The sequence below is a fragment of the Mustela putorius genome, unplaced genomic scaffold (assembly GCF_011764305.1).
Source record: "Mustela putorius furo isolate JIRA1106 unplaced genomic scaffold, ASM1176430v1.1 tig00000196_pilon_pilon_pilon, whole genome shotgun sequence".
In the NCBI taxonomy this organism is placed as follows: domain Eukaryota; kingdom Metazoa; phylum Chordata; class Mammalia; order Carnivora; family Mustelidae; genus Mustela; species Mustela putorius.
In genome coordinates this window covers 5,058,524-5,330,052 of record NW_025421310.1, presented here as the reverse complement: position 1 = coordinate 5,330,052, position 271,529 = coordinate 5,058,524, and the positions used below count along the sequence as shown (strand labels likewise).

General features: G+C 56.3%; 16 protein-coding genes and 2 long non-coding RNA genes across 48 annotated transcripts; 4 read left to right on the top strand and 14 right to left on the bottom strand.

Moving 5' to 3' along the window:
• Positions 1-1,876: 1,876 nt before the first annotated feature.
• On the top strand, positions 1,877-11,055 carry LOC123391279 (USP6 N-terminal-like protein). Its single transcript, XM_045077463.1, has 15 exons — positions 1,877-1,986; positions 2,395-2,478; positions 2,776-2,845; positions 3,422-3,507; positions 4,668-4,707; positions 5,011-5,091; positions 5,426-5,533; positions 5,918-6,027; positions 6,676-6,724; positions 7,089-7,209; positions 7,882-7,976; positions 8,199-8,264; positions 8,798-8,897; positions 9,185-9,337; positions 9,639-11,055. Exons 3-15 carry the CDS (start codon positions 2,780-2,782, stop codon positions 10,418-10,420), a joined length of 1,857 nt encoding a protein of 618 aa, XP_044933398.1. The 5' UTR covers positions 1,877-1,986; positions 2,395-2,478; positions 2,776-2,779; the 3' UTR covers positions 10,421-11,055.
• A 7,517-nt stretch (positions 11,056-18,572) lies between these two features.
• Positions 18,573-22,398, bottom strand: LOC101679963. 3 transcript variants are annotated; one of them, XR_006605792.1, is made up of 4 exons: positions 21,490-22,398; positions 21,184-21,284; positions 19,836-20,106; positions 18,573-19,190 (listed from the first exon to the last, which is right to left on the bottom strand). It is a non-coding gene; the product is annotated as an uncharacterized LOC101679963 (long non-coding RNA). The 3 variants fall into 3 exon arrangements; XR_001176999.2 differs by having other exon boundaries at positions 18,573-20,106; XR_001177000.2 differs by having other exon boundaries at positions 18,573-20,106; positions 21,555-22,398.
• Positions 22,399-36,229: 13,831 nt separating this feature from the next.
• On the top strand, positions 36,230-45,422 carry LOC101679662 (USP6 N-terminal-like protein). The gene is made up of 15 exons (XM_045077462.1): positions 36,230-36,340; positions 36,749-36,832; positions 37,132-37,201; positions 37,778-37,863; positions 39,023-39,062; positions 39,366-39,446; positions 39,781-39,888; positions 40,273-40,382; positions 41,031-41,079; positions 41,444-41,564; positions 42,238-42,332; positions 42,555-42,620; positions 43,156-43,255; positions 43,543-43,695; positions 43,997-45,422. Exons 3-15 carry the CDS (start codon positions 37,136-37,138, stop codon positions 44,776-44,778), a joined length of 1,857 nt encoding a protein of 618 aa, XP_044933397.1. The 5' UTR covers positions 36,230-36,340; positions 36,749-36,832; positions 37,132-37,135; the 3' UTR covers positions 44,779-45,422.
• Positions 45,423-79,091: 33,669 nt separating this feature from the next.
• On the bottom strand, positions 79,092-90,470 carry RDH13 (retinol dehydrogenase 13). Its single transcript, XM_004777051.3, has 7 exons — positions 90,233-90,470; positions 88,006-88,124; positions 86,335-86,490; positions 83,891-83,995; positions 82,845-83,057; positions 81,943-82,044; positions 79,092-80,589 (listed from the first exon to the last, which is right to left on the bottom strand). Exons 1-7 carry the CDS (start codon positions 90,295-90,297, stop codon positions 80,360-80,362), a joined length of 990 nt encoding a protein of 329 aa, XP_004777108.1. The 5' UTR covers positions 90,298-90,470; the 3' UTR covers positions 79,092-80,359.
• A 10,100-nt stretch (positions 90,471-100,570) lies between these two features.
• Positions 100,571-111,549, top strand: EPS8L1 (EPS8 like 1). 2 transcript variants are annotated; one of them, XM_013048137.2, is made up of 21 exons: positions 100,571-100,674; positions 101,284-101,336; positions 102,940-102,980; positions 103,109-103,167; positions 103,694-103,855; positions 104,188-104,337; positions 104,848-104,930; positions 105,579-105,834; positions 106,097-106,223; positions 106,390-106,478; positions 106,568-106,642; positions 106,746-106,894; positions 107,433-107,574; positions 107,680-107,708; positions 107,831-107,842; positions 109,769-109,889; positions 109,977-110,108; positions 110,261-110,366; positions 110,551-110,725; positions 110,995-111,127; positions 111,213-111,549. In XM_013048137.2, exons 2-21 carry the CDS (start codon positions 101,320-101,322, stop codon positions 111,297-111,299), a joined length of 2,145 nt encoding a protein of 714 aa, XP_012903591.1. In that variant the 5' UTR covers positions 100,571-100,674; positions 101,284-101,319; the 3' UTR covers positions 111,300-111,549. The 2 variants fall into 2 exon arrangements, with proteins under 2 accessions (XP_012903591.1, XP_012903592.1); XM_013048138.2 differs by lacking the exon at positions 107,831-107,842.
• Positions 111,550-113,383: 1,834 nt separating this feature from the next.
• Positions 113,384-132,596, bottom strand: PPP1R12C (protein phosphatase 1 regulatory subunit 12C). Of its 3 annotated transcripts, none has more exons than XM_013048139.2 (22): positions 132,167-132,596; positions 128,154-128,284; positions 127,948-128,066; positions 122,379-122,538; positions 119,289-119,433; positions 119,111-119,185; positions 117,826-117,899; positions 117,622-117,749; positions 117,244-117,317; positions 116,833-116,991; positions 116,688-116,755; positions 116,078-116,161; positions 115,777-115,867; positions 115,561-115,644; positions 115,423-115,483; positions 115,181-115,266; positions 115,049-115,089; positions 114,885-114,966; positions 114,641-114,745; positions 114,369-114,419; positions 114,139-114,189; positions 113,384-114,053 (listed from the first exon to the last, which is right to left on the bottom strand). In XM_013048139.2, exons 1-22 carry the CDS (start codon positions 132,485-132,487, stop codon positions 113,967-113,969), a joined length of 2,277 nt encoding a protein of 758 aa, XP_012903593.2. In that variant the 5' UTR covers positions 132,488-132,596; the 3' UTR covers positions 113,384-113,966. The 3 variants fall into 3 exon arrangements, with proteins under 3 accessions (XP_012903593.2, XP_012903594.2, XP_044932869.1); XM_013048140.2 differs by having other exon boundaries at positions 115,181-115,263; XM_045076934.1 differs by lacking the exon at positions 116,833-116,991.
• Positions 132,597-137,136: 4,540 nt separating this feature from the next.
• On the bottom strand, positions 137,137-148,169 carry TNNT1 (troponin T1, slow skeletal type). Of its 3 annotated transcripts, none has more exons than XM_045076932.1 (14): positions 148,112-148,169; positions 146,415-146,454; positions 146,292-146,305; positions 146,073-146,102; positions 145,807-145,839; positions 145,079-145,100; positions 143,171-143,231; positions 142,766-142,882; positions 142,483-142,560; positions 140,286-140,399; positions 139,536-139,645; positions 137,989-138,079; positions 137,834-137,874; positions 137,137-137,271 (listed from the first exon to the last, which is right to left on the bottom strand). In XM_045076932.1, exons 2-14 carry the CDS (start codon positions 146,444-146,446, stop codon positions 137,226-137,228), a joined length of 789 nt encoding a protein of 262 aa, XP_044932867.1. In that variant the 5' UTR covers positions 146,447-146,454; positions 148,112-148,169; the 3' UTR covers positions 137,137-137,225. The 3 variants fall into 3 exon arrangements, with proteins under 3 accessions (XP_044932867.1, XP_012903612.2, XP_044932868.1); XM_013048158.2 differs by having other exon boundaries at positions 145,079-145,097; XM_045076933.1 differs by lacking the exon at positions 146,073-146,102 and having other exon boundaries at positions 148,112-148,144.
• Positions 148,170-149,474: 1,305 nt separating this feature from the next.
• On the bottom strand, positions 149,475-153,820 carry TNNI3 (troponin I3, cardiac type). Its single transcript, XM_013048160.2, has 9 exons — positions 153,560-153,820; positions 152,632-152,783; positions 152,370-152,382; positions 152,137-152,223; positions 151,672-151,713; positions 151,248-151,379; positions 150,773-150,862; positions 150,111-150,287; positions 149,475-149,622 (listed from the first exon to the last, which is right to left on the bottom strand). The coding sequence occupies exons 2-9, from the start codon at positions 152,640-152,642 to the stop codon at positions 149,539-149,541; spliced, it is 636 nt and encodes a 211-aa protein (XP_012903614.1). The 5' UTR covers positions 152,643-152,783; positions 153,560-153,820; the 3' UTR covers positions 149,475-149,538.
• Positions 153,474-159,226, bottom strand: DNAAF3 (dynein axonemal assembly factor 3). Its single transcript, XM_013048156.2, has 12 exons — positions 159,120-159,226; positions 158,933-159,021; positions 158,524-158,666; positions 158,065-158,158; positions 156,601-156,758; positions 156,141-156,323; positions 155,860-155,985; positions 155,633-155,755; positions 155,348-155,477; positions 154,617-154,731; positions 154,398-154,472; positions 153,474-154,313 (listed from the first exon to the last, which is right to left on the bottom strand). The coding sequence occupies exons 2-12, from the start codon at positions 159,015-159,017 to the stop codon at positions 153,974-153,976; spliced, it is 1,572 nt and encodes a 523-aa protein (XP_012903610.1). The 5' UTR covers positions 159,018-159,021; positions 159,120-159,226; the 3' UTR covers positions 153,474-153,973.
• A 3,392-nt stretch (positions 159,227-162,618) lies between these two features.
• SYT5 (synaptotagmin 5) lies at positions 162,619-169,371 on the bottom strand. Of its 2 annotated transcripts, none has more exons than XM_004777046.3 (9): positions 169,065-169,371; positions 167,852-167,975; positions 167,144-167,316; positions 165,467-165,586; positions 165,186-165,353; positions 164,672-164,839; positions 164,311-164,425; positions 163,921-164,054; positions 162,619-163,225 (listed from the first exon to the last, which is right to left on the bottom strand). In XM_004777046.3, exons 2-9 carry the CDS (start codon positions 167,928-167,930, stop codon positions 163,025-163,027), a joined length of 1,158 nt encoding a protein of 385 aa, XP_004777103.1. In that variant the 5' UTR covers positions 167,931-167,975; positions 169,065-169,371; the 3' UTR covers positions 162,619-163,024. The 2 variants fall into 2 exon arrangements, with proteins under 2 accessions (XP_004777103.1, XP_004777102.1); XM_004777045.3 differs by having other exon boundaries at positions 164,311-164,428; positions 169,065-169,368.
• A 419-nt stretch (positions 169,372-169,790) lies between these two features.
• On the bottom strand, positions 169,791-188,497 carry LOC101690930 (protein tyrosine phosphatase receptor type H). Of its 4 annotated transcripts, XM_045076928.1 has the most exons (18): positions 188,028-188,495; positions 186,109-186,142; positions 185,630-185,893; positions 184,460-184,744; positions 183,471-183,734; positions 182,303-182,587; positions 181,279-181,578; positions 180,679-180,945; positions 178,604-178,682; positions 178,439-178,486; positions 173,882-173,972; positions 173,324-173,414; positions 173,032-173,108; positions 172,812-172,946; positions 172,382-172,504; positions 172,045-172,205; positions 170,494-170,629; positions 169,791-170,407 (listed from the first exon to the last, which is right to left on the bottom strand). In XM_045076928.1, exons 1-18 carry the CDS (start codon positions 188,076-188,078, stop codon positions 170,297-170,299), a joined length of 2,802 nt encoding a protein of 933 aa, XP_044932863.1. In that variant the 5' UTR covers positions 188,079-188,495; the 3' UTR covers positions 169,791-170,296. The 4 variants fall into 4 exon arrangements, with proteins under 4 accessions (XP_044932863.1, XP_044932865.1, XP_044932866.1 ...); XM_045076930.1 differs by lacking the exon at positions 182,303-182,587 and having other exon boundaries at positions 188,028-188,497; XM_045076931.1 differs by lacking the exon at positions 184,460-184,744 and having other exon boundaries at positions 183,471-183,659; positions 185,819-185,893; positions 188,028-188,494.
• Positions 188,498-189,925: 1,428 nt separating this feature from the next.
• Positions 189,926-195,159, bottom strand: LOC106004700 (receptor-type tyrosine-protein phosphatase H-like). The gene is made up of 4 exons (XM_045077262.1): positions 195,082-195,159; positions 194,063-194,116; positions 190,765-190,972; positions 189,926-190,431 (listed from the first exon to the last, which is right to left on the bottom strand). Exons 1-4 carry the CDS (start codon positions 195,157-195,159, stop codon positions 189,926-189,928), a joined length of 846 nt encoding a protein of 281 aa, XP_044933197.1.
• On the bottom strand, positions 194,906-197,708 carry TMEM86B (transmembrane protein 86B). Of its 4 annotated transcripts, none has more exons than XM_013048136.2 (3): positions 196,470-197,708; positions 196,042-196,288; positions 194,906-195,554 (listed from the first exon to the last, which is right to left on the bottom strand). In XM_013048136.2, exons 1-3 carry the CDS (start codon positions 196,602-196,604, stop codon positions 195,172-195,174), a joined length of 765 nt encoding a protein of 254 aa, XP_012903590.1. In that variant the 5' UTR covers positions 196,605-197,708; the 3' UTR covers positions 194,906-195,171. The 4 variants fall into 4 exon arrangements, with proteins under 4 accessions (XP_012903590.1, XP_004777095.1, XP_004777096.1 ...); XM_004777038.3 differs by having other exon boundaries at positions 196,042-196,285; XM_004777039.3 differs by having other exon boundaries at positions 196,484-197,708.
• Positions 197,709-197,834: 126 nt separating this feature from the next.
• PPP6R1 (protein phosphatase 6 regulatory subunit 1) lies at positions 197,835-218,873 on the bottom strand. 6 transcript variants are annotated; one of them, XM_045076924.1, is made up of 25 exons: positions 218,363-218,873; positions 217,652-217,756; positions 209,902-210,134; positions 209,470-209,656; positions 209,239-209,376; positions 209,091-209,156; positions 207,656-207,768; positions 207,419-207,532; positions 206,936-207,098; positions 206,693-206,845; positions 206,094-206,228; positions 205,584-205,648; positions 205,375-205,490; positions 205,190-205,275; positions 204,996-205,085; positions 204,823-204,920; positions 202,448-202,505; positions 202,183-202,364; positions 200,068-200,198; positions 199,796-199,976; positions 199,635-199,705; positions 199,423-199,504; positions 198,959-199,069; positions 198,806-198,877; positions 197,835-198,712 (listed from the first exon to the last, which is right to left on the bottom strand). In XM_045076924.1, exons 2-25 carry the CDS (start codon positions 217,676-217,678, stop codon positions 198,709-198,711), a joined length of 2,676 nt encoding a protein of 891 aa, XP_044932859.1. In that variant the 5' UTR covers positions 217,679-217,756; positions 218,363-218,873; the 3' UTR covers positions 197,835-198,708. The 6 variants fall into 6 exon arrangements, with proteins under 6 accessions (XP_044932859.1, XP_044932861.1, XP_004777094.1 ...); XM_045076926.1 differs by lacking the exon at positions 217,652-217,756 and adding an exon at positions 213,909-214,047; XM_004777037.3 differs by lacking the exon at positions 218,363-218,873 and adding an exon at positions 213,909-214,047.
• Positions 218,874-221,939: 3,066 nt separating this feature from the next.
• On the bottom strand, positions 221,940-233,643 carry HSPBP1 (HSPA (Hsp70) binding protein 1). 5 transcript variants are annotated; one of them, XM_004777030.3, is made up of 8 exons: positions 233,511-233,643; positions 232,903-233,197; positions 230,630-230,834; positions 228,680-228,904; positions 225,436-225,591; positions 225,224-225,320; positions 224,624-224,735; positions 221,940-222,235 (listed from the first exon to the last, which is right to left on the bottom strand). In XM_004777030.3, the coding sequence occupies exons 2-8, from the start codon at positions 233,104-233,106 to the stop codon at positions 222,161-222,163; spliced, it is 1,074 nt and encodes a 357-aa protein (XP_004777087.1). In that variant the 5' UTR covers positions 233,107-233,197; positions 233,511-233,643; the 3' UTR covers positions 221,940-222,160. The 5 variants fall into 5 exon arrangements, with proteins under 5 accessions (XP_004777087.1, XP_004777088.1, XP_004777089.1 ...); XM_004777031.3 differs by having other exon boundaries at positions 232,903-233,200; positions 233,511-233,642; XM_004777032.3 differs by having other exon boundaries at positions 233,458-233,584.
• Positions 233,644-237,142: 3,499 nt separating this feature from the next.
• BRSK1 (BR serine/threonine kinase 1) lies at positions 237,143-255,711 on the top strand. Of its 2 annotated transcripts, XM_045076916.1 has the most exons (19): positions 237,143-237,692; positions 239,238-239,332; positions 239,434-239,519; positions 241,268-241,408; positions 244,717-244,833; positions 244,914-244,947; positions 245,031-245,099; positions 247,764-247,910; positions 248,307-248,338; positions 248,603-248,773; positions 249,289-249,386; positions 250,302-250,461; positions 250,676-250,736; positions 251,157-251,526; positions 251,932-251,980; positions 252,077-252,200; positions 252,843-253,041; positions 254,279-254,368; positions 255,119-255,711. In XM_045076916.1, the coding sequence occupies exons 1-19, from the start codon at positions 237,557-237,559 to the stop codon at positions 255,274-255,276; spliced, it is 2,337 nt and encodes a 778-aa protein (XP_044932851.1). In that variant the 5' UTR covers positions 237,143-237,556; the 3' UTR covers positions 255,277-255,711. The 2 variants fall into 2 exon arrangements, with proteins under 2 accessions (XP_044932851.1, XP_012903603.1); XM_013048149.2 differs by lacking the exon at positions 237,143-237,692 and having other exon boundaries at positions 239,434-239,523.
• Positions 237,655-239,493, bottom strand: LOC123391159. The gene is made up of 3 exons (XR_006605791.1): positions 239,403-239,493; positions 238,472-238,631; positions 237,655-238,182 (listed from the first exon to the last, which is right to left on the bottom strand). It is a non-coding gene; the product is annotated as an uncharacterized LOC123391159 (long non-coding RNA).
• On the bottom strand, positions 253,862-261,432 carry TMEM150B (transmembrane protein 150B). 7 transcript variants are annotated; one of them, XM_013048152.2, is made up of 10 exons: positions 261,057-261,146; positions 260,616-260,658; positions 260,227-260,302; positions 259,859-259,918; positions 259,700-259,767; positions 259,314-259,441; positions 257,564-257,747; positions 255,835-256,093; positions 255,666-255,731; positions 253,862-255,229 (listed from the first exon to the last, which is right to left on the bottom strand). In XM_013048152.2, the coding sequence occupies exons 3-8, from the start codon at positions 260,292-260,294 to the stop codon at positions 255,900-255,902; spliced, it is 702 nt and encodes a 233-aa protein (XP_012903606.1). In that variant the 5' UTR covers positions 260,295-260,302; positions 260,616-260,658; positions 261,057-261,146; the 3' UTR covers positions 253,862-255,229; positions 255,666-255,731; positions 255,835-255,899. The 7 variants fall into 7 exon arrangements, with proteins under 7 accessions (XP_012903606.1, XP_044932853.1, XP_044932856.1 ...); XM_045076918.1 differs by lacking the exons at positions 259,700-259,767; positions 259,859-259,918 and having other exon boundaries at positions 255,880-256,093; positions 261,057-261,432; XM_045076921.1 differs by lacking the exons at positions 259,700-259,767; positions 259,859-259,918 and having other exon boundaries at positions 253,862-255,226; positions 255,880-256,093; positions 261,057-261,432.
• Positions 261,433-271,529: the final 10,097 nt, after the last annotated feature.

Below are 271,529 nucleotides of genomic sequence, written 5' to 3'. Positions count from 1 at the left end.
TCTGTTTTGTGCCGGTCCCATAAAGTCTTGATGTTGACGGCCGTGGACTAGTTCTGAAAGTCCAGAAGGATGCCAGCAGCTTCGGTATTCTTTTTCCACCTCCCTTTAGGTATTTGGGGTTTGTCCTCATTCCCGCGAAACACTCGGTTTGCTTGTTCCGGCTCTGAAAAACAGGCCAAGGTATACTGAGAGGGATTCCATTGAGTGGGGAGAATGCTCTGGGCAGTGTAGACATTTTAATGATACTATGAATTCCTAACCATGAGCACGGAATATTTTTCTCCTTCTCGGTTTCTTCCTCGATGTCTTTCACAAGTGTTCTGTCGTGTTCAGAAGAGCGATCCTTTACCTCCTTGCTTGGGTTGATTCCTCCGTATCTTCTGGGTTTGGGTGTCGTCGTAAGTGGGATGGATTCCTTCATGTCCCTTTCATCTCCTTGTTAGCCCAGAGAAAAGCAACTGACGACTGTGCATCCGACGTCGATCCTACGACTTTCTCAGTTCCCGGATGAGTTCTAGCCATCCTGGGGTGGAGACTTTTAGGTTGTCCATAGAAAGGAATTCAAGAAGAGGAACTCATCTGTGAGGAGGACGAGTTGGATGTCTTCTTTTCCAATTTGGATGTTTTGAATTTGTGTTGTTTGACTGCTGAGGGTAGGACTTGTCATGCTCTGCTGACAGCTGTGGTGAGGGTGGACATCCCTGCCGTACTCCTGACTTGAAGGGAAAAGATCTCAGCTTCTCCCTGTTGAGAGTGTTACTCGAGTGGGGTCTCCTAGATGGCTTTTTGGACATTGAGGTATGTTCCCTCTCTCCCTCCACTGTGGAGAGTTTTTATCAAGAATGGAGGCTGTCCTTGGTCCCAGACTCTCTGTGCATCTATTAAGATGCTAATGGCTTGGGTCCTTTCTCTAGTGAAAGTGGGGCATGGCATTGGTGGATTTGCAGGAGGGAACGTGGGTGGTGGGTGCGGGGTGGGCAGTAGACCTGAAGACTCTTGAGATCTCAAAACTTTCAGTGCGAAGCTAAAGAGGTCCCAGAAACGCAAACAGAGAATGTTGGGAATGCAGTCCCTCGTCCTGGGATGGTCAAAACTTGGTATTCGGACAGAAGGGGAGGACAATTCTCTTGCAGAGCGCAGATGAATGGGCACGACCGTTGAATCACTGAGTGGCACTCCTGAAACGCATGTACCATGACGTGTTGACAACACCGCATTAGACACAGACGACCATGGGCTTCCTGTAGAAATCCTCGTGGGTCCATGAAAGGCCATGATTCTCCCATTCAAAGGAGGCGGCACCTCTGCAGACATGAGAGCTATTCCTCCCATGGTCTGCAATGTGTATTGAAAACCACTGATTTCTTAGTTATTTGAGAGAGAGAGAGAGAGAGCTGAGGCGGAAGGAGGGCAGAGGGAGAGGGAGAGAGACCCTGACGCGGACTCCCAGCAGCATCCAGGACCCAACACAGGGTCCATCTCTCCACCAGGCAGATCATGTCCTGAGCCAATATCTAGAGGGGGACCATCACCCGACCAAGCCCCCCAGGCACCCCTCCAATGTGCTCGAGGACAGAATGCACGCTGGCAACCCATGGGTTGGGAGCACATTCGTAAACCTGTCAACGAAGCAGGGGGTTGCCCCAAGGGCCCCCGCATAGGAGCTCAGGATGGTGTGAGGGTGCCAAACCTTCCCTTCCCACCATGCGTGGTACCAAGACCCTCTCGGAGAGTGAGAGCTGCAGGGGGAAGGGCTCAGTGCAGACAGAACCCCGCTGACCCGCACGGATGACATGGGATCCACCGTGGACGGAATGGTGGCGCCTCAGGGTTCCGCCGTTGCCTGGCGCACACTGTGCTCTGTGTCTGCCGGCAGCTGGAGACGCTCGCGCTCTCTGTTCCCGGCTCTACCACGCATTCACTGACGCGCTCCCCCCTGAACCCCGTGTAGACCACAGGCGCAGCTCCCACAGCAACAGGTCACAGGTGAGTGTGAGCTGCTCCCTTCAGGCCCCTGTGGGGCCTACAGGCTCAGGCGGAGCAGCACGGGCCTCCAGGGCTGTGGCCGAGACTCCCGGACCCCAAGCGCAGACCTTGAGCCGGCGAGGGCAGCCTTTCCACATCCCCCTGGAGGGTGGGCTGCCCTCGCTGCCGCCCAGGTCCCAGCCTCCTGGGCAGGGAGCCCGCATGCCCCTCCACTCCAGGGAGAACAGAGTCCCTCCTGCTCTCCCCTCAACCCCTCTTCAGGCAATTCCCAAAACCCAGGCTGCCAGCTGGGGAGCCCGTTCAGACTCATGCTGGCATGTGTTCATGTGGGGACAGCCTGCTCACGGGTTTTTCCATGTTGTCCCATGAGCTTGTCACATCTCAGAGTCACATTCGATCCCCCCTAAGCCCACAGGGACACTCACTGGCCGGCCATTCCATCCAGCCTCCAGCTGTCGGACCCGGGCTCGGGGACGCCACCCCAAGCATCAGGTCAGAAATCCCCGGAGAAACCCGGACCCCCGTTTGCTCCTGGGTATGGGGTGAAGGGACCGTGCTCTCACTGTGACCACGTGCTGGGGACGGTGGCTGGGAAGGGAGTCTGGAGGTGGGAGTGCACAGGGGAGGCAGTGCTCGCGTGGGATCCGTTGACCCACCACGGCCCATGGAGCCCCAGGGTTCTCTCCACTCTGGGCTCAGACAGACTGAGGATCTGCCTGCTGGAAGCACATGCCTTGGTTCCCTGGCGGTTCTCATGCAGGGTCCCCTTGGGATGTGTTTGGTTGGCAGCACCATGAACCAGGACCTGGAGACGCTGATGGCCTTGGAACGGGCCCACATCCTAGCCAATTACACCCAGGTGAGGCCCAGAGGGGACCCATCGACTTGCCGGACCCTCATTGCAGGGATGGGGCCTGAGCCAAGGATGGGCCCCTTCAGCCCAGACAAGGACCAGAGTCTTCGGGAACAAGTGCGACGTGGGGGAGGGTCCCGGGCATTGGGAAGCAGCTGAGGGTCCCTTGGGGATCCTAGGTGTCCATCCTTGATGAGTTCGAGGCAGGGATCATAGGTGGCAGGAGCTTAGGAGGCCCAAGCTGGGATCCCAGACAGCGGGTGCTCAGGAGATCCATGTGGCGTCCTAGACGTGTAGGAGCAGGTCTGGTCCAAAGGGAGACTTCAGCAGCGAGAGCATGTATGGCCCAGGCAGGGACCAGAGCCGCCGTCCCGTAGAGGAGACCAAAGCGGGGCATCACTGAAGGACGCAGGCACGCTGTCAGCCTGCTCCTGAGCCGACAGGGCCTGCCTCTCATGCTGCCCCTTTTCAGAGGGTCCTGGACTCCCTGAGGATCAGGGGCGAGGGGAGCCATTCTGCTCCCTCCTTTCCCCCTGCCCCGAGCTCGCACGGGACCCCCACCAAGGACCCTCTCTGTTTCAGGCACGCCCAGCAGGGTCTCCAGGGGACGCCCGGGAAAGTGCTGACCTCTCGCTGTGCAGGCTCACGGACCATCATGGCTTCCTGCAGTGAGTCCCGGGGCCCTCCTCCGTCCAGCTCAGGGGCAGAATGCATTGACAGGAACTTCTCTCTGTGGAGGCAGGACCCATGTCCCTAGCTCAGGGTCTCGTTGCCTGCATCCCTCTGAGGGCCCAAATCTGCTCTGGCTGGAGCTCGGTGACCCGGGAGGCAGACCATTATTGTGGCAGGAATGGAGCTGGGACATGGGCTGGGCCCCTGGGCACCCCAATGAGAGGCATCCATGCCTGTTCCAGGGAGGCCCAGGGCCTGCCCTCTGCATTCTGTCTGTGCATCCAGTCAGTTCAGCTGGGACTATCGAGGGTGAGGGGCTCTGGGACAGTGGCGTCCTTTCCGTGGGAGGGTGGTGTGGTCTGGGGTGGGGGCTGAGGGGTACCCTCGGTCACACCCCCAGGCCAGGCCCGCCACAGCTCCTGAAGGCTTCTGGGGGATGGCACGATGATGCCAGGGACAAGGCCAGGTGAGGGAGGGGTGATGGGGCAGTGGAGGGAGGGGCCGACCCACAAGGGCGAGGGGCACAGAGAGGGACAGGAGGCTGTCCTAGAGGGAGGAACCAGGGCAGGGGTCGGCACAGTGGCCTTACCCTGAGGGATGGAAGCTGTTAGGCCGAGGGGCCCCACGAGACCTCACCGTGCCCGGAGACTCCACGTTTGGTCGCCATGCTACTCACAGGTCCCAGACCCTGCTCGCCGCCAAGTGCACAGTGGCCGTGGAGATCGGTGGGAGGGTGGGCTCATGCCCATGGCTCTGACAAGACAAGGGGCCAGAGCGGCAGAAGTGACCAGCAAGAGGGGTGGAGTCGGGACAGCAGGGTGATGGACACTGGGGGAGTGGCAGGATAGACACTGGACCCGTGAGCACGTGGTGTCCTCAGACTGATGGTCACAGGGGACACCCAGGCAGGAGTGACTAGGAGTGGCCCATCCCACTTTAGGAGTAGGTCCCTCTGGGGGACAACTGAGGGACACCTGCCCAGCCCACCTGGCAGCAACCACCTTCTCATGCCCCAGGCGGGATGCTGCAGCCCCCACCTGAGCCACAGGCAGCTGGCAGCCCGAGCCCTCCCTAGAGTCAGGCCTCCCCTCCCGGGTCTTTGGGGCTCTGGGGTGGGGGGCATGGTGCTCAGGACTCTGCTTCTCTTGCCTTCCAGGGAGAAGGAGCTGCCCGCCCTCAGCCCCCGAGAGGCCAAGGTATGAGGCTCTCCTGGGTCATGTGCAGGAAACGGTGGGTGGACGTGGGGCCGGCGACAGCAGACCCAGTCCCCAAAGCTGTTCCTAGGGCTAGGACACCAAAACCCCTGTCCCAGGAATCCACACGTGGCCAGGAACCCGCCTGAGCCCCGGAGACGGGGTCCGCGGGACGGCCCTTTGCCTCTCAATCCCCTCTGAGTCTGTTCCCAGCACAGTCCCGGCCCCCAGGTCTTCTGGACGCTGCATATGGGCCGGTATCCAGCTCTGCGTGGCTTATCCGCTGCCCCCCTTCTCCTGTTCCAGCAACATCGCCAGGAGACCCGCAGGGCCGACAAGTGGGTGAAAATGCTAGGCAACTGGGACCACTACGGGCCCAGCGAGAAGGTGGGTGCTGTGGGCCCGCAGGTGGCATCTGTCCCAAGGGGGTGGGGGTAAAGTCCCCTGCCTCCCGGGGACCCCGACCCCACCGGAGTGCCCCTGTCTGGCGGGAGTCTACTGGCAGAGCCCCAGCCTCTCTAGTTCTAAGCCGGCAGCAGAGGAAGCGCCGGGTCAGGGTCCAGTGCCCTCCTCCTCATGGGAGACGGGGCCCAGCTCCAAGTAGACCCAGCCTCTCGGGGACGCCACGGAGCCAAAGTCAAAAGCTTTCGGATGCCTCTTGCTCCCAGGCCTGGCGGGGCGGGCCTGGTTCTGGGTCCAGGCACTACCTTCTCGCCTGCAGATGCGTCGGCGCCTTTATAAAGGGGTCCCTCCCCAGGTGAGGGGTCAGGTGTGGGCCCTGCTGCTCGATATTCCAAAGGTCAAGTCCACCCACCAGGGGCTGTATGAGGTAAGCCCTTGTACCCTCAGCAGAGCGGTGGCCCTGGGAGGAGGCCTGGGCAGGAGCCACGGACACCCTGTGGGGAGAGGCTAGTCAGGGCCCTGGCTGGAGCTCCATCCTGGAGGACAGGGTTCGGTGCGGGGAGGGTAAGACCCACACACTGACCCTTGGTAGTGCCCTCGGCCCCCAGGCCTACCCACAAGATCCCTGATACAGGCATCCTGGGCACGGTGAGCTCCTGGGTTGGGGGCGCCTCAGAGAACACGGAAGGAAGGAGGTGTCCTCAGGACACGGCCCAAGGCGGCAGGGGACGCTCTCTGCTTCGGGGGCTGTTGGTGGCAGTTGGGGATCTGTGTGCTGATACTGGCTCCTCCTCCCCGGTTCTGCCCTCAGAAAATGAAGGAGCGGGCCCAACTATCCTGCAAAGACATCAAACAAATCGACCTGGACGTGAACCGGACCTTCCGGAACCACATCATGTTCCAGGACCGCTATGGCGTCAGGTGAGGCTGGGGGACAAGCAGGCCTCTGGGGTACGGGAGCTCCTCGGGGGGTCCGGCGCGACCCAGGGGGCTTTTGGGTGCAGGACACAGGGTCGCTGAGGAGAGGGAGAGGAATGGCAGCAAATGTGGTCTCGGGCACATGGTGAACTTGGGAGGGAGGACCTAGGGGTCCCTACCTGCACCCCGGGGCTGCTGCGATGGGGAGGGCATGGAGCCAGGGCCTGGCGGGGATCCATGAGAGCGGAACCCCAAGGTTGGCGTGGAGCACGTAGGAGGGGTGCCGAGCCAGAGTGTGGGGTCGTGGCAGGGGGCACTACGGGGAGCTGGGGGACTGGCAGCACAGACTCGGCCGGGCGAGGACACACATGGGGCACACGCTCAAGGGGACAGGCCGCTGGGTGTGTTTCTGCGTGGACTGGCATTGCACTTTCAACAGTGGACAGTGTAAAGATACCCATGACCGTGAACCCACAAATGCCACCCGGCCCCGCCTGGGTCCCGGATCACAACCCTCATCCCCCTCCGCAAGTGTCCCCCCCAAGCCTGGCTGAAGACCGGGGGTCCTCTGGGGCTGCACTCTGCTCCGGGCAGGGGTTAGGGTTGGGGTTGGTCAGACAAAGCCACCCACCCTGTTCTCCCCGTCCCCAGGCAGCAAGCCCTGTTCCACGTCCTCCTGGCCTATTCGGTCTACAACCCCGTGAGTGTCCCTGCCGCCAGCCCTCTTGTCCCGCAGGTGCCCTTTGTCTCCAGGATGCCTGAGCAGGCGGGACTCCTAGTTGGGACTCCACATCCCATGGCCCAAGAGACGCAAGCGAGGGGCCCTACACCCTAGGACTGGGGCCGGGCTGGGGTGCAGACCTCAGTGCGGGGGAGGGAAGGCCCCTGAGTCCCTGAGCGCTGGGTGCCTGGGGGCTCTGGCCTGCACCGCTGTGGTACTAACGATCGGGGCTGGGTCCTGAAGAGCCCGTGGGAGGATCGGGACCTGGGTGGGGAGGGCGGTTCCCTTGTCATGACCTTCCCCCAGCGAGGTGGCCCCATTCCATGGGGTCTGGCTCTTGCAGGAGGTGGGCTACTGTCAGGGGATGAGCGACATTGTGGGACTCCTCCTGATGTTCCTGGGTGAGGAAGACGCCTTCTGGGCCCTTGCCCAGCTGATGAGCTTGGAGACCCATGCCATGCACGGTAGGGGGCCTGCAGAGCACCTGGGCGGGACCTGCAACTCAGGACTTCCTCCCTGCAGGGCGGCAGAGCAGTGGGGTGGCTGGGACCCCCCGCCAGCCCGCCTCCCCACTGGCAAAGGGCACGGCCTCCTCAGGCGATTGTAGCCATGATCACTGGCCCCAGCGTTTGCAGACCGTTCTCGCCTTCCCTCGGGGCCTTCAGCACCCTGCCTGGGAGCCGCCTTGCCCGCCGGGTCCCCCGGCAGCCTAGGCCAGACGAAGACCTGACGGTGGCATGTTCCGCTCCCTGGACCCTCAGTCCAACACCCAAGACCAGGATTTGGGCCTGCACAACACCATCACCCTCCCTGTGGGAGTCTCATTCTGCCCCTCAGGGCTGCTAACCCCCTTGCCCCTGCTGTGACCACCGCAGGAAGTGTGCTGGGTCCGACGGCCCTGGTGCAAAGCCGGGCTACACACTCAGCTCGGTCTCTGGGAGGAGGAGGGTCCTCTGGCCCAGCCACCAGGCCTGGACGGCTCTGCGGCGGTTGTGGAACAGCGGGCGCAGCCAGGGCTGGGAGGGCTATGGCCACACACTCCAGTCAGGGCTTAGGAGCGGAGCCCCCTGGCAGAGTCACCCCCCACCTGGTGGGGGACAAGACTCTGATGGTGGGGGTGCCTGGGGCCTTCTCAGGGTTCTTCGCTCCGGGATTCCCAAAGCTGGCCCGTTTCCAGCGGCATCATGACATCATCATGGAGAAGGAGCTCAAAGGCCTGAAGAAACACCTGGTGAGTAGACGCTCCCCGGAGGCCCAGCATCACCGCCCGGGGCAGGGGTATGGGACCTGCAGAACCCTGCCCATGCTGCCCAGGGCCCAGTGTCCTGCTCTGTCTCCTGCTGGGACCAGGGCGCCCTCGGGGCTGAGCGGGGACGCGGGGTGTGTCCACCTGGCTGCGGGTGTGGCGTGCGGCCGCCGGCTGGGCCCCGAGCGCCTTGTGTCATTCTGCCAGGACGAGCAAGGGCTGAGCGCGGGGCTGTACACCACCAAGTGGTTTCTACAATGTTTCATCGGCCGGGTAAGACCCTCAGGCAGACCTGGTCCCTGACCTGCTCCTGGCCCTGGGCCCAGGGGAAGCCCGAGCTCAGCCTCACTCTCCAGACAAGCCAGGCCCAACACCGAACACCCTGAGCCTGAGGCTCACGGTCCAGACCCATCCTGCAGACTCGAACGGGGCCCCTGGAGGAGGTTCCGGGGACCGGCGCTGTCCGTCTCCGCCTCCCCAGGAAGGCCAGGTCAGCCTGGGAGCAGACGGGCCCTCGGCCCATTCTGCGGCCAACCTGCAGTCCTGTCGGGGTGTGTGGGCACCGAGAGTGGGACAGAGTCTGTGGCCCGCATTTCTGGGTGTCGTACTGGCTAGTCCCTTCCCGCCCAAGGTCATCTGGAGCCCATCTCCCCAGGAGGAGGACACCCACGGGACGGGTTGCAGATCCCCGTCCGTCGCAGCCAGGGAGATGGGATGGCAGGGGCAGGGCAGACAGGGGCCTTCACACAGGCAGAGAACCCCTGGGCCTAACTGAGGCTACTCCCCCCACACCCGCTCACCCGCAGACCCCAATCGGGCTCACCCTGAAGCTCTGGGACGCCTACATCCTGGACGGAGAGCGCGTCCTCACAGCTATGGCCTACACTGTCCTCAGGCTACACCGCAGTAAGGGACCCCGCGGGAGCCCAGGGGTGTCTGATGCAGGTTTCGGGGGCCGGGGAGATGGCCCACTCCTCCCAGGAGCGAAGAGCAGGCTGGCCTTGGTGGAGGGACATTGGCTGGCCAGTGGCTTGGGGGCTGCCCTGCAGAGGAGCAGGGGCCACGGGGCCTCTCCTGCGAGGCTCTGCCCGTGGTGCTCCTGGGAACAGCGGGACGCCCAACCGCCGTCCCCGGGCAGGATCCTGGGATGGTGGGGAGGCACCCCTCTGCTCTGACTCACACCCATTGCCCAGAACACCTCCTGAAGCTGCCCCTGGAAGGGCTGCAGGGCTTCCTTCAAGACACCCTGGCCCAGCCCTGGGCCCTGGAGGATGAGGCCGTCCTCAGACACCTTCGGGCCTCCATGGCCCATCTCCGCCGGAGGAAGTGCGACCTGCCCCCGCCAGGTGGGCTCCGGTCCCCGGACCCTCCCGCCTCACCCTCCTGGGGCAGCTCACAGTGGACCCAGTCCCCGGGGGGCCTCCTCTGTGTCTCTGTCCCTCTGTTCTTCTGCTCCAACCTCGGGGAACCCAGGCCCGGCCTGTGCATCGGGGTGCTCCCTGTGGGGGCAGGGCATGCGCGGCCTGGATTAGCTGTGATGGGCAGGCCGGGGTGGACACCCAGGGAGCCGGGAGCACAGCCTGGGGGCACAACCTGCTGGGCACGAGCAGCCTACTGGAGACGCTGACCCAGTCTGCCTCTTTGCAGCCGGCCCTGAGGAGCTCCCCAAGATGCCCCTGGGCCAGGAGCACGGGTCCCCAGCCCTGACGGCCCTCTTCCTCTCTCCTACCCTGGAGTCGCTTTCCAGAGCAGACGGGCTGGCCTCCCTAGTCCCAGCCACACACACTGAGCAGCCGGGACCCCTTCCACGCCAGGCTGTGATCAAGGCCGAGCAGCCGCTGCGGGAGGGAAGGTCGACGCAGCCCTTGGCTGCACCCCTGCGGCCGGGACCCCCTGGCACCCCGGTTCTGGCGCAGCTGCCCCAGCAGCGATGCAGTTCCCTTCCCAACCTCCCAGGACACCAGGGGGGGGTGTGTAGGGGGCCTGTGGACATGGCCTTGAGGCCACAACCATGGGCCCCTTTTCCTTCAGCCACTGCCAGGGCCACACCTGTGGCCACACCCCAGACCAGTCCCCAAAATGTGTCTGGGTCTCCTGGGATGAGGACACCCCAGCCCAGGAAGGAGGACGCTGTAGGGCACGAGACACCCTTCCTGCCCTGGGGCCTCCGCAGCTCCTGCCCCTGTGTGCGCTTGGACCGGCCCAGCCGAGACACCTGCGGGCCAGTGCAGAGCCCGCAGCCCCAGGGCCCTGCACATGCCTGGGCCCCTCTGACCGCCTCCTGGATGCGCAACGTCCATTCCCCAAGGCCTCTGGAGAAGAGCTTGGGGCCTGAGAGGCTCTGGGCAGCCAGCACGGTGCCCTGCCTCCTCACTCTGGACTTTTTAGAAGATCGCACCCCCGCCAGGAGGTACAAGTCACTGACCTAGAGGGACCTCCGTTGGCCTGACCCCATGCCCGGGGGAACAAAAACGACACAAGCTCCCCACCCCCACAATGACCAGAAGGAGAACTGAGCGGTCCAAGGCCTCATGGCCTTGGGCAGTCCTGAGTTCTGACAAAAGCTAGTGAAGTCCACGAGAACACACTGTGTCCGCGTGGGGACTGGCCGTGCCCCACGGGTGCACGACTCCCACCACAGGTCACCCCAGCCTGAGCGCAGTAGGGAAGAGTGGTGGGCTCCGCCCTCCCCTCCCCCACAGGAGGAGGCAAGGGCCACCAGAGCCCAGGACTCCAGCGATCACCTGCCAGCCTCGGGGCAGTGGCCGAGGCCAGGCAGACGTGTCGGGACCCTGTCCGGGAAGCCCGACGCTGCATCCCAGCTCAGGTCAGCATCCTAGGACCTGCCTCTCAAGACCCCAATCTCGGGAAACGTCCTGACACCTGCAGTCAGCACCAGTGGAAGCGACAAGTGGGAGACCCTAGTGCCCAGGCCTCCGTGCGATTTCCTCCTGCCCCTGAAGGAGAAGCAGGTCTCCATCCCCAGGAGAAGACTGGCACCCTTGCTTCCTAGCCTCTCTTGACTGCTGACATTCAATAAAGTGTTGACGTGGTCAAACACAAAGCCGGCCTGAATTGTGGAGCCCAGACTCTCTGTGAGACGCGCCGGACAGACACCCAGACAGAAGAGGGTGGCTAGGCCCAGGCCGCCTCCCCAGTACCCGCAGGGCTCCCCGCAGAGGGGCCTCCAGGCAGACAATGCTGAGGGACCCGGGGCCCTTCCCACCTCGGCCTGACGCCAGCGTCCAGACCCTGAAATAATGGACTGCGACCCAGCCTATGCCCAAAGGGCCAGGGACAGGGCTGGCAGCAGAGTGACTGCAAGGTGCCGCCGGCCTCAGGTCACCACAGTCTGTGCAAAGCTCGTCCTTCTTCCCTCTGCCCACCCGGGCCCCCACACAAGGGACGCCTCCATAGGAGGGGCAGCCGGAGCCAACCCTTCACAGAAGTGGCCAAAGGGACACTTGTCTGCGTGGCTGAGGACTGTCCTCGGGGCTCAGGGCCCACTCCCCAAGGCCATAATGAATATTCGTCATCTGTCGTCCACCACTCTGTGTGTCTCTGTGTAGTGGCTGCTTCCCCAGGAGGGTGACCCAAACCTTCATCGTTGGGGAGTCTGAGCCCGTCCTGACCCGTGACGGCGGGGTCTCCAACCATGCTATGTGCCACTGCCGAGTCCACGTTCCTCCTTATCGCAGACCACATCATCTTCCACACAATGCGGACCCCATGCCCGTAGCTCTGTCCACCTCACGAACATACCCTCCCCGCTGTCCTTTGCAGACACCCCCCTCGTAGGGCTATGCTGGGACGGCCGTTCATGCTATGCTCCGACCAACATGGCAGCCCACCCATAAGGTACCCACGTCCTCCCCCTCCACGCTGTGGCCCAGGGAACTGCCTTCAAGTCTTTAAGAGTGAATTACCCTAAAGCCTTCTTTGATGTGGAGGTCTGAGCCGCCTGATCCTAATGCTTGGACCCCGTGGGCCTGCTCTTGCCCAACCCCTAAGCAACTCATTGGCTGAGGACAGACTTCTGCCTGCCTGGCTGACATTAGGACTCAGGGAGTCTAGCAAACCCCAGGTCCGGGTAGGCCCCTCAGAAGACACACATGGGCACAGATAGGGTCCATTGTGGTCTCGTGAGACAGGCACCGTCGCCCAGACTCGTCCAGTGCAAGTGCTCCATATCCTTCCTGCACCCTCGGGATCATGGGGTCGGCTCACCCTGCTTATCCAGTCCCGAGACCGCCACCTCATTCAGGGAGAACCGCTGGGTTATGACCGTGTGGACACTCACGTGACCTCTCCATCTAGGTTGTCCAGCTTGAGAGCAGAGGCCAGCAGAACCTGGACAGGGTGGACTGATGCCACTCCTGCACAGAGGGTCCCTCCCGTGAGGCTGCCGTGTGCTACACGGGCCTCACTGGGGACCGTGGGTGGGGGCCCGGCCACCTGGGCTAGAAGACCACGCCAGCCTCTTGTTTCCTATCTCACGGGAGAGGGATCTCTCATTTCGAGTGCCTTCAAGAAAGGCTCCATTAAAGAGAATGTGGTTTCTGGGAGCAGACTCTACATATGTGGTGGGACAAAGAGCCTCCCTTGTCCATCCCCTCCAAGTCCCTCTCAGTTCCACGAATCCTCTCTCTGGGCCCTAGGCCCCAGGGGACCACAGCTTCCCTGCTGCAGAGTGAAGCTGAAATGGGGTGGGCCTCACACACAGTGCCCCGAGTGCTGGGGAGGGGCCAATGAGGGGTCTCTGCTGCTCTCCCTGCCCAAAAGCCTTCCCTAAGAAAAGAAACTTGTACACAAGCAGAGGAATTTATTGGTTAACATGGAGGATAGTACAGGGCTTTGATTGGCTTCAGGTCTGGCTGGATCCAGAGGATGCCCCTGTCCTTAGAACTTGGGCCTCTCCTCCCTAGTCCTGCTCAGCTCCTCTGCCTCTGCTGGCTCCCTTCATGACCACATCAGGGCCCTATGGTCTCTGCCTTGCCAAGTCCCCGTTTTGAATCCAGCAGGAAATCAGTGCCTGTGTCTTCTTGCTGGGTCATAACGCCCATCCCTGAACCAGTTAGCTGCAGCCCAGGGGCCCCCCACAGAGGACCAGGAGGTGTTTGAGAGGCAGGAAGAGGGATGGTGAGTCCCCAAGCAACACACAGACCTCCCGCACACCATGGTCCAGGCACTGGCTCTGGGCGAGCTCCACCATCCTGTCCCAGGAGGACTCTCCTCAGGGGTGAGTCACAGGCTCTGAGCCGGCAAAGCCTGCACTCCACCTTCCCCTCAAATTCCCACAGTCACAGCAAGGCCCCCACAACATGAATCGGGTTGTGGCCAAGATGTGGGCCCAACCAGAGGGAGGGACATGCTTCTCTCCTTATCCAAAGACTGCCCGCATAAGAAGGAGTTTTTCCAGCACCAATATCAGCCACAGCAACTTCTTTCAAGATATGTCTCCAAAGGCAAAGGAAACAAAAGGAAGCAAAATAAACTTTTGGGACTTCATCAAAATGAAAAGCATCTGCACAGCAAAGGAAACCGTCAACAAAACAAAGAGGCAACCCACGGAATGGGAGAAGATATTTGCAAATGACAGTACAGACAAAAGGTTGATATCCAGGATCTATAATGAACTCCTCAAACTCAACACACACGAAACAGGCAAACACATCAAAATAATGGGCAGAAGATATGAACAGACACTTCTCCAATCAAGACATACAAATGGCTATCAGACACATGAAAAAATGTTCATCATCACTAGCCCTCAGGGAGATTCAAATTAAAACCACATTGAGATATCACCTGACACCAGTTAGAATGGCCAAAATTAGCAAGACAGGAAACAACATGTGTTGGAGAGGATGCGGAGAAAGGGGAACCCTCTTCCACTGTTGGTGGGAATGCAAGTTGGTGCAGCCTCTTTGGAGAACAGTGTGGAGATTCCTCAAGAGATTAAAATAGAACTTCCCTATGACCCTGCAATTGCACTCCTGGGTATTGACCCCAAAGATACAGATGTCGTGAAAAGAAAGGCCATCTGTACCGCAATGTTTATAGCAGCAATGGCCACGATCACCAATCTATGGAAAGAACCAAGATGCCCTTCAATGGATGAATGGATAAGGAAGATGTGGTCTATATACACGATGGAGTATTATGCCTCCATCAGAAAGGATGAATACCCAACTTTTGTAGCAAGACGGACGGGACTGGAAGAGATTATGCTGAGTGAAATAAGTCAAGCAGAGAGAGTCAATTATCATATGGTTTCACTTATTTGTGGAGTATAACAAATAGCATGGAGGACAAGGGGTGTTAGAGAGCAGAAGGGAGTTGGGGGAAATTGGAAGGGGAGGTGAATCATGAGAGACGATGAACTCTGTAAAACAATCTGAGGAGTTTGAAGTGGCCGTGGGTGGGAGGTTGGGGTACCAGGTGGTGGGTATTATTGAGGGCACGGATTGCATGGAGCACTGGGTGTGGTGAAAAAAAATGAATACAGTTTTTCTGAAAATAAATAAATTAATTTAAAGAAAAATAAAAAATTAAAAAAAAAAAGGAGTTTTTCCTGATGGACAAACGGACAAGCCAGATGACGATTCAGTTTCCCACAACCCACAAGGGGCCATGACCGCCATGATGGACGGGAAGAGCAGGTGGATAACAGTGTCCACGTGCAGAGCCATCCCTGTGATGTCATTGCTGGAATCGTTTCGGCACAGGTGGTGCTGGGAGGACTGAGCTCAGCAGGGTACTGCTGTGCTCCCCTCATGGTGGGTTCTGGGCATTCCAGGTCAGGCAAAGACAGAAATGCAGAGTCTCTGGCTGAAAACCAGGTGCCTCGCTCCTCCTGGCTCCCTCTGTCTGCCTCCGCCTTCCCCTCCCTCTAGTGGACCCCCTCCCACAGCCCCACCCACCAATGTCCTCAGTGAGACGTCTGCTGTTCTTCTTGGTTCTTGGCGGTAGCAGAAGAGGAGACTTTATCTCATTCTCTCCTCCCCACCCACCTGGGCCTGGCCCCGTGAGCATCTGCGTGGCTCACTCCTTTCTGTCTCCCACAAACTGATTTGCTGCTTGTCCCCTCTGGGTCAGGCTCTGAGCTGAATGCAAAGGTGGTGGGAGTTGGGGAGACCCAGTCTCTGCCCTCTAGCAACCTCCGGTTTCCACAGCTTATGGGATCATAGGGTCGAGCTCTGGGACTCAGCAGAAAGAAAGGGCCACCACTTGAGTAAAAGACATAGAAGGTATGGGGGCACCTGGGTGCTTCAGTGGGTGAAGCTTCTGCTTCAGCTCAGGTGATGGTCTCGGGGTCCTGGGATCGAACCCCACGTTGAGCTCTCTGCTCAGCAGTGCGCCTGCTTCCCCCCACCCTGCCTTCCTCTCTGCCTACTTGTGATTTCTCTCCGTCAAATGAGTAAATAAAATCTTTAAAAAAGGATGAGGTAAAAACAGGAGTTGTTAGGAGAAGGGAGGCATGAAACACAGAAAGCACCCGAGGAAGGGTCTGGGGTGTGGGGAGCAAGTCGCCCCCAAGGGCTGAGCTCGGAGTGTGGCCGGACCGGGAAGAGCAGTGCGGGATACCAGGGAAGGACAGCGGGCAGTGTCAGTGTGGGCAGGGTCATCTGGTCTACCTCCTTCCTTGGGTCCTGTACTGAGCCACCTGAGCTGAGTGGCAGCCTGCGTGCACTGGTGCCACTGCGGGAGCCGTGCCCCAGCCCCTGGGGGGTTTCCTGCACGGCCTCTGCTTCAGCACCACCCACGTGACCATGACCCCAAACACAGCCGGCCCCCCTGAGGTACTCTGGGGGCCCTTGGGGCTGTGAATTTGAGCGTCCCAGGAGCTGCAGTACACAGAAGACCGGCTATTGCCAAGATGCTCGAGTCCTAATCCCCGGAATCTGTGACTATATTAGGTTGGCAAGAGGGAATGAAGGTTGCGTATCAGCTGGGCATGAAAGAGGGAGGTGGTCCTGGATTACCCAAGTGGGCCCTCCATGGAACCATGGGGTCCTTGTAAGGACGAGGCTTCGAAGGACCGGATCATGGCAACTGAGGTTCGAGTCATGTATTGTTGCCTCTGATGACGTTGGACTCCAGGAGACCGGGGATGCTGGGGGCCTCCAGAAGCTATTATAATGCAAGGGAACACTTTCGCCCCTAGAGCCTCCAGAAAGAACACAGGCCTCCCGGGGAACGTAGTCTAGTGAGACCTCGCACAGATCGGGGGCCTCCAGGACCACAAGGTGACAACAAAGTGACAAATGGGAATTGTTTGAGGCAGCTAAATCTGCTGGGAATTCTCGACGGGGCGTGGGGTCCTCGCCATGACTGTCCTGCTACTGGAAGGCTTGGGCTTCTGCCTTTGGACGCCATAATTCTTAGCTTTCCCTCTCTCGATTCCCAGCATTTCTTAGTTTGTCCCTTGGACTTCTTCAGCCCCTCTTCTTTCTTCTTCCCTGGAGGAAGACACCTCCATGGCCAGTGTCTTCCAGGACACTCTCCTTGGCATTCTGTTCTTTTCTCTTTAATCCATGTCCCTGTGTTCTGACCTCATCTGGTCCCAGAGCTTCTGGTTCATTCCTCCGTCCCCAAAGGAGACGCCGTTTGCCCCCAACCTACTTATCAGAATGCCTAATGGTATCACCAAGAAGAAGACGCCCATCCCCGCCCAAACATGTGCTCCTCACGGCTCGGCTGTTGCAGCCAAAAGCGGCCACAGATGACACATTATGAGTGAATACCTCACTCACTAAAGCTGATATTTGAATTTCATGTAATTTTCACTGTCACACGTTATTATTTTTTTTTAAATGTCTAGCCATTTAACAATTTCTGTTCTACAGAAATCAGGCAGGATTTGGTGGACTGCCAAAAGAAGTCCACGTGACAGCTGCTGCCCATGGAGTACATCAGGCATTTTCCCAAGCACACAGAGATCAGAACGTCCAGGGACAAGCTTTGCTGAAGGGAGATGGATCACAGGACGCGGCGAGTCCAGACCTGGGGCCAGAGGCAGGCAACAGGGTGTCAGGGCTCCTGAAGGCATCTGTCCCCGGCTCCTGCTCCCGTGACTATATCATTAGATGTCAGCTATCCCTGGGCCATCGGCCGACATTTTTAAACTCTATTTTTATTTGAGAGAGAGAGCATGAGTAAGAGGGGCAGAGGGAGATGGAGAGAGGATGTCAGCAGACGCCAGGGTGAGCGTGAATCTCAAAGCAGCGCTGGACTCCACAACCCTGCGATCATGAGCTGAGCTTAAACCATGAGTCAGAGCACCCCCAGGCTGAGCCCCCCAGGCACCCCCAATGTGTTGGGAAGACAGCGGTCACGGAGGCCGCATGCATGTGACCTGAGTCTCCTGCAGCTCAAGAGAGGCATGCCACTCTACATCCCAAGTCTGGTCCTGCCCTCCGTGGAGACAACCTTGAACACTGGGACCCTGGCTGAGCCTCGCCCGCCCCACTCACACTGCCCTGTGGGGCTCAACGAGGACGCCTCAGACATTCGTCTGCAGGACACCATGAAATTGTCCAGAGCAAAGCCTGGTTCGGAGATTTCAAGCCCAAACCCTGAGGGCTCCAGTATTGCCCAGGAACCAAATGATCAGTCTGGACAGGCTAATGCTTCCACCCACAGCACAACGGGCCTTGCAACGGGGAGGGTTAAGATGGACGACCGGGTCAGGCATCCCCTTAGCAGAGGGGATGCTCTGCTCCACTCAAATATGTAGAGAATTTTCTGTCCCCATAAAGAGGGCACCAAGCAGCAGAGGCTGATCTGGCCCAAGACCAAGGTGGGAGGAGGTCCGAAGCCCAAGGTCAGGACTAGGGAGACCGGTGCTCGAGTCCACACACCTTGTGTCCCCCATGAGACCCACCCCAGTGAGCCCACGGTCTCAGGGAAGCTTCATCGTGGGTCGTGCCTCTGTTGGCCTCACAGTAAAGATCGGGAGACCTGAAGCCCAGCCTGGGAGAGTCCGTGGGCCACTGCTCGTGCCCCAAACCTCAGTCCTGACTGGGAAATGAAAGAATCACTAAAAAATTCTTGGAAACAAATGGATGTTCAAGCCGGGAGCCAGACCCCAGGTACGCCCTGTGGTGGACTTGGGTAAGGACCTCCTGAGGAGTGAGCTGCCTGGTGCAGGCAGGCCTGGGGCTGTGGAGTGAGTAGGACAAGCTGCCCCTTTTGTGAGAACCTGGGCAGACAGCGGGAAGAAGGAAGAGCTTTGTACAGACTGGTGACCTGAGGCCACCGGCACCCGGCTGACACTCTGTTCCTACTCCTCTCCTGGCCCTTTGGGCACAGGCTCGGTCTCAGTCCATCATTTCAGGGACTGGACGCTGGCGTCTGGCCGAGATGGGAAGGGCCCCGGGTCCCTCAGCGTTGTCTACCTGGAGGCCCCTCTGGGGGGAGCCCTGCGTGGACGGGGGAGGCGGCCTGGGCCGAGCCCCCCTGTTCTGTCTGGGTGTCTGTCTGGCGTGTCTTGCAGACAGTCTCCGCACCACAGGACAGGCCGGCTTTGTGTTGAACCACGACAACACTTTATTGAATATCAGCAGTCAACGGGGGCTCAGAACCAAGAGTGCGAGTCTTCCCCTGGGGACGGACACCAGCTTCTCCTTCAGAGGAAGGCGGAAGTCCCACGGAGGTCTGAGCACTAGCGTCCCCCACTTGGCACCTGTGCTGACTGGGGGTGTGGGCATGTTTTGGGAGTTTGGGGCCCTGAGAAGCAGGTGCTGAGGCCGGTGGACCTGAGCCAGGGTCCAGCGTCCGGGTTCCCGGACAGGGTCCTGACACGTCTGCCTGGCCACGGCCATAGCCCCAGGGCTGCAAGGGGACCGCTGGAGACAATGCTCTGAAGGCTCCTGCCTCCTGGGGTGTGGAAGGGGAGGGCGGGGCCCACCGGCCTGTCCCTGCTGTCCCCAGGCTGGGGTGACCTGTTATCCCTAGCGCTGCCCTCGGTGGGAGTTGTGGATCCATGGGGCACACCCAGGATGCAGGCAGACACACAGAGTTCTTCGAGCACTTGACCAGCTTTGGGTCAGAACTCAGGACTGTCCAAGGCCAGGGGGCCTGGGATCCCTCAATGTTCCTTTTGGGCGTGGTGGGGCTTGTGTCGGTCTGCTCCCTGGGGCGATCTGGCAATGCTGTGAGTCAGAGCAGAGGGGCGCCTCCCCACAGTCCGGGATCCTGCCAAGAGACAGCAGTTAGACGTCCCGCTATTCCCAGGAGCACCATAGGAAGAGCCGGGCAGGGGAGGCCCCACGCCCGCTGCTCCTCTGCAGTGGGGCCTAAAGCCACCAGCAGGCCTGTGACCCTCCACCAAGGTCTGCCTGCTCCTCGCTCCTGGGAGCGGGGGCCGTCTCCCCAACCCCCACACCTGCATGGGGCACCCCTGGGCTCCCACGCGGTCCCTAACTGCGGTGCAGCCTAAGGACGGTGTAGGCCATAGCTGTGAGGACGCGCACTCTGTCCAGCATGTAGGCATCCCACAGCTTCAGGGTGAGCGCAAAGGGGGTCTGCGGGGAGAGCGGGTATGGGAGCAGCCGCCTCAGGGTGGCCCAAGGGGGCTTCACAGGTGAAGGCCTCCCCTCTGCCCAGCCACTGACGCCCCCCTGACTGTGTTGGGTGTTTCCCTGTAGCCAGCTGAGTGGGTGACCGGGCTGTGCAGCAGGCCTGGCGGACCCAGCACACTTCTTGCAAGAAGTGGGAGATGCCACCACACGGGCTTCGTCAGGCCATAGGCTGCCAGAAGGACCCGGCGGGAAAGGTGGCAGCCAAACAGGAGGTTCAATGTCCCTTGGGAATAGGACAACAATCTGCAAACGATGCTACCAAAGGCCATGGTTACAGATGCCCTGAAGAGGCCGTGCCCTTTGCCGGTAGGGAGGCGGGCTGGCTGGGGGTCCCAGCCTGCCCCTCTGCTGCGGCCGCCCTGCTGGGAGGGAGTGCTGAGTTCCAGGTCCCGCCTAGGTGCCCTGCAGGTCCCCTACGATGCATGGGGTGGGTCTCCAAGTTCATCAGCTGTGCCAAGGCCCAGAAGGTGTCTTCCTCACGCAGGTACACCAGCAGTATTTCCACAATGTCACTGATAGACGTCCACCACCTGCAAGAGGCAGAACCCATGGAATGGGCACTGGTTGCTGGGGAGAGGTCAGGTCAATGGGAACCGCCCTCCCCACGCCGGTCCCGATCCACCCACGGGCTCTTCAGGACCCAGCCCCAAGTGTTAGCACCACAGTGGTGCAGGCCAGAGCCCCCCAGCACCCAGCCCTCGGGGACTTAAGGCCCGTCCCGCCTCGCACTGAAGTCTGCATCCCAGTCCGGGCTCAATCCTAGGGTCCTGGGCCCCTCCTCTGTGTGTCTGGGAATATGGGAAACAGAGTCCCAACTAGGAGTCCTGCCTGCTCAGGTATCCTGGAGACAAAGGGCACCCTCAGGGCAGGAGGGCAAGGGCAGGGACTCTCACGGGGTTGTAGACCGAATAGGCCAGGAGGACGTGGAACAGGGCTTGCTGCCTGGGACGGGGAGAGCAGGGTGGCTGGCTCTTGTCTGACCAAGCCACATGGGAGCCCCCCGAGGAGCAGAGTGCAGCCCCAGGGAACTCGCGGGCTTCAGCAAGGCTCAGGGCGTGATAACTTGCGGCGGGGGATGCAGGTGGTGAGCACGGGACCCTGGGCGGGGCCGGGTGGCATTTGGGGGCTCATGGTCCTGGCTATCTTTACAAACAGTGTCCACTGTTGAAAATACAATGCCAGTCCATGCAGAAACACACCCAGCGGGCTGTCCCCTTGAGCGTGTATCCCTCGTTCATCCATGTGTGTCCTGGCCCGACCGAGTCTGTGGTGCCAGGCCCCCAGCTCCCCGTAGTGCCCCCTGCCACGACCCCACACTCTGGCTCGGCTCCCCTTGTACCAGCTCCACGCCTTCTTTACGGCTTCTGCTCACATGGCTTCCCTGAGAAGCCCTGGCCCAGCGCTCTCCCCATCACGGCAGCCCTGGAGGGGAAGGTAGTGACCCCTGGGTCCTCTCGACCATGTTCACCATGCGGCTGGACCATGTTTGCTGCCATTCCTCCTCTCTTCTCAGTGACCCCGCATCCCCCACCCAGGAGTCCCCTGGGTCACGCCTTACCCCCTGGAGCTCCTGTGTCCCCAGAGCCCTGCTTGTCCCCAAGCCTCACCTGATGCCATAGCGGTCCCCAAACATGACTTGGTTCCGGTAGGTCCGGTTCACGTCCAGGTCAATTTCCCTGATGTCCTTGGAGGAGAGCTGGGCCTGCTCCTTCATTTTCAGGGGGCAGAATCGGGAAGGAGAAACCAGCCTCAGGGCACGGAACCCCAACTGCCGCCAATTGCCCCCAAAGCAGGGACTGTCCCGAGCCGCCCCGTGACTTGTCCTGAGGACACGTCCTTCCGTCCCTGGTTTCTGAGGTGAGGCCCCCCACAGGAGCCCATCCAGCCTGGGACACCTGCGTCAGGGATCATACTCGGCAACCCTGGAAGCCCAGGACAGTCCCGAGGGTCAGCCCGCGTGTCTTCAACTCCTCCGCACCAAGCCAGTCCTCCAGGGCCTGAGGATCGCCTCTCCCCACGGGGTGCGCTCAGCTCCTGCCCAGACGTGGCGAGGGCCACGTCTCCATGAGGGCACAAGGACTTAGCTCGTAGAGCCCCTGTTGGGTGGAATTCACCTTCTCAATATGGAGCAGGAAGGAGGGCCCACCCCTGACCCCTCACCTGGCGAGGGACCCAGCTGCCTGTGGCTCGGGGGGGACAGCCGAAACCCGTCTGTGGGTAGGTGAGAAGGTGCTTGCTACCAGGTGGGCTAGCCTGGGGTCCCTCAGCGGTCCTCCAGGAGGGACCTGCTCCTAATGTGAGATGTGCCGCTCCTAGACCTATCAGTGCCACCTGGTTGTCCCCTGTGACCATCAGTCTGAGGACACCATGGGCTAACGGGACCTGCGTACCCAGTGTCTAGCCTGCCTCTCCCTCACTGTGTGCATCACCCTGCTGTCCCCTGACTCCACCCCTCTTGCTGGTCACTTTGGCCGCTTGGCCGATTGTCTTGTCAGACCCACGAACACGACCCCACCCTCCCACTGATCTCCACGGCCACAGGTCAGTGGGCAGCAAGCAGTGCCTGGAGACACAGAAGCAACACTGTAACCACTAACGGAGTCTCCAGCTACGGTAGGTCTCGCGGGGCCCCTCGGCCTAACAACCTCCTTCCCTGTAGCAAGGCCACTGTTCGGTCCCATACTCTAATGCCCCCCTTCCATGACAGCCTCCTGTCCCTCTTCCTGCTCCCGCACAGGTCTGTCAGCCCCTGCCTCTGCTGCCCATCACCCCTCCCTGACTTTGCATGGCTCCTGCATTTTCTGGGGGCAGAACCGGGGAGGAGGAGCCAGCATCAGGGCACGGAACCCCAACTGCCACCAACTGCCCCCAAAGCAGGGACTGTCCCTAGCCGCCCCGTGACTTGTCCTGAGGACACGTCCTTCCGTCCCTGGTTTCTGAGGTGAGGCCCCCCACAGGAGCCCATCCTGCCTGGGACACCTGCGTCAGGGATCATACTCGGCAGCCCTGGAAGCCCAGGACAGTCCCGAGGGTCAGACCGCGTGTCTTCAACTCCTCCACACCAAACCCAGTCCTCCGGGGCCTGAGGCTCGCCTCTCCCCACGGGGTGCCCTCAGCTCCTGCCCAGGCCTTCTCCGAGGGCCACGTCTCCATGAGGGCGCAAGGACTTAGCTCGTAGAGCCCCTGTTGGGTGGACTTCACCTTCTCAATATGGAGCAGGAAGGCCCACCCCTGACCCCTCACCTGGCGAGGGACCCCTTGATACACGCGCAGACGCATCTTCAGGAATCAAGGCATGCTGCGACCCAGAATCAGGGCCGCCCCACCAAGACCAGGGATCACAAGGCATCCGGAAGCTTCTGGTCTTGGCTCTCACGGCATCCCCTGAGATGCTGGGACTCCCTTTAGCTGGGCCCCATATGCCACGAAGAGGAGGGGACTGGGGCCCTGACCCGTTGCTCCCTCCACTGCCTGCTTGGGCTTGAGAGGCTGGGGCTCTGCCAGCAGTCTGGCCCTAGACAGAGACAATCCCTTGGAGTCGGGGTCCGGGGGAGGCAACACCAATGGGACAGATGCCTTCTGTGGGCGTGTGGTACCCACCTTCTCGCTGGGCCCGTCGTGGTCCCAGTTGTGTAGCATCTTCGCCCACTTGTCGGCCCGGCGGGTCTCCTGGCGATGTTGCTGGAAGAAGAGAAAGGGGGCAGCGGATAAGACACACGGAGAAGGAGACCGCCCATGGGCAGCGTCCAGGAGCTCTGCAGGTGGGGCCGTCATGGGAACAGACTGAGAGGAGCCTTGGAGGCACAAGGCCATTCCCGCTGACCACGTCTCCGGGCTTCAGGTGCGTTCCAGCCTCGTGAGGATTCGGGGGACATTACGTTAGGTGACATAACCTTGGGGACAGCTTTGGGGACTGGGTCTGCTCTTCTGTGGCCCCATGCTCACCGTCCGTGTCCTGCCCGTGACCCAGAACAGGCTCGTACCTTGGCCTCGTGGTTGCTGAGGCCGGGCAGCTCCTTCTCCCTGGAAGGCAAGAGAAGCAGAGCCCTGAGAACCAGGCCCCAGCCCCAGAGCCCCCAAGACCAGGGAGGGGAGGCCTGACCCCGGGGAGGTCTGGGGCTGCCAGCTGCCTGTGGCTCAGGGGGGACAGCCGCAACCCGTCTGTGGGTGAGAAGGTGCTTGCTGCCAGGTGGGCTAGGCTGGGGTCACTCAGCGGTCCTCCAGGAGGGACCTGCTCCTAATGTGGGATGGGCCACTCCTAGACCTATCAGTGCCACCAACTGCCCCTGAAGCAGGGAGCGTCCCGAGCCAATGTGTGACTTGTCCTGAAGACACCTCCTTCCTTCCCTGGTCTCTGAGACGAGGCCCCCAACAGGAACCCATTCTGCCTGGGACACCTGCATCAGGGATCACACTCAGCAGCCCTGGAAAACCAGGACACTCCTGAGGGACAGCTTGCGGGTCTTCACCTCCTCCGCAGCGAGCCCTGTCTTCCTGGGCCCCAAGCTCGCCTCTCTCCAAGAGATGCCCTCAGCTCCTGCCCAGGCCTCCTCCAAGGACCACGTATCTGCTGAGGGCACAAGGACTTAGCTCGGAGAGCCCCTGTTGTGTGGGCTTCACCTTCTCAATATGGAGCAGGAGGGCCCACACCTGACCCCTCACCTGGCAAGGGACCAGTTGATACACGCGAGGAAGAATCTGCAGGAATCAAAGCAGTGCTGCGACCCAGAACTAGGGCCACGCACCGAGCCCAGGGATCACAAGGCATCTGGAAGCTTCTGGTCTTAGCTCTTGGGGTGTCCCCTGAGTGGCTGGGTCTCCCTCTAGCTCGGCCCCTTATGCCACGAAGAGGAGGGGACTGAGGCCCTGACCCATCGCCCGCTTGGGCCTGGAGAGGCTGGGGCTCTGCCAGCAGACTCACCCCAGACAGGGGCACTCCCGTGGGGTCGGAGTCCAGGGGAGGCAGGGGCTTGACCCTCAACGCCAATGGGCCAGATGCCATCTGCGGGCACAAGACACCCACCTATTGGCTGGGCTGCAGTGGTCACAGTGGCACTTGTCAGCCATTCCTCCCCTCTCTTCAGTGACCCCGCGTCTCCCGCTCAGAAGCCCCCTGGGTCGTACCTGATCCCCCGAGTAGCCCCGGGTCCCCAGAGTCCTGCTTATCCCCCAGCCTCACCTGACGCAATAGCAGTCCCCCAACATGACCTGGTTCCGGAAGATCCAGTTCACATCCCGTCGGATTTGCCTGATGCCCTTGGAGAAGAGCTGAACCCGTCCCTTAATTTTCTGGGGGCAGAACTGGGGAGGAGGAGCCAGCATCAGCACACAGAACCCCAACTGCCACCAACTGCCCCCGAAACAGAAAGCGTCCTGAGCCCCCCCTGTGACGTGTCCCTCGGCTCCAGCCCAGGCCTCCTCCAAGAACCACGCCTCAGCTGAGCGTGCAAGGGCTTACCTCCTAGAGCCCCTGTTGGGTGGACTTCACCTTCTCAATATGGAGCAGGAGGGCCCACACCTGACCCCTCACCTGGTGAGGGACCCCTTGATAGACACGCAGATGCATCTGCAAGAGACAAGGCAGTGCTGTGACCCAGAACCAGGGCCGCCCCAACAAGCCCGGGGATTGCGAGGCAACCGTAAGCTTCTGGTCTTGGCTCTCAGGGCATCCCCTGAGAGGCTGGGACTCCCTTTAGCTGGGTCCCATATGCCACGAATAGGAGGGGACTGGGGCCCAGACCAGTTGCTCCCTCCACAGCCTGCTTGGGCCTGGAGAGGCTAGGGCTCTGCCAGCAGACTCGCCCCAGTGAGGGGGACTCCCATTGGGTCAGGGTCCAGGGGAGGCAGGGGGCTTTACCCCCAACGCCAATGGGACGGATGCCTTCTGTGGGCATATGGCACCCACCTACTCGCTGGGCCCATAGTGGTCCCAGTTGCATAGATCTTCACCCACTTGTCGGCCCTGCAGGTGTCCTGGCGATGTTGCTGGAACAGGAGAAGGAGGGCGGGAGACTGCCCATGGGCAGCATCCAGGTGCTCTGCAGGCGGGGCCCTCATGGGAACAGACTGAGAGGAGCCTAGGAGGCACAGGGCCACTCCCACAGACCACGTCTCCAGGGGTCGGGTGCGTACCAGCCACGTGAGGATTCCGGGGACAGTAGCTTAGGTGACATAGCCTTGGGAACAGATTTGGGGACTGGGTCTGCTCTTCCCTGGCCCCATGCTCACCATCTGTGTGCTGCCTGTGACCAAGGACAGGCTCGTACCTTGGCCTCACGGCTGCGGAGGCCGGGCAGCTCCTTCTCCCTGGAAGGCAAGAGAAGCAGAGCCTTGAGGACCAGGCCCCGGCCCCAGAGCCCCCAAGACCTGGGAGGGGTTCCTGACCCGGGGAGGGCCAGGGCTGCCAGCTGCCTATATACGGGGGGGACAGCAGCATCCCGCCTGTGGGTGAGAAGGTGCTTGCTGCCAGGTGGACTGGGCTAGGGTCCCTCAGCGGTCCTCCAGGAGGGACCTGCTCCTAAAGTGGGATGGGCCACTCCTAGACCTATCAGTGCCACCTCGGTGTCCCCTGTGACCATCAGTCTGAGGACACCATGGGCTCACGGGGCCTGCTTGCCCAGTGCCTAGCCTGCCTCTCCTTCACTGTGTCCATCACCCTGCTGTCCCATGACGCCCCCCATCTTGCTGGTCACTTCGTCCGCTCTGGCCGCTTGTCCTGTCAGAGCCACGAACACGACCCCACCCTCCCACTGATCTCCACGGCCACAGGTCATTGGGTGGCGAGCAGTGCCTGGAGACACAGAAGCAGCGCTGTGACCACTCACGGAGTCTCCAGCCACGGTAGGTCTCGCGGGGCCCCTCGGCCTAACAACCTCCTTCCCTCGTAGCAAGGCCACTGTGCGGTCCCATACTCTAATGCCCCCCTTCCATGACAGCCTCCTGTCCCTCTTCCTGCTCCCGCACAGGTCCGTCGGCCCCTGCCTCTGCTGCCCATCACTGACCTTGCCATGGCTATGGCCTCATCCTACCAACCCCAAAATCATTCGGAATCTATGGTGGGCTTGACTGGGGGTGTCACCTAAGGTACCCCTTGGCCATTGCCCCTGACCTCACCACCCTCCCACAGAAAGGACACCACTGTCCCAGAGCCCCTCATCCTCTGCAGACCCAGCTGAACTGACTGGACGCACAGACAGAATGCAGGAGGCAGGCCCCGGGTCTCCCCGAAGCAGGTGTGGAGGCCCCTCGTTGGGGTGCCAGAGGCCTGGCCCAAGGCCCAACTCAATTCTTGCCGTGTGCTCGATCTGCCTTCTGGGTCGCTCAGCTCCAGCCAGAGCAATATGCCCCTCAGAGAGCTCCAGGGGACAAGGCCCTGGGCCAGGGACATGGGTCCTGCCACCAGAGAGAGAAGTTCCTGTCAATGCATTCTGCCCCTGAGCTGGAAGGAGGAGGTATTCAAGTATTTCTCATGTCGTGTGCCTTGGCCTTCCAAACCTTCATGGTACTTTTTGATCAACACATATGCTTGATATCGCCACAGTCAACTCTGGTCATCTCTTCCTTGAAGTTTATTGATTTTCCATCTTATTTAAGGAAGATGTTTTCTATAGGAAGGAGGGGAAGACCATTTCTCACATCATCTTCCAATGTCCTGAGCCTTGCACCTTACTGTGTACACACTACCTTCCTGGTTTCTGAGTATAATGGAAAATATGCATCTACGTTCCTCCTTTTCTGCTTAGAGAATTAGTGCTCACAGCAGCATTTAACTGAAAGACACATTTATTTCCATATTTCTGCAGCACTGATGCTCAGAAATTGGCAAACTCTTCTGACCATTTTAAAGGTGCTCTTGATAGATTTTGGGTAAAAAAAAAAATTTTTTTTTTTTTTTGCTCCTTTGCACTACAATCTATTCTTGGGGCACCCCACTGGCTCAGTCAGTGGAGTGTGGCTCTTGATCTCAGGACTATGAGTTCAAGCCCTATGTTGGGTGTGAAATGACTCAAATAAAATTTAAAAACTTTAAAAATTATTGTGGAACTTCATTGATTGGTTTTTCAGTTTATTTGTTGGGCATTTGGTTGGACGAAGAACACAATATTTTCATCGGACCGTGTTCCAATCCCTCCATACATTCTTCTCTTCTCAGGGTTTTCTACATCTCGCTTCCGGGCCCACTCTCTCCCCAGTGTCATCATTGTATAGTCCCATACTGCCTTCTCAAAGCTGTATAACTTTGCAAGTCACATGGAGACATACAATCTTCTTCAAACTGAATTTTATGTGTGGGGGAGACAATAGCTGCATTCATTTTTTAAAGATTTATTGTTGATTACTTGAGAGAAAGAGAGCACAATAGGGAGGGGCCAAATGAGGGAGGAACAGAGGACCCCAAGCACACTCCCTCCTGAACACAGAGCCCTACTCAGGGCTCAATCCTAGGACCGTGGGATCATGACCTGAGTGGAACAAAAGCCCACCACAACATGATTATCCCTTAAGTACAACAAGACCTACAGCTTCTCAGGACCAGCCCCCTCCCCAAATTGAGCCAACCGGAACCCCACTGTGTTGGCTGTAGAAGCACATGGGGTAGGGAAGGGAGACTCCGTGGGCCTCTGTAGAGGATCCTGACTTCCCATCCATGACGAGGTGGTGTGATCTTCCATAAGCCGAGCTTTCTGTGGACCCACGGCAATGTTTTGTACGTTGGGCATCCAGGTCCTTCCTGTCTTCCAGTAGGTTTGTTCTGAAGTACTGGATGGTTTTAGAATTCACCCTTTCATATTATCAATAACATTCCTTCTAAACATCACATTGTGGCTATCGGTGGAGAATACCAGGGACCTGGCTCCATCCACACATTAACATTAGTAGATCCTTTACAGATGTTCAGGGCTTTTGTATGGATGGTTGGGATTACTGCACATCACGAGTTTGGACTCGTTCCACCTCCCTTGCTCTTGCATGTACTTGTCAGCCTCTCTCATCAATGCAGAATGCAGCATCCTTGTGTTCACAACAAACTGAAGGAGAAACGGTGTGGATGAAGCATGTTGGCTATGGGTTTTTGGATCAGATGAAGAAAGGTCCATTCGATTTTGAGTTTGCTGAGGGTTTTGATCATCAACTGATATTGAATTTTATCGAATTTTATCATCTGTTGAGATGATCCTATGACTTTTGTCTTTTATTCTATTCATGTCTTGAATTATTTGATCAATATTGTGGGGACATCTTTATTGAGAGAGCATTTACCATACTGTATAATTCACCCAGTGCGAGTGTACAGTTCAGGGGCTCTTGGTACAGTGCCAGAGTTATGTGACAGAGACCACCATCAGTGGAGCACCCCAAAGCTGTCACCCCAGAAGTTTGGTCTCTCCCTGCCCTCAACCTCAAGCATCCACAAATCTATTTTCTGTCCCGATAGATCTGCCTGTTTTGGACATTTCCCAGAAATGCAATCACACAACACATGGCCTTCTGAGCCCAGCTTCTTTCATGGACAGGAACATTTTCAAGGTGTGTCCATGCTGTAGCAGGGTTCAGAATTCCTCTCTCTCTTTGGCCTCGTGATACTTCACCGTGTGATTAATCATGTTCTGTTTATCCATCACCCACTGATGGACATTTGGGTTGTTTCCATCTTGTGGCAGTTGTGAATGGTGCTCCTAGGAACCTTCCCCTCTGTGATTCTGTGTGGAGAGTTGTTTTCAATCACCTCAGGTGGATCTCCAGGCCAGAAATTGCTGGGGCTCAGGGCAACTCCACGCCTCAGCTGTTCAGGATCTGCTGGACTTCCAAAGGAGGACGTCAACATAGTTCTCACTGTGCTCTCATCGTCAGATCCCACAGACCTTATGCCGAAGGTCCCAACCACACGGGTTGCATCCAAGGGTGTGGTTCAGACTTGGCATGCATTTCAGTGATTATGTTCCTTTCATCTTCTTGGCTCTGGAATAGCTTCTCAGTCTTTCTTCAGCTTCCATGACCTTGATGTTTTGGTGGTGATAGGGAAGTTATCCTGTGAAATGTCTTCTGGGTTGGCTTGTGTTGTATGGAGTTTGCTCACGGCCACATTCGGGTTTTGCATCTTTGGCAGACACTGTGCAGAAGTGAGGCTTGGCTCTTCTCCTGCCTCCTGTTGGGGGTGTCCACTTGGTTTGCCTGTGACGAATGGTGCTCGCCCCAGTGGTTGGATCAAAGTGGTGTCTGCGAGGCCCTCAGCATCAAGATACTCTTTTACCCTTCGTAAGGAATACGTACTTTGCTGGATACCATTTGAGACCCATTGTCTTCTCATTCACGTTCATTGAGTCAGTCATTTATTTATGTTACCATGTCAGAAAATACTCACATTTTCTCATTTTGCTCAGAAGGATATCAGTTCTGTTACTAGGGTTCCTTATTTTCACTCTTGGCTTGTTCCTGATTTAGCCAGTAGGAACCCCTTTGAGCTGACTTCTGAGTCCGTTTGACACATATTCAAATTCCTTAATTCCTATCTTACTTTCTAGCACAGCCTGGTTGTCCAGATCCCTTATGGGCTCTCATCCTGGCATGAGGCATTTCTCTGAGGATGACCTGGCTTTCTTTTCATGCACAATGGTATTCAGAAGCCAAGACCTGGGTTCTGGGTGTGCTTATAAACTTCTGGAATTTCCCTACTCTCTTCCAGTAAAACGTCCAGACCTTCTCGATGAACATAGTACATATACATATGTCTGTGTGTATGTGTGTGTGTGTGTATGGTGCGTGTGTACATAAAGGGTGTGTATATATATGGTGTACACACACAAAGAAACACACATTTACACTGATTTCTGTATCTTTTTATATATTTTATATTTCTACTGTTCTTTCTTTATATAGAAATTAAAAATTATAATTTATGCTGATACTAAGGATTCTAACAATTTGGAGCTCATTCCAGTAACCCGTCTTCCATATTCAAAACTCCCTTCTCCAACGAGAGAAGCCTGTAACCCATTATCCTTGAGATATCGGCATACTCGATGGATTCCTTTGCTTATACTCTGTCTCCAGTGCCAACGCACCACAGCCTAGCTCAATTCCCCAAGCCAGCCTCTCCCTTCATGAGAGACCCTGGGCTCAGTTTCTCCTGCTCCACTGCCACCTAGGATGGTCCCTTCTTCCACCAGATCTGGATTTGATGGCCTTGCCTTGCCTAACCCCAGGCCTGTTTCAAGATGCCCCCAGGATTTGTTTGAGTCAGGTAGACTAAGGTGACAGACACAGAGACACCATGTCTGAGAGGAGAGTTCACTACTCATGACTCTGGAGAGAAGGAGCCATGCCACTCTGGGCCCCACAGGGCACCACAGGGAAGCATGCAGTGAGTGTGGAGGTTCAGAGACTGAGAGGAGAGCATGGGCCAGGTATCTATTGTGGGTTTTGTGGGAAGGAACAGCTGAGTCAGGGTATGCGAGCCAAACAGGCTTAGGATTGGATAGTTTGAAAAATTTCAGTGAGCTCTGGGTTATATCTCTGGTCCCTAGTTGTCTGGTACCTAGCCCTGGCATGATGAGGCCAGGGGGAGAGTGTCCCAAACTACACGAGTTTCGTGAAAAGAGCAGATGAGAGACACAGGTGGTTTGCATCTCCACAGGGAGTTTCAGGCTACCTATTTTCTGCTTCTAGGAACTGGATGACCTTGGCAGGGACAGACTGTCTGCAGGTGCAGAATTTATGTATTTTCTTGACAGAGAGAGAGAACAAGCAGGAGGAGTGGCAGAGGGAGAGGGAGAAGCAGGCTCTGCACTGAGCAGGAAACACTGGGATCATGACCTGAGATGAAGGCAGACGCTCAACCCATTCCCCCCTTGGTGCCCTTCTAAAATCCCTCTGAAAAGCAAACAGAGATATCGTTGTAAAAATACATTCTATGTCACATGGAACAGGTCATGGGGCATCAGGTCTCGACCCCGAGGGCACCTGACTGTCCCCTCCACCATGAACCAGCACCGGCATAAACTGAGCTTGTGGATGGGAAGGCAAACTCGGGACCTTCCTATGTTGATGCCCTGACCCCCAGGGTGACTGTATTTGGGGATGGAGTCCATAAGGAGCTGACTAGAGGGAGACGAGATGCCCAGGTGGGCTCTATTGAATGGGGTGGTCCCTGCCTGCTACAGCCTCACACCCCCATGGAGAAGAAATAAAATACACAGATGCTAACACACAATACGTCATTAACAAAATGTATTTACAATGACAATTGCTGTGACAGGCAGAGCCTGAAAGGAGTGGGCACGTGGGTAGGGTGCCGGGGCGGTGCCTCGAAGGAGGGAAGGGTGAATCCAGTGGAGTTTGCAGCAGTCACTATGGTTCAGGGGAGGGGGGCTGCAGGGTCGAGCAGGGCAGGGGTTTGCTGGGGCCCTGCTCAGGGCGATGATGCCATCCCAAAGCTTGCAGGTGTCCTTGGAACCTGGGCAGGTGGACCGTGGCAGGGGTGAGGCCGGGGTGTCGGGCTGTGCCGGATTCAGAGCATTGGTTGGGAGCAGCAGGGACGGAGCCCAAGGAGGGTCACGGGGCTCCACTAACTTTCGGGCCACAGGGCTAAGGGGCTGATGACTTGTTCCTAGTGCTCAGGATGGAGGGAGAGGGTCATGCCTGGCACAGACCTGGTGCGGTGGGTGAGGTGAACTGAGAGCCAAGGAGCTGAGGTGGAGGGAGACAGAGCTGCCTGAGACTGGATCCCGGACAAGCTGGAGGAGGCTGAAGAACCCCAGCTTTGGCCTGGATTTCAGGTCACCAAGCCCCACATGGCTCCCTTCCGATGCTGACCTAGATCTTTCCTGGCTTTCCAGGGAAGGGGAGTGGGGAAGGGGAGGCTAAGGGGAAGGGAGACATAGATACAGGTCATCTGGGACATGGGAGGGATACACAGGAGCGATGGAGGCACCATCTCAGACAGAGGGGTTCAGGACCCCTTTAGCTGTTCTGTTTCCCTCTGGTCTCCAGGGATTTCTCCGAGAGGCAGGGGAAAGGGGTCGTCAGGAGAGGAGGCAATTGGGACTCAGCAGCCCATAGAGCACACACTGCTTTCGTTGGTCAGATGAGCACCCGTGCCCCGGACACAGAACCCGAGAGCCCCTTCCCCTCCCCTCTCCATCCCACTCAGCAGGTCTAGCTGGAGGAGGATCCCCAGGGACCCCAGACCCTCCCTCCTGCAGAGATGCAAAGCCAGGACATAGAGGACTGGGGCAGCCGTCCCGGCCTCATGGACAGGAACAAGGGGACATGGAAGGTCAGGCTCCAGGATCCTTGTTGTGGCAGGTGATTAGCGACCGTGAAGGGCAGGCACCAGAAGAAGACAGGGACAGCCGCCGTGTGGAAGACCAGGTAGGTCCCGGCAGGGGAACACCACTGGGAGCGCCGGAAGGCCAGGCTCAGGCTGGACACTCACATCGAGGCCCAGGAGGAGGTGGAAGGCCTCCCATCCTTCCTGAAGCCAGTCACACGGGGGGTCTGTCTCCAGGTCAGCACAGACCTCAGTCCCGAGGTGCACACAGAGGGCCGGGGCACAACTCAGGGTGCTCGGGGTCACCGAGGTGCCCTGTTGGTAGCAGCGGCCCCAGGAGGGGACGTGGGCCACCGAGAAGCTCTGGGTGGTCGTGGCCGCCGGGAGACAGAGGCCCACCATGTGACAGAAACCAGTTACCACCTCCTGGACCACGAATGCGTGTCATGTCCCAGGGGGCCACCCCTGCAGGGTTTTCTACAGCTGGATGAACACCGAGCAGCCAAGGCTCAGGCCGTGGGCAGCCGCCAGCTGCAGGAAATAGACGGGTGGGCACAGCTCGGACGTGGAGGCAGAGAGTCCAGGCCACCACACCGTTGCCCAACACCCCACACGGACCGCCAGCACCGGGAGGGGGAGGAACACCTCTGCCTACACCGGCTCCATGTCTCGTCTGCAGCCCCGAGGATGCTGGTCTGGGCCTCATGGTGGGGAACAGGGTCCCAGGAGGCGGCGGTGCCTCCCTGGTCCATGCCGGGCCAGGCGCTCCCAGAGAAACAGAGGTCTGCTCCCTTCACGGGTCTGGGTCCTGCTGAGGCCTCCACTGGTCAGTCACCTGCAGGGACCTCGGGGGCCTCTGCACCCCTGAAGGGGCCACCCCGGGTCGCAAGCACCACGCACGCACCTGGGCCCTGCACCAGAGCCACCTCGACAGCCACCCCGACAGCCTCCAACAAGCCTGCCGACAGTGTTTGTTGGAGAACTGCAGGGGTGCATCAATGTATTGGGGGTGGTTGAGGTTGATAAGCTCATTATAGATTTTGGACACTAGTCCTTTATCTGATAAAACATCTAGAAATATCCTCTCTCATTCAGGAGGCTGTCCTTGTCTTGATCAACTCTTTCCCTTGCTAGGCAAAAGCTTTTAGTCTTGACGAATTCCCAATAGTTCCTGTTTGCTTTTGTATCCGTTGCATTTGGAGGCGTGTCTGAGACAAGCTGCTGAGACTGAGGTCTGAGCGGTCGCCGGCTGCGTGCTTCTCTGGGCTGTGGTTGGATTCCTGCGTCACGGGGAGGTCTTTCAGCCCTGCTGAGTCCATTTCTGGGTGTGGTGCCAGAAAGCTGTCCAGGTTCCCTCTCTGTATGTGGCTCTCCAATATTCTCAACACCAGTTACTGAAGAGACTGTGTTTCTCCATTGACTAACTAGCCTGCTGGTTGACGACGACCAGACCATAGAGTTGAGGGTCTACTTTGGGGTTCTCTATTCCGTTCCAGTGAACTCTGTCTGTTTTGTGCCGGTCCCATAAAGTCTTGATGCTGACGGCCGTGGACTAGTTCTGAAAGTCCAGAAGGATGCCAGCAGCTTCGGTATTCTTTTTCCACCTCCCTTTAGGTATTTGGGGTTTGTCCTCATTCCCACGAAACACTCGGTTTGCTTGTTCCGGCTCTGAAAAACAGGCCAAGGTATACTGAGAGGGATTCCATTGAGTGGGGAGAATGCTCTGGGCAGTGTAGACATTTTAATGATACTATGAATTCCTAACCATGAGCACGGAATATTTTTCTCCTTCTCGGTGTCTTCCTCGATGTCTTTCACAAGTGTTCTGTCGTGTTCAGAAGAGCGATCCTTTACCTCCTTGCTTGGGTTGATTCCTCTGTATCTTCTGGGTTTGGGTGTCGTCGTAAGTGGGATGGATTCCTTCATGTCCCTTTCATCTCCTTGTTAGCCCAGAGAAAAGCAACTGACGACTGTGCATCCGACGTCGATCCTACGACTTTCTCAGTTCCCGGATGAGTTCTAGCCATCCTGGGGTGGAGACTTTTAGGTTGTCCATAGAAAGGAATTCAAGAAGAGGAACTCATCTGTGAGGAGGACGAGTTGGATGTCTTCTTTTCCAATTTGGATGTTTTGAATTTGTGTTGTTTGACTGCTGAGGGTACGACTTGTCATGCTCTGCTGACAGCTGTGGTGAGGGTGGACATCCCTGCCGTGCTCCTGACCTGAAGGGAAAAGATCTCGGCTTCTCCCTGTTGAGAGTGTTACTCGAGTGGGGTCTCCTAGATGGCTTTTCGGACATTGAGGTATGTTCCCTCTCTCCCTCCACTGTGGAGAGTTTTTATCAAGAATGGAGGCTGTCCTTGGTCCCAGACTCTCTGTGCATCTATTAAGATGCTAATGGCTTGGGTCCTTTCTCTAGTGAAAGTGGGGCATGGCATTGGTGGATTTGCAGGAGGGAACGTGGGTGGTGGGTGCGGGGTGGGCAGTAGACCTGAAGACTCTTGAGATCTCAAAACTTTCAGTGCGAAGCTAAAGAGGTCCCAGAAACGCAAACAGAGAATGTTGGGAATGCAGTCCCTCGTCCTGGGATGGTCAAAACTTGGTATTCGGACAGAAGGGGAGGACAATTCTCTTGCAGAGCGCAGATGAATGGGCACGACCGTTGAATCACTGAGTGGCACTCCTGAAACGCATGTACCATGACGTGTTGACAACACCGCATTAGACACAGACGACCATGGGCTTCCTGTAGAAATCCTCATGGGTCCATGAAAGGCCATGATTCTCCCATTCAAAGGAGGCGGCACCTCTGCAGACATGAGAGCTATTGCTCCCATGGTCTGCAATGTGTATTGAAAACCACTGATTTCTTAGTTATTTGAGAGAGAGAGAGAGAGAGAGCTGAGGCGGAAGGAGGGCAGAGGGAGAGGGAGAGAGACCCTGACGCGGACTCCCAGCAGCATCCAGGACCCAACACAGGGTCCATCTCTCCACCAGGCAGATCATGTCCTGAGCCAATATCTAGAGGGGGACCATCACCGGACCAAGCCCCCCAGGCACCCCTCCAATGTGCTCGAGGACAGAATGCACGCTGGCAACCCATGGGTTGGGAGCACATTCGTAAACCTGTCAACGAAGCAGGGGGTTGCCCCAAGGGCCCCCGCATAGGAGCTCAGGATGGTGTGAGGGCGCCAAACCTTCCCTTCCCACCATGCGTGGTACCAAGACCCTCTCGGAGAGTGAGAGCTGCAGGGGGAAGGGCTCAGTGCAGACAGAACCCCGCTGACCCGCACGGATGACATGGGATCCACCGTGGACGGAATGGTGGCGCCTCAGGGTTCCGCCGTTGCCTGGCGCACACTGTGCTCTGTGTCTGCCGGCAGCTGGAGACGCTCGCGCTCTCTGTTCCCGGCTCTGCCACAGGTTCACTGACGCGCTCCCCCCAAGAACCCTGTGTAGACCACAGGCGCAGCTCCCACAGCGACAGGTCACAGGTGAGTGTGAGCTGCTCCCTTCAGACCACTGTGGGGCCTACAGGGTCAGGGGGAGCAGCACGGGCCTCCAGGGCTGTGGCCGAGACTCCCGGACCCCAAGCGCAGACCTTGAGCCGGCGAGGGCAGCCTTTCCACATCCCCCTGGAGGGTGGGCTGCCCTCGCTGCCGCCCAGGTCCCAGCCTCCTGGGCAGGGAGCCCGCATGCCCCTCCACTCCAGGGAGAACAGAGTCCCTCCTGCTCTCCCCTCAACCCCTCTTCAGGCAATTCCCAAAACCCAGGCTGCCAGCTGGGGAGCCCGTTCAGACTCATGCTGGCATGTGTTCATGTGGGGACAGCCTGCTCACGGGTTTTTCCATGTTGTCCCATGAGCTTGTCACATCTCAGAGTCACATTCGATCCCCCCTAAGCCCACAGGGACACTCACTGGCCGGCCATTCCATCCAGCCTCCAGCTGTCGGACCCGGGCTCGGGGACGCCACCCCAAGCATCAGGTCAGAAATCCCCGGAGAAAAACCCGGACCCCCGTTTGCTCCTGGGTATGGGGTGAAGGGACCGTGCTCTCACTGTGACCACGTGCTGGGGACGGTGGCTGGGAAGGGAGTCTGGAGGTGGGAGTGCACAGGGGAGGCAGTGCTCGCGTGGGATCCGTTGACCCACCACGGCCCATGGAGCCCCAGGGTTCTCTCCACTCTGGGCTCAGACAGACTGAGGATCTGCCTGCTGGAAGCACATGCCTTGGTTCCCTGGCGGTTCTCATGCAGGGTCCCCTTGGGATGTGTTTGGTTGGCAGCACCATGAACCAGGACCTGGAGACGCTGATGGCCTTGGAACGGGCCCACATCCTAGCCAATTACACCCAGGTGAGGCCCAGAGGGGACCCATCGACTTGCCGGACCCTCATTGCAGGGATGGGGCCTGAGCCAAGGATGGGCCCCTTCAGCCCAGACAAGGACCAGAGTCTTCGGGAACAAGTGCGACGTGGGGGAGGGTCCCGGGCATTGGGAAGCAGCTGAGGGTCCCTTGGGGATCCTAGGTGTCCATCCTTGATGAGTTCGAGGCAGGGATCATAGGTGGCAGGAGCTTAGGAGGCCCAAGCTGGGATCCCAGACAGCGGGTGCTCAGGAGATCCATGTGGCGTCCTAGACGTGTAGGAGCAGGTCTGGTCCAAAGGGAGACTTCAGCAGCGAGAGCATGTATGGCCCAGGCAGGGACCAGAGCCGCCGTCCCGTAGAGGAGACCAAAGCGGGGCATCACTGAAGGACGCAGGCACGCTGTCAGCCTGCTCCTGAGCCGACAGGGCCTGCCTCTCATGCTGCCCCTTTTCAGAGGGTCCTGGACTCCCTGAGGATCAGGGGCGAGGGGAGCCATTCTGCTCCCTCCTTTCCCCCTGCCCCGAGCTCGCAAGGGACCCCCACCAAGGACCCTCTCTGTTTCAGGCACGCCCAGCAGGGTCTCCAGGGGACGCCCGGGAAAGTGCTGACCTCTCGCTGTGCAGGCTCACGGACCATCATGGCTTCCTGCAGTGAGTCCCGGGGCCCTCCTCCGTCCAGCTCAGGGGCAGAATGCATTGACAGGAACTTCTCTCTGTGGAGGCAGGACCCATGTCCCTAGCTCAGGGTCTCGTTGCCTGCATCCCTCTGAGGGCCCAAATCTGCTCTGGCTGGAGCTCGGTGACCCGGGAGGCAGACCATTATTGTGGCAGGAATGGAGCTGGGACATGGGCTGGGCCCCTGGGCACCCCAATGAGAGGCATCCATGCCTGTTCCAGGGAGGCCCAGGGCCTGCCCTCTGCATTCTGTCTGTGCATCCAGTCAGTTCAGCTGGGACTATCGAGGGTGAGGGGCTCTGGGACAGTGGCGTCCTTTCCGTGGGAGGGTGGTGTGGTCTGGGGTGGGGGCTGAGGGGTACCCTCGGTCACACCCCCAGGCCAGGCCCGCCACAGCTCCTGAAGGCTTCTGGGGGATGGCACGATGATGCCAGGGACAAGGCCAGGTGAGGGAGGGGTGATGGGCAGTGGAGGGAGGGGCCGACCCACAAGGGCGAGGGGCACAGAGAGGGACAGGAGGCTGTCCTAGAGGGAGGAACCAGGGCAGGGGTCGGCACAGTGGCCTTACCCTGAGGGATGGAAGCTGTTAGGCCGAGGGGCCCCACGAGACCTCACCGTGCCCGGAGACTCCACCTTTGGTCGCCATGCTACTCACAGGTCCCAGACCCTGCTCGCCGCCAAGTGCACAGTGGCCGTGGAGATCGGTGGGAGGGTGGGCTCATGCCCATGGCTCTGACAAGACAAGGGGCCAGAGCGGCAGAAGTGACCAGCAAGAGGGGTGGAGTCGGGACAGCAGGGTGATGGACACTGGGGGAGTGGCAGGATAGACACTGGACCCATGAGCACGTGGTGTCCTCAGACTGATGGTCACAGGGGACACCCAGGCAGGAGTGACTAGGAGTGGCCCATCCCACTTTAGGAGTAGGTCCCTCTGGGGGACAACTGAGGGACACCTGCCCAGCCCACCTGGCAGCAACCACCTTCTCATGCCCCAGGCGGGATGCTGCTGCCCCCACCTGAGCCACAGGCAGCTGGCAGCCCGAGCCCTCCCTAGAGTCAGGCCTCCCCTCCCGGGTCTTTGGGGCCCTGGGGTGGGGGGCATGGTGCTCAGGACTCTGCTTCTCTTGCCTTCCAGGGAGAAGGAGCTGCCCGCCCTCAGCCCCCGAGAGGCCAAGGTATGAGGCTCTCCTGGGTCATGTGCAGGAAACGGTGGGTGGACGTGGGGCCGGCGACAGCAGACCCAGTCCCCAAAGCTGTTCCTAGGGCTAGGACACCAAAACCCCTGTCCCAGGAATCCACACGTGGCCAGGAACCCGCCTGAGCCCCGGAGACGGGGTCCGCGGGACGGCCCTTTGCCTCTCAATCCCCTCTGAGTCTGTTCCCAGCACAGTCCCGGCCCCCAGGTCTTCTGGACGCTGCATATGGGCCGGTATCCAGCTCTGCGTGGCTTATCCGCTGCCCCCCTTCTCCTGTTCCAGCAACATCGCCAGGAGACCCGCAGGGCCGACAAGTGGGTGAAAATGCTAGGCAACTGGGACCACTACGGGCCCAGCGAGAAGGTGGGTGCTGTGGGCCCGCAGATGGCATCTGTCCCAAGGGGGTGGGGGTAAAGTCCCCTGCCTCCCGGGGACCCCGACCCCACCGGAGTGCCCCTGTCTGGCGGGAGTCTGCTGGCAGAGCCCCAGCCTCTCTAGTTCTAAGCCGGCAGCAGAGGAAGCGCCGGGTCAGGGTCCAGTGCCCTCCTCCTCATGGGAGACGGGGCCCAGCTCCAAGTAGACCCAGCCTCTCGGGGATGCCACGGAGCCAAAGTCAAAAGCTTTCGGATGCCTCTTGCTCCCAGGCCTGGCGGGGCGGGCCTGGTTCTGGGTCCAGGTACTACCTTCTCGCCTGCAGATGCGTCGGCGCCTTTATAAAGGGGTCCCTCCCCAGGTGAGGGGTCAGGTGTGGGCCCTGCTGCTCGATATTCCAAAGGTCAAGTCCACCCACCAGGGGCTGTATGAGGTAAGCCCTTGTGCCCTCAGCAGAGCGGTGGCCCTGGGAGGAGGCCTGGGCAGGAGCCACGGACACCCTGTGGGGAGAGGCTAGTCAGGGCCCTGGCTGGAGCTCCATCCTGGAGGACAGGGTTCAGTGCGGGGAGGGTAAGACCCACACACTGACCCTTGGTAGTGCCCTCGGCCCCCAGGCCTACCCACAAGATCCCTGATACAGGCATCCTGGGCACGGTGAGCTCCTGGGTTGGGGGCGCCTCAGAGAACACGGAAGGAAGGAGGTGTCCTCAGGACACGGCCCAAGGCGGCAGGGGACGCTCTCTGCTTCGGGGGCTGTTGGTGGCAGTTGGGGATCTGTGTGCTGATACTGGCTCCTCCTCCCCGGTTCTGCCCTCAGAAAATGAAGGAGCGGGCCCAACTATCCTGCAAAGACATCAAACAAATCGACCTGGACGTAAACCGGACCTTCCGGAACCACATCATGTTCCAGGACCGCTATGGCGTCAGGTGAGGCTGGGGGACAAGCAGGCCTCTGGGGTACGGGAGCTCCTCGGGGGGTCCGGCGCGACCCAGGGGGCTTCTGGGTGGAGGACACAGGGTCGCTGAGGAGAGGGAGAGGAATGGCAGCAAATGTGGTCTCGGGCACATGGTGAACTTGGGAGGGAGGACCTAGGGGTCCCTATCTGCACCCCGGGGCTGCTGCGATGGGGAGGGCATGGAGCCAGGGCCTGGCGGGGATCCATGAGAGCGGAACCCCAAGGTTGGCGTGGAGCACGTAGGAGGGGTGCCGAGCCAGAGTGTGGGGTCGTGGCAGGGGGCACTACGGGGAGCTGGGGGACTGGCAGCACAGACTCGGCCGGGCGAGGACACACATGGGGCACACGCTCAAGGGGACAGCCCGCTGGGTGTGTTTCTGGGTGGACTGGCATTGCACTTTCAACAGTGGACAGTGTAAAGATACCCATGACCGTGAACCCACAAATGCCACCCGGCCCCGCCTGGGTCCCGGATCACAACCCTCATCCCCCTCCGAAAGTGTCCCCCCCAAGCCTGGCTGAAGACCGGGGGTCCTCTGGGGCTGCACTCTGCTCCGGGCAGGGGTTAGGGTTGGGGTTGGTCAGACAAAGCCACCCACCCTGTTCTCCCCGTCCCCAGGCAGCAAGCCCTGTTCCACGTCCTCCTGGCCTATTCGGTCTACAACCCCGTGAGTGTCCCTGCCGCCAGCCCTCCTGCCCCGCAGGTGCCCTTTGTCTCCAGGAGGCCTGAGCAGGCGGGACTCCTAGTTGGGTCTCCAGTTCCCATGGCCCAAGAGACGCAAGCGAGGGGCCCTACACCCTAGGACTGGGGCCGGGCTGGGGTGCAGACCTCAGTGCGGGGGAGGGAAGGCCCCTGAGTCCCTGAGCGCTGGGTGCCTGGGGGCTCTGGCCTGCACCGCTGTGGTACTAATGATCGGGGCTGGATCCTGAAGAGCCCGTGGGAAGTTCGGGACCTGGGTGGGGAGGGCGGTTCCCTTGTCATGACCTTCCCCCAGCGAGGTGGCCCCATTCCATGGGGTCTGGCTCTTGCAGGAGGTGGGCTACTGTCAGGGGATGAGCGACATTGTGGGACTCCTCCTGATGTTCCTGGGTGAGGAAGATGCCTTCTGGGCCCTGGCCCAGCTGATGAGCTTGGAGACTCACGCCATGCATGGTAGGGGGCCTGCAGAGCACCTGGGCGGGACCTGCAACTCAGGACTTCCTCCCTGCAGGGCGGCAGAACAGTGGGGTGGCTGGGACCCCCCGCCAGCCCGCCTCCCCACTGGCAAAGGGCACAGCCTCCTCAGGCGATTGTAGCCATGGTCACTGGCCCCAGCGTTTGCAGACCGTTCTCGCCTTCCCTCGGGGCCTTCAGCACCCTGTCTGGCAGCCACCTTGCCTGCCGGGTCCCCCGGCAGCCCACGGCCAGACGAAGACCTGACGGTGGCATGTCCCGCTCCCTGGACCCTCAGTCCAGCACCCAAGCCCAGGATTTGGGCCTGCACAGCACCATCACCCTCCCCGTGGGAGCCTCATTCTGCCCCTCAGGGCTAGAGACACCCTTGCCCCTGCTGTGACCACCGCAGGAAGTGTTCTGGGTCCGACAGCCCTGGTGCAAAGCCGGGCTACACACTCAGCTCGGTCTCTGGGAGGAGGAGGGTCCTCTGGCCCAGCCACCAGGCCTGGACGGCTCTGCGGCGGTTGTGGAACAGCGGGCGCAGCCAGGGCTGGGAGGGCTATGGCCACACACTCCAGTCAGGGCTTGGGAGCGGAGCCCCCTGGCAGAGTCACCCCCCACCTGGTGGGGGGCAAGACTCTGATGGTGGGGGTGCCTGGGGCCTTCTCAGGGTTCTTCGCTCCGGGATTCCCAAAGCTGGCCCGTTTCCAGCGGCATCATGACATCATCATGGAGAAGGAGCTCAAAGGCCTGAAGAAACACCTGGTGAGTAGACGCTCCCCGGAGGCCCAGCATCACCGCCCGGGGCAGGGGTATGGGACCTGCAGAACCCTGCCCATGCTGCCTAGGGCCCAGTGTCCTGCTCTGTCTCCTGCTGGGACCAGGGCGCCCTCGGGGCTGAGCGGGGACGCGGGGTGTGTCCACCTGGCTGCGGGTGTGGCGTGCGGCCGCCGGCTGGGCCCCGAGCGCCTTGTGTCATTCTGCCAGGACGAGCAAGGGATGAGCGCGGGGCTGTACACCACCAAGTGGTTTCTACAATGTTTCATCGGCCGGGTAAGACCCTCAGGCAGACCTGGTCCCTGACCTGCTCCTGGCCCTGGGCCCAGGGGAAGCCCGAGCTCAGCCTCACTCTCCAGACAAGCCAGGCCCAACACCGAACACCCTGAGCCTGAGGCTCACGGTCCAGACCCATCCTGCAGACTCGAACGGGGCCCCTGGAGGAGGTTCCGGGGACCGGCGCTGTCCGTCTCCGCCTCCCCAGGAAGGCCAGGTCAGCCTGGGAGCAGACGGGCCCTCGGCCCATTCTGCGGCCAACCTGCAGTCCTGTCGGGGTGTGTGGGCACCGAGAGTGGGACAGAGTCTGTGGCCCGCATTTCTGGGTGTCGTACTGGCTAGTCCCTTCCCGCCCAAGGTCATCTGGAGCCCATCTTCCGCAGGAGGAGGACACCCACGGGACGGGTTGCAGATCCCCGTCCGTCGCAGCCAGGGAGATGGGATGGCAGGGGCAGGGCAGACGGGAGGCCTTCACACAGGCGGAGAACCCCTGGGCCTAACTGAGGCTGCTCCCCCCACACCCGCTCACCCGCAGACCCCAATCGGGCTCACCCTGAAGCTCTGGGACGCCTACATCCTGGACGGAGAGCGCGTCCTCACAGCTATGGCCTACACCGTCCTCAGGCTACACCGCAGTAAGGGACCCCGCGGGAGCCCAGGGGTGTCTGATGCAGGTTTCGGGGGCCGGGGAGATGGCCCACTCCTCCCAGGAGCGAGGAGCAGGCTGGCCTTGGTGGAGGGACATTGGCTGGCCAGTGGCTTGGGGGCTGCCCTGCAGAGGAGCAGGGACCACAGGGCCTCTCCTGCGAGGCTCTGCCCCTGGTGCTCCTGGGAACAGCGGGACGCCCAACCGCCGTCCCCGGGCAGGATCCTAGGATGGTACGGAGGCGCCCCTCTGCTCTGACTCACACCCATTGCCCAGAACACCTCCTGAAGCTGCCCCTGGAAGGGCTGCAGGGCTTCCTTCAAGACACCCTGGCCCAGCCCTGGGCCCTGGAGGATGAGGCCGTCCTCAGACACCTTCGGGCCTCCATGGCCCATCTCCGCCGGAGGAAGTGCGACCTGCCCCCGCCAGGTGGGCTCCGGTCCCCGGACCCTCCCGCCTCACCCTCCTGGGGCAGCTCACAGTGGACCCAGTCCCCGGGGGGCCTCCTCTGTGTCTCTGTCCCTCTGTTCTTCTGCTCCAACCTCGGGGAACCCAGGCCCGGCCTGTGCATCGGGGTGCTCCCTGTGGGGGCAGGGCATGCGCGGCCTGGATTAGCTGTGAGGGGCAGGCCGGGGTGGACACCCAGGGAGCCGGGAGCACAGCCTGGGGGCACAACATGCTGGGCATGAGCAGCCTACTGGAGACACTGACCCAGTCTGCCTCTTTGCAGCCGGCCCTGAGGAGCTCCCCAAGATGCCCCTGGGCCAGGAGCACGGGTCCCCAGCCCTGACGGCCCTCTTCCGCTCTCCTACCCTGGAGACACTCTCTGGAGCAGTCAGGCTGGCCTCCTCAGTCCCAGCCACACACGCTGAGCAGCCGGGACCCCTTCCACGCCAGGCTGTGATCAAGGCCGAGCAGCCGCTGCGGGAGGGAAGGTCGACGCAGCCCTTGGCTGCACCCCTGCGGCCGGGACCCCCTGGCACCCCGGTTCTGGCGCGGCTGCCCCAGCAGCGATGCAGTTCCCTCCCCAACCTCCCAGGACACCAGGGGGGGGTGTGTAGGGGGCCTGTGGACAAGGCCTTGAGGCCACAACCATGGGCCCCTTTTCCTTCAGCCACTGCCAGGGCCACACCTGTGGCCACACCCCAGACCATGCCCCAAAATGTGTCTGTGTCTCCTGGGATGAGGACAACCCAGCCCAGGAAGGAGGACGCTGTAGGACACGAGACACCCTTCCTGCCCTGGGGCCTCCGCAGCTCCTGCCCCTGTGTGTGCTTGGACCGGCCCAGCCGAGACACCTGCGGGCCAGTGCAGAGCCCGCAGCCCCAGGGCCCTGCTCATGCCTGGGCCCCTCTGACCGCCTCCTGGATGCGCAACGTCGATTCCCCAAGGCCTCTGGAGAAGAGCTTGGGGGCTGAGAGGCTCTGGGCAGCCAGCACGGTGCCCTGCCTCCTCACTCTGGACTTTTTAGAAGATCGCACCCCCGCCAGGAGGTACAAGTCACTGACCTAGAGGGACCTCCGTTGGCCTGACCCCAGGCCCGGGGGAACAAAAACGACACAAGCTCCCCACCCCCACAATGACCAGAAGGAGAACTGAGCGGTCCAAGGCCTCATGGCCTTGGGCAGTCCTGAGTTCTGACCGAAAGCTAGTGAAGTCCACGATAGCACACTGTGTCCGCCTGGGGACTGGCCGTGCCCCACGGGTGCACGACTCCCACCACAGGTCACCCCAGCCTGAGCGCAGTAGGGAAGAGTGGTGGGCTCCACCCTCCCCTCCCCCACAGGAGGAGGCAAGGGCCACCAGAGCCCAGGACTCCAGCGATCACCTGCCAGCTGCCACACTGCCAGGGCAGTGGCTGAGGCCAGGCAGACGTGTCGGGACCCTGTCCGGGAACCCTGACGCTGCATCCCAGCTCAGGTCAGCATCCTAGGACCTGCCTCTCAAGACCCCAATCTCGGGAAACGTCCCGCCACCCGCACTCAGCACAAGTGGAAGCGACAAGTGGGAGACCCTAGTGCCCAGGCCTCCGTGCGATTTTTCCTGCCCCTGGGGGAGAAGCAGGTCTCCATCCCCAGGAGAAGGCTGGCACCCTTGCTTCCTAGCCTCTCTTGACTGATGACATTCAATAAAGTGTCGACGTGGTCAAACACAAAGCCGGCCTGAATTGTGGAGCCCAGACTCTCTGTGAGACGCGCCGGACAGACACCCAGACAGAAGAGGGTGGCTAGGCCCAGGCCGCCTCCCCAGTACCCGCAGGGCTCCCCGCAGAGGGGCCTCCAGGCAGACAATGCTGAGGGACCCGGGGCCCTTCCCACCTCGGACTGACACCAGCGTCCAGACCCTGAAAAAATGGACTGCGACCCAGCCTGTGCCCAAAGGGCCAGGACGGGGCTGGCAGCAGAGTGACTGCAAGGTGCCGCCGGCCTCAGGTCACCACAGTCTGTGCAAAGCTCGTCCTTCTTCCCTCTGCCCACCCGGGCCCCCACACAAGGGACGCCTCCATAGGAGGGGCAGCCGGAGCCAACCCTTCAGAGAAGCGGCCAAAGGGACACTTGTCTGCGTGGCTGAAGACTGTCCCCGGGGCTCAGGGCCCACTCCCCAAGGCCATAATGAATATTCGTCATCTGTTGTCCACTACTCTGTGTGTGTCTGTGTAGTGGCTGCTTCCCAAGGAGGGTGACCCAAACCTTCATCGTTGGGGAGTCTGAGCCCATCCTGACCCGTGACGGCGGGGTCTCCAACCATGCTATGTGCCACTGCCGAGTCCACGTTCCTCCTCATCGCAGACCACATCATCTTCCACACAATGCGGACCCCATGCCCGTAGCTCTGTCCACCTCACGAACGTCCCCTTCCTGCTGTCCTTTGCAGACACCCCCCTCGTAGGGCTATGCTGGGACGGCCGTTCATGCTATGCTCCGACCAACATGGCAGCCCACCCATAAGGTACCCACGTCGTCCCCCTCCACTCTGTGGCCCGAGGAAAGCACCTTGAAGTCTTTAAGAGTGAGCTACCATAAAGCCTTCTTTGATGTGAAGGTCTGAGCCGCCTGATCCTAATGCCTGGACCCACTGGGCCTGCTCTTGCCCAACCCTTAAGCAACCCATCCGCTGAGGACAGATTTCTGCCTGCCTGGCTGACATTAGGACTCAGGGAGTCTAGCAAACCCCAGGTCCGGGTGGGCCCCTAAGAAGACACACGTGGGCAGAGATACAGTCCATTGTGGTCTCGTGTGACAGGCACCGTCGCCAAGACTCGTCCAGTGCAAGTGCTCCGTATCCTTCCCGCACCCTCGGGATCATGGGGTCGGCTCACCCTGCTTATCCAGTCCCGAGACCGCCACCTCATTCAGGGAGAACCGCTGGGTTCTGACCGTGTGGACACTCACGTGACCTCTCTATCTAGGTTGTCCAGCTTGAGAGCAGAGGCCAACAGAACCTGGACAGGGTGGACTGATGCCACTCCTGCACAGAGGGTCCCTCCCACGAGGCTGCTGTGTGCTACACGGGCCTCACTGGGGACCGTGGGTGGGGGCCTAGACACCCAGGCTGGAAGACCACACCAGCCTCATGTTTCCTATCTCACTGGAGAGGGATCTCTCCATTTGAGTGCCTTCAAGAAAGGCTCCATTAAAGAGAATGTGGTTTCTGGGAGCAGACTCTACATATGTGGTGGGACAAAGAGCCTCCCTTGTCCATCCCCTCCAAGTCCCTCTTGGTTCCACGAATCCTCTCTCTGGGCCATAAGCACCAGGGGATCACACCTCCCTGCTGCAGAGTGAAGCTGAGATGGGGTAGGCCTCACACACTCACAGTCCCCCCCCCCAGTGCTGGGGAGGGGGCAGTCAGGGGTCTCTGCTGCTCTCCCTACCCAAAAGCCTTCCCTAAGAAAAGAAACTTGTACACAAGGAGAGGAATTTATTGGTTAACATGGAGCATAGTACAGGGCTCTGACTGGCTTCAGGCCTGGCTGGATCCATGGGATGCTCATGTCCTGAGAACTTGGGCCTCACCTCCCCCTGCCCTGCTCAGCTCCTCTGACTCTGCTGGCTCCCTTCATGACCACATCAGGGCCCTATGACCTTCTGCCTTGCCAAGTCCCCGTTTTGAATCCAGCAGGAAATCAGTGCCTGTGTCTTCTTGCTGGGTCATAACGCCCATCCCTGAACCAGTTAGCTGCAGCCCGGGGGCCCCCCCACAGAGGACCAGGAGATGTTTGAGAGGCAGGAAGAGGGATGGTGAGTCCCCAAGCAACACACAGACCTCCCGCACACCCTGGTCCAGGCTCGGGCTCTTGGCGGGCTCCACCCTCCTGTCCCAGGAGGACTTTCCTCAGGGGTCAGCCACAGGCTCTGAGCCGGCAAAGTCTGCACTCCACCTTCCCCTCAGCTTCCCACAGTGACAGCAAGGCCCCCACACAACATGAATCGGGTTGTGCCCGAGATGTGGGCCCAAGCAGAGGGAGGGACACAATTCTCTCCTTCTCCAAAGACTTCCCGCATAAGAAGGAGTTTTTCCAGCACCGATATCAGCCACAGCAACTTCTTTCAAGATATGTCTCCAAAGGCAAAGGAAACAAAAGCGAAAATAAACTTTTGGGCCTTGCCTTTGGAGCTCTCCTCCACCCACTTGATGGGAGGCCGCCCAGTCAGGAACAGTGTCCTAAGCCCCTTAGATCTTCAGATTGCCTCGTCCGTCGCTTGGGAACACAGCAAGACCCTCCCAAGAGAAGTGCCTCCGCACCCCGCGTCGGTCCCTTTCCCAGGCCAAGAGAGCCCATCCTCTGGTTCTGAGCTCCGTGCAGTTCAGGTGGGGCAGGACCTTGCTTGCAGAGATGGCCTCCCCTTCATAGAGGCCTGGGCCAAGCCGGGCCAGATGAGTAGGCTCCCGACCCCACAGCGAGCCAGGGACCCATCCTGCCCTGCCCTGCCATGGCCCTGCCAGCCAGCAGTGCTCGCCGTCCCCTCTCCTCCCACACAGGCCAGCCACACTGGCTCTCACTCCAGCTCCAGGACCCTCTATAACACTTCGGGAGCCCTGCGACCCCGCGGCCCCTAGCGCCTTAAGTGTCCCTGGATCTCAGGGTGGTAGAGAATGCCGGCGCTCAGGGTCTAGTCTGAACCAGATCCAGGGACAGGGGGAGCTCCAGGGACAGGGGCAGCTCCCTGGATAGTGCTGCCCTGAGGCGGGCCCTAAGGGCGACCTTGGGGCCCTGGTCCCTAGGTCCCCAGAGCTTCCTGTGGGCCTTGTTGTCCCTGCCCCTTTCATGGGCTGGTGGGGACAAGGTCGTTGCTCAGACGGGAGTGGGACACTGGATTTTCAAGCCGGGAGCCAGACCCCAGGTACGCCCTGTGGGGGAGTGGGGTAAGGACCTCCTGAGGAGCGAGCTGCCTGGTGCGGGCAGGCCTGGGGCTGTGGAGTGAGTAGGACACGGCGCCCCTTGTGTGGGAACCTGGGCAGACAGCGGGAAAAAGGAGGAGCTTTGCACAGACTGTGGTGACCTGAGGCCACCGGCACCCGCCTGTCACACTGCTCCCAAACTCTCCTAGCCCCAGGAGAGGGCACAGGCTCAGTCTCAGTCCATTATTTCAGGGACTGGACGCTGGCGTCTGGCTGAGATGAGAAGGGCCCCAGGTCACTCAGCGTTGTCTGCCTGGAGGCCACTCTGCGGGGAGCCCTGCGTGGACTGGGGAGCGGCCTGGGTCGAGCCCCCCTGTTCTGTCTGGGTGTCTGTCTGGCGTGTCTTGCAGACGGTCTGGGCGCCACAGGACAGGCCGGCTTTGTGTTGGACCACGACAACACTTTATTGAATATCAGCAGTCAACAGGGGCTCAGAACCAAGAGTGGGAGTCTTCCCCTCGGGACGGACACCAACTTCTCCTTCAGAGGAAGGCGGAAGTCCCACAGAGGCCTAGGCGCTAGCGTCACCCACTTGGCAACTGTGCTGATGCAGGTGTGGGCACCTTTCGCGAGTTTGGGGCCCTGAGAGGCAGGTGGTGAGGCCGGTGGACCTGAGCCAGGGTTCAGCATCCGGATTCCCGGACAGGGTCCCGACACATCTGCCTGGCCAGAGCCATAGCCCCAGGATTGCAAGGGGACCGCTGGAGACATCCACTCTGGTGGCTCCTGTCTCCTGCATTGAGGAACGGGAGGGCGGGGCCCACTGGCCCGGCCCTGCTGTCCCCACACTGGGGTGACCTTTGATCCCCAGCGCTGACCTCGTGGGGAGTCGTGGATCCATGGGGCACACCCAGGACACAGGCAGACACACAGAGTTCCTTGAGCACTTGACCAGCTTTGGGTCAGAACTCAGGACTGCCCAAGGCCACAGGGGCTCGGATTCCTCAGTCTTCCTTTTGGTCGTGGTGGGGCTCGTGTCGTCTCTGCTCCTGCGGGCGATCTGGCAATGCTGTGAGTCAGAGCAGAGGGATGCCTCCCGACCGTCCCAGGATCCTGCCCAGAGACAGCAGTTAGGCGTCCCGCTGTTCCCAGGAGCACCAGAGGAAGAGCCGGACAGGGGAGGCCCCATGCCCGCTACTACTCTGCAGTGGGGCCTGAAGCCACCTGCCGGCCTGTGTCTCTCCACCAAGGTCTGCCAGCTCCTCGTTCCTGGGAGCGGGGGCCATCTCCCCAACCCCCACACCTGCATGGGGCACCCCTGGTATCTCGTGCCGTCCCTTACTAGGGTGCAGCCTGAGGAAGGTATAGGCCATAGTTGTGAGGACGCACTCTTCGTCCAGCATGTAGACATCCCACAGCTTCATGGTGAGCGAAAAGGGGATCTGTGTGGAGGGTGGGTGTGGGAGGAGCTGCTTCAGGGTGGTCCAAGGGGGGCTCCACAGGGTGAAGGCCTCCCCACTGCCCAGTCCCTGACAACCCCCTGAATGGGTCGGATGTTCCCCTGCAGCCAGCTGAGTGGGTGGCTGGGCTGTGCAGCAGGCCTGTCGGACCCAGCACACTTCTTGCAAGAAGTGAGAGATGCCACCACCCGGGCTTCGTCAGGGGTCCCAGCCTGCCCCTCTACTGCGGCTGCCCTGCAGGAGGGGGTCCTGAGTTCCAGGTCCCGCCCAGGTGCCCTGCAGGCCCTCTACCGTGCATGGCGTGGGTCTCCAAGCTCATCATCTGGGCCAGGGCTCAGAAGGCATCTTCCTCACCCAGGAGCATCAGGAGGAGCCTCACAGTGTCGCTCATCCACCGACAGTAGCCCACCTCCTGCAAGACGCAGATCCCATGGAATGGGCCACCTTGCTGGTGGGAGGTCAGGACATGGATAACTGCGCTCCCCACCCAGGTCCCAATCCACCCACCGGCTCTTCAGGACCCAGCCCCGAGCAATAGCACCACAGCTGTGTAGGCCAGAGCCACCGGGTACCCAGCGTTCAGGGACTCAGGGGTCATCCATCGCCCTCACTGAGGTTGGCATCCCAGCCCGGTGTCAGTCCTAGGGTGCTGGGCCCCTCTCTTGCATCTCTGGGACCATGGAACTGGAATCCCAACTGGGGGTCCCCCCTGCTCAGGCATCCTGGAGACAGAGGGCACCCACAGGGCAGGAGGGCTGGCGGCAGGGACACTCACGGGTAGTACACCGAATACGCTCGGAGGACATGGAACATGGCTCGCTGCTTGGGGACAGGGAGAGCACGGTGAGTGGCTCTTCTCTGACCAAGCTGCATGAGAGCCCCCGAGGAGTAGAGTGCATCCCCAGGGGACCCGCAGTCTTCAGCGAGGCGCAGTGGGGGACACTTGAGGTGGGGGATGTGGGTGGTGAGCATGGGACCCGGGTGGGGCCCTGGCATTGGGAGGTTCATGGTCCTGGCTATAGTTATAAACAGTGTCCACTGTAGAAAATACAATGCCAGTCCACGCAGAAAATCATGCAGCGGACTGTCCCCTTGACCGTGTGCCCTTTGTTCGTCCATGTGTGTCCTCGCCCGGCTGAGTCTGGGCTGCCAAGCCCCCAGCTCCCCGTAGTGCCCCCGGCCATGACCCCACCCCCAGCCTGGCTCCCCTTATACCAGCTCCACGCCTCCTTTATGGGTCTGCTCACGTGGCTTCCCAGAGAGGCCCTGGCCTGGAGCCCTCCCCATCACGGCAACCCCAGGGGGAAAGGAAGTGATCCCTGGGTCCTCTCACTCATGTTCACCATATGGCTGGATCATGTTTCCTGCCATTCCTCCCCTCTCCTCAGTGACCCCGTGTCCCCCACCCAGGAGTCCCCTGGATCGCGCCTGACCCTCCAAAGAGCTCCTGTGCCCCCAGAGCCCTGCTTGTCCCCGAGCCTCACCTTACGCCATAGCGGTCCCCCAACGTGACGTGGTTCCGGAAGGTCCGGTTCACGTCCAGGTCGATTTGCCTGATGTCCTTGGAGGAGAGCTGGGCCCGCTCCTTCGTTTGCTGGGGGCAGAACCAGGGAGGAGGAACCAGCATCAGGGCACAGAACCCCAACTGCCACTAACTGCCCCCAAAGCAGGGAGAGTCCCGAGTCGCCCCGTGACTTGTCCTGAGGACATGTCCTTCCTTCCCTGGTCTCTGAGGTAGGACCCCACAGGAGCCCATCCTGCCTGGGACACCTGCATCATGGATCATACTCGGCAGCCCTGGAAGCCCAGGACACTCGCGAGGGTCAGCCCGCAGGTCTTCACCTCCTCCGCACCGAGCCCTGTCCTCCTGGGCCCCGAGTTCGTCTCTCCCCACGGGGTACCCTTGGCTCCCGCCCAGACCTCCTCCAAGGGCCACGTCTCTGCTGAGGGCGCAAGGACTTAATTCGTAGAGCCCCTGTTGGGTGGACTTCACCTTCTCAATATGGAGCCGAAGGGCCCACACCTGACCCCTGACCTGGCGAGGGACCCTTGTTACACTCAAGGACGCATCTGAAGGAATCAAGGCAGTGCTGTGACCCAGAACTAGGGCTGCCCCACTGAGCCCGGGGATTATGAGGCATCTGGAAGCTTCTGGTTTTGGGTCTCTGGGCGTCCCTCAAGAAGCTGGGTCTCCCTCTAGCTAGGCCGCTTTGCCACAAAGAGGAGGGGACTGGGGCCCGGACCCATTGCTCCCTCCTCCGCCCGCTTGGGCCTGTAGAGGCTTGGCTCTGCCAGCAGACTCACCCCAGACAGGGGCACTCCCGTGAGGTCGGGGTCCGGGGGAGACACAGGCTTTACCCTCAACGCCAATGAGCCACAAGCCTTCTGTGGGCACAAGGCACCCACCTTCTTGCTGGGCCACAGTGGTCACAGTGGCATAGCATCTTTGCCCACATGTCGGTCATTCCTCCCCTCTCCTCAGTGTCCCCGCATCTCCCACTCAGAATCCCCCTGGGTCATGCCTGACCCCCCGAGTAGCTCCAGGTCCCCAGAGCCCTGCTTATCCCCCAGCCTCACATGACGCCATAGCAGTCCCCCAACATGACGTGGTTCCAGAAGGTCTGGTTCACGTCCTGTTCCATTTGCCTGGTGCCCTTGGAGAAGAGCTGGACCCGCCCCTAAATCTTCTGTGGCCAAAACCTGGGAGGAGGAGCCAGCATCAGCACACAGAATCCCAACTGCCACCAACTGCCCCCGAAGCAGAGCGCGTCCCGAGCTGCCCTGGGCCATGTCCTGCGGACACCTCCATTCTTCCCTGGTCTCTGAGGCAGAGATCAGCTCGGTGTCCACAGTGCCTGGGACACTGCGTCAGGGATCACACTCAGGAGCCCTGGAGGCCCAGGACACTCCCAAGGGTCAGCCCCCGGGTCTTCACTGGAAGCTTCTGGTCTTGGCTCTCGGGGCGTCCTCTGAGAGGCTGGGACTCTCTCAAGCTGGGCCCCAAATGCCACGAAGATGAGGGGACTGGGGCCCTGACCCGTTGCTCCCTCCAGGGCCTTCTTGGGGCTGCAGAGGCTGGGGCTCTGCCAGAAGACTCGCCCAAGACAGGGGCATTACCATGGGGTCAGGGTCTGGGGGAGGCAGGGGGCTTTACCCCCAATGCCAATGGGACATATGCCATCTGCAGGTGTGCAGCACCCACCTTCTCGCTGGGCCAGTAGTGGTCCCAGTTGCGAAGCATCTTCGCCCACTTGTCGGCCCTGTGGGTCTCCTGGTGATGTTGCTGGAACAGGAGAAGGGAGCAGCGGATAAGCCACCCGGAGCAGGAGACCGGCCCACGGGTAACATCCAGGTGCTCTGCAGAGTGGGGCCAGCATGGGAACAGACTGAGAGGAGCCTAGGAGGCACAGGGCCATTCCCGCTGACCACGTCTCCAGGGGTCAGGTGTGTTCCCAGTATCGTGAGGTTTCCTGGGACAGTGGCTTAGGTGACATAGCCTTGGGGACAGCTTTGGGGACTGGGACTGCTCTTCCCTGGCCCCACGCCCACCCTCTGTGTCCTGCCCATGCCCCAGGACAGGCTCATACCTTGGCCTCATGGCTGCTGAGGCCCGGCAGCTCCTTTTCCCTGGAAGGCAAGAGAAGCAGAGTCCTGAGGAACAGGCCCAGCCCCAGAGCCCCCAACACCTGGGAGGGGAGGTCTGACCCTGGGGAGGGCTGGGGCTGCTAGCTGCCTGTGGCTCAGGGGGGAACAGCAGCATCCCACCTGTGGGTGAGAAGGCAGTTGCTGCCAGGTGGGCTGGACTGGGGTCCCTCAGCAGTCCCCCTGGAGAGACTTGCTCCTAAAGTGGGTTGGGCCACTCCTAGTCCTGTCACTGCTGCCTCGGTGGCCCCTGTGACCATCAGTCTGAGGACACCACGGGCTCACGGATCCTGCATGCCCAGTGTCTAGCCTGCCACTCCCACACTGTGTCCTGCCTCCAGAGAGAGAAGTTCCTGTCAATGCATTCTGCCCCTGAGCTGGCCAGAGGAGGGCCCCAGGACTCACTGCAGGAAGCCGTGATGGTCCGTGAGCCTGCACAGTGAGACTGCACAGCGAGAGGTCAGCACCTTCCCGGGCGTCCCCTGAAGACATGACTGGGCGTGCCTGAAACAGAGAGGGTCCGTGGTGGGGGTCCCATCCAAGCCAGAGGAAAGCAGGGGGAAAGGAGGAAGCAGAATGGCTCCTCTCGCCCCTGCATCCTCAGGGAGCCAGCACCCTCGGAAAAGGGCCTAGCATGAGAGGCAGGCCTTGTTGGCTCTGGGAGCAGCCTGACAGCGGTGCCTCGGTCTACCAGAGATGGCCCTCACCTGGCTTCCCCCACTCCTAGGGCCAACCACAGCCCCTTGGTCTCCTCTGCGGAACTGAGGCTCTGGACCCTGCCTGGGGCATTCGTCCTCTTGCTGCTGAAGTCTCCCTTGGGGCCAGACCTGCTCCTACATGCCTAGGACCCCACCTGGATCCCCCAAGTTCCTGCTGTCTGGGATCTTAGCTTGGGCTTCCCGAGATCCTGCAGCCTATGATCCCTGCCTTGACCCCATCAACAACTGACCCCTAGGATTCCTGATGGACCTTCACCTGCTTCCCATGTCTGGGACCGTCCCCCGCTTCACACTTGTTCCCGTGCACTCTGGTCCTCCTCTGGGCTGAACGGCCCATCCTTGGATCTGGACCCCACCGGGGCCTCCCCTGGGCCTACTGGCTCCAGTCCCCACCCCTGAAGTGGGGACCCATCGAGTTGATGGGCAGGGGGCAGTACAATGTTCTTAACTATGTAAAACGGCTGTATTGAGCCTCATATGTGGGTACAACACGGACGCACATATTCCCATTTCTCACTCGCTTTAGACATGAACAACTGCCATTCTAACCTGTGCTTCCATGTCTGGCTCCTTTCACGTAGCTTAGGTCCTCCAGGTGGATCCGTGTTGCTATTGTTTTGTTATATATACACATATTTTTCAATTCACATATATTGGTTCATATATGTCAATGGACATATAAGATTAATTTCCGCATTTTCTCTGTTATGAGGCACACTGCAATATTTTCAATATTTTTCAATTCACATATATTGGTTCATATATGTCAATGGACATATAAGATTAATTTCCGTATTTTCTCTGTTATGAGGCACACTGCAATATTGATTGCATGTGTGTACTTTTTAAAATTTTTCATTGGAGTGGCTTGACTTCCAGTATGAAGTTGAATGAGACGCGTGATCGTAGATTTTGCTCTTATTTTTGGTTTCAGAGAGAATATCTAGTGCTTCCCCATTACACCTGATGGAAGCTTCTGGATGGTTTTGGAGATGGCCCTTATGGGTTGAGGAGGTTCCCCTCTATTCCGATTTTGCTGGAGGTTTTCATCACGAATGAGTGTTGGGTTTCATCAAATGTTCTTTCTGGATCAAGTGATACGACCTGTGATCTTTTTCTATAGACCATTAACATGGCACGTAGCAATGATCCATGTGCACCTGTGAACCTATCTTGCATTTTCAAGAGAATTGGCACTTGGTTTTAGTGCCTTATTCTTTTATATATTTTAGCATTTGAATTCATTATATATTGAATGAGGGTTCTCATGGGGTTCGAAGGGATATTGGTCTGTAGTTGGCCCTTATTTTCCTTCTCTCCTCTTTCTTCCTTCTTCTCTCTCTCTCTTTCTTTCTTCCTCTCTCCCTCTTCCTTCCTTCCTTCCTCCCTCCCTCCTGCCCTTTCTCTCCCCTTTTCTTGCTTCTTCTTTCTTTCCTTCCCCCTTTCCTTTTATCCCTTCTTCCCTCTATGCCTTCATCTTACCCTCTCTCCCACCCTCTCCACCTTCCTCCCTTCTCTTTCTCTCTAACTCTCTCTCCCACCCTCTTTTCTTCCTTGTTTCTCTCCATTGTACTATTAGTTGTGGGTATCTAGATAATGCTGTCCTCATAGGTTGGGACATAGTCCCTCCTATCCTGTTTTTTCTGGAAGAGACTGCATACCATAGGTCCTCTTACTTCTTTAAGTCTCTGGTAGAATTTACCATCGAAACCATCTGGGCCTGGGAATTTCTCAGTAGGGTAACTACAGATTCAATTTTAATCATTGTTCTATGGCTCTGATACCATGCTTTAAAGATGTCATCTGGTCTTCATCTAGGTTTCTGGTTCACACCTCCCAAAACCCTTGCATTTTCTAGAGCAAAATGTGTATCTTTTGTTTAAGCATTGGTCTCTTGACCTCCATTCCTGAAATTCTTTCAGAGCCATGGAGGTGATGTGAATGTCTTGTTATACATAACCAGCCACCCTCCACCACAGCTGGGTTTACGATCTTGAGGGGAATTTTGGGAAGGCCACGTGTGATGAGGGGGTTGGAGGCTCCATAAAAACTCAAAAGGCGGGTGGTCAGAGTGCTTCCACATCAGTGAACCCTATTCCAGGCTCTTTATCCTTCTTTCCATTCTGAATGTCAGCCTTGCTGGGCAAAGGATTCTCGCCTGCCTCTTTTTCTCATTTATCCTCTATATATGCCATGCCAGTCTTTTCAGCCTGCCAGGTTTCTCTGAACAAGTCCAGTGCCAGCCTTATGTTTCTCCCCTTGTAGGTTAAGGACCTCTTATCCTGGGTTGCCTTCAGAATTTTCTCTTTGCTCCGAAATTTACAACCTTTATGATGCTATGTTGAGGTGTTCATCTCTTTTTATTGATTTTGAGGTGGACTCTCCATGCCTCTTGGACTCGAATGCCTATTTTTTCCCCAAATCAGGAAAGTTTTCAGCTGCAGTTGCTTAAATATCCCTTCTGCTGCCCTCCCACTTTCTTCTTCCTCTAGGATCCTACTTCTTCTAATATTGTTTGGCTTTGTGGTATCCCTTAGGTCTCAAACTCTCCCCTCCTGACCCAGGAACTGTTTCTCTCTCTTTTTCTTAGTGGTTTGTTCTTCTTTGTTTTCTAGAGCACAGACTCCCTCTTCTTCCTCATTTATCCTGCCAGTTAGAGCCAACATTTTTGTTCCATCTCAGAAATAATCTTTGAGATTTTGACTGGATCCGATTTTAGTTAATTTATTTCTCCAGAAAGGGATTCTCTAGTGTCTTCTGTTTTTTTTATTTTTTTTCCAAGTCCAGTTAGTATCTTTATAATCATTATTCTGAATTCTAGTTCTGGCATCTAACTTATATCCATATTGATTAAGTCTCTGGCAGTAAGTACCACACTATCATATAAGAACTAACAACAGTAATTCGCAGGCTTGGCTGCCTCATAGGAAAATAAGTCAGAAAACAGATCTTGAGGACCCTGCTCTTGCTGCCAACACCTTCCCCATGTATGCGCAGCACACAGGGACCCAATTGGCATGCTCTCCCATGGCACGGGGCTCTCACGACAGCCTCGAGGATGTGTCAGTGAGCTCACTGTGCCTGTGCCCTAGGAGGAGGTCCAGTCCAGCTGGATGTTAAGCTGCTCATTTCTCACCCTCTGTGTCTGCAGCAAGTATTTCTCATGCCATGTGCCTTGGCCTTCCAACCCTTCATGGTATTTTTGATCAACACATGTGCTTGATATTGCCACAGTCAAGTCTGGTCATCTCTTCCTTGAAATTTATTGATTTTCCATCTTATATAGGGAAGATGTTTTCCTATAGGAAGGAGGTAAAGATCATTTCTCACATCATCTTCCAATGTCCTGAGCCTTGCACCTGACTGTGTAGACACTGTCCTGGTTTCCGAGTATGATAGAAAATATCTACGTTCCTTCTTTTCTGCTTAGAGAATTAGTGCTCACCAACAGCATTTAACTGAAAGACACATTTATTTCCATTTTTCTGCAGCACTGATGCTCTTAAATGGCAAACTCTTCTGACTATTTCAAAGGTGCTCTTGATAGACTTTGGGTAAAAAAAAAAATTGTTTTTCTCCTTTGCACTATAATCTATTCTTGGGGCACCCCACTGGCTCATTCAGTGGAGTATGTGGCTCTTGATCTCAGGATTATGAGTTCAAGCCCTATGTTGGGTGTGGAGATGACTCAAATAAAATTTTAAAACTCTAAAAATTATTGTCAAACTTCACTGTTTGGTTTTTCAGCTTATTTTTTGGGCCTTTGGTTGGACGACGGACACAATATTGTCATTGGACAGTGTACCAATCCCTCCATACTTTCTTCTCTTCTCAGGGCTTTCTACATCTTGCTTCAGGGCCCACTCTCTCCCCAGTGTCATCATTGTATAGTCCCATACTGCCTTCTCAAAGCTGTATGGCTTTGCAAGTCACATGGAGACATACAATCTTCTTCAAACTGAATTTTATGTGTGGGGGAGACAATAGCTGCATTCATTTTTTAAAAATTTATTGTTTATTACTTGAGAGAAAGAGAGCACAGCAGGGAGGGGCCGAATGAGGGAGGGACAGAGGACCCCAAGCACACTCCCTCCTGAACACAGAGCCCTACTCAGGGTTCAATCCTAGGACCGTGGGATCATGACCTGAGTGGAACAAAGTCCACCACAACATGATTATCCCTTAAGCACACCAAGACCTACAGCTTCTCAGGACCAGCCCCCTCCCCAAACTGAGCCAACCGGAACCCCACTGTGTTGGCTGTAGAAGCACATGGGCTAGGGAAGGGAGAATCCGTGGGCCTCTGAAGAGGATCCTGACTTCCCATCCCTGACGAAGTGGTGTGCTCTTCCATGAGCCGAGCTTTCTGTGGGACCCGGGGCAGTGTTTTGTACATTGGGTGTCCAGGTCCTTCATGTCTTCCAGTAGGTTTGTTCTGAAGTACTGGATGGTTTTAGAATTCACTCTTTCATATGATCAATAACATTCCTTCTAAACTTCACATTGTGGCTATCGGTGGAGAATACCAGGGACCTGGCTCCATCCACACATTAACATTAGTAGATCCTTTACAGATGTTCAGGGCTTTTCTATGTATGGTTGGGATTACTGCACGACACGAGTTTGGAATCATTCCACCTCTCTTGTTCTTGCCTGTACTTGTCAGCCTCTCTCATCAATGCAGAATGCAACATCGTTGTGTTGATTATAAACTGAAGGAGAAAGGGTTTGGATTAAGCATGTTGGCTATGGGTTTTTGCATCAGATGAAGAAAGGTCCATTCGATTTTGAGTTTTCTGAGGGTTTTCGTCATCAACTGATACTGAATTTTATTGAATTTTATCATCTGTTGAAATGACCTATGACTTTTATCTTTCATTCTACTCATGTCTTGATTTATTTGATCAATATTGTGGGGATCTTTATTGAGATAGTACTTACCATACTGTATAATTCACCCAGTGGGAGGGTACAATTCAGGGGTTCTTGGTACAGTGCCAGAGTTATGGGACCAAGACCACCATCAGTGGAGCACCCCAAAGCTGTCACCCCAGAAGTTTGGTCTCTCCCTGCCCTCAGCCTCAAGCATCCACAAATCTATTTTCTGTCCCTGTAGATCTGCCTGTTTTGGACATTTCCCAGAAATGCAATCACACAAAACTTGGCCTTCTGAGCCCAACTTCTTTCATGGACAAGAACATTTCCAAGGTGTGTCCATGCTGTAGCAGGGTTCAGAATTCCCCTCTCTTTGTGGCCCAGTGATTAATCATGTTCTGATTATCCATCACCCGCTGATGGACATTTGGGTTGTTTCCATTTTGTGGCAGTTGTGAATGGTGCTCCTAGGATCCTTCCACTCTGTGATTCTGTGTGGAGAGTTGTTTGCAATCACCTCAGGTGGGTCTCCAGGCTGGAAATTGCTGGGGCGCAGGGGGACTCCACGCCTCTCCTGTTCAGGATCTGCTGGACTTCAAAAGCAGGACGTTAACATAGTTCTCACCATGCTCTCATCGTCAGATCCCACAGACCTTATGCCGAAGGTCCCAACCACACGGGTTCCATCCAAGGGTGTGGTTCAGACTTTGCATGGATTTCAGTGATTATGTTCCTTTCATATTCTTGGCTCTCAGTCTTTCTTCAGCTTCCATGACCTTGATGGTTTGGTGGTGATAGAGAAGTTATCCTGTGAAATGTCCTCTGGGTTGGCTTGTGTTGTGTGGAGTTTGCTCACGGCCACATTTGGGTTTTGCATCTCTGGCAGGAACTGTGCAGAAGTGAGGCTTGGTTCTTCTCCTGCCTCCTGTTCAGGGTGTCCACTTGGTTTGCCTGTGAAGAATGGTGCTTGCCCCAGGGGTTGGATCAACGTGCTGTCTGCAAGGTCCTCAGCATCAAGATACTCTTTTACCCTTCATAAGGAATAAGTACTTTGCTGTAGATTTTGAGACCCATTATCTTCTCATTCACGTTCATTGAGTCAGTCATTTATTTGTATTAGTATTTCAGCATGGACTCACATTTTCCCATTTTGCTCCAAGGGTTATCAATTCTGTTCCTAGGGTTCCTTATTTTCACTCTTGGATTGTTCCTGATTTGGCCAGTAGGAGCCCCTTTGAGCTGGCTCCTGGGTCCGTTTGACATGTCTTCAGATTCCTTAAGTCCTATCTTACTTTCTAGCACAGCCTGGTTGTCCAGATCCCTTATGGGCTCTCGCCCTGGCATGAGGCATTTCTCTGAGGATGACCTGGTTTTCTTTTCATGCACAATGGTATTTAGAAGCCAAGACCTGGGTTCTGGGTGAGTTATAAACTTCTGGAATTTTCCCCACTCCCTTCCAGTACACCGTCCAGACGTTCTCGGTGAACATAGTACATATACACGTGAGTGTGTGTGTGAGTGTGTATGGTGCGTGTGTACATAAAGGGTGTGTATGTATATAGTATACACACACAAAGAGACACACATGTACACTGACTTCTGTATCTTTTTATATCTTTTATATTTCTACTGTTCTTTCTTTATATAGAAATTAAAAATTATAATTTATGCTGATACTAAGGATTCTAACAATTTGGAGCTCATTCCAGTAACCCGTCTTCCATATTCAAAACTCCCTTCTCCAACGAGAGAAGCCTGTAACCCATCATCCTCGAGATATCGGCTTATTCAATGGATTCCTTGGCTCCTACTCTGTCTCCTGTGCCAATGCACCATGACCTAGCTCAATTCCCCAAGCTGGCCACCCCCTCATGGGAGACCCTGGGCTCAGTTTCTCCCGCTCCACTGCCACCTGGGAGGGTCCCCTCCTCCACCAGATCTGGATTTGATGTGCTTGCCTTGCCTACCCCCAGCCCTGTTTCAAGATGCTCCCAGGATTTGTTTGAGTCAGGTAGACTAAGGTGACAGACACAGAGACACACCATGTCTGAGAGGAGAGTTCACTACTTATGACTCTGGAGAGAAGGAGCCATGCCACTCTGGGCCCCACGGGGCCCCACAGGGAAGCATGGGGTGAGTGTGGAGGGTCAGGGACTGAGAGGAGAGCATGGGCCAGGTATCTATTGTGGGTTTTGTGGGAAGGAATGGCTGAGTCAGGGTATGCAAGACAAACAGGCTTAGGATTGGATAGTTTGAAAAATTTCAGTGAGCTCTGGGTTATATCTCTGGTCCCTAGTTGTCTGGTACCCAGCCCTGGCATGATGAGGCCAGGGGGAGAGTGTCCCAAACTACACGAGTTTCATGAAAAGAGCAGATGAGAGACACACGTGGTTTGCATCTCCACAGGGAGTTTCAGCCTACTTGTTTTCTGCTTCTAGGAACTGGATGACCCTGGCAGGGACAGACTGTCTGCACATGCAGATTTTATGTATTTCTTTGACAGAACAAGCAGGAGGAGTGGCAGAGGGAGAGGGAGAAGCAGGCTCCGCACTGAGCAGGAAACACTGGGATCATGATCTGAGATGAAGGCAGACGCTCAACCCATTCCCACCTAGGTGCCCTTCTAAATTCCCTCTGAAAAGCAAACAGAGATATCTTTGTAAAAATACCTTCTATGTCACATGAAACAGGTCGTGGGGCATCACATCTCCACCCCGAGGGCACCTGACTGTCCCCTCCACCAAGAACCAGCACCAGCATAAACTGAGCTTGTGGATGGGAAGGCAAACTCGGGACCTTCCTACGTTGATGCCCTGACCCCCAGGGTGACTGTATTTGGGGATGGAGTCCATAAGGAGCTGACTAGAGGGAGACGAGATGCCCAGGTGGGCTCTATTGAATGGGGAGGTCCCTGCCTGCTATGGCCTCACACCACCATGGAGAAGAACTAAAATAAAGAGATGCTAACACACAATACGTCATCCACAAAATGTAATTACGATGACAATTGTATTAATGGGAACAGGTGACAAGCAGAGCCTGAAAGGAGTGGGCATGTGGGTAGGGCGTTTGGGGAGGTGCCTCGAAGGAAGGAAGGGTGATCCCAGTGGAGTTTGCAGCAGTCACTATGGTGCATTGGAGGGGGCTGCAGGGTCGAGCAGGGCATGGGTTTGCTGGGGCCCTGCTCAGGGCAATGAGCAGTTCCTGATTAAAACGCTTCACAGTATAAGGATAGAGAGAACATTCCTGAACTTCATCAAATCTATCTATGAAAGACCCACAGCAAATATCATCCTCAATGGGAAAAAGCTTGCAGCCTTCCCGTTGAGATCAGGAACAAGACAAGGATGCCCACTCTCACCACTCTTGTTCAACATAGTATTAGAAGTCCTAGCAACAGCAATCAGACAACAAAGAGAAAAGGTATCCAAATTGGCAATGAAGAAGTCAAACTCTCTCTCTTCACAGATGACCTGATTCTTCATATGGAAAACCCAAAAGACTCCACCCCCAAACTACTAGAACTCATACAACAATTCAGCAACGTGGCAGGATACAAAGTCAATGTACAGAAATCAGTGGATTTCTTATACACTAACAATGAAAATACAGAAAGGGAAATTAGAGAATCGATTCCATTTACTATAGAACCAAGAACCATAAGATACCTGGGAATAAACCTAACCAAAGAGGTAAAGGATCTGTACTCGAGGAACTACAGAACACTCATGAAAGAAATTGAAGAAGACACAAAAAGATGGAAGACCATTCCATGCTCTTGGATTGGAAGAATAAACATTATTAAAATGTCTATACTGCCTAGAGAAATCTATACTTTTAATGCTATTCCGATCAAAATCCCACCGGTATTCTTCAAAGAGCTGGGCAAATAATCCAAAAATTTGTATGGAATCAGAAGAGACACCAAATCACTAAGAAAATGTTGAAAAACAAAAATAAAACTGGGGGCATCATGTTACCTGATTTCAAGCTTTATTACAAAGCTGTGATCACCAAGACAGCATGGTACTGGCATAAAAACAGACACATAGACCAGTGGAACAGAGTAGAGAGCCCAGATATGGACCCTCAACTCTATGGTCAGTTAATCTTTGACAAAACAGGAAAAAATATACAGTGGAAAAAAGTCTCTTCAATAAATGGTGCTGGGAAAACTGGACAGCTATATGTAGAAGAATGAAACTCGACCATTCTCTTACACCATACACAAAGATAAACTCAAAATGGATAAAAGACCTCAGTGTGAGACAGGAATCCATCAGAGAACATAGGAAGTAATCTCTTCAATATCAGCCCCAGCAAATTCTTTCAAGATATGTCTCCAAAGGCAAAGGAAACAAAAGCGAAAATAAACTTTTGGGACTTCATCAAAATCAAAAGCTTCTGCACAGCAAAGGAAACTGTCAACAAAACAAAGAGGCAACGCACGGAATGGGAGAAGATATTTGCAAATGACAGTACAGACAAAAGGTTGATATCCAGAATCTATAATGAACTCCTCAAACTCAACACACACGAAACAGGCAAACGCATCAAAAAAATGGGCAAAAGATATGAACAGACACTTCTCCAATCAAGACATACAAATGGCTATCAGACACATGAAAAAATGTTCATCATCACTAGCCATCAGGGAGATTCAAATTAAAACCACATTGAGATATCACCTTACACCAGTTAGAATGGCCAAAATTAACAAAACAGGAAACAACATGTGTTGGAGAGGATGTGGAGAAAGGGGAACCCTCTTCCACTGTTGGTGGGAATGCAAGTTGGTGCAGCCTCTTTGGAGAACAGTGTGGAGATTCCTCAAGAAATTAAAAATAGAACTTCCCTATGACCCTGCAATTGTACTCCTGGGTATTGACCCCAAAGATACAGATGTCGTGAAACGAAGGGCCATCTGTACCCCAATGTTTATAGTAGCAATGGCCACGGTCGCCAAAATGTGGAAAGAACCAAGATGCCCTTCAACGGATGAATGGATCAGGAAGATGTGGTCCATATACACTATGGAGTATTATGCCTCCATCAGAAAGGATGAATACCCAACTTTTGGAGCAACATGGACGGGACTGGAAGAGATTATGCTGAGTGAAATAAGTCAAGCAGAGAGAGTCAATTATCATATGGTTTCACTTATTTGTGGAACATAACAAATAGCATGGAGGACATGGGGAGTTAGAGAGGAGAAGGGAGTCGGGGGAAATTGGAAGGGGAGGTGAACCATGAGAGACTATGGACTCTGAAAAACTATCTAAGGGGTTTGAAGTGGCAGGGGAGTGGGAGGTTGGTGTACCAGGTGGTGGGTATTATAGAGGGCACAGATTGCATGGAACACTGGGTGTGGTGAAAAAATAATGAATACTGTTATGCTGAAAATTTTTTTAAAAATTATTATTATTATTTTTAAAAAAAAGAAATGCTCTAAGCGGGTTCCCTTTCTCCACACCCTCTCCAACACTGTTAGTGAGAATGCAAGTGTGGAGATTCCTTAATAAATTAAAAATAGAGGGGCACCTGGGTGGCTCAGTGGGTTGAAGCCTCTGCCTTCAGCTCAGGTCATGATCTCAGGGTCCTGGGTTCGAGCCCCGCATCAGGCTTTCTGCTCAGCAGGGAGCCTGCTTCCCTTCCTCTCTCTCTGCCTGCCTCTGCCTCCTTGTGATTCTGTCTGCCAAATAAATAAATAAATCTTTTTAAAAAAAGAAATTAGAAATAGGGCTACCCTATGACCCTGCAATTGCACTGCTGGGTATTTATCCCAAAGATGCAGATGTAGTGAAAAGAAGGGCCATCTGTACCCCAATGTTCATAGCAGCAATGGCCACAGTCACCAAACTATGGAAAGAACCAAGGTAGCCTTCAATGGATGAATGGATAAAGAAGATGTGGTCCATACACTATGGAGTATTATGCCTCCATCAGAAAGGATGAATACCCACCATTGCATCGGCATGGACAGGACTGGAGGAGATTATGCTGAGTAAAATAAGTCAAGCAGAGAGAGTCAATTATTACATGGTTTCACTTACTTGTGGAGCATAAGAAATAACACAGAGGACATTGGGAGATGGAGAGGAGAAGGGAGTAGCGGGAAATTGGAGGGGAAGGTGAACCATAACAGCCTGTGGACTCTGAAAAACAAACTGAGGGTTTTAGGGGGGAGGGGGATGGGGGGGTTGGGAGAGTCTGGTGGTGGGCATTAAGGAGGGCACAGATTGCGTGGAGCACTGGGTGTGCTGCATAAACAGTGAATCTTGGAACGCTGAAAAAAAATTTTTTAAGGGTAAATGCTCTAAGCTACAGGAACAATGTTCCTTCCCATGTTTTCAACAGGTAGAATCAAGCTCTTGATTGTAGTTAATTGTAACTGCTTTCACGTGTTCCGATTTCCCCAGGCATTTCGAGGTTATGCTGCCCGTTTGGTGGGTAGACCACAGTCTCTGTGCCTTCCCCAGAAGCTCCCTGCCGTTCCCAAGTTCTGGCCGGAGAGATTAATGCCTACTGCTCCAGTCCCAGCACTCGATCTCCCCAACCATCACCCCACAGCCCCTGTTAAGTACCATGCTATTTTCTCTCTCTGTAAATCTGGCTTCTTTAGAAACATCATGTCTATGAAACCACACAGTATGTGTCTTTGCGACTGGCTTATTTCACTCAGCACAGTGTTTTCAAGGCTTATCGTTGCAGTAGCAGATGTGAGGGCTGAATAACATTCCACATTTCCTTTACCCAGTCATCTCTGATGGACACCTGGGTGACTCCCAGGTTTGGACTATTTTAAGTATGCTTGTGACCGTGAGAGGAACACAGGGAGTTGTTCAAAATGTTGTGCGTAGGGTTACCATGCAATCTCCCAGTTCTGCTCTTGGGTGTGTATCCGTTGGGTTTGGGGATTCTCATGTTCTGGTTTACTTGGATGTCAGTGTTTGACGAATAATGCTGGCACCTCTGTATTTCTGTAAACAGGGCAGGTGATTGGGATGGTTTGCCTGGCTCGTGGGGACAGGTGTTCTAAGATAATGCCCGTGGTTTCCGTAGTAGAGATTGTTAGTACAAGTGTGCCCTCTGCTGTTACTGTGGTGAAGTACAGCTTTTTACGTGTCGGCTCTTGCCAGGAGGCGGAGAGTAGGGAGAAAGGTTATGTCCCTGATTTTTTTTTTTTTTTTTTTTTGGTCCTTTCTTCTTGAAAAATCCTAATTTCCCCCTTTTCCCTTCACCGTGCCATGTTCAAAAGGTGCCTCCCCCTGTTTTTCAGTCTCTCACAGACCGCGGTCTGTGCTCTGCCATCGCTGCCCTGATCTGTCCGAATGCTCTTTTTGCTATTTGCACAACTTTCTCTTACTGCTGCCGGCTTTCATCCACGGTAGGGATGCCAACAGCACCCACCTCTGTTTTTTGCATGGCTTCCCTCAAACCATCCCCGTGGCATCTTTGTGAAACATCCACGTGATAAAATAATCCACAAGTACTTTTTTTTTTTTAATATTTTATTTATTTGAGACAGAGCAACCAAGAGAGCAGGAGCAGGAGGAGCAGCAGAGGGAAAGAGAAGCAGGGAGCCCAATGCTGGGCTCGATCCCAGGACCCTGAGATCATGACCTGAGCCAAGGGCAGATGTTTGACCCACTGAGCCACCCGGGTGCTCCTGTACAGGTATTTTTTTTTTTAATGTGATAGATATTTGCGTAGCGATGTAGAAGATCTTCACGCTGTCTTTCTAAATGGAAAACGAGATGCAGAAGTAGATGATAGCATCTTACCATGTCCCTTTGCTTTTATTTATTGAATTTGATTTTATTCTAGTAACACATGCACATGGTTCAAATATAAAAAAAACATTTAAAAAGTGTGAGAGTGGTGCTCCTGGGTGGCTCAGTCATTAAATGTCTGCCTTGGGCTCAGGTCATGATCCCAGGGTCCTGGCATCCAGCCCCGCATTGGGCTCCCTGCTTAGCAGGAAGCTTGCTTCCATCTCTGCCTCTGCTAGTGCTCCCTCTCTCACTGTCTCTCTCTATCTGTCAAATAAAATAAAATGTTAAGAGAGAGAGAGCATGAGAGCTTGCTCACTGGAAATTGGTGAGGTTTTCCCTTTGTTTTGCTTGGCATTGTCTGGAAGGGCAGCCAGTCTCTGTCTCCTCCCGCGGAGAAGTGGTTTTGTGCTGTTTTGTAATTCTGCACTGTTTTTCTTTTCCGTCTATTTATTTTGAAACGAACTTAGGGAAGAGTATGTAAATGCAACACAAAGAAGCCTTTTCCCCCCTGAACCATTTGAGACTATGCCACACACCTGATGGGACTCACCCAGACACTGATCTTTCCTCCTTGCAAGCAAGGTCATTCCCCTAGTTAACCATAATACATCATTAGAACGGGAGTACTGATACTGCTGTCTCTAGACGTTATGGGGGAGAGCCATAGTCACGTAACAGCCATCGTCTTCCACTACTCAGAAAGCCCAATATACTAGCTAATGCCTTCATCATAGGTGAGTAACCCCACGTCCCTGGATTCCTCCCAATTTGTCTCATGGTCCACCCCATCTAACACCCTGGAGATCCCCTTGCAGTGCTCTCTGGGTTCCTGGAAAACACATGAGCCAGACCCTACAATTCATGGAGAATGAGCTGGGATCTGCCACAGGCAATGAAAGGGAGATTGTGGGGTAAAGGAGTATCAGCCCAGGAGACACCTGCTTACAAAGGAACTGTGACCAATGAGGAGGTCCTGGTCTCTTCTCACAAGGGCACCCCAGGAGAGATGGGGGTTCAAGATTTTCAGGTCTGTCCCCACAAATGACCCAATCCCAGATCTCAGATTTCATTTCCTTTGAAGCTCTGCTGCCACCACCCTGAGCCCCTGGCCTGACATCAGTGGGATCTGTCTGCAGATCCCGTCCCCCTCTGTCCACTCTAGAGGATTCTGGGTGTCGTGGCACATCTTCAACGGAAACTGCGATTCTGAGCCGGGTCCTGTGTTCCTAAGGCTCATGTCGCCATCAGAACAGACCGCCCACTGCCATGCACATGGTTTCCATGAGGGTCTGTCGACTTCAGAAGCCACTTGGTCCCCTCGCACCTGCCCTCCAGTACCACCATCCCGAGTCCTCCCAATAGCACAGATGACAGCAAGCGGCCATGACGCTCTGGGGCTGATGGTTAGTTCCATGGTCGTCCACCTGTGGCTGCTCATGTTCATGGCCCAGAGAGGGGACCACACAGGTCTGTGCAAGGGGTTCTCAGTGGAAGGGGACTTCCTTCCCAGGGGCATTTGGCAATTTGGGCGGGGGGTGGATGCTCCCGGCACCAGCAGGTGGAAAGCAGCAATGCCGTTAGCTTCCACTGTGCCCAGGATGCCCTGGCCCACAGCCAGGGTCAGCCAGGCCTGAATGCTAACAGCACTGGTGTTGGGAGACCTGCTACTTGTCCATTACTTCTTGGCATTCCCTCGGGGGCTTTTATGGGTTTTGAGATAAACCCCAGTAGACGAAAGAGAAGCCCTTCTCTCTCCCACTGGACAGAAAACAAGCACGGGGTCCACACTGGCTCTGGCAAGAATCCTGGGACCCCCAAGGAAACTGTGTCAATTTCCTCTGACTGTTGTGATGATGATCATCGACTTGCCGATTTACTCTCAGAGTTCCCGAGGCCAGACATCCAAGCTGAAGGTGTCAGGAGGGCTGTGCAACACCCAGAGCCTCAAAGGGCATCTGTCCCTGCTGCCTTCGACAGCTTCTGGGGGTCCCCACCATTCCTTGGTATGAGGCCGCATCACTCCTGTCTCTGCCCTGTCTCCACGTGGCCTTCCCCACTCCACTCTGTGTCACTTAGAAGGACCCTTCTGTCTCTTAGAAGGACCCTTGTCGCTGGATTTAGGGGAGCCCCCCCACCCCGGGGATAATCTAGGATGATCTCATCTCGGGATCCTGCATTTAATTTTATCTGCAAAGCAACTCTTCCCAAATGGGCTCACACTCCCCGGTGCCGAGGATTCAGACTCGGACAGCTCTCGTAGGGGTTCACACTTGGACTGGCTAGAGACGCGGCCCGGGGATGAAGCTGACCCGGGTCAGAGGGTCAGTCCAGCAGGAGAACCGAACACAAGGCCCACCTTTCCTCTGGGTTCCCACCGCTGGGACAGCGTTCCTTCTTGCTTATGCCTGGGGTGACATCAGCCCCACTTACACCCCATGTGTGTCCCGGCACAGCAGATACAGGCAGCACCCCCCATCCTGGCAGAATTCTCAAAGCCAAGAGAGCAGTCTGAAGGGTTTGACGCCACCTCAGGTTCCTTTTTTGGGAAAACAAAACAAAACAAAACAAACCACCCCCAAACCATCATCCGTTCACATTCAGTTCCTTGGACTGCTTATTACCTGACCACAGTGCTCTCTCTGGGCTTCTGTGGGTTTGGGTGGTTTTCTTTTAGGCCCGCTCTTATCATCTGTCATCTCTGGGGACTTTCTGCAGGGTTGTGAGCCACCTCAAAACCTTCAGACGAAGCAGGGGTTACATGGTTTGTGAGTCACCGTTTGCGGTCCTTGGGGTTTCTCGTTCCAGAGGAGAAGCGTATGTTGGTTATGAGGGTTTATGGCCAGAATTAACCCCAAGCCACGTTGCACTTGTCTACACAAGAGATGGGTCCCTGTGGGGACAGCCGCCCCAGTGGGCTGAGCTTTGCACTCCTTCCACCTGGGTTTGTCTCCCACACAAATGTGGGCTTCTGAATCAGACTGGTTCCCACTCTCCTTGCTCCTGACCCCAGGGCTTGGTCAGATTTTGTTTTTAAGTCAACACCCCCACAGTGGGGCTTGAACTTGCAACCCTGAGATCAAGAGTCATGTGCTCTTCCGACTGAGCCAGCCAGATGCCAGCCCAGGTCCTAAAGAGCGAGAAGGGGAAGTTCGTGGTAACATACACTCGTTTCACTTGACTTGCTTAAAAGTGACACCCATGATGTGGGTTCTGCTTAAAAGCAGAAGGGAATTGACAGGAAGTGTCCCGGGAAGCTCACAGCCCTGAGAAAAGCTAAGGAAGCCGGTTTTGAAGAGGACGGTGTAGCAGGCAGAACACTGGCTGCCCAGAGTCCATACCCTCATCCCCAGAACCCGTTATTTTGCATGGCAAAGAAGGGTTAAGGTGGCAGATGGAATTCGATTGCTTACCTGCTGCTGCCCCTCGGAACAATTTGTTACTTAATCTGTAACCCCTGGAGGATTTTACTAGTTACCAAGCACATTTAGATATGGCCTTAATTAATACATATACTGGCAACAGGTCTTTGGGGAGAAGGACGATATACAACCGTGAAGCTGGGCAGCTGCAGATGCCCGGCTCGCTCAGGGCGGAACGCCGCCCCTTCACAGAAGACAGGCAGCCGGAACGCCCGGTCAGCTCAGGGTGGAACGAAAACCACCTGCTTCCCTTATCCGTTATCGCTCCTTTCTCATCCCAGAGTGCCCATTGTTAGTTAGAGGAGTCCTTTGAATGTGCTTGGTTAACTATAAACCTTACCCTCCTCCTTGCTTGTCTGCAAGACGGGACTAACGTGTGACCTTCATCAATCCTTTTATTGGCTATTGTTTTCTATCCAATAAAAGTGAGACTGTGGAGTTGCTCGTGGCAGCAGTCCTTTTCTTTTTTTTTTTTTTTTTTTTTTTTTAATTTTTTTATTTTTATAAACATATATTTTTATCCCCAGGGGTACAGGTCTGTGAATCACCAGGTTTACACACTTCACAGCACTCACCAAATCACATACCCTCCCCAATGTCCATAATCCCACCCCCTTCTCCCAAACCCCCTCCCCCCGGCAACCCTCAGTTTGTTTTGTGAGATTAAGAGTCACTTATGGTTTGTCTCCCTCCCAATCCCATCTTGTTTCATTTATTCTTCTACCCACTTAAGCCTCCATGTTGCATCACCACTTCCTCATATCAGGGAGATCATATGATAGTTGTCTTTCTCTGCTTGACTTATTTCGCTAAGCATGATACGCTCTAGTTCCATCCATGTTGTTGCAAATGGCAAGATTTCATTTCTTTTGATGGCTGCATAGTATTCCATTGTGTATATATACCACATCTTCTTGATCCATTCATCTGTTGATGGACATCTAGGTTCTTTCCATAGTTTGGCTATTGTGGACATTGCTGCTATAAACATTCGGGTGCATGTGTCCCTTTGGATCACTACATTTGTATCTTTAGGGTAAATACCCAATAGTGCAATTGCTGGGTCATAGGGCAGTTCTATTTTCAACATTTTGAGGAACCTCCATGCTGTTTTCCAGAGTGGCTGGACCAGCTTGCATTCCCAACAGTGGAGGAGGGTTCCCCTTTCTCCGCATCCTCGCCAGCATCTGTCATTTCCTGACTTGTTGATTTTAGCCATTCTGACTGGTGTGAGGTGATATCTCATTGTGGTTTTGATTTGTATTTCCCTGATGCCGAGTGATATGGAGCACTTTTTCATGTGTCTGTTGGCCATCTGGATGTCTTCTTTGCAGAAATGTCTGTTCATGTCTTCTGCCCATTTCTTGATTGGATTATTTGTTCTTTGGGTGTTGAGTTTGCTAAGTTCTTTATAGATTCTGGACACTAGTCCTTTATCTGATATGTCGTTTGCAAATATCTTCTCCCATTCTGTCAGTTGTCTTTTGATTTTGTTAACTGTTTCCTTTGCTGTGCAAAAGCTTTTGATCTTGATGAAATCCCAGTAGTTCATTTTTTCCCCCTTGCTTCCCTTGCCTTTTGCGTTGTTCCTAGGAGGATGTTGCTGCGGCAGAGGTCGAAGAGGTTGCTGCCCGTGTTCTCAAGGATTTTGATGGATTCCTTTCGTACATTGAGGTCCTTCATCCATTTTGAGTCTATTTTTGTGTGTGGTGTAAGGAAATGGTCCAATTTCATTTTTCTGCATGTGGCTGTCCAATTTTCCCAGCACCATTTATTGAAAAGGCTGTCTTTTTTCCATTGGACATTCTTTCCTGCTTTGTCGAAGATTAGTTGACCATAGATTTGAGGGTCTATTTCTGGGCTCTCTATTCTGTTCCATTGATCTATGTGTCTGTTTTTGTGCCAGTACCATGCTGTCTTGATGATGACAGCTTTGTAATAGAGCTTGAAGTCCGGAATTGTGATGCCACCAACGTTGGCTTTCTTTTTCAATATCCCTTTGGCTATTCGAGGTCTTTTCTGGTTCCATATAAATTTTAGAATTATTTGTTCCATTTCTTTGAAAAAGATGGATGGTACTTTGATAGGAATTGCATTAAATGCGTAGATTGCTTTAGGTAGCATAGACATTTTCACAATATTTATTCTTCCAATCCAGGAGCATGGAACATTTTTCCATTTCTTTGTGTCTTCCTCAATTTCTTTCATGAGTACTTTATAGTTTTCTGAGTATAGATTCTGTGTCTCTTTGGTTAGGTTTATTCCTAGGTATCTTATGGTTTTGGATGCAATTGTAAATGGGATTGACTCCTTAATATCTCTTTCTTCTGTCTTGCTGTTGGTGTAGAGAAATGCAACTGATTTCTGTGCATTGATTTTATATCCTGACACTTTACTGAATTCCTGTATAAGTTCTAGCAGTTTTTGGAGTGCATTCTTTTGGGTTTTCCACATATAGTATCATATCATCTGCGAAGAGTGATAATTTGACTTCTTCTTTGCCGATTTGGATGCCTTTAATTTCCTTTTGTTGTCTGATTGCTGAGGCTAGGACCTCTAGTACAATGTTGAATAGCAGTGGTGATAATGGACATCCCTGCCGTGTTTCCTGACCTTAGCGGAAAAGCTTTCAGTTTTTCTCCATTGAGAATGATATTTGCGGTGGGTTTTTCATAGATGGCTTTGATGATATTGAGGTATGTGCCCTCTATCCCTACACTTTGAAGAGTTTTGATCAGGAAGGGATGTTGTACTTTGTCAAATGCTTTTTTCAGCATCTATTGAGAGTATCATATGGTTCTTGTTCTTCTTTCTTTTATGATGTGTTGTATCACATTGACTGATTTGCGGATGTTGAACCAACCTTGCAGCCCTGGAATAAATCCCACTTGGTCGTGGTGAATAATCTTTTTAATGTACTGTTGAATCCTATTGGCTAGTATTTTGTTGAGTATTTTTTCGCATCTGTGTTCATCAAGGATATCGGTCTATAGCTCTCTTTTTTGGTGGGATCCTTGTCTGGTTTGGGGATCAAGGTGATGCTGGCCTCATAAAATGAGTTTGGAAGTTTTCCTTCCATTTCTATTTTTTGGAACAGTTTCAGGAGAATAGGAATTAGTTCTTCTTTAAATGTTTGGTAGAATTCCCCCGGAAAGCCGTCTGGCCCTGGGCTTTTGTTTGTTTGGAGATTTTTAATGACTGTTTCAATCTCCTTACTGGTTATGGGTCTGTTCAGGCTTTCTATTTCTTCCTGGTTCAGTTGTGGTAGTTTATATGTTTCTAGGAATGCATCCATTTCTTCCAGATTGTCAAATTTATTGCCGTAGAGTTGCTCATAGTATGTTCTTATAATAGTTTGTATTTCTTTGGTGTTAGTTGTGATCTCTCCTCTTTCATTCATGATTTTATTTATTTGGGTCCTTTCTCTTTTCTTTTTGATAAGTCGGGCCAGGGGTTTATCAATTTTATTAATTCTTTCAAAGAACCAGCTCCTAGTTTCGTTGATTTGTTCTATTGTTTTTTTGGTTTTCTATTTCATTGATTTCTGCTCTGATCTTTATGATTTCTCTTCTCCTGCTGGGCTTAGGGTTTCTTTCTTGTTCTTTCTCCAGCTCCTTTAGGTGTAGGGTTAGGTTGTGTACCTGAGACCTTTCTTGTTTCTTGAGAAAGGCTTGTACCGCTATATATTTTCCTCTCAGGACTGCCTTTGTTGTGTCCCACAGATTTTGAACCGTTGTGTTTTCATTATCATTTGTTTCCATGATTTTTTTTTCAATTCTTCTTTAATTTCCCGGTTGACCCATTCATTCTTTAGAAGGATACTGTTTAGTCTCCATGTATTTGGGTTCTTTCCAAACTTCCTTTTGTGGTTGAGTTCTAGCTTTAGAGCATTGTGGTCTGAAAATATGCAGGGAATGATCCCAATCTTTTGATACCGGTTGAGTCCTGATTTAGGACCGAGGATGTGATCTATTCTGGAGAATGTTCCATGTGCACTAGAGAAGAATGTGTATTCTGTTGCTTTGGGATGAAATATTCTGAATATATCTGTGATGTCCATCTGGTCCAGTGTGTCATTTAAGGCCTTTATATCCTTGCTGATCTTTTGCTTGGATGACCTGTCCATTTCAGTGAGGGGAGTGTTAAAGTCCCCTACTATCATTGTATTATTGTTGATGTGTTTCTTTGATTTTGTTATTAATTGGTTTATATAGTTGGCTGCTCCCACATTGGGGGCATAGATATTTAAAATTGTTAAATCTTCTTGTTGGACAGACCCTTTGAGTATGATATAGTGTCCTTCCTCATCTCTTATTATAGTCTTTGGCTTAAAATCTAATTGATCTGATATAAGGATTGCCACTCCTGCTTTCTTCTGATGTCCATTAGCATGGTAAATTCTTTTCCCACCCCCTCACTTTAAATCTGGAGGTGTCTTCGGGCTTAAAATGTGTTTCTTGAAGGCAACATATAGATGGGTTTTGTTTTTTATCCATTCTGATACCCTGTGTCTTTTGACAGGGGCATTTAGCCCATTCACATTCAGGGTAACTATTGAGAGATATGAATTTAGTGCCATTGTATTGCCTGTAAGGTGACTGTTACTGTATATGGTCTCTGTTCCTTTCTGATCTACCACTTGTAGGCTCTCTCTTTGCTTAGAGGACCCCTTTCAAGATTTCCTGTAGAGCTGGTTTGGTATTTGCAAATTCTTTCAGTTGTTGTTTGTCCTGGAAGCTTTTAATCTCTCCTTCTATTTTCAATGATAGCCTAGCTGGATATAGTATTCTTGGCTCCATGTTTTTCTCGTTTAGTGCTCTGAAAATATCATGCCAGCTCTTTCTGGCCTGCCAGGTCTCTGTGGATAAGTCAGCTGCCAATCTAATATTTTTTTACCATTGTATGTTACAGACTTCTTTTCCCGGGCTGCTTTCAGGATTTTCTCTTTGTCATTGAGACTTGTAAATTTTACTATTAGGTGACGAGGTGTGGGCCTATTCTTATTGATTTTGAGGGGCATTCTCTGAACCTCCTGAATTTTGATGCTCGTTCCCTTTGCCATATTGGGGAAATTCTCCCCAATAATTCTCTCCAGTATACCTTCTGCTCCCCTCTCACTTTCTTCTTCTTCTGGAATCCCAATTATTCTAATGTTGTTTCGTCTTATGGTGTCACTTATCTCTCGAATTCTCCCCTCGTGGTCCAGTAGCTGTTTGTCCCTCTTTTGATCAGCTTCTTTATTCTCTGTCATTTGGTCTTCTATATCACTAATTCTGTCTTCTGCCTCATTTATCCTAGCAGTGAGAGCCTCCATTTTTGATTGCACCTCATTAATAGCTTTTTTGATTTCACCTTGGTTAGATTTTAGTTCTTTTATTTCTCCAGAAAGGGCTTTTATATCTCTCTCGAGAGGGTTTCTCTAATATCTTCCATGCCTTTTTCGAGCCCGGCTAGAACCTTGAGAATTGTCATTCTGAACTCTAGATCTGACATATTACCGATGTCTGTATTGATTAGGTCCCTAGCCTTCGGTACTGCCTCTTGTTCTTTTTTTTGTGTTGAATTTTTCCGTCTTGTCATTTTGTCCAGATAAGAGTAAATGAAGGGGCAAGTAAAATACTAAAAGGGTGGCAACAACCCCAGGAAAATATGCTTTAACCAAATTAGAAGAGATCCAAAATCGTGAGTGGGGAGAAAGGGGATAAAAAGAGGTTCAAAAAGGAAGAGAGAAAAAAGAAAAAAAAAAAAAAAAAAAAAAAAAAAAAAAAAAAAAAGAAAAGAAAAGAATTTTAAAAAAAGAAAACACCTAAGAAAAATGTAAAAAAAATATATATATATATATATTAGATAAACTAGTAAAAAATCGTTAAAAAAGAAAAAGGTAACAGTTAAAAAAAATAAAATTTTACCCGAAGGCGAGAAAAAAAAAAAAATGAAAAAGAAAAAATTAAATTAACTGCAAGGCTAAAAAAAATCACAGGAAAAAAGCCATGAGTTCCGTGCTTGGCTTTCTCCTCCTCTGGAATTCTGCTGCTCTCCTTGGTATTGAAACCGCACTCCTTGGTAGGTGAACTTGGTCTCGGCTGGATTTCTTGTTGTTCTTCTGGGGGAGGGGCCTGTTGTAGTGATTCTCAAGTGTCTTTGCCCCAGGCGGAATTACACCGCCCTTACCCGGGGCCGGGGTGAGTAATCCGCTCGGGTTTGCTTTCAGGAGCTTTTGTTCCCTGAGCGCTTTCCGTAGAGTTCCAGAGGACGGGAATACAAATGGCGGCCTCCTGGTCTCCGGCCCGGAGGAGCCGAGAGCCCAGGGCCCCACTCCTCAGTGCGCCCTCAGAGAACAGCGCCCAGTTACTCCCCCGTCTGCCTGACCTCCGGCCGCGCTCCGAGCTCACCGAGCCTGCGACCGGTTCAAGGTAACACGGAGCTGCGAGATTACTGTCGGCTCTGTCTCTGTAGCCGGCTTTCCCGTTCCAATACCCGCAAGCTCTGCGACACTCAGACACCCCCGATCCTTCTGTGACCCTGCGGGACCTGAGGCCACGCTGACCCCGCGTGGGCTTCGCCCCGGTTTAGCCTCTGGAGCGATGTCCCTCAGCGGAACAGACTTTTAAAAGTCCTGATTTTGTGCGCGGTTGCTCCGCCGCTTGCCGGGAGCCGGCCCCTCCCCCCGGGGTCTATCTTCCCGTCGCTTTGGATTCACTTCTCCGCTGGTCCTACCTTTCAGAAAGTGGCTGATTTTCTGTTTCCAGAATTGCTGTTCTTCTTCTCTTCGATCTGCCGATGGATTTTCAGGTGTTTGCAATCTTTAGATAAGCTATCTAGCTGATCTCCGGCTAGCTGAAGCAGTCTCAGCTTGCTACTTCTCCGCCATCTTGACTCCTCCCCTCGGCAGCAGTCCTTTTCAACTGTTGTCCCCTGCTCCCAGTCTTTTGCAGCTGACTTGTTTGTGCCTAATTCTTCTCTCGTCGCCGAATGGAAGCAGCACTTACCCGCTGACATAAAGGACAGAGGTGATCCTGAATCACCTGGGGATCTTCCGTAAAAGGAGGGCAGAGGGAGAGCCAGAAAGACGGCAGTATGAGGATGTGACAACCATGGCTGGCCCTGTGGACCAAGGAAGGGCCAGGAGGTGAGGAATGTGGGGGCCCCCTAGATGCTGGACAAGGCAGGAAGCAGACTGTCCCCTTGAGCCTCTGGAAGGAACACAGCTCCGGCTGACACCTTGACGTTGACCCCAAGACCCATTCTGGACTTTGGACATCCAGAACTCTTAGAGAGTGTGTATCATTCAAGCCCCCAGTTTATGGTCATATAGACCAGAGCCAGGGTGCAGGGACCAGGAGCCAACAGACATCTCTGGAACACACAACTGGTCTTGGTGTCGGCCTCATCAAGATCCACATTCAAGGAGAGGGTCTGGTTGGCCTTGCTCAAATCCCATCTGCAGCCCACTCACCAGATATGCAAAGACAAGGGACCCTGACTGAGAGACCTGCCAAACTGTAGACAACGGGAGCAGGACGTCCATGCAGGAGCTCCAGGGCTGGTGAGCAAGTGGAGGTGCAGGGGGGGTGGTGTCCGGAGCAGCAAGGCTCTGGGCACTTTGGCTATGAGTCTCTGCCAGCGAGAGGGTATCATCACAACAACACTGATGATGGGGCAAAGAAGACATCTGTCTCCTGACGGAAGGCACCACGAAGACAGCATTGCTCCCGTGGTACTCCTCCCGACAACACATTGCCTGAGTTTAAGGATCAGGAAATCACAGACAACCCCAACTGGAGCACTTACTATGAAATTCCTGGCCAGGACCCCTCAGAAAGGGCCAGCTAATGAGAGAAAGACCGTTTCTGTCCAAAGCAGGTTAAGGAGATGTGCCAACTAGCAGAACATAGATTCTGGGTTGGATCCTGGGTCAGAAAAGAATTTTGTTAGTGTTTTTGCTATAAAAGATATTGCCACTGAAAAAATCCCAGTGTCTATAGATCGATATCAGATATTAGTACCATGATTGTTATTTTCTTGACCTTGATCATTGTATTTCGGCTATGTTAGCAAATACCATCACATCCAGGCAAATCCTGTACCTGTGTTTAGAGAACCAGGGGTTTCCAGGTTACCCTCCAACTACCATACTACCAGTAGAAGGATTTCTCAAGCTTGAGTTTTTCCGATGCCGCAGTGAGAAATGCGCATGTTATATAAGGCTATGCACACGCGTGTGATCTGTGTATGCGTGACACATGTGTGGGGTGTTATGTATCCCTGGGGTGGACAGACTCCCAGGGATTCCACCTCCTGGCGCTCACACCTTCTCCTGCACTGCTGGATGGAGGCCTCAGTTCCTCTCTGGCTGTCCAGTTCTTGGCAGCCCACAGCTCCATCCCAGGGAGGCAGGGCGAGGGCCAGCAAGCACCTGCTCTCAGTACAGACGCCCGTCAGCAACCAAACCCCAGGTTCTGCAAGCTGTGCTCTGTTCTCCGCCCTAGAAGTGAGTAGCTGGAGGGTGTGGACAGGGGCAGGTGGGGACCGCTGGGGTCCATGCTGGAAGGTGCCTATCCAAGTGCATTCATCAAAGAAAACTAACCGTACTGACACAGCCCTGAGCAGTCTTTAATTCCGCCCTCAGCACCATCAGCATTTGCAGCAGGGCATGGGCCACTGTTCTAGGTAGCGAAGGGTGTAGAGCAGCATCCCTGGCCTACACAAGTATCTCAAATGTTACAATTTCTTGTTAAAATATGTGTGTACGGATTACTGAACTTTCTGGTGCATCCCCATCCCCAATTTTGTGTGGGAGCGGAGTGCCAACTTGGATTCTGTCACTGAAGCCACGCAGCTGGTGGGTCTTCCGCTCTCACTATCCCGAGCAGGGCTGGCATCACAAGGCCTGTCCTCAGGGCTGTCCCCGGTGGCTCAGCCAGGGTATGGCATGTGCAAGGGAACATTCAGCAGTGAATGGCCCCATTCACTCAGCCAGGCAAGAACTCATTCATCAACACTCCCTCCAGTGAGGTGGTCAGGTTATTCTGCACGTGCGCCGGGGGAGAAACCGTGGCTCAGAGACGCACCTGAGGTCCCACAGGGAACCAGGAACTTGACCATAGCTGGTCGACACCCTCCCCAGCAGTCTGCACAGTGGCCACCACTGGCTCTCCTGACACGCCCACGGCAGATGGAGCAGATGCCTCCCACAGCAGTTCCCAGTTACACACTCAAGGCAGGTTTCTGAAGGCCCCGTGCACCTATGGGCTACAGGGCGCGCTGCACCAGCTGACCACTGTGCCAGGTGCACATCTGCAGTCCTGTCCACTGTGCCTGAGAAAAGAGAAAAGGGCCGCTAGTGACCCCTATAGGGTGGTGTGGACATGGCAGCCAGCGTTCCCTGGGCACCTGCCACCTTCAGGGCAGTACCAGCATGACAGCGGTGATCTCCAGGCTCACACAGCCAAAAGTGCCAGCTAGAGGTGACGTGGGGAGGGCAGTAAGCATTCCTCAACCAACACTGCCACCTAGAGGGTGCTGGGGGTATGACAGTAGCGATCTTGGGCTCAAGCAGCCAACAGCGCCACTTAGAGGGTGACATAGGCATGGCAGTCAGTATTCCTTGGCCAATACTGACTCCCAGAAGGTGCGGCAAGGCATGACAGCAGTGGCCTTGAGGCTCAGGGGACGGGCACTGCCATCCGGAGCGTGACAGGGGCATGGATGTCAGCATTCCTTGGCCAACACTGCCACCCAGAGGGTGCTGCAGACAGAGTGGCCAACCTTGGTTGGTCTTGCTGCTCCATCCTGGTACTCAGCCTCCCACGTAGTTTCCACAGGCTCCAAGAGGTTATTTGGGGAGGGGCTCCAAGAGGTTATTTCCTCACAGAGGAAGCATGAGGCATCTCCAAGCCCACCAGGCGGGCACTTTCAGCCCAAAGTCTCTGGGCTGTCTCCTCATTCTCAGCTTCAGGGGCCGGAGCCTTCTCTTTGAGTCCGTCGAAGTACTTCCCAGAAACACCCTCCAGTTCCTCCGCCACAGCCAGGTACGTGCTGGGCTGGGCTGCCAGCTCGGGGCTCTTGACCAGCAACCAAAAGACAGGCCCTGCAATCAGCCCACAGAGCATTCAGTCCACACACGCTCAGGGAGGACAGGAAAAGCCCCACACCATCCGTGGGGTTGCCCAGGGCCCACAGGCCAGACGTGGGACTGCAGTCCCATACCAGCCCCCCTCCAGGACTGTGCTTCCCAAGATACCCTCCACCAGGAGCTCCCTTCCCTGGCACTGCCCAGCCAAATCCCTCCAGATGCAGAGACCGGCCCAAAAGCTGCCTCCCCCAGCAAGCCTCCCTGGCATTTCCCCAGGCAAATGGAAGCTCTCCCTCCTCAGTCAGCTCTGAGTCCTTACCCTATCCCATTTTGCTTTAAAAATAACTTTTATTTATTAAATGTCTCTGGGGCCAGCCTCAGCTTAAGATCCTTGAAATCAGGTACCCACCCCATAAATGATTTTCAGGATTACAAATACTAGCTCTAAAGTTCTAAGTATTTATTCACCTTAAAGCTGGTCAGGCCCTGTGCTGGCCCTGTTAAGGCCCATCTCAACCTCCCAACAACTGCAGAACACTATTACGGCCTCACTTTGTAAGGAGGGAAACCGAGGCCCCAAGAGGTGAAATGGCTTCCCTGGGTGGCACAGCTAGTTTGAGGTGAAGCCAGCATCCCCCTATGCACAACTCCCTGGTCTCCTTCTCTGAGACTCGGTCTGTTTCATCAAACAGGATCCAGCCTGTTTTCTGGGCCTAATCTGACGCCAGCAGGCTGGATACACACATAGAAGTGACTCGTTCTCAGGACCCAGGAAGACACAGGGGAGGGGGAAGAGCCAAGCCGCCGACACAGTATCTGGAGTGTGCAGTTAATTTTGCGTCAACTTGACTGAACTAAGGGATGCCCAGAAAGCCAGTAAAGCCCTGTTTCTGGGCGTGTCCGTGAGGATGTGACCAGGAGAGATCAGAACTGGAATCAGCAGATTGTATAAAGACCCGCCCACGCTGACTGGGCAGCCACCACGCTATTAGCTGAGGTATGAACAGAACGAATTCCCCCTCTCTCTGCGTGAGCTGGAACACCCATCTCCTGCCCTCAGATACTGCTCCTGGCCTTTGGGCTGGGACTTGTGCCATCGCTTCCCCAGTCTGCAGGCCTTCGGGTTTGGACTGGGACTATACCACCAGCTCTCCTGGGCCTCCAGCCTGCAGACAGCAGATCATGGGTCATCACAGCCTCTCTGAATGCACGAACCAGCCCCGCATGACAAATCTCTCCGAGCATCTATATAATCCTCTTGGTTCTATTTCTCGGCAGAACCCTGACTAATCCCCCGAAGAGAGCCCAGGCCCCAGGCTGTGAGGGCAGGGGTTCCACTCAGGGAGCCCAGGCCAGGAGGTGGCTTACCAAGCGTGAAGCTGGAGAAGGCAGAGCTATGCATGCCCGTGTGCCTGCCCAGCTCCGTCCTGGCCACACCAGGGTGCACAGCATTGACTGTCACACCCGTGCCTGAGGAGAGAAGGGAAGAGGAGGGATGACGGCAGATGCCAGGTTCACCCCCCACCTGGAAGCCTGACATGGCCCACCCTCAGCTTTAGGGTTACCCAATACTGTGCTGGGTCCTACCCTTAACCTCACACCACCCCTCTTGCTCTGACACTTCCACATCCGATGGTTTCATCTTGCAAAGCCATTCTGCTGCACGACTGCCCAGAGCAGAGCCTCCCAAACCTGCGCGTACATAAAAAAATCACCCAGAAGGCTTGAGATGCCCAAACAGCTGGGCTCCACCCACCTCAGGGAACCTGAAGCAGTGGGTCAGGGATGGGGTCTGAGGTGCTGCAGTCAGGATAGGCTCCCAGCTGAGCTGATGTTGCTGGTCCACGGATGCTCTCCAAGGAGCGGGGCAAAGGGGAGGCTTCAGCTTCAGCTCTGTGGACACTGAGGTCCCATCATGCTTTATCCTGTGCATGGAAGGATGCCAGGCGGCTAGATGCCAGCAGTAACACCCGCCCCACCTCCACTCCCTGAAGCAACGGTCACAGCCATCTTCAGACACTGCCGTGGTTGAGCACCACTAGTGTAGAGCACCAACGGCCTAGATGCCATGTGGGATAAACACAGAAGGCCACAATCGATTAGTCATGTCTGCCTCAGGCACCAGAGAACAAGGGGTATGTGTGTTACACATCTGCCTGCTCTGTTCCAGGACCAAGGCTTGACCTCCCCTAGACCCAGGGTTGCAGCAGGACATTCCAGGCCCAGAGCTAGAGCAGGAGGAAGGCCTGTGAGGCTCGCCATGCACATACCCTGCAGCCGCCGGCTCAGCTCCTTGGTAAAGAGGATGATGGCCAGCTTACTCTGGCAATAAGCTGCTCTGGTGTCATACTTCCTTTTCTCCCAGTTCAAGTCGTCAAAGTCTATGTGTCCTGCGATGTGGGCCAAGGACGAGAGGTTGATGATCCGTGAAGGGGCCGAGGCTTTCAGTCTGTCCAGCAGCAAGTTTGTCAAAAGAAAGTGACCTAAAGGAAGGACAAGGAAAAGACAGTTTTCACTAAATTCTTAGCTGGTACATAGGATCGTGCTGAGAATAGTACCTCCTTTGACCTTCCCAATAACCCAGGGCTCTCGACAGGGGCCAGTTCTCTCCCCCACGGGACATCTGGCAAGGTTAGAGGTTCCAGTCATCATAACTCCAAAGAGAGAAGGGGGGTGCTCCTAGCATCTGGCGGGAGGCAGCCAGGGATGCTGCTGGACACCCTGTAGTGCACAGGATAAGCCCACAGCAAAGAGTGACCCAGCCCCAGACATCAGGCCCTGCAAGAACCCCAAGGGGATGGACTGCCTCCCGCATCTCCCTCAGCAACAGAATTGCTGGCTGTGCACAGTACTGCCCAGTGAAAGACTACATTTCCCAGACTCCCTTGCAGCAATGTCAGGTCATGTGACTGCATCCCAGCCAATAGGATCCGAATGATAGCAATGTGTGTTACAACCTCCAGGGCCTCAGAACGGGGCCGTATTTGGAGAGGGGTCTTCACAGTGAAAATGAGGTCACTAGGGTGGGCCCTGATCCAGTGATTGGCGCCCACCCAGTATCTACCCGCCTTGCCCTTACTAACAGAACTCCAGTCACATCCAGGGTGACAGTAGGTGGACAGCATGAGTGACTGATGGACAGACAAACTGGAGGACAGACAAAGGCTCACATGGCCAAGAGATGGACAGAGGATCCGAAGGACTGACAGGGCATCCAGCAACAAAGGGGAGCCTTGGAGCCCGAGTCCAGCCCACCGGGACCCCGCTCACATCCGGGTCCACAACACGCCACGCAGCCCTCAGCCCGGGCCCTCACCCAAGTAGTTAACGCCAAACTGCATCTCAAAGCCGTCCTCCGTGGTCCAGTGCGGGCACCGCATCACGGCCGCATTGTTGACCAGAACGTGCACCTGCTTCTCCTCTGGAAGACAGGGGTGAGGGAAGACGCCATGAGCATCTGGGCCTGCACGGAGGGCCAGCGCAGCCAGGGGTACAGCGCCCCCGGCACTGGGCCGAACAGTGCCTGGAACATTCATGTCCACCCAGAGCCTGTGAATGCAACCCGTGTTTGGAAAGAGTCTTTGCAGAAAGTCATCAGGTTAAGAGAAGGTCACAGCATGGGCCCTAACCTGGGAGGACACAGACCGAGACCCCCCAGGAGACAGAGGCAGAGACTGCAGCAACACGGCAAAGAGCAGAGCGCCGGGGACCAGCAGCCACGAACAGAGGCTGGAAGAGGCAGAGGGCCTTCTCCAGTCTCGGGAACAGGGCCGCCCAGCTTATGCCCTGATCTCGGACTTGTGGCCTCCACAAACATGAAGAGAACGGGTTCTCATCTCAAGCTACTCAGTTCACTGCACTTGACCACGGCAGCCCCAGAAGACAGATACATGCCCACCTAAGGCCTGGAGGCCTTTCCTGGAAAGGAAAAGAAGCCACACCTGCAGGGGCCCCAGGCATCAGACTGAGGGGTTACCCGTGGGAACCCCAGCTCGCTGGGCAGCCAGTGCTGCACCCGATTCCAGACCTAGCACTTCCTCCCGTATTGGTTAGCAAGGGCCGCTCTGAGAAAGCATCACACAATGGGCCGCTTGAACATAATGTGTGCTGGCCCTGCAGGTGGGAAGCCCGGGGTCGGTGCATCTCAGGGCTGTTTCCTTCTGAGGACCAAGGGCCACAGGGGAGAACCTGCGCTAGGCTCTCTCCTGGGCTCCTAGGTAGCTCAACTCCCAGTCTCTTCCCTTGGGCCTGTCTGCGTGCTCACCTCCCCTCTGTATGAGGACACCAGGCTTAACCACCTCTCTGCAGACCAGGTCTTGTGCTGAGGTCCTGGGGGTCAGGACCCCAACGCACCTTCGGAGGGCACACAGGACAACCCACACACTCTGGCAGTGCTTTGCAGGATCCGTGGAGACAACAAACTAGTTATCAAGCACCAATGAAACAGCCTCTGCCTGCCTATTGGAAGGGCCTGCACAGCCGTCGGGAGCTCCCACCCTGGAGCCCCAGGCTCTATCTACCCTCGGCAGCTATACAACCCTGGCCAAGTCACACAGCTTCTTTGTGACTCGGTTTCCCCCTCTGTAAAAACAGGTAACACGTGCACGTGCTGGGCCCGATGAGGGAGAAAAAGCAGCACAGCTCCTCACGTATTACAGGTTCTGATTGTATTAAAAAAAACCAAGGCGGGAGGGGGGGGGCCTGGGCAGCTCTGTCGGGTAAGCATCTGACTCTTGGTTTCAGCTCAGGTCATGATCTCAGGGTCGTGAGATCGAGCCCCAAGTTGGGCTGCACTGGGTGCAGGGTTCCCTCCCTCCCTCTGCTCCTTCCCCTCCACTCATGAAACCTCTCTGTAAAAAAGACAAAAGCCACAGGGCAGTCTCTACACCTGCCTGCTTTATAAATCCATAAACTGTCTCCAGAAGGTCACACGAGGACCCTGAGCACCACTAAGGAAGGCAGCTGGTAGCCGGAGGCAGGGAGGTGCCGGCTGCACCCTGGTTTATCCTTTCTGAATGTTTAATCCCATAAAATGGTACTCCTGTTCGAAAATATAAAGACATGAGCCAGTTCTGAGAACATCCAGTGGGGAGCGAAATGAGCAAGTCAGGGAGGCAGAGTGGGGGAAACGCCGGCAGAATCCCTGCACCAGCAGAGGAAGCAGGGGTCGGACATCACCCCATGCGACCCGCACTAGACTGGGCGCAGAGCCTATGTCCCAGGCAGCACCCACCAGCCTCAAGGGCCAGAAGCTGCAGGAACCGCCGGCTCAGTCAGCATTTCCACTGCCTCCAGCTCCCCATACACCTAACCGCACCCGGGCCTCTGCATCTTGTCGGCTCTGATGCCGACGGAGCTCATCTTCCTGCAGAGCAGGAGTCCCACAGAGCAGACTTGCCCTGTAAGGGCCCAGACTACATATTGTTGGCTCTGCAGGCCACATGGCCTTTGCTGCCACCGGACTAAAGCAGCTGCAGGTAATACGTAAACTAACGGGCACGACTGGGTGCCGAGAACTGTACTGGCGGACGCTGATATTAAACTTTCACACGGTGTTCACATACCCAGAAATACTACTCTTCCAATTTAGGCAACAGTTGAAATGTAAATGTTTCCACGTGACAATGGAAGGAGCTATAAAAATGTACAATCTTCACCCATAGAGACGTGCATCTGTCCGAAAACACCAGCGCCACACCATGGGACTTGTGGCCACCCAGGCAGGACCTCATCCCCCAAGGCCGGCATCGTGCCTCCTACCTTCAGTGATCTTTGCGGCAAACTCTCGGATGGACTTGAGGGAGGCCAAGTCCAAGTGCCGGGCCCTGACGCGGTGATTAAGGGTCTCCCCGCGAATGTCCTTTGCCGCCGCCTCACACTTCTCCATATCTCGACAGGCCAGAATGACGTTGCCTCCTGCGAGCCCAAGGCAGGAAAAAATTAGTTTTTAGATCCTCTCCCAGATACAGACACCCAACAGACATGAAAACAGAGGCACCGTTTACAGCGGCCGAAAGATGGACACCACCCAAATGTCCACCAGCAGCTGAGCAGAGAGGCACAAGGCGTCCATCCAGACCATCGAACCTACTCGGCCACGGAAATAATCGTGACATGCGCTACCACGTGGACGGACCTCACTAACGTGTTCGCTGGGAGCAGGTGGTCATGAAAGCGGACACAGCCGATGATTCCGCTGATGGGAAATACCCGGAACAGGCCAATCGACAGGAGGCAGGATGGCTCCCTGGGAGGAGTGGGAACGCGGATGACCACTTAAAGGACCGAGCTGTCATTCTGATGAAAACGTTCCGAAACTGACTGGCAACGTTCGCACAACTCTGGGAATATACTAACCACCATGGGGGAATTGTGTGACGTGTGGACTGAATTTCTGTAGGGCCACTAAAAAATAACTTTGGAAAATTAGAGAAGTGAGAAGCAGCAGGGACTGGAGGAGGACGGGCAACCACGAGGTGGATGGCGTGGATCTGTGGATCCGTGTGGATCCGTGGATCCGTGTGGATCCCTGTGGCTCGCTCCCTGCCGTGGGCCCAGCTGCCTCCCCTCACATGGTCCACGAGGGAACTCAGTGGACCCCAGATCTGTCCATCCTCTATTGGGGCCCAGCCCTCCGGATCCAGTGGGGGTGTCCACCCAATGTCACTGCTCAGCCTCTCCTGGGAGGACTACATGCCCCCTCCTCGGGGAAACGCCATGTGGTGGAGGGGGCAGGATGCCGCCCATCACAGCCCCCTCCAATCTGACCTCAGAAGGAGATGGGCAGCTCCAGCCTGGCCAATCGGGACCCGTTCCCTGGGCACCCGCAACCCATCAAGCCCAAAGGAAGCTTCCGATCTCCCCCAGCCCTCACAGCTGCCCTGCCACAGCCTTCCCACTCCAGCCAAGAGCAGGTCTGGTCTCCCCGTTGCTCAAACCTAAATCCTTGACTTCTTTTCTGGAGCACGATCCAACAGGAAATCCACTAACTCTAACTTCGAAAGCGATCACTCCTCCTCCGTGGACGTCCTCCATAACCCCAGTCTGACCAGGACAAAAACACTGAACGCACCCAAATCGAGGGGCCTTTAGAACGCCTGACCAGACCAGTAAGCCTAGAAGGGCCTGAAACCTGATTCTGAGCCAGGCCCCAGCCCAGCCATGAGCACCAAGTCAGCTACAGTACAGAAGCACACAGCCAGTGCAGAGAGAAAAACCAGCACTAGCAGCCACTGGGTGGCCACAGCCTCCTCTGAGACCCACCATCTCCCCTGCCTGTCAGGGACACCAGCCCTTCTGGCTTAAGCCGACGAGAGTCTGGTCTCTGTCATTTGTTACCAAAACCATCAAACGACCTTACCAACCCCTGAGAATGCAAGGCCTCCACCCCAGACCACACACCCCAAGACCAGGTGCCCCCTGGGACTTCACCTCTCCTGGCCAGTTCCATGGCTGTCTGCTTTCCGATCCCCGTGTTGGCGCCAGTCACAATGACGGTCTTCCCGGGAATGGTGGCCTTGCTGGGACAGGCCCCGCCCGCAACGTAGTCTCTGTAGGTAAGAGGCGAGGAGGTCACTTTGGTCCACGTGTGCACTGTGACTGTTACGATCTTGGGCGCTTGTGTTCCCGCAGTGATAAGACAGGAAGGACATCTCCTAACTCCGTGGGGGCCCGTGTGGTGTTGCAGGCAAAGGCTCCGCATGGCTGGGTGTTGGGGAGGCTCCGCACGGGAACATCACTACTTTGCAAAGACCCAATGGACTGGTTTCCTATGGCTGCTGTAACAAGTGACCACAGGCTCAGCCAGTTAAAACCATGCACAGGTAAATCTATGGGTCTGCAGGCCAGAGCCCAAGATGGGTCTCATCGGGAGAAGGACAGGTGTTGGCAGGGCTGTGCTCCTCCTGGAGGCTCTAGGAAGAGGTGGGTCACATGCCTTTTCCAGCTCCGAGGGATGCCCACACTCCCTGGCTCACGGCCCCTCCTCCTCAGCACAGCATCTTCAGGTCCTGACTCTGAAGGACCACTGTGACTGCACTGGGCCCCCACCTGGACAATCCAGGACCACCTCCCCATCTCAGGGTCCTTAACTCAGTGGCACCGGCAGAGTCCCCTATGACAGGCAAGGGAAGACCTTCACAGGTTCTGAGCATGAGGACATGCACATCCTTGCGAGACTCTTACCCTCTACCCACATTCCCCAGAAGCCAAATACTGGAAACAAGCGAATGTCACTGATAGGGGCCGGGCCAAGCAGACAGTGCCACCAGCCTATGACAGAAGAGCCTTGTACAGCATGGAAACCACCACCCTCCCGGGGCTAATTCTTTAAGTTAATTAAAAAGAAATAACCATCCTTTTTCCCCAGGGCATTCTGCTAACCGTTCATTCTGCCCATCCCAAGTTGTCCCTTTAGTATTGTTACTATTTTTAGCTTCGTCAAAACTGAAAAACAAGAGTATGAATAAAAAACTAACAGCAGCTGATGAATTTTATCAGAAGAGGAAATTATTTCCATTTAAAAAAGAATCATCTCCATTTTCTAGAACTTTCAAAAACACCCAGTTACCATCCCAGAGCTGCAGTGTCATGAACTATAAATCACAAGAGACGGCCCAGCTACACGAAAATGACGTTATTGGGTCAGAAGCAACAAGTTCACTGTGAAGCCTCATCACAGCGCAGGCAAATAAACCCAAAGGTAATTTATTCAAAGAGATTTACATTCTATGCTTCATACCCTTTAAAAAAAAAAAGGTATTTAAATATTCCAATTACTGGGAGCACCTGGGTGGCTCAGTGGGTTAAGCCTCTGCCTTCAGCTCGGGTCATGATCTTGGGGTCCTGGGATCGGGCCACACATCGGACTTTCTGCTCAGCGGGGAGCCTGCTTCCTCCTCTCTCTCTGCCTGCCTCTCTGCCTACTTGTGATCTCTCTCTGTCAAATAAATAAATAAAATCTTTATATTAAAAAAATATCCCAAATTACTTTCAGGCCTCCCAGCTAATCTCTTATTTTGTGTAAGTGTAATAAAATTATATATTGCTAATTCTTTTTTTTTAGTGGCAAGAACACGGGAACTGCGCGCTCTTCACAGGTGTTTAAGGACCATATTGTTAACTGTAAGCGTAACACAGTGGAACTGGGATGCTCACTAGCTATGTGGGATGGCGATCATCATGGACCGCACCACCCAGACACACTTCCATCCGCCGAGAAAGTTCTACCAAACAGTGCTGCTCTAGAATATTCGGGAGCCGGGTTTTCTGTGGGGTTTTAAGTGCGTTAGCCTAGAAAAGACAAGAACTCTGTGTGTATCCCATGCAGTACAACCGTTTTGTTCACCGAGCTGGACAATCCGGTTTGCGTCTCTGATTGCGGGTAACGAGAGCTTAGGGGGCCCTGGGTGACGCATGGGGTCCCCCAATGCCTGTCTGCAGGATAGACTCACTAATCGATGACCAGAAGGTTTCCAGGGCCCGGGCCCGCCCCTTTCCTCAGGGTGACCTTGGGCCGTGACCTGCCCTCGAGGCCCGCCCTAGGTTTGCCCCACCGCACTGTCTACACCGGTCCTAGGCCGGCGACCTTCAGGCCACCTGTCCCCGGCCAGTCCCCACCTGGCGGCCGCCGACCCGCCCACCCGGGGCGCGCACTCACCGGAGCAGCACCGCGCCACCCACCGCCGTGCCCAGCACGGACAGCGGCAGGAGGTAGCGGTTCATGCCGGACAGGAGCTAGGGTCCGACGCCGAGCCCCCCGCGGGGTCTTTCGGAAGAGAGGAGCGAGCAGCCGGCGAGACCCACGTGAAGAAGGGCAAGCTCTGCTCTGCACCGAGCTTCCGGAAAGGGGCGGAGCGCTGTGGGCAGGGCTTCAAGGGGCGGGCCTGCCCGGAGCGGGGCCTATGAGGATGGGCCCCCGCGCCGCTGCAGCCAGGAATGGGAGGTTCCGTAGTCGTGGGCGTGGCCGCATACTGGGGGCGGGGCATGGGGGCGAGCCTGCGCACTGTTCCATGACATCACGTTCGCGGTACTGTCACCGCGCGGCTGTTCCACAAGAGGCGAAGTTAGGGTCCTGCTGCTTCCGCCGCGCCCCGCGCTGCCGCTCGCAGGCTGCGCTCCTCTGTGTGCCTTTCCCATATATCAGCCTCTTCACACCTAAAATGCGTGTTCACCACTAGTACCTTCCTCATGGACGATGAGAGAATTTGAGAATTTCGAGGCTCCGGGCCAGGACCTACTGGCCTGGGACTTCCCAAACCCCTGGTGTCCTGGGAGATCAGGGCAAAGACTCTAGAATCTGAGGGAGGAGGGGCTTGGGGGTCTGGACTTCCGGGTCTGAGGGAGGAGGGGCTGGGGGTCTGGACTTCCGGGTCTGAGGGAGGAGGGGCTGGGGGTCTGGACTTCCGGGTCTGAGGGAGGAGGGGCTGGGGCTCTGGACTCCCGGGTCTGAGGGAGGAGGGGCCGGATGAGGACTCCTGGGTGGGTGTAGGGGAGGAGGGGCTGGGGTCTGGACCTCCCAGGTCTGAGGGAGGAGGTTTTGGGTGTCTCAACTGCTGGGTCTGAGAGAGAGGAGGAGATGGAGGCCAGGACTCCTGGATAAAATATTATAAATGCGTACAACGGATCATTATTAAAAAAAAAAAAATGAATGAAATGCTGCAATTGTGACAGCCAAGATGTGCTACAAAAGTATCATTCTGCTTGAAAGAAGCCAGTCGCAGAAGACAGCATGCCGTAGGAGTCCAGTTATATGGCATGGTTCTAGGAAAGGCAAGCCAGTAGTGAAGGAAGGAAGATCCGTGGTTGCCAGGGGCAGAGGGGGAGGAGGAAGTGATTGCCAGAAAGGGAACTTCTTTGGGTTTTGGAAATGTCTCTCTTGTAATCCTACTGACAGTTATATGCATGACCGCATACATTTATTTGTAACATGTTATCAGCATTTTCACTTAAAAATAGTGACTTTTGTTGCATGTAAATTATCCTGCAACAAAGGTGACTCAAAAGAACTGAAAATTTTCTCCAATTTTGTTCTGGAAATCTTTTGACTACAACTAACTCTTAATTTATTAATCAGTCTGCTTTGTCTGCAATCAACAGATATATTTGAGAATTCTTATGAGGTGAGAAATATCGCCTTGATAAATTAAGAGGTTTTCGAATTGGATTAGACAACAAATTTGATGTGACGTTTTGTAGACAGAATGAAATTATTCACTTTGGGTCTGCAGCTTTTGCAGTTTGGAGCTAAGTTGTTTGTTTGTTTGTTTGTTTGTTTTTTCTTAGAGAGATATTGCTTATCTCTGTAATGCTGTGATAACTGTGAGCTCTGTGTGCCCTCCCAGACACAGGGCACCCAAAAGGAGCACAACAGCACTGGGTCCAGGATTTGTAATTGGAGTCTCAGCCTAGGAGTGAGGAAAAGTTTCCCAGAGGAAGGGAAACATAAATAGAGTTTTGAAGGATGAGTAGGAGTTCTTTAAGTGGACCGAGTGGAGAGAGACAACTAGACAGATGTAACAGCATATTCGAAGGCTAAGCATCAGGACGCAAGTTGCTTGGGGAGGGACACATGTTTGGGATGGTAGGAGGTTGGCTTGAATGGGGAGGCGGCTGGCAAGAGATGTGACTGAAGGGAAAATTTTAAAGAAAAAATAAGCAATAATACCAGCTGCTACTTATTGAGTACCAATATATGTGCCAAGTATTTAACTGACACAACAAACCAAACAACAGGTTTGCTGTTAGGGATGAGGCAAAGGTGACTGGGTTTGGCAAGACGTCCCTCCCCTTTGAGAGACTGTGGGAACTCAGGGCTTCTGGCCATGGAGGGAGCAAGGCCTGGGAAAGGGGAAGGTGCCACGAAGGCAGGTAATGAACCCCAAACGTTGATCTACACACATCTTGTTTCAAATTCCTGCTCTACCTCTTATGTGTGCGTTGAGCAGTGGCTTCCCTTCTCTCAATTTCTGGCTCCTCTTACCCACCAAATGGCAAAGAGACAGTATCCTTAATATGTAAAGAGCTCTTACAAATCTCTAACAAGAGAAGGGAGCATAGGCAAATGGTATGACAGGCTATTTGCAAAGAAGTGATGTCAACACACACATGAAACTATTCAGCCTTCCTAGGAATCAAAGAAATGCTCATTAGGGTAATTATGAGATGGTACTTTTGCCTATCAGATTGGCAAGGTCAAAACAATGCTAACAGCTGTGTTGGCAAGGATGTGGTGACATGGGGACTCATACTCGCCAGTGGAAGTCTCCTAAAAGGCCGTTCAGCAATTCATGTCAAAACCATTTGTGCATGGGGGCACCTGGAGGGCTCAGTTGTTGAGCATTTGCCTTTGGCTTGGGTCATGATCCCAGGGTCCTGGGATTGAGTCCCACATCGGGCTTCCTGCTCAGCAGGAAGCCTGCTTCTCCCTATCCCACTCCCCTTGCTGTGTTCCCTTTGTTGCTGTCCCTCTGTGTGTGTGTCAAATAAATAGTTTGTTTAAGAAACATTCATGCATATATTCCCCTTGTAAGAAATTATGCTAAGGGAGTAGTCATTCAGAAAGAAAGACACTTAGGAAAATATTCTTCAAATTGCCAGAAGCAAATAAAATTAAGCTCAAGGCCTATCCACAGAAGAGGGGTCTACTCTCTACTATTCCAACTTCCACACTCCTTTCAACAACTATGTCATGAGCACTCACTGTGTTCCAGACATTGAACTACACGCTGGCAACTAGGCAGAATAATGGTCCCTCCGATACTAACAGTAAAATTAATTCCTCTATATGTGGTTCCAGAAAGACTCTGTCTGCAGCTTTATCAGGTCCAAATGTTTAAGAACATACATGACTTCTTCCTTAACCGCACCAATACAAGGTGGGGAGAGATGGGCTGATTCATTCTCCGTCTCTCTTTCTCTCTCTCTCTCTCTCTCTCTCTTTTTAAGTGTCTATACTGCAGTGCATACTTTTAGAGTTAGGGGGAAAAAACCTATAATATTCAGCATCGGGTCTCTGCCAGGCAAAAAATTGGGTGATTTCACTGTTTTTCACTTCCTTGTTCATGTGCCTTTTCTCACTGCATGAAGATGTTAAGCCACGTGAAATAAGCCAGTCACAAAAATGCAAATGCCATATGACTCCACTTGTTTGACATCCTTGGAGGAGACAAAATTCCTAGAGACAGAAAGTAGAATGGTGGGTGCAAGGGCTGGCAGGTGAGGGGAAGTGGGGAGTTAGGGTGTAGTGGGTACAGAATGTCAGGTTTGCAGGATGAAAAGAGTTCTGAATGTGGATAGTGGTGATGGTTGCACAACAGTGTGAATGTGCTTAATGCCACTGAACCGTACAGTTGAAAATGGTTAAGGTAGTAAATTCTATGTCGTGTGTCTTGTACTGTACTTAAGGAGAAGGAGGTCTGAGAGGGGAGGGGGAAGATGAGCACTGTGTGTTCAGATGCTGGTTCTCTCGATTTTGAGTAAAGCCCTTCCTCTTTGAGCCTTTTCCCCCTTCTATCATCTACCTCAAGGGGGTTTTCTGCAAAGGACAGGATAGTAAATAATTTCGCCCTTGACGACCATACGGTCCCTACTGCAACTATCCTGCCATTAGAGCAGGAAAGCCGCCAGAGACAGATGCACACAAATGAGAGTGGATGTGTTCTAATAAAACTTTATTTACAAAAAGGAGCAATGGGCCGTAGTTTACCAGCTCATAGAATCTGGAAGGTTGATATAAAGTCATTCACAAGAAGGACCTAACACAGATTAAGTGCCAGAACTTGCTGGCTGCTAATGTAGTTATTACACAGGAAACAATGCATGCAAATTCTTTCCTCTCTGAGGACCTCCCACTTGATTCCCAGGCACACCCACGGTGTTTAGAAACTCTCCAGGTAGGCTATGCACCTCTTTATCATTGTCAGTGTTGGTGAATTCTTGATAAGCCTTGGTGCTGTCCCAGGTGCTGAGAGACCTTTCCCACAAAACCCTCTGCTTTCCCTATCAGGGGCTTATGGCCCCAAATCATTCTGTCTCAATCTCCATCTATCTGTTCTTTTAGGAAATACATTTAAAGTCTTCAGGGGTGGGGCACCTGGGTGGCTCAGTCAGTTAAGTGTCTGCCTTTGGCTCGGGTTGTGACCTCAGGGACCTGGATCGAGTCCTGCATCATCTGTCTCCCTGCTCAGTGGAGAGTCTGCTTCTCTCTCTCACTCTGCCGCTGCCCCTGCTTGTGTGCTCCCCCCTGCCGACAAATAGATAAATAAAATATTTCTTAAAAATAAAAATTTTAGGGGTATAAGGATATTAGGTCTGGGAGTGACTCTTAAATTGTTCAGGGAAAAAATGTGTGCGAGAGAGAAAGAGACAGGGAGATAGAAATGATAAGCAAGTGTTTATGTTCATTGTTAAGCTCTGGGGATTCTGGGTGTAGTATAGGGAATTCTATGTATTATTTTGCAGCTTTTCTGTAAGTCTGAAATTATTCCAGCACTTGAACAATACATATATGCACCTCATGAGTTTCCGTGAGATCATGTAGTGTATGGTTGTACGTATATGAAATGTCCAGATTGGCCGATCTGCAGGTACAAAGAGCAAATTAATGTTTTCCAGGGGTTCAGGGAGGGAGGAATGGGGAGTAGCTGCTAATAGATTTGGGGCTTTATTGTGGGCTGATAAAGTGCTTCAGAACTAGATGCAGGTGGGTGGTGGCACAACAATGAAAACGTAGTAAATGTTACTGCATTATTCACTCTAAGATTAATTTTATTTCAATTAAAAAAAAAAAAACTTGACCAAAATACTTCTAGACACTTCTCATTCTCTCTGATGCTTATAGTGACCCTGGGAACCCACGATCTGCTCTCATAATCTCTCTGATTTCATGTTCCACCCCTCTGCCCTCAGCCACTGTGCAGCAGATATGCTGGCCTTGCTGTGAATATCCCAGACAAGATCCCACCACAGGACCTTTGCACTGGCTGTTGCCCCTGCCTGGAGATCCTTCCCCAGGTATCCCCCACCTAACTCCCTCCAGATCTTCTTCACTCAGTATCATCCCAACCACATTATGGCTTTTCAGCAGAAAAGCTGTGGCACTGTTGCCATTGGATGTTCTAAACAGTTTACTTTTTTAATTTCTTTTCCACCAGAATATAAACTCCACAAGGGCAGGTTTGGGGCTGAGTTCCCTGGTCCCCAGAACAGTGTCTGGTGTAGAGTAGATACTTAATAAACATTGGTTAGATGGATGCATGGATGTCTGATAAGCGGACATCCCTGGAAGCTGGGACCTGGGAGGCCTGGAAGGCAGAGCTGTGTGCAGAGCTATCCCTTGTTCCTGCCCGTTGCTGGGTCATGGAGCTCTTGGTCCATTGCTCTGGCTATTTTCCATGGAGGTTGCGCCTAGAGCCATTCTAAGCACTGTTCCTGCCTTCCCACACCTCATCTCCTGCTGGCCCTACAGCAGGTACTAGGATTTATGCTTGTTTTAGAGGAAGAGCTCCGAATAAACTGAGTCACCTGCTCCAACCCAGAACCTAAACCCAAGTCCGCTGGAGCCCCTTCCAGTCGCTGCCCCTCCCCCCACCCTGGGGCTCAGCCCACTCCTGCCAGCCTAGGGGCCAGGCTTCCCCAGTTTCAGGAGACTGACCCACCCGACATCCCTCCCAGAGAATAAACAGCCCCGCCGCCAGCCTTCCTCCCCCACTCTCCTCCCCCACCAGCCCCGGCAGCTTCCCAGACCCACCCTCTGGGGCGGGCCCATTCCAGGATCTGCAGGGAAACACCTCACCCTTCCTCTGGGCTGCCGCACTGCCAGAGCAGACGCCACCACCGCACATTGAGGGCAGCCCGAGTCTGCGCCGCCTGGGACAACCCCATCCGCGTTGGACTTTGGCCACCTCTTGTTGGCGCTATTTCATAGTTGTCATCTTAATCGTCCTGGTAGCCAAGTGTCCGGGTCTCCTGTGCTCTGGCCAAACACACCCTGACAGACTTCACCTGCAAGCCTCCCCAAGGTATTCCCTCTGCCTGGAACCTTCTCTGCATTCCTGACTCATTCTCGAAATCCAGGTCAAAGCTCAGATGCCACCTCCTCATGGAGGCCCGCCCTGACTGCACCCCCCCAAAGCGACCACACCTGCCTGCCCCCAGTCACTCCATCTCTTCACCTGTGTTCTAGGTCCTCCGTGGCACTTACCACAATCCAAATGTCTTCCTCATGTATGTGCCTCCCTGTTTACCTTCTGTCTCCCACCACACCCACGAAGGTGACAATAACACGGGGCAGGGCTTTTGTCCGTCCAGCACTCAGAAATGCTTGGCACAAAGTAGGTTCGTAAGTCTTTGCTACTGCATGACTTTGGGACTTTGCATATTGCCACTCTCAAGCTTAGTGTCATCCCTTGCCACATTGTCCTTGGGAAACTCCTATTCATCCTTCAGAACCCTGTCCAGTCACCACTTAACTGGACATCCAGTTAGACTCTTCTTGAGCGCAAAGAGCGGGGCACAGATTGGGTCTCAGGAACCATTCATTGAATGATTAAGTTCATTGACACACATGTTAATACACACATCTCTCGGAGACCCAGCCCCACCTTATTTATATTTGCCAAAAACCTGCCATACCTATTTCTTGTGACTATGCCCGCCCACTCCCGGGGTTCCATCCTAGGAGTTCATCAGCAAACCCGATGGCTGATGGGGAGTGGGGACAGGCATGTGTGTTGGGAGAGGAGGAAGAAGAAAGAGATGGGGTGGTTTTAGACATGACCCCAGGGGATCTCAGTGGATCAAGCCCCTGTGGGGAATTCTGTGTGCTGCCTCGGTGCCCCCAACCCAGATAATAAGCAATCCAGTCCCCAGTGACAAAGCTATCCCAGTTTAGGGACAGAAACAAACACACCCACAGAGTCCTAGAGCTCACTTAATGAAAGGCACTGACTGTGGGCAGACAAGGGGTTGGAAAGGGATCTCAGGTGGCTGTTCCCGTGGTGAGTCTCTAAGACCAGGGTTCGCTGCCTCTGCCCCGGACTCACTGAGTCAGACTGTGCTGGGCTAGGAGCTCCACTGGTATCTGGGAGCCACTCGCTATGGTTTGTGAAGAAAGGGAGGGCCACCTTTGTGGCCACAGAAGGAGGAAGGAGCCCTGGGCCCCGAATTAGGGTGGAGGCTCTGGTTTCGGTCTCACCGTCTCACCTGCTGCTTCAGCCTTCAGAGCACCTGGAGGCAGGGACTGGGGCACCTGTCTCTGACCTGCCCTTCTCCCTCAGACCCAGGAGTCCTGACCCCCAGCCCCTCCTCCCTCAGACCCAGGAGTCCTGACCCCCAGCTCCTCCTCCCTCAGACCCAGGAGTCCAGGCTCCCAGAACCTTCCTCCCTCAGACCCAGGAGTCCAAAACCTCCCAGTCCCCTCCTCCCTCAGACCCAGGATTCCAGACCCCCAGCCTCTCCTCCCTCAGACCCAGGAGTCTAGACCCCAGCCCCCTCCTCCCTCAGATCTGGGAGTCCTGGCCCCTGACTCCCATGGAATGCCTATTTGAGGATAGTTTTCTCCGTTTCCACATGAAGAAAGGGCCTGGTCTCTGGTCAGCTCTGCATTTTGTTCCCTAGCCCAGGGCTACGGTGACCTTGGGTTAGTGGCCTCTGCACTTTGAGCCTCTGTCTTCTGTGCCAGTGGGCACCCATCCCAGCCCTAGCTGCCTGTCAGAGTTAAGGGGTCTGCTCCTTTCTGCAGACCCCAACCCAGGCAGGGCCACGTGCAGAAAGTACTTGTGGCATGAACGTGACAGGAAGCCAGAATGACAGCTGTAGTAGACAGTGGAGCAGGACTCTGGGCCTCTCCCTGAAGCTCCCAGGAGAGCACACCCACATGGGCCAGCCGGCCCTCCCCTCCTGGGCTCAGGCAGTTCCAAGGCCTTCGACACTCCTCCCTCAACCTCCAGGCCACCTCCAGCTGCCAAACTCGTCCTTCAGGTTCAGCTCCGGCTGCCCCTCCTCCTCCAGGAAGCCTGCCCTGACCTCTTAACGGCCTCCTCTGGGCTTCCGCAGGGCCCTTTGCATCCTATCACAGCAGATCCAGAAAGAAAGGCCACTATCTCTGCCGTGGCGAATACTCAACCTAGCATCTCCTCTTTGGCTGGGACGGCGCCGAGAGCTGTCCGTGACCTCATTTAATCCTCCTAATGTTGCCATCCCACGTTCCAGTTGGGGGCCTGGGGCACAGAGAGGTTAAGCGATTTACCTAGGGTCACACAGCTAGAAAGGGCAGAGTCACGAGGTGGCCGCAGGACGCAGGGTCAGAGTTGCATGGCCTGGGTTCAAGCTTCCCCACCATGGACGAGCCGTGTGATTGCGACAAATTCCTCAATGTGTGTGTGTCTCTTCCTCACATGTAAAAGGGGGCTAATGAAACCCGTTTCACAGGATGTTGTGAGGATGAGACATACATACACGTACACACACACACACACACACACACACAGTGTGCTCAGAAGATGGAAGCACTCCTGCATAGGGATTAAGTCAGGACCTGAACCCACACCCACCTGGGCTCCCTGCCATCACCCTGCCCCACAGGATGGTCTCTCGTTACCTCTGTTCTTTCATCCCCACCAGCCCGGGACAAAGGGGTGCTTTCTCTGGTTTCAGGCCTCACTCTGCAGAGCCCATGGGCTCAACGCACCAAAGCAAACAGTGGAGCACAATGCATGCAAACGCAGATGTCTCTTCAGCCCTTACGGTGTGTGGCAAATAGAGCGCAGGGCCGAACACAGAGGAGTCTGTGTCCTCCTGAAGCTTAGGTTCTTTTTTTTTTTCCTGAAGCTTACATTCTAACAGGGGAAACATAAAATAACCGAAATGATCAGGTAACACAGTATGTTAAAAGGTGGGGAACGATTTGGCAAAAAATTAATTAGGGAGCAGGGAGAGACCACGAGGAACAGGAGGGTACGGGGGAATAAGCAGTACACGCAGAGGGCACAGCAAGTGCAAAGGCCCTGAGGCAGGGCCGGGCTCTCAGTGTTCAAGGAGCAGCAAGGACGCAGTGTGCTGGAAGGGAGGGATGGAGGCCCAGAGGAGGTCAGGCCTTGCAGAGAAATAGGGAGCCCCTAAGGGAACAGGAGCAGGGAGTGGTGTGAGCTGAGCTAGGTTTCTTCCGACTCCCTGCAATGACAGGAGACCGAGGGGAGGAAGGGAGCAGGGGCCAGCTGGGAGGCTCTCCAAATTCAGGTGTGAGTCTGGAGGACACCAGGATTGATCCCGAGGTGGGGATCCTTGATAAAGTGAAAGGCTAAAAGGGGTCATGCCCGCCCGTCCTGCTCTCCCAGCTCTGTTCTCACCCACTCCCTGCAAGTGTAACCTCAGGCCCATGCGGGACTCAGTTTCTTCATCTGTGAAGTGGAAACCCCCAACCTCACCTCACGAGATTTGGGGAAGAAACAGCATGGATAACATGGTCGGCAAGGACCGTGGCACCGAGGAAGTTCTGGAAAGCAGATTTCAAGCCTGAAGAGCTCGTCAGTGTTTGAGAAGTACTTGGAGCCAGGTGGGGTGCTGAGTATTAGTTGCCATGATTAGAGGGGTTCCTGGGTGGGGGGCTAGTTTCCAGAAGAAGAGGCAGGAACCATGGACAGGAGGTGCGCACCAGGCCGGGACAGACACCGGTCCCGGAGACAGAAAGGCAGCCCCGGGTTCAAATGCCACCCTCCCACACTGACAAACCCCTCTTGAACTGCAAACAGGTGCGACTCAAACATCTGACCTCCCAGAGGTATAAGGGCAAGTGGAAGAGGCTTTCTGAGACAGAGCTTCTGCGTCTCTGGCCGAGCGTGATGCCCAACAGCTTGCTGTCCTTGAGCTAGTGTTATGACAGAGACCGTCACAGCTCCTGGCTCCCCGCAGGCCGCTCCAGTCCCCCCCACCCCACCCCAACCCGGGTGTCTGTGCCAGCCCCGCCCAGGGGCCAGGGCGGTGGGGCTGTGCCCCGTGAGTGCGCTGGTATGCGGAGGCGGGCGGGCCCGGCGGGGAGCAGGAAGGACGGGGCAGGCATTTGGAACCCTGGAACAGCAGAGAGCAGGGCCTCTCCGGTGGCAGGTGAGGAGGGGGCCCCCGCCAGGAGGGGCTGGAGGTCGGGACTCCTGGGGAGCAGGAGCAGGGGGCTAGGACACCTGGATCCACATACCAGGAAGGCTGGCAGACCTAAACCCATGAGTCCTGAGGAGGTGAGGGCCGGGAGATGGATCGGACAGTTTGAGGTCACAGTGGCTGAGAAACTGGCTAAATGGCTCTCTGAAGGGACTTGGAGACAAGACGCTTTGGTTCTTAGGGTCCAGAAGTTCTGAGCTGGAACTCCTGGGCCCCTGAGATTAGGCTAGAGACAGGATCCCTGGAAAGAGGAAGCAAAATGGGATACACATAGATTAGGGAGCCAAATGCATGGATCCCTGAGAGATTTGGGGGGCAGAGTACAAAGTGTGGAGGAGGAAGGGCTGGGGGCCTGGACTCCTGGGTCTGAGGGAGGAGGGGATGGTGGTTCTAGACTCCCAGGTCTGAGGGAGGAGGGACTGGGGGTTCTGGACTCCCAGGTCTGAGGGAGGGGAAACTGGGGGTTCAGGACTCCTATGTCTGAGGGAGGAGGGCCTGGGGGAAAAAATCCTTGGTACAGTTGGCCAGGTCAGGCCCTCAGTCTCTGCTGGTTCCCAGGGCACCTCTAGGTGGCAGGAGCTTCCCATTCTCACCATGAGCACCTCCAAAGGGTAAGTGGTCCCACCCCTGGGCTACCCAGCCCCTTCTGCCACCCTCTTCCCCGCACCCCCAGGGGGCATTCGCAGCATTCCCGGTGTGGACACTGAGAAGGAAGCCTGTACTCCCTCTTCCCTGCCCAACTAACACTCAGCAGGGGGGGACCCTGGCCACGGAGCCTGAGTCTGAGTCTGAGCTCCTCTGGGAAACAGAGCTTGACAGGATAATGAAGGTACAAGATTAGCAGACTCTGACCAAGAGCAGGTGCTCCGCTCCTGGGAGCCACTGTTGCCGTGGTTAGCTTGCTGTTAAATATTGATGCTTTGCAGACAAATCTGGGCGTTGTTGTTTTCATTGTTTTTTTTTTTAAAGACTTATTAATTTCATGGGGCACCTGGGTGGCTCAGTGGGTTAAGCCTCTGCATTCGGCTCAGGTCATGACCTCAGGGTCCTGGGATCAGCCCGCATCAGGTTCTCTGCTCAGCAGGGAGCCTGCTTCCCCTTCTCTCTCTGCCTGCTTCTCTGCTTACTTGTGATCTCTCTCTCTCTCTCTCTGTCAAATAAACAAATAAAATCTTAACCCAAAAAAAATTTTTAAAAAATTTAAAAGACTTATTAATTTCAGAGAGAAATAGCATGGGGGAAGGGGCAGAAGAGAGAGTGTCTTCAGCAGACTCCACACTGAGCGGGGAGCCCCATGTGGGGCTCGATCTCATAACCCTGAGATCATGACTGGTGCCAAAACCAAAAGTCCAACGCTTAACCACCCAGGAGCCCCTGGGCTGTTTCTAATAAAATTCAAGTCTTCTGGAGTGAACAGCGAAAAGAACAAAGAGAGGACCATGGGAATAGCTGTATGGGAGATATAAGGTAGTGAGTTCTCCAGCACAGAGGTAATCAAATTGTGCAGAGAACTGACTGGTAGGAGCAGGATAGGGAGCAGAGGTTTGACTGAAAGTGTGTGTTTTCCGTCCCTCATCCCTGATCCCACCCGAGCTCTGAATCTCTGTCATATCTGTGGAATTCTTCTTGGAGAAGGTGACCTAGAAGGGCAGGCCAGAGCAGGAGACAGAGAAGTATTCGGCTGGGAAGAGCCAGGCCCATGGGAATAGGAGGGGAAGATAAGTATCTGTCTACCCCAAATGTTAATGCTGTTGTAAACCCCCCCCTTTATTGAGCACCCGCTGTTTGCTACCCTTTGTACCATGGCACTGAAAGTTAAGTTATTGAGGCTTTGAACCCTCTCAACTTTCCGTGTGTCCACCAAGCGCTCTACCAGACGGCGGCTAACAGATTACTAACCCCTATCTCACAGAAAGGGAAACTGAGGCAGGAGAGATTAGGTCTCCTGTCCAGGGTCTTATGGCAAGGCAGTCTGGACAGGGGAGCCCAAGCCAGTTCTTTGCGACAGCTGAGACCATTCTCTCCACCACCACCTGCTACCACACTGCCTTACTTGTGTGACCGGCCAGCTCTGGCCCTGCCCTCCCCTGCTCAGAACACTCCAAGGTTGCCCACTGCCTTCACAGTGAAGTCTTTGCTGCTCTGCTTGGCATTCAAAACCCCCATGCTCTCCCAATTCCCATGGCCCTTCTCACTCTTTTTTTCCTTAACCAGCCCAGAAGCTGCCCCCAAACCAAGTGCCAAGTCAATCTATGGTGAGTTTGGGAACAAGAAACCCCCAGGCTGAAAGCAGGTCTGAGGGAGGAGGGGCTGGGGGCCTGGACTGCTGGGTCTGAGGGAGGAGGCACTGAGTTTTCTGGGTTCATTCTCCTCTCCCCCACAGAGCAGAGGAAGCGGTACTCCACTGTGGTTATGGCTGACGTTTCCCAGTATCTAGTCAATGTGAGTTTGGGGTCTGCGTTGCCCCAGGGAGGCTTGTGGGAGCAAAGGCAGGCAGGCCTGGGAAGATGATAGTGTTGAAAGCAGAAGGAAACCGGGAAACTGAGTTTGCTCATTTGCAAGATGGGCTGTTCCTGCCCCCCGCCTCAGAAGTGGGCGTTTGTCAGAGGAAGTCCCTTCCACTTGAGTCTATGCTGGACAGTCAGGCCATGGGGACAAACATTAGGTACACCTGTGTGAGGACGGCTCAGACCAAGTGTGCCCGGTGCTCTAACGGAGGCAGAGGAGCTTAGAGGGGACTGGACAGAACCAGTGCCTTCAAGGAGCCTCCAGTGTTCGGGGAAGCTGGACTCAGGTGCTGGTGGCTCAGATGAAAGCAAAACTCAGGGCCCTGGGAGGGGCCCCATTGGTGGAGCCCGAGATCGGGAAGGCTTTCAGGAATGGTGTTTAGTCTCCGGTGGAAAGGTTGATATGAGCCCCCCACCCCGGGGTCCTCCTGGGACTCCCTGCTTTCTCCGCGACGTGCCAGCACCTGGTGACGTTCTGCCTGGGTGAGGAGGATGGCGTGCACACCGTGGAGGACGCCTCGCGGAAGCTGGCCGTCATGGACAGCCAGGGCCGCATCTGGGCCCAAGAGATGCTGCTGCGTGTGTCTCCGGACCATGTCACACTGCTTGACCCCATCTCCAAGGTGCCAGGGGACACGTGTGTAGCAGAAGCGGCTGGCGGGAGTGGGGGTAGGCCCAGAGACTTGACCCCAGGAACTTCTGAGTGAATCCTGTCCCTTGCATATCCTTTCTCTGGGAACTTTGGGAGAGATCTCCGCTCCTTTTTCAAGCATCCTTAGTTCCTCTATTAAACTGGGGCGCTATCTGGAAACCCCCAGTACAGCGGGGCCACCGTCCGGAACCCCCAACCACGAGCGGCTGCCTGGGCAGTGTCTCTGTACCCGCGGGCACTGCTGTCCCCATTGAGTCCCCGCAGCTCTGGGCCTCAGTTTGCCCGCCGTGTCCTGGCCCGCAGGAGGAGCTGGAGTTGTACCCGCTGGGTGCCATCGTGCGCTGCGACGCGGTGCTGCCGCCCGGCCGGAGCCGCTCGCTGCTGCTGCTCGTGTGCCAGGAGCCCGAGCGCACACACCCCGACGTGCACTTCTTCCAGGGCCTGCGTCTCGGGGTGAGCCCGCCAGGTCGGGAGAAGCCAGGCCACTGGGACGGGGCAGGGACCCTGTGGATTCCGAGAGCCGGGCTGGTGCGCAGGTGGGGTGGGGACTGGGGCGGGGCCAGTTGAGGGGGCGGGGCCTGGAAAGTTCTGGGAGGGAGGGGGTTTTGAGGACAGCTGGACCGGTTCGCGATAGAACGTGACGAAATGGAACCGAGCATCCGGGACAGAGCACGACAGCACGTGGGGGAGAGGGTCAGGGAGCGGCGGGACCTGGAGGCGGGTATGGTCTAGGGCCGAGGCAACACCGGAACCGGCCTCTGGGCCTGACGAGAGGCCTAGGGCCGAGGCAGAGGTGCAGTGCGGGCTAGTGTTCAGGGCGTGGGCGTGTGTGGGGCGCCGCATGGGACAGCTGACTGGAGGGGGTCTGGCGCCCAGCCAGGGATCCCATCCTCGGGGCCGATGCCGGGGTACGCGGTACGCGGTAGGCGGGGTGGGGACCTGGCCTGACAGCACCATTGGCAGGCGGAGCTGATCCGCGAGGACATCCAGGGGGCTCTGCACGACTACCGGTCGGGCCGCGGGGAGCGCAGGCCGGCGGCGCTCAGGTGAGGGTGCTGGGCTGGAAGCTGGGGGAGAAGAGGAGGACGGTAGGATCTCTGGGAGGCCAGCTTCCCCAACCCCCGCCTCGGTTTTCTCCCTTCCTCCTCCTCCCCCCTCCCCCCGCCGCCTCGGTCTCCCCCCTCCCCCACCACCGCCACGGTCTCTCCCCTCCCCCACCGCCGCCTCGGTCTCCCCCCTCCCCCCCCGCCTCGGTCTTCCCCTCCCCCGTCTCCCCCCACCTCCGCTGTCTCCCCCCTCTGACCCCCCTTGGCCTCCCCCCTTCGCTCTCTTCTCCCCTCCCCCCTCCCCGGTCTCCCCCTCCCCCCGGCCTTGGTCTCCCTCCGACAAATGAGCAGATCCCCGTAGCCTGGCACAGCACGAGTTTTGGAGTCAAAGCCTGGTTCGAGTTCCCCCGTAGCATCCAGACAAGTGTACCCGCTCTCCAAAACGACTTATTCTAATTTTGGTCCTCGGTTTCTCCTCCCTCGGGCTTCAGTTTCTCTCCAGAGGGGCGTTCCCCTTCCCCTTACCTCCGATTTCTCCCTGTCCCAGGTTTGGCTCAGCTGACCATAGTGTCTCAGTTTTAGGCCCAACTTCGTCCGCTGCCCTATCCCCCCAACGGACCCAGGCTGCTTCCCCTTGTCCCTCCGCAGGGCCACGCAAGAGGAGCTGCAGCGCCGCCCCTCGCCAGTGGCCGAGACCCCTCCCCTGCAGCGCCGCCCATCGGTCCGAGCGGTCATTAGCACGGTGAGCGCCGGCCGGGGGCACTCCCAGGCGGAACCCATCCCCGAAGCGGAAGAGTCGCAGAGGCCGGGCCTGGCCGGGACCGCGGGCAGCCCTGACCCGGCCTCCCCGGATCTGGGCCCCCGCGGTCCGGAGCTGGCCAGTCTGCAGGCGGAGCGGGACGTGGTGAGTGGGGTGGGCCTGGGCCTGGAGGCGGGACCCGCTGTGGGGAGTGAGTCCCAGCTCCTAGGAGTGGGGCTTTGCTGGGGGGCGGTGGGCGTGTCAGACTCCTCGGGGAGTGGCCGACGGCGACTGGAATATGGGGATAGGGCTTGGCAGCAGAGGGCGTGACCTGGCCCGGGAGGGTGTCCAGGCTCTGGACCTGAGAGCTTTGGGGTGATGAGCGGCCAGGACTCCACATCCCTGAGTCCCCGGCTCTCTCCCCCAGGACATCCTGAACCATGTGTTCGACGACGTGGAGAGTTTTGTGTCGAGGCTGCAGAAATCTGCGGAGGCAGCCCGTGTGTTGGAGCACCGAGAGCGCGGCCGCAGGACCCGGCGCCGGGAGGCTGGGGGTGAGAGGCGCTCCCAAGCGGGATCCTGAGCCTCCAGTCACTCCCAAACCTCTTCCCTCGCCCTAGGGTCTCCCCACACACCCCCTGGCCAGGGGTGACTCCCCTTGCCTGGGGATCTCTCAGGGTGCTGTCTCTTTGTCCCTGCACCTGCCTCCCCTCCCCACAGAGGGTCTCCTGACACTTCGGGCTAAGCCCCCCTCCGAGGCCGAGTACACCGACGTGCTTCAGAAAATCAAGTACGCCTTCAGCCTGCTGGTGAGAACGCGTGAACCCCGGCCGTCGCAGGGCAGGGGTATGGCGAACCCACCGGCGCGAGCGCTAACCTGGCACCTCCCGTCCCGCAGGCCCGGTTGCGCGGCAACATCGCCAACCCCTCGTCCCCAGAGCTGCTGCACTTCCTGTTCGGGCCGCTGCAACTGGTGAGAGCCGCGGCCCTGCGGGCCCCCTGCAGTGGAAAGAAGGGGCGCGACTTTGGGTGGGGGTGGGGGTGAAGTGGGTCGCTCACTCCTGCACCCCGGGCAGGTTGTGGACACATCGGGTGGCCCTCGATTCGCAAGTGAAGTGCGGCGGCCGCACCTGACGTCCGAGGCGGTGGCACTGCTGCGCGACCACCTCACCCCACGTGAGAATGCGCTCTGGACATCGCTTGGGGACTCGTGGACCCGCCCGGGGTGAGGCGGGGGTGGGGGGCTGGAAGGCGGGGAAGGGTTGCCGCGGGGCTCGCGGGGCTCGGCTGGCAAGACAGAGGCTGCTGCAGAAGCTGGGACAAATGGCGGGAGCCCACGGGGTGGGAGGGGCAGACATTCGTGCGGGGCAGGGGTCGCAGCTTGAACCCCAGCTCCAATCGCAACAGGAAAGGCGGGCCTCCGCGGAGAGTTGTGGGACCTGTAGATTTGAGAAAGGGGTGCCGTCTGCGCTGGGAGGCAGCGAGTCTGGGGGGGAGGGGTGAGAGCAGAACCGGACTGAGGGGAGGGGGTGGGATGGGTGCAGAATCGGGGAGATTCAGAGGCCCCCGCAGCATTTGAGCGAAATCGGTGTATTTACTAGCACAGTCGATGGGGGTGCGGGGGGTGGTTGAAGCTCAAGTGTGGGGCCGTGAGGTTGGAGGAGCGGCGCTTACACCCGGGGTGCAGGCTGGGGAAAACCTGAGGTTAATCATAGGGCTCGGGCCCAGACTAGGTCCCTGAGCCCTCAGCCCCATGGCCGCAGGTTGGAGCTGCCCCCAGAGGAGGGATCCCCATACAGCCCTGAGTTCTCCAGTGGCTGGGAGCCCCCAGCCACCGACCCGCAGGGCCGAGCCTGGGAAGACCCTGTGGAGAAACAGCTGCAGCACGAACGGCAGCGCCAGCAGGTAAGGCTCCCTGGAGAGCCACGCACTCCCCCAGGGGCGCAATGGGGCTGGGTGCCTTAGTCTGGCCCTGCCTGAGCTGCCACTCTCCTCTCCTCTCTCCTGCAGCAAAGTGTGCCCCAGGTCGCTGTCAATGGGTGAGTGTCCCACTCCCCCCAAGGAGAAACAGGTGGGGTCAAGGAGGGGTGCATCCTGGGGGTTCCAGGCACTAACTCCACTCCTTTTTTGTCTTTCCTTCCGTCTCTCTGGCTTGTCACAGGTGGGTGAGGTGGTAAGGAGGGAGGGCCAGGGCTGGGAGAGGGGGGAGAAGGGAGGGAGGGGGCAGGGCCCAGACTAAGGGGTCCAAGGGAGGAGGGCCCAGTTTGCAGGTCTGAGGGAGGAGGGGGCTAGGAGTGGGTCAAGTCTGAGAGGCTGGGAGATGGCAGTTTGGTTTCCCAGGGCCAGGGAAGCTCCCTGTCTGGGCCTCTAAGAAGAGCACCCCAGGTGTCAGAGGGAAGAGACTGGGGGTTTGGGCATTTGAGTTTTGAAGAAGAGCTCAAGTCTGGTGCATGGGACCTTGGAGATTCAGAGAAGACCTGGGCCTTCAAGAGTCATGGGGCACGTTTCTGGGGAAGTTAGGAAGTGGTAGTATTTCTGGGCCCCTGAAAGAGGCAGCCACGGGGAGGCCAGACCCACACTTTCCCAAGGCCTGTGGAAAGCAGTTGTCTCCATTCCTACAGGGTGTCAGGCAGCGGTTAGAAAGTGGGGGAAATTAAGATCTGAGAGCTGGACTCCAAATCTCTGGGAAAGGAAAGAGCTGGGGGTCTGAGTCCCTGACTCCAAAAAGCAGTGGGGGCACAGAAGGGGCATGGAGAAGCCAGGACTCTAGGGCCCTTGAGCAAGTTGAGGATGGATGCGAGGGAAGCTTCGTGGGATGAGACGACGACCAAGCAGCGGAGCTGCAAGAGCGGAAGGGGGGTCTGGCGGGGGCCTGGCAGGGTCTCAGCAAGGACAGCGCGCTGGGAGCTGCCAGCCCCACAGGGGGCGCCGGCCCTGAAGACCCCCCCTCTCCTTTGCACAGGTAGGCCTGATCCGGGCTGGGGTCCCTCTTCCTGGGGGATCAGAGCCAACATCATGTCCCGCCCCCGCCGGCTGCCTGGTCTCGCAGAACTTCACCCATTCCCTGTGCTTCTGAATCTTGGGCTTGACACCTCCAGCTTTTTTTTTTTTTTTAAGATTTTATTTATTTATTTGACAGAGACCGCACAAGCAGGAAGAGTGATAGGGAGAGGGAGAATCGGGCTCCTTGCTCAGCAGGGAGCCCCATGCGGATCTGGATCCTAGGACCCTGGGACCATGACCTAAACTGAACAGACACTTAGCTGACTGAGCCACCCAGACGCCCCACATCCCCAGCTTTTGACTTCCCTTCTCTGAGTTTCCAGTTCAGAGAAACCGAGAATAATAATCCCTTCTTGGAGGAGTTAGAAATCTAGGAGATACTATAGGGAAGCCGGTCAGAGCTGCCCTGGTAGCTCAGGCTCACCCCCAGTGGCCCGCACCGTGTGGCCAGAATTACTCAGGACACGGACTCTGGGGCTAGCCTGCCTGGGTCTCCCTCAGTCTGGCCAATGCCTCTTTCTTGCTCTGTGACTTGACACCATCGTGCCTCTTTCTCTCGTTCTTCCACTTTCTCATCTGTAAAATAGAAAATAATAGGGTCGGGAGTGGAGGAGGAAAGTGTGGGAGTGGAGAAGGGAGTCCAAGGTCAGGGTTATAGCAGGGGCTGGGTCAAAAGCCAGATTAGCCAATACACGTGAAGTCTTTGACCAGGGCTGGCACCGAGTTTGTGCTGGAAGTCAACAAACAGGTAACCACTGTGTTGTAACTATGGGTCCTCCTAAGCCGGAACCCAGTACACAGGAGGTGCTCAATAAACAGCAGCTGGGGAGCAAGTGATTTTCTCTGAGCCTTACTGTTCTCATCTGTCAGATGGAGGTGATGTTAGTACTCCTATCATGTGCTTTCAAGCTGGGAGCCAGGTACAGAAGGAGCAAAATGCATTCGAGATGTCGTTCTCATTTCAAGTCTTTATTAACAGTATTAACCTGGCCCCTGCCCTACCCCTGCTTGGCTCTAACCCCAGCTCACACCAGTACCCTACTGCCCAAGCAGCGGGGCCAGCTACCTCCTTATCCCCAACTCTCCTGCTCCACAGTCACCAAGACCCAGAGCCGGAGGCTGAGCCGCAGCCGGACGGGAAGTGGGTGCTGTGTAATTACGACTTCCAGGCCCGCAACAGCAGTGAGCTGTCGGTCAAGCAGCAGGATGTGCTGGAGGTGAGGGGGTGTAGGCCCCAGGGACTGCAGGGGCTCAGCCCTAGCTGCAGACCCAGGCTCTGAGCCCTCCTCTCCTACCTCCCTCAGGTCCTGGATGACAGGCGCAAGTGGTGGAAGGTTCGGGACCAGCAAGGGCAGGAAGGATACGTGCCCTATAATATCCTGACACCCCACCTGCGACCCCGGGGAAGTTGCAGCCACAGCCCTTCCGGCAGCCTGGTGAGCCAGGGCAGACTCCTAGGGCTTAAGGGAAGGAGGGATGTGAGGATCAGGTGCTAAGGGCACAGGGGGCGGGGGGGGGTGTAGTGCTCAGAAATTGACCTCTGGAAGGTGGAGGGGCTGGGACTCAGTGCTCTGACCCCCCTCTCTAGGCGGCTAGCACTCCCCATCATGCACCAGCGCCGGCCTCAGCTCCTACCTCGTCTCGGCCCCATTGGGACAGTTGTGATAACCTCAACCTGGACCCCAGAGAGAAGGGTGAGTGGTGGGGGCACCCCTTCCAGGAATCCGTCCTTGTCCTCGCTTTCGGGTGCAGGGAGCCAAGGCTCAAAAAGAGGAACCAGACTCCCAACCCATCCTGAGGATGGTGGAGATCTGGGCCCCTCAGGCCCCGGGACCCTTCATCCTGAATCCACGCTCCCTCCCGGTTTTCTGCCTGCAGAGAGATTCTCCCAGATGCTGTGTGTCAACGAGGAGCTGCAGGCACGCCTGGCCCAGGGCCGCTCCGGCCCCAGCCGCGCAGCCCCGGGTCCCCGCGCCCTGGAGCCCCAGCTCAGCCCGCACTCCGACACCGCCGAGGTCCGCGCCTGGCTGCAGACCAAGGGATTTAGCGCCCAGTGAGTGCCTGCCGCCAGCTGGGGACCCTGAGATGGGGTGTGTCTGGGTGCCCTACTGGCCCAGGTTTGCATGGGTGTGGCCAGGGAGCTCCGGCCTCCGTGGAAAGCCGGGCGCACGCTGCCACCGCAGGACGGGGCGGGGGAGGGAAGCTGGCGCAAGAACGCCGTTGTGATTGGACAGCTGCTAGGCAGCAGGGACGTGATTGGGGGGCTGAGGGGCTGAAGCGGGGATGGACGGGGGCTGACCGCTCTTCCTCGGCTCTGCTCAGGACCGTGGAGGCGCTGGGCGTGCTGACAGGCGCGCAGCTCTTCACGCTGCAGAAGGAGGAGCTGCGGGCCGTGAGCCCAGAGGAGGGAGCCCGTGTGTACAGCCAGGTCACCGTGCAGCGCGCGCTGCTGGAGGTGAGCCGTTGCTGTCCCTGGCCGGGGCCTGGGTGGGCGCCCAGGGCTCTGAGGCCAGGCTTCTGCTTTCCACCCCGCCCTCCAGGACAAAGAGGAAGTATCAGAGCTGGAGGCGGTAATGGAGAAGCAGAAGAAGAAGGTGGAAGGCGACCTGGAAACAGAGGTTATCTGACCACACCCAGTGGCTCTGCTCGAAGTTTCGAGGCAGCCCCGTGGGAGAACGGACTCTGCAGACTACCCCCACCCACAGAAGATGACCCCTGGCAAAGGCTCCAGACCTGTTCCGCCTCTGGTCTTCCCTCAACCCCGTGGAGTCTCCCGAGTGAGGGGACTGGCCAGGAGCGGGGTGGGTGGGGGCACACTCGGGTGCCCTGCCCACTGTGAGACGCCACCCAGACCATAAACAGCCTCCTCTTCCCAGGCATTGTCAACTGTTTCCCTTCTCTAGGCGGCCACCAGGGGGTCCAGCAACCTGCCCTTCAGCCCAGGTCCGGGTCCCTACCTTTTCTGGTTTCTTTCTCAGGCTTCCTCTTCCCCTGCTGGCCAGTTCTCTAGTCCAGAGAGAGCTTTGAACACCCAGTCTCCTTCCCTGGCTCCCCAAGGCCACCTTAGCCCAGCGCCTCACGTTTAAGGCCTTGAGAGGTTTGGTCCCTACCCTACCTCATCCCCTCCCCCTGCCTCCTGCACTCTGGCCCTTCCCTCCTCAAACACCCCCAGGACCCCTCAGCCACTGGGCTCTGGCGTGCTCTCGGCTGCCTGGTGAGCAGCTCATCAGCCTCCCTGCTGCAGCTCAAACACCCACTTCAGAGAAGCCTGTCCTCTCCCAGTGCCCTCTCCCCTCCATCCCCACCAACTGCTGAGGGCCCCGCCACAAAGGAGGCCTGACTTTTGCATGTGCCACAGGCTTCCTGGCCACTGTTCTCCTGTAAGGGGACAACTGTCAGGGACAGCCAGCTCCTTTTCCCATGGTCCAGACCGTGAGCACCGCTGGTTTAGGACAGGTTTTCCCTCATTCAGACTGGATGCCCCTCTAGCTTTAGGAAGATGGCCCTTTCCTCCTCGACCTGTGATCACTTCTGTGTCCCCAAGATGCCCACTGCCAAGCCTCCCCTCCCCCCAACCTAGTTCCTGCGAGCTTCTACCTAAGACCCCCAGGCTGCCCTCCAAGATCAGATGAGCTCAGACCCAGCCCTGGGCACGCAGGAGTTCTGATTCTGTTCCCCTCTGCCCCCACCACCTCTGCTGCCCCCCACCCATAACCCACCAGATAAAATGCAAGATGCAGGGTTGGAGCAAAGCAGACCCACGCCCTATCCTATCACAATCTGCCTGTCAGGATCTGCAGGCTATTGTCCCCTCCACCGTTCCCAGAGTTTCGCGGTCTCTCACCATCTCCAGCCACCCCCACTTCTTGCTGAGATCATAGCAGCTAGGCCCCCCCTTTCCGTCCCTGTCATCCCCCAGACTGTTGTCAATGCAGCAGCCAAAGGGACCTGTTAAAGCCTAGGTCCCACCTCACCGGGGCCATTCCGACACAGCTGGCCGTCACCTCCAACCTCATCCCTCCTGTCTCTCTCTGGCCACACAGGCTGCTTCCTTCGTCTCCACATTTCAGGTACATCTCTGCCCTACAGACTCCGTCCCTGCTGTTCCCTGACAACCTGCCCGGCTCCCTCCCTGACACCTGCAAGTATCTGCCCCTGCCAGCTTTCCGGAGGGCTGACCCAGAGCTGCTAGTCCACAATCCTGTGGGCACATAGATGCCCCTGCCCCACCCCCCACAGTCCCCTCCTCTTCTCACACGTCAGGTCTTTCCCATTCCTTCACTACCACAGCATCAGGAGGTAGGACGGGGTCCGGAAAGGAGAACATGACCAGGAAAGAACGCCCCCACCTCGTGTCCAGCCCCAGCCACCTGTGACCGTGCTGGACGAAGAGGTCCTACTACCCCATTCAAATAGCCAAAAAAGCCCAAATCTAGCGTTTTTAAGATCAGTGTTGGCAGTTGGCTCAAATTTGTTTCAGGAGCACTGGTGAGCCCAGGCCTCTGGGCCAGCTGCGCATTCCCGCCTGTGGCTACCGCAGCAGCCCTGGTTCGGGGCCATGGCTCGAGGTGGCCCCCCTCCCTGCAAGCCCTTCCCATGCACCCCCGGCACCCCACCCCTGCACTCCAGGGGTCTGGCCAGGGACACACACAAAGGCACAGGGAAGCACTGCACACCGACCCCCCCACCCCAGGGACACAGTCACTGGGCAGCAACTTCACGACTTTTATTTGTGGTGCCTGTGCTTTGTCTTGAAAATATCTTCTCCCCCTGCCCCTGACAGTGGGCGGGGAGGGGGCAGCAAAAAATAGAGACCTCCCTCCCTATTGCACACGGACCCTATATACAGCCCCGCCTGGCCCGGGCGGGCGGGACTCTTGGCACTCTCGGATCCCTGGATCACTCTCGGATCCTGGCACATCTCAGGAATGGGAGGGGTGACTGGGGTGGCATCACACGTGAGAGGGGCACCTCTGGTGGCCACTCTGGTCCTGGCTACTGGTCCTGGCACTTCCTGGTCCTTGGTTCCTCCCTGGTCCCACCTCCAGCCCCGAGCCCCCCTCAGCAACATCCCCCTACCTGGCTCGGCCTGTTGCCTCCATCCTGGCCTCAGGGGCCCCCCTTGGCTCCTGGGGACTCTGTACTCCCCTCACAGTCTGGAGGCCCCGAAGGGAGGCTATGGCTTCTCAGAGACCCCCTGGGAGCCCTGTCACTCGTGCTCACACAGGGGAAGGGATGCGTGTGGCAGAAGCAGCTGGATAAATACGGGTAAGGGGGAAGGTCCTTCTCCAGAGTCACTTAGAGAGTTTGCTGATGACGCGGATCAGGGCTGCGTTTTCATCCTTGAGCCTCTGGTTGTCAGCCCGGAGATCGGACAGGGCCTGTGGGAGAGGAGTGGCAGAGAGTGGTCAGCCGGGGGCCCGGGCCAGTGGAACCCCCTGCCCACGGCGCCCCCTTAGTACTCACCTTTAGCTCCTCCTCGAGCTCGGCTGCCTTTCTCTCCAGGGCCCTGCGCTCCTGGAACCAACAGGAGGCATGAGGCCCAGGGGCCAGGGGTTGGGGAGGGCCAACAGCCATTAAGGCTGGGAAGGGCAGAGGTCAGAAGGCCAGGTTGGGTCAGTGTGGCCTTCTGCAGGCCCACAGTGGTTTGTAAGGCTGAGGCCACACCAGGCCCCGCTCCAGCAGCCCCTACTCACGAATCTCTCCAGCTCCAGGAGGGCCGGTCTCTCTGCGAAGCGCTCCTGCCTCTGGTGAGAACAGAAGAAAGACAAATGTCCAAACCACAAAGTCCGGGAGGTGGACAGCTGCCCAGGCTCTGGAGGGCCCCATCCCTCACCACCCAGCCCGCCCCCAAGGATCCACCCCACCCCGACCCGGTCCCCCCTCGCTCTGTCGCTCGGGCTTCCCTGCCCAGCGGCGGGTGCTGAGCCCGCATGGCATGCCCGGGGAGCACAGACCACGGCCGCACCTGCGTGGCGCGCTCCAGCTCCACCTTGAGCTGTGCCAGGCGCAGCGTGGTCTCCGTCAGGGCCTCGCGAAGCCGCTCATTCTCGCTGCGCAGCTCTGAGTATAGCTGGGGGCCCGGGGGGAGGGACAGGGTCAGGCCTGCCAGCCCCTAGGCTGTGGGGTGGCAGTGCAGGGATGTGTGGCAGGCAGAGCCACAGACAGGGGGCAACAGGGACAGAGGCCGACTTGGGGGGGTGTCTGCAAACCTTCCTGAAGCCTCCATCGGGCTCTTCCGAGGCTGGTTCGGGGTCCCGCTGTCTGCAAGGTGATGGGCCGCCCTCTGAAGTGCTGGGGCGGAGGCGGGCCGGGCGTCAGCGGGGCTCTCGACAGCCCTGCAGACAGCCCAAACCCTTCCCGGCCAACCCTGTACCTGGAGTCTGGGCTGCGGTCGGCCGGCTCTGCCTCCTCCCCCTGCGGGTGGAGGTGGAGTTCAGCCTGATGCCAGGAGGGAAGTCTGGCCCACCACCCTGCCTCCAAGGCCCACCCGGGCCCCACCCCTCACCTCTGCAAGCCCCCTCCACTCCTTGCCGACTCTGCGATGCTCCTTGGTGGCCTGTGGTCCCTGCCCCTGCCCGTCAGGCTCCTCTGCTAGGGGGACGGACAGAAATCAGTCCAGAAACCTGTGGAGGGGCCTCCCTTCCTGCAGGGTCAGGGTCCTTAGCCCGACCCCCCAGAAAACACTGCAGCAGGAGCGCTGGAAGGGCCAGAGGGCAGGAGGACCACCTCCCAGAGACCAGACCTCACCTCTCGGGGCAGGGCCATCAGAGTTCTCCACCCCAGGGACTCGGGGTCGCCGAGATGGGTCCTGGAGGAGAGGATCAGGGAGGTCAGAAGCCAAAGCCATCTTCCACCACCCTGTGCCTGCTTCCCGACCCCTCTCACCAGGCTCTGCAGGCACGACTTCTCCGGCTCTGGGGCCTTCCCTGCTACCTTCTCCGCTTCCTTCAGATCGGTCAGAGTCACACCCTGGCAGAGTGGGGACAGTCAGGGATCTCCAAGCTGAGGCCCCAGCCCCTCCTCCCTCAGACCCAGGAGTCCAGACCCCCAGCCCCCTCCTCCCTCAGACCCAGGAGTCCAGGCCTCAGCCCACACCCCCACCTGTGTGGATCTCCGAGACTGGCGCATGAGGCGAGATCGAGCCTTCCGCTGGGATTCAGACTCCTCATCCCGCACCGGCATCTGGTAGGACCTGAGTGAAAGGTCCCAACCTCAAGGAGGGTCCTTTGAACCCTGTTCCCCTCTCATGGCTGACACTCTTCAAGGAACTTCCAACTCACAGCCAACCCTGGGACAAATGCCCCCTCTAGAGAGGGCCTGCCAGAGGCGTGGGGACCCAGGCCCAGGCCATGCAGTTCTTCCCAGCAGGGAGAAAGGGGCTTCCCACCCGCTGCCTCTTCACCTCCGCCGGTCCCGGGAGTCAGCTGGGGGCGCTGTGGAGGCTACAGGGACACTGGGCTTCACCGGGGATTCAGGCTCTGAAATCCTAGAGGGAGGAGAGTGGTTAGCTGAGGGAGGACGCCTAGAGATCTCAAACCTGTGTGAATTCAGGCATCCAGCAAATTTTACTCAAACTCGAGTTACGTGGCAGGTGCTGGAGACGCAGCGGTGAGCAGAAGCCAAGTCCCTCTGCCCCCAAGAGTCCAACATTAAAAGATGCAGAACAAACACAAAGCGTAAAAACTCATGTACGTCCTATGCTATGCTAGAAGGCTAAAGGACTCTGGAGTGAAGGAAAGGGCTGCAGAGCCAAGGCCCTGGGGCAGGAGCACGTCTGCATCAGGAAGGAAGGGGGCAGGAGGTACAGCCAGAGGCAACAGGAGGTCCTGTCACTGTGACCTTGAAAGATTAACAGTGAGCTTTACTTGATGCACTGGAGGAAAACAGAGCCCGAGAGCGATGGCAGGCAGAGACCTCAGAGAGCAAAGGGACTTGCTGAGGGTCATGCTGACGAGGGTGGACCCCAGACCTGCCTCCCACCCCGACAGCCCAGGCCCTAGGCTGCTACTCACAAGGCGGAGGGCTCTGGCAGCTTGCGGGAGGGCGTCGGCATAATTCTGGCCAGACGGGGCTCCTTGGCCTGGGGAAAGAGGCCAAGATTGGGGTGGACTTTCTCCTCTAGTCAGGGCTCAGTCTCCCACCCCTCACCCCACTCACCTGAGCAGAGCTCCCTTCCAGCCTCGAGGAGGAAGCTGAGCGCTGCAGCGCAGCCCCAGGGGTGCCCTCGGCCCCCTGCCTATCTGTGGGCCCCAGGGTCCCAGAGCTGCCTGTCTTCTGGAGGCCAAAGCGCCTGGAGAAGGGGGCCTCCTCTGGGGGCTGGGGAGGAGAAAGGTCTCCGTTACACAGAGGATCCTTCCCCAATTCTTCAAGTGTCACCCCAGAAGGACCACACAAACCACAACTCCCATCAGCCCCTGAGGCTGCCACCAGAAAGAAGCAGACAGTTGGTCGGGGGAACTCTGGAAACTAATCTTCACCCTACATACCCTGAGAGAGAGTTGCAGAGTTCATGGCATCCCTCCCTGCCCCTCCCAAGTTAGCATCACCCTCTAGGGCACCCAGACTCACCATGGGGCCCTGAGGGCCAGGGGGTGGCGGGGAAGACACTCCATTGAGAGCTCTGGATTCTGGAGAGGGTGGCCCTGTGGCACAGGAAAATGGGAGATGCCGGTTGTCTCTCAGCCCCCCAGCTCCCCACCCCTCAGACCAGGACTCCAGCCCCAGTCCCCCTCAGATCCTGGAGTCCAGCCCCCAGCCCCCTCCTCCCTTAGACCTAGAAGTCAGGCCCACAGCCTCCTTCTCCCTCAGACCCAGGAGTCCAGACCCCCAGCCCTCTCCTCCCTCAGACCTAGAAGTCAGGCCCATAACCCCCTTCTCCCTCAGACCCAGGAGTCCAGGTTCCAGCTCCCTCTTCCTAGATCCAAAAACCCAGACTCCGGCCCCCACCTGTGAGGCCTTCTTCTCCCTCATCCTCGTCCTGTATTGGGGGCCCCCCTGCACCCCCAGGCCGGCGCTCTTTGGACAGATCCTGGAGGGAGATCTTCTCTCGGCTGCTCAGGCGACACACAGAGCTCCTGGTGGGAAGAGGAGGGTGTCGGGGTCTAAGCCCCAAGAGACCCCAGCACACCCATCCAGGCGCCCGCCTACTACCTTCGGTGTTTGCTGCTGGAAGGCCCCTGGGGCTCCTGGCTCCTGTTCTGGGAGGCCTCCTTCTGGTTCCGCAGCTGTGAGGGGAGAAAGCAGGCTGCTGGGAGGCCCCGCAGCGCCCGCGTCCAGCCCAGCATGCAGTACTCTGCTTGTCTGAACTCGAGAATGCTCTAGACATGATGCGCTCTGCTCCAGGGGTGCGCGTGGAGGGTCTGTGGGCTCATCAGGGTGTTGCGCAGGTGGCTGTGTGGTGTCTGGGTCCCTCAAGCTCTCACAGCCACCTCTGGGCTCATCGCCAGAAAGGCTCTTTCCTCCCAGGAAGCCCTGCTCGCCCAGGACACTGGCCTGGTCCTCCGCCCCAGGAGCCCCCTCTCTATGGCTCGCTGGGCACAAGCCTAGCCTCTGCACAATGGTTCCTCCCCTAGAAGAGCCAGTCACCACGTCCGCCAGACCCCAGCCCGGCCCACAAGCCCCGCTGGCGGAAGCACTCCCTCCAGGCTGGAGGCACACACAGATCTGTGCTCCCCCTCGCCAAGGGCTGACCCTGCCTCATCGACAAAGCCCAGTGTGGCCCCTTCATCTTCACCCTCAGTCTCACACCGCTCCTCCACCTGGCAGTCAAGCCCTTCGGCTGGGCCCCCAACCCAGGGCCCCCCTGCCTCATGCTCCCTCAGCCTTGGCATATGCTGTTTCCCCCAACCCGTGCACATTGCCCACCAGGCCAGAACCATGGCCAGCCTTCCAACAGAGGGATGTGCATCCATCTACCTGCCGCTCATGGGAAGCTCTGGGATAGGGCCCGGCCCCCAGGAGAGGCCACTGGCCACCTGCACAGCTTACCATCTGCCGAGCAATGACCAGACATTCTCGTTCAGTAATGTACATGCCCGTCATAGAAGAGCATATACCCCACACAGCTCCTCATAAAGCTGCACACACCGTTATCCCCATTTCAGAGGTGAGGAAACAGAGGCCCAGAGGGGTTCAGTGACCAGCCTGAGCTCACACAGCAATTCCATGGCTGAGCCAGGCTTCAGAGCCCAGAAGCCATGCCATTCATCCCTTTACTCTGCATTATTCCAGCAACAAGGCCAGGCTCAGGCCGGTCCCCTGAGCCTGGGACAGTTAATCCTCATCCTTATCCCAAGGTGTGACTGAGCCTGGGGCCCTGCCTCCGCCCCAGACCCCATCCCCTCCCCACGACTCCTATTCCTGCTGGTCACTGCTGGGGCAGAGCAGGGGGGCCTCACTCAGCCAGCTGCAGGGACAGAGGGTGCCCGAGACTCACATCCTCCTGCTTCCGGGCCAGCTCCTCCAACAGACTCAGCACCTCTTCATCCGCCAGGTCACAGGGACGCTGGCCCTGGTGGAGGGGGAGGACGGCGGAGGTGAGCGGGCCTTCCCCACAATCCCTCCCCTACCAGCCCCCAGCCCCCCCCCCCGCCCCCAAGCCGCCTGGCCCTCACCGCGTGGGTCAGCGAGTCCATGCCCCCACCGTGCTCCGCCAGCAGGCGGCAGGCATCCTCCACACCCCAGTGGGCCGCCGCGTGCAGGGGGGTCCAGCCATCCCCATCCCGGAGCTCAGGGTCGTAGCCAGCCTGAAGGAGCAGCCTGGGGGCCAGGACAGCTGAGAGTCAAGGACCAAGATAGGGCTTCCACACCGAGGGCTGACACACGGCTGGCGGCACAGGGCCCACGACAGCACTGACCTGGTCCCAGGCCCATGGCCGAGAGCCCTTGTGTGCGGCTGCTCTGCCTGCCAGCAGGCAGCCTCCAAAACACTGCTCCTGGCACCTGCAGGAGAGGGGCTGCTCTCTTGACCGTCGCCCCCCACCACGGGACAGACAGCCCCAGAGCCGCTGAAAAGGCTGAGGCCCCAGAAGGAGCAGCCTCGGGGCGGTACTGCTCTAGGAACCGGCCTGCAGAGGGTCCCAGCCACGGGGATACTGGCCACCAGGGACATTGGGCAGTGTCCAGAGTCACTACTGGCTGTCCCAACCTGGGCGTGCGTGCCTGGGATGTTACCAACACATCCCAGGGCATGGAGGGCGGCCCCGCAGCACAGGCTCATCTGGTCCACACGCCATGAGTGGGGAGGCTGAGGAAGCCTGGCTTCCGTGAGTCTGCGATCGTCAGCATCTCAGAGCACAGGACGTGGGGAAGGCACGGTTACAGGCTCAGGGCCACCGCGCACACGGCTGGCACCAGGCGCCGAGGCCGTGGGAAAGAGCCAGCGCACAGTAGGACGATGGGGGGGGTGTTATTTCACAAGGAGGCTTTCCGAATGAAAGCGCCGCATACCCCGCTGATCTCAACATTGACCTTCCCAGAGCTCACTCTCCTTACCGCACTGGGCACCTGCTACTTCCCCGAGGACGCCCCTTCGGCCCTCTGTCCCAGGGTGTGGGAGGGGGTCTCAAATGGTCAGTCGCCAGTTGTCCCCAGGCCACCGCTCACACGCTCACTCCCCCACTGCCCTGTTTATATCCTTCTAGGCCCGAGGTGGTCAACCAGGGATGGTGCTGGCCCCCTGGGAACACTGGGCAATGGCCACACAGGGCCGGCTGTCATGACTGTGGTGGGTGTGTTCCCAGCACCCCCGGAGGCTGCTCAACCTTGTATGATGAACCTGGAGCCAGCTCCAGGTCCCCAGCGTGGCGACTGGCAGCCCTCCATGCACACAGGGCCCTCTGATGTGGCCTGCTTCCCTGGTCACCTGTCTGGGGGCCGCACATGGGCCCAGACCTGGCCCATTCGCCCATGGGTCCCCAGCCCTAGAAGATGGCCTGGCACACAGCAGATGTTCCATGAGTCGCCAAACAGCTGCCTGCTGCATGTCTCTACCCTGCCGTCCGTCTCCAAGGAGGAGCCGGGCAGTTACATAGTCCTACACGTGCAATGGGTCCAGCTGTAAACAGAGCCATTCTGAGGGGCGGTAACGAACTCAGAGAATGAGACTCAGAGAATATGTCTGCATCCAAAGCATTTCAGAGAGCGAGGCTGCCCCAAATACGGCCTCTCCTCCTGCTCGGGACAGTGCCAACTCCTGGCTGGACACACTGTCGCCTGGCTGCAGAGGAGTGTCCCAGTCTCCGCGGCAGCTGTGAGTGGCCAGGTGAGTCACTGGGATGGGGTAATGCTGGGCAAATGCCAAGTGGTCTGACAAATGGGGTGTGAGCATTAAGTGTGTGTGTCCCTTCTGGGTTGCTCTTCTAAAGGGAAATGGACACTTGCTCCTCTCCCCCTCTCTCCCTTCTTGCTATCTGGGATGCAGACGCTATGGCAGGAGGTGAAGCAGCCACCTGAGACTCAGAGATGGAAAACATGGGCAGAAGAGGGAAGGGCTGAGTGCATGCCGGGCACGGCCATGTACATTATCCCATTCCCCTCGCCAAAGGGACTAGCTCTGAGACGGGCAGGTGCCCATGGCGGCCCACGAGCATCAGACCTGATCTTTTGCTTTAAGTATGGAGGACAAAACATTCTACCTTCAGAGCAGGTGTGCCACCAGGACACGAGCCTGGAGCTACTAGGGGTCATCTTAAGTGCCTCCCTAGAAGACCTGCCTGAAATCCAACACGGAAGTGAGCAGAGATGAAGGGTTCGTCTCTATTCCACTTTCAGACTAAAAATAAAGTACAAATCACAAAGAGAGGAGAGGAAGTTTGAGAATAAGAGCTGGAACCAACGACCCCAACAGAAAAGGGCGAGGCATCCAAGCACGGACAAGGGCCAGCGGAGGACGGCAGCAAGGGAACATGCACTGTTCAAGTTCACACAGTGTAAACACATACGCACCAGATAACCTGGCTTTGAAATACAGAAATAAAGCCTGCTAGAGCCATAAGGGTGAACAAGCAAAATCCATGAACACAGTAGAAAAGTTTAGGGGATGCCTGGCTGCCTCAACTGTAGAGCACATGACTCTTCATCTCGGGGTTGTAAATCTGAGTCCCACGCTGGATGTGGAAATTTCATAAAATCTTAAAAAAAAAAAAAAACTAAAAAAATGTTTTTTACACCTCTCATAGTAACTGGCAGAATAGGCAGACAGGAAAAAAAAATCACTAAGAATATAAAGGATTTAAACAGTATAACTACAAAGCTGGCCTAATGACCTACATAGAACGCCATACTTGACAGCACGACTCCTCTCCCGCCCACATGTATTGCTGTCTAAAGCAAACCTCAGAGGACTTCGGAAGTCTGGAATCAGAGAGGACCCGCTGCCTGACCACACTGCAGTCGAGCCCAGAAAGGAGTAACAAAACTCTGACCGGAAAATCCCACGCATCTGCATGAAATGGACGACACACTTCCAGATAATCCATGGGTCATGGAGGAAAGACTACAAGCTGGAAAATGTTTTAAACTGAATGGCAACGAAGAGGCTGGACGTCAGGAGTTGTGGACACAGCAAAGGCTGTGTTTAAAGGGAAATACTCAGCCTACATACCCAACTTAAAAAGTCCACAGGGAAGCGGAAGGGCGAGAAGGAACAGATGGGCCCAAGTCAAGGAGCAGGGAAAAGGGAGCACCCCGCCAGCCCAGCTCACCTCATCACTTCGATGTAGCCCTTGGCAGCAGCCACATGCAGGGCAGAGGCCCCCGTGCGGGGATGCCGGGCCTCTGGCATGGCGCCCCCATTCAGCCAGCACCTGGTATCATGAAGCAGCAACTCCTCCTCCGCCCGTTTGGCCGCCTCCACATCCACACCTGAGAGGACAAGAAGGGGCAGCAGGTGGGACGCACACCTTGGGCTCCAGAAGGCACAGGGCAGCGCGGCCCTGCCCTGTCCTTCTCCATCTGTCTGCTCCACTGGGACGCGAAGGACCTGGACTTCCCCACTGGGTCTCCAGGTCGCTGCTGGTGGGGGGAGAATGGGGATTGCAGGCCTCCTCCCATTTCAACCGAAGTGCTACGTTTACAGTTTTGTTTTTTTTTTTAATTTGACAGAGAGAGAGAGAGATCACAAGTAGGCAGAGAGGTAGGCAGAGAGAGGAAGGGAAGCAGGCTCCCTGCCGAGCAGAGAGCCCGATGTGGGGCTTGATCCCAGGCCTCTAGGATCATGACCTGAGCCGAAGGCAGCGGCTTAATCCACTGAGCCACCCAGGCGCCCCTACCGGTATTTTTAAGTATAAAGCCTGGAGTTTACAGAGCGAACCCAGCATCTGATGACATGCGACTCTCCCGGGCACCACCCATAAAATGCTTAGCCCTGCACCCCCACGCACTTTGTCCTAACCACTTCTGCTGCCTGTGAGCGGGGTACACCAAGCCAAGGGTCCGTGTCACCGAGGCAACAGCTGCTTTCCTCCCCAGGAGCTGCTCCCGTTCACAGCTGCACTGTCACCTGGGACAAGCGGTGAGGCCAACAGGCTTCTCTGTCGGTCAGGTTCACCCTTTCCTCTGGTTTCACAGGAAAGCCATCCCGCACTCACGGATGCGGAAGGCAAGCTGCCACTTCACACATCAGCGGATTTGGGGTCAAAACAGGCAGCCTTGTGGAGGCTGGAACAGTGTCTGCCGACCGTCCCCGGTGTCCGCAGTGTGCGCGGTACAGCCCATTGAGAAAGGACTCAGAAACAGTCCTTCCCTTTCCCAGGAAACGTTCCATCTCTCCCCCAAGTCTGTTGGTGTCTCTGCTTTTCCAGCTGGGGTTTCTCATGCTCTCCGAAGCGCTGCATGGAGCCGGGCCTTCCTGCTCCACAGCCATGGACCACATGCAGAGCCGGAGCTCTGGAGCCACACTAGCCCGAGCTCGGAGGTGTCACGAACGTAAAGGACACACTGGATTTTGGTGGGGGGCAGGGGAGAGCGTGCGACAACCCATGAATAGATTTTTTTTTTCTTTTTTTTGGAGAGAGTGAGGTGAGCATGAGCCAGGTGGAGGAGCAGAGGGAAAGGGAGAGAAAAATATCTCAAGCCAGCTCCACGCTCAGCACAAGCCCATGGGGTCCAATCTCACCACCCCAAGATCAAGACCTGAGCTGACACCGAGACTTGGACACTTAACGGACTAAGCCCCCCAGGCTCCCCTGCACAGTTTTCTTTATACCCATTAATGTTAACATGATAATGTCTCGGACATATGGCCTTAAAGAAAACGTATTATTAAAATTAATTTTACCGGTTTCTTTCTACTTTTTTAACTGCACCTACTTAAGACATCTGTTCTGCTTGCGGCTCACGCTGGCTTTCTGCTGGACAGCACCGGCAAAGAGCAACCACGGCCCCACCACTTAGGTTTGAAAAACTCAAATATGACAGAGAGACACCCTGTGGCCCCCGAGGTGACCACCGCCGCGGACGGGCTCCTGCACAGGCATCCGCTTTATCCTTCCTCCGCATCCTTGTAAACCTCCTGCTCTAAGTCTCCACGCCAGATCCCAGAAGGCGCGCCCGAAGCGGCAGAAAGCAGAGGCGACCTGGTGGCCCAGCTGCGCCACCTGCTGGCCCCTGAGCACTCGGGCCCCATCTCCAGTCCGAGTGCCTCAGGGTCTCGGCTTTGGTTCACAGGGACTCAGCTGTGGGCAGCCGCCCCAGGAATGTGTGCCTGGTGAGGGCCCACCTGCAAGCCCCAGCCAGAGTGGGACAGCCAGGCGAGTGCTGGGCGCTATGGGACAGGTTCCGGCCACAACTCCTTCAGGGGGAATCCCCTGCAGCCTATGACAGGGCCGTGGGCCTTACCTGCGCAGGGAATGGGCGGGGCGGGGCTGGGGGCTTGCTGACCTTCTCTTCAACCTTGGGCATGCTCATACACATCCCCCTGCAATCTGTTTTTTTGCTGAAATCTGCCTGTTCACTGATGGAGCTCCTGACCAGGGTTGGCAAACCTGTTTGGTGTTTTACTGTTTTTGTTGTGGCCATGGCAAGATAAAGGTAACATAAAACGGGCCAATTTTGCTACTTTAAACTGTGCGACTCAGTGGCATTTAGATTTACAATGTGCAACCATCGACCCCCATTCCTTTTCCAGAACTTTCCCATCATCCCAAAAGGAAACCTCATACCCGTGAAGCAGTCATTCCCTGTACCTCCCTCCCCACAGCCCACAGATCTACTCCCTGTCACTAAAGTTTGCCAAATGTGGAAGTCCTCTGTGTTTATAAATAAAGCTTTATTGGAACACGGGCATGCCCACCAGTCACATATCGCCCCCTGCTGTGATGGGGGAAGCAGCCACAGGGGACAGTGGCAGCGTGACAGGACCTCCCACGAAGTCTCAAATACTTCCCATGTGGTTCCTCACAGAGAAAGCTTGCCAGCCCCGCTCAGTCCATGGATTCGCAGGTTACTTATTTATCCATTCTTCCTTTGGTGCAGGCCCCCACCTCTCACGCCTGCTAACAACTAGACGAAGGTTCTCGCCCCAGGGTGGGAGGGCCTGTCATGTGGCTTAGGAGTGGACCTGCCAAATACTCCTCTCCTGCCCAGTCCTGTGGGCAAAGTGGCTGGAGTACTGTCTGAGCAGGTCCCTGAGGCCTGCCCTGTGGCCAGGCCTGGGGGCAGCATGTGCGGCATGGCAGGGCCGCTGCTGGCCTTCCGGGCATATACTCTCTCTCCTGTGTGCCTCCAACAAGACTGCGCCCTTGGTGGGGCTCCATAACCGCCCATCCCTCCTGCCCCAGTGGCTGGCTCAGGGCTGGCTCAGACCGAGAGTGGAAGCTCAGACCGAGAGTGGCAGCTCAGACTACTGAGTAAGTCTAGCTCCGGTTCAGCTGGAGTATCAGGCTCAGCTGTGAGAATCCGAGCCACGTACTCCACTGAGAGACTCTGTCTAAGAATGAGTTCAGTACAGTGACTGGTTTGACGCTGTACCCCTGGATCAACCCTTGCCTGAAGCCTGCAAAATTCCTGGACTTCAGTTACACAGCCTGTAAACTGGCTTTTTTTTTTTTTTTAAACCATGGTAAAAACACACACAAAAGTTACCATCTTAACCCCTTTTTAAACGTGCAGTTCAGTGGTATTAAGTACGTTTGCACTTGTACAACCACCAGAACACTCATCTAGAGAAACTGAAACCCAGTCCGCATTAAACAGCAACTCCCCATTTCCCCCTCCGCCAGCCCCTGAAACCCACTGTTCCTCTTTGTCTCCACAGACATGACTGCTTTAGTCCTGTTCCTCGGGTAAGCAGAATCATCCGGTCTTTGTACTTTGTGTCTGACTTATCTCACTGAGCAGAACGTCCCTGCGGCTCATTCACACTGTAGTGTGTCAGAATCTTTTGCCTTTTTGAGGCTGAACACTACCCCATCGTATGCACACACCGCATACTGCTTATCCGTCTGTCTGCCGAGGGACACTTGGCTGGGAACATCGCCAGGGTGCCCACAGCCATACGGACGCCCTGTCGGCCCAAGCCAGGCTCCCACAGCAGCTGCTGTCAGAATCCCCCCGCATACTACTTCTTGCCTCCACACTGGAGCCACCTGGCCAAGGCCCATGTGGGGTTCAAGGCTAAGGTCAACAACGACAAGGCAGACACACAGCACATGTCTCCCGGAGTGACACCCTGAGGAAATTCCTGGCCCAAAATGCAGACCTGAATCTCCTGGAAAAGCAGCAGCCCACCGCAGGCCAAGGGACACGCCGCGGACACGAGGCTGGATGAGGAAGGCGAGGGGAGGACCGAAGACAGGCGGGGTGCGGCCTCGTGAGGCTCCGGAACAGGAGGGGACCACAATCAACAGCACAGCCTCAAGGTCCCAAGACCCAGAGAGGAGTAACAATGTGACATCCCGTTGTCCTTGTTGGAGGAGACTCTGGCTCCCAGGGCAGGACGGGGGTTACAGTCTGCAACGCGTTCTCGAGATGGCCAGGAGCAGAGAGGGAGGCAGCCAGGAAGGGCGAAAACGGGAACGGGGCAAGGGGGAGCTATTTATGTAGAGTGGGGGAGGAGAGGCAGGGCAACTGCAGATGTGCCAAAACGTGACAAGCTGATGGATCTCTAGCACGTGATTCCATCTGTATGAGACACCTACGATGGGCACACGCATGGGCACCGAGGGCTAAGAGGCCTCCCGGGGCCGGGGGCCGTGGGCTAAGGGTTACTGTGGGGTTACTGTGGGGTGACTGAAGCCCCCAGAGCAGGTGGCTGACAGACGCAGCACACTCGAAACACCAAAGAACCCACGGACGGTACACCTTCAGAGAGAGCCAACCGGGCTTCACACCTCAGCTCCACAGAGCGGCCGAACCCTGGAGAAGCTCGGTCAGGGTCACGTGCGCACCCCGAGGCTGCCCCAGCCTTTCTCCAAGCTCAAAGCATCTCAGAGCAAGAAGTCAAGGAGCAGAGGGAAGCTCGGCTCAGGTCAGCTTTGCCCACTGCGCACCCACCCCCACCCCCGCCAAGCACAGCAGGGCACCCACCTACACCTCCATGGGGCCTCCACCTCCACGGGGCCAGCAGCCAACCTGCCCAAGCCCAGCCGGGGACCTGGGTGTCCCCTTCAACGGCCCAGTACCTGCTGCACAGCATCCTCCCTGAAGCTGCCACGTGGGCCCGCAGCCGCCCAGGCCCTGTGCTCATAGCAGCACCCAGACCAGTGCCCCCCACCCGTGTCCTCTCCTTCCAGACCCATCAGGCCACAGCCTTCCCCACACACCCCACGCATCAGCAGGTCCCAGACAGCTGCTCCGGTGGGGGAGCATGTTCAGTCGTAAGCCCCTCTGCGAACTTGCTAGAAACAACACACATTCTCTCTAGAAATATGAACGAAGCCATATGCAGAGTTTTGGGGGGCCCTGGGCCCCACATTAAAGACCACCGAGGTACACTGACCCTGTGCATGAGATGACCAATCCCCCAGACCCCTGCACTGAATCCACGAGTAGACAATCTCACCCAGGAGACCCCGAACAAGGCTCTCCCCTCATTTCCTCACCTACTCAAGTGATAAGGTGATGACTGGGGTCACCAGTGCTGGGCTCATATTCTGTGCCCAGCGGCGGTACAAGCGCCATATACAATCAGTCACTCCATGTCCCGAGCAAGGCTGGGGACACACTCACACTCCCACTGCTCAGGAAAGGAAGCGGAAGCACAGAGAGTCCGACAATCCCGGGATGAGCAGAGGCCGGCCGCAGAGCCCCGGCTGTCCGCTCCCGGGGGCCCACCTCGGAAGGCAATCTCCGCCTTCAGCAGCCCCTCCATGGCATCCGACTCGGCCAAGTCCAGGGGCAGGTCCCCGTCGCTGTTGACGGCGGCAATGTTGGCCCCATGGCTCAGGAGGTACCTGGGGGCAGGGGTGGGGTGGGAAGGTCAGGGCTGAGGGGCTGAGCTCCGGCCCCCAGGGGATCCCACGTTACCTCCCCTGCCTCACCTGGCGATGTCCAGATAGCCGCAGGAGGCAGCCACATGCAGGGGCGTCCAGCCCTCATTGTCTGCCTGGTTCACCGTGGCCCCCTGCTCCACCAAGAAGCGCACCACCTCCAGGTTCTCGTCGATGCAGGCCTGGGCACAAGGGGCACAGCTGTCAGTCCTTGCCTGGCCCACGCACTGTGTGCCCAGCAAGGCAGGACACCCATAGGGGCCGCAAGACAGATCCAGGGAACAAGCAGTTGTGACACTCAAGGGAAAAACCGTGGTGTCGCTGGGATAGAGCCTGGAAGGCACCAGCCCGACTCCTGGAACGACCCAGCTCCCGATGACACCCCTGGCTTCCCAAAGGTTAGGTCAGCTGGGCCTCTGGAGCTCAGCAGAGACCATGACAGCAAGACACCCAAATCCCTGCGAGCACAAACCAGATAGAGACTTTCCTCCAGGTGCAGAAATCCCGGAAGATGCTTTGTCAGATACAGTGTACCCCAGTCACCACCAAGAGGACAGGGCTTCCGGTAATGGACCCCTCCTCCCTGACCCAGTAGCCCCTCCTCCCTCAGACAGGGGAGTCCAGGCCCACAGTCCCTCCTCCATCAGACCCAGGAGTCCATGCCCACAACCCTTCTCCTTCAGACTCAGGGGTCCGAGTCCCCGGCCCCTCCTCCCTCAGACCCAGGAGTCCTGGTCCCCCAGGCCCTCCTCCATCAGACCCAGGAGTCCAGGCCTCCAGCCCCTCCTCCCTCAGACCCTGGAGTCCAGGCCCCCCAGCTCTCTCCTCCCTCAAATCCAGGAGTGTAGGACCCCAGCTCCTCCTCCCACAGGCCCAGGAGATACACTCTAGGAACTGACCATGCCCCTGACTTATACCCTGAGGGGAGAGGCTAGGCCCCTGGGGCCCAAGGCTATGCAGGGCTCTTAAAGTCACCAAGTCCCTGGGAACGTGGGGCAGAAAGAGAGTCCTGGAAAAGACTCCTCAAGGTGTATAAACGGCTGTGTTTGCCTGTTCCCAGAGCATGGAGCCCAGACGTAGCTCCCATGCACCGAGGACCCACTACACATGGAGCACTGTTCCAAGAGGTTCACACTTGGGAAGATCCTCCCTGATCTGCTGTCAGGGCTCTGCACAGCGGAGGAAGAAATCAGTCTCAGGGAGGTAAGAGCCCTGGCCCAAGCAGGCACAGCAAGTGGGGACAAAGAAGGGATTTATAGCCCAGGGCACGTGCAAACACGGGGTGGGAGCTGGGACCTGAGCTGGGTCAAGGGAAGGGGTAGGCCTGGAGTCCTGAGTTCTCAGGGTAAATTAACCCCCCAACTCCCTCACCTCTCCAAAACCACCCATCTGGAAAAGGGAAAGCAGGCCATGAGGGCCAAGAGCATGAAGTCATGGAAACTCGGGCCGTGAAAGGGGGGCCACACGTGCCCTGGGAACGGGATGAACTCGGCTCCGTTTATTTCTACCCGGTTGTCATGGTGATGGGGGGGGTGTCAAGCAGGGAGATGGGCCTTTCCCTTTCAAGGACCTGGCCAGGCACAGGAATCCATGTGAAAGATGCCCGAGGCTTGGGCACCAGGGATTCAAGAATCCAGATGACAGCCCCCACCCCCGGCACCCCCCTAGACCCAGGAGTCCAAGCCCCTCCCCCACCCAGACCCAAGAGTCCCAGCTGCCACCCTCCCTATTCAGATCTAAGAACTGCAGCTCCCAATCTCTTCTACTCCACACTGCAGAGCCAGCCACTAATGCACAAGGCGATTTTGCGAAGAGGGGACAGTACAGGAGCCTTCTCAAGTGGTCAGCGAACCCACCTGAAGCACAGTACAGGAGCCTTCTCAAGTGGTCAACGAACCCACCTGAAGCAAGCACCCGGCTCTAAGAACTCCCAGACCACAACCAAGGCAGGGGGCTGACGCCCCAGGACCCACTCCAGGGAGAATTCAGAAAAGAAATCACAGTCCCAGGACTCACCCAGACAAGGCCCAGGAGCGTGGGACAGGGGATGCCTGAGACCTGGGACTTTCCCTGCAAAAACCAGACCAGTCTCATGCAAACCACCATGAGCTGGTCACCCCACCCCAGGCCTGACCCAACCCCAGCTCGCCCGCTTGCTGGCCATGTGACCTGAGGCGGGAACTTCCCCTCTCTGAACCTCCAAAGCCCTAACCCTTCAGGCCTCCTACAGAGTGAGTTTACCAGGTACCTGCCTGGAGCGGGAGAAAGATCTCACCTGAAAAGGCAGCCTGCTAGGCAAGCTCAGAGTGGCCTTTTGCAAGGGTCCAGGCCCAGGGGATGCCAGAGAAGGGGGGATTCAGTCTCAAGAGCAGGACCAAGAGCCCCTGACGGGAAGTCCAGGTGAGCCAAGTCATGGATGATGGCGAAGGGGGACACGGGAGCCTGACACACCCCTCCTGGACTTGCCAAGTCCTCTGAGAACTTACAAGATCTCAGGGAAGCAGGACTGTTCTGTGGGTGGAAGAAAATTTCCCAGATAGCACGAGGAACTCTGTAGGGGACAGGCCTGGGGGGTTGGGAAAGAGAAAAAGGGAGAGGCCGGGCACTTAGACCAGGCGGCAGCAACTCCCCAGCTGAACGCCTACGCTGCTTCCTGAAGGGATTTCCACACATACAAGCTCCCTCCTTCTCCAGAGCCCAACCAGGGAGGGACCCACCGCTAGCCCTGCTGCACAGGAGAGGAAACTGAGGCAGAGAATGGACAGTAAAGCAAAGCCACAAAGCTGAGCAACTGAGGTTAGAACTTAGGGCCAGTTCTGCTTCTCCTCAATCGCTCCTCTCCTCTTTGTGGAGACCTGAGAAGTGGGCTACTTCCAACATCCCTGCCTCCCCCATCAACCTTTCCTTCCCAGGGTCTGCTGTGACTCCATCCATTACCGAGGCCTGTGGGTTCTGGCACAGAGGAGAGGGCTGAGGACTGGCCCAGGAAGAAGACGGTCTAAGGGATCACACAGGGGCCAGAGGCTCTTCTGTGACCAGTCCTGTGCCCGGAGGTCCCACCGTGGGGGAACAGATAAATGCACCCAGAACCGGACAGATTCCTGGAGCATAAGGCGGCTCTGCTTCTGGGCCACAGATACACTGGAGGCAACAATCAGGGAGTCTTGGAAAGGCATGGGGGCCAGCTTGTGGAGGAGAGGACCAGCAGGGTTCTAGAAGACTTGCGGAGGTGACATGACGAGAGCCAAAGAGATCAGCCTATGGGAAAGAAGCTGCCCAAATCTCCAAGAGAAGGCATCGGGCCCGGAAAGCAAGATGACCGAGGACAGAGAGGTGGGTGCTCTGAGGTTCCCCAGAAAAGACCGAGGATACAGGCCTAGCCAAGGGAAGGGGCGTGAGCACGACGCGGTGCCCTGAGAAGGACAAACATCCCCCACACTAGGCCGCCTGTGGAAGACAGGTGGCACAGCCTCCGGAAAGTGCAGACGGCATCGGCATCAGGGTGGAAAAAGGACGAGGTGACCCAGACAAGGAAGCGAAGCCTAGCAGAAAGCGGCCCAAAAAAGAGCATCCTCCCCCAGCCTCAGAGGGCACTGCCCAAGGCTGAGAAGGAACAGGGAAGGAGCACGAAGCCGAAAGCAGCGGCACGGAAGATCCGGGCCTAGCAAAGGCGGCAGCCCAGGCCAGGGACCAGGACAGGAAGCCCGGGGGGCGCCAGAGCGAGAGGACCCTGCTGCTCGAGTACCTGCCTGGAAAGGGGCAACGGGGGCTGGGGCGGGGGGGGGGGGGGGCCCACACTCGTACAGCGCGTTCGGGGTCGGGAGAAGGCGGAGCGCAGCGGCAACGACGAGGCCGTTGGAACGGACCAGACGGAGGCTGTCAGTAGGGGCTCGCGTCCGGAGAGGGGGCGGCGCAGGGTGGCAAAGACCCGACCGGGTGAGGAGGTTCAAGACTAGAAGCGACGAGCTCCAGCGGGTGGAGCGGCAGAGGGGGCGCAGACCAGGGCGGCAACCGCGACTCATGCTGGGAGCACGCTCGAGGGGGCTCGGACCCGGGGCGCTGACCTGATGCAGGGCGCTGATGCCGTCGGCGTTGGTGGAGTCGAGCACGGCGCGGGCGGGCGGCGGGGCGGCGGGGTCGAGCTCGGCGCCGGGGCCAGGGTCCGCCGCGCGCAGCATCAGGCGCGCCTCGTCCAGGTCGCCGCCCGCGCAGGCTGCCAGGAACTCGGCGGCGCGCTCGAAGCGCACGGTGCGGGCGCGCCGCTCCGCGGGGCCCGGCTCGGTGCCCGCCCGCGCCCCCCACTGCCGCAGCTGCTCTCGCCGCCGCTCCCGGGCCGCGGCCGCGGCCGCCCCCGGGCCCGCCCCCGGGCCGTCCTCGCCGGACATCGCGCCGCCCGCCCGCCCGGTGAGCGAGCGAGCGAGGGCCGGGCCCCGAGGACGAGCTGCCGCAGCGCCGCCGCCGCCGCCGCCGCCCGCCCGGGGCAGCCGGGAACTGCCGCTGGCCCCGCGCAGCCCGAGGATCTGTCTGCCTCCGCCCGGCGCGCTGACGTCAGGACGCCGCCACGGGGCGCGCTGGGAAATGGAGTCCGCAAGCGGAAGTTGCTCCTGGCAACCGTCCGGCCTCGCTCCGCCCCGGGGCACGCTGGGAAGTCCGCCGCTCCTCGGATCCCAGGCGATGGGGCGGGGAGCTTCGGGAAACGCAGTGCTCGGTCCCACGGGGCCCGGGAGCCGGGAAAGCTATAACGCCCATTTCCCCACGTGACTCTTTACTGTGGGCCCTTGGGTCGGCTCCCTTCAACTAGAAGTACGCGGTCGGACATTTGTCTTCTTCCCGGCGCCAGAGTGGGGCCCAAGAGTGCGCGACCCATGAATGGAGGGATACCCGAGGTCACGGGACACGCCAGGGTGCCACGCGACCCAGAGAGCCTTCGGCACAACCCGGGTCCCAGCCTCCTCGGGTGACTGGGATCGTGATTCGAGACAAAAGTGGGCAGAGGTCACTGCCTTCGGCACGCAGCCCCAACGCACGCCGGGAAATGTAGTCCTCAGGGCCCGCCCCTGGAGGCACGGTGGGTCCTAGGCAGAACCCCAAGCACCGGAAAAACCAGGCCCAAGGGCAAGAGGAGTCCAGAGTCCCTCATGGTAACCCTTGGATCACATCGGTAAAGGTGCCCAAGGGGCAGGGTCCACAACAATAGCGCCCCCAGAACCTTCATGCGCCCGCCCCTCTCCCGCTCGTGTGCACGTTGGGAAATGTAGTCCAGGCTCTATTTCCTCGCAAGCCATGCTGGGATTTGCAGTCCTCAGTGAAGCGTTAGGCGTCGCGTTTTATTACGATTTTTTTTTTTTAAGTATTTATTTATTTATTTATTTATTTGACAGAGATCGCAAATAGAGAGGCAGGCAGAAAGAGAGGAGGAAGCAGGCTCCCCGCTGAACAGAGAGCCCAATGCGTGGCTCGATTCCAGGACACCGAGATCACGACCCGAGCCGAAGACAGAGACTTAACCCACTAAGCCACCCAGGTGACCCCGCGTAGCATTTTAAAGCCCGAAATAATCTCACTTTAAGTGTCCTGAACCTGAATCTGGCTAGGAGAGATGCAGATACTTTGAGATCAGATCAAAGAGTGGGAAAAAATAGCCCAGGAAGGCTGTAAAATTTGGATGGGGCGATAGCCTTTTTTGCCAAGGGATGTTGGAGGAGCCCACCCACTCAAGTCCTTGGGCCTGTAGGAAGAAATAAACTACAAATCCCATGAGGCCTGGATAACGCTGGCCATAGATATAAAAGGACTGGGGGGGGGGGGGGGTCTTGGGATGTGTAGTATCAGGTCGGCTCCCTTGTCCAGAGTGAAAACAGAACGAGGCACAGTATAGGTCAATTGTGATTTCTGATATTTTAAAACCGTTAAAGGAAAGTTTTAAATTTAAGAGAGATGTACTGTGAAAGACATGCCGTAGCTGGCCTTCTAGTGACTGTCGACACACTAACATATCCCCTGGGCCCTCAAACTCCTCTGCTTACCTGTATGTAGCATCAGGAGCCAAAATAATTACAGAAGAGGGGTTTTATCCCAATGTGTAGAGCCACAGAAGTTAACATATGATTTCTGTTCCTACACAATCCTCTTTTTCCTGTGGAAAAATTGTCTGAATTGGTATGATCATAATTCCCTGCACCTTCTCCATTGTGGATTTGTTAGGAAGGGAGAAGTTGGGTGTGCATTTATAGGATCCCAAACCAGTGGGAGGCACACACAATTCTGAAAGATAGGGCTGGTCAGGCCCCAAGAACCCAGTCTGACCACCAAGACCTGGGCGTGAGTCTCGGACTAATTGCCTGCCCACGACTAGTGTTTCCATCCTCAAAAATAGAACCCTGGTTTTATCTGAAGTGGCAGAGCCCCAGCTAGCTAAAGAGTGAGCCAGAGACCTAGTCGTCTTTGCAATGAGGGGTGGCCTATCCAATGGGAATGAACACTGCTGGGTGGGGTTTCCATGAAGGCTCTTTAAAGGGGTTCAAGCCCCAGAATCAAGCTGCCAAAACATGAGGAGCCATTCACAGGATGACAGAGGAAGATAAACAAAATTCTGGGAGCGTGAGATTAGGCTGAAATATATGAAAGAAAACCCTAGATGTCCCTCCTTAGAAAGAAGCATACAACCACATGGAGAGAGGTCCCAGCCATCCCAAACAGGGCTGCCCTAAACCAACCAGCTCCACTGAGCAGCCAGAAGACTGCGGCTGCACCAGCAAGCTGGGGCCAGATTGGCCGCGCCCAGAAGAACCACCCCGCTGAGCCCAGCACCAGCTGCCAACCTACCCACAAACTCATACGCTAAATAAAACTATTGCCGAAACCTAGTCAGATGGGAGGCCGCTGCTTCTACAGCCCAAACCAACGGATACAGCCAGTTAGCTGTTCAGCTTCCAAGAACCCCCTAAGTCTGCTGATTGCAAGCCACTTGGAGAGTGGCCAGATGCAGTGGACGGAGAAACAGTGTTTCCACTAATGGGCCCAGGGACAGACCTGCTTATCCTGCATGATTCGTTTTCCCCTTCTACCGCTGATTTCAGGCTGGGCTTCAAAGCCACTAGAACAAACAACTAGAGGTTGCGACATAATGAACTTCTGCCTGGGGATGCGGGGGAAGCAGAGGTGGGAGCCTGTCTCCTCCTTCCGCTTTGCCCCTTCCTGCTATCTGGAACCAGAGCTGGGGGAGCAATCTTAGTATCCTGGTCAACTCAGGAGGCGAGGACAAATGTGCTTAAGCCACAATGGTTCACTTCTCACAGTTCTGGAGGCTGGAGGCCTGAGGTGAGGGGCGCCTGTGTGGTTGGGTTCGGGAGACAGCCCTCCTCCCGGCTTGTGGAGGTCCCCTCCCTGTGGTGTCCTCAGCTGGTGGAGAGAGTGCTCGGGACACTAATCCCATCCTGGGTCCTCATCTAAGCTCACGTACCTCTCAGAGACCCCACCACCACACCCTGTCACACTGGGGGTAGGACTTTGACGTATGGGGACACAAAGCTTTAGCACTGTACCTTACGTCAGGGACAGATGACACAGCCTCAGGATGAAGGAGCCGGGCCAGGACGGCTCCACAAGACAAGAGCCTCCGCCTCAACTATGTGGGAGGGGTTGGCGACCTTCTCTAAGCCACTGATAGTTGTGATTTTGGGCCCAGGAGCCAGACCTACATGCTCAGGTAGGTCCTCGCCTCCTGAAGGTCCCAAAGGCAGAGCGGCAAGTGGTGGGCATTGCTTTGTCACCAAGAGTGTTCCCTTGTCCCGTGAACAACTTGACATGGTGTTTGATGTGTGCTGGTCTTGCATTTTAAAATTCAGATATAATTTACACCAAAAAAGAAAAAAAAATAAAGCCTCTTTAAAGTGTACAGTTCACGGAGCACCTGGCAGGCTCTGTCGGAAGAGTGCAAGACTCTTGAACTCAGGATTGTGAGTTCGAGCCCCAGGATGGGCATGGAGATCACTTAAAAAATACAATTTAGGGGCGCCTGGGTCGCTCAGTGGGTTGAGCTTCTGCCTTCGGCTCAGGTCATGATCTCAGGGCCCTGGGATCGAGCCCCATGTTGGGCACTCTGGTCAGCAGGGAGCCTGCTCCCCCTTCTCCCTCTGCCTGCCTCTCTGCCTACTTGTGATCTCTATCTGTCTGCCAAATAAATAAATAAAATCTTTTTTTAAAAATACAATTTAAAAAAAAAGTGTACAGGGGAGCACCTGGGTGGCTCAGTCAGTTAAGCATTTGCCTTCAGCTCTGGCCATGATCTCAGGTCCTGGGATCGAGCCTCCCATCCGGCTCCCTACTCAGGGGGAAGACTGCTTCTCCCTCTGACCCTCCCCCCACCATGCTCTCTTTCTCAAATAAATAATACCTTTAAAAAAAACAACAGAGTGTTGAGTGGCCTTGTATACTCCCAAGGTTGGGTGTGTCACCATCATCACCAGTTTCAAGCATTTTCAGCCCCCCATGTGCCCTCCCCCAGCCGCTGGGAGCCGCCAGTCTCCTTCCTGCCTCCATGGCTTTGCCCCTCAGGACAATTCACATGCGGGAAATCACACAGGCTGTGGCCCTCTGATTCTGGCCCCTATCATCGAGCACCGTGATTGTTTTGAGAGTTGTGGACACGGTGATGTGTGTCAAGACCTTGCCCCTTTCTCTCCCCGCGTGGTAGCGCCTGCTACCCACCCCCCAGCTGGTGGATGTTGGGGCTGTTTCCACCTCTGGGCTGCTGTGAGGAATGCTACTGCCCATGTCGGTGCCCACTGCGCATGTGGCCAGACACATGTTTTCCCTTGCAGCGGGCAAACACCCGGGAGGGGAGTTACCAGGCACTTAGCTTTCTGAGGAACTGCCAGACTGGTTTCCAAAGGGGCCATACGTACCCTGTGGCATTCCCTGCAGCGCAGGGTTCAAGGTCACCTACCACCACAGGGACTGTGCAGGTTCTCCAGGCTCGAGGTCAGAGTGACCACTGATTCCGGTGGGAATGACAGCCAGAGAACTGGGCAGGTGTCTGCGAGGTGCATTTATTTCAACCACAGATGGGACCCACGCTCCAACGGCGGCTCTGAGACTTGCTGGGCGCATAGCCCCAGGCCCTCACTTCCAGCGGCCTCCAACGCGGCCCTTCCCTGCACCCTTCCGGCTGTAGAAGAAGAGGGAGAGGATGGCAGGAAGGAGGGGCTCCCCCAACCTCTGAGAGGGGTCCTGCCCTCAACTCAGAAGTCTGCCCCCCAGTTCCCACTCTCCCTGTCTCCCGGAGGAAGGGGCAGGGCAAATGCACTCTCTGTTCAGTGACAGGGATGGGGTGGCTGATGGGGTGTGGGGGACTCCCACGCACCTGCGGGAGCTGACATTGGGGGGTGAACTCAGGATGTTCCCACGGGTGCTGAGCGATATTGAGGAGGAGGGGCTGGGGGGAAGGGAGGGATGGGAGATGGGAGTGGGCAGCACTGAAGAGGGGCCAAGGCTGGGGTGAAAGAGACAGAAAGTGGGAGACAGGAGAGATGAACAGTGAGCAGGAGAGGGGAGCGGAGTAGGAAGAGCAAGAAACAGAAGCTACGGGGCGCGGGGTCTCAGCCTTTGACACTTGGGGCAGGGGCTGTCCTCGGGGCTGCAGGGGGCTGAGGGCCCAAGGGACCAGGTGCACAGAGGGGTGGGGGCCCAGAGAAGGAGAGACACACCCCAGTCTGGGGAGGCACACTTACAACTTCTGAGCATGGCTGATGCGGTTGTACAGAACGTTGATCTGTGCAGGAGAGAGGGAAATGCTGGGAGGACTGTGTGGGGACGCACCCACCAGCCCCTGCCCTTCATCTACCCCCACACTGCACCGCCTTCCTCCCTGTGAGATGGGTCTCACCTCGTACTTCTGCTGCTTCAGCTTCTCCATCAGGTCAAACTTCTCAGATTCCAGCTGGTGGATCCAGTCCGACAGTTCCTGGGCCTTCTCCCTGGTGGGCCAGAAGGGCTGTCAGAGAGGGGCTGGCCCATACCCCCGGCCCAGACAGAACCACCCAAGGCCACCCAGAGAGACTCAGTGGGCGTCACTACTGCCATTTTGTTAATATCCAAGGCCGAAACATTCTAGGTGAGTGGAAGGAAAGGGTTCTTAAGACCCTGCCCGCCGCCTCCACATCCAAAATTCCTTCTTCCCCAAGGGAGAACGATGTCACGGCTAAGGACCCAGGCTTTGGAGTCAGGAAGCCTGGCTTCAAATCCCAGCTTTGCCATTCTCTGACTTGTGACCTTCGCCAAGTAACCTCCTCTAGGATCCTGCTTCCCTCTCCCAAGCTGGTCCTGGAGCCATGCAAACACCTTGAGAGCCAACCCTAACCCTGAACGTCTTTTCCAGTGCTCAGACCCCTCACACTGATAATTTTAAATCTGCATGGTGGGAGCAGTTACGTCACAGAAACGGGCAAGTGCTACCGTCAGGACTTTTTGCCCCTGGAGAGCTGGCTGGTGAACATGCAGCACTGTAACACCAGCGGCAAGGACGGGCTGCTGCCCGAGGCCTCCCAGGGTTCAAATCCCAGCTCTTCCACTTGCAGCTGTGCCACCCTGGAGAGGCTATTTAACCTCTCTGTGCCTCGGGTCCCTCATCTTTAACAGGAGGATAATCATAGTATCTACATCACAGGGTTGACTGTGAGGGCATGACTGTGGCAGCCACCACCATCAACATCACCACCATCACCACCATCATCACCATCACCACCATCACCACCATCACCACCATCACCATCATCATCATCATCAGAGAAATTACATAACGTGCTCAGAGAAATTACATAACGTGCCTATGATCCCACAGTGTGTAAGAGGCTGAGCTCCAGCCCCCCTCGCTGTGTTGCCTCTGGGGAGGTGGGGGTTTTGGACTTCGTAAGTCATGCCCAGACCAGAGAACATCAAGCTACCACTAAGGGCCCAGAAGGAACAGCCCTCTGCAGCCTTCCCTCTGGTGGCTTATCACAAGACGTGGGCTGTTCTGTGAATGGGAGGTAAAGAGGTAGATAGAGACCCACAGGGCAGAGACTTGGCTGGAAATTTCTCACCAGCATGTCTGGCTTTAATTCACGTAAAGATGGGGCCTTTCTGAGTTTCCAGGGCACATCAATAGGTCAACATAATCTCTTAACTTTTAGTGAGCCATCTTGTCTGGCTTCCCACCATATCCCCTCCCAGACTCTACAGCTCATGATACCCACAAAAAGTAGGTCCTATATCAATGACGTCTCCCAGGGAAGAAAACAGGGCACCCGCCCAGAGAGAGAGACGCACTAGCCAAAGTCACACAGCGCCAGGGCTCAGACCTGGGATCCACCCTCCCAGAGCTTTGTAGGGGTCCCCTTATCTCGCCGTCTTCCAACCAGCCCCCTCCCACCCTGAGCCCCCCATCCCACCTACCGGAGCTGCTCTTCTCCCATGTGGTCGATGTTCAGAGGCTTTTTACGCTCAGAAAGGATGCGCAGTTTCATCTCCCGTCCTGTCTGGCGCTTACCACGCTTCTGTTCTGCCTGAGGGTATGGAAGGGGACACACTGAACTGTGAGATAGATCAGACCCCAGGGCTGGGCTCCTCACCACCATGTCACTACATGCAGGAGTCCAGACCCCTCCTCCCAGCCCCTCCTCCCTCAGACCCAGGAGTCCAGACCCCCAGCCCCTCCTCCCTCAGACCCAGGAGTCCAGGCTCCCAGCCCCTCCTCCCTCAGACCCAGGAGTCCAGGCTCCCAGCCCCTCCTCCCTCAGACCCAGGAGTCTAGACCCCAGTCCCTCCTCCCTCAGACCCAGGAGTTCAGACCCCCAGCCCCTCCTCCCTCAGACCCAGGAGTCCAGGCTCCCAGCCCCTCCTCCCTCAGACCCAGGAGTCCAGGCTCCCAGCCCCTCCTCCCTCAGACCCAGGAGTCTAGACCCCAGTCCCTCCTCCCTCAGACCCAGGAGTTCAGACCCCCAGCCCCTCCTCCCTCAGACCCAGGAGTTCAGACCCCCAGTCCCTCCTCCCTCAGACCCAGGAGTTCAGACCCCCAGCCCCTCCTCCCTCAGACCCAGGAGTTGGGGCTCCCAACCCCCACCTCCATCAGGAACCAAGAGTCTAGGCCCTTAGTTGCCTCCTCCCTGGGAACACAGACCTTAGGTCCCAGCAGGCTGAACTCACCTTGACAAGGTAACCCCCAAAATGGGCTCCCATGTTGGACAGAACCTTCTTCTTTTTGGCGTCGTCCTCCGCCCGCTTCTTGGCCTCTTCCTCCTCCTTCCGCATCTTCTCCTCCTGAGGGAAGAAAGGAGTTAACCCAGAAGGCTGGCCCAGCCCCTGTGGGGAAGGGGTCTGAGTGACACAGGGATCCATCGACCCAATGCACGAGACAAAGTCAATGCCAGAACAGGTTAAATGCAGACATACTGCTCCGGGTCCATCCAGGCCTGACTGTGACCACCCACAAGTCCCTTCTCCTCTCTGGGCCTTAATATCCCCCAAGCAAAACTTTTACAGTGGGTAAGGGATATTCCTGCTTCTTTCTGCATTCTTCCATTCTGAATGGCCTGTGCCGAGCTTGCTATGTGCCTCAGTGCAGATAGTCCCCCTCTCTGGGCCTTTGTCTCCTTTATTCTCACGAGACAAGAATGATGTCTCAGAGGATGCAAGAGGGTGACTGGGGATGGGGATGGGGGACTCAGCACACTAAAGGGGCCATGGCCTTGAGCCTGAGGATGGGGCTCTAGAATGTCAAATGAAGGCAGCCCCATGTTCCAGAAAGAGTGGCTTGTCCAGCCCAGCTCCTCCCCACACTGAAAGCGCTGGTGAGGCGGGCACAATGGCTTCTGGCACGTCCAGCACACTCCATCTGAATTTCTTTCCTATTGCTTTGCTGTAATGTGCAAATTTAATAGCTTAAAACAGCATGAGTTTGGGATGCACGGAGTTTGGGGGGCTCAGTCAGTTGAGCATCTGCCTTCAGCTCGGGTCCTGATCCCAGGGTGCTGGGATCAAGCCCCAGGTCCTGCTCTCTGCTCAGTGGGGAGTCTGCTTCCCCCTCTGCCTGCCGCTTCCTCTGCTTGTGCTCTCTGTCAAATAAATAAATAAAAATCTTAAAAAAAAAAATAGCCCAAGTGGGGCGCCTGGGTGGCTCAGTGGGTTAAAGCCTCTGTCTTCGGCTCAGGTTGTGATCCCAGGGTCCTGGGATCAAGTCCCACATCAGGCTCTCTGCTCAGTAAGGAGCCTGCATCCTCCTCTCTCCCTGCCTGCATCTCTGCCTACTTGTGATCTCTGTCTGTCAAATAAGTAAATAAAATCTTAAATTAAAAAAAAAAAAGCACAAGTTTATCGCCTTACAGCTCTGCAGGTCAGAAGTCTGAAACGAGTCTTCTGGGCTGTAATCAAGGAGTAAACAGTGTGGAGGGTCTAGGGGAAAAGTCACTCTCTTGCCCCATACTTCTCACCTGCATTCTTTGGGTCCTGGCCCCTTCCTCCGTCTTCTAAGCTAGTAGAGCAGCATCTTCAAACATCCCTGACTCCAACTCTACAGCCTCCCTCTTCCAATGACCATTGTGGTAACACGAGGCCTATCTGGATAATCCAGAATTATCTCCCACCTTAACTTAATCCCACCTGCAAAGTCTCTTTTGCCATGCAGGGTACCATATGCATAGATTTTGGGAATTAGGATGAGAACATCTTTGGGAGACCAGTAGGATGTTTACCATGTCACCCTACTCTTAATCTTTTAAAGTGATTCAAGTGGCAGATCATGTTTCCAAAGCCCACACCAATGGGAGTATTTTCACCAACCTCCTACAACTAGCCAGCAATTTGCTCCAAGATGGACAGGTGACCAATCTGAACTTATCCCAGAATCAAGGAGAAGACAGATAAAAGAGGAATGAAAGCCAGATTTGCTGGTAGTCACTTGCCTCCCCTGAGAACGGGGTGTCCAGTTGGGTGACCTACCATCTGGTTCACCTGGGACTGATGGGATACGGGATTTTCAGGGCTCAGACCAGGAACATCCCAGGCAAACCCATGACGACCTCATCACCCCCAGTGTCCATAGAAAGATGGGACCAGGGATAGGAAGAGAAAAGATGGGTCTTTGTGATCTTATTTGAGTTCCTTGATCCAGCCATACCGGAAACCAATAACATTCTACTTTTTCTTAGTTATATGAGCCAATAAAATTCTCTTTCTTCTGAACTCAGTTTGGGTTAGGGTTTCTGTCCCTTCCAACATAAAGATCCTTGAATAACACAGTGCAAGTCCTGCCTTCCTCAGGACTGCAGAAAAGATCATGAACGGGAAATAGAGCATTCGGCTTAAGAAGAAGCATTTGGTCTCACAGGACAGGAGAGGCACCCACCGCCAGCTTGGCCTGACGCTCACGCTCCTTCTCGGTTCGGAAGCGTTGTTGTTCAGCTCTCTCAGCCCGGCGCCGCTCCTGGGGGAAGGGAGAGGAATGAGGGGGTGCAGGGTTGCCCCATCCCCAAGGAGGTCAAGAGCAGAGATGAGCTAGTTTGAGTATGGCCACCGACTTGGACAGCCCCGGGGCTGCACTGGACGGGAAGCACTCCCAGCCACAGGATGGCACAGCACAGGCACCGGGGTGGGGAAGATGCTGCGGAACTCCGCCTCCCTCCACTCACAATGCGCTCTTTCAGCGCAATGAGCTCCTCTTCCTCTTTCTTCCGCTGTTCAAAATGCACATCGATGAGCGTCTGCAGCTCCAGCAGATCTTTCTCCATGCGCTTCCGGTGGATGTCCTGCAGGATGCAGGGGTGGGGGTAGGGGGGTGCATCACTTCCAGGCAGTGAGGGGGACCGGGCACCCACCTGTGTGCCCTCTGAGGCGCATCGAGGCAGGGCCCTCCCTGCAACGGACATGGGCCTGGGCCGTTTAGGGGACCAGGGGCTGCTGTTGGTGATGTTCCCAGCAGGGGCACTAGGGGACACCTTGGGTCCATTTAGGAGGCTCTGAAAGGAGGGAAAAGCCAGCGGCACCACTTCCTAATTTGCACAAAGGCACCTGGGGACTGGAGGTCCCTTACTTACATCGAAGTCCACACGTTCCCCTTCTGGGATCTTCGGGGGGATCAGTGGTGGGACCATAGGCCTGGCGGGTGGGAAGGGGGAAAGACTGAGCAGCCTGAGCTCCCCGCCAGCTGTCCTGACCAGTGTGGCAGCCACGGCCCAGCGTGGTTTGGGGCACCTGACAGGGGGCTGGTCCGAATCGACATTCCCTGGGCTGTCTGAGAAACACACTGGATTTTGAATACTTGGTTCAAACAGAAGAATGGAATATATTTCACTAATAATGTCTCCTATCATCTACCTGTTGAAATGATTAAATTTCCGATTTAATGGATTGAATAAAAAATTCGGCAAAGACTAATTTTACCTGTTTTCCTGTTCTGTTTTACTTTTTAAAATGCGACTTGTAAAAATACATATATTTACACACGTGGCTTGCATTAAATTCATAAATCGTATTGGGTGCTTCTGTGGTTTTTAAGACAGCACCTTCAGACGATTTGCTTCCTACTCCACTGGCTGTCCCACTTCTGTCTCCTCATCCCCAGAGAGCCCTTTAAAGGGTTTCACCCTTTTATTTATTCACAGGAATCTCTCTCTGTCTCCAGCCCAGGCTCTCTCTGAGATCCCACACTCAGGTTAACCAGTGTCTCCTGAACATCTCCGCATTCTCACATACCATGCCTCCAAAGAGCTCATCAACCTCCCCAAGATGGAGGGGGGGGTGGGGAGAGTGCACCGCCCCTCCGGTTCTCAGCCGAGACCCTGGGCAGGTGATGCCCACCTCCTCCCTCCCCTTGCCCCAATGACAAGTCCTGGCCTCTTTGCCTAGGCATCTCCCCAGTCTGTTTCCCCTTTCCACCCCACGCCCCCTGCCCAGCTCAGGCCTCAGCCACTCTCCTGTGAACCTTCATGCCAACCTCCTCCTGGCCTCCCAGCCTCTGGCTGTCCACCTTCAGCTCACCTCCCTTCCTGACTTTAGCTCAGAGCTCACCATTAAGACAAAGCCCAAGCAACCCAGCATTCACAGCCCTTCTCACCTGATCACAGTCAACTCCTCCAGCAACTTCTCTCCTCCCTCACAGACACACACATTTCATGGTTCCCTGGCTATGGCATGTGCCTTTGCACCCCTGGACCTTTGCATATCCTGTTCCCTCTACCTGCAATGCCCTTCCCCTGGTATACTGCATCCCCTGAGGCCTTCCCTTCTCCAACAAGCTTTCCCTGATCCCCCTTGCTCTCTCTCTCAGATCTGACCCAAAGTCATCTTTGCTCAAAACCCCGCACGACCCCATCCCTTCTTACACTCTACACTCTGGCCACAGTGGAATTGGCACCACTGCCCATGGCAGCCCACAGAAGTCTGCTTCTAGGTTCTTTCCTAATGCTCAGCTTGCTGCCTCCCTGCATCTCCAAGCTTTGGCCTCAGTCTCTCTTCCTCCAGGACCCTCTGCCTCCACGAGCTCTCATGGCCTCCACAGATCTGCCTAGTTTAGGAACTTCGTCATCAGAATGACCTGTGTCTGTATCTGTTTCCCCCAAAAAGTGGCCTAGATCCAGCCACTGCCCCAGGCATGTACCCGTCAGCTTTCTCCTCTACAATATCCCTCCCACCTTCTTCAGCTAGTGATTCAGGAATCTCCTCCCCTGGGAAGCCTTCCATGACTGCCGAGGGCAAATATAGGGCCCTGGTGTGTGCTACCATAACTGGATCCCAGTCTGTTTCACCAACAGAGCCGATGGGATCTGACCTACCAGATGCCATGGACCATTCTCTGAACCATTCATTGAAAGAAGAAATCACTGTCCTTTCCTGTTCCAAGTGCCCCACTCTCCTTTTCTGCCTTTTTCATGCCCTGTCTCTGGGAGTGGGGGACATATTTAGGAGGATGGGATTGGGACCCTCCCAGCCCTATAGTATCTCACCTTGGTTTGGGGCGCTCTTCTTCTAGTGGGGAGATACAAAGACATGATTAGCAAGAGTTCATGGGGGTGGGGCTGACACACCCAGAGAAGGGAGCCCCTCCTCCATGCCACAGCCCCCAGGAGCAGGTCTGGGGGAGACGCATGAGTCGGGGTAGAAGAGGGGAGAAGGGAAATCAGGGTGGTCATAAAGAGGGAAGAGGGTCACACGCTTCAGATATACATTCAGAACTGGTGTGGGGATTCCCCCTCCCACTTCTCTGGGAACCCAGGAGTCCAAACCCCCCAGGCCTTCCTCCTTCTACATACCCAGAGTTCCTGCTCTTCTCCATTTACACCTAGCCCTGCAGAGTGTCGCCACCCCCAACCCCTCTGGGGACACAGGAACCCAGACTCTCAGGGAGAGCCCCTTCTGCATCTTGGGCCCCAACCTTTGAATGTATATGGGGGTAAAACATGACAGGGTCGGGAATGCCTGTCTGCAAACATCCAACCCTTCCACAAGTATTCCTCCAGTCTGGGGGAGAAGGCTTGGGTGTCGGTCCCTTTAAGAAGGAAGGGAAAGGGTTAAAGCCTTAGCGAGGCTATTTCCCTTCGTGGACACCAGAGGGCGCGCGAGCTCTCCGGGGCTTAAAGGACCGGGCCTGGGCGGGTTACGGGGGCGCAGGGGGTCCTCGCAGGGGTCAGGGCCCGAGGAAATCCGTCTCGGGAAGCGAAGCAGCCGCGGTCACCTCGCTCTACCACCGGCTCCGGCTCCTCGGCGGCTAGGGAGGAGGAGGCAGGGGGAGAAGCGAGGATGGGGAAGCGAGGGGGAGCGGCCACGCAGGGGTGTGGGGGGCAGAGAGGAAAGAGAGGGGAGAGGCTGTTAAAGGACCTGAAGCCCGGGCGGTAGCGAGCCCAGTGCCCGCTGGCCCCGCCCCGACCAGCGCCCCCCCCCACCCCACCCGGCCCCTCGGGGCTGCTGGGGCTGCAGACCTGCTGGGGGGCCAGGCCTCACCTTCCTCCTCCTCCTCCGCAGCCTCCTCTTCTGGAAAGGGGGCGGGGGCAGAGAAGGCGGATCAGGAGCCCCGCGGGGCCGCAGGCCGTGCGGAGAGGGCACGCAAGGGGCGCCGCCACGCCGGGGGGTGGGCGCTGGGGGCAGCGGGCGACCCCGGTGTCCTCTCGCCCCCCGCGTGCGTGTCCCCAGGCCACCGAGGCCCGCCCACTCCCCACTCACCTTCGGGCTGCTCCCTGAGGGCAGGGGTGGGGAAGAAAGGGCGAGAGGCAGGGTTACACGTGTTGGAGGTGGGAGAGTGTCCCACGTCTCCACGCCCCCAGCCCTCCCGCCTGCGCCACTCACTCCTCATATTCCTGCTCCTCGGTGTCCGACATCCTGTGACCTGAGGACCAGAGAACACGCGAGTGAGGTGGGGTCGCAGTGGAGGAGGGGCGGGGGCTGGACCCCCGGATCTGAGGGAGGAGGGGCTGGGGCCTAGACTCCTGGGTCTGAGGGAGGAGGGGTTGGGGGTCTGGACTCCTGGGTCTGAGGGAGGAGGGAGCTGGGGGTCTAGACTCCTGGGTCTGAGGGAGGATGGGCTGGGGGTCTGGATTCTTGTCTGAGTGGTGGTGGTGGGAGGGGGTTGTTGCTGGGGACTGGACACCTGGTCTAAGTGAGCAGGGGTTGGGGGTCTGGACTCCTGGGTCTGAGGGAGGTGGGGCTGGGGGTCTGAGGGAGAAGGGGTTAGGGGCCTAGACTCCTGGGTCTGAGGGAAGAGGTGCCGGGGGCCTGGACACTTGAGTCTGAGGGAGGAGGGGACTGGGGGCCTGGACTCCCAGGTCTGAGGGAGGAGGGGACTGGGGGCCTGGACTCCTGGGTCCGAGGGAGGAGGGGCCTGGGGACTGGACTCCTGGTCTGAGTGAGCAGGGGCTGGGGGCCTGGACTCCTGGGTCTGAGGGAGGAGGGTGCTGGGGGGTCTGAAATGGAGGGCTCTGGGAGGGGGGGGCACTGCCTGAAAGCTGTTGCTTCAGCCCCTCCACCACCACAGCTGTCCTCTTTTGTCTTATGACATGTCCATGGGAACCTGATCTGAGTGGGGATTAGGAGAAGGTATTTGGGAAGGGATGGTGGCCTGAAGACAATAGCTGCCCCACCCCCACCAAAGGCTATTTCAGGGGGGATGTCTTACATGGTGAAACAGAGGACATTTCCTAAGAAGGGATTCAAGGGGGGGAGGCCCCTGGGAGAATTAGTTACACCAACTCCCTCTCACACCCCACCCCACCACCCGCTCGTTATCTTCCCACCTGTCCCCTCCTTGCCGCAGAACCCACAGACTGGGGAGGAGGGTTGTCCACAGACCTCATCCTGAGCCCTACATAGACAGCACACCATCTTTGAGATCCCCCGGGACCCACAGGACCCAGGTTTAAGAGCACCCCAAATCCTGAGATCCACAGATCCTGACACCCCAACTGGTGATCCCCCTGGTTTCTGGGGACAAGCAAGTCCCCATGTCTCCAGAGTCTGAAACCCCAATTCTTGAGACTCCAGACTGGGCTCAGATATCCTCAGCTCTTGATGCCCTAGGTCTCAACACGTTCTGAAGCCTCAATATCCTGAGACCCCAAAACCCAGATGCCCAAGCTCCGAGATGTATTCACGATGCTCCGAAATTTTGACAACTCCAGTCATAAGACCTCTGACTCAGAGACCTCAGTTCTCAAACCCCCAAAGTCTGAGACTCCCTGTCCTGAATCCCAGACCATCCAAGCCCAGATACTCCCATCTTCTGAGATTCCCTCAGAATCAGATCTCAGACCTGCTAGGTCTGAGGATGCCCCATTCTGGGACACCCCAATCTTGAAACCCCAGACTCTGGAACTCTGAAATCCTAATAACTCTGTCTTCAGTCCCCTAAAAGCCCGAGCTTCCCCAGAATTCCCAAGCCTCCATCTTGTACCCCCTCCAGCCCTATAGCTCATCACACCCCTCATGTCTCCCACCCCTCCTGTTCTCTCCCTCAAGGACAAAGTCCCTGGAGACCCCAAGACCGTTACCTAAGGCTGGGTCTGCAGAGTCCGCGAGCTTTGGGACAGAGCCTTCCTGACGGAGCTGAAGCACCCCTGGGGTTTATAGGGGAGGCTCGGCCCCGCCCCCCCAGGGGAGAGGGAGGGCCAGAGAATTCCTTTCTCCAACCTCGAGTCCCAGCTCAAGGGCTGCCCTGCCCCCAGTCTGGCTTCACATTCAGGATCCCAGACCTCCTGGCTGCTTGGGGACCCCTCCACCCCATCGGCATCACCTTGAACCCAGGCTGGGTCAGGTGACCTCCAACCTCTGGGCTCCCCACCCCTTACAGCAGACTGTGCTCTATGCTTTGAGGTCCCTGGGCTCAGCACACAATAGACCCTTGGAGAATACTTGTTGACAAAAGGGGTACAGGGGCTGCTTTCACTTATATGGCTCTGGTTCTGGTTTCTGTGTCTCTCCGACGCTGTCCTTCTTTCCTTTGTCTCTGTGACTCCCCATCTGTTCGTCTCTGTCTCCCCCCTCCCTGCCCCCACCCCTTTGTCTGCCACCAGGATTCCACCCTGGTGACAACAGGCGCTAAAGTGGGGAAGCAGGTGTGCGCTGGGGGAGGGGAGAGGGTGTGGTGTCAGGCCCGCTGGACCTCACACTCCCCCACCTCCATCTGACACTGATCTGTTTTGGTATTCCTCCCCACCCGTTTCCCTGCCAAGCCATGACCTTGAACTCTAGGGGAGCCGGCCACCCCTCCTGCCTCTCCGTTTCTCTGTCTCTCACAGTCGGCCATCTCTGTGTCTATTTCTGGGGCATTTCTCTGGGGGTTCTCTCTGGGTCGCTTTCAGGCTCTATCTGCGTCTCTCTGCCTCTGTGTCTTTCACTCTCCGGGTCTCCCCGCACATTTCTGTCTCTGCATTTCCTCAGGGGTCTCTGTGAATCTGCCTCACTCTCAGTATCCATCTATAGGTCTCTATCTGTGACCCCATTTCCCTCTCTCCTTGGCTCTGGATCTGTGTCTCTATCTTTCTAGATCTTTCTGGGGCATCCTCCTCCACATCTCTGTCATTTTCCCTCTTTGGGTCCCCATGTCTGTCTCCGTGATCTCTGTGCCCTGTGATGCACAAGTGCCTCTCCAGCGTCCCTTTCTTTGCACATCTTTCTAGGAATCTCTGTCTCCCCCCCCCCCACCCCAACTCCATGGGTCTCTGGCTCTGTCTGTGTCTCTGGGTGTCTCTTTTTGAGCCTTGGTCCGGGCATCTCTGGACACCCCAAGAATTCCCCGTTCTGCAGCCCAGCTCCGCTCCTGCGGTATGGTGTAGCTCTGGGGGGCCCTCCCCTCCTCCATCTTCTCGTCCGCCTCACACCTCACCCCCCAGGCAGCAGACAGGCAGCCGCTCCTAGCCTGAAGAGCAACTTTATTACTCCGGGACGCCTCCAGGGCTAGCTCAGGGGGCAGGCGGTCTCAGCCTTCGAACTTTTTCTTGCGGCCCTCCATGCCGCTCAGCGCGTCGATGTTCTTCCGCCAGTCTCCCACCTCCCGGTTCTCCTAGGGGAATGCGATCAAGGGTTAGGGTCTCCCCCTGGTCGACAGTCTCTCAAATATACTCCGGCCACCCTCCAGCCTGCTGGACCACGGTGTTCCGGATGTCCGCCTAGGGATCTGGTTCTGAACATGTCTCGTCCCCCAGGCAATCCCAACAAATTTGCCCCCAGGAACACCCCATCATCCTCACACACTGCAGGCCTCCAGGCTCATCTTCCCCTTCTGGCCTCCCCCCATGCACTACTTTTCTCTCATGGACATCCCAACTCCTTGCTACTTCCTTCCTCCCTAACACACTTCCTGCTTTCCTCTTCCAGCTTCTGTCTTCTTCTCGCCCTTCTAGCCCGTCCTAGAGGGGTGCCAGAGGACCTTCTACCAGATTCTTCTCCCCATAACTCCAAGTGCCACTTGCCCTGAGCTGAGGCCCAAGGACTGCTGTCCCAGCACCCTCTCCCCGGAGCAGCCCATTTCCTGGCCCGAGCCACACTCACCTTCTCTGTGTCCTCCTTCTTCACCTGCTTGAGGTGGGCCCGCAGGTCTAAGGTCTCCTTAGCCCTGGTGCCCAGCAGGGCCTGCATCATGGCATCCGCGGAGATTCTCACCCTCCGCAGGGTGGGCCGCTTAAATTTGCCCCGAAGGTCAAAGATCTTCTGGGTCAGATCTGCGATCTGGGGGCAGTGATAAGGGGAGGTGGAAACTGCCCCCCCATCCACCTCCCCCCTATACCCCATGCGTCCACTCTACATTTCCCTCCTCTCTCCAAGCCTAAGGAGGCTCAGCAACCACTGCCTTCGGGGAAAAATCCACCGGCCTCATCAGTAACTGTAAGTCCTCCCCGATCTGCCCCGTTTCCTCTCAGCAAGGCACTGACACATCCCGGTCCAGCTGCAGGCGTTCCATGATTCCCAACCCATGCCTGGGCTCACGCATCAACCCCTGATGCTCTGGCTCCACAGTCTCCCATCTCCTGGCTTCTGTGTGCTGTCCCTTCCGCCTGAACCAGCCTTTCTAGCCACTCTATTCATTCTTCTGCCCCGTCCCTTCCAGACCCACAGAGCTGTCCTGGGTCTCCTGGTGTCTGCAAACGCAGCTGCAGGGGGTAAGACACGAGACCCTACCCTGAAGAGACCAAGACTGCCCGGGACCCCCCAACCTCTGCAATGTTCTTTGTGACTTTCGCCTCCACGTCGTATCTCTCTTCATCCACTTTGTCCACGCGGGCGTGGAGTTGTCGGCACAAGTCCTGGTCAAGGAATTGTGGTATATGTGGTGGGGGGCCCCCGACTCCTGAGTCCAAGGGAGGAGGGGTTTGGGGTCTGGAGATTTGGTCCTGGAGGCACAGTTTGAAGCGGACTCTGGGGCAGCTCGAAGAAAGGGTGCTAGGAGCCAGGAGTCCTGAGAATCTGACAGAATTGGAGCTGGAGAAATCAACCTCTGGATTTTGAGACCCTAGGCAGCCACAGGCCACATTTCTAAACTCCTGAGGGTAAGGACTGGGAGGCTGGACCCTAAGGTCCCCAGCAGAAGTGGAGCATAGTGACTCGACCCATGAGCCCCAAGGATGCGAGAGCGGACGTTAGGAACCTCGGATCCCCAGCTGGGCAGGGGTCCCTGATAAGAGTCGGTACCTGCAGCTCCGCGAAGCCCAGCCCGGCCAACTCTAGGGGCTGGCACCGCGTGCTCAGAGCGCGCCCCTTCTCTCCACGCCGTTCCTCCGCCTCCCGCTCCAGCTCTTGCTTCGCAATCTGCAGCATCAGGGTCTGCGGAGGGAAGGCCAGGGACCGCAGCCCACCCGGGACAGCGGATGAGGGCCGCGCCACACGGGGGAAGCCGCCCTGGCCAGGACAGCCCTCTCTCTAGGCCCAGGACAGATCAGCTGTCCCGCAGGGCTACTCCCCTTCAAAGTCGGGTTCATCGTTCCAAGGCTCCGCCCCTGTAGAGGGACTGCCCACCTCGAGCCCCGCTCACTAGCCATCGAAGGCCCCGCCCCTACATCCCCAAACCTCAAGCACCCTGAGGACACCTAGGCGCCCGCTCCAGGCCCACCGGCACCTTCAGCTGCAGCTTCCTCGAGGCGGAGATCTTGGACTTTTTCTGCCGGAGTGGAATGGAGCCAGTAATAGTGAGGGTGGGGAACTGAAGACGGAGGGTGGGCAGGGGGCCTCACGGCCACTCCCTCACACCTGGTCCGGCTTTGGACCTGCCTCCAACTCTGGCCAAACCTACGGGAAGCCACGCCCCTCTCCCCACCCACCAATCCTGGGCCCTGATCTGTTAGGTACCGCCCCCTATACCCTAAGCATCGCAGTTCCCACGGACAACGGGACTCCGCCCATAGGCAGGTCTCACCAATCCGAGCCCTCCCTCTGCAAAGCCCCGCCCTTAAAGAGTGGCATGCTCCTAGGCACCGCCTACGAGCAAAGCCCCGCCCCATCTAAGGCTCTGGTCCCGCCCTCATGCCTAGGTGCCACCACCTCTGCAGACTGGGAACCCCGACCCGCACAACCCCCTCCTCACCTTGGCGTGCGGCTCCGTGGCGTACGCGCGGTAGTTGGCAGAAGACCGGCGTCGGATCGGGGCCGGAGCTGGGGGCGGGCACCCCGCCTGGGATTGGGGGAACGGGGCCGCGTCACCGCCGGGCCCCCGCTTCCCCCCTCCACGTCGTCTCCTGGGATTGCAGCCTCCCGTCCCAGGCCCCACCCTGCTGCGCCCTCCCCTGCCGGTCGCCCCTCGCCTGTGCCCGCTCTCACCGCATCGCCGCTCCTGGAGGGAGAGACCGGGAGAAAGGATTAATGGTGGGCCTGTGTCCCCTCCAGTCTAAGAGACCCCAGAGGAAGGCCTACCAGCTCCTCCGTCCTAAGATCCTAGGAGCCCTGATTCCCAAACTCTTCCCTCCTGCAGATACCAGGGATGCTGTCCCCACCTCCCTTCTCAGACTCTGTGTCCAGCCTTGCAGTCTTACCCCCCACCGCCTAGGGCTTCTGGGAGTCCCAGTTACCAAGCTGCACTTACTCGTCCGCCATGCTGAGACTCGGGCCAGGGGTTGCAGGAGGCACTGACAGGGCAAGGGGCGCTTGGAGGGTCAGTGAGGGCACGCCCCGGGTGACCTTGAAAGCCCCCGGGACTTCGTGCTTGTCTGGGCTGCTCAAGCTTCACTGAGGACACTGAGATAAGGGGCGTGGACTGAGACTAAATATACTGCTGCCACCTCCTCCCCCTGCCCAGGATGTGAGATAACCAGGCGCGTGAGAGGTGGGGTGGGCTGCTGTCCAGCTGGGTCACCCTTCCACCTTGGCGGCCTGGGAGCTCAAACCCAGCAGTGCAGACCCCCAGCCTCTTCTCTCTCCCTCAGACCCAGAAGTCCAGACCCCCAGCCCCTCCTCCCTCAGACCCAGGAGTGCAGACCTCCAGCCTCTCCTCCTTCAGACCCAGGAGTCCAGGCCCCCAGCCCCCTCCTCCCTCCTCTGGACCCAGGAGTTCAGACCCCCAGCCCCTCTTCCCTCAGATCCAGGAGTCCAGGCCCCCAGTCCCTCTTCCCTCAGACTCAGGAGTTCAGACCCCAGCCCCCTCCTCCCTCAGACCCAGGAGTCCAGACCCCCAGCCCCTCCTCTCTCAGACCGAGGATTCCAGACCCCCAGCCCCTCCTCTTTCAGACCCAGGAGTCCAGACCCCCAGTCTCTTCCCTCAGACCCAGGAGTTCAGAATCTAGCCCCCTCCTCCCTCAGACCCAGGAGTCCAGACCCTCAGCTCCTCTTCCTTCAGACCCAGGAGTCTGAGCCTCATCCCCACATTGGACTGCAATATTCCTAAGAGCTATGGTCAGTTTCTGTATCCGAAACTTGTTAGCCACTCAATAAAATTTGTTGATTTATTTGAGGATCCAGGTATGGCCCAGACTCTCAGGCCACAACAGTTGGAGAAACAGTAAGGAGAAATTCACCTCTGGTTCAGTAGGAACTGGGTCTCTCCTGACCACTCTAGCTCATCCCGTGTCCTAGTCCTGGAGACAAGACTGAAGACCAGAAAGACACAGAGGCACACGAAGAAGAGGACCCCGCTCTCTTTACTGGGCTCCTGGGGGTGTTGAACAGCCCTGGAGAGCAATTCCCTCATCCCTTGGGGGACAAGGAGACCACACAGAGGGCCTGAGACTCAGGGCCCATCTCTGTAGGCGGTGTCTCAAGAGCAGAACATGTAACTCTAAAAGAACAATCTAGAATTCTAGGAACAGAACACAGAATCCCAGGACGATAATTTGAAATGCCAGCAACACCTCTGGAGCTGATAGAGACTGCTGAGAACAGAACTGAGTGTTCTAGAGGCGGGCTCAAATTCCAGGACCTGACTTTACAAGTCAGAGATGGGGACAGGGTTCAGACTCTCTGGTTGTGGAGTCTGACTCTGTGGGTAGAGCCGGAGACTCTGGGGGCCGCTTGAGGGGCTCAGGGGGTGGGGTCCCGCCTTCCAGAGCCTGGCTCAGGTCCTCAAGGGGCGGGGTTGGGACGTCAGGGAGCGGAGTCATGGAGTCCACAGCGGAGCCAGTGCCACAAGTGGAGTCTGGGGCCTTGTGGAAGCGCGCGAAGGTCTCCAAGGGCCTGGCCTGCGGCAGTAGGGTGAACCCAGCCGCCCGAGCGAGCTCCTCAACCCGGCTGGCAAACCCCTGCAGCTGCTCCTGCCGCAGGTCCACCAGGTATCTGAAACCAAGAAGGGGGCCGTTAGGGGTCCTGGCTTCCAGCCCTCAGCCTGGACGCTCCCTGCCCAGCCCTCCGCTGGCTCACCGCGCTAATTCCACCACCAGGCGTCCTCCAGGGGCCACGGTGGCCCCCAGATCTGGGCTAAGAAGATGCACCATCCTGCGCAGAGGGAAGGGAGGGCCAAGGCTGAGACTTCCAGGTCCTGAGAGAGGAGTGGGGCTGGGGGATCTGGCTGGGGGACTAAGGATCCTAGGTGTGAGGAGGAGGAGCTTGGGGAGTGAAGTCTGGGAACCTCTCTCTTACCCACAGGCCACATAGAGAAGCTGGAACCGTTCCTTGTAGCAGCTTTTGTGGTGAAGTGTCTGGGCAGAGCCGAGAGGCAGGAAGTGCACAGTGAAGAATTCCGGGGCAAGAGCAGCTGGGGAAGAACTGGCAGAGTTAGGCCGACCCACAAAGCTTGGAGAAAATACTCCTTGCCTGTCCTGAAGCCCTTTCTCATCCTTTCTCATAGATGGATTCCTGGAAAATTCTGGGAAGGGCAGCCCGGCAAGCAGCGTGGCAAGCAGACCCATTTTACAGAGTAGGCTGCTGAGACTCAAGAGAGGGAAAGAGTGGGTGGCCCATGGCCATAAAGGGCATCCAGACACCAAGGAAGAGCCAGGTTGGGGGATGGTTACAAGGAGGCATGACCAGAATGGGGGGGGGGGGGCTCCAAAGGTGAGCTGGGACCCAGCACCTTGCTAGAATGGCTCTTTTAGACTTCTGCAGGTAGGATTAGAATACAACTGTTGGAATTCAGAAAGATGACATGGTGTCAGGATTTAGGAAAGAGAGAAATACAGAGAAAGAAAAAGACAATGTCAGGAACAGGAGATCACTTGTTCAGACACTGGAAACCATATTGGTACGTGCTCGGACATGAAATACCTGAAGCCTGGGATGGAGGTCCGGGTCCCACTGTTGCCCGGAGGATGATGTGCCCTCTTTACCATTCAACTCCCATTTCAGGGGGGTGAGCTGATGCGGACGCTTACCGCGCTCTGGTCTTCCATCCTGGTCCTGGTGCACCTGTTCGGGGTTTCCCTGGGCAGTTCTTGGGCGCCCCCAGGCGGCCACCTCTCGGAACAGCTCTGTCACGTTGTGCTGCGTGATCTCACCGGCGGTCTGGGGAGAGAAGAGGCACAGCCCCCGTGACCCGGCAGGGCCTAGAGTACCCCACCCCTCCCCCGAATGCCCAGGCTAGCTCGGATTTCCGGACCGGGTTGAGAAAGTACAGAACAGCGGAATGTCCCCCAGCCCCAGCACCTCTGGTCACACACCTTGACTGGCTGTCCATTGCTGGTCCGCAGGAGGCTGTCATCATCTGCTTCAATGCCAAAGGCCACGAATGGACCCGTGGCGATGTCCCCCCAATACCCGCGCGCTGCGACACGCTCTCCGTGCTGGGGAAGAAGGGAGAGAAGAGGCAAGTGAGGTCAATGTTGGAGACCCCAGTTCCTGTGTCCCCGAAAAGGACGACTGGACAGGGTAGGGAGTGGACACGCACATGACTCAGGAGGCGACCTGACGCAAGGGTCCGGTTCGGCATGTGGTAGGCGCTGGAGTCTCTGAGCTCAAAGGCCACACCAGTGTCCCTCCAACGCCGGAATTCGCGAGTGTGGATGACTCGGGCCTGGGTAGGAGGACGAACAGAGGTCGAAGCAAATCTGGTATATGGGCCCCCGGCCCCTCCTCACTCAGACTCAGGAGTCCGGGCCCCCAGCCTCTCAGCCCCACCTCCTGCACATCCAGAAATGGGGCCTCCAGCCCCCTTCCCAGGGCCCTCACCCCGCGGTCGTGCAGCTTCATGTGCAAGTCCCAGTCGCTGACACCGCGCCGGGCGTCGTAACGGGAGCCCAGGTAGTGGCGCAGCCTGGAGTCCCAGAGGCGGCTCATGGGGAAGGCCTCGGGCCCCTTCTCCCCGCCGGCCCAGAAGCGGAACACAGCCTCCAGGGCGTCGCGCTCGCGGAACTGCACGGCCGGCATGCGTGGGAAGAGAGCAAGGGAGAGGGGGCTGCAGGGAGAGCCGTTTCTCCCGCTCTTCCCTCCCTCCCGAGCCCGGGCGTGGGAACCGTTCTCCCATTTCTCAGATGAAGAAACTGCAGTTCAGCGAGTAGAAACCACCCCCAAGTCACATCCCACACTGGGAGCTGGGGAGCTAGGGCTCAAACTCCATCAGGGAAAACCCTTTGGGGCTGCCCATTTCCATTCTCCGCGTGGCCATTCGGATCCTGGGCGGTGACAGCACCTTGAGGGCGCCCAGGCTGAGCCAGGGCAGCTGCTCCGCCAGGCGGTCGGGCTCGGGAACCAGGTGCACCAGGCGCTTGGCCTGGGCGCGCACGAAAGCGGCCACCTGGGGGCGCAGCAGCGCGTTCCCCCACACCTCCAGGAAGGTCTCGCTCCTCTCTGGGGGGTTGGGGAGAGAGGGGCGGATTAGTGGGGGGAGTAGCGGAGGGAAGCCAGAAACTGGACCCGTGTGGGTGACGCATACCCTCTTTATAGTAATCTTATGATGTCATAGTCATGTGAGCATAAGGGATACTGGCCAACTCCTCATCCACCCCTCAAACATGAATAACTTAAACCTAATCTAGGCATCCTTCTAGTCTTCCCCACCCTGCAGATGAGCCCAAACCTGAATTTCATGTTCGAATTTTCCTTGCCTTAAAAAAAGAAAAAGTTATATATAGATCGGGGTGGAAATGGAGATTTATGGGTGCTAAAATAGTACAGTGTTAAATTGTTCCATTTTAATCAGGAATCTTACAAGAGAACTATATACCTTTAGTTGTTAGAACATATACATCTGTATCAACGAATCTCTATCAATATGTAAATTGTTTCATTTACTGGTTTGAGAATCTTAAAGTTATTTAAAGACAGAGAACCATATACCCTTAGTTAGATCTAGTTCCTTCAAAGGCTTTTACAAGGTGTGCTGTGAAGTGTGTGCCATGTATCCTGAGTGCTCTGGGATATTAAGGAAAAACTACCACCCATAATCGTGATAACAATAATCAGCACTAAGAGGTACTGAGTCTATAGCATAAGCCAGGAGCTGTGTGTTTTTTTGTTTTTGTTTTTGTTTTCCAATTGAATCCTCACAAGCACTCCATGGGAAAAGAACTTTTAGGATCTCCATTTTATCAATGTAGAAACAATGTAGGCCCAGAAAGCGGCAGATACTAGCCCCAGGTCACTTAGCAAGCAGAGCCAGAATTTGAACAGACTGTCTCAATCCAGACTCTCCTCAAGGTGCTAAGCCAAAGTCATTGTCACTGAGAAGTTGTCATCCCTGCCTCCCTGCCCAGATCCTCCTCTTCCTTCCAGGGCTGCATTCTCAAGGCAGACCCTCTGGGATTTGTGCCTCTAACTGAGGACACTGAGGCCTGTGGAGAGGCTCTGTGAAGGACTGAGCTCCACCGAACCTTCCCCATATCTGGGAGACTCGCTACCTCTTAAGAAGTCCTTTGTTCTTCTTTGACCCTATGCTGTGTCAGGAGGTTTGGAATGCTTACCCTGTGTCATGCACGGGGCTGAGAATTTATGTGAATTTTTTCCTGGAATTCTCTCAGCGGCTCTAAGAGGTAGTATATTTTTGCACAGGTGGGAACAATGACCAGGACGTTTAACTGGACCATAGAAATGCCAGAACCACTGTGGGCACAGGGAAGAGGCTGGCGGCCAGAATATACCAGGTTTTGCAACTCACCTTGCAACCCCATCTTCTCAGGTTCCTCCAAAGCTAGGCTGAAGATCAGTATGTGTCGAGCCACAGCTTCCAGATTATTCTCTAGCACATAGAACTGGAAAGACAGAGCAAAATGATTCTGAGATCAGTGTCCCTGGCTCCCAGGAGACCCAAGAATGGAAGACCTCAGCCTCCTCCCTCCACAGGGTCCAGGCATTCTGTACACTGGCCTCCTTCCTTCAAATAGGGGAGTATGGGCCCTCAGAACCCTCCTCCCCACCACTACTCAGGACACCCAGTCTTTAGGCTCTTTGTCCCACTTGAACCCAAAAGTCCACAACCCAGGAATTTGAGTCCCCAGCTTCTACCTCCCTTGGACCTAGCAGTCCAGGCCTCCAGTTCCCTTCTCCTCAAGGACTCAAGTATCTGGGCTTTCATCCTCATTCTCCTCCCTCCAACGACCCCAGAATCCCAGCTCACGTGTAACCTCCTGCGAGGCCAGAGCGCCGCCCGGGCCAGGGTCCGAAGCAGGTGCCGCCCATCCACGGAGCCCAGCAGCAGTACATCTAGCTCGGGGGTCCTGGGCTCTGCATCGCCCCGCAAGTCCGAGTCCACAGGAGGACCTGGCAAGATGGCACAGGCTGAAGTCTGTGGCCTGGAGAGCGCCCCCTGCAGCCTCCCCAGAACGATGGACTACAACTCCCAGCAAGACTCGCACTCCTGGCCTAGGTTCCTAAGGGAGCTGTGCCTCTAAGCATTCTGGGAATCGTAGTCCTCAGAGGCCACTTGGGCTGCCCAGTGAGGGGCGGCTCCACCGTTGGGAGCCTCGGAGAACGTTAGCGCGCCACCTGCCAGGATGGGTCAGATGCGGTCCTGGGTGGGGACTCACTCTCAGCCTGCAGGTCCAGCGCCGGGGACAGGCCCCACCAGGACACGTTGCCGAAGCCTGCGCCCGAGCCTGCCGGTGTGGTCATCGCCCTGCAGAACAGACGTCCTGAGAGTCCCAAACCACCGTTTCTGCGTCGCCCACCCATGCCCCTCTCACCGCCCCTCTCCTCCCTGGGACACTCCCTCACCTCTGTCTTTCCAAAGACTCCGGGACGCCCCCTCCCTCCCTCCCTGCTCCTTGCTGCGCCGCTGTTCCACACCCGCTACACACAACTGCCCGGAGCCCCCGTCCTTTTCGACCAGTCAACCAATGGGAGTACGCGGGTTGGCACAGGCGCGATAGACTGACCAATAGGAACGAGTGGGACCGGACAGCTACGAACTTTTGGCCAATGGGAGGGCTCGCGGGAGTGAAGGGCGTGTGGACGCGGTTGTCATGACGACGGCGAAGGAGAAGGGGCGGAGCTGGGGGTGTTGGGGGCGGGGCCTTGGACGATCCACTTTTCTGGGATGGGTAAGTCTGGGTCGACTCAAATTGACCTAGAAAGGAACAGAATCTTGATTAATTCAAATTAAAGTGACGTCGCCTAGACCTCTGGGTCCCCTTCCCACCTCACACCGTGGTTCTACCACCCAGGCGGGAAAAGCAGCGAAGGGCTGGGGCTAGCTAACACTGGCCCCTGGTTGTTCAAGTGTCAGTAATTTCGCGACCTGGTTGTTATGCACAGTCATTACTAAAAATTAAATTGTTTTACTAATTACTAAAATTAAATTCAAATTAAATGCATTACATTAAAATAAAGGTAATATACACTCAAAACTCATTACTTCTTATTTTACTATACTTTCCTGTTGTTGATGGTCTTAAGGTTTTTTACATTAATTGTTGTACACAAATGAAGGAAATAATATTTTAACGCAATAGTTTAAAAAGTCAAACTGGCACACTATGACCACTGACTGTCTACTTTTCTAAATAAAATTTTATGAGAATCAGGGCCAGGATTACGGTGAAGCAGAGCGGTCCAAGTGCAGAGTCAGATGCCATCTTTAAAATTTTTATATTTTATGCGTCATGGATCTCTCTTTGTGTGTGTGTTAATTTTGATTCTTATTGTATTAAAATACTATTTATCTTGATGACTGGTGGTTTAGATTGTCATCAGCTTCACCTTAAATTTTGGGACCTTCATCCTGACCCTGGGAAATACTATATTACTATATGAGAGCATACTAATAGGTATCTCCTCTCGACTCCATATTCAGTGACCACATTGGTGGCTTGAAATCAGCCACATTGTGAGTATTTACACAACGGAAATAGACTATGCAGCAGGGCTCCAGAAAATGGGTAAGGGCACATTCATGGGAGGCACACCAAGTTCTCTCTGGCTTCTGCGTCTGAATTCTTTGTGTCATCCCCTCTGCTCCTCCAATTTCTGCTCTTCTGCCCTCACCCCCCACCTCCCTCCACTGCCCCTGGAAATGTCCAAGTCCAGCAGGGGGATCTCCTGCCTTCCCAGCAGAATGGCCACTGCAATCTACACCCTGTGACTCCCATCACTTCATATTCAGACCAGATGGCAGGATCCTGGAGAATGTGGCTTTTGGTGTCAGATAAGCCTGGCTTTCTGTCTTGCCTTCACCTGCTGGCTGAGAGACCTTGACCAGGTGACTTAACCTGTCTTCTAGGTCTATAAGGGCAGGGACTTGAGTGATATCTCCTCCAGCTACGCAACCTGAGACGAGTCAGTCACCCTTTCTGGGCCTCGGTTTTCAGCTCTGTAAATTGGGAAATTGGGAATAGTAACGTGCGGCTGGCAGTGAGTGGTGTGATGGACTGAAGGGGGCCATCCCCCTTCTGAGGACAGCTGTGGGCACTGGGGAGCAAAGATGAGGTTTCAGCACAGCCTGCAGGACTCACTGGCCTGCTGGCTCTCTTGAGAACACACCAAGTCTGCAACTTAGGGTGCCTTCTGCCTGGAACTCTCTTTGCCTTCATCTTTGCTTATTTTTATTGTAGTAAAATACACACAACATAAAGTTTAATAACATTTGCTATATTGACAATGTTGGGCAACCATCACCATTGTCTAGTTGCAGAACTTTCTTGTCATTCCCTAAGGACATCCTGTAGTCATTAATCAGTCACTCTCCATTTCTCTCTCTCTGCCTAGTCTTGCAAACCACAGATCTGCTTTTCTTCCCTCTATGGATTTGCCTATTTTGTATATTTCACACAGATGAAATCATACAATATGTGGCCTTTTGCATCTGGCTTCTTTCACTTACAATCATGCTTTCAAGTTTCATCATGTTGTAGCATGAATCAGTATAAACTTTCCTTTTTATGACTGAATAATATTCCATTGTGTTTCCTGCTCATCTTAGACAGCCTCATTCCTTCTTCTCCTTCAAAGCACAGCTCAAAATCACCTCTTTAGGAAAGCTGGCCCTGACTGCCCTTTCTAAATGATCTCAGCTCTCACTAGCTTACTGCCCAGTATGGACCAGCATTTGCAATGATTTTATTCTTCTCATTTGTCTGCTCTCTTGTTGAGACACAGAATCAGGGACCCCAATGTCATCATAACACAGAACAGAATTCGATCCCAGGAATTACAGATGGATTTCCTGGCTGTACGATCCTAGCCAGGTCATGTTACTTCTCAGCACAGTTTCCTTATTTGTCAACTGGGAATAACTATCATGTCTATTTCATGGGGTGGTTGTGAGGATCATTGTTAGCAGGAGTAGCAGAAATAGTAATAATAGTGATACCTTATGATGTTCTCATAAAAATGTCCCCTCACTCACTCACATAGGAGAAATGAACAGATCCCTTTGAAGAAATTTGTTAAATCACATAGATATTACAATCGGTGTAACTGATCAGATTTCCCTTTTCCCATTGGCTACCAGGAAGCTCAGTGCAAGTTAATGCTCTGCCCTTTCTTTAGTACATGGGGGAACCTTTTGCCTCATTTTCCACTTAATCTCCAGATCAGAGAGCTCTCTTGCCAAATTTCAAAGACCTTTGTCTACCACCTGAAATCCTGTCTGGAATGAGAGGAGGGAGGAGCAATGAAATGATCGTCTTTCCTAGACACAGATTAGGAGACAGAATTTGTTGAGGGAAGGAAGAGGTGCAACCATTGGCTTTTCCCTGCGTAACTCTGTCCTTTCTCCCAGTCTCTGGGGATCTCATTCCCAGACTCTACATATCTACTTTGTTTCTAAATGACAGTAAGTCGCTTGGGGAAAATTCTGGATCTGCATCAACTTGGGGTTCCAGCATCCAACAGAAGTTGCCACCCTGAAGACCTCAGGGAAAGTAGAATGGATGAATGATGGAAGAAAGAAGGGAAGGGAGGGAAATATGGGTATGAAAATCTATGGAAGTCACGGATGCAGGAGCAAATTAAAATCATGAGTAAGTGATTCTCATGGACTCTTCACAGCAAACATACAGGAGGTATTGTTCCGACCACAATATTTTCAGAAGAAAACACCCAGGTTCGGAGGGGTGTGTGAACGAAAAAGTGAACACGTGGATGGGGGGGTGGATGGGTCAGTTTCCCTCAGTGTATCCGCAGGATGGGCAGCCCTATCCTTGCCCTTAGGTGATCCCACCCTCTTGCCCCCCACCCCACCCTGCCCACCCCCACCAGTAAGCACCAGGTCAGGTCGCCAAAGTTGCTGAGTATTTATTTGGTCCCAGGAGCGGTGCAGGAGTCCGACTAGGGACAGGAGCAGGTGATCCTGTGCAGGAAGAGGGGTGCTGGGAGCGAAGGGAGAAGAAGGCAGGGTCACTGATTGTCAAAGCAGAGAGTGGGAGCAGGGGTTGGGGGAGGCCAGATTGCTCTCCTCCCCCAGGGGTCCCTGGGGCTTCTGGATGTGTGCTGGTGGGAGAGCTGGCAAGTCACCATGATTGGCATAATGGGAGATGGGAAAGCAGGAATGGGAAGGGTTGGTGTGGGGTGGGGGTGGTTAGGGGTCAGAGAAAGCTTAAAGGTGGGCCTGGGTGTGGTTTTGGCCAGGAGTCTGAGGTCAGGAGCCGAGTCCAGGCTTGGCAAGGGGCTTGAGGTGGGGATCAGGGAGCAGGCAGTGGCCTCACTCGGTCAGGGGGCCTCAGCGAGTGCCACTGGGCAATGGGCCGCCGGGGGTTGGCCAGCATGTCTGCCCAGTGCCGCAGGCCAGCTCCCCCCACCGCTGCCCCGACAGCCACCCTCCCAATGGCCTCATTCTTGCCCAGCTTGTCATAGTCCAGCACAGTCAGCTCCACCTGGACCTTCTGGAGACAGGAAGAGCAGGGGGGAAGAGAGACAGGAGTGTTCGAGAAGGAGGCAAGGCAAGGAGGGGATCCCATGTCATTGCCAAAGAGACCCTCTCCCTAGCAGCCAGAGGTCTAGGGGGACTTGCTAGCACCCTGCGCTAAGGCCTCTCAGGGGACTCCAACAGTGCCGGGGGTGGGAGTGGACAGAGGAGACAGACTCTGTTAGAGGGCTGCTCTGGAGTCTTTCTTCCTCCGTGATCCGATTTCAAAGGAGATGAACCCTCAGGACCCGGTTGGTAAGGGATTGTTAGGGGCTTCCTTAGAGACTAGCCTCCTACGGAGGGCAAACCGTCAGGACTCTGAAATGGGAGGAGGGGTCAGGCCTGAGTCCTGGCTGGGCCCTCTTCCTTAAGAGTTGTGGGAAATCTTTCCCTTAGTACCCATAGTTCCTGAGCGGGACAGTACCCATAGTTCCTGAGCGGGACAGCCCGGGTCTTGCTTGGGGGCGGAACATCCTGATCTTGCTTGGGGGCGGGGCGCCCGAGTCCTCACAAGAGGAAACTGACTTTGGAAACACAACCTCAGGGCCCCAGGACCTGGGTTCGAATGGCTGAGATGGGTTCTTCCTCCCCCTAGCAACAGGGGCTTTTAAAGGCCTGGGACCGTGTGGGGAGGGCTGCTCTGACAGGGGCTTTGGGTAGGTCCGAGCTCACCTGCACCTGGTCACAGGGCACCTCGAAACTGAAGGCCTCGTTGTAATAAGGGTTCAGAGTGTTCTTCTTGATGGTCGTTTTCTTCTTCCGCACCTTCTTGCCGCCCTGCAGCAGGTGGACCTTGACGTACGGATCTGGGCGGAGAAAGGAGTCTTAGAGGCCCCGACTGGCCAGTGCAGGGCTCATGTTGAAGAGGTGCTTCTTCGGAAGAGCACAGAGACACCCTGTGTACCCTGAAGGCTCTCTCCATGTCCACAGCAAACCTACACTTCCCAGGCAGTCCGGGCCCCTCTCCACCAGGGACGCTCGGGACTCAGAAACTGCGAGAAGCTTTGCTCCAGAGCCTCCCTCTCCACCCCCGGCCGCACCATTTGCTTGCTCGCCACACACCTGAGAGTCCTCCCACGTCCATCTTCTTCAGGTTCTTAGCCTCCAGGACGATGACTGTGAGCTTCCCGGCCGTGGGGACGTAGCGGAGGGAGAAGCAGATGTCACCGAGTTTCTCCTGCTGGAAGACAGAGAGGGACCCCTCGCCAGAGCCCCAGCTTCACATCCATTCCCTCTCGGGCCTTTCTTCCCCACCCCCCGCCTTAGAATGGAGTGGTCCAGTGACGACCACAGCGGTGCACCCCAAGGAGGGGAGCCGCAGTTGCAAGGGCTGGAGCCCTGAGAGTCCAAGAAGCCTGTGATCTGATTGGTACGGGCGCGCGGTGGGCGGGCCCAGCGTGGGGTCGTGGCCCCGTATGCTCACCTCCTCCCGCGGAGCAGCCTGCAGCTCGCGCCAGGCCAGCACTGGCCGCCCCAGGTCCACTGAGCTCATGGGGACCCGCACCTCCCCAATGGCATCGTTGCGGGAGAAGCGATCAAAGTCGTACACCGCCATGACCAGTACCCTGCCTCCCAGCTCCACGTAGGGGACCTAGATGAGGGGCCACCGGGAAGAGAACACAAGGCGGAGAGTGGTAAGTCAGAGAGACCAGAAGTGCGGCACAGCATATCCAGGTAGAAGGCGACGACTCGGGCAGCAAGGGTCCAGGGGAACAGCTGTGCGGAAGTCTCTGGAACCCAAATGGCACAAAGCAACAGCCCAGAGGTCAGCAGCGCCCCACGGGGACAATCCAGGGTCTGGTGTGATAGTCCCCAGAGCTGGAGGCTGCTACCTGAGCTGTGGGCTGGCTCCAGAAAAAGTTGAAGGGGTCGCTCCCCAGTGTTCCAGGGACGGGAGGCAGGTTACTAAGCCTAGGGCACAGAGGCCAGGAGCTCACCTTGAAGGCAAAGTTCTCCCCAAAGTGTGGGTTCAGCGTCTGCCGATGCACCTTGGTCTCATGCCGCCTCCTCTTGTCTGGCAGCAGGTAGACCCGCACGTAGGGGTCGGAGGAGCCCCCCAGGTCCAAGGCTGCCAATCCCTCAGCTTGAACGATGCCCACCAGCAGCTGAAAGGTGATAAGAGGACTCTAGTCTTAGCTTCCTTCTTGGGGCCTCCTCTATAAAGGGGCTAGAACCCTCGGACCCTCCCCTCCACACCACCCCCATCCTCCACACCCACCTGGCCGCTCTGGAAATCATAATCCAGTGAGTACTGCAGTCGTCCGAGCTCATGCTTCTCAGCCACCTGCGACCCTGGCCCAGATGGTGCTGGCTCCAGCTCCTCCACTTCTGGCTGCACCTTAGGGGGCCAGGAGCAAGGGCAGGTGAACTCTTCCCCTGACCCAGAAGCCAAGGGAGACTCACTGATCCCTGAGCACTTGCTGGCTAAGCAGAGTTAGAGTTTGATTAGTGATGTCTGCCACAGGCAAGCACTAGTCATAGTAACAGAGAGGCTTTATTTAGTCAAAATTTGATTAATGATGTCTGCTATGGGGGAGAACAGACAGGGTGACACACGCAGTGTGCTTGTCATGCCTAGACTAGAAAAGCAGGTGCTCATAGCACCTTGTTGCCTACAAGAAGGATGCAGAAGATTTATTTCACATGCAAATGGAGGTACTGGGGTTGTTGTCCAAACTGACATGTTGACTAGTGTTCTCACCACAGAAAATCACAGAGGAGGAATAGTGTCTTTACCCTGTATTTGCCATTCTAAGCTAGAACACTCCTTAATCTAAGCCAGCCATTTTCAAAATTCAATGCAAATCAGAATTCCCCTGAGAAATGTGGTAAAATGCCTTCACTTCAGATTGATTCGATAGGTCTGGGGCAAGACCCAGAATTCGTGTTTCCACAAGAACCTGAGGTGAGTCTGACGCAGGTGGTCTTTAGATGTTGATGGCTTGAGGGACAGGGATGGAGGCTGGGCACCAGGACCCTAAAGGTCCTGCCTTATGGATGATCGTGACAACAGCTATTTGTTGACAAGGGAGGAGAGGAAATACTAGTTACAGACCACACACCTGAGGCTCAGAGAGGGACTGTGAATTCTCCCAGGTCACAGAGCTGGGGAGTGGTTCCTCTGGGTTGGGAACCTGGGACTTCCTGGCTCCCAGGTGAGCACCGTTCCACTCTGCACTCAGACCTTGACACCCATAAGCTGTCATCTACCACTCCGGTGACCTCTGCCAACTCATGTTTCTTTCACTCTCTTGGGACTGCCACACCAGCCTCCTCCCTGGCCTCCTTGCCCCAAATCTGTCCTCCTCCTGGGTTCCAGAGGATTCATTCCAACACCCATGTGACCCTATTCCTTGGCTGCACATGAATCTTCTGTGGTTCCCAATTGCGCACGTGACATGTGTACAACTGAGCTCCTCAGACACCCACTCTGGAGGGCAGCCTATTTGCCATCTGTGCCCCAGCTATTGTGAAATGCCTCAGGGTCTGGATTCCAGACCTTGAGCTACAATGTCCTCCTCTCTGTCCTGGGCGAACTCTGAGTGTTATTTGGGTCTCAGCACAGAAGACATCTCTACTGGGAAGCATCCTTGGACTGTCCAGGCTATCAGATGGTTTTTCTGTACCCACATACGCTCTGGGAGCTCCCATCACGGGGCACATACCACCCTGTGTTTTGAATGTCTGTGTGAGGGTCTGACTTCACCACCAGAGTGGTTCTCAGGAACAGGGACTCAATCTAGCCTATCTCCAGATCCCCAGGGTCCAGGTCAGGGCTAAACACCCACAGAGATGAGCCAGTAAGGTGGGCATGGGAGGGAAGAAAGTGGGGACTGAGGCTGCTGGGCCAACGGTGCAGGACAGGGTAGGGCCGAGGGGCTGGGCCAGGCCACACCTTGTCTATGTAACTCCTGCCCAGCTCCTTCACTTCCTGAAGGTGGACCTGGGCTTGGGCCTGGCTCTTCTTGCCCAACCGCCTCCGACAACGCTTCCGGTAGACACAGAAACAGCAGCCGAACACGAGGAGGCCTGAGACCAGAACGATTGCGGCCAGGGCCCAGAGGGGTACTGCAGAGGACGTGGAGACAACACTCATTGAGGCCATAAGAAGCAACTGGCTGATTCAGTCCGAATTACACGCGGAAGCTGGAATCCTGGCCTTGTTTTCCCTCGGCCAGGTCTACTCCGTTTTGTCGCCCGTTCTTCTTCCCACTGCTCTCACCTATAATGTGATCTGATGCCCTATTCTAGCCTGACACCATCCAGACTGTCTAGCCTGTTAATTCCACATCCCCTTCCACCCCCGTTTCTGCTCAACCCCTGACGGGTGTAGAAGTCATGCCCCTCCCCCAGCCTCAGTTTCCCTGTCTTTAAAAGAAGACAGAGGTGGACCTTCCAATTCACAGTCCCAAGAGCCCACTCCATTCCACACTCTTCGATCTGGTTCTCGTTCCGTTTCCATTTCACTTCATATCAAGTCCAGGATTCCGACTACAGTGCCACCCGGATTTTCCCGCCCACCCGCCGAGTACACCTGTCCAGACCACGCCCGTGGGAATCCCAGTCGAGCTTTCCCTCCGCCCTGGCCCCGAGGCTCGCTCACCCGGGGCAGGGCCGATGCGACTCGAGTCAGGAGGCGCGTCGGGCGCTGGAGGCTCTGGGGTTGGAGGCTCCGAGAACATGACGGCGGGGTCTTACGGTCCTTTCTGCGGAGACACCCAAGAGCCCTAGCCCCCCACGCCCACCCCGTGCATTCATTGAAGCCTCCAAACAACGACGAACTCCAATTCCCATCGGCACCCTGGGCGACCGACCACATAGGACACAACCAGCAGCCGCGAGGCATGCTGGGGGTTGTAGTGTCAGCCTCCCCGCGATGGAGGACGCGCGCCAGGAGTGGGTTCCAGGACCTAGGTCCATCCCACAGGGACGCCCCCGCCCTCCAAGGCCGGAATGCCCTCCAAAGCAGGAATCCCTCCGACTTCTATCCCTTCCGTGCCCGTCCCCGCGGGCCTGAACCGGAAATGGGCCAAGGCGGGCGTAGGAACCGGGACCCTGGGTTGCCCCGAGCGACGGGCGGCAGGTTCGGGCGGGGCGGGAGCTACGAGGGGTTGCCCTGGCAACGGGCTGTTGGCAAGACAACGGGCGAGGCTGACGTACAGATGCAGAGTCCAGGCGCCGCAGGCTCGCTCCTCGCCGGGTCAGGACCCCAGCCCCTGACCCAGCGCAGAGCGAGCGTGGGGAAAGGGCGGCCTCGCGCGTCGGTGCACGCCCCCTCGGCTGGCTCCTCCCTGCACATCTGGCCCTTGGGGCGGTGACTCGGGCTCCCCGCCCTCTCCCGCCAGGGCCGAGGGCTCCCTGGTGCCACAGCCCGGGTGGGGTTGGGAGGGGGTGTGGGGTGGGGGCGCACATCCTTCCCGGCCTGCTGTCTCTCCCGCGCATCCCGAGCTCTGTCTTCACACCTGGCCTCGTGACCGCCTCGGGCTCCGCACCTCTCTCTCCACTCCCTATTTCTGTCCATTCCCCCACCCGGCTCTCGCCGCAACCGGGTCTGTGTCTCTCTTGTCCTCGGCCTGTGGTCTGGTCTGTGACTCCAGGGGTCTCCCAGTCTCGCCGCCTGCCTGCTCCGCCCTGCCTCTGCTCTTTGTCTCCACACCTGTCTCTAAATCCCGATCTCTCCATTTCAGGCTCCAGTCCTCCCACTTCCTCGGTCGGTCCCTCCCCAGTGCCCTCCCGCCCCCACCCCGCACACGCCCCGTCTCTCTAGGGATGGGAATGAGGAGGGGGCTTAGGGCGGGCGTCCCAGAGGCTCCTACCTGCTCGGCGGCTGGACTGGACCCTCGCAGGAGACACCGAGGCGCCGGCCCCTCCCGGACCCCGCCCCCGCACGCGGGCGGGTGGCGCTGTCCTCGGTGCTGATCGCCCCGCTCAGTGGGGTGGGGGCGCGGCAGAGCGGAGCCGGCTAGTGAGTGCGGGTGTGTGTGTGTGTGTGTGTGTGTGCGCGCGCGCGTGCGTGTTAGGTCCTGGGTACAGGGAGAGCCTCGTCCCGCCCCCAGCCAGGAACCACTAGGGTGCCCACGGATATTTATCCTGGTCCCCGAGGATTTTCTGCTTTCTGATCCAGCTGTCTGGCGTCCAGGCCACCTCTCCCCACCTGGGCCCCCACCCCCACGAGTATACCCAGTCCAAGGACTCTGGAGCCTCCCTCCGGACACCCAAGTAGTCAGATATCCAGCCGGAAAGTCTCCAGTGAATACGCCCCAGACCTCCCTCTACCCTCTAGGTTTCCTAGCACCAGGCCCAGGAAGCAAGACCCTATGCGCCTAGCTTCAGCAAATGGCGTCCGCACTGCCCAGACCCTGGACATAAGTGGACCTCCAACCCTCTCTGAGAGACTGGACCATCCAAACACTTTTTTGGGGGGATGCCAAATTGTGGGTCCCTCTGGCTTCTCTCCCAGGACCTTAGCCTCAGGACCTGAACATCAGGAATCCAGCCCTTCTCCCACCCCAGACCCAGAAATCCACTATAGCAAGCGTCTCTGGAGAGAATAGTGATTTAATAAATTATGGGATAGAAGAGAAAATATGTACAAGCAGTGGGGTGCAGGGAAATCTCAGATACTAGGAGCCTGATTTGGTTTCTGGAATAAAACATGGGTCGATCCTGCCTGCCCTTGCTCCTGGGGTCACTAGAATTCCAGACTCTAATTTCTTCCTTCCTCAGAATCCATCTTCTTTCTCAAAGACCCTGCAGCCTGAGCCCCCAGTCTCCTCCTCCATCAAAGAAGAAGGAAATCCTAGCTCCCATCCGTCCTTCCTCAGAGGAAGTCCAGGATACATGAATACTTGGATAACCAGGATACCTGCTCCCACCTGTCCTTCATCCTCCATGGAAATAGTTTAGGCTGCCAGGCCTCTTCTCCCCCTGCAAGACCCCAGAGTCTGGGACCCCAGCCCTGTGCTGTCCCAGGACTCCAGGAACCTGGGCTGAAGTGGGGGTCCAGACTTCGAGTCTAGCCGGTCTGGCATCTCAGCCCTCTTGAGGCTCAGACATTCTCATACAGCGGGTTCTCATATGCAACCCCATTGTCTGTTGGGACTCGGCTTGACTGCTGGAGAAACCGTAGGATGCAGTGGTGCAGGAAGACATACTGGGCCTGGGGAGGGACACAAGGCAGGGGGGTGAGCCTTGACCTCCTCCCTCCCGAAGCCCCAGGCCTTATGCCCTCAGGAGCCCCATCACCTCAGTCTGCACCATCAGAGGCCGGCTTTCCCTCATCTTCTGCACGTAGCTGAAGGGCCCCACACGTTGATCCCGGTCCAGCTGCCTCAGTAGGATGTCCAGGGCAATGAGGGTACCCGTGCGGCCCACACCAGCACTAGACAGGAACAAGAAGGGGTCAGGTCACAGGGAGGGGAATCTTGGCTGACCAGAGGGATCTGTGTTTGAGCACCCAAGATCGGGGTATTATTCGGCAAGACAGTGTTCTGCGGGGGGTGGATACAGTTTAAGTGGGGGTTATTGAGTAGAGTGAAAAGCCACTGTGAGTGATTAGGCCTGGAGTTCCATACCCTTTACACTTCCCCCAGCCATGAGAAGTTGGAGCTGCCAGCATACCCATTTCAGGGATGGGAAAATGGAGGGGGAGTGACATGAGGTCACTTGTCTGTCCTGGGTCACTTAGACAATAAATCACAGAGCTGAATTTCACACTCAAGAAAAGGAACTCCCAAGCTGATTATTAAAAAAACAAACAAACCAACAACAACAACAAAAAGAAAACAATTCAGTGGCATTTAGGACATTCACAATGCTGTGGGACTGCCAGATCTAATTAGTTCCTAGACACTTCCATCTCCCCAGAAGGAGACCCTGTGCCCATTGAGCAGTCGCTCCCCCAGCTCCCCTGTCCCCAGCCCCTGGTAAGCATTGAGTTGTCTTCTGGCTCTGGAGAGGTTCCCATCCTGGACATCTTCTGCAAGTGGGATCAGATGACGTGGGACCTTCTGTGTCTGGCTTCTCTCACTCACCATCAGGTTTTCAAGATTCCTCCACAACCTCGAATGAATCAGTACTTCATTCCTTTTTATGGTTCAAGTTAATCCCTGTGACCAGTCTGTACCAGTCCCCTCTGTACCTCAGGGGAGGGAGGGCTGACCCCCTGTTGGGGACACCTCCAAGGGGTGCTCTCCAGGGACAGAGCAGGTGTTGGGACACACTTCAGCACAGAGTTTAAGAGTGCCAGCCCAGGCATCAGTTCGGCCACTTCCAACTGGCCTTGAACCCAAGACTTCAGCTGTCTGACTGGGCTTCCCCAGCTTTGCAGCGGGGAGGAACCCCTTTTGGTCATGAGGTTGCCCTGCAGACCAGGGAGAGCGAGGCTGTCCCTGCAGCCAGAGTCCCATTTCAGAGGCTGTCTGCCCCTCTGGAGCATGCTCCTTGATCCCCCCCAGAACCTCATCTCAGAGGCATCAAGCTCAGTATCAGGAGAATGGCGACAGGTGAGGTCCTGGACAGCGTTGGAGGTGTTCCAAATGCTTCTCAAAACCGCTGGGTGCTCACCCCTCCTGCTCTTCACCCCTCCCTCCCTTGTCCCCACCACTGTGTTCCCTTCCTTGACCTTTCTGCCTGGCTTTCCAGTCCTGTCCCCCCAACCTCCTGTCCCTCTACCTCACTGCCCCTTTGCTTCTGCCTCTGTGTCCTCCATCCTTGCCTCCTCTCTCCCATCTGCAGAGATGCCCGAGGACCCACTGACCCATGTTCCTGACTCCCCTCACATGAGGAGGTCCTCACCTGCAGTGCACAATGGGGGGGCCTCCCTCCGTGGTCTGGTCCAGCCACTGCCGCAGCACCTTCCGGAAGGCCAGCATGGGGTCTGTGGAGTGGGGGACGCCATGGTCTGGCCAAGTCATGTAATGGAACTGTCGCACAGGCAGCGTTTTCTGCTCTTGCATCTAGAGTGAGGGTGGGTTGGGGAGGGAGAGAGTTGGGGGGGGCGTCTGTGGGCACACTGTGGTCCCCTGGGAGAGTGACAGAGGGCTTGGCTTCGGGAGGCGCTCAGAGGCACAGAACAGGTGTGAGGGGAGGAATGGACCGTCAGGATGGGGCTCGCCAGTTACCACAGACTCACGTGCTGGAGCGTCAGGTCTCGGACTGTCCAGTCCTCCAGCACCTCCTCACCCTCCAGTGTCACTTGGAGGTGCCCATGTGTGCAAGGCTTGGCGTCAAGAGGCCAGTAATGTTCACACTTCACCTGGGGGCAAACTGGGAGGTCAGAGAATAGGAGGCCCCAGACACCCATCCGCTGCCCGTCTACACTGGGGCACTTGCATTCGGTGCCTAATGAGGAGGTAAGACCCCAGCACAGCTGGGGTCCATTAATCCCAGCCAGGGGGACCCCTCCCTTCTCCAGGTCAGTGGGTTATATGAACCAAGGGATGTGCTGGGGCAACCAGAAGAGGCTGCCATCGTATGGCAGGGACTCAGCGAGGTCTGGGTCAGGGTGGATGGTGGGATCTGTGTCTGAGCCAGCGGGGTGGGTTGGAGCTCAGGGCTCTCACTTGGCCAGATTCCACACAGTTGGTCAGCATGACGAGGGTGCGGCTCTGCTGCTCCCACACCAGGCGCCAGAAGTCACCCACCGTCTGGGGCAGGGGGCCCTGCGTTGCGATGAACTCCTGGGGGTTCTCGAGACCCTGGTAGAGGGAAACAGGCTCCAGTCCCTCCCATCTCGGCGTCACCCAGGCCCAGCACCCTCTTGGCTCCGGACCACCACCTTACAGGCATGAAGCTGGCGTTGATGTAGTCAGAGCCTGGTTCCTCCTGGATGGCTTTCAGGGGCACACGGGACCAGTCATCTGGGGGGAGAGGCCAAGGTTAGTGAAGCAGAGAGGAGCATGTGGGGGGAGAGACCCAGGGACAGAAGTCATGCAGACGGCAGACAGGCACTGGGAACTCTAAGAGGGACCGGGTGCCCACTTCTCAGGGGCAGGAGCTTGGTGTCCCCTAGGGGATAAGGGGTGGGGGACTGGTGTTGACAAAGTCATGAAATCAGCAGAGGCCGAAGACTCACAGGGGAGCACGTTTCTGTAACGGTTCTTGGCGCTGTTTTCAGGAGCCAGGGCCACTGTTTGAGACTGGCTGTAGGTCTCCAGAGCCAATTGCTGGAGGCAGAGGCAGAGGGGAGGTGAGCGTACATCGGAATCTCTCCACCTTCCCCTGCAGGTACCCCATTCAGCACCACCCCACTCACCCCCACGCCCTGGAATTCTCTAGCACCCACAAAAATAAAGCACCACCCCACTCACCCCACACCCTGGAATTCTCTAGCACCCACAAAAATAAAACATGCATACCCCCATCCCCTCAGAGCACTTGGGAGGATTTGGGGAATAGTGGGGGCTGGAGAGGTAGGAGAGAGAAAGGGGAAAACCCTTTCAGAGGAAAACAAAGGTGCTCCTCCAGGACTGACCTGAGGGCCCATCACAGTGTAAGATTTCGAGGATGCAAAAACAGAAGCTCTTGTTTGCATCAGCGAACAAAACAGGTGCCCTACTTTAGTTTCAGCCCAAAGGGTGTGAGGAGGTCTGAGCTCCGGGGGAGGCGGGGGACACTGGGGCTTCCCGCCCACCTGGTACTCCTCCTCAAAGCCAAAATTGCTGTCCTTCTCATTTTTCCTGACATGGTCAGCAAAGTCTTCCGCCAGGATGTCCTCTGAGAAGCTGTGGGAAAGGGGCAGAATTTAAGCTCCTCCAGTTCTGTGATCTTGGAAAGAGAGAGAAGCCCCCCTCTTTTTTTTTTTCCTCGTTATTATGTTTCTTTCTTTCTTTCTTAATTTGATAGAGAGAGGGAACACAGCAGGGGGAATGGGAAAGGGAGAAGCAGGCTTCCCACTGAGCAGGGAGCCTGATGCGGGGCTCGATCCCAGGACCCTGGGATCATGAACTGAGCTGAAGGCAGACGCTTAACCACTGAGCCACCCGGGTGTCCCTTGTTGTGTGTTTCTTAGAATCCCCAGGACCTGTTCATCTTATCATCTTATAACCGGAAGTTTGCACCTTCCGATCCCTCTCACCCACCTCGCCAGCCCCCCTTCCTCTGCCTCTGGCCATTACCCTCTGGTCTCAGTTTCTATGAACTCAGTTTTGTTTTTTTAAACTTCAAATACGAGTGATGTCATGCAGAATTTCTCTTCCTCTGTCTGACTTATCTCACTTAGTGTCATGTCCTCAGGATCTGCTCCTCATGTTACCAATGTCAGGATTTCCTTCCTTTTTAGGGCTGTATCATACTCCGTTGCATTACACCACATTTTCCGTATACACTCACCCATGAGTGGCCGCTCAGGGTCTCCGAATCTTGCCAGCACACATAAGGCTGCAGGGAATGTGGGGACCCACATACCTCATCAAGAGAGTGGTCCCGGGGCACCTGGGTGGCTCAGTGGGTTAAAGCCTCTCCCTTCAGCCCAGGTCATGATCTCAGGGTCCTGGGGTTGAGCACTGCATCGGGCTCTCTGCTCAGTGGGGAGCCTGCTTCCCCCCCTTCTCTCTCCACCTGCCTCTCTGCCTACTTGTGATCTCTGTCTGTCAACTAAGTAGGTGAAATCTTTAAAAAAAAAAGAGAGAGAGAGAGAGAGAGAGAGAGAACAGTCCCGTTTCCTGCACACGGATACTCAGAAGGGGACGTACTGGGTCAAAACGGTGTGTTTGATTTACAGTCCCACTCCCAAGCAGGAAGTGGGGTCTTGAAAGGACAAGTGTGCCCCCAGGTTCATACCAACATTATTCAAAGAATAAAGGCAGAAGCAGCCCGGAGTCCACTATCTTTCATTCCCCGCTCACTCACTCAACACTGCGTTCATCGGCAAAACACGGATGGACAAAACGGCGTCTGTGCACTGGAATATTGTCTTGTCTTAAAAAGGAAGGACATTCTGGGGGTCCCTGGGAGGCTCAGTTGGTTAAGTGTCTTCCCTGGGCTCGGGTCATGATCCCGGGGTCCTGGGATTGGCATTGGGCTCCCTGTTCAGTGGGGAACCTGCTTCTCCTCCTTCTGCAGTTTTCCCTGCTTGTGCTCTCTCACTCTCTTTCTCAAATTAATAAATAAAATCTTTCAAAAAGAAAGGTTATTCCGACTGAGGCTACACCATGATGAGTCTGGAGAACATGATGCTGAGTGAGATAAGCCGGCCACAGAAGGACAAATACTGATGAGTCACTTCAATGAGGTCCCTAGAGCTGTCGGATTCATAGACAGAAGGCGGACGGTGCAGCCAGGCGCTGGGGCAGGGGAGGAGGGAGGGCATTTCATGGGGGCAGAGTTTCAGTTCTACAAGACGGAATGTTCCGTGGACGGACAGGGGTGATGTTTATACCACAGCGTAAACGTCCTTACAGCCACGGAACTGGACACCCAGAGACAGGTACGACGGCAAATTCTATGTTATGTGTAACTGACCACAATTAAAGTCATTTTTAATTATAAAAAGGAAAAACGTGCTTTTTCTCCCATTTCGGGCCACTCTGCGTCTCCCGGGTTCCAATTCGTTCCAACCTCTCCAGCATCAGTCCCTCCTCCTCGTCTGCATTTCTGCCTCTTTCCCTTTAGCTAGTAAACGCTAGTAATCTCTCGTCTATATGAACAAAAAGGCTTTTGACTCATGGGGCCCCAGCTGCAGCCCCCTCCTGCTCCTCTCCCTGCAGGACAGCTTTAGAAACCCTGTCTCGACCCAGTTTGGAGACCCTGGCTGGGGGCCAGTGTGTCCCATGTCTTGAGCTGTGGTTAAACCCACACACACACCACCTCCTCCATGGGGTCTCACGCTCTGGGCCACTAAGCACCTGCCCTCGGCCCCCAGGGGCAGCCCCTGTGCCCCAGAGCTCAGCGAAGTGATTCCCTCCGAGCCTGTCAGCCTGCTGTTGCCCACTCCTTCCCACAGAAACCATGATCGAGGCTCTTGCCCGCCTTACCCCCAGCTCCCCTCTTTCCTGGTTGAGCTGGGTGCTTCCCTGTGTAGCCCTGAGGGCTATCCTGTGCCCCCCTCTCTTGGGATCTGGGAGTCTCATAGCCTGTGTTTTCAGTGGTGGTCATCTCTCCACCCTTTGGCTTTATTGCACCTAAACAGCAACAAAACGTGTTCAGACAGCTCTGCTGGTTGAACTTTCCCAAGGCCTTCTCCAAGGGTCTGCAGCATTGCTCCATGGGGGAAGGACATCTTCTCCCAGAGTCCCGCAATCTCATTTGCCTCCTGCTCTCTAATTCCAAAGGCCACCTCTCAGGCGGTCCTTGGGGAGACTGCTCAGCAGCGTGTAGCCCCGCCCACCACTCCTCCCTTCCTCTTGGACCCCCTCCCCTGCTGCCACCACCCCCAGGCCCCTGGCCGCTGCATCTCCCTCTCCTCCATGGGCCCCTCTTCCTGCATCCACGAGACAAAATGGATGGCCCTGAGGGTCCATCTCCAAGCCCATCTTCTCACTGCACACTCACCAAACTCTTACAGGACTTGGCCCGCTCCCAAGGCTTCCCTTTTGAGCTCTACACTTCTGATTCCAAAATCCTACACTAGTTCCTCCTGCCGCTCTCCTGAGCTTCCTATCGGTGTGCTCCCCGGCCCCCGCCTCCTGAAACCTGCACCTGACGCCCGGGAGGGTTATCACGAGGACATCAGGACACAGATACGGAAGTTGCAACGTGCTCAAAGTAGAGAGAGGGCCAGGCTTGTGACCCAGTGACTGCCTAGACTCATGACTTGTCATCGATGCTGTAGAGGGAGGTGGGGAGAAGTCAGCTTTACCAGGGGTGGGACGCAAGCCAGAACAGCTTCTACAGCAAGGGACGCACTGGACATCACCTTTCCCCACACCCCATGCATCTGCCTCTTACGCCCCTGCCTCAGTTCACACTTCCTTTTTCGTCCAGCCCGTCTCGGCTGGTCTCCCAGCTTCGCGTCTCTCCTCTGTCAGTCCCTAGGGATCATTCTAACACAGAGTCGACTCAGAGTGATGAAAACACTTGCACAAAGCTTCTCTTGAACTGTCTGTCCAGCCGCCCCATCAGAGGCATCTCTGCGTGGAGGTCGCCCAAACAGCTCAAACTTGAACGTGTCCATAGCTGAGCTGCTGATACTCTCCCCTGAACCTGCCCCTAGAGTCACTCCCTCTTAAGCAAAGGCGACTCCCATCTTCCTGCGGCCCAGGCTGAATTCGCTGGGCTCACCCTCGAGCCCTCTCTGGCTCCCACACCACACGCCCATTCTTGAGCCAGACCTGCTATTCAAACACTCAGACCATATCTCGAATATGACTACCTCTGACCATTTCCTGGTCCAAGACAATCGTCTCTTGTTTGGGTTATTACATACCACTTCCTCTGTCTCTTGACTCTCGCCTTTGCTTATAAATAGGTTAGATTGGGTCACTGAGTCTATTCAAAGTCCTCCAAAAACTCCTATCTCAGAGTAAAATCAAACTCCTCACTTGTATCTGAAAGGCCCTAGCTGATCTGGTCCCACCTGATACCCCTCTGACCTCATGTCCTACGCTACCCTCTTCACCACCTTCCTCAGTCTCAGGACTGACCAACATTCTCGAAACACTGCCAGTAGGCCCCTGCCAAGGGGCCTTTGCCCTTCCTGGTCCCGCTGCCTGGAATGCCCTTTCCCAAGACATGCACGTGAGTCTGTGCACAAATGACTTCCTCTTAGTCATCTTCTTAGTCCAGCTTTTCCTCGACACCCATCTACAATCTTCTCTAACTTCAACACCCGATCTAAAATATTCTTCTACCCTTTCTATCCCCACCTCTTGCTCTATTCTCTATTGTGAGAGTCACAACCACTAGGATCTTGTTAATTAAGGACTTCTCGTGCTCAAATGCAAGCTCCATGAGGGCAGGAATCTTTCTTTAATTCACTGTGCCCTCAGCCCCTAGAAGAGCGCCTACACGTAAGAGGTGTTCAGCGAGTGTGTTGTTGGATACATGAGATCCCAGAGCTGGAACCGGGACCGCCTCCAAAGCCTTCGGCCCGGGGTATGGGAAGCATGAAGGCTTGTGATCCTTGGCGCAGAGGGCACTGTGTGCGAGGGTTCACTGAGCCCACCCTCTGACCTCTCCGGTGACCAGCAAACACCCCTTGATTTGACCTGACAGTGATCCTTCCAGATGTTCCCCAGCACCTTCTGCTTACCTGAAGACCAGACCCCTGGGTGCTGGTTCCCTCTGGCTCTTCTCGTGCCTGGAAAAAAGACATTGCAGTGGGAGGCCCAGGGTGTCAGACCAGAATCAGGGGCCCTTATACTCCCCCTGGGCCCCGCCCCTTCAGGTGGTCAGTGAGCCCCATGCAGAATCCTACCTCTTCTTCAGGAAGAAAATCAGCAGACCCACGGGGATGAGAAACAGGGTGACACCAACAATGGCTCCCACAATGGCCCCTGGGGGAGGGGGCGTGGGGACCTGTTAGAGTCGACCTCATCTACTAGCACCCTGTCTCTCCTGCCTCCATCCTGGCCCGGACTGTGACCAGTGGGCCTGCAGGGCAGATGCGAGGACAGCAAGGCAGAGGGAGAAAGCCTCTGGATAGAGCCCCACCTCCCACCCAGCCTTCTCCTGGAGCCTGTCCAAAGACATCATTTGCTTGGGCAGCCTGGTTGCCGGAGTAACTCAGCCCCACCTCGGCCTACTCTAATCGTCCTCAGCGAGGGCGCTTTGCCCCCAGAGAGCACATCACCAATGTCTGGAGACACTGAGGCTTGTCACGACTGGAGTGGTGGTGCACTAGCATCCAGCAGGGGGAGGCTGGGGTACTGCTCGAAATCCTATAATGCACAGGACAAAGAATGATCCGTCCCCAAAAGCCAATAGTGCCAAGGTCGGGAAGCCACTGTCCAGCATTGATTGCATTCCAGGTTTTCCCCAGCATGGAGGCTTGTCTTCTCCAAGGTTCTGTTTGCTAGCAGAAGGGCTCGCCCACGATGGTGGGGCCGACGGTCTGGGTCCAGGACTCTCACGGGCACAGATCTCCTGGGAGCTGTCCTTGCACACCTGGTCTTGGCACAGACTCCAGCCCGCAGCCTGCCTCCATCAGCCTCGGGGGCCCTAGACTGCAGCTTCCCAATAGTCTCCGTGACTAGGACCTGTCAACAGGCCTGGTAGGTTCTGACACAGCCTGGTGGGGAGGCCATTCCCCTCATGGACCTGGTCCCCCACAGACCTTGCTTGCTAAGCAAGAGACCCTCCCCAGCAGTAGGGCCCAGAGAAGCCCAGGAGTGACTAGCATCTACTTAGCCTTGCCCTGACCTGCCATCTCTCCCCAGATCACAGACCCAATCTTATAAGAGGTCCTGATTCACAGGAAGAGACTGAGAGAGCACAGCGAAGCCTAGCGCCACGGTCAAAGGTAAACCATCAGAGATTTTCGGAATAAGAGGTTCAGACTTCCCCAAAATACCCCAGTGATGAGCAAAAAATGGTGTAACCACCTTGAAAAAAATATTGGCGGTGCTCCAAAGGATAAACACAGAGTCGCCCATCTGATCCCATGATGGGTCCTCTGGGTATATACCCAAGAGAAGTAAAGACATGCATCTGCACAGAATCACATACATGAATGTTCATAGAAGACTTACTCGTAACAGCCAAAATGTGGAAACCACCCAACGGCTCCATCCCCAGACAAATAGATAAACAAAATGTGGTCTCTCGATACAATGGAATATTACTGGGCGAAAAGAAGGGAACATATCACCAACACGTGCTACAACATGGATGGACCTTAGAAACGTTCTTCCAGGTGAGAAAAGCCAGCCACGGAAGACCACATATTGCTTGACTGTGTTTTTAGGAACTATCTTCAACTAGGAAATCTTCAGAGACAAAAGGTGAATTTGAGATTCCCTAGGCTAGGTTGCAGGGAAAATGGGGAAATCAAGGGATGATGGCTTAAGGGGGTGACCTTTCTTGGGTGAGTAAGGAAAATGTTACATGTGAAGGAAATGGGGTGGCACAGTCGCACGGACGTTCTGGAACCCTGAGCTGTGTACTTTAAGTGGGTACATTGGATGATATGTGAATTATGTCACAACAAAGCTGTTTGAAAGAAGGCAGAGGGCGCCTGGGTGGCTCAGTGGGTTAAGCTGCTGCCTTCGGCTCGGGTCATGATCTTGGGGTCCTGGGATCGAGTCCTGCATGGGGCTCTCTGCTCAGCAGGGAGCCTGCTTCCCTCTATCTCTCTCTCTCTGCCTGCCTCTCCATCTACTTGTGATCTCTCTTTGCCAAATGAATAAAATATTTTAAAAAAAATAAAGAAAGAAAGAAGGCAGAAAGCAAAGCAAACAGAAAAACACACAGGACCCCTTAGGCAACGGAAACTGCTTCCAGCAGAGCCTAACCGGGTCCCTGTAGCTCCCATCCCCATGGGGCTCTGCTTACCTGAGTTCTCGGTGCGACAGGTCACAGAGGCAGACGGGGCCCTCATTCCATCCCAGATGGTCGTGATAATGGCTGGGTAGGACTGGGCCGGCCAGAGACCCCACACAGACACCCTCTTCTCACAGGACAACCTGTTCTGAGAGTCCTGCTGTCCACCCACCTGCAACTCAAAGGCCTCATAGCCTCCTCGGGGGCAGGACCAGTTCAAGACGACCCCGTGGCCCCCAGAGATGCTGATGCAGGAGGTGATGGTGACCGGGCTTGGGGCTGGGAGGAGAGGACAGGAGAAGTCAGTAGGAGCCATATGGGGGGGCTTTCCACCACCCCCCACTTCCCACGTATGGTGCCAATTCTCTGAGAACTAGCCCATCCTTTCCTTCCCAGAACCAAAATCCCTCTTCATGTCTCATAGTCTGTCCTCCCCAAAGGGACACACAACAGACCCTTCAAACTACAACTCCCATGAGCCCTGTATGCTCTGTATCACTTCAGCTTATGAAGCTATGACCCCATGACCTCATGGGATTTGGAGTCCACTCACCGCCCACTGCCCCCAGGTCTGACTGAGGTCCCTACCGGGTAGAAGGGGCCCCAACTCACCTGTGGATTCAAGGAGGCCCTGTGCAGAACTGGCCACGTTGCTCCTCTCTGCCCACACGCTGAAGTTGTACAGAGTCCCGGGTTCTAGGGCCTGAACCTCATAGTAGGTATGATTCGTCTCTCGTGTCTGGTTGGCCTGATGTCCTCGGGGGTCGTGGTCTCCTTGGGGATGTTCCCCAGCAGCCCACTGGACCCAGTATGTGTATGCCTGAGAGTGGGGGTCTGTGGGGGACTTCCATCGCAGGGTGATAGAGCTATTGGTCTGAGCTTCCTTGTGCAGATCCATGACCCTGTTGGGAGCTGACACATGGCCACAGAAGCTCAAGGGGCTGTATGGTCAAGGACCCTCCATCCCGAGCCTGCTCACATCCCCTGATTGCTCAGTCATCAGATGAGTCCACTTCCTAGAAAGTGTGAACCACAGAAAAGAGGCCAGGCGGGGACCAAGATCCCCCAGGGCCTCTCTGCCCTGTGTCTACAACCCTGGGTCCCACCCATCACCTTTCTCAACACTGTCTTCCCAAGGAGCAGCTTGAGGCAGGGTCCTTCCTTACTTCTGGACACTCCTTTCTAGACAGAGCAGAGCTGTTGATCTCAGTCTTCTTAGCCCAAATGGCCGAAGACTAAAAGTTGCAGGTTCCATCCACCCACAGTGAACCTAGCTCTTGGGATAATCCTGGTTCCCATCTCACACTTGGGGCTGGCCATGTATAGGCTGAGAGACGGGTCCCTTTGGGTTCAGCCAATACAGTGGGACAAGTGTGTGCACTTCTCAGTGTACACATGTCCTCTTCTGGCTTTGTTGGTTCCCGAGGGGTGGTGCTGGGTGGTTAGGGACTCTCTTCCTACCCAAAGACAGCCTCATAATTAGAAATCCCTGGCTGCTGAGGACAGACTCCTCCTAGAAGCAGACCTACAAGCTCAAGGTCCAGTGACGCTAGGTGGGGTCGCCAAAGTCTCCCCAGTCCCCTCCTTCCCCCATCTCCACAGTACTGGGTCTGTCTAGACCCAGCTTGCGTCTCACCAGTGGCTTCTGTGAGTGTCCTGATGTCACTGCTGACCCCATTCCTCTCCGCCTGGACAGTGAAGGTGTACAAGCTCCCAGCTTCCAGCTGCTCCAGTGTGATCCTCGTATCCGAAGTGTTAGAGACCCTGGTATCCTGAGTGTTAATGACCATAGTGCCCTCTATGACCCACGAGACCCAGTAGGTGTAGGAAGGATGATCTGGGCCCACGGGAGCTGTCCAGCTCAAGGTGAGGGAGCTGTTGGTCCGGTTCTGTATCCTGAGACTTGTCACTACATTGGGAACTGGCAGAAGGAGCAGAGAGTCAGAGTGCCCAGTCCCTGGTCCACAAGAGCCAGAACACAGCCTCCCTGTGCAGCCAGACTTGTCAAGGAGCCCTTCCTAGACATGGGACCCAGGGAGGGCTGGACACCTGCAGCCCTAAGCTCAGCGGCAACCTCTAGAAAGGCCTGTCCCCAGGAATGGCCACAACTCTCCTGCCAACTCAGGGTTTGGGTCTGGCTCAATGAGGTCACAGAGACGGTGGCTGGACCCCAGAACCAGAGGAGATGCCACCTTGGCCAGTTCTTAACCTCTTATCAAAACAGAGAGTGGGCGCTGATGCTTGTCCTCTGTGGAGCTGCTGAGGCTCTATCCGGAGCAAGGCACTGCGTTCCTTTCAGCCCACGCAGAGATTTTGTATGAGGTCTCAGTTTGGGGTCCCTCCACTGTGAAACTGAAGTCAGCTGAGTGTCGGGTCGCAGTTCTGTCTCCCTCTCCAGTCCACTGGACCCAGTGCGCATCGTCCTGAAGGCCAGGGCCAGAGGCACCTCCCAGATCAGGGTGAGGGAGCTGATGGTCTGAGCCCCACCTTCAAGACTGTGACACATCTGGGGACCAGGAGAAGACTCAAGACGCTGGAGTAGTGTCCACATTCCACACCCCTAATCTCCCACGGCCGGGGACACATGCCTGTGCTCAAGTCTTAGCCCTGGCAGCTAAGTCTTATGGTCTGCATAAGGGATCCTAGACCCTGACTAGTCCCAACTCAGAACCTGGGATGTTCTTTCTTCATCTCCTACTCCACAAGACCAAGGAGACGTGGGCTAGTGTCAGCTCCACTGTCCTGTCAGCTCTCCAAACCGACCTGTCCCCCCACCAAGAACAGGAGCGGTGGCTGCCTCTCACCTGTGCTGACATTGCAAGTCTCCTGGGAGCTGCGGGTTCCATTTAGCTCCACCCACACGGCAAACTGGTACCAGGACCCGGGCTGCAGTCCGTCCACAAGGACGCTGGTGTTGTCCGTGCTTTTGTTCCCAGGTGTGCCGGTACCCTCCCATTGGATCCTGTACAGGTAGTGCTGAGAGGCCGTGCCATCTGGCTCTGTCCAGCCCAGGGTGATGGAGCTGTTGGTCTGAGCTTCCTTGTGCAGATCCATGACCCTGTTGGGAGCTGACACATGGCCACAGAAGCTCAAGGGGCTGTATGGTCAAGGACCCTCCATCCCGAGCCTGCTCACATCCCCTGATTGCTCAGTCATCAGATGAGTCCACTTCCTAGAAAGTGTGAACCACATAAAAGAAGCCAAGCGGGGACCAAGATCCCCCAGGGCCTCTCTGCCCTGAGTCTTCAGCCCTGGGTCCCACCCATCACCTTTCTCAACACTGTCTTCCCAAGGAGCAGCTTGAGGCAGGGTCCTTCCTTACTTCTGGACACTCCTTTCTAGACAGAGCAGAGCTGTTGATCTCAGTCTTCTTAGCCCAAATGGCCGAAGACTAAAAGTTGCAGGTTCCATCCACCCACAGTGAACCTAGCTCTTGGGATAATCCTGGTTCCCATCTCACACTTGGGGCTGGCCATGTATAGGCTGAGAGACGGGTCCCTTTGGGTTCAGCCAATACAGTGGGACAAGTGTGTGCACTTCTCAGTGTGCACTTGTCCTCTTCTGGCTTTGTTGGTTCCCGAGGGGGTGGTGCTGGGTGGTTAGGGACTCTCTTCCTACCCAAAGACAGCCTCATAATTAGAAATCCCTGGCTGCTGAGGACAGACTCCTCCTAGAAGCAGACCTACAAGCTCAAGGTCCAGTGACGCTAGGTGGGGTCGCCAAAGTCTCCCCAGTCCCCTCCTTCCCCCATCTCCACAGTACTGGGTCTGTCTAGACCCAGCCTGAGTCTGATCAGTGGCTTCTGTGAGTGTCCTGATGTCACTGCTGACCCCATTCCTCTCCGCCTGGACAGTGAAGGTGTACAAGCTCCCAGCTTCCAGCTGCTCCAGTGTGATCCTCGTATCCGAAGTGTTAGAGACCCTGGTATCCTGAGTGTTAATGACCATAGTGCCCTCTATGACCCACGAGACCCAGTAGGTGTAGGAAGGATGATCTGGGCCCACGGGAGCTGTCCAGCTCAAGGTGAGGGAGCTGTTGGTCCGGTTCTGTATCCTGAGACTTGTCACTACATTGGGAACTGGCAGAAGGAGCAGAGAGTCAGAGTGCCCAGTCCCTGGTCCACAAGAGCCAGAACACAGCCTCCCTGTGCAGCCAGACTTGTCAAGGAGCCCTTCCTAGACATGGGACCCAGGGAGGGCTGGACACCTGCAGCCCTAAGCTCAGCGGCAACCTCTAGAAAGGCCTGTCCCCAGGAATGGCCACAACTCTCCTGCCAACTCAGGGTTTGGGTCTGGCTCAATGAGGTCACAGAGACGGTGGCTGGACCCCAGAACCAGAGGAGATGCCACCTTGGCCAGTTCTTAACCTCTTATCAAAACAGAGAGTGGGCGCTGATGCTTGTCCTCTGTGGAGCTGCTGAGGCTCTATCCGGAGCAAGGCACTGCGTTCCTTTCAGCCCACGCAGAGATTTTGTATGAGGTCTCAGTTTGGGGTCCCTCCACTGTGAAACTGAAGTCAGCTGAGTGTCAGGTCGCAGTTCTGTCTCCCCTCTCCAGTCCACTGGACCCAGTGCGCATCGTCCTGAAGGCCAGGGCCAGAGGCACCTCCCAGATCAGGGTGAGGGAGCTGATGGTCTGAGCCCCACCTTCAAGACTGTGACACATCTGGGGACCAGGAGAAGACTCAAGACGCTGGAGTAGTGTCCACATTCCACACCCCCCTATCTCCCACGGCCGGGGACACATGCCTGTGCTCAAGTCTTAGCCCTGGCAGCTAAGTCTTATGGTCTGCATAAGGGATCCTAGACCCTGACTAGTCCCAACTCAGAACCTGGGATGTTCTTTCTTCATCTCCTACTCCACAAGACCAAGGAGACGTGGGCTAGTGTCAGCTCCACTGTCCTGTCAGCTCTCCAAACCGACCTGTCCCCCCACCAAGAACAGGAGCGGTGGCTGCCTCTCACCTGTGCTGACATTGCAAGTCTCCTGGGAGCTGCGGGTTCCATTTAGCTCCACCCACACGGCAAACTGGTACCAGGACCCGGGCTGCAGTCCGTCCACAAGGACGCTGGTGTTGTCCGTGCTTTTGTTCCCAGGTGTGCCGGTACCCTCCCATTGGATCCTGTACAGGTAGTGCTGAGAGGCCGTGCCATCTGGCTCTGTCCAGCCCAGGGTGATGGAGCTGTTGGTCTGATCCTTCACGCTCAGGTTTCTGACGGGCTTGGGGACTGAGATTCGGGAAGGAGAGCCCATTGTGAGCCGGGAGCGGCATTGTGCCTCCAGTAGCCCCAGCTCTTGGCCCGAGTCCAGTAATGACCACGTTCATCAACACCGGTCACGAATCACCCTTCCCTCCCTGAGACCACCCCCCCCACCAGAGCTCAGGGGTATTCAGTGCACCCTCCCCTCCGTGTAAGGGATACACTCAGCAGGGGTCACTCACCAGTTGCCCAGGACCCTGTCCAGCTGCACAGAGCCTGGAGAGAACCCAGAGGGAAGAGTCAGATTCAGAGTCTCATCTCCCTGACCCAGGGGAGATTGTAGTGCTGGGAGGGCCCAGTCAGTGACCCTCCCGTGCTCTGTCCCCACCCTGAGCATTTCTGTGCCTGAGGGAGAGGGGGGACACAGGGAGTTGTCTCCATCCCCAGACTCGGCTCTAACAAAGGTCACCCCAATGGCCCTCTGTCTTTTCTGGGTGCGTATGTGTTGGGATCAGAAAGAAGAGTGTGGCAGGGGTGGGACTCGGGGAAGCCAGAAGCTGGAGTCAGCTCTACCCATAAGGTCAGACAGACATATACCTAATGGTTACACTTCCTGAAAAATACCACCTTGGAAGACTCCACACAGGAGAGCAATCAACAGGGTGGGAAACGGAGAGGATACAGAGGTTGGGAGCCAGCAGCCAGACACCTGGTCTGAAGGAGGAGAGGGCTGGGGGCCTAGACTCAGAGTCTGAGGGAGGAGGAGCTGGAGGCCTGGGCTCCTGGGTCTGAGGGAGGAGGGGCTGGGGGTCTGGACTCCTGGGTCTGAGGGAGGAGAGGGCTGGGAGCCTGGACTCCTGGGTCTGAGGGAGGAGGAGCTGGGGGTCTGGGCTCCTGGGTCTGAGGGAGGAGGGGCTGGGGGTCTGGACTCCTGGGTCTGAGGGAGGAGAGGGCTGGGAGCCTGGACTCCTGGGTCTGAGGGAGGAGAGGGCTGGGAGCCTGGACTCCTGGGTCTGAGGGAGGAGGGGCTGGGGGTCTGGACTCCTGGGTCTGAGGGAGGAGGAGCTGGGGGTCTGGATTCCTGGGTCTGAGGGAGGAGAGGGCTGGGAGCCTGGACTCCTGGGTCTGAGGGAGGAGAGGCTGGGGGTCTGGATTCCTGGGTCTGAGGGAGGAGGAGCTGGGGGTCTGGGCTCCTGGGTCTGAGGGAGGAGGGGCTGGGGGTCTGGATTCCTGGGTCTGAGGGAGGAGGAGCTGGGGGTCTGGGCTCCTGGGTCTGAGGGAGGAGGGGCTGGGGGGTCTGGACTCCTGGGTCTGAGGGAGGAGAGGGCTGGGAGCCTGGACTCCTCCTGGTCTGAGGGAGGAGGAGCTGGGGGTCTGGGCTCCTGGGTCTGAGGGAGGAGGGCCTGGGGGTCTGGACTCCTGGGTCTGAGGGAGGAGAGGGCTGGGAGCCTGGACTCCTGGGTCTGAGGGAGGAGGAGCTGGGGGTCTGGGCTCCTGGGTCTGAGGGAGGAGGGCCTGGGGGTCTGGACTCCTGGGTCTGAGGGAGGAGAGGGCTGGGAGCCTGGACTCCTGGGTCTGAGGGAGGAGGAGCTGGGGGTCTGGGCTCCTGGGTCTGAGGGAGGAGGGGCTGGGGGTCTGGACTCCTGGGTCTGAGGGAGGAGAGGGCTGGGAGCCTGGACTCCTGGGTCTGAGGGAGGAGGGGCTGGGGGTCTGGATTCCTGGGTCTGAGGGAGGAGAGGGCTGGGGGTCTGGATTCCTGGGTCTGAGGGAGGAGAGGCTGGGGGTCTGGATTCCTGGGTCTGAGGGAGGAGAGGGCTGGGGGTCTGGATTCCTGGGTCTGAGGGAGGAGGGGCTGGGGGTCTGGACTCCTGGGTCTGAGGGAGGAGGAGCTGGGGGTCTGGACTCCTGGGTCTGAGGGAGGAGAGGGCTGGGGGTCTGGACTCCTGGGTCTGAGGGAAGACGGCACTGGTGGCCGGGACTCCTGGGTCTTTGTGAGCAAACCTGAGTCTTGCCAGAAAGCAGAGTTCCTTCTCACAGTGGATGATCTGTTATGAGAGCTCAGGTGTGTCTGACAACCCACAGGCCTGCTTCCTTCTCCAGGAGACCTTCAGCCACTACTCCCTCAGGGCCTAGCCCCCTGTCCTTGTCTGCAAGCACTCACCAGCAGCACCAGGCTCCCCCAGGCCTCAAGGCTCCCTCTGGTCCTCTTCATGTCTCCTGTCTCTGGTCACTGCCGAAGGACTCAGATGCCCTGGCCCCGACCTTTCACCTGCTGGACTTTAAACGCAAGAATTTCCCCTTTCTGAGCTGCACGATGAGGCCACAGACCAGGGCTGGAAGGGAGGAGGAGGAAGTGGAGGCTCCCAGCCCCGCCCCCAGGCCTCAGCTCTGGTCCTGGGCCTGGATGCCCCTGCTCCCCCGGCCATGGGGTCTCCCCTCCAGCTCCTGCCTTGCCTTACACTTTCCCACAAAAATGGCCTGGATATGGGGCTGTTCCCCACTCCTGTGTGAATGCACAGCACAGGTCCTAGGCGGTCAGATCTGAAGGCAGAGCCAGGAGAGAAACACCCCCCCCTTCTGTGTCTCAAGTGGGGCAGGCTGGGTCTAAACCCATGGGCTGTTGTAGGCTCTGCCGTGGACCCAGGCCTTGTCACCTCTCCCTGCCTCCACACACCCAGCAGCCCTCCCTAAATGAGCCAAGTTCACTCCCGCCTGCCTCCCGGCCTTTGCATATGTGGGCTCCCTGCCAGACACATGTTTTTACCTTCCTCCCCAAGTAAGGACCTCATTCCCACTCCTCCCCTGGGACGCAGTCCAACAGGGACTACACTGGGGTGGATGTCTTTTTAGCCCCGGCAAGACTCTGGGCTATATCTGTCACACACACCAGGCGGTCACTGTTTGCTTATGCACCTTGCCCGTTCGACCTGTGACCTTGAACATGTGGCTTCAATGCACAGTGACTCAAATTCACTACAAAAAAAAAAAAAGGCTATAACCCCTTATAAATATGCTGTGAATAATAGATGAGTTTGTACATACAAAATCTTAGAATGAGGACTTTTAACACGCTTGAATCATTGCCCCGTCCCTCAGACCTCCAGTGTCCGGATGGGCTTCTTGGGGTATTTGGGGGACTTACTTATATGCACACGTGGCTTCCTTCGCTTCACGGGCAATATGAGAGCAAGAACACGAGTCTTGGAATCACACGCCCACCTCTACGTCCCTCCCACTAACTGCCCGTGGGACCTTCCACTCATCTAAATCCTCTGTGTCTCTGTCTTCATGATTTTCAAATGGAATCGGAGACGCTGTCTACAGATGGAGAGCGGCTGACTGCTTCTGCCCTGTTCTGGGGTCACAGGCATTGCTGGGTCTCCTAAATGGTAAAAGCCCACCCTTTCTCCATCCCTGTGACAAATACAACCCACCTCAAGGAGCCGTCGTGAGTTATAGCGAGGGGACACGTACGCATGGGTGACCCACGGCTGAGCCCCAAATCGCCCCAACTGGAGGGCCGTAGACAACCATGAACACATCCTCTCTCCCGAGTTCTGTGTGCGAGGGTCAAGCGGCGACCCAGCTGGGCAGTTCTGGCTAGGGAGGAGGATTCCAGGATGTCAGCAGGGGCTGCAGGGTCCAAAGGCTTCCGGCCACGGCTGGGGAACTGCCTGGCAGGAGGGTTTGCGGGCGCGGCTGCTGGTGGGAGGCCTCAGGTCTTCCCCTCATGCCTCATGCACGGGACATCTGGGCGCCCACCCAGCGCGCTCCCAGCTGTCCCTGGAGTGAATGGTCCGAGAGAGAGAACAAGACGGAAGGCACACACCATCGCTGCTGGGACATCCTACTCGTTAAACCACCTGCCTCTCTCATGTGGGAGGGACTGCACAGGAGCCTGAAAGCCGGGACGCGTGGATCATAGGGGTCATCTCGGACGCAGGCCACAGCCCCACTGTGCCCACACAGTGGTCATGTTGTAGGCAAGGCCTTATCTACCACTTTCTGTCCTACGTGTGACAAAGTGGGAAGCAGGGATAGGCGGCTAATAACGCTCTGTCACTCGCTCTGGGAGCCTCTCCGGGCTTTGACACCATCCCCACCCAGAGGAGGAAGAGGGACTCGATGTTGAGTCCCTGGCCTCTCATCTCCTGTTTCTTCTGTGATGAGACTGATGACAAAGGTGTCCCCAGGGTACCAAGTACATTTGCACCTTCCCCATCTCCAGTGACCATGGCCTTGGCAGTGGGGTTCAGCTAGCTCTTCATTCCAGGCTCCCATCCCCGTGGGGCTCTGCTCACCTATGTTCGTGGTGGCAGTCATAGAGGCAGACGGGGCCCTCATTTCATCCCAGATGGTCGTGACAATGGCTGGGTAGGACTGGGCCGGCCAGAGACCCCACACAGACACCCTCTTCCCACAGGACGACCTGTTCTGAGAGTCCTGCTGTCCACCCACCTGCAACTCAAAGGCCTCATAGCCTCCTCGGGGGCAGGACCAGGTCAAGACGACCCCGTGGCCCCCAGAGATGCTGATGCAGGAGGTGATGGTGACCGGGCTTGGGGCTGGGAGGAGAGGACAGGAGAAGTCAGTAGGAGCCATATGGGGGGGCTTTCCACCACCCCCCACTTCCCACGTATGGTGCCAATTCTCTGAGAACTAGCCCATCCTTTCCTTCCCAGAACCAAAATCCCTCTTCATGTCTCATAGTCTGTCCTCCCCAAAGGGACACACAACAGACCCTTCAAACTACAACTCCCATGAGCCCTGTATGCTCTGTATCACTTCAGCTTATGAAGCTATGACCCCATGACCTCATGGGATTTGGAGTCCACTCACCGCCCACTGCCCCCAGGTCTGACTGAGGTCCCTACCGGGTAGAAGGGGCCCCAACTCACCTGTGGATTCAAGGAGGCCCTGTGCAGAACTGGCCACGTTGCTCCTCTCTGCCCACACGCTGAAGTTGTACAGAGTCCCGGGTTCCAGGGCCTGAACCTCATAGTAGGTGTGATTCGTCTCTCGTGTCTGGTTGGCCTGATGTCCTCGGGGGTCATGGTCTCCTTGGGGATGTTCCCCAGCAGCCCACTGGACCCAGTATGTGTAGGCCTGAGAATGGGGGTTAGTGGGACCTTCCATCACAGGGTGATGGAGCTGCCGGTCTGAGCTTCCTTGTGCAGATCCATGACCCTGTTGGGAGCTGCCAAGTGAGTAGCTTCTTCTGAAGCCGGGAGTGGTCTTGGCGAGTCCTCACCTTGCTGACTGCGTGGGTTGTCTTATGTCCAGGTCCTAACCCCTGGTGCCTGGGAATGTGACCTTGTCTGGAGATAAGGGTCTTCGCAGACATAGTCAAGTAAAGATGAGCTCCCATGGAGTAGAGTGAGCTCCAAATTGAATGACTGGTGTCCTTAGAAGGAGAGAGAAATTTGGACACAAACAGGAAGAACATCATAAGAAGCCAGAGGCAGAGACGGGCATGATGAGTCTCCAAACCAAGGAATGCCAGAGATTTCCAGCCATCCCCAGATACCAGAAGAGGTGAGAAAAGATGTTTGAGGCTCCAAAGAGAGCGTGAGAACACCTCAATTTTGGAATTCCAGCCTCCAGAACTGTGAGACAACATGTTTCTGTTGCCTTAAGCCCCCAGTTGGGGGTACTTCGTTGTGGGGGCCTCGGGAATCAAATGCAATGTCCTTTCTCTTTCTCTTTGGGAGGGTCAGCCCAAGGGAGGGTCATTTGTCACCTGCAGACACACAGGGGGTCTCCCTGGAGCTGCTCACTCTGTCCTGTTCAGCCCACATTAAGAATTCATTCAAAGTTAGAGTTCAAGTGCATCCATCACAACCCAGGTGTCTACAGTGCTATGAGGACCACCTGAGATGCTCTCCCTAGACCACTGGATCCCATGACCTAGACCCTCAGGGACCACCCCCTTCTCAGAGTGATGGAACTGCTAGGCTGAGCCTCTACCTTTAGGCTTCTGACTGGGTTGGATGCTAGAAGGGGGAAGACAGGCCTCTTAGGGGCAGGACATCAGACAGTGCCTTGCCCCTTCATCTGCCCCAAGCCCATCCACAAGTCCCACAATGTGTGTTTCCCATCAGCTCTACAGTGAACCCCACAAGTCCTCTACAAGGAACTCCCTGGAGGCTCAGGGGGAGGGCAGCCCAAGCTCCTTTGTCAGCAGTGGGGGTGGAGGAGGTGGGGGCCATCAGTGAGGCTCGGGACAAGTCACCACCAGCTGGTGAGTGATCCTCTGCTCTACATACATATACAAGACGGCCTCCATTTTGTTTATTCATTCATGTGTCGATGGACGCTTGGGTTGCTCCCACCTCTTGGATATTGTGAATAATGCTGCTTTGAACATGGGTGTACAAATATCGCTTCGGCGGGGCACCTGGGTGGCTCAGTGGGTTAAGCCACTGCCTTCGGCTCGGGTCATGATCTCAGGTTCCTGGGATTGAATCCCACATCGGGCTCTCTGCTCAGCAGGGAGCCTGCTTCCCTCTCTCTCTCTCTGCCTGCCTCTCCATCTACTTGTGATTTCTCTCTGTCAAATAAATACATAAAATCTTTTAAAAAAAATATCTCTTCGGGACCCTGCTTCCAATTATTTCAGGTATATTTCCTTTAGTGGAATTGCTCGATCATAAACACATCATTCGTGTTTAGTTGTTTTGGGAACTGCCATGCTGTTTCCCACCATGGCTGCTCTGTCTTCCATCCCACCAGTGGCGCCCAAGGGCTCCCATTTCTCCCACCCTTGCCAACACCTCTGATTTTTTCTGACCATCACCAGCCCTGCTGGTGGAGAGGTGGTACCTCCTGGTTTTGATTGGCATTTCCTCAATGACCAATGACATTGGCCATCTTTTCACGTGGAACTCACTCACTTCTTCTCTGTAGTATGAACTCCTTTCTCTGCTAGAGCGCATCTAGCCTGTGTAGACTTCATAAATGTATTTCCACAAGCAAGCCTCCTGTATATGCTCCCTTTTCCACCCTCTGCTCCTGGCCCGTGTGAAACCCTTCTCATCTGCTCAGTCTCACAGACTCTGCACACGGGCCCACCCACCACGTGAACACACCCCCCCCCACGCCACTTGCACCTGACGCCCCACAATGGATCCCTGCCTGGTCCCACGACCACCACCATTCATGAACGCCTATGTGGCTCATCCCCATCAAATGGCTTTAGGACTGATATGTCCCAAAAGTGAAGGAAAAGGGAGAGGAAGAAGGGGGAAGAGAAATAGTTCATCTTTGGTGGGTTTTGTTTTGCGTTTTTGATGAATAAATTTCCACATTTTCTTCGACAATTTGTTTTGAAATTATTTAAGACTCTCAGGAAGTTGCAAAAAAATAGTACAAGAGGCCCCCTGTGAGCTTTGTTCCACTAACCCCCGTGGTAACATCTCAGGCACATAAAATTTGCTATCAAATGCAAGAGCTCGATAGTGGTAGAATGCCGTTGCCCGGCTCCAGACCTCATTCTTCAGGTTTCACAGCTGTTGTTTTAACAACGTGTGTGTGTGTGTGTGTGTGTGTGTGTGTGTGTGTAGTGCTGTCCAATTTTAATCTATGCAAAGAACCGTGGAACAACCACCAGTCAAGATATGACCCTGCCCTGTCACCGAGGAATGACCTTGAGCCACCTCCTTCTATATTTGACTGTCCCGGATCTTTATCTCCCAGCAACCATGGGTCTGTCCTCCATTTTTAAGTCTGCCATTTCTTTTTTCTTTCTTTTTAAGATTTGCTTATTTGTTTTTAGATAGAGAGAGGAGCGGAGTGGAGGGGCAGAGGGAGAGAGAGAGCGTGGAGCCAGACACGGGGATCCATCCCAGGACCCCGAGACCATGACCTGAGCCGAAGTCAAGAGTCAGACGTTCAACACATGGGGCCACCCTGGCACCCCAGGCCGGCCATTTCCAGAGTGTGATAGGCATGGACTCCCATAGCAGGAACCCAGCCAACTGACACCTTGATCCGGGCCTTCTGGCCTCCAGGACCAGAAGACACGGAGTTCTATTGTCTCAGCCACTCCTTCTATGACCTCCCATGCCATCCCTGCTCAGGCCGCCACCAGCCGCCAACCTTGTCACCCGCCACCACCAGTCCCTGACCCCCTTCCTCTCCTTATTGTCCTGTGGGGACCCATGTTCCCCAGGCCCACGCATAGTCAGCAATGCTGACCTGTATGAACGGGGGACCCGGGTACAGCTCGCAGCAAGGTTGCCACAGGAATGGCTGCAAAGGGCAGATTCAGGGCCTAACACTGGGGATGGACCTCATGTCCCTGAATGGTACATGTGAAAACAGTTCCAACGGACCTTAGTGGCTTCAGAAAACAAAAGGGGCACCTGGGTGGCCCAGTCAGTTAAGCAAACTTTGGTTTTGGCTCAAGTCGTGATCTCAGGGTTGTGAGAATGAGCCCCATATCAGGCTCTGTGCTCAGCAGGGGGTCTGCTTGAGCTTCTCTCCCTCTGCCCCTCCCCACTGCTCACTCTCTACATACATACATACATACATACATACATGTATTTAAAAAAATAGGGGCACCTGGGTGGCTCAGTCATTAAGCATCTGACTTCAGCCCAGGTCATGGTCCTGGGGTCCTGGGATGGAACCTGCTTCTCCCTGTCTGCTGCTCCCTCTGCCCCTGCTCTCTCTTGCTGTCTCCCTCTCTCTCTCTCTCAAATAAATATTAAAAAAAAAAAATACAATTAAAATTGGGACACCTGGGTGGCTCAGTTGGTTAAGCGGCTGCCTTCGGCTCAGGTCATGATCCCAGCGTGCTGGGATGGAGTACCACATCGGACTCCTTGCTCAGCAGGAAGCCTGCTTCTCCCTCTGCCTCTGCCTGCCACTCTGTCTGCCTGTGCTCACTCACTCTGACAAAAAAAAAAAAAAAAAAAGACAAAAAAAAAACCCTTAAAAAAATACAATTAAAATTTTAAAAATAAGAAAGAATGCTTTGCTGTTCTTTTCTGTGAGCAGCCCTCCCCTGAGGCCCCTCCCCCAAATAATGGAGATGTCACTGTTTCAATGTCCGCTTTACTTGGGCATGAACTAGATCAGGGCCGCAGGGAAGGGGGCAGGTGCCCAGGGGAGGCAGGTGGGAGGCTGCGGTCAGAGCAGAGGGAAGGCGGCCACAGGGAATCGGCGGTGGATGTGGTTTTCCACAGACGGTTCTCATGGGTCCCGAGCCGCACAGGCACTTGCAGGCAGGAGTCCAGGAGCCCGGGGTCTGTGGGGGCCTTGCCAGAGGCCACGGGGCGCCGCCGGTCCATCCGGGCCCCTGGTCAGTGGGTCTTGGGCCGGGGGCTCTGGAAGGCCGACAGGGTGATGAGGAGCTGGGCAGCGTAGTAGGTGATCATGACCACAAGGCGGGCATGTGGCAGCGGCTGGACGAAGGTGTCCCACGCCAGCACCATATCTGAGAGCGTGAAAAGCAGGGCCCCCCCGCGGACACTCCCGCCGCTGGCCAGGCCGCGCCACAGCATGGAGCCCAGGACCAGGGAGTAGACCGCCAGCGCTGGGACCATGCTGGCTGGGAGGTGGAGCAGCAGGAGGCCGTAGTATGGCATGGAGACCAGAGCGATGGACAGCAGGAGGCCAGGCCGCAGCGGAGTGAGGCCAAAGGCCCAGAGGTAGAGCAGGTGGGCCACAGTGAAGGCAGCCACGCCTAGAGGACACAGGACCGGTCACTCCCTGGTGGCCACCTCCGGTGCAGAGCCCGAGGGGACGGACTGCCCAGCAGCAGCATCCACACCGGCCAGCCCCCTACCCCCCCACCCACCACATCGGACTCCCTGTGGGGGTTCCCCTCACCCTGCCCTCGGGCCCAAAGTGACCTTAAGATGCACACTTGCATCCCATCCTTACTCTGCTTGCCACTGCCCGCCAGCTCCCCATTTCGCTCTGCTCCCCACTTGGCTCCATCCACCTACCCATCCTGCCCACCCCAGGGCCCTTGCACTTGCTGTTCCCCTGCCTGGGCTCCTGTGCCCTCTTCAAGACGGGAACTCCTTGGTGTGACCATCCTCAACCAGCTACTCCAGACCACAGCACCCAAAGCCCCGCTCTGTCCCTCCGGGCCACTCACACCTTCTAAGACCCAACCCCCCGAGGGGAAGGAGGGTTCTGCGAGAGCCTGGGGCCACCCTGCTCACCAGAGAGGAAGGCATCGGGCCAGATGAGGCAGGCATCACCCATGGCCGAGCACAGAAGGGCCCCCTGCAGGAGCACGCGGTGGCCGGTGCCTTGGCACGCAGCTTGCAGGGACCCGGCCAGGCAAAGCACCGGCAGGCACTTGACGAGGGCGCCGACCCAAGACGGCTGGTCTTGAGGGATCCAGAGGAGGAAGTAAGCAGCACAGGTGACAAAGAAGGGGCTCAACCGCAGGCACAGGCGCGGCTGCTTTGGGAGACAAGGGGGTCAGCGAGTTCCCAGGGGGCAGGCGCCCCGCAGCCAGGACTCAGGTCGGGGTCACTGTACCCGAGTCACGACCCACAGGGAGCCCAGCAACCTGAGAGCAGGACCCCCAATTCCCGCAGGCTGCTCGGATTCCCCAGCACCCAGGCCCAAACCTCTCCCACACCTGGCGTCTCTCACTTGGGCTAAAAAGCAAGGCTTTCCAGGCAGACCCTCCTCCTGAGCGCCCATGTTGGCCATTGACCCCCCAGAATGGCACCTGTGTGAGCGCAGGTGGCTCTGGGGGTGGAGGGGACAGCATGTGGTTACACGTTAACCCGAGGAGCGTCCTGTGGACTCTGGGGCTGATAACAGGGCCCAGGGAGATGCTGCCCCCACCCTGGGGATGGCCCCGCCTGGCACCACTGATAAGGTGCCCACTTGGCACCCAGGGTCCCTCCTCCCCCCCCCAGCACCCTGCCCCCCCAGACCCGGATTCCCCTCAGCTGCCCAGGAGGTATGAGGCCATATACTCTCCTCCCATTGTCCCATGCCCCACCAACTGAGAGGGACCCGGTGTGGGATTCCTACATGTTCCCCTGCACCCGGAACTCTGGGGCAGGGGGTGGAGGGTTGGTGCTGACCGCCATCAGCCCCAAGGTCAGGTCAGCCCTGGCCAGGGTGTGGGGAAGGACGCCCACCCACCGTCCCCCCAGCAGGCCACCCAGGGGAGTCTCCTGGGCTCTGGCCCATCAATCCCCCCCACAATGTGGCCTCCACTGACCCACACCGCCCCCCCGCCACGGATCCCCCCAAGGGAACATGTGCTAGTGCGGAGTCCAACGAGGTCCTCACGGCACGCTGGCTGCAGCTTCACGAGCACATCCTACGAGTGCATTCGGCTCGCCTGTAACTCTGGTTTTGGCAGGAACAGCTTACCATGTGCCCACCTATGTTGGGGGGCTGGCCACCCCCAGGCGCCCACGGCTCCACCGCAGGAGAAAAGGCTCAGGAGACATCACTTCCACAAGGTCACCCAGCCATGTCACCCTCCCCAAGGCTGGAGACTGGCCTGCCACCTCCTGGAGGGTATATGGACCCAGGACACACAGGGCCAGGAGCACGAAGGGGACCCCAGGAAACAGCTTATGGGGACAAGGCCCCAGACAAGACTGGGCAGGGCTCTGTTCCTCCTCCCAGGACATTCTTTCCTGGTCTAAGCACAAGTGACCCTACCCTCAGCAGAACATGGAAGTCCAGGAGCCCAACTGCACTCTGAGGACTACACCCTGGGACTGAGGAAAGGCCTGGGGTCCCAAGGCCAGAGCACAGGGACAGCTCGGGCCCCCCGGCCTCAGGTCCCAAAACTCAAGGCCCGCGGCAGGGGATAGGGACAGTCCAGGGCCTCAGCCCCAGGTCCCAGAACTCAAGGCCCAAGGCCAGGGTGCAGGGACAGCCCAGGCCTCCCAGCCCCAGGTCCCAGAACTCAAGGCCCAAGGCAGGGCACAGGGACAGCCCAGGGCCCCGGCCCCAGAACTCATAGTCTGAGCAGGAATCTTAAACGGTCTTTATTTATATTTGCAATACGAAATAGAAGCTCGGCACGAACACACGCACACTCACGCCAGCCTGGGAAGAGGGAGCTGGGACAAGGTCACTTGGCAGCTGGGCTGGACCCCAGACCCTTGGGCATGGGAAGGGGACCCCAGCCAGACCCCTGCCAACCTACCCGCCCCAGGGTCTGTGGGAGGTGCAGAGGGGGCAGTCTCAGTGAGTGCAGTGGGGCCCCACGGGAATGTCACCGAAAGACCCCCTTGGACGGGGACCACCAGCTCCCACAGAACCAGCAGGGCGAGGCAGAGGGTCCTTTAGCTCCCAGCCTGGGTCAAAGTGCAGGGTCCAGGGCAAGGGTTTGGGCAAAGGCACGGCCCCCACTCGGGCCCTCCCTGGAGGCGGGCCTGAGCCGAGTGCGGGTGTGGGCACTGCACCGGAGGCTTTGGGCGTGGTGGGAGGGGAGGGTGGACGACGGCCCCCAACACAGCCCCCACTGAGAGGGGATGCAGGTCCCACTTGCTGCCCCGCCCGTCCGGGCCGCCTCCTGGCTCTCCACCCACCCGCTCGCTCTCTCCATATATAATATATAATATAGGTCTCTCTCTCTCTCTCTCCTTTCTTTCTTCTCAACTCTGTTTCTTTATTCTCGGAGACATAACTCCATAATTTCTTTTCTCAGTGCAAATGGGGGTGGACGAGGGCCTGTCTCCCTGGCGCCAGGCTCCTGGGAGTCCAGAGGAGAGCATGTGGGGGCGGACAGGGTGGGGAGCGGTGATGGGGCAACAGGGCCATCATGGGACCCGCCCTGCCCCAACTCCGGAGGGTCCAAGTGGAGGACGGAGGAGTTAGCCGCCACCACCGGGACCAGGCAGTTACCTGGGAACCAAGAGGGAGAGCTGCGTGAGGAACCCGCTGCCCCCAACCTGCCCCCCCAGCACCCCCACTACCCACGCAGCCCTCGCCACTCACTGGGAGCCCAGGGATGCTGGCCCTCCTGGGGCAGAGCCGTTGGGCATCGGAGGCGGCTCAGGGGCCTGGGCACTGCAGGGCAAGAGAAACATAGAAAGTTCAGGGTCTCCCCGCCAGGACACCAGCTGCCCTGGGAGGCCGCCCTGTGCTCACCTCTGGCTTTGGGGGGACCCCGAGGGCTCTGGGCTCCTCTCCCCCTCTGTGGTCTGGGGGTGCTGGCAGGCCCCAGGGGCTGGGACCGAGGTAGCAGGGTCTCCGGTTGCACTGTGTGGGGGATGCAGGCATCAGCAGGGTCATTGTCACCAACCCCCTCCTGACCCCTACGTCCCCTGTGCCTGCAGGAAGAGGCCCATGGCCAGGGTAGTCCCCCCTTATCAAAGATCCAGGGAGCCACCCCAAGCAGGAGGAGCTCAAGGCTGGGGCGCAGGCTCCACATGCTGCCTGCCCCCTTCTGGAAGCCTTTCTGCCCCTGGAGCGAAGCAGGCTGCCCCAGGCTCCAGGGCCTCTAGGGCACCCACACGTGGGCATGGGCACAGCATCCGACCCTCAGCTGCTATGAGGCCCCAGGCAGTGGTGCAGACCTGGGGGGGGTCCCACCAGGGGTCCCAGCCGGTCACCTGTCCAAGGAGCTGGGGGTGGAGCGTGTCCCTCTGAGTGTGGCCTGGAGGTCCCCGACGCTAACCAAGGCCTGGCAGGAGGCTGTGCGGAGAGAAGCCAGAAGACGCAAGGCTCAGAGAGTGTGGTGCCGGCCAGGCGCCTTGCTCCAGCCCATAGCAGGTGCACAAGGCCAGGGGACAACGGGGAGAGCAGGTAGGGCTGGCCAGCTCACCCGAGGGTTCCGCTACGTCACTGCCATCTGGGGCTTCCTGAGGTGCTGAAGGGGACGCGGGGTCCTGAGACCTGGGGTACAAGAGAAGCAGCCCGAGGGCCAGCTGGGGTCAGCGCTTTAGCCCGAGGGACCCAGGACCTGGGCGCCCGCCAGGCCCTTACCTGAGCTGTGGGGCAGAGTGGGCCACAGGGCTGGCCAGGCTCAGGGCGGGGAGGTCCTGTGATACGCCAAGGGACCCCCGTGGGGTGAGGAGCCCAGAGCACGGCTCCTTCTCCCCAGAGTCTCGGGGGCCAGTCAGGGCGTCTATAGGCACTGGGTCAAAGGCGGCTGTCCGGCTGGAGCCTGGGCAGGGGTGAGGGAAGAGGGTGAGCACAGGAGGCAGACGGCCCGTGTGCACCCCGTCACCCACCCCCCACCCTGTGCATTCACCCACCCAGAGGCTGGGGGCCGGGGCCAGGATAAGAAGGGGGTCTGGCCCCCCCACCAGCCACACGGCCATCGCCATCCTCCTCGTCCTCCTCGTCGTCCTCGTCGTCCTCCTCGCTGTCTGTGCTGCCTCCGCTCCTGCCCGGAAACCACCCATCAGCAGCTGCGCTGACACAAGGGATGGAGGAGCGGGGACAGCGGGGAAGCCACAGGACAGACCGGTCAGGGCCTCACTGGGCACAGGGCATGGGGAGGCGGGTGGCAGCCCTCCACCAGAGTCCGCCTCATCCTGGGCGCTCCTCCTGAGGGCTGAGGGCCAACAAGACACTCTCCCTCTGCCTACAACAAGCGTGGGGGCACCAAGAGCAGCATCCCGCACACGCAGGCTCCACCACTACAGTGTAAACGTGGATTGACACAGGGCCCGAGCCAGGGAAGGTCCACCTGGCCCACGTGGCCACCAACTGCGGAAGGGCTGAGCACACCACATGTGCGGTCTTTCTGGTCACTGCAGGGAAAGGGACCCCCGTGCACATCGCTGAACATAGCTGACGAGAAAGACACTCAGCAAACGGGAGAGAAGGGGGCATCTCCCAAACCCACGACCCCCCACCCCATCCGTGCGGGAAGACCAGCCACCCCCCAAGGTGAGGAGCAAGACGGGTCTACTCGCCACCCTGCTCAGGACCACACTGCTGTGCAAGGAAGCAAAACCATGACGTGAAAAACGTCTGCACTGGAAGAGGAGGCAGACTCTGTTAGCAGGTGGCCTGACTGCAGCCAGGAGACCCCAGGGAATCGCTTAACTGTCACAGTGAGTGAGCTCCGCAGGGCTCGACGTCCATGTACCAACATCCACTGTATTTCTCTATGCTTGCGACAATCTCAAAATTCCACTTATGTAAAAGATGCAGGAAAAACTTGAACAAAGGAAGTACAAAGCTTATTCTCTAAGAGAGACCTAAGTAAACGGAAAGACGTTCCATGCTCAGGGACTGGAAGATGGGATACGGTTCCCAGGTCTCTGGGCTGACCTAGAGGTTCAGGGCAAGTCCTCCCAGTCCGGACCAGCTTCCCTGCTGAAGTCAACAGGCTGGCGCTAACTGTCCCACAGGATCCCCAGGGACCCTGAGCAGACAACCATGTCGGAGAACTCACTTCCTGACTTCAAACCTTACCACGACAGATATGGAGACAGGGAGGTCCTGGCATAAAGACCAGCAGGCTTGGAGGGGCCAGAAGACAAACCACACACGTGCAGCCAGGTGCACTCAGTGGGGAGTCTCCGACAACAGATGCTGGGATGTCGGCAATCGCACATGCAGGAGGAGACTGGACCCCACCTCAGAGCACACACAAAACCTTAGCTCAAGACAGGATCAAGAAGTGAAAAGCATGGGGCACCTGGGGGGCTTAGTCCGTTGAGCAGCTGCCTTCAGCTCAGGTCACGATCCCAGGGTTTTGGGATCGAGCCCCATATCGGGCTCCCTGCTGAGCAGAAAGCCTGTTTCTCCCTCTCCTGCCTGCCACTCCCTCTGCTTGTACTCTCTCTTTCTGACAAAATCTTTAAAAAAAAGAAGTGAAAACCAAGAGCAAGCGAGTGCTTGAAAGAGAATGAGGGGTGAACCGTGACCTTGGGCTCACCAGCCTGGCCACCCAGCAGGTGGGAGCGACACATGAGCCCAGCTGCCAGGGCGGTGGACTCACAAGGGGGACAGGGCAGGCCTGTGCCAGCCTCAGGGGCAGAGCCACAATGGGGGGATCGGATGCAGACACAGGTCTGTGCCGAGGGGGCAGAGCCCACTGAGTCAGTGGCCATGGGGCCAGCCAGCGCCGCAGGTGTATGACGAGCAGGTGGCAGCTCACCCACACTTTACCCGGCTCTCCCATTACTGCAAGGAAGGGACAGAGAGCAGATGGGAAGCCCTGAGTGCGAGCTGACCAGGGAGGAAGGGGAGGGTGGACGGCCGCACACTGAGGCTGGCCACACATCAAATACCCACTGACTTCCCACTGACTTCTAACCGCACACAAGCGGTTAGATCCTCAGCTGAGCGCAACACACCCTCCTTCCCGCTTCCTTCCCACACTGGGGCTGGGGCTGAGCAGGTCTCAGACTCACCGCATGCCCGGGGCCTGGCCCCGGCGGGCTCCCCTGGCCGGCTGACTGCCCTGCCAGGCGCCGTCCTCCTCGTCAGACTCCCCGGAGCCCTGGCCCTCCTCCTCGTCCTCCTCCTCGTCCTCCTCATCGTCAAACTGCTGGATGCGATCCTTGTAGCAGATCTCCAGCAGGCTGGCATTGGGCTGCGGGGTGCAGGGCGGCATAGTCTACGGCGTGTCCCCCCTCCACCCCGGACGCCTCACCACCAGGGATGGGTAGCACTCACATTCTCGTCGTCGGCATTGAGGGAGAAGGTGATGTTGGCGGTCTTGTCGAAAGGCGCGCTAGGAGAGAGGCATGGGGGCAGTGAGGAGGGCGCAGCAGCTCCTGCCGCGTCGGCTCAGCACACCGGCTACACACTGGCCTGCAGCTGTAAACCGGCTGATGGGCTACAGCTTATCCGTGGCCTCCCATCAGTACCTGTGACCCATTCCAGGCATCTGTCCGGCTGCCCAACCGGCAAGCTGGCGGCTGAGCTCCAAGAGAGACGCACCACCTGCCCGTCTCTGCCCGCACAGGGGTGCCCTGAGGGCCGCAAGCCTCAGACCCACGCAGCTGGCAGAGTGGCCCCAGACAGGCCACGGAGCTCATCTCTCTGCCTGCTTCTCTCGGTCTGGAGAAAGAGGCAGCATCTACCCAGACAAGGCGACCATCCAGGCACCCATGTCCCCTGGGAGCAAGGGTCCGGGACTCACGGGGCCGTCATTCATCAGGATGGCAGCCAGGAATCGAGTCACAACCATGCACGGCTCAGCAGTCTGTCCCCACCTCTGTTCCACGCTTCCCTAGGCCTCTGGGCCTCCAAGTCCAAGAAACAACAATGAAAGAGATGACGGGACATGACCGGGGTATGGCTGTCATCCAGCCTGTCATCTCCACTGAGCCTGCAGCGCCATGCACACAGAGCAGGGGAGACCGGGCAGCCACGGTTCACTGTGTTGCAAACACCCCTCCGCCAAGTGCAAGGCCACGGCACACACAGCTTGACGCCCAGCCTGCAGCTGGGACCCTGGACTCAAGGTCTCAAGGGCAGGGTGACCCGCAGTCTTCCACGGGGGCCAGCGACACCCAGCTCCCTGGGCTCCACTTTCCGGGAAAGCCTCAGAGAAGCACAATTCCTGCGCTATCTACGGACGAGAACCCGGCTGCTGCTCGTTCCACAGCCTGACTCCTGTCCTCCAGGGACGCTGTCTGTCTGGGTGAGGATCCACACTCTGGCTCTGTGTTCTATTGTTTATCTAATTCAGGAGACACTTGGCCACAAAGGGCCACGGATAAGTGGGAGTCAACAAGCTGAGGGTCACCTCGGCGTCCACACCACACGGCCAAGCTCCCACACCGTGTCCTCTCAGCCTCTCCTCCAGGCACACGAATGCGCAGAGCCGCCCAGAGCGGGCTGGGCCAAGCGCCACCCATTGGTCAGAGCGGGACAGCCGACTCTGGGGACATGATTCCCACAGGGCCGGATGTTCAGCCCTAAAGCTATAAAGATATTTACCTACCTTCCATTCTAGAACATTTCATGCCTTTCAAGGTTTTTATAGGTTTTTTTTTAGATTTTTATTTATTTATTTGACAGACAGAGATCACAAGTAGGCAGACAGGCAGGCAAAGAGAAGAGGAAGCAGGCTCCCTGTCGAGCAGAGAGCCCGATGCGGGACTCGATCCCAGGATCCTTAGACCATGACCTGAGCCGAAGGCAGAGGCTTAACCCACTGAGCCACCCAGGTGCCCAAGGTTTTTATATTTTTTAACCCCACTGGCAACTATGCACCAGAGGCAGCAACAGTTTCACCCCCGAGGACGCCCGGCTGTGCCCACGGCACCCATCCAGTGGTCAGTCTGTCCTCCCTTGGGTGGGGTCTGCTCTAGGACCATCCACACACCAGGCACTGGGCTGAGCAGAACCCTGGCAGACACAGAACTCATTACTGCCCCCAAGGGGGACCTGTCTGGCAAGAAAGGCCAGCAGCTGACCACTGTGCTACACAGAAGCGATCCACTCTCATACATACCTTGGTCTCCCCAGCTTTAATTAGGCTCCTGAGCCCTGAGCCGAGAGGGAAGGTGGGCACACGATGGGAAGATACCCGAAATGTGCCAGTGCACAAGTACCACGATAAAACAGATGCCAACGAGGACCCCAGGAGCAGCTGAAGCCCCAACTGCCTATCCCTGGAACCTGCCCCTAAGGGGCCACCTGGCCTCCCTCCCTTGGCTTCCTGCAGTGTCATATTAGGAATGCTCCTGTCCTGCCCTCTGCTGGTCCTTCCCCTTTCCCTCAGGTCATCATAAACGCCTTCAGAGTAACCCCTTCTGCTCTGATGGCCCTTCCCGCAGGGCCTCTCAGGGTGAGCTCCGCACCGAGACCATGGTCTGGCCACCTCGTTCCCAGCCCCAACCCGGGCTCCCCTCCAGGGCCTTAGCTACTGCCCCCCAAGGAGGGACCGAGAAGCAGGGCTGGCCGCTCTCCAGGCTAAGGCCCGATGCTAGGACTGGCAGGCAAGCCATGGGGGTAAGCAGGGAGGACACGGGAAGGCTGGCAGGAGGAGCCCTGGGCCCAGCAAGGGCCCCCGCCCTCCCATGGAAGGGCATACTCACTTCACACTCTCCTCCTGCTCCCCAAACTCCTCGTCATTGAAGCCAAAGTGGTCGATGAAGGCTGAGGTCATGCGCTGCATCTGGAAGTCCATGAAGGCCTGCAGAGGGGCGGTGGTCAGGGGCAGGTGGGGTTGGGCAGGACAGGCCGCCCCCCCGCCCCGCCCCCAGCCCACCTGCTGCAGCACGGCCTCCTCAGGGAAGTTGAACTCCTTGAGCCGGTCATCTTCGTCGTCGCTGGAGGAGTGCAGGTGGTGGGTGCTCACCTGGGGCAGGGCGGTGGGCAGGGGGTGAGGACCAGGCTGGGGAGGGTGCGGGTGCGGGGAGGTGTGGCGAGGGCAGACCCTCACAGAGGGTCGAGGCACCTCACCAGGTCCACAGTGTTCTTCTTGTTGGTCTCCGCCAGGGGTCCGGACACAAAGGCCTCCCACTGCTCCTGCTGCTTACCAGGCAATTCTGCTCGGTACAGGGGAGAGACGGCGTGAGGGGCCCCTCGGCCTGCACCCCTGCACACCCTGCCCCCAGCCCCGGGGCCGGCCGCTCCCTGTGCCTCACCCTTCAGCAGCTGCCCCAGCTGCTCAGCGTTGGGCCCCTTCTCTGTGTTCTGCACCAGAGCGTTGGCCAGTCTCGTCAGGTGGCCCATGTAGCCTTTGCGGGGGCCCCCGGCAGACCTGGGTGAGCCCAGAGTGATAGATGGATGTGGCCCCGCACGCCTCGGCCTCCCCACCCCCACCCCCGGCGCAGGCAATGCCCCCAGCGCTCACTGCACAAGGTCATTCTCCTCCCAGGAGGTCAAGATGCGCTCCACCAGGCGGCACTGCTGCAGGAGCTGAGGGGGCAGAGTGGGCGTGGGGGCGGGGCCGGGGCACCCCCAGACCCGCTGTAGCCCAGCCCCGAGCCCCAGCCCCCGGGCTCTGTCCACCGCCATTCCAGCTCACTCCACCCCCACCTCCACCAACACAGCAAACCTGAAGATCCCCCTCCACACACCCCTGGCCACTGACACCCACAGCGACCGCGACCTGACCGTGCTACTGGACAGCTCCTCCCTGAGGCCCCTCTCACCACACCGTGGCCTTGTCCTAGAGGGCATTCTGTCTCTCCACCCACCTGCATGGCATCCCCCATTCTCCCAGACAGACAAACCTAAGGACAAGGCTGGACGCCTGGCCCCCCACAGCCCATGAAGCTGCCTGGCAAGCACCGGCAGCAGGACAGGGGGACAGACGGGGACCCACGGGGACAGGGAGGGGGACCTGGGAGCCCCAGCGCACGTGTTTCACCGCGGGGTTTGGGGCAGGGATCTCAAGGCTGCTGTCGGAAGGAGGCCCGGCGCTCAGCACGGCACGGACACATAGCTCCACTTGGGCATGCAGGAAGTTGTTGAACGTGTAGTGGAAGAACAGGTCCTGGGGGGCAGCACAGGCTGGCATCAGAGGCCCTCCATACCCCCGCCCCAGCACCCCCGCCCAGGGCTCCCCCTCCACACCCCTGCCCAGGTCCCTCTCCATGTCACCTGTCCTCTGCACCCCTGCCCAGGACTCCCCCCTCCAGGCCCGTGCCCTCCACAGCCCTGCCCATGACCCTCTCCATGCCCCCTGCCCTTGGCACCCCTGCTTAGGGCTCCCTCCATACCCCTGCCCTCTGCAGCCCTGCCCAGGTCCTCCTCCGTCCCCCTGCCCTCCACACCCCTGCCCAGGGCCCATCCCCCACGCCCCCACCCTCAGCACCCCTGCCCAGGTCCCTCTCCATGCCCCCTGCCCTTGGCACCCCTGCTCAGGGCCCCCTCCAAGCCCCTGCCCTCCACACCCCTGCTCAGGGCCCTCACCCTCCACACCCCTGCCCAGACCACCCGCGGCCCCGCCCTCCATACCAGCATGGTGTTGGGCACGTCCAGCGCCAGGAGCTCCTGGGTCAGAGCTGCATCGTTGGCACTCAGCGCACTGGCCAGCAACTTGACCACATGCAGCCGGGTGTTGCCCAGTGGCGGGGCCAGGCTGCCCCACGTAGTTTGCAGTGGCTCCAGCTACAGGCACAGGGGAAACTCAGCGCCGCCCAGACCCATAGGCCACCCTCCCTGCTGCCCTGCCTCCTCGGCCCCCCAGCCCCGACCCACCTCTGGGGGCTCACGCAGGAGCTGGTGGAAATGGCCGAGACGCGGGCGCAGGGCGTGCAGGACGCCCATACTGGACGTCATGCTGTCCAGGGCCGCCTGGGCCAGGAGCTCCAGCTGCCCATCCACACTGCTGAAGAAATTGTTCACGGTCACAGACTCGGACCTGCAAGAGAGGACAGGAAGCAGGGCTGTGTGTGGGACACACTCATGTGCAGCTCTTTGGGAAGGGAGGGAACAGCTGCTCCCGGGGACTTGCACGCAAAGCCCCATCACTCCGGACAACGACCCGCCTGGACGGCCGTGCATTCACACAGGCAGCTCAAAGCCACAGGCGGTGTGCAGGCCTCGGAAAGGCACAGAGGACTCCTCTCCCAGGACCCGAAGTGACCTCCCAGAAGAGAAACCGCCTGTAGAGGCCGTGTCCCCACAACGCCCCCACAACCTTCACCTCTGGACTTTACCGGGGAAGCTGGTCCCCCTCACCTCGGCCTTCTGGGCTCCAGCAGGGTCAGCAGCACCTGGATCCCGCTCACAATGACGGACTGGCTCTGCTCCCCCTCCAGCATGTTGTTCAGGAGCTGCTCAATTGTCTCCTGCCTGCGGCGGGGGACAGGACAGGGAGAAGGGTGGGGTCGGGGTACGGGGCACAGGGTGGCAGGCGGGGACAGGGAGGACGCCCCAGATAGCCTCCCTCCCTGGGTCTGGGAACCGCAGACCCACTTCTCCAGGGTGGCCAGCAGCTGGTCGGGCTCCGGGCTGTCCTGCACCTGGATCATCTGCTCCCGGCTTAGGCGGATGATGTCGCACAGTGACTGGGATGCATTGGAATGTTGCTGCAGAGGCAGAAAGAGGACTGAGAACGCCGGCCCAGCTGCTGGGCCCATCGCATCAGGCTTTCAGGGCCCCAAGGGAGCTGGGGGTCATGCAGACACAGGGACGCGGGTGCTGAGGGAAGGGACACAAGGCACCAAACACCAGGAGAGGAGAGATGTTAAGGAACTGGGAAACCCAGGAAAGCTTTTTGGAAGAGGGATATTCCCACACCCCACACCATGTGCTGTAGGGCCGAGGAGGGAACTACCCCTATGTACACTGGCAGGTGAGCAGTGAGCAGAGAACATGCCTCAGCTTCAGGAGAGGAGAAAGCACACGGGTGAACGTGGGACATTGGGGCTAAGGCAGAGGCCAGACAGGAACGCCAAGTACAGTGTGACTGCACTTACATGGCAAACACAGCAGACGCATACCCAGAGACAGAGTGCAGCCTAGGGGCGCCGGGGGTTCACGAGAGGAATGGATGGTGAGAGCTAAAGGGCCCAGGCTTTTCTTTTGGGAATATGAAAAAATAATCCCAAACCCATGTGACAGTAACTAGACAATTTTGAGAATAGGCTAAAAGCTGGTGCATGCTATGTTTGAACAGCCAGCCCACATGGTATGTAATCTCTACCTCAGCAAAGCTGCTCAGGGAAACACCAAGGGAAAAATGGGAGCAGAACTCCAAGTCTAACCCAACAGAGCAGCCAGCAGCGCCCACCTGCGCAGACCCCACACCTTTCCAGGACACAGGCCGCACTTCAGAGCCCGTCACAGGTGCCCCTGGTCCCCTGCCCCTGGGCCTTCGTGGTCCTCACCTACTGGCCGGATGCCTGGGCTAAGTACCCGCATCTGTGGGCCTCTGTTCTGTAAGCCAGCAGCCCCGGTAGACAAGGCAAGACCCCCTGGGCTGCAGCAAGAACATGGGGCCACTGCATGGGTTCGCTGAAGGACAAGCAGGGTGTGCCCAGCCACGGGAGCCTCAAGAAGCGGCCAGGTCCCAGTCAGCAGGAGAGCAGGGAAGGGGAGCTGGGAAGGAGTCCCTGGAAGGCTGGCAGTGAGGGGGGCCAGGCTGGAGCCTGAAGTCTGAGACCCCCGCCAGACCCCCATCCTACCAAGAGATGCAGGACCAAGCTTCTGGCTCATAAGACACGTTCCTGCGGGTGACAGGAGCCCTGTCCGGGAGAGACTGGAAGGACGGGCACACACAGCACCAAACACTTCCCTCCTTGTTGAGTTCACCTTCCGGGGAGGGAGGGGCCGAGGGTGGCGTGAAGTACAGACATGGGGGAGGAGGCCAGGCCACAGGCAAAACACCTGGTGAGGAGGGGACACTCACATTGTCATCCTTCAACGGGTGGATCTGCTCTATGAGCCGCTGCACAATCTTCTCCTCGTTGAGCCACTGGGGGTGAGAGGGGAGGTGGGCCTCTGTGCGTGGCCCCTGGCCCGCCCCCGGCCCCCACTCTCCCTGGCCCTGCGCTCACGTTAACCACGTCCTGCCTCAGCTGGGGCCGCTCCACGCAGGTGAGGAGACGCAGTAGCAGGTCCATGATGGCCGAGGTGCCGATGTGCTGCAGCAGCAGGCCCACGAAATCGTCCTTCTTCCGCAGGAAGGACACGAGCTGGGACGGGAGGGACAGCAGGCGTCACACGGCAGGACCCGGGGCCTGTGCCCTCCCGCCTGCCTGCCCGCCCACCCTGCCCCAGGACAGCACCTGGTCTGTCTTGCGGTTGATGAGGATGCCCATGACCTTGCTGAAGAAGCTGGCCAGCAGCGGGTTGAGGCTGCCACTGCTCTGCAAGAAGCCATAGAGCCGGTTCAGCAGGGACTCATCGGCGCCCAGCGCGTCGTTGATCTGGGGCACATCTGAGGTCAGGATCTCGCAGGCCACGCTGGGGTACCTGGCAGGAGTGGGGGGGGGGTTCACATCCAGAAAGGGAGGCAGGCTGGCCATCCTTGCCACCCATGGCCTCCTGCCAGAATACGTACAGGGTCTCCATGGCCCCCGTCCCCACCAACCTTCCCTGAAACCCCACTTCATCCATCGCCCACCCTTCCCCAACAGACTCCACAGCCCCGCCGGGAGGCAGCCCCTCCCGGGAGCAGCAGGTCCTGGCGGCCCCGGGTCGGATGGGCAGGGGCTCACTTATAGCGCAGCCGCTCCTCGCCACTGGCCGGTGGCTCCTGAGTGACCCAGGCCACCATGGCCTGCAGGTGCAGTGGCTGCAGCAGGAAGTCCAGCAGCTTGCGGTTGATGACCTTGCACTCCTGTAGCACGTCCTCCTCATCAAGGAGCTCGGGCAGACTCAGATCCTCCCGCTCCAGCAGCGTGTCCAGGTGTGAGCTCGTGTGCAGGTCAAACTTCCAAAACATGGCGCCCTGAGGGCAGGACTGCTTGTCACACTCTGGCCTGGCCTGCCCCACCCCCTCCACCTCAGTCCCCACATCCTGACCACCGTGACAGCCTGCGAGGGGCTCCCTATAGTCTAAGGGTCACTTCTTAGCGGAAGCCAGCTGCCCTGACCACCTCTTGGCCCCCAGACCCGGCAAAGGAGAGCAGTGAGCAGAGCCATCACCATCCTGTCCCCCTCCAGGGCCTGTGTCCTCTGTCTCCCATCTGGGCAGGGATCCCCCCGGGGCAGGGCTAGAGCGGTGCTCATCCTAAAATCTCCAGTGTCATATTCACTTCAATCCATATTTGCTGAACAAATTCAAATGCCCCATGGTGGCCAGCACCCAGCTGCCATCCAGCCCAGCAGATCATCATGCCCCATGCAGAGTGTGGGGCGGCGGCAGAGGGAAGTCTAAGATGTCCCCAGGCCGTGGCTGTTGCCTGGATGCCACATATACACACACAAACACACCCCACCCCAATCTAGTGGCCGGACAAAAAAAGAGGAAAAGTGGGGGAGGGGGCCTTTCAGAACAGCCACTGACGGGGGCCCAAAGGAACCAGCACAGTCAGTGACTCAGTGGGGAGGAGGACAAGGCTGTCCCCCAGCACCTGCAGAATGGCACCCTGCTCCCCAGCCAGCATGGAAGCACTGCATGCCCGGCCCACCCCAGTACAGGTGACCAGCTGCCCCCTCTGCACACACACTCAGCCACTCCTCTGAGGAGGCCTACAGGCTCCCATCCAGACCACCTGAGAGGCCCACCCTGCATATACCATCAAGCTCCCAGGCCACTTGTTCCCCACCCCCTCCATCCACCGTGCACAGCACCCATGTGCTCCTGGGAGGGGCTGTCGCCACCCCACCATGAGGGAAGTTGGGGGCTTGCCAGCACCATGCAGGCATGGACCAGAGCTCACATGCATCACCTGCCTTGTGAAGACCGCATGAGGCAGAGGCCACAGAGGATAAGCTGAGAGGGCGCGCTGGGTACCACCTGGACCCACGGACAGCAATCCCTCTCCTAGATGCCCTCCTAACCCTCTCTGCCCCACACCACCATGAGCATGGAAAACCCATCGGCCACAGATGGAAGGCCAGCCTGGAGCAGAGAGCAGCTCTGACGCAGGTAGCAGTCAGGACTAAAAGCCAGCGCCGAGTAGAGGGTCATGTGTGACCTTGGGCAGGACTGGCTTTCTGAGCCTCCACCACCAGCTCTCCCTTCCAGCCTCCGCAAGAGATGGCTCTCCTCCTTGCATCCTCTCCACCCTCCATGACCAGCAACAACAGCTCTAAGTCTGCTGTGACCCCGGATCCCGGCCCAGGACGACGGCAGGTGGACCGGGGGACTCCCAGTCATGGAGGACAGCAGCAGGCACCAGGCCCCGGCGGGGGCGGTGAGGACATCCCACAGGCCTACGCATCCTGTCCCACAGAGACTTGCCCCTTATCCCTATGCCCTTCACCCCAGGTTGGCCACTTTTCTGAAACACAGACCAGACTGCCTGATGCTCACTCCTGGCCAAAAGTCCAAAAGGGTTCCTCAAGGTTCCTCGAAGCCCAAAAGGGTTCGAGACCCCAGGGCCCCAGCCAGCCTTCCAGGCCCCCTTATAGGGGACCTCCAGCTCCTGCTGCGCTCACTGTTCCACGCCTGCCGGCGGAGCTGGCCAAGTCTGCACACCTGCCGGACCCTTCTGCAGGCCCGCCTCACGGGGAAGCAGCCCCCAAGCAAGCTCCAGCCCAGCCCCTCCCATGGCGTCCATGGGCTGCTGTCTTGGGCGGTGCCTCCCCAGCCCGCAGCTCTCCGGAGGAGGTCCCTGCATGCCATCGCGGCCCCAGCACCATGCTGGACATCCCGGCCTCCTGGCATTACACAACCGTGACGCCAGACACATGACGGACACATGCCGCACTGGCTACGTTGTTGGGCCCACTCTCAGGATCGGCCCACCCACCCCCACGCAAGGCACAGAGGCCCCACCCCACAGTCTCCTGGGTGTGGAAGCAGAGGTACACAGAGGTACTGGCCACCCAGGCCCCAACACAACACTCCCAGAGGAATGGGCAGGGTGCTGGGCCAGGGCTCTGACCCGCCACCACCTCCCCATAGCTCAAGGCCGGCTCCTTCCTGGTCCTCACTAGTCAAAAGCCTCCTCTGAATTCAGGGAGGAAGCCAAGGCCCGGGCCCCCACTGCGCCAGCCCCCTCTTGCATCACTCAGCCGCCAGAAATCCAGGGGCTTCTCTCCACCTGCACGAGCCTCCCCCATCAGCCCGTCCCTCTCCGGCCTGCCCTGTGCTCTCTGTGCTCTCCGTGCTCTCCACATCCCCCCGGCATCCCGCTGCACAGGCATCCAGGCAGAGCTGTGCTGGGACCTGACCATGCCCACCGTCTGTGCTCAGATGCCCAGGGCACCCCTCCACAGTCCCACGCCTCTGCATCCTACCCTGCTGCCCTCACCGGCTCCGGACACAGGGGCCTTTCTTGCTGCAGAGCACACTGCGCCTGGGTTTTTCTCAGCAACTTGGCTCTGGCTGCCTCACCTGCCTAGGACGCCCCAGGCCCGGGCTCCTCCTCCTCCTCGGGGTCTCCTGCCAAGCACATGCCCGCCGTCCTGTGGCCCCAGCTCCATCTACCACCCACACCCATCCACTTGCACGGCGCGCACACGCCCCGAACAGATGATGGTCCGCACGGGCACCGTCATCCTCGCTGGGCTGCCGGGAGCGGCAGGACAGCTCCAAGCACACAACGTCTTATGCAGGTCTCATTCAGAAATACCAGCAGAGGACACCTGGGGGGGCTCAGATGGTTAAGTGTCTGCCTTCGGCTCAGGTCATAATCCCGAGGTCCTAGGATCGAGTCCTCCATTGGGCTCCCTTCTCAGTGGGGAGCCTGCTTCTCCCTCTGCCCAACCCCCCCGCGTCTCTCACGAATAAACACATAAAATCTTTAAAAAAAAAAAAAAAAACCAGAAATGCCGTAGCAGGGCACCCCATCTGCACCCCCACATGTTATGAGGCCCCTGCCCCTCGGAAGCAGCAGGCGACACCCCTGCCAGGGCATGACTCCCACCCAGTTACTCCCTAGCCACCCGTGTGCGGGGGGGGGGGGGGGGAGGTAGAGGGAGCAGGTCACAAGGCCGGGGTGGGTGAGGGGGGTTGCAGGGATGGAGTGGGCAGGGAGCACCACTGCCCCAGAAGCACAGCCAACAGCATCCCCCCAATCCTGAGGTGCTCAGCGACCTTCCTTTGCACACCAGCAACTCCCTCCTTTTGCCTGGACCCCAGACCGTCCCCAGGAACCCCTGCACAGCTGATGGACGTCCCCCCTCATTTGACGACAAGGCCGTGACAGAGCTCATGCTCCACGCACTGGTGGCTGGCACCGGCACAGGTCCTGAGATGGACGAAGCGGGGACCAGAGCCGCCTCCAGGGGTAGCCACCACCGGGGGCCACAGGGAGCTCTGCAGGGTGAGCACTCCACCTCCTCCCACACCCGACACCTCCATGCCCAACGAGGACACCAGAGGGTTCAAAAGGCCACCTAGGGGCACCGGGGTGGCTCAGAGGGTTAAAGCCTCTGCATTCAGCTCAGATCATGATCTCAGGGTCCTGGGATGGAGCCCGGCATGCATCGGGCTCTCTGCTCAGCGGGAAGCCTGCTTCCCCCTCTCTTTCTGCCTGCCTCTCTGCATACTTATGATCCTTCTCTGTTAAATAAATAAATAAAATCTTTAAAAAAAAAAAAGGCCACCTACACAGAGTAAACGAAGCAGTCACCAAGGACGGCGTGTGGTCGGACTCTGTGCGCTGAACTGTCCAAAGACGCAAATCCACAGACGGAGTCGCGGGAGCCTGGGGGTGAGGAGTGCCTGCTCACCGGTATGGGATTTTCTTCTGGGAAAAGCATGTTTAAAAAAAAAAAAGTCTGAAATTGCTTGTATACAATTTTGTCAATTATACCTCAGTGAAAAAACCCACTACGGTGATGGCTGCACAGTTCAGAATACGCTAAAAATCACTGACTTGTGCGCTTTAAACAGATGAATCACTTGGCATACGAATTACATCTCAACAAAAACCATGACCAAAAACAAAACCAAAGTTGCCCAAGGCTGCGGTGACAGGGCTGGGCCCAGACCCTGCCGTGTGTCACAGTCAGCCCAAGCTGACAAGACAGCAGCTGCCAGAAGGGCTGAGGCACAGCAAGCGTATCCCGGTTCCCCTTCCCCACTCGCCCCGGTGGCCTCCCAGTGTCCCCAAGGGCGCCACGGCCGAGGGTGGGCACAGGGCCCAGCCCAAGCCTCTTGAAAACCCGTGCACCCACACGGGCTCCCAGTCTCCGAGATGAGGAGGTAAAGCATGATCACGATCCCCACCCCTGGGGATGGAGCCACCGCCACCGAGAGGCAGAAGCAGGACTCAGGCGGAACTTCTCAGCACTGAGACCCGCCCACTTTCCAAGCACCTAGTTAGAGGGCCCTGGCCCCCAGGCACCACCCCACGCCCCCACAGCAGGCCCACTTGGGACAGCAGGCAGGGCCTCCTTTCCCAAGTGGGCCTTCCAGAGAACTGGCTTGGGGCCGGCCACCCACAGTAAGACAGGAGGGTGCCAGGTGGTGTGGGGTATAGGCTCCAGGGGCCCCAGACCCAGGCAGTCCCTTAAGCTCTCCCTCAGGAGAAGGCTGCAAGGGTCAGATGCAAGCGAGTGGTGTAGGGACCCCACACCCATCACTTCGCAGGCTCTGCACACAGCAGAGATGCCAATACGTGACAACTAAACACACACATGGTCACAAGTGCTGATGGCCAAGCCCTTCGTCCCACTTAGCAGCAGAAGCCCTGGGAAAAGGACGGACAGGAGGGGAGTTTCCATTCTCACGCTCTAATGGGGTGAACTTGGCCCAGGATTGGCATCCCCATCTGTGCAATGGGGCCACGCTGTGAGGACCGCCACCTCAGGCAGGTGCTCCTGACTGCGCAGAAGCCTGGACACCCTAGCAGGAGGGCAGGAGCCAGCCACGAACCTAGGGTGACTGCTCTAAACACCAAGGACCCTGAAAAGGACTGCCCCTCCATCTGCCTGAGCCATGCGGGTCATTCAAACATGCTGGAGGACACCCCACACACCCTCACCCCCACCCCAGGCAACTCTGAGCAAGCTTCAAGAAAGCGGAAGTGACTAGCGCTGGCTCTCAGTGGCAGTTTGAAAACCATGACTCTGGCTGCAAACGGAAGAAGGGGAAACCGTAAGTGAGAAAGGAAGCCATTAAACAAGAAAACAACCTCTGCCTCCACCGCCTGGCACCATCCCTGTGGGTTCCCTGCTCTGCTGGGTCGCTGTTAGGCTCTGACACCAGCTGCTCTCTCCAGAGCAGCTGGCCCCCATCTGGGCTCTAGCAGGGCCTGGCTATAGCTCCCAAGGTGTGGGACCTGTGGCCCTGCTGTGGCCGCCACCACCGCTGTGTCTGTCCAGACACGACTCCGCCTGCCGGGGGGCCCATGGGCAGGTCCTTCATCTTCCACCTCTTTCTTGCCTGCCCTGGCCCCGAAGCACCCGGAAGTGGAGGTCAAGGGCACAGAGGCCTCTGGGAGGGCCTCCAGGGTGGCCACCTGGGCTGCCACCTTCAGCCATCACAGGCCCACAGGCTGCTGTTATGAGGCCCAGGCTATGTGAGCCCTATGAGGGGAGAGAGCCCACCACCAAAAGGCTGGCCCCAGCCCCTTGCAGGGCTCAACAGACCCAAAAACAGTGAGACCACCTCCCTCAAGCCCCCCAGCCAACTGTCAGTTCTCCACCAAGTCTGGAAAGCGGGTAGGAGACTTGGATTCCGAGGACAGGGTAACAGTAATGGCGGCCCCATTACCTCTGAGGAGGACCCATGTGTATGCTAGATGCAGAACCCAGCACAGACGCAGCAAGGTGGGCAGCAGGACGCCTATGTGGGACAAAGAGCAGACCTGGCCAGAGCCACGGAGGACGATGAGCTGGGACTTTCCCATGACTTGGGAAAACCTGGGAGGGATACCCAGTTAGGAGACAGCCCAGAGCATAGTCTCCCAGGGGAGGCAGCTGCTCTGGTCCAACCCAGGGAAGGCATAATCAGGAAACAAACTGCAGACCCCAGGCCAAGGGCCGAGGAGGGGCCTGAGAGCTCACAATCAGGGGACCATCTCCCGGATCAGGTACAGGTTCCAAGGAGGAAAGGGAAAGAAGAGACCCTGAAACCGCGCTTGGGACACTAAGAGAAGCAGCCTCAGTGTTCGGAGTGATCTGAAGTCAGAGCAGCCGAGGGTCCAGCCCTGCCCCTCCAAATGAGGTCCCTATGACCCTGGACCAGGTCCTACCAGCACCGAGCCTCAGTCTCCTCACCTGGGAGACACTTCATGGGGACTGGTGGACCACACCTCCCACGGAAAGACCTATAAAACGGGGTTCAAAGAGAACCAGAGCTCTGGCCTGGAAAGGAGGGCGTGTCCCCACTCCCCACGTGCTGGGCCTGCCCCAGGGAGCCAGTGCATCACAGAGGCCAGGAAGGCCTCTCCTTCTCCCCAGAGCTCCCAGGCCTCTCTCACCTCATCTCTGGCGGCCACCTGCATGGTGCTCAACTCTCCCGCCACACCACACCTGACTGCTCTCGCGCTGCCCTGGCTGGCTGCTCCCTCTGCCTCCCCTCCAACTATTCGAGCCTGCCTAGCTCCTCCTGGGTCCTTCAGGCTTTAGCACAGACACCACTTCCTCCAGGAAGCCTCCCCTGACTGCGTGAGGGGCCTGCTCCACGCTCCCACAGCTTCCGTGGTAACCCTAGGACAGTGTCTGCGTGCTGTGACAGGATTCGCCTCTCCTGTCACCTGCCTCCCTATGCAGAAGGCCAGGCCAGCAGCTAGAAATACTTGTTGAATTAATAAAAAAGTGAAGTCCAGAAGGGGAAAGTGAACTGCCAAAGTCACTTACCACAGATCCTGAAAAAAAGGGTTGGTGCTGGGGGTGGGGGGGTTGGGGGAAGGGAACTAGCAGGTTCTCCTCTAATGCAAAGAAACAGCAGGGGAGCCGACGAAAACAACCAAAAACAAGAAAGTCAATCAAAATACACAACTCAGAACACACAGCCACTGAGAGAGCTGGGTTTCTCCCCCACAGCACTTCTGCCATTGGGGCTGGAAAATACTGCAGTGGGGGGCAGTCCTGTGCTCTGTGCCAGCCAGCACAGAGCACAGGACTCTACCCACCCGGAACCAGGAGTAACGACCGCCTGCCATTGCCGAATGTTCCCTGGGGGACACCATCGGCCCTAGGACGGCTGCAACAGACAGAGCCAACCCCAGCAATCACCGTCAGAGCTCCCAAACCCCAGCACGCCCTAGGCCTCGCATTCTGCTACAGGCTCCCGCCCCACAGCCCGCCAGAAGGCCCAGAGCCACCGCAGGAGAAGAGCACCGACGTCAGCACCCGTCTACACCCCACTGAAGTTTCTTTACAACTCCAAACCCCACACCATACCTCACACAGCTTCCCTTCCAGAAACATCTTGCCTTCCGGGGTTCCCGTCCCGTCTAGGGCCTCAGCGGCGGCACCGGAGTGTGCAAGAGCGCACAAGGAAGGACCCTAACCGGAAGGGGTCATTCAAGGGTCTGGACAAGCAGCGGCTCCGAGGTCCCCCGCCTCCCCACGCTCCTGCACCCAGTCCCGGGTCCCCACCTTCAGAGACTTGCACGTGCTGTTCCTTCCGCCCGGAAGGCCCCTCTTCCCACTCTCCATCTGTCAAGCCCTACCGTCCACCCAGACAGCGAGCGCCGCGCCGGTCTCACCGGCCCCTCCTCGGCTGCCCAAGGGCCCTGAGCTACCTCATCACAACACCACTAATTGTGACTGTCCGGCGAGGCCTTTGTGTCCCCTCCCGCCGCCGCCACAGGACCTCACGGCAAGTCCCCCGCACACGCTCAGCCGGGCAGAGGGGCAGGGAGAGCCCCACTGCCCTGCTGGGGCCCGAGCCCGGGCCGGGGAGGCCGAGCAGGAAGAGGGTGCTCCCGGGGAGGGGGCCGGGGACGAAACGGTGGAGACGTCCCAGGGCGGTGGGGCTGCGTCCGAGCACGGGAAGTGGGACAGGAGGAGAGCCAGGAGAGGCGGGCTGCTGCCGGGAGACTAAGGAACTGGGGGCGGGGGGCCGGGGGCTGTCCGGCGGGCCGAGGGGACCCCGCGGCGGCCGCTCACCTGCGCGGGGGGGCGGCGGCTCCTCGCACTCGGGGCTCATCCGGGCGCCCCCCCCGCCCCGCCGCCTGCGGCTCCGGCCCCTGCTGAGGGGCCCGGTATGAGGGGGCGGGGGGCGGCGGCGGGGACTCGCGCACGCGCCTTCGGGCCTAGGGGGGGCCCAGGTGCGCCAAGCCGCGGGGTTCGGGGGACGGAGGCGGGGGTCCGGGGCTCGCCGGCGGCCAGGGGGCGCGGGGAGGTCAGCACGGTCGCGAGGCCCGCGGAGGCCCTCAGCAGGGAAGTCCTCCCGGCCGGCCCGGCCCGGCGCCGCGCGGGAAAGCAAAGGCCCGTGAGGGAAGACTTTTGCCTCCTCAGTCTGGACAGGCGCAGGGCTGAGGAGCGGCCGACGGAAGCCGAGGCCCACTTCCCTGGCCGCCCCTTCTCCCGAACCCGCTGGGTCTTCAGGCTGTACAGTCCGCTCGGGGCCTCCGACGCCCGACTCCGTCCGCCACTATCCCACAATCCCTTAGCGCAGGGGCACGCAGGAAGCCCCGCCCACCCGCCGCAGTCCGGTGCGCGGGCGCCGTGCGCCCGGGCCCAGTAGTGCGCGTGCGCGCAGAGGTCCGCTTCACCCACTCCACCCCACCCCCGCCCCGCCTCCGGCTCCGCCAGCCCTCAGCGCCGACGCGCTTGCGCTGCTTTGGGCCAACAGTCTCTCCCCGAGTAAACCCAAACTACCCAACGCGCAGACGCCACTGTGCGCCGCCGCCACTGCGTGCTGCTAGCCTTTCTCTGCGACTCCGTTCCAAAGCCTAGAGAAATCCTGCTCCAAGATTTCTCTTTCCGCTCGCTCCTCGGTCTCGTCCAATTATAGTACCGCTTTGGCTGCAGGGTCCAGCTCCTGGGTATTCCAGACCGGGTTTTCTCTCCAGCCAAGGCTCCGCGCTCTGGTCCCGCGCGGTTCTTCACGTCTTTCTGGCGGCGCGGACGCGGGTCTCACCTGCACGCGTGTGTCCAGGCCGTGTCTTACTGTTGCTTCAGTTTCCCCGGCTTCGTGTCCCCGCAGTAAGGATCGGACGACCGAGTGCGCATACTGACCCACTTTCCATGTTTTAACCCGAAGACTTCTTGTATCAAATGAGAGAGTGCGGTTGAGGACATCTTCCTGTACTAGTTGTTTCAGGGTTGCCAGTTGTGCATTGTCCTTCCCATGTCTTCGCTTCTCTCTCCTCGCTCCGATAATCTTGGTCATTTTCACCTGTCTCTTCCCGGCCTTGCTATTTCCAGTGTATTTGTGGCATGGGACGGTTTTGGTCCTTGTGTCAGCTGCCCGTGGCTGTGTGACAGTCACCACCTGGGCAGCCTGCGCCGGCCTTGCAGCTTTGAGCTGCCTTTGTGAAGGGTGGCAAGGCTGGCTCTGCTCCCGTGTCTAGGATACCGAGGCCATAAAGAAAGGCAGAAGCACCGCAGGGCATCTGCCACCATCCCTCGGTGAAAGCACAGCACACTCATGCCCAAAGCCATGGGGTGGCATTTGCACTCCACATCCCGCGGGTGGGAGAGTCTCCTGCTCTCATGAGGTTGGAATGGGAGGAAGCAAATATTCCCTGAGCAAACCACCACAGTCCTGTTGCCTTTGCCAATCTTACCTTTCATCTTCAAGGTTTATTTTTGGGGTTTTTTAAAAGATTTTATTTATTTATTTGACAGATCACAAGTAGGCAGAGAAGCAGGCAGAGAGAGGAGGAAGCAGGCTCCCCACTGAGCAGAGAGCCCAATGCGGGTTTCCATCCCAAGACCCTGAGATCATGACCTGGGCTGAAGGCAGAGGCTTTAACCCACTGAGCCACCCAGGCGCCCCCATCTTCGAGGTTTTAACATGGACCCAGGTTCCTACTTGTGATTCAACTTGAAGCTGTTGTGGGGCATGTCCTTGTGTTCCTTGAGTCCTCTTTTCCTCTGTCACGTTCTTCCATCATACTCAACATTTTGCTTTCTTTCCTCCCCATTATGATCGCACAGCTGCCATATTATTTTAACACATAAGCTTGGGAACTGAGGGGCGGGCGGGGGGGGGGGGGTGGGTAGCCATATTCAACCACAAAACGAAACCCAGGACACAGTCTGTCTGGAAGAAGTTGGAAGCTGCAGGAACTTTAAGGACTGAAACCTGTCTCCCCGCTATGGGGACTCACAGGCTGACCACAGCATTCTGTGGATTGGAATGAGAAGGGGCGGAGCCCCTACCTGGCTCAGACAGTCAACTGTGGGACTCTTGGTTTCAGCTCAGGTCATGATCTCAGGGGTGTGGGATCCAGCCCCACATGGAGCTCTGTGCTCAGCGGGGAGGCTGCTTGAGAGTCTCCCCCATCTCCTTCTGCCCTGCCCCTGCTGGCATGTGCACACACTCTCTCTCAAATAAATAAATCTTAAAAAAAAAAAACCAAATTGGAAGGGGCTTCTTAAAGGTGTTTCTGGTGGAAACACCCATTCCCCATCGTTCACACCTCCACATGAAGGAACTTGAACCCCTTAGTGCCTTCTCCTGGCCACTCCACCCCTCCCAGGGGCTGAAGAACAATTCGCCAGACTGGATGGGCATTGTGGCTCACTGCAGGTTTCCCTCTCTCAGAACCGGCCTGCCCAGCGTCTGGCCTGCTACACCCAAGGGAAGACCTGTGCTTGTCCAGTGCTGCCTGCAACCCGACAGTCTGCCATGTCCAATGCTGGGCATTAGCATTAGAAGGAACACTAAAGCCACCTCCTCTTTTTGGCACTAATAGTAATAAAAGTGACACTGGATCTCCAATTCTGGAATCCCGTAGCTGCCTTTCAATTTATCCTGAATTGGGGAAGGAAGGTGAAAATCACCGATCCTCCCAAATCCCAGGAGAACAGGTAAATTCCACATGAGAGGAATGAGCTAGGAAGCCAGAATATGGGAGGGGGACACAGCTTTGTCTGAAACCTGCGTTATGAACTTCTGCCCATGGTTCAATCACCCTGGACTTGGATTCCTCACCTGAAAAACAGCACTGGCCAGGAGCCTTGGTTGCAACCTCCTTTAGCTAAACTGACAAGGAGTTTAGGAAAAGAGATGGGGCCCCATCTCACCGCCCCTATCTCTGAGAAAGCTGGAGAGGGCTAGATGCTTTGTAGTCGGAACAAGGCCCATGGCCAAGCCTTGGGCACACAGAGCCCTGGGTGCACCTGCTACAGCCTTCTCCCAGCATCAGCACCATAGAAGCCCTGCAGGGCACTCCAACTGGCTAAGCTGATGTCACATGACACACCTCGGCACGGGATGCTGGCCAATAACCTGGCTTCGCCAAAGAGCAGAAATGCCTCAGGGCAGGCAGCCTGGGCACCAAGGGCAAGGGGGTTCTTCAAATGGAGCAGCCGGAGACAAGCCGATGAGAAGCGCGGGTGTCCCCCACTCCCTGTCAAGAGAGGCTGAGATGAAAGGCAAAGGCTCTGGGCTGTAGAAAGCAGCACATTCATGTCCAGGCTCCACCTACTGCTGGGGTCCACTCTCCAGAGAGCATGCCCCTCTTACCCAGTCCCCCTCCAGGGGAGCAGATCGAGGCCATGATGAACAAGCTGGAGGAGGAGAAATACCTTTATTAGAAGAACAGTGTGGACACAGAAGGGAGAACACAGGGAGGGCCGGGATCCAGGGAGCCGGCACCTTCCCCCGTGCCCCTTCCAAGGGCTGAGCAGAGATGGGCTGGTATGCCCTGGCCGCACACCCACAAGGCCCTCCTCCCCCGGGGAGGCAGGATGCCTGAGCTTCCCATGGAGAGGGGTGATAAGCCGCCAGATTCACCGATCCATGCTGTCATCCGTTGGGCTGGAGAAACAGGTCTGCAGCAGCTTTTCGCAGAACTCCAGCTCCTCCTGGATTGAGGGGGACAAGAGTGGGAGTCCTGAGTACGCGGCGGGGCCCTGGCTCCAGCATGCTGTGCGCCTGAGATAGCTTCTCTTCCCCCCCGACTGCATGCCCCAGAAGCCTTCCAGCGTTCTCTGACTTCTGCTGAGATCCACGACTCACTGTTTCTCTTCTCACCTGTGCCTGGATTACTGAACCAGAATGGGGGGAGGGGGTCGCCCAAGGCCGTCTCACCCCACTGGTCTGTCCTCGCCTCAGCCCCCTTGGGCTCCTTCTAACAACCCGGTATGACCAACCCCTACTAGTCCCCACTCAAAATTAAAACCCCTTCCATGGGTACAGACCCCAGAAACCAAGAAAGAAGCACTCATAGGTGGTACTGCGCGAACAGAAAAGGTATCTGCACGGCAGAAAGATGCCAGAAACAAAAACCAAAGAAAAACAACCATGTGGGCTGAAAAATCTGCAACTCATCAGGAAGGGCTAACATATTTAATAGTTCAAGAACTTTAACAAACCCACTGCAAAAGCCACCACCCAGTAGACAAACGGGCACAGGATATGCATGAACAGTTCACAGAAAGGGAAAACCGTTCAACTTCACTCGTGGGAGAAACGCCAATGCAAACTGGACTATACTACTACTTTTCACCGATCAGCTTGAAAAAACAGGTCAGATGGCCTGAGGTACGCTTGGGCACTCTCACAGCTGGACTAACAACTGGTCCAACTTTTATACAGAGCCACTTAGCAAAACATAGCAAAAACGGCCCTTAACTCTGTAACTTCACCTTTCCTCTGCCCTCACCCAGCTGTCCCTTTCCGGCAACTGCTCCACAGACACACTCAAGCGCATAAACATAGGTAAAGGGTTATTATTCTAGCCAGGGTGGTAGCAGCAACCAGCGTGTCCAGTAAGAGGGGTCATGACACGAAAGCAGCGACCTACCTTGCAGCCCTAAAAGAAACAGGGAAAAGCCACACACACACACTCCTGCACTCCTCCCTGAGACGCTGTGAAAGGGGATGAGGCAAGGAGCAGAAAAGTGATCGGGACAGGCAGATTTTGCACAAAAGGGAGATAGAAAAAAGAAGAATTTATACACACATTTACTTGTGTCCCCAGACTGTCTTAGGAAGGTCACACACGGAACTGGGGGAGCTACTGGGTGGTTAGGAATGCGGGCAACAGGGAGACTTTTCACTGTTCACCCTCCCGTGCATCTTGAATTTTGAACCACGTGACCACAGGACCTTCTCACAAGAAAGGATTCATGAAATTTAACTTTTAAGTTTACCTACAAAAATACAAAAGAGGACCGTCTAAGTCATGATAGAATGACCTTCTAGAACACCATGCCGCTTGCATCATTCAACTATGCTAAAATTAAAGCAGACCTTGGGGCGCCTGGGTGGCCCAGTGGGTTAACTGTCTGCCTTCAGCTTTCAGCTCACATCATGATCCTGTGGTCCCACGATCAAGCCCTGTGTCACTTATCCCTCTTCCTCTGTCCTTCCCCCGGCTTGTGCTGTCTTTCTTATGAATAAATAAAATCTTTAAAAAAAAATTTAAAAGAAAAGAAAGAAAGAAAAAAATCAAAGCAGACCTCTATTTAAGTATCTGGAAAGAATTCCAAGACACAGACACATGGGAAAGAAGCCATGTGGAGAGACTGGCATGGCGCATGGATGGGCCAAGAAATGCCAACAGCTCCCAGGAGCTGGAAAAGGAAGGATTCTCTCCCGGAGCCTTCAGAGGGCGCACGCCCCTGCTGACACCTGGACGTCAGGCTCCTAGTCCCCAGAACCATAAGACAATGAGTTTCTGCACTAAACCGCCCGGTCTGCTGTAGTGTGACAGCAGCTGTCAGGAGCGAACACAGCACCGCACAGAAAACAGCACTGTCTGGCCTCCTTATTCCCTCACAGGCTGTTTCCTTCACCGCAGGCCTAACTTCCTGCCGTCACCGTGTCCAGAACAGAATGTTAAATTGCACAGATACCCATACCGTGTGAGCCATGTGTGCTTGTACACACACATCAGGTGTGTCTTTGTAAATAACGTACTCCGGTGTGTTTGCCTATGTTTCTCCCCCCGCCCTGGGCCCCATGAGGACCAAGACTGGATCTCTCTGCCTACCTCTCTACCTACTTATGGTCTCTATCTGTCAAATAAACAAATAAAATCTTAAAAAAAAAAAAAAAAAAAAACTGGATAATAAACAAATGACTCAGTTAATCCCTTCAAACACTCCAAGCTCCTCATCCTCAGGCAGGCCCACGGCCTGGGCTGGTGCAGCAAGCACCTGCTGAGCGGATGTCAGGAGAAACACGTGAGCGAAGGGATAGGACACAGATGCACGATGCACATTGTGACACCCAAGGCCCCGCCGTACCTGGTATTCCTCGTGCTGTTGCAGCAGCTGGCAGCGGTGACGGAGAAGCTCCTCCAGGCCCAGCTCAGGCTCCCGGCACTCCCGCACGCCCTGGGGGAAGTCTGTCACCAGGCTGCAGGGACAGGAGAGCCATCCTTGGGCTTCCCTCTGCACAGGGCTGTCCCTCCCCCAGGAGCTGGGGCGAGACAATTCCCTGCATTAGGCCTCAGTTTCCCTATCTGCAATACAGACCTCACACTGTCCCCACCCCACCCTAGGGCCTACGGGGAGACTTGTACATAAGACACCCAGCACAGAGCCTGGCCTGCAGCCACTCCGCACGCAGGAGCTGCCACCTGCTCCAACGGCTGCTCTGTTCTGTCATCTTTTCCAGACGCTAATCTGCAGGTCCCGTGTGCTGCAGGGGCGGGGGGAGTGGGGTCAGAGAGACTCCACCTCTGCCCAGGCTGCCGGGTCAGCCCCCCACATGTGAGGAGAAAGGAATGCTCCCAAGTCCTGAATCCTAGAGGGGAGGAGGCTGCGGGGCTGGAGCCCAGTGGTGTCAGCCGAGAGGTGGGAGCGCCGGCCCCAGGCCTCGCCCCCTCGGAGGCCCCAGCATACCTGCACAGGGCTCCAAGCACATGCTCATGGAAGGGGCTGTGTTCGGTCCGGATCAGAGCCACCAGCTGCTGGACCATCCCCATGGAGCACAGGGTCCCTGGGGGAAGGGTCTTGGGGGTCAGAGGGGCAGTCCACACCCCTCCCCCAGGCATTCTCCTCCCCCTGCCCTCCCTTAGGGATGGTCCCTGGGCCCCCTGCCCTGGCCGCCCCACCTTTGTGTTCAGGGTGGCCCACCAGCAGGTTCTGCAGCAGGAATGCCGACTTGACCTTGAGCTTTTGCACCTGCTGCTGCATGGCCCGCATCAAGACTGAGAAGCCATCCAGGCGAAGGAACTGCAGCAGCCCAGCCTCCTGCTCCCGGACCAGGCCTGGGTTGGGGGTGGGGAGGTGAGAGAGAGGGAGGGGCCCTGAGGTTACCATCAGCACCCACAGCAGAATTACCCCCGCCCCCCTCTCACCACCCTAACTTCAACCAGCTTGAGCTTCAGAGGCATTAACTTCTCCTCTCACCACCCTAACTTCAACCAGCTTGAGCTTCAGAGGCATTAACTTCTCCATGTTTTTTGTTGAGATGTAATTAATGTCAGCTATTACAAGAATAGTCTGCCCCATCCCTCCCGCATCCCGCTCTGGCTCTTGGTACCTCTGGGGAACTGAGTCCTCTGTCTATCCTTTGTGGCTGAGCCACCAGAGGTCTGGCTGTCCATCTGTCTCCTGACTTTTGGACATGACTTTCCAGATACCACCCACTCTGGGTGTCTTTCTCTCACTCTTGCCAAAATTCCTTTCCAGCCTCTCTGTTCTTTTTCCAGGGCCACCATGACATGACAAATATATATTTGGTCTTTGCCTGCATTCCTGAGACCAAGCTCCTAAAACCCATGGAATTTCCCAGATGATGGGGGCAACTTTCATTCCAGGAAGGGACTGTGGGCGGACTCCTGGATGGGGTTTACTTACCAGAAACGCCAAAGCCAGGATTAGAAACCTGGAACTTCCAGCCCCACTTCCCAAACCCCAGAGGAGGGGGACGGGAGCGGAATTCATGATCTATCACACCTCCACGAGGAAGCCCCCATTGAAATTGCTAAATAGCGAGGTTCAGAGAGCTTCTGGGTTAGTGAACACATGTGTGTGCCCCGACTCCAGGGACAGAAGCTCCTATGCTCGGGACCCCGCTAGACCTTGTCATCCTATGCCCGTCTTCATCTGGCTGTTCATCTGTAGCCTTTGTAATAAGCCACCAAACACAGATACTTCCTTGGGCTCTGTGAGCTGTTCTAGCAAATTATCGAACCTGAGGAGGGGGTCATGGGAACACCCAGTATATGCCCAGTAACTAAGAAGTACATGAAGCCCAAACTTTTTTTTTTAAAGTTAAACCACACCCAACATGAGGCTCGAACTCATGACCCCGAGATCAAGAGTTCCATGGTCTAGCGACTCGGCCAGCCAGGGGCCATCTCATGCAACAGAGCCCTTAACCTGAGATGTGCCAACCCCCAGGAAGTCAGTGTCAGAATGGACCAGAAAGGGACTGCAGAACACCCAGCTGCTGTCCTAAGAGTTGAAAACTGGTCATCTGTAAGCGCCCCCCACATATTCGGTGTCAGAAACATTGGGAGTGTGGGGCACCTGGGTGGCTCAGTCGTTAAGTGTCTGCCTTCGGCTCAGGTCGTGATCCCGGGGTCCTGGGATTGAGCTCTATATCGGGCTCCCTGCTCCGCGGGAGCCTGATTCTCCCTCTCCCCCTCCCCTGCTTGTGTTCCCTCTCTCCATCAAATAAATAAATAAAACCTTTAAAAACAACAAAAACAAACACTGGAAGTGGAAGAAATGGACTCTCCTCCAACATCAAACAGAGAACCATGGGGGTGGCATGGGACTCAGCAATTCCAACCCCAGGCTTGCCCCTCCAGGAGAAAGGAAAACATGTCCACCAAGAACCCTGTCCACGTGGTTCAGGGCAGCACTGCCACCGAGCCAGAGGCAGAAACCGCCTGACACCCCCTGAGCAACTGATGCACAGATAAACAAGACGCAGCCCCTTCGGAAACGACCTATTATTTAGCCATAAAAAGGCATGAGGCGTGGGACGCCTGGGTGGCTCAGTTGGTTAAGCAGCTGCCTTCGGCTCAGGTCATGATCCCAGCGTCCTGGGATCGAGTCCCACATCAGGCTCCTTGCTCCGCAGGGAGCCTGCTTCTCCCTCTGACTCTTCCTTCCACTCTGTCTGCCTGTGCTCGCTCTCACTCACTCTCTCTCTGACAAATAAATAAATAAAATCTTTAAAAAAAAAAAAAAAAGGCATGAGGCGTCAGTATAGGCTAATGAACCTGAAAACACGAGCTCGGTGAAAGAAGCCAGACACAAAAGGCCACGTGGTGGACACATCCAGAGCAGGCAAATCCATGGAGACAAGAAGCAGACTTGTGGCTGCCGGGGGCTAGAGGGAGGGCGTGAGGAGGGGCTGCTAATGGGAATACAGCTCTTTGGGGAGGGATGGGAATGTCCTGTAGTTGGACAGTGATCACAACCTACAGAACATGCTAAACTGCATACTTTCAAAGGATGAACTGCATAACCTGTGAATTCTATCCCCGTAGAGCTGATTTAAGATGGAAACAGTCCGGGGCGCCTGGGTGGCTCAGTTGTGAAGCGTCTGCCTTCGGCTCAGGTCATGATCCCAGGGTCCTGGGATCGAGCCTCGCATTGGGCTCCCCACTCAGCAGGAAGCCTCCTCCTCCCTCTCCCAATCCCCCTGCTTATATTCCCTCTCTTGCTGTGTCTCTCTCTGCCAAATAAATAAATAAAAATCTTTAAAAAGAAAAAAAAGAAGGAAACAGTCCAGTGGGGCCCCCAGCACAGCACACATACAGACGGGGGCCCAGCTTACGGTGAAACACGGAGAACAATGCAGCCTGGGTTCATGTCTCACATCCGACTCCGCAGGGTGCCCCGGGCTATCACCTAGGTGACCTGACCGGGTGGCTCCACCACGTGGGTCTGGTCTCCATACCTCAAAGGCTGTGTGCGTGGACTACACAAGGTAACATGTACATAGGGCTTGGCGTGGGGCCTGGCACAGAGGGCCCCACAGGCGCTGGCATCATCCCATAGTGGCACCTGCTCCCCAGGAGATGGCAGGAGTGAGAGCCACCTCTCTCTTTAACAGGTGCAGGCCGGCAGTCGCTCTACACCCCACCACACACAGGCCGCACCCCTCCTCACCACAGGGAGCATCAACAGCGCAGAGGCCACAGACCCTGATGTGCGGGAAGCACCTGAGCTAAGTGGCGCTCCCGTGTCCTCAGCATCTGACTCTCTGCCCGGTGAGGGGTTGACGGGCTCTCTACCCTCTCCCCGATGCCCAGCACAGTCTTCATTGGCGACGGGAACATATGACCAGTATGGCCTGTCCCCCTCAGCCCCTCCCCAGCTGCCCGAGACACTCACAGGAGATGGCGAAGAGGGCCTTCACACGCACCAGGTCGCAGGCGTCCCGGTCAAGCAGCCGCAGCAACTTGCGCAGGGCGCCCAGGCCTAGCACCTGCTCCTGGATGGCCGCCACGTTCTGGCTGCACGTGCCAATGAGCTGCGCTGCCCGCCACCGCAGCCCCGCGGGCCCCGCCTCCAGGTACCGGCCCACCAGCAGATGCATGCCCGACAGCTGGCAGAAGTCTGTGCCAGAGAGAGGGGCCGTGAGAGTCCAGCTGGGATGGGCTGAGCTCTGCACCCCCCCAAAACTTGCCTGCTGAAGCCCCAACCCCCAGGTGCTTCAGGATGTGACTGTATTTGGAGACCAGGCCTTTTAAGAGATCATCCCGGTCAAGTGAGGTCCCCAGGGTGGGTGCTGATCCTGGTATGACTGGTGTCCTTCTAAGAGGACATGAGAACACAGACGGGCACACAGGGAAGACCATGTGAGGACACACCGAGACCTGTGCTACCTGCAAAGCAAGGAAAGAGCGCCCAGGAGAGACCAGCCCTGGCCATACCAGGATCTCAGACTTCCAGCCTCCAGAACCCTGAGAAAATACGCTTCTGTTTCAGCCCCCGTGGCTACGGCAGCCCTCACACACGAATACAGCAGGGAAGGCTTGAGGAGTGGGTACAGGCTGGCTCCCAGGTTGGGGGGGTCTGCTTCAAATGCGGGCCCCGTCAAGCACCCAACTGGGGGTCCCTCCAAGGCCAACATGTCTCCATATCACCAGCACATGGAAGGTTAGGGTCCTGGACTCCAGCCCACTAGATGCCAGTGCTGCCCCCCAGTCCTTGTGACAATCACAACCTCCCCTAGACCAGGCCTCGGCAAACGATGGCCCACCACCTGTTTTTGTGTTTAAAAAAAAAAAAAAAAAAAAGTGGTACCAGTGAGCTTGGCAGCTCCTCAAAAAGTTAGATGCAGAGTTATCACAGGTCCGCTGTGACGTAAATATCCCAAATCCCGGAGAGCAGGAACCAAAGCTCCCAACAGCGTTATTCTCTATAACCACAGTGGAAAGGACCCCGTGCCCATCAGCGGATAACAGGCGAACATGCAGGGTATTAGCCACACGAAGGAATAAGGCTCCCAGACAGGCCACAAGGTGGAGAATCTTGAAAACGCCACACTCAGGGAAGCCAACCACAAGAGCTCAGAGTCTACGATTCCACTTAGAGAAACATCCAGAGAACCAGGGAACACCCATCTACACCCTCGATGCCTACAGCACACCCCTCCAAAGAGCTCCTCATTTAAAACAAAACCCATGGCGCCTACGTCAGGCTACAAGGCTCCGCCCAGCGGCACCCTCTACCTCCAGCCCCTCACTCACTGCACTCTGCCTCGCTGGCCTCACTGCTGTTCCCGCACACACCAGGCAGGTTCCCACCTCAGGGCCCTTGCACTGGCCATTCCCTCTGCCTGGAATACCTTTTCCAGAGCTCATCTCCTAACCTAGTCAACCACAGCCCCGCGGTTCTCAGATCTCTCTGGTCTTCAGGTCTCTGATCGGTTGGCACCCCCTAGGGAGGCCTTCTCTGACTATGCCACCCAGAACCACCTCCTCACTCATGTTCTAGGCAGTGACAGTACACTCCCAAGAGACGAGGGAGAAATGACTAGTTTTGGAGAACATCAGGGAGGTAGACCTGCTGTCAGGCGGGTGGGGTGAGAGGATGTCACTCCTGAGGGGACCAAGCAGGAAGACCAAGCAGGAAGACAGGAGAGTCTCTTCTAGGGCCTGAGTTGGAGGCAGCCTAGAGAGGGAGAGGCTGGAGGCTGGAAGGGTGGGGAAAAGGTCAGTGGTGTGGTGTGGTCCCTGAGAGAAAGGACAAGAGCCAAGCCCCAGCAGGAGGTGGGGCTGAGGAGGAGGGAAGAGACAGAGGGAGACCAGGGGCAGCCACAGGCAGGCCTGGCTGTACCTGCAGCATTGTCCATGTTTTCACACAGGTCGGCCAGCAGCTCCAGGGCCCCCTCGCGTTCCTGCTGGTCAGAGGCCAGCTCAGCCTCAGCAGCCAAGGAGGGTGTAGGCTGGGTCAGCACTCGAAGGCAGTTCTTCATCTGCTCGACTTCCTCCCGCTGGCCCCGGAAGGCGGCTGACATAGCCTCCTGCAGCCACTGACGCCTCTGGTGTACAAGCCAGGACAGGAGGGTCAGGGCAAGAAGCAAACATCTATCAGTGACGAATTCTTGAATAACACTTCTTCCTTTTAAGAGCCAACATATGGGGGCACCTGGGTGGCTCAGTGGGTTAAGCCGCTGCCTTCGGCTCAGGTCATGATCTCAGGGTCCTGGGATCGAGTCCCACATCGGGCTCTCTGCTCAGCAGGGAGCCTGCTTCCCTTCCTCTCTCTCTGCCTGCCTCTCCGTCTACTTGTGATTTCTCTCTGTCAAATAAATAAATAAAATCTTAAAAAAAAAAAAAAAAAAAAGAGCCAACATCTGAGAGCTCCCTGCTCCTTCAGTCAACAGATGCCTACTGAGGCCTTTCCCAAGACAATTTCCTAGGTACTAGATTTACAGGGCGACTGGCTATGGGGTGTGAGAGAAGGGACTCCCAGGCCTGTCCAGTGCAACCAGAAGGAGATGGGGAAAACAGTATGAGAAGGTATGGAGCAGCAGGAGCAGAGATTACAGCTCATTTTCCACCGTGTTAAGTTTGAGGGATCTAAGACGCACCCAAGGTAAAACACTGCGTAGGCCGCCTGACACTCAGGGAGGAGATCCAGCTTAGACCTGGCTCTCTCAGCCCTGGCTCTACGGACACTCTGAGCTGGGGAGCTTGTGGGGGGGGGGGGCGGTGGAGGGGACATGGGGGAGATGCCAGTGTCCTGAGCATGGTTAAGATGTTGAGTAGCACCCCTGGTGTCTACCCACCAGACGTCAGTAGCCCCCCTACCAACCCCAGTGGGACGACATGTCTCCAAGTGTTCCAAATATCCCCAGGGGAATCAAATCAGAACTACTGGCCTAGCGATATAAACTTGAGAGTCATCAGCATAAAAATTTCAACGCGATATGAGATCACAAAGGAAGTGAGCAGAGGTAGGGAAGAGAAGAGCCCTGGTGTGTGCCATCATCCAGCGGCTGGGGAATGGGGAACGGCCAGTGAGTGAGGATGAAAACCAGGACACTGTGTTGTTCTAGAAACCAAATGAAGAAAGAGATTTGAGGAGGCCAGTAACCAAATGCTGCCTATTAAGTCAAGTAAGATGACAGCTGAGAGCCAGCCACTGAATTTTCTTTTTCCGCTGGGCCTATCAGTGCTCAAATGTGGGCTCTGTAATCAAAGTCCTGGAACAGTTTAAGCAAGATGTTAATCTTTCTGTGCCTGTTCCTACTTCATTGTCCTAAAGGTGACATCATGGAAGTTACTGGGTGACCACGATGTTTTATACACTGGGAACACCATCATCAACTGAACATCACATAAGACAGATATTGCTACTCATCTCCAAGACAGCCCTCTGAGTGTTTTTGTCATCACCACTTCACAGACGAGAAAAACTGAGGCCCAGAAAGGTTGTAACATGCCAAGGTCACGTGGTCAGCCATGCACAAAGCCTGAAGTCACACCTAAGTCTTCACAACAGCCTGCTACCCGCAGGAGTCCTGCCTCTGCACCAGCACCATGTGGCTCCTCAGAAATACCCCCATGAGGCACCCTGACTACTCTTATCATCAACTTGCAAATAAAGACCCTGCTCAGGAGTGCCCAGGTGGCTCAGTCGGTTAAGCATCCGCCTTTGGCTCAGGTCATGATCCCAGGTCCTTGGATGGAGCCCCACCTTGAGCCCCCTGCTCAGCGGGGAACCTGCTTCTCCCTCTCTTTCTGCCTTTCAGCACCGCTTATGCACGCTCTATCTCTAATAAATAGAATCTTGAATTTTTTAAAAAAAGACCTGCTGGTCAGAAAGATGAAGCGATGTGCCCAAGGTCACACAGCTGGATACTGCTGACACCAGGTCTGCCCGGCTCCCAGTACCCTCCCTCCTCCTTTTCACCTCAAGGCTACTCCGCATCCCCGCGCGGTGCTGGGATGCGGGCATCTGCCCTCGCAGACACTTAGGAGCTATGATCTGCAGTGGACAATAACCCATCTAGCACCAATACAGCCTACTCCTCCGCCTTCACCCCTGGACTCCGCCCCTGCCCAGCCACCCCTCTCCCGACTTCGCTGGGTCCCCACCTTTACCTCCTCACTCATGGGTTCTGGAGGGGGGTCTGGCTCCTCAGAGCCCGCCGTGATAGCCATCTGCAGCAGGCCTTGGAGGTTTCGCGGGGGCGGAGGATGGCCCGAGTTCCCCGCCGAGGAGCCGCCGCCCCCCGATGAGCAGCCCTGGGAGGCTGAGGGCAGCGCCAGGGGGAGGCGGCTGCCCCCCGAGCCTTGGTCCGCCATGGGCGGTTTGTGAAGGGAAGAATGTGTTTGGGGTAGGGGGTGGTCACCGCTGAGGTAGCTCTGGCGTCCTGACCGGTCGACTCCTGGGGGTCTGCTGAGAAGGTGACGTTTCAGGGGAGTTCCGAGGCCCCCCATGACCCCAAACCTGAGACCCCTCTGCTTCCTCCATACGAGACCCTTCCCCAAAGTCCCAAGCCCCTCCTTTCCCCGCTCGCAGCACGACCCACCCCTCCTAACAACCCCCTCCCCCATCTCCACTAAATGCGTTCCCGTCTCTTAGCAACCCCTCCGCCCTACCTCCATAGCAACAAGTCCTCCCTTTGGACGTCTTAGCAACAAATCTCCTCCTACCTCTCCAAAGAGGGGAGCCAAAGCGGGGCGGACCTCACTTCCCTGAGCCTCACCTTCCCCGGGCCTCGAGTCGCAGCGGCGCCTAAAGACACAGTCGGTCGCACCTGACTGCGGCGGGCGCCGCCATCTTAACCGGAAATACGCCAGTCTCGCCCGGAAGTTCTCGGAGCACCCTCCCAACCAGGGGCTGACCTGAGGCCGAGGCGCCTTGCCAGGCTCTGAAGCCCTAAACTGGCCGGTAACAGCGCTCGGCTCCGCCCCCCGCCCTCGCTCAGCCTGAGCTCCGCCCCCGATCCAGATCCCGCTCCTTAATGAGCTCCGCCCCTTCGACCTCCCTGCAAGCTCCACCTCTGCCTTGGCGTATGCCCCGCCCCCGCAGCCTAGCTCCGCCTTAGTGGGCCCCGCCCACACCCATGTCCCCGCCCCTCCCTGCTACCCCCACCCGGGCTCCGCCCCTGTTCTAGGCCTTTCGGCCTCTCCCAACTTAACCCCGCCTCTCCCCTAAGCCCCGCCCCGTGCTGGTGAGCGGGCCACTCCCCGTTAGGCCCCACCCCCTCATTGCAGAGATGTGCAGGTCCCTCGCCCTTGGCGCTTTTCCCCTCCACCTGGACCCCTGGCCTATCTTTTCTGGAGCTCTGGCTTCTCACCCCTCGTATTTGATGTTAGCCCCGTTGGCCCACCTCACCCCTCTCTTGGTCTCAGTTTCCCCAGTCGTCAAAGGGGGCTAACTGGTTCGCACTGCCAGCCCTCTGCAGATGCCTTTACCACCCCGGCTCCCTCTCTTGGAATTCTCCCTGAGTCCTGCCCGGTGCTCCGTGCTCGGGAGGGGATTCTTGAAGGCCAAAGCTGAAGCAAAACGCCCGGGCGCGGTGCTTTGTGAGGCTTACTCACTCTGTGCGCGGCCTTTGGGGTTCGGGTCTGGGAATGGGCCTGGGCTGTAGAGGTGTACACCTTGAGTTGGGCTTAAAGAACCCCTGGTGCTGGTCTTTATCAGAGGCCCCACTGCGCCTGGAAAAGGCTGTGCTCACCCTCAGGTGGGGACCACCGCTAGGCCTGGGATGGGCCAGGTTATATTTGGGGCAGAAATAGGAAGGCAACATAGAAGCCATATGCACTGTGGGGTGTTCCTAGCACTGACCACAATAGCCCTCAGATGGGGGTCTGGGCTCCCACGCCCAACCCCAGTGCCCTATTGTATTAGTTTTCTATTGGTGCCTTTAAATTATGAGATACTGGGGGGCCTTAAAACAACACTGATTTATTATCTTGCAGTTCTGGTGGTCAGGAGTCTAAAACTTCTTACTGGGTTAGATGCAAGGTGTGAGCCCGGCTGTGTTCCTTCCTGAAGTTCTGGGAGAGACTCTGCTGCTGGCCTCTTCTGGCTCCTAGTGGCCACCTGCACTCCTTGGATTGTGGCTGCATCCCTCCAGCTTCTGCTCCGGTCATCATCCCATCTCTTCCTCTGCCTCTCCTAACTCCCCCTCTGAAGGGCCCTTGTGATTACATTAGGACCCCCAGATAGCCAGGACCCTCGTCCCATCTCAAGATCTTCAATTCGGTCATGTCTGCAAAGCCCCTTTTGTCACGAGTTGATAATATGTGCCGGTTCTGGGGATTAGGATGTGGGCATCTGTGGGGACTGTCATTCGGGATTTTACAAGTTCATTTGGGCTATTTACTACATGCTACTGTGCATAAAACCATATAACATATGTGTCCATCGTATGAAATCATGTGTAAAATTGTGTATATTAATATATGTATAACATACTGGTGGCCCACACGAAAACTCTCCAGGTAGCCTATAGAATCCATAGTCCCTACAATGACTTTCTAAGTAGGGTGAGCATACAGTTTTCCAAGGACAGCAGTGTACTTCAGAGTGCAGACCCCAGTAATAATTACAGAATACCAGGCGTATGGTTGCCCTGCTTCTAAGGCCTTATGTGATTTACCTCTTCACTTCATTTTCTCTCTCTCCCCCTCACTTGCTCTCTTCTGGCCACACAGGCCCTTCAATGGTCCCACAACATACCAGGCACACTTCCACCATGGGACCTTTGCACTTGCTGTCCCCAGTATGGATGGTACTTTGCCCACACAGCTCTGACCCTCATCTTCCTTCAGTGTCCCTTCGCTGGAGAGTTCTTTCTTGGCACCGTATCAAGAATCATACTCCACCTAACGAATAATTCCTGTCCCCCTCCCTGCTTTAATCTGTTCTTTAGCATTGGCCTCGATTGTCAAAACATATGGTGTATTTTGCTTAACTTGCTTATCACCTGCCTATCCACTACTGGGAGAGCTCCACAGGGCAGTTGATCTGGTTTGCTGCTGTCCCCTCACCACTTGTACAATGGTACCTGCTCAGATGTCGCCCTTGGTAAAGGTTTATGGATGAAGGAGCTTCTAGGAGCCTAGAAGCTCTTGGGTCCACTTTATGGGGGACTCATGGATTAAAGGGGTGCCTAACACCTTCGGGAACCTCATACAGGGGAGTCCTGAATTCTGTGGAGATCTATCCGGGTACAGACCCAGGGATGTGCCCTGGCAGGGATGTAGAATTATATGGAAGCACATGTGAAGATGGAGGAGACCCTGTGATGGACACAGAGAATATTGGGCATCTAAAAAAATACACAGGGACGTGAGAGGGTTCCGGAAGTTTCTCTGGAGGAGCATTAAGGATCCTAAATGGAGGTGTGGGCCAAGATTATCTGAGAACCTGCACCGTGTTGGATTTCCCTGACGCTAATGGGGCAGGAGGCCTGGGTGAGCAGGCTGGGAGGCCTGGGGAAGCACGTTGTTTGAGTCTTGGTTCAGCAACTCCCAAATTCTTTCCCTGGCTCTGCTTGTCACCCTCTTTCTCTGTCTCCATATTCTCCAGCATGTGCCCTGCACCTGTATGTACACTACTGTTCTTTTAAGGTCCCCCCTTGCCATAGCTCTGCCTCTCTATCTCTCTCCCTCCACCTGTCTGTTCTTCCTGCCCCTGATCCCTTTCTCTCTCTCCCACTTTTCCCTCTGACTCTCCATCCTTTTGTCTGTCTGTGCCTCACTCACCTCCACATCCTTCCCTCCCTGTTTCTGTCTCTCTGTTCTTCCCCATCTCTCTCTCCCACCTCCCTGTCTCTTTCCCCTCACCTGTGTCTCTTCACCTCGCCTTCTCTCCCCTTCCCCTTCATATCTGTGTTTCTGTACGTCTCTCTCCATCTCTCTGGCTGGCTCGTTCCCTCTTTTTCCTCCTCTGTGCCTCTCCACCACGGTATCTCTCCAGCTGGGGCCCTTCCTACGACTCTCTGCCATCTCCCAGTCTCTTCTTCCCACTCTGCTCTCCTTCTCTGCCCATCTCAGCCCGATTCTCTGCCTTGCGCCAGCGCTGTCTCTGGTTGTCTGCATCTCTCTAGCGAGCTGCCTCTTGTCCCCATCTCTATGTCACACTTCCTCTCCCTTTGTGTAGCTCCCTCTCGCCCGGTCTCTTTGCTCCGCATCTCTCTCCCTCGCCTTTCTTCCATCCTCTCCTGCATCCTCCCATCCCTCCCTGCACCCTCCCACCTCCTCTCCATCCCTCCGGCGCCCAGGCCCGCCCCCTGCCCCCGCTCCCCCTCCCCCCTCCGAAAGGGTTAACTTTGGGGAAGGGCCCGGAGTCCCCGGATGGTGATGTCAGCGTGCCGGAGAGAAAGGACGAGGTGGCGGGGGGAGGCGGAGAGGAGGAGGAGGCGGAGGAGAGAGGGCGCGTGGGGGGGCGGGGGGGACCTCGGCCTGCAGCATCCGCCGGCCCGCACCTCAGACCCCCCCGGCGGGGGGAGGCGCAGGAAGGGGGGGGCCGGCCAGGGACGGGCTGGGGAGGGGGGGCCGCGCAGCCCCCCCGGGCCATGCTGACTCCCGGGGCCTGACCCCCCCGGGCCAGCCCCCCCTCCCCCAGCTGCGCGGCCCGCCGACTGGGGGGGCCCAGCCCAGCCCCCTGGGGACCCCCGGAGAGGTGGGGGGCAGCCGGGGGGGCCGGGACGGAGCTGTCGCCGGCCCCCACCGGAGGGACGGGGCGACCTGCCGCAGGGGGGGCGGCCGGGGGGCCTGTCGGACCGGGACCAAGGGCACCATGTCGTCCGGGGCCAAGGAGGGGGGCGGGGGCTCCCCCGCCTACCATCTCCCGCACCCACACCCACACCCACCCCAGCACGCCCAATATGTGGGCCCCTATCGGCTGGAGAAGACGCTGGGCAAAGGACAGACAGGTGAGTCAGGGGAGGGGACACCTGCAGTGGGGGCAGGAGAGCTGGGGGACGAGGGCCGGACTCCTGGGTATTCAAAGGGCAGGGGCTGATCGCCCAGACCCCGGGGTCCCTCACAGAGAAGAGACTTGGGGTCAAGTCTGCTGGGTCCCCAGGATGGAGGGGGCCGGAGGCTTGGACTCTGGGGGGCAGGTGCTGAGGCCCAGAGGCTCCCATCTCACGGTTGGGGAGGGTGGTTAGAAGTTGGAGGGGCTCCAGGGCCTCAGTGGGGAAGGGAGGCCGGCCTGCAGCAGGGGCTCCGCCGGCCCTGGGAGCTGAGGTCCTTGCTGCAGTACACCTCGGGATGGGGGTGCACCCTGGGCGGCCGCTTCCCTCTGCTCTGCTTTTTGGCTGAGGAGGGCCCTGGCTCCCCTGGCAGGCTGTCCCGGTAACCGGCAGTGAGGCTTGGGTGGTGGGGTGTGCCGCAGTCTCCCCCTTCTCCAGCGTGCTGGCTCTGTGTGGGGAACACAAACGGCTAGGTGGAAAGGTGGATCCGAGAGTCAAATCTCCCAGGAGTGGTTGGGGAGTCAGGGGTCATCCTTTGCTGTTGCTAAACGCTGGCTCCAGCCCTGGCCTCTCTCCTGCCAGGTGGAGGGTGGGTGGGCGTGAAGCAGGAGCTGCACACCTGTGTCCGGGCGGGGTGGGCCCAGCATCTCTTGTGAAGCTGAGGGCCAGGGTGCTAGGGAAGGGGAAGGGCTCAGACCTCAAGATCCTAGTGGTAAGGTTGGGAAGGTGTCACTGACCTGAATTCCTGAGTTATGGAAGAGGAAGGGGCCATGGGTCCTGGACGCCTGGGTCAGAGGGAGGAAGGGCTGCCCCTCCCCATCCAGGATCTGTGGCTTCGGGGCTTACTCTTGGGAAGTGGGCGCACTCTTGGGGTTTGAATGCTCCCAGCCACAGCTCCTATTAAAAGCAGATCAAAGAAGGGGATGAAAAGGTCAGGGTTTAGGAGGAGGTGGAAGAGGATGGTCTGGGAAGGGGGCAGATGTGAAAGTACATTTCTCAGGAGACATGGAGCCTCCAGAAGATTGAAGGGCAGAGAATTCAAGGAAGTGATGGGCTGAGAGAGAGAGAGAGAGAGAGAGGCTGAAGGCAGCAGTCAGGGAGACAACATTGTGGAGACACAGTGAGGAAAGATTGTGTGGAGACATGGACAGAAGGACAGAGAGTCCGGGTGAGAACCAGGGCAACTGCGGAGAGATGGACAATCAGAAGGGACAGAACAGGGGTATCTGGCCGGCTCAGTTAGTGAAGCACTTGGAGACTTTTGGTCACGGGGCTGTGAGTTCGAGCCCCACGTGGGTGTAAAGATTACCTCCGGGGGAAAAGAAAAGAAGGGACAGCACCGAAGGTCTATGTCTATGGAAAACAGGAAGAAGAGAGCCCTCAGAGCTTGGTCAGGCCCACTGTCAAAGAGCCAGCAGGGAAAGGAGGAGGAGTCAGGGGGACTTAGGAGCTGGGAGAGTGCTCTGGGAGCACACCCCCCCATTTTCAGTCCTGCTTCCCCAGGACTGGTTAAACTCGGGGTGCACTGCATCACGGGCCAGAAGGTCGCCATCAAGATCGTGAACCGGGAGAAGCTGTCTGAGTCGGTGCTGATGAAGGTGTGTGTGCACTGGGGCAGGGCGTCCGTTTGGGGACAAGGTGGGGTAGGAGGAGGGAGGCCATGCTGACCTTCATTCCTGTGTCCCCCACTGACCCCCAGGTGGAGCGGGAGATAGCCATCCTGAAGCTCATTGAACACCCACACGTCCTCAAGCTACACGATGTCTACGAGAACAAGAAATATTTGTAGGTATTTATAGACACCCAGCCCTCATGCACCCCCCCACCCCAAGTTCCTAAGGTGGGACCTTTCTGGAAACAAGGCCTGGAGAAGCCTGGAGAAACTTAAGATCTCCTGGCTGGAGCCCCCGAAGGGCCTGTCAGCCCCTTTCCTCCTGCACAGAACACCCTCCCACACACGCATCCACAACACACACATAATCCTCCTTGTTTCCACACTGACTGCTGACTGGCCTGGCACTAAGGGCCAAATGTGCCCTAGCAACAGGACAGCCAAGCTTCAGCCGTCTTGGTGAGGGACAGTGGTCCATCCTGGCCCTTCTGCGCCCCCCCCCCCCCCCGCCAACAGCCCTGCAGGGAACACTCTCTACTAGATAACCCAGATTTCCTCAACAGGGCCGGTCTTGCTAAGGGCAGCTCCCCGCCCTGCTCATCTTTGCGGAGGCCATGGGGACTTATCAAAGCATGAGGCTCTGTGAATCCTACTTCTTCCTAGGCCCCCCTCCTCCTCCCACATAATTCTGGGTGCTATATGATGGACACCCCAACAATGGCCTTCTTAGGAGTTCCGATCCATATCTCAAAGCTGATTACCTACCCCCCAGGAAGATGGGAGTGGAGTCCAGCTGCCCAGGGTACAGACAATAGGCCTTTGTCTGGACTCTGGTGACCCAAGGGACAGCTGGGCTGGGCAGCGAGTGAGGGGACAGACCCCTGTTTCCGCCACGCAGTCCCCAGGATGAACTGACACCAGTACCCATCAGATGCTGGGGAGGTTCCCCCAGGCAGTAAGTGGCCCAGCCCCAAGTACTCATGGGAATTGTAGTCCTCAGGCTTCCCCAGGTGTGGCAGCGGGGTGGGGCTTTGTCACCAACTGGTGGAGCTCGCTCTCCCACTCCTCCACCTAGGTAGGAATAGTGAGGGCTCATGGGAGTTTGGGCTTCACATAGGACCGTCAGCTTTCCAAAAGCTCCTAGAAATTGAGCTTTTGTTCCCAGGGGCTGATGGGAATCCGAGTTTTGGCCTCCCAGAGCCAGATGGGATTTGGAGTCTTAAGGATCCAGGTGGCTGATGGGAATTAGGAGTCTATGTCCCAGAGGCTTGTGGGAGTTGGGAGTTTTAATCCTCTCAGGCACTGATGGGACTTGTAGTCTTTCTTAAAAAAACCTCACGGTCGTCAACTTAAATTGGAACACACTTCAATTGTTGTAGCCAGAAATTAATGAGAATTTGTGTTGTTGTTGTTGTTTTTAGTAACTGAGGCTTATAGGAATGAAAGGCTTGGCTTTCCAGAAGCTAATGGGAGTGGGGGAAGGGAGATGTCTTTATTTCCCAGGATCCTGTGAGAACTGAGGTGTTTCTGTCTTCTAGGCGTTATCACAGTTGTCTTACCTGCAGGAATAACTAGGAGTCCAAGTATTGATACTCCTAAAGTCGTCATGGGAGTCTCTGCTGTACAGAGCTTATGGCGGGGGGGGCGGGGGCGCTGGGGTGGAGTTTTGGGTTCCCAGAGGCTGATGGACTTGGGAGTCTCTTTTCTCAGGGACTCATGGGAACTGGAGTCTCCTTTTCCCAGGGACTCATGGGAACTGGAGTCTTCTCCTCCCAGGGACTCATGGGAATTGGGATACTTTGCTTCCAAAGGCCAGTGGGATGGGGGTCTTGTGCTGGGGTCCGGGGGCTTTTGAAAGAGAGTCCAGGCTCTGGTCCTCCACATGCCCCTTCCAGCCCTCTGCCCCCTCCACGTCCCCCAGGTACCTGGTTCTGGAGCACGTCTCTGGAGGTGAGCTGTTTGACTACCTTGTAAAGAAGGGGAGACTGACACCCAAGGAGGCCCGGAAGTTCTTCCGCCAGATAGTGTCGGCGCTGGACTTCTGCCACAGCTACTCCATCTGGTGAGGGGGCAGCTTGAGGGGAGGCCGAGATGAGCACTGCCCACAAGGCTGACTGGAAGCCAGTGTGGTGCAGCCCCAAAATAAATCTTTATCTCTTTTTAAAAATTGAGATAAAACTCACATATCATAAAATCCACCCTTTTCAAGTATACAGTTCAGGAGTTTTTAGTATAACCAGTGTTGCGCATCACTGCTATGTAATTTTAGAACATTCTCCTCACCCCCAAAATCATCACCTCGTACACGAAGCAGTCACCCCTCCAGCCTCTGACCACCTCTGTCTCCATGGGCTTGCCTATTCTGGACATCTCATGTAAACGGAATCATACTGTATGTGGCTGCCTGTGTCTGGCTTCTCTCTTTCTTTCCTTTTTTTTTTTTTTTTTTTTTAAGATTTTATTTATTTATTTGACAGAGAGAGATCACAAGTAGGCAGAGAGGCAGGTAGAGAGAGAGAGGAGGAAGCAGGCTCCCTGCTGAGCAGAGAGCCCGATGCGGGGCTCGATCCCAGGACCCTGAGATCATGACCTGAGCCGAAGGCAGAGGCTCTAACCCACTGAGCCACCCAGGGGCCCCTGTGTCTAGCTTCTTTCACTCAGCAAAATGTTTTCAGGGTTCCTCCTTGTCATAATGTGTATCAGTACTTCCTTTCCGTGGCTGAATAGTACTCCATCGTGTGGCTGTGCCATACCTCCTTTATCTGTTCCCCAGTGGATAGACACTTTATTGTTTCTCTTTTTTGGTTCTTGTAAACAATACGGATCTGGGAACAATCAAGTACAAGTTTTGATGTGTACCTGTGTTTTCAATTCTCGGGTGCATCCCTGGGGCTGGAATTGTCAGGTCATATGGGGACTCTGCTTAGCCTTTTGAGGAAGTGGCAGACTGTTTTCCAAAGTGGCGGTACCCTTCACCATCCCCACCAGCAGTCCACGAGGGTTCCAATCTCTATATGTCCTTGCCAACACTTGTTATCATTTGACTTTTTTGATTATAGCCATCCTAGTAGGTATGAAGTGGTATCTTGTTGTGGTTTTGATTTGCATTTCTATGATGACTAATGTTGTAGAACATCTTTTCATGTGCTTATTGGCCATTTGTTTTATCTTCCTTGGAAAAATGTCTCTTCGGGTCCTTTGCCCATTTTTTATTGTTGTCTTTTTGATATTGAGTTCTAAGAGTTCTTTATTCTAGGAACGAGAGATAGCTCTAGGAATAACTCCTAAGAGATCCCCCCCCCCAAGACATTATTTATTTGTCAGAGAGAGAGTACAAGCATGGGGAGCAGCAGGCAGGGGGAGAAGCAGGCTCCCTGCTGAGCAATGCAGGACTCCATCCCTGGACCCCAGGATCATGACCTGTGTTGAAGGCAGATGCTTAATCAGCTGAGCCTCTCAGGCATCCCTCCTAAGAATTCTTTATTCTAAGAGCAAATCTTTTTTTTTCTTTTTTTAATTATTGCTTGGGGTTTTTTTTGCTTTTTTGTTTTGTTTTTAAGATTTTATTTATTTATTTGACGGAGAGAGAGAGATCACAAGTAGGCAGAGAGGCAGGCAGAGAGAGAGGAGGAAGCAGGCTCCCCGCTGAGCAGAGAGCCAGATATGGGGCTCAATCCCAGGACCCTAAGATCATGACCTGAGCCGAAGGCAGAGGCTTAACCCACTGAGGCACCCAGGTGCCCCTAAGAGCAAATCTTTTATTAACTGTATATTTTTCAAGTATTTTCTTCCAGTTTGTGACATACTTCTGAGTTTGAATTTTTTTAATTCTTTTTTTTTTTTTAAGATTTTATTTATTTATTTGAGAGAGGGAGCATGAGAGGAGAGAGGTCAGTGGGAGAAGCAGACATTGGGAGACTAACGTGGGACTCAATCTGGGACTCCAGGATCATGACCTGAGCCAAAGGCAGTCGCCCAACGAACTGAGCCACAAGGCACCCCCTTTTATTTTTTAATTTTTTCAAAGTTTTTTATTTAGCTAAGTGATCTCTACGCCCAACATCGGGCTCGAACTTATGACCCTGAGATCAAGAGTCACAGATTCAGGGTACCTGGGTGGATCAGTTGGTTAAGTGTCTGACTTTGGCTCAGGTCATGAAATTGTGGTGCTGGAATTGAGCTCCGCATGGAGTCTGCACCCAGCGGGACATCTGCTTGTCCCTCCACTCCCCCAACTTGTGCTCCCTCTCTGTTTTCTCTGTCAAATAAATAAAATTTCTCAAAAAAAAAAAAAAAAAAAGAGTCGTATGCTCCCCAAGTGAGCCAGCCAGGCACTCCACTTTTGTTTTTATAACAATGTTTGGTGAAAAGCAAGTTTTACATTGCGATAAATTCAAGTTTGTCATATTTTTTCCTTACCGTTTGTCTTTTCTGCCTTATCTATATAAATCTTTGTCCCTAAGGCTTCCTCCTACATTTTCTTCTGAAAGTTATATAGTTTTAGCTCTTGTATTCTGGTCTGGGATACATTTCAAATTAATATTTGTCTGTGATGTGAGTCAAGGGTTGAGGTTCCGTTTTTTGGCATGTGACTGTCCATATGGAAAGATCGTCCTTTCCTCACGGAATGGCCTTCAGCTCATCTTTCACCCGCATTTGTTTGCGCTCCTTCCCTCCCTGGGGTGGGGACTGGAGCTGGGGTGGGGGTGGAGGGGCTCAGAGGTAGGGATAAAGCTTGGTGATGGGAAGGCCGCCCATTTAAACTGTCAACACAGCCCTATTGGCAAGACCCAGTCAAAACCCTGACGTTACAAGCGCCGACCTCTAGGGGGCAATAGTCAACATATTTAACAACAAGTATGACCCAGTTACTGACCACGTCGGACAGAAGCTAGAATCCTCAGGCCCCACCGCACCCCCAGACATCAACCCTTAAAACTTGAGGGGTTTCCCTCCAGGGACCAGTGACTGGCTTGGGGTGACCATATTCTTTTTATTATTCAGTATGGAAGTATTTCAGTATTTCAATATTGAATAGCTCAACATTAGCCCTCTTTGCTCAGAATATCTCACGTGGTAGATATGCAAATATTTGTGGATAAAATGATACACGGTCCGGGGTCCCCTACGAAATAATCCAGTGGAGGAAGGAGAGAGTGTGTCTAGGTAGAGAAGAGAGAAGATTTGCCCTGAGTTGAAACAGGTGGGGCTGGGGGATGGGTACATGGGGCTTTCTCATGTTCTTCTCACTGCTTGGAGCACGTTTGGAATTGCCCATAATGGTTTTCAGAAGTGCCTCTGAGAGACAGCAAATGGGGCCTCGGCCTCCAGGAGGAGGGCAGAGGCCTGAGCCCCACCTGCCTGTCTCAGCCACAGAGACCTGAAGCCCGAGAACCTGCTTTTGGATGAGAAAAACAACATCCGCATCGCAGACTTTGGCATGGCGTCCCTGCAGGTGGGGGACAGCCTCCTGGAGACCAGCTGTGGGTGAGTGGGGGCCTGGCCTCCGTCGTCCCAGGGAGGGGGCGAAAAGCCGGCCAGAGGCTCACACCGCCTCTCTCCCACAGGTCCCCCCACTATGCGTGTCCAGAGGTGATTAAGGTGAGTGAGCGGGTGGAGAGGAGGGAGGCGTGGGGAGAGCATGGTGGAGAGACCCTGTCATGGCCAGGCCTGTTCCTTTCCAGGGGGAGAAGTATGACGGCCGCCGGGCGGACATGTGGAGCTGTGGAGTCATCCTCTTTGCCTTGCTTGTGGTAAGGTGCCCCTCACCTCTCCTGTCCCACTTTCTAGAACAGCCCTGCCTGGTGGGAGCACAAAACATTAAGCAAGTTCCATCTTTCCCCTCAGGCATTGTCTTCCAAATATTTAACTGGTATCAGGAAGGTGAGAGGCAGGAACCAGCAGACCAAGACCCTGGAGCACCCTTGCCCCACCCTTGCTGTGTGCCCAGAGCTAACCATGGAGTCAGAGCACTGTGAGCTAGTCCAGGGTGTCCCCGAAAGGGATGGGGTAGCCAGGAGCCCTTGGACGGCTTGGGACAGTGACTGTTCTAGGGAGCTTGTTGCAATATGGTAATAACGAATATAATCAGAGCAGACCTGTGAGCCTGGCTCTGCCCCCGGGTCTTTGCGCCTGCTTTTCTCTGTCTAGAACACTCTTCCGTCCTGACCTGTCCTGTTGCTCATCCAGTTCACAACTAGACTTCTCTTCGCTCCCATTCTCCCCGCCCCCCCCCCATGAGGTCAGACCCTCTAGGGGAGGTTCTGTCCTTCCTGGCGACTCTCAGAGTTACCATCATGTGCTGAGTTGTGAGCTCCTTGTGCAGTGTCCCCTTCTACACCATCAGCTCCCAGAAGTCAGGGCTTTTGTCTCTGTGGGTTTTATTCTGTCGGCTCGCTGTGACCTGAGCTGGCACGTAGTCGGCCCTGTCAACACACGTGGCGCGAGTAAATGGAAGGTTTACTCTGTGCCAGGCACTGTTCCAAGCACATCACCTCGCACACTTCACTCGAAAACCCCAGAGACGAGAAGTGACTGGCTTGCAGGCACGCTGCTGCACTGCGGCAGGGCTGGGATCAGTGTGTGGTCTCTCATCCAGGAGCCTAGATGACACTGAGGGAACCGAGGCTCAACAGGCGCGCCTGGGACTCACAGCTACCTCAGGAAAGATGGGGGACGCCCGAGAGGTGGGCTCAAACAGTCCAGGCCTCCGCCCTTCTGCAGCTGGTGATTCTGGAGCCCATCCAGCTGAGTTCAAAACCCGGCTCCACCACTGTGACCAAGCCAGTCACTCTCCCTCTCCAGGCCCGTTTCCTCGCCTGCCCAGGGCCAGTAGTTAGGGTACCAGGAGTCACAAGAATGTGATTCCCTAGAATGTCCCCTGTCAGCCTTTTGAGCGGCGCCCCATTACGTAGTTACTGTTATTATTACAGCTGACTCTCATAATCGACACATTCCATGTTTGAGAAGCTGCACACTCATTGGGGTTCACATATAGCCTCCCACACTTGGTGTTTCTGAGGTCATTCCCAGATGTGCGCAGAGCAGAGAAAAAGCTGAGTCCCTATCACACATGTCCCAGCTGAAGAGGCACAAAGCGACCCTCTGCTTCCCTGCCCCACGCCCGGTTTCAGTCCATCTTGTAAACAAGTGTTTTTTCTGTGGTCTAGGGAGTGCCACAGTTTTTGCTTTTTTGCACTGTTTGCTAGTGATTTTAAATGCTCGCGCCCAGAGTACCGTCGTGTGTTCCTGAGGGCAGGCGGGGTGTTTGGTGTTGCCAAGAAAATTCCTGTGCTCATTGAGCGTCTCTCCGGCGTGAGTTAGAACGCTGTTGGCCATGCACGCCGTGGGAACAGATCACCTGCTCATGAGAGGGTGTCTGCCTTATCTTGGGCTCCTATAAGAGACACACAGGGTGGCGTGAACAACACACTTCTCACTGTTCTGGGGGCTGAGAAGTGGAGGTTCAGGGGCAAGGCCAACAACAAATACATGGCCACACTGAATGAGACAGACAAGAGGAGTCTCATCCAGGCTTCCAGGCCCCAGACCAGCATTGTGGGGCGCCCCTCCCCCTGCTCCCCCACGCCCTGCCTCCTCAGTCCAGAGGCCTCTGACACCAGGGGTAACACCTGGAAAAGCCCTCAGAGTCATGCTGTTACCCCTGCAAGTTTTTGCCCAGCATCATCTCCTCTGAGGCCCCTCCCCCCCGAATCCCTGCTCCCCCTCCAGCTACCTGCTCACTCTGTTTGTCTCATCTCTCGGACTCCTGCCTGTTTCATCCTATGTGTCCCTTTATTGTTTGCTCTCCCCACTACTCATTCATCAACCGCTGTTTGTTAATCCGTGTGTGCCGGGCACCACTAGAGACAAAGCTCCATGGGGCCAGTGACCTGGTGTTGTCCCCTGCTCCATCCCTCGTGGCCAGATCAGAACCTGGGGGACAGCAGGGGTGCCTGCTTCATGACGAGGCTGCTGAAGTTCCTTCCATCGCTGGGGTCTCACAGTCTAGGGTGTGAGCTGTAGGAGGGCGAGGGCTGGTTTTGTCCAGTACAAGATCCCTGACCCAAAGTGGATGCTCCCCTTCGGTTGAACCAGTGTGTGAGGATTACCCCTCCTGAAACCAGTCTGGGGAGAAACCTGTTTCTCAGATACACCCTCCAAGCTGCAACCGCAGCCTCTTAAGGCCTGGGGCCTGACTTGTCTGTTGCCAAACCCCTCCTTGCTGTGGGCCTGGAGGCTGTGGGCCAGTTGCTGGACCGCTCTATGCCTCAGTTTCCCCATCTGTAAAGTGAGATGGTCCTAGTCCCCCGTCTGCCAGTGCTTGTGGTAAGGACCACACGGGCGTTGTGTCAAGCGCTTAGGCTCTCGCTGAGACACCCTAAGCTCTGTGTGAGGGGCCTGTTATTTCTCCACAGGGGGCTCTGCCCTTTGATGATGACAATCTCCGCCAGCTGCTGGAGAAGGTGAAACGGGGCGTCTTCCACATGCCCCACTTCATCCCTCCAGACTGCCAGAGCCTCCTGAGAGGGATGATCGAAGTGGAGCCTGAGAAAAGACTCAGTGTGAGTTGGGGGGAGCGGTGGGTCATGAGGACAGAACCCCTAGAGGGACCATGAGAATGGACTTCCAGGAATTGCCTGTCAGTCCTGGGGGCGATGGCTGGGGGCAGGGGAGGGGGAGGTCACTGGATGAGCAGCAGCCCAGGGTCTGCAAATCGCACCCTCCAAACTGGGCAGGTCCTCCACAGGGGAAGGGGTGCCACTGTGCACACAGGCAATGTCCCAGGCCTGTGGTCACAGGTCGTGGTGCCCAGTCGCCACTAGGGGAAGACCTAAGCTGTCATCCTGCCCCTGGGACAGGAGGGGCACCTTTACGGACCCCCAGAGCCACCCCATCAACTTTCCTTGCGGCCCACTGTGTTCACACGACCTCATTTCTGCCTCTCTCCCTCCGCACAGCTGGAGCAAATTCAGAAACACCCCTGGTACCTGTGAGTATGGGACAACTGAGCACCTGGCTCCCTGGGGCAGAAAGGGAGGGGGCCCAAATATCAAGGGTCCCCAGCGGGAGAAGCAGCTGGAGGGTGGGATACCAAGGTTGCTCAATGAGGAGGAGCTAGAGACTCTGATTTCTGGGTCCCAGGGGAGGACACAGGCGCAGCAGGGGCTGAGAGCCAGCAATCCTGGGTTTCCAAGGGAGTAGCAGGTTGGGGCCCGGACGCCTGGTACCCCGTAACGTTTCTCCCCCTCCCCAGGGGTGGGAAACACGAGCCCGACCCTTGCCTGGAGCCAGCCCCAGGCCGCCGGGTGGCCATGCGGAGCCTGCCATCGAACGGAGAGCTGGACCCCGACGTCCTGGAGAGCATGGCTTCGCTGGGCTGCTTCAGGGACCGGGAGCGGCTGCACCGCGAGCTCCGCAGCGAGGAGTAAGACCCCCTGCTTCAGGGACGCACACCAGCTGGCTGACGTCCAGCCAGCCGGCCGCTGCGCCCCAACCAGCCAGCGGAGGGCGCGCCCGGGCCTCGCGCACGCGCAGACTCCGTGGGGCGTGGCGCCCGGCCGCTAGAGGGGGCGTGGCTTAGAGTTCCCATGTGGAGCTGTTCCCAGAGCAACCAGGAGGGGGCGGCAGGACACGGGGCAGCGTGGGGAGACTAGATGCTGCAAAGTACCGGTAGGTGGTGAGGCCCACGTGGTGTCCCACAGAGTGCTTGCAAATAGCAAGTGCTCGATTATTCGGAACTGTCACGACTGAGTCAAGTAAGGGTCCAATGTGCACCGACACAAAGTCTCACCGTGTCCATGCCTAGGAAGAGGGAAGCATGGGCGCAGATACCAGTGTACCAGGCTCCTGAGAGCCACAGCTACAGGGAGGGGGTGAGACCTCTGGAGTCCAACTCCTGACCCCAGGCCTCTCCCACCCTCTCCCTCCCTTCCCCATCAGGGAGAACCAAGAAAAGATGATATATTATCTGCTTCTGGATCGGAAGGAGCGGTATCCCAGCTGTGAGGACCAGGACCTGCCTCCCCGGAATGATGTCGGTGAGAAGGCAGGGCTGGGGGTCCAGACCCCAGACTCTGGAGCGGGGGAAGGGGCTGCAGGCCTTAGGATTTTGCTTTTGTTTTGTTCAAGATTTTATTTGAGAGAGAGATTTTATTTTTTTATTTTTAAAGTGGGTAAACCTCTGTTTTTTAAAGATTTTATTTATTTGAGAGAGCATGAGAGGGGGTAGGGTCAGAGGAAGAAGCAGACTCCCTGTTGAGCAGGGAGCCTGATGTGGGACTTGATACTGGGACTCCAGGATCATGACCTGAGCTGAAGGCAGTCACTTAACCAACTGAGCCACCCAGGCACCCCCCCCCTTTTTTTTTAAGTGGGTAAACCTCTGTTTTTTAAAGATTTTATTTATTTATTTGTTATTATTTATTTGAGAGAGAGAGAGAGCACCAGCAGAGTGAGGGGCAGAGGGAGAAGCAGGTTCCCCGCTGAGCAGGGAGCCAAATGCGGGACTCGATCCCAGGACCCTGAGATCATGACCTGAGCCGAAGGCAGAACTTCAACCAACTGAGCCACCCAGGCGCCCCTAGCTTCCGGGTTTAGGCTCCCTGACCCGCTCTGTGAACTTGTCAAAAGTCTCCTCTCGGGGCGCCTGGGTGGCTCAGTGGGTTAAGCCGCTGCCTTCGGCTCGGGTCATGATCTCAGGGTCCTGGGATCGAGTCCCGCATCAGGCTCTCTGCTCAGCAGGGAGCCTGCTTCTCTCTCTCTCTCTCTCTCTCTCTCTCTGCCTGCCTCTCCATCTACTTGTGATTTCTCTCTGTCAAATAAATAAATAAAATCTTTAAAAAAAAAAAAAAAAAAAAAGTCTCCTCTCTGCACCTCCGTTTTCCACCTCTGCGAGTGCCATGTACAGCTGGGTGAAGATGGCTTCTGACTGGCTTGAAACTCTCCGCCCTCAGACCCCCCTCGGAAACGTGTGGATTCCCCCATGCTGAGCCGACACGGGAAGCGGCGGCCAGAGCGGAAGTCCATGGAAGTTCTGAGCATCACGGATGCTGGGGGCGGTGGCTCCCCAGTGCCCACCCGCCGGGCTCTGGAGATGGCCCAGCACAGTCAGAGGTGAGAGCCCCTGGCCCTCCCGCGGGTCCACAGCTCTGGGTGGGTTGGGAGGGGGTTCAGGGTCTATCCCCAGCTCCACCTCAGGGGCCCCTCTCAGGGCCTCAAATCCCCATCGCAAAGGTGTGTGGAAGGGAAAGGACATCTGAGCCTTGAGAACCCACATACCTGATCTAAAAACAAAACAAAACAAAACAAAAATCTCTCCTGGAAACAGATCCCGTAGTGTCAGTGGAGCCTCCACCGGTCTGTCCTCCAGCCCTCTAAGCAGCCCACGGGTAAGCCCCGATTCATTAAGAAGGGGTAAAGGGGTGAACACTGGACCGGAAACTACAATTCCCAAGAAGTCTTGAGGCATTGCCTCTTTGTCTCTAAAGGGCCCCCAATCCCGTTTTAGAGCATTGCACATTTCCACCTCCGATAGGATCCGGTTTTTAGTGTTTCAAGTGTTCCTTTATGCGCTTAACAAAAGCTAATTGAGCGCCTACTGTGTACCAGTCACTGTGCTACAGCAGTGAGCATGATAGAAAAAGTCCCTATCCCCTAAAAAAGGGGGGGGGGTGGAGGCGGGTGGGTAATAATTGGACTACAAGTTCCAGCATGCATCGGGACCCATCTCTGTGAGTATGGGCCTATGGGGTTCCTAAAGGCTCCTGGGAGTTGTAGTCCGCCCTCTCACTCGTTTCCCCTCTTCACAGAGTCCTGTCTTTTCCTTCTCACCGGAGCCCGGGGCCGGAGATGAGGCTCGGGGCGGGGGCTCCCCGACTTCCAAAACGCAGACGCTGCCTTCTCGCGGCCCCAGGGGTGGGGGTGCCGGGGAGCAGCCTCCGCCCCCCAGTGCCCGCTCCACACCTCTGCCTGGCCCCCCAGGCTCCCCGCGCTCCTCTGGGGGCACCCCCTTGCATTCGCCCCTGCACACGCCCCGGGCCAGCCCCACTGGGACGCCAGGAACAACGCCACCCCCAAGCCCTGGCGGTGGCGTCGGGGGAGCCGCCTGGAGGAGTCGTCTCAACTCCATCCGCAACAGTTTCCTGGGTTCCCCTCGCTTTCATCGGCGCAAGATGCAGGGTACGGGGTCCCCCAGGGTGCAAGGGCTGGGGGCCTAGATTCCCGTGTTGTGTGAGAAGATGGGGCTGGGAGTAGAAATTTAGGTGTTAGGGACAGGGGGTGGGGCTTTCAGCGCTGGAGGAAGGAGGAGCCTCTCTGAAGGACACCTCCATTCAGTGCCTTGGCTCATCTTATCATTGGCTCATGGCGAGCAAGTTCCACCCTCGGAGGGCGTGGTATACCTGGAGAGGGCTGGCATCCCCAGCAGGACCACCAGGTAGCATGCCAAGTGGGCTTTAGCTACTGGGAGGTGAATGGGCACTGGGATCTGGAACCTCTAGTTGGAGGGGACTACTGGCCCACGTGCTGGACCCAGGGTAATGGGCAAGTGTTGATCATACTCTCCCCTCCTTCACCGCACGCCAGTCCCCACTGCTGAGGAGATGTCCAGCTTGACGCCAGAGTCCTCTCCAGAGTAAGTCTGACAGGGAAGGGAAGCCAGAGGTTGGAGGGAGGGATTTATTCTCTGAGCCTGCTCCTGACCCACCTCCAACCCTCCCCTTTCACTCAGGTTGGCAAAACGCTCCTGGTTTGGAAACTTCATCTCCTTGGACAAAGAAGAACAAATATTCCTTGTGCTGAAGGACAAACCCCTCAGCAGCATCAAAGCGGACATCGTCCATGCCTTCCTGTCGGTGAGGGGCCTGGGTCTCCCTGTGTCCTGGCCAGCACAAGACTACAAATCCCAGCATCCCCCGGAGTCCACCTCCACTCTGGCCTGACTTTCTCCTGAGGCTCATGGGATCTGTAGTTTTCCATTCAGAGTTGGGTTGGGTCACTATAGGGGCAGGGAGGTGGAGAGGTTTACTGGACCCTGGGGCCTGGAGGTGGTGCAAAGGACACCTCCCTAGCGTATTAGTGAGTTGCCATTCCCTGACCACCAGGTCTGAGATTAGCAGACAGAATCGCTTTTTCCCCGGGGACCTCTGGGTTTTTGCTGCAGGAGCTAGTGGGACTTACAGGTTCTGACACAGATGTGGCAATGCTCACGGAGGCAGAGAAGTTTGCGTCATGTAATTCTGGAGGCTGAGGCTGACCCCTAGATGTGACAGGCCCTGTTACCAGCCTTTCCTCTGATGCCCTTTATAGTGGGACAAGAAAACTACAAGTCCTAGCAGGCAATGGGGCCTCCCAATGGCTTTCCTGTTATTCTTTTCCCCGTAGTGGCTGATGGAACTTGTAGTTCCTTGGGCAGAGGTCTTTGTGGGGTTGGCTATCCAGTCCCTGGAATCAGGTCACTGGAATCACCCCCTCCTTTTGTCCCCTGCCCGTCTCAGATCCCCAGCCTGAGTCACAGTGTGCTGTCACAGACCAGCTTCAGGGCCGAGTACAAGGCCAGTGGCGGCCCATCTGTCTTCCAGAAGCCCGTCCGATTCCAGGTGGACATCAGCTCCTCAGAGGGCCCAGAGCCTTCCCCACGACGGGATGGCAGTGGCAGTGGTGGCATCTACTCGGTCACCTTTACGCTCATCTCCGGTAAGCTTCCCTTGGCGAGACACTGCCTCTACCCTTTGTGTGGGATGCTCAAGACAGCTGAGCTGCGAGAGTGGCCCTGGAGGGCAGCAGGAGGGAGGAGGAGATGGTGCTCAGCTAGTGCTGACCCTATGAGGCCCCTCCTCATTCAGACCTCTGCATTCTGTCCTTCCCCCTTCTCTCATTAACATTTCATGGATTTTTTTTTTTTTTTAAGATTTTATTTATTTGGAAGAAAAACAGGTCACAAGTCAGGGGGAGGAGCAAAGGGAGAAGCAGACTCCCCACTGCGCAAAAGCTCAATGCAGGGCTTGATCTCAGGACCCTGGGATCATGACCTGAGCCAAAGGCAGACACTTAGTGGACTGAGTCACCCAGGTGCCCCTTCATGGACATTTATGATGTTTCACGTGCTTTACGTGCATTGTTACATTGACGCTTCCCAGAGGACTTTGAGGTATTAGTGCTCACCCACTTTACAGAAGAGAAAACAGAGTCCTGTTGAAGCAAATTGACTTGACACAGTCCCACTGCAAACTGAGGAAGCTGGGCTCAACCTAGCCCTGCTGACCTTGAAGTGCAGAGCTGACTGTACAGCCGAAGGGCAGATGGGGCTCTCTGCCATCCCGTGTCATTCCCGCACCCAGAGCAGACAGCACCAGGTGATCACGGCACTTCTTCCTGCTGGGCTCAGCGGCAGCCTCAGAAACTACAGTCAGCCGTGACCGATCAGGAGTTGGCACCAGAGATGGGAGCCACAGAAATGTCTTGCTGCCAGTCCAGCAAGTTCCTGAGCCATGATAGCGAGTCCGATTAACAAGAGATACTTCTGTCTGCTACCTTTGTTAGCAGTTTTAAATGTCACAGTGACCAGCCTGCCACAATGTTAGCCCTAAGATGAAATAAGTTGCATTTTTCCCCCTTTCCTTTAAAGGCTAATATGCAGGACTTCCTCGATTTTAAGATTTTTTTTTTAACTTCCTGTTTATTTTTCTTATATTCCTGTCTCTTCGGGGCCTCAGCTAGAAACTAACACGATAAATAGAAAGCCACATCCATCATTATTTTAACTCCAATCTTTCTTAGTCCCATTTGCAAATTGCGGGTTTATAATACCTAGTCCCAACACAGGGCCGGAAATTGAGCCCAAGAGGAGGCAAGTCCTTTGCTGGTTTCCACAGGGTGGAAGGGCCTTTTCTGTCTCTGTCCCCAAGTCAGCCCATCTCCGTATCTCCTCCAGGTCCCAGCCGTCGGTTCAAGCGAGTGGTGGAGACTATCCAGGCACAGCTGCTGAGCACTCACGACCAGCCCTCCGTGCAGGCCCTGGCAGGTGGGCGGCAGGGGTCCGAAGCCATGTGGCCCTCCTTTATCCTGTGGGCCAGAGGGATGACCTGCTGAGCAAGGGCTCCAGGGCTTTGGTCCATGGGCGAGGATCACAGATTCTCAGAGAGGCTGGGGCCTGAGCTCCAGGCCAGGGCACGGGCCATCCTGGCCTGAGAAGCCCTTGTGGCCAGGGAAGGCACCTCCAGGGACCCCCAGAGGGTGCCTAGTCTCTGTGTGGGGTTGTAGAACTTCCTGCTAATGAGGGTTCTGGAACAGTGTTCTGGAGAAGGGCAAGCAGTCCTCCGGGTTTGTTCGGATCCCCCAAACAACCCCCTGTAAGGCTCCCCTGTGCCCTGTCACTAAGGAGCATTCCCCTAACAACCAGGGTAGCAGAAGGAGACCTTTGGCTGTGATCTGGGGACTTGAATGTGTTCTGCTGCTGTGACAAGCTGTCCCTTAGCGAATAATCTCATAGCCAGAGTGTGTGACAATGCCCCTGGAGTCAGACCTCTGGGTCTCACTGGGACTAACTTGGCCCGGTTTCCAAAGCCACGAGGGTTGGAGGGGTCCAGGATATATGACCTGCTGTCCATGACCTTGCTGGCTCTGGTTGCAAATGGGTATCCTGGCAGCCGTCCCCACAGGCTTCCAGCCCCAGGATGGAGGCCCTTGGCCTCACCACGATGTTGCTGGAACATATTCCTTGGGGTTCGGCAGCCTCGAGGTTCGTGATGCTGCACTGCTTCCTCCTCCACAGATGAGAAGAACGGGGCCCAGACTCGGCCTGCTGGCACCCCACCAAGAAGCCTACAGCCCCAAGCCGGCCGCCCAGACCCAGAGCTGACCAGCTCTCCCCGCCGAGGCCCTGCTAAGGACAAAAAGCTCCTGGCTACCAACGGGACTCCTCTGCCCTGACCCCAGGGGGCCGGGGAAGGAGGGGAGCCCCCTCCACCCCTCTTCCCTGCCCCCCAACTGTGAATCTGTAAATAGGGCCCATGGAGTATGTAGGGAGGGGAGAGACAACAAACCCGGCCTTGCCCTGCAGGGATGGGGCTCAGGGGGCCGTGCCCAATGGGGGGTGGTTCTAGGGGGGACTGAGGGCGGGGGAGCTGTTTCTATTTTATTTATTGATTAATTTATTATTTTATTTATTGATCAATCTCTCTGCGGGGTGGGGTGGGGGAGGGACGGGGGCTGGTTGGGGTGGCTTAGCAGATCCGGACAGGGAAGGCCATCTGTCCTTGTGTCCCCAACTCCTCCTTCCCAAGCCCCCCCTTCCCCGGTTCTCCCCCTTCCCTCACAACCTTCTGTACGGATTTGCTCTCCGGAAGGAATTCTGGTTTCGCGTGACCCTGCCTGCGTCCGTGTCTCTGATTCCGCCGGCGGCAAAAAAAAAAAAAAAAAAAAAAAAATTAATAATAATAATAATAAATAGCCTTGAGCAGGGATGGCTGGCTGGCCTTGACCTCTCACTTCCTGGGTGGCCCTGATGGCAGCACGGAGGGAGGGGGCCCAGACCTCATCACCCGGGCTACTGTTCACAGGTGAATCTGCAGGGAGGTGGGGGAGGCTGGCGGGGAGCTGAGGTGGCCCGGCTGGAGGTGTAGGGTGCAGCCGTCCAGGCAGGAAAAGTCTACAGCAAACAGGCCGAAGAGTGCAAAAAGCAGCATGGCGATGGCCCACTCGCAGGCGGCAGAGGCCGAGCGCAGCGGCCAGAAGTGGAGGATCATCACTTTACAGCAAGGTCAAGGGCCACACGCAGCAGGAAGGATCCCGGAGCCCAGCCAGGTCACCAGGGCCAGGCGCCCTCACGATGCAGCTGCCTCGCCCTGGCCAGAATGGCGTCTGGTAGGCCACCCACCTCTGCGGCTGCCCTCCTCCCTGGCTGACTGTTTCCCACATGTTTGTCCTGCTCAGACTCGCCCTCCAGGTGCCCCCTGAAATCCTTTTCACCTGTGAACCCACACTCACTCCAAGCTCAAACTAGCAGAGAGGCCCTCTGCTTTCTGAGATCTCTCCCTGCAACACCCTTCCTGCTTCTCGGCCAAGCCAGAGCCCACTCCCTCCTAGATCAGTTCAGACACTATTTCATTCATCCAAGGATTTTTAGGCAGCCCATAAGGTGACATCACCCCTGATCCCATGAATCCTAGAGCAAAGGAGAGGTGAGAGCACCTACACAAGGGGGTTACCCCCAGAATTGGCTTTGGTCCTCCCCCACTCTTATGCTTCCCACGGCTCTCTGTTGCCCCCAGGAAGAAACCAGTCTCCCCGTAGGCTCTTCTGAGCACCAGCAGCCTTCTGGCCTTCCCTCCGTTCTCCCCAAGGAGGAGATGGGTCCCTAACGCTACGTTTATAGCCTCTCCTCTCTCAGGGCACTTTGCCAGTAACAACCATTATTACGATCAAAACAACTCCGTTTGACAGATACAGAAACTGAAGCACAGTGATTTGAGTCACCCAGAGGCACATTAGGTTGGCAAAGAGCATCTGGGCTCCCGTGACTCACAACTGGGTTGGGTAGGATCTTCAGCTAGTGCCAGGCATGCTGGTGAATGGTTAACGACCAGCCCTGATTCGCTGCCTTGGCTAGTTTCTGGCTGTGAACACTCCCATCAAGGCCAGCCAGAGCCTCTAACAGGACAGAACCGGACAAGGAGCGGGGAGGACATGTGGACTGTTCTCCAGAGCCTGCGCAAGCTGCCTCCCTGCCATCCACCGCCAGCGCCACCGCTGGACTCTGCGACACGTCTTGGCCAAGAGACTCCCCCTCTCCAAACCTCAGTTTCCGGTCTTCAACATGATGCCCGGCGCAGGGCAGGTAGTGCCTGCCGCCGCTGGCTTGCCATCCTCCCAGTATTTCTTGGCGGCTCACTGCACTGGTCACCGAGCTAAGCACCTCATGTGCATTACTCCCTTCATTCCTTCCAGTTCCGGGGGCAGCCCTGTTATCATCCACACTGGAGAGCTGCAGGAGCTGAGACACTGAGTCCAGCCCGTGGAGTCCTTCCCCCACCAACACCCGGCTAGCACGCAGGGGAGGTGGACTTCAGTCCAGGGTGCCCTTCCCCAAGGCTGACACTTCCCGGGATGCTATTATCCCCAGAAGACTGAGGCCGAGAACAGACTGCATGGAGATGAACCACCCCAGTGGAGGACCACCCCCCACTCCAACCCCTGCCACCGGCCCCAGGAAGGATACTGGTCACCAAGAGGATGCTGCAGAGGCTGCAGAGGCCCAGACGGAGTGGCCCGATCCAGGGGGCCCCGGGCTGGGGCAGTCTCCTCATGTACCAGACAAGAATAAGCTGCAGCCAAAAGTAGGAGTTGCCCAGGAATAAAGCAAAGAAGGCCCCGACCAGGTGCATGTGCAGCTGGTTCTTTTGCTGCGAAGAAAAGGGACAAGAATTGAAAGGAAGGTAGATACACACAGGTGGGGGGTGAGGGGCAGGGACATGAGAGCTGTGATGGGGGGTCCTTGACCCACCAGCAGACTGGTGCGGCCTCACTCGGGAATACAGGGCCTGGCACATTGTAGACGCTCAGGAAATATTAATGCAATAAAATCTCTCGTTCTCAGCTGGGGTGGCGGAGGGCTGATATTGTCACCCAGGGGCTGAAAAATTGGTTTTGGAAGTTCTTAAAGATTGCAATGGTTTGTGGCTTGCAGATACATAGTGTATGTCATTTAATATTTTCTAAATCTTAAAAGTTTAATGAGGGGAAGTGATGACCAGCGGGAAATGTCTTTAGAAAGCTCCTTATGGGAGCAATATAATAATTTTAAGAAGAGGGGCGCCTGGATGACTCAGCCGGTTGGTTGACTGTCTGCCTTCAGCTGAGATTATGGTCTCAGGGTCCCGGGATGAACTCCTGCATCAGGTTCCCCGCTCAGCAGGGAGTCTGCTTCTCCTTCTATCCCTCCCCCTTGCTCATGATCTCGCTCTCAAAAAGACAAAAATCTTAAAAAAAATTTTTTTTTTTAAAGAAGTTAAAGTTGATGGGGCGCCTGGGTGGCTCAGTGGGTTAAGCCACTGCCTTTGGCTCAGGTCATGATCTCAGGGTCCTGGGATCGAGTCCCGCATCAGGCTCTCTGCTCGGCAAGGAGCCTGCTTTCTCCTCTCTCTCTCTCTGCCTGCCTCTCTGCCTACTTGTAATCTCTCTCTGTCAAATAAATAAATAAAATCTTAAAAAAAAAAAAAAGAAGTTAAAGTTGAGGAGCCCAGGAATAAACGATGGGTGATGAGGCACGATGAGTTATGGGGAATTTTTCTTAGCAAGTGGAAGGCAGTCTCTTAGCCCGTAGTACTTTCATCAGGAGCAGTTAGGAGTCAGAGGCGCCACGGAAAAATTAAATATCAATATACAATCATCAATAGACTCTCTCCAATCATTGTCCCTTCTTTTGTTCTACAAATATCTACTGAACCTCAAGGTGAACAATGTGAGTTCTAGAGTCTGAATCTGGGTTCATTTCTGACCACCACGAACCAGCTGATTAATACAAAAACAAAAACAAAAAATAAAAAAACCCTCTGTTGGATTTGACTGAAAGGGTCTGTCTAGAGATGGATGAAAACCTACACAGGGTAAAGCCTAGCGCCCCGCACGGAGTGAACGCTCCATCTAAGTGGTGAGAATGAGCGGCTCTGAGTAATTTCATTATTAAAAGGGCAAAGGGGTAAGGGACGGCAGTAAATTGCCCCAGTCTTCTGGGGTTCCGTGAATAATTACACCAAGGCCTCCCACGGGGGCCTCCGTTCAGACCTCAGACCGCAGAGGAGCTCACCTCCCTCCCCGGCCCAAGGACCGAAAGAGAAACACAAGTCCCAGAAGGCCGTGCGCAGACGAGCCCCCACAATGAGAAGCCAGAGGCCCCGGGGGGTGCTGGGAGCTGTAGTCTCGGGCTCATTGGCGTGCCTGGCTGCGCTCACGAGCCGACGCCTTCTCACCTGGAAGTTGCCCACCACGGAGGTGGCCAGGGTACACAGGAGCCCCGTCCACAGGATCAGCCGGTTAAACCATTTTCTGACTCCCCAGTCCCGGAGCTGGTGGTAACGGATAATGCAGATCCAGGCGGCTGGGAGGAGAGGGAAGTGGGCCGGCAAGCCGGGCCTGGACTCCTGGGGAGGGGGTGCGGAGAGACTGGGCGTCTAGGGGTTGGGGCCTAACTCCTACATCTGGAGGAGAGGAGGGGGCTTGGATCCCTGGGGCCGGGGCCCCCTTGGCCAGGGTGGGGTAGGAGTAGGGATGGAGGTAGGGGTGAAGGTAGGGGTGGGGTAGGGGTGAAGATGGGGGTGGGGTTTTCCCCTGAACAGGAAGGACTGAGGATATTTACCCATAGCAGCTCCCATGTTGAGCAGCTGGCTGAAGATGCAGCTCTGAGGGGGGTAAGACCCACAGAGGCTGGGGGAAAGGAAGGATCATCCTGTGGCTCCTCGGAGCCAGGCCACCTCTTCTCCCTCGGAACCCCCTGCCCTGCCAGCACCATAACTACCTGATGTAGGGGAAACCTTCCGTGAGGTTCACAGACCTGTTGGTCACGGCAAGGGCAAAACTGAAGTACAGGAGACATCAAAGTGGTTTTTAACGACAGCTTTTCCTTTTGTTACCCACAGAAACAAGGACTTCTAACTCCCCCCCACTTCAGACCCAGGAGTCCAGAACCCCAATCCCTCCTCCATCAGACCCAGGAGTCCAGGCCCCCAGTCCCTCCTCCCTCAGACCCAGGAGTCCAGAACCCCAATCCCTCCTCCATCAGACCCAGGAATCCAGGCCCCCAGTCCCTCCTCCATCAGACCCAGAAGTTCAGAACCCCAGTCCCTCCTCCATCAGACCCGGGGTTCTCCTGCTTCTAACACTCACACGCTCCAGACTCCAGTGATAGCGGAAAAGGCCAGGAAAGCGGGCAGCACAGACAGGTAACCCCACATGCTGGGCTCTGCAGGGGAAGGAGAGGGACCATGAACCTTTCTCTCTCTCTCTCTCTCTCAGGTGAGGAATCTGCCCTGTGGGTCCAGGTGCCTCTGAAGGTGGCCTCCCAGCTCTGAGCCCCTCCAGCTCTGAGGCTCCCGTTGGCTCCCAGGGCAGAAACAGTGGATGAGGCTCTGGTCTGCTGAGACCAGCTCTCTGCCTGCGGCGCTCTCCATCCTGTAACAGCTGTCTTCCCATCCTGACCTCCCTGTTGGCTGGCCTCCCTCACCCAGCTTCAGAGCCTCTCCCAGATAGCCTCTGGGCTTCCCCAGAATGCTCACCTGTCCAAACTTTCTTCTCGCTTTCCCGGTCCTGGGCCCGCGGCTGTGGGAGAGGTTGGAAAAGGAGAGGGGACGTGGGGTAGGGCTTGGGCGGTGTCGTGGCAGAACCAAAATCCAAGCTGCCGAGCAGTCTGACCGCCCCACTGCCCGACTGTCCGACCATCCAACCCGCCACTGTGTTCAGGACCTAACCCTGCACCACCACTTCCCCTCTCAGAAACTAGTAGGGAGCACCTTACTTAGCTTCAAGGGGCCCCCAACTTCCTTCCTTCAGCTTTAAAAGTTCAATGTCCAAGTGCCCAGCCCGTGTCCTCCCCAGAACCCAGAATCTGAGCCTCTAGCTCTCTCCACCCTTCCTCCCTTGGGGACCCAGAAGTCCAGTCCCTTCTAGAATTCCTGCATTTGGTTCTAGCCCCTGGGGTCCAGCCTCCTAGCTCTTACCTTCTCTGGGGGCCCAGAATCCAGGCCCACAGGTCAGACTCCTTCCTGGGTGCAGTTTGTGTCCTTAGGCTGTTGGGGATGGGCCCGCAGTGACCCTGCCTCCTCCCCTCAGTTGCCTTCCCCTCTCCCTTCCTCTGGGCCATCTCCTGGAATTCCCCAGTGGGCAAGCTCAGGGTGGGAAGGGAGGCCTTGGTGTCGAAATTGCCATCCGATGAAGCTTCCGCCAAAAGCAATTGCTTCCTCTGCCCTGATCATATTTTTCTGTATGTCACATAGCAATCCTCATCTTGCCAGTTTCCTCCCCTCTTGGTAATCAGACATTTGGGCCCCAGCCTCCTCCAGCTTCCCCTGGACCCAGGAGCCCAGGCCCCCACCCCCTCCTCCCAGGAGTCCAGGACCCCAGTCCCTCCTCCCTCAGACCTAGAAGTTCCAGCTCCCTTCTCCCTCAGCAGCCCACCTCTTTTTTTTTTCAATTTGTGGTAAAATTCAGAAAACAAAAGTGAACAGTGGCATTTGGTACAGTGCCAGGGTTGTGCAACTATCACGTTATTTATCTCCAGAACTTTCTCCTCACCCCTAAAGAAACCCTGTACCCACCAAGTGTAGGCACTCCCCATTCGCTCCTTACCCCAGCCCCTGGCCACCTCCAGAATGCTTTCTGTCTCCGTGGATTTATTAATTCTGGACGTTTCACCCACGCTGAGTCTCGTCCAGTGTTGTAACACACACCAGCACTTCAGCCCCTCCCCGGGCCGGAGAGAATTCCACTGACCCTATGTCTTTGGGGACTCAGACATCTGAACCCACCTTTTCTCCCTGTGATCCTGCGTTTCCACGGCCGCAGCAGTGAGGACTTGAGGCTGTCGGCTTCATCTAGAGTGCAGATGAGACCATGCAGGAGCAGACACACAGACATGGCACAGCCAACCAGCAACGGAGGCCAGGGTGTCACCCCTGCCCACAGTGGCTTCCCAGGCTGGAAGGCAGCCAGTCTTGGACCCCGAAAATTGGAATACAGGTGTTATAGTGAAGGTGGCACAAGGCATGGTGGCTAACTAGCCACGGTGTCCGGTGTATACTGGTGGTGAGGGAAGGCCGGGAAAATCTCACAAGCCATACTTAAAAGGAGGGAGTGTGCTGCGAGTGTTCAGGATGCAGGAACCCTTTCTCAGAAGAGTTCAGGGGGCCACCCAAACCTGGCCCGTGGGGGTCGGGTGCCTTTGTCTGCTGGGTTACCAGGAGACATGAGCCAGGCCCCAGAGTTTGCATTGCCTTAAAGGGCTTGGTCATTATCCTGAGGGTACTACGGAGCCATGGAAGGTTCTTGAGCAGAAAGGACCGAAAGGAACTGACACTGTGTGTAGACAGGAAGGAGGTACAATAATGATAACCATTAAAACATCTACAGTGTCGGGCACTGCCCAGCAACCCTGGAGGGGGTAGATCTGGAATAATGGAAGATTCACCCTTCCAGAAGATACCAGAAGATCTAGAGCTTCCAAATCCCAAGACTTGAGTTCAAATCCCATCTCTGCCACCTGGGAGCTGGATGCCTGCATGAGCTTTCAGAGGCTGCTCTAAGAAAGTACCCCAAATTTCATGGCCTAAGGCAACACAAATTTAGGGGCACCCAGGTGGCTCAGTGGTTTAAGTGTCTGGCTTCAGCTCCGGTCATGATCCCAGGGTCCTGGGATTGAGTCCAGCATCAGACTCCTTGCTCAGCAGGAAGCCTGCTTCTCCCTCTCTCTGTGCCTGCTGCTTCCCCTGCTTGTGCTTTCTGTGTCACCAAGAAAAAAAAAAAAAATCTTTAAAAAAAATCCTTAATTGAATATATGTGCAAAGTCATTTTTGCTGCGTAAGGTGCCCTAGTCACATGTCCTGGAGAGGAAGGCGTAGATATTTTGGGGACCACTATGCTGTCTCCCACAGGGTCCCTGGATTGGGGACTTCATTTTCTTCAATCTGTAAGATAGAGCTTGCAGCATGGCTCTGGAGACAGACTTCCTGCTGGTAACAAGGAAATTACGAGCGAAGATGGAGTCACTTACGTGAAGGGTCCCAGTCAGCAAAACAGGACTGAATTCTAACCTAAGAGCGGCCTCAGCCTCCCTGCCCCCTTCACCCCCCCCCCCAAAGATAGTTAACATTCACCTATTCATCTAGGCCACCTGGAGTGCCCTGGTTAGCACTAGGAAATGCGCGCAGAGACCCTTCCACTCCCCTGCGGAGGGCAGCCTCACCTCGAAACAATGCATTTTTTGCTAAGAATTTTCTTTTCTGCTCCCTAGGGACTTTTAAAGACTGTTCCTTTTGGGGGGCGCCTGGGTGGCTCAGTGGGTTAAGTGTGTGCCTTCAGCTCAGGTCATGATCCCAGTGTACTCTGGGCTACTTTCATTTGGAAATAGAACCCTCCCACTGGGCAGGCTTAAGAGTGGGGGAGCCCCTCTGGACTCTCCCAGATCCTTCTGGAAACATGTGCTTGCTGGTGGGCTCCTCCGAGGGGAGGAAGGCTGCACTTGGCCTTCCTCCCTGTGACATGATACTTCACTACCGCGTGTAGGAAACCATGTCTGGTTCATTGTGAGGACGTTTTTTCCCAGAGAGGGGAAGCTGCCCGCGCAGCGGATCTCTGTTTTGTCACCTGTCAAAGCAAGGATCCTAAGGGTGCCCCCGTCACATGCCTGTGAAGGTTCAGGAGGGAGCCTGCGGGGGTACGAACATTTTGGGGTCCCCCGAGTCACCATACTTCTGAGAAGTTGTGCCACTTCATGGAGTAGATGCTTGGCAATCAAGGCATCCTGCTGTGTTATCTGGTGCTAGAGATGTTGCAATGGTGTTTGCAATACAAGGGATTTACAGGGGGGCGGGTGGCGATGCCAGGAAAGATAAAGGGGAGAGGGAATAGGGCTGGGCCAGGAAGTGGGTGGGCCACCTTTGGAAGAAGAGGGAGAAGGGAAGTGTGGGTAAGAAGGGTCTCCAAAAAAATCTCAGCCAGCCAACAACAGGACAGGAGAATCACAAGGATTTCTTGTCACGGATCCATAGAAACAGGAAGTAGACTGGTGGTTACCAGAGGCTGGAGGGAGGGGTGGATGGGGAGTGATTGCTTAATCGCTTCTTTTTGAGGTGATGAAAATGCCTTGGAAGCAGATAGAGGATGGGCGGTTGCACAACAGCAGTACTAAATGCCTCTGGATTATACCCCTTAAAATGGTTAAAGTGGTGAATTTTGTGGTGTGTGAATTTTACTTCACTTATAAAAGAAAAAGAGGGGCACGTGGGTGGCTCAGTAGGTTAAGGGTCTGCCTCTTGATTTCAGCACTGGTCACGATCTCAGGATCAGGAGGTGGAGCTCCGCAGGGACTCTGCTTCTTTCCATCTTCCTCTTCCTCTGCCCTTCCCCCACTCCTTGCACTTCTGCTCACTCAGGCATGTGCTCTCTCTCTCTCTCAAAATGAATAAAAACTTAGGGTGCCTGGGTGGCTCAGTCACTTAAGACTTCAGCTCCAGTCATGAATCGAGTCCTGGGATGGAGCCCCCATCTGGCCCCCTGCTCAGCAGGGGAGCCCGCTTCTTTCACTTCCCCTGCTTGTGTGCACTCTCCCTCTCTCTCAAATAAATAAAATCTTTTAAAAAGAAAGAAAGAAAGAAAAAGTACCTTTGGAGGAGCCACATTAGGTGGGAATGACCAAGCCCTAGTACCCCCCTCCCCCACCCCACCTGTGATGCTTAGTCATGGTTGGGGGCTGCCAGAAAAGAACATGACCTTGATCCAAACAAAATAGTAGTTACTGATGCTGCACCTTGGGGCTGTCCTCCAAAGGTGCTCTTCAGGACTAATTAAGTTCTTTCTTCCAGAGAGTTCCACCCTGGCTACTGCACAGGCCCAGTATCACTCAGTGACTGACTGCAGGAGCTGGAGCCAGAGCACAGATCTGTCTGATTCCAAAATTTGGTTCTTTTCCATATTTTCATTCTTAAATCTCCCAACACACCATCTCCCTTCTTATTCCCAGTCCATGAACATGGTATGTATCTCCCTGTTTTAGATCTTCTTTAAGATCTCTCAATAATGTTTTACAGATTTTTCTTTTTTTTTTTTAAGATTTTATTTATTTATTTGACAGAGAGAGATCACAATAGACAGAGAGGCAGGCAGAGAGAGAGAGAGGGAAGCAGGCTCCCTGCTGAGCAGAGAGCCCGATGTGGGACTCGATCCTAGGACCCTGAGATCATGACCTGAGCCGAAGGCAGTGGCTTAATCCACTGAGCCACCCAGGCACCCCTTTACAGATTTTTCTTGAAGTAGTTTTGGATACCTTTCATTCGATTTATTTCCCCTTACTGGATATTTATAAAAACTATTGTAATCCATACTGGTTTAATTTTAATTTTAGAACTTAGTTTGTTGTACAAAAAATGGTTAATACAGCATATCTGAATCAGCTATCATGCTTGCAAGCTTTGCCTTGGCCTGGTGTCTGCAGAATTGGCTGTTGAACTATTCTGAGGGCCTGGATTATTTGTGCTAAACCTGTGGTAATGCTGAATGCCTGCTTTCCTTCTGGGAGTTTGGAATTTTGGTGCCTTCTAAGCAGACAGTGTTTGAATGATTAGTCAGCAATAAAAACCTTGGGTGCTGAGTCTCTAATGGGCTCCCTTGGGCAAAAACATCACACGTTTTGCTGCATTTTTAAAAAAGACTTTATTTACTTATTTCACACAGAGAGAGAATAAGCAGGAGAGTCTCAGGCAGAGGGAGAGGGAGAAGCAGGCTCCCCGCTGAGCAAGGAGTACAATACCAGGCTCTATCCCAGGACCCTGGGATTATGACCTGAGCCAAAGGCAGATGCCCACCAACTGAGCCACCCAGGCACCCCTTTGCTGAAGTTTTGTTTGGGGAAGGAGCAAGCTCTGTTGGTCCTCATGAAGGGAGAGACCACGAGGAAACCTGCATATGAATCTCTAGTCTCTGTGACATTTCCCCTCATGATCCTCTATTTGCTACAATAAAGCTTAGCCACAAATAGAACTCTGTACTGGGCTCTGTAAGTCCCAGTGAATTACCAAACATGGGTGGTTTGGGGGACTTTTCAACGCACAGGTAAAAAGACATACAGTTGCTGTTTGTATATTGACTTTGTATCCAGCTCCTTGTTAAATTCCATCCTTAATTCTGATATTTTATCGGGAACTTTTTTGGATCTTCTAGGTACCTAATCATATCTGAAATTAATGGCAGTTTTGTTTCTTTCTTTTCAATTTTTTTTTAAAGATTTTTATTTATTTATTAGAGAGATAGAGAGAGCCATGAGCAAGCACGGGAGCATGGGGGAGTGGTAGAGGGAGAGGGAGGAGCAGATTCCCCACTGAGCAAGGAGCCTGATGCTGGGCTCAACCACCGCCCCCCCCAGGATCGTGACCTGAGTTCCTGTCGGTAGCTTAACTGAATGGGCCACCCGGCGCCCCACCTTTCTTTTCAATTCTTTTTTTTTTTTTTTTTAAGATTTTGTTTATTTATTTGACAGAGATCACTGGTAGGCAGAGAGGCAGGCAGAGAAAGAGGGGGAAAGGCAGGCTGCCCGCTGAGCAGAGAGTCAGATTCGGGGCTGGATCCCAGGACCCTGAGACAATGACCTGAGCTGAAGGCAGAGGCTTAACCCACTGAGCCGCCCAGGTGCCCCTTTCTTTTCAATTCTTACACCTTTTTTTTTTTTTTCCTTCTTTTTGCCTCACTACCCAGGAGGCTATGTCTTCAGAACACTGTTGAATGCAGTGGTAAGGGGACTCCCCGTCTTGTTTCCGATTTCAAATAAAAAGCTTTCGGGGTTTCATCATGAACATGAATTTTCTCTAGGTTTTTTTTATCATGGTAAAATACACATAATGTAAATGTTGCCCTTTTAACCAATTTTCAGTGTTCAATTCACCGTGTGAAGTACACTCACAGTATTGTGCAACCATCACCACTGTCCGTCTTCAGAAGTTTCTCATCATCTCAAACAGAAACTTTTTACCCATTAACGAATACTTCCCAGTTCCCCTCCCTCAGCCCCTGGCAGCCACCATTCCACTTTCTGTCTCTATAAATCTGGCTCTTCCAGGAACGTCATGTTAGTGGAATCACACAATATATTTATGTGTGTGTGTCTGGCTTATCTCACTTACAAAATATTTTCAAGGCTCATCGGTGCTGTAGCCAGTGTCACAATTCCCTTTCTATGTTTTGTTTGTTCATTTGTCAATCGCAGATGTTTGGGTTCGTTCCCAAGATGTTTGGCTAATTATGAATAATGCTGCGATAAACATTCACGTACAAGTTTTTCTTTCTTTCTCTCTTTTTTCTTTCTTTCTGTCCTTTTTTTTTAAGATTTTAAAGATTTTAAGTTTTAAGTTATTTATTTGAGAATCAGAAGGAGAGAGCATGAGTGTGGGGTAAAGCAGGCTCCTCTCTGAGCTGGGAGCCCCATGACAGGACTAGATCCCCAGACCCAGGCCTCCTTGTTTAATTTTTTTAAATAAAGATTTTATTTATGTATTTGAGAGAGAGAGAGTGCATGAGAGAATGAGTGTGAGCAAGGGGAGGGACAGAGGGAGAGGGGGAAGCAGGCTCCCCATTGAGCAGAGATTCCCAACTCAGGACTGGATCCCAGGACCCTGGGATCCTGACCCGAGCTGAAGGCAGACACTTTACTAACTGAGCCACTCAGGTGCCCAGGATGTTGGATTTTAATCCACTCGCCTATCAATTAACTATAGTGGCATAAAACAGTAAGAATTTGTCATCTCACACCATTTCTGGGGGTCCAGAATTCAGGAGCAGCTTAGGTGCCTGTCTCTGGCTTGGGGCTGCTCTTCGGATTATAGTCAAGGTGTCGATGGGGACACAGTCTGGAGACAGGAGGATCGTTTCCAGGTGGTTCACTCACATGACACTCAAACTCTTGGCAAGAAGCCTCAGTTCCTCCATGGCTGTTACCACAAACCTTTGGTTCCTTGCCACGTGGCCTTCTCCATAAGGTGGCCTTGACCTCTCAGAATGGTGCTGAGTTCCTCCAAAGGAGTGGTCCCAGAGATAGCAAGGATGGAACCCATCATGTCCTCGGTGCGCTGGCCTTGGACATGCCATCGTGTTTGCATTATCCTTTGCATAGAACCGGCTCAGCCCTATCCAGAGGGTTGTGAATTCTCCTAGGGGAGACGGTCCCTGGGGATCATCTCGGAGGCTGACCACCAAGGTGTGAATTGCAGAAGTTTGAGCATGATGGCAATGATACAGAGTTATATATGTACATATGCATATGCATAGGTATATGTGTGGCTATCAGTGTTTATAAACTAGTATACAGAATATAATACTTACATTTTATCCTATTATTATAGACATTTGGTCATTACATAAGTCATACCTGGAAACAGAGAGACAACTTCTCCCATAAGCACTTATTTTTTCCCAGCTTTATTGGGGTATGATTCACAAACAAAAATTGTAGAATCACAAGCAAAAATTGTATATATTTAAAGTATACAGTAGGGGCGCCTGAGTGGCTGAGTTGGTTAAGTGGCTGCCTTTGGCTCAGGTTATGATCCCAGGGGTCCTGGAATCAAGTCCCACATTGGGCTCCCTGCTCAGTGGGGAGCCAGCTTCTCCCTCTGCCTGCCTCTTCCCCTGCTTATGCTCTCTCTCCCACCAATAAATAAATAAATCTCAGAAAAAGAAATAAAGTATAATGGCTTGATATACGTACACACTGTGACATGATCACCACAATCAATTAATTAGCACATCCCTCACCTCCCAGTTACCCTCTGTGTGTGTGTCTTATGATCTACCGTCTCAGCAAACTTCGAGTATACAATACAGTATTGTTAACTCTAGTCATTCATTCATCTCACAACTCTAAGTTTGTATCCTTTGTCCAATCTCTCCCCTTCCCTCCCCAACCCCTGATAACCACCTTCCCACTTTCTGCTTCGAAGGACTCAACTCTTTTTAGATTCCACATGCATTTGAGATCCTACAGTATTTGTTTTTCTGTGTCTCTTATCTCATTCAGCAGCGTGCCCTCCAGTTTCTTCCATACAGTTGAAATGGCAGGATTCCCTCCTTCCTCACTGCGAAATAATAGTCCATCACACATACGTACCCACCTTCTTTTTTTTTTGGTCATGAATCCATTGCCAGATACTCAGGTGGTTTCCACATCTTGGGTGTTGTGAATAATGCTGCAATAACCACGAAAATGCAGATATCTTTTTGCAGGAGTGATCATTCTATTTGGCTATATATCCAGAAATGGGATTGTTAGATGACATGGCATTTCTATTTCTAATTTTTTTTAATTTCTAATTTCTTAAGGAGCTACCATATTGTTTTCCATAGCCTCTGCACAAACTTACATTCCCATCATTAGACACAAAGTTTCCCCTTTCTCCAAATCCTGGTCCCAAATCTCGTAATTTATATATGCCTATAAATAGATATCCCTTTCCTCTTGAAATATCATCATCCTAAATTACAGTCTTTTAACAAGTTTTAGGAGTTAGTAAGCTGTCCCTCCAGCGAGTGAACGTGTGGTCGGAAAAAGGCACCTGCAAAGGTGTGCTCTGAGGCATGCCTCTCAAGCATTCCAGAACATTCCAACCACTGGTCTGGGTGATTCTGATTTAGGAATTCTGGGATATGGCCCAACATTCTGCATTCCCACCAAGCACCCATGTGATCCTGCTTGAGGCTGTTGGGGCACAGACCACACTTGGGCAACACTATCCTAAAATAATTGATTATTAAATACCCAACAGAGCTTTCTGGCTCCTGAGACTTAGAATCTATATTTTCACTGTATTTCTCAGGTGATTATTTCTTTCTCTCTCTCTTTTGATAGTAAAATACACTTAACATCAAATTTACCCTTTTAGCCATTTTGAAGTGTACAGTTCAATGACTTTATGTACCTGCATGATGTTCTGTGACATCACCATTCTCTAGTTCTGGAATCTTTTCATCCAAAAAGGAAACACCATACCTATTATTAGCCCCTCCCCAGTTTCCTTTAATCCTCCCCCCCACCCTGTCCAGCCCTGGCAATCATGAATCTGCTTTCTGTGTCTATGGATTTACTTATTCTGGGAATTTCATAGAAATGGAATCACTGGCCGCCTGGGTGGCTCAGTGGGTTAAGCCACTGCCTTCGGCTCAGGTCATGATCTCAGGGTCCTAGGATGGAGTTCCGCATTGGGCTCTCTGCTCAGCAGGGAGCCTGCTTCCTCCTCTCTCTCTCTCTCTCTGCCTTCCTCTCTGCCTACTTGTGATCTCTCTCTCTGTCAAATTAATTAATTAATTAATTTAAAAAAAAGAATTCTACCTTAAAAAAAAAAAAGAAAAGAATAAAGAAATGGAATCACTCCTGGGTGACTGGGGGGCTCAGTTGGTTAAGCGTCCAACTCTTGATTTCCGCTCAGGTCATGATCTCAGGGTTGTGAGATCAAGCCCTGAGCAGGGCTTCATGTTCAATGGGGAGTCGGCTAGTGGTTCTCTCCCTGTGCTCTGCATCCCCTCCCTGCACACACTCTCTCTAAAATAAATACATCTGTTTAAAAAGAAAAAAGAGGGATGCCTGGGTGGCCCAGTAGGTTAAACGTCTGCCTTCAGCTCAGGTCATGATCCCAGAGTTCTGGGATCGAGCCCCATGTTCGGCTCTCTGCTCAGCAGGGAGCCTGCTTCTCCCTCTCCCTCTGCCTGCTGATACCCCTGCTTGTGTCTCAGTCTCTCTCTCTCTCTCTGCCAAATAAATACATAAAATCTTTAAAAAATAATAAAAAAATAAAAAGAAGAAAGATATGGAATCATTCCAAACGTGAATTTTGGCATCTGGCTCCTTTTACCCAGCACGATCTCATAGTCCGTTTGCGATACGGCTTGTGTCCAAGCTTCACTCCTTCTCTGGGGTGCTTCTTCCTGTGCCATCTGAGGTTGAGAACCCACAGGATGCTAGGTGGGCACTGTAGCCCCGAGTCTGAGAGTAAACCTCTGGTGTCTGTTGGCCTGTTCAAGCCCCTCTATAAGCCTCACTTTGCTCATCTACACAATGGGCATTATAACAGCCCTTCCCTCTCACAGCTATTTGCAAAGTCTCTGGCCCATGCTGAGAGCTCAGGAACTGCTAAACATTGTTGTTATTCCGTCTGCTGGATTTGCTGTTGTGATCCAACCAATCTTTTATTGTTGGACATTAAGGGTTTTTCTATTTTTCTGGGATTTTTTTAAAGATTTTATTTATTTATTTGACAGAAAGAGATCACAAGTAGGCAGAGAGGAAGACAGAGAGAGGGGGGAAGCAGGCTCCCCACTGAGCAGAGAGCCCGATGTGGGGCTTGATCCTGGGACCCTGAGATCATGACCTGAGCCGAAGGCAGAGGCTTAACCCACTGAGCCACTCAGGTGCCCTTATATACAAATATCTTAACACTTCT

Coding starts and splice junctions, on each gene's coding strand:
- LOC123391279 (XM_045077463.1), top strand. CDS start 2,780: ATGAACCAGGACCTGGAGACGCTGATGGCCTTGGAACGGGCCCACATC. Junction 2,846..3,421: donor TCCTAGCCAATTACACCCAG/GTGAGGCCCAGA, acceptor TCTCTGTTTCAG/GCACGCCCAGCAGGGTCTCC. Junction 3,508..4,667: donor GACCATCATGGCTTCCTGCA/GTGAGTCCCGGG, acceptor CTTGCCTTCCAG/GGAGAAGGAGCTGCCCGCCC.
- LOC101679662 (XM_045077462.1), top strand. CDS start 37,136: ATGAACCAGGACCTGGAGACGCTGATGGCCTTGGAACGGGCCCACATC. Junction 41,080..41,443: donor CCTATTCGGTCTACAACCCC/GTGAGTGTCCCT, acceptor TGGCTCTTGCAG/GAGGTGGGCTACTGTCAGGG. Junction 43,256..43,542: donor CGTCCTCAGGCTACACCGCA/GTAAGGGACCCC, acceptor CCCATTGCCCAG/AACACCTCCTGAAGCTGCCC.
- RDH13 (XM_004777051.3), bottom strand. CDS start 90,297: ATGAACCGCTACCTCCTGCCGCTGTCCGTGCTGGGCACGGCGGTGGGT. Junction 86,491..88,005: donor CATGGAACTGGCCAGGAGAG/GTGAAGTCCCAG, acceptor TTGGGCTCGCAG/GAGGCAACGTCATTCTGGCC. Junction 80,590..81,942: donor CTTCTCCAGCTTCACGCTTG/GTAAGCCACCTC, acceptor GGCTGATTGCAG/GGCCTGTCTTTTGGTTGCTG.
- EPS8L1 (XM_013048137.2), top strand. Junction 102,981..103,108: donor AAGTGCCAAGTCAATCTATG/GTGAGTTTGGGA, acceptor TCTCCCCCACAG/AGCAGAGGAAGCGGTACTCC. Junction 103,856..104,187: donor TGCTTGACCCCATCTCCAAG/GTGCCAGGGGAC, acceptor CCTGGCCCGCAG/GAGGAGCTGGAGTTGTACCC.
- PPP1R12C (XM_013048139.2), bottom strand. CDS start 132,487: ATGTCCGGCGAGGACGGCCCGGGGGCGGGCCCGGGGGCGGCCGCGGCC. Junction 114,746..114,884: donor CCGATGGAGGCTTCAGGAAG/GTTTGCAGACAC, acceptor CCGGGCCCCCAG/CTATACTCAGAGCTGCGCAG. Junction 114,190..114,368: donor TCCTGGAGCTGGAGAGATTC/GTGAGTAGGGGC, acceptor TGTTGGTTCCAG/GAGCGCAGGGCCCTGGAGAG.
- TNNT1 (XM_045076932.1), bottom strand. CDS start 146,446: ATGTCGGACACCGAGGAGCAGGAATATGAGGA. Junction 142,561..142,765: donor TTGCGCTGAAAGAGCGCATT/GTGAGTGGAGGG, acceptor CCCTTCCCCCAG/GAGCGGCGCCGGGCTGAGAG. Junction 138,080..139,535: donor ATGGGAGAAGAGCAGCTCCG/GTAGGTGGGATG, acceptor CTGGCCCACCAG/GGAGAAGGCCCAGGAACTGT.
- TNNI3 (XM_013048160.2), bottom strand. Junction 151,380..151,671: donor CGAGGAAGCTGCAGCTGAAG/GTGCCGGTGGGC, acceptor TTCCCTCCGCAG/ACCCTGATGCTGCAGATTGC. Junction 149,623..150,110: donor AGAAGGAGGACACAGAGAAG/GTGAGTGTGGCT, acceptor GCATTCCCCTAG/GAGAACCGGGAGGTGGGAGA.
- DNAAF3 (XM_013048156.2), bottom strand. CDS start 159,017: ATGACCACACCGGCAGGCTCGGGCGCAGGCTTCGGCAACGTGTCCTGG. Junction 158,667..158,932: donor GCTGGACCTGCAGGCTGAGA/GTGAGTCCCCAC, acceptor CCATCTTGCCAG/GTCCTCCTGTGGACTCGGAC. Junction 155,756..155,859: donor CAGGTCGCCTCCTGAGTCAT/GTGCGTGTCCAC, acceptor CTTCTTCCCCAG/CACGGAGAGCGTGTCGCAGC.
- SYT5 (XM_004777045.3), bottom strand. CDS start 167,930: ATGTTCTCGGAGCCTCCAACCCCAGAGCCTCCAGCGCCCGACGCGCCT. Junction 164,429..164,671: donor AGGCTGCTCCGCGGGAGGAG/GTGAGCATACGG, acceptor TCTGTCTTCCAG/CAGGAGAAACTCGGTGACAT. Junction 164,055..164,310: donor GGACGTGGGAGGACTCTCAG/GTGTGTGGCGAG, acceptor TTCTCCGCCCAG/ATCCGTACGTCAAGGTCCAC.
- LOC101690930 (XM_045076928.1), bottom strand. CDS start 188,078: ATGAAGAGGACCAGAGGGAGCCTTGAGGCCTGGGGGAGCCTGGTGCTG. Junction 184,745..185,629: donor GACTTGCAATGTCAGCACAG/GTGAGAGGCAGC, acceptor TCCTTCTGCCAG/TTCCCAATGTAGTGACAAGT. Junction 178,683..180,678: donor CTGTCGCACCGAGAACTCAG/GTAAGCAGAGCC, acceptor CCCCTCCCCCAG/GGGCCATTGTGGGAGCCATT.
- LOC106004700 (XM_045077262.1), bottom strand. CDS start 195,159: ATGGACCGGCGGCGCCCCGTGGCCTCTGGCAAGGCCCCCACAGACCCC. Junction 194,117..195,081: donor ACTCCTGCCTGCAAGTGCCT/GTGCGGCTCGGG, acceptor TGCCCTTTGCAG/CCATTCCTGTGGCAACCTTG. Junction 190,432..190,764: donor GGGCCTCCTTGAATCCACAG/GTGAGTTGGGGC, acceptor CTCTCCTCCCAG/CCCCAAGCCCGGTCACCATC.
- TMEM86B (XM_013048136.2), bottom strand. CDS start 196,604: ATGCTGTCCCCTCCACCCCCAGAGCCACCTGCGCTCACACAGGTGCCA. Junction 196,289..196,469: donor GCCCAAGTGAGAGACGCCAG/GTGTGGGAGAGG, acceptor TGTCTCCCAAAG/CAGCCGCGCCTGTGCCTGCG. Junction 195,555..196,041: donor GCCCGATGCCTTCCTCTCTG/GTGAGCAGGGTG, acceptor TGTGTCCTCTAG/GCGTGGCTGCCTTCACTGTG.
- PPP6R1 (XM_045076924.1), bottom strand. CDS start 217,678: ATGTTTCTGGAAGGGAAGCTGTGTGAG. Junction 207,769..209,090: donor ACCCGTTGAAGGATGACAAT/GTGAGTGTCCCC, acceptor CTGCCTCTGCAG/CAACATTCCAATGCATCCCA. Junction 202,365..202,447: donor TCAATGCCGACGACGAGAAT/GTGAGTGCTACC, acceptor TGCACCCCGCAG/CCCAATGCCAGCCTGCTGGA.
- HSPBP1 (XM_004777028.3), bottom strand. CDS start 233,241: ATGGGGGGCCTCGGAACTCCCCTGAAACGTCACCTTCTCAGCAGACCC. Junction 225,592..228,679: donor GGCCCTCTTCGCCATCTCCT/GTGAGTGTCTCG, acceptor CCCCCAACCCAG/GCCTGGTCCGGGAGCAGGAG. Junction 224,736..225,223: donor GTGCTTGGAGCCCTGTGCAG/GTATGCTGGGGC, acceptor CTGTCCCTGCAG/CCTGGTGACAGACTTCCCCC.
- BRSK1 (XM_045076916.1), top strand. CDS start 237,557: ATGTCGTCCGGGGCCAAGGAGGGGGGCGGGGGCTCCCCCGCCTACCAT. Junction 250,462..250,675: donor ATGGCCCAGCACAGTCAGAG/GTGAGAGCCCCT, acceptor TCCTGGAAACAG/ATCCCGTAGTGTCAGTGGAG. Junction 254,369..255,118: donor CTCCGTGCAGGCCCTGGCAG/GTGGGCGGCAGG, acceptor CCTCCTCCACAG/ATGAGAAGAACGGGGCCCAG.
- TMEM150B (XM_045076918.1), bottom strand. CDS start 261,199: ATGGCCCAGAGGAAGGGAGAGGGGAAGGCAACTGAGGGGAGGAGGCAG. Junction 260,659..261,056: donor ATTCTGGGCCCCCAGAGAAG/GTAAGAGCTAGG, acceptor CCTCTCCCACAG/CCGCGGGCCCAGGACCGGGA. Junction 259,442..260,226: donor ATCACTGGAGTCTGGAGCGT/GTGAGTGTTAGA, acceptor CTCTCCTCCCAG/CCGCCTGGATCTGCATTATC.